Source organism: Neodiprion lecontei, chromosome 7, assembly GCF_021901455.1.
Source record: "Neodiprion lecontei isolate iyNeoLeco1 chromosome 7, iyNeoLeco1.1, whole genome shotgun sequence".
In the NCBI taxonomy this organism is placed as follows: domain Eukaryota; kingdom Metazoa; phylum Arthropoda; class Insecta; order Hymenoptera; family Diprionidae; genus Neodiprion; species Neodiprion lecontei.
In genome coordinates, this window is record NC_060266.1 from 18441427 (window position 1) to 18701089 (window position 259663).

Genomic DNA, 259663 nt, shown 5'->3' on the forward strand with positions numbered 1-259663 from the left:
GGCATCGCTTTAAGACACCTGAGTCCCAATCGCAAATTTGAGACGTTACGGTGCCTACGGGTTTCTATATCCCAGGCGATATAGATCACGACAGAATCAAGTGGCGTAATTGGGTGATTTCGAGCCTTGGATTGGTCGGTTATAGCTACGGTATCGTTCTACAAACACTTGCGACCCGCACCAACGTGAGCAGTAAGACTAAATTTTTTGGTTATCGCAACTGTGAAGTTTCCAACTCCGCTTACTCTTGTTTATAACGTCTAGATACTATTTCATAAATGAAGTAATTGCATGAGTCGAATGTTGACCAACTTGATCGGCTTAGTTGTTACTAAACATCGGTGATAGGAGTAAATTATTGGCTTCGTCCTTGACCGAAAGGTGATACCCTTACATCACTATAAATAGGTTGCATTACCTACAATTATTTTGCAAATCTTCTAAGACTGATTTTTGATTCCACAAAATACTTGACGGTAAAAAAGGTGACCGTGTATTATATCTAGTCAAATGCTAAACTTGAATATTTAGTCAACGTATTAAGTATACTGTCTAAGAAAAAGGAGTCCATTTTAAATGTTGCGATCTTCATGCCTCGTTACCATTATGCTACCTTTAGACGTTTTCGTGTTCAAATATGATACTTTATCTGATGCATGTACTGAAACGAGTTTACCTTAAAAGATTGTTCCCTCCAACTGACCTTTTGCAACCACCGAATTTATTCTACTTTGCCTGAAAAGTTTCATTTGAGCTAAAAATGTGTTCATATTTGAGGCACAGTAGTAAATGATTTCATTAAATTCAGTAGAAGTGTATTCGTTTCATTAAATTCTACTTCGATGAACGCTGCCACGTAAACGATACAAATATCACTACCGTGTGACGTGATGTTAGATAATCGCTGAAACTGATAAATTGGAGGAAATAACGAATAAGCCCTCTGTCTGAAGTGAACTTCCTTGAAGTCAAATGAATTGTAAATTCCTGCAATGAATTTTTCCTCTTATGGTTACCTAGTCTTCTGATGCAAAGCGAAATTTGTCGATTCGATAACCATCAGCACGTATCAGCATCGTTATCAAGATCAGCATCACCTGGGCGGTTAACGATGAATAAAATTTTTGCTCACCAAAATGGTAAGAAGAAAAACGTAAATTCGACCAATCAGGACATGAATTGGCATTAATTCGTGCAAAATTCAGCTGGTGGTCAGTTATAATTTTAATAATATTGGATGGATTTTTAAGACATAGTTCATATGCGTAGTATTATAATATGTAGTATTATAGTTCGAAATCACAATTTCGGGTTGGATGTACAGAAAATAAAATTTTGACGTTATCGAAAATTCTTTCTCTCCAGATTGCGTCATCGATCGATATTCGTCAACAGTGAAAATCATGCAAGAATCGTGCTCCGTAAGTTTCGCGCATCAGATCCTCTACGTCCTAGATCTTGACGTCCCGGACTCAGTTCGTAATTCCGATTATGCCATATGTATTTTACGGTTTGAATTCTCGATTTTTGAGTACTGTTTGGTTTCTTTGTATATTCATGAATCTATAGCTGAGATATTTTGTGCAATCTCGGAAAGAATGGGGAATAAAATGAGCTATCGTGAGAATTTAATATAGGAAGAAAAAGGGCGAGTTTGCTCGGTCCGTAAAGGTAGGAGTTCTACATGACCTTAAGAAAGTTCTAAACATACGAGACTTAACATTCAGTTTTTACCAAAATTTGGCAATTTAATAGATTAAGTTAATTCAATCAGCAGATTAAAATCTTTTATCGATTCATGGGATTGTTTATGAGATATAAGCAAATATGTCTTTGCTCATTTTACACTTATTCTTATGGAGGAATGGACGAGAATTGAAGTTATTAATTAAATTTGTAATGAAGCGGCATTGAAATTCCCTTGAAATATTTTTTAGCAGTAGATGCAAGTCTAATAATAATTGATAAAGATATTTTTCAATCATTCATCACTTCTGTGATATTGGGAGAAGGATTTAAAAAAATGTATACATGCTGAGGTTGTATCCAATTGTGTAGGTCATAACACGTTGTAACGTGGCAACAGCGCATCACACGCGTAAAACATGAAATGATTGTTTTAGAATGACTTTTCGGTTATGTATAAAAAAAATAGATTTTATACCATATGGCAGATCTTGGAAGTATATAGAGTGAATATATTTACAAAGCGTTCACAATAACATGACGCGACGTTGCAAACTCTGAAAGACCTAATATGCTTAGCAGAGACGCAACGCATCCGAATTTGGATTAGCTGCGTAACGCCGTTAAAACTTCCTTAATCTTTGTTCATAATAGTATCGTGATAGGCTAAAGTGCTCTTTGGAAATTCTGATTTTGGCGGTACTATTTAAGTGCGGGCTATATGGTGCTTCAAGAGGAAGATTTCACTCCGATTCTCTTTCGCTGCTGTACGCCCTGTGCTGTCTGTCAATAATGGAGTTGCACTCGAGGATCGTAATATCGAAAGCCTCTCTCTGAAGTGTCCTGACGGTGTGCGATGGTTCGGAACAAGAAGGCTAGAGAACAGGCAACCGAACTCCTATTGTAATGTGGGTTTGAGGTGGGCCCATACATGACCGCCGCCTGTCGTCGCTGCTAACCGTAGGGTACATGCGCAATCCGATACTGCGCATAATTACTGAACTGCGCAGTACCAAACTGCGCATGTACGCTACGGTTAACAGCGACGCCAGGTGGCGGTCATATATGGGACTACCCCCACCACCCGAGTTCGTTCTCCTGTCTCTAGCCTTCTTGGTTCGGAATTGGAAAGCCATCCTCGATTTCGCCGGCATATCGCGTCGCAGTCCGTCGTATGAGCTAGTCAACATTCGATGTTTTCGGTCGATGTAACGTTCAGTAATCGTTTCTTGATCAGTCACTGCTATGTTCGTGGTAGCTGAATGAGTGATTAGGCGCCAGGCCGACAAGTTTGCGACACGTAAAGGCTTTTGGTGTACTTCTCGCGCAGCCTTGTAGGTATACTTGGGAACAATGAATCTAAGATGTCTAATTTTTTACACTAGACAGTTATGTTGGCAACACGAAGAAACCTACAGCGCCATAATCGGCCGAGCTCGAAACAAACTTAATCTCAGTAAACAAGTCACACAAGTCAATCCAACAAGTCTTTATCCCCGCGGTATTCTAAGGTTAGATTCGACGGTCATGGGTTATGTTATGTTTATTGAGATTGAGTTTGTTTCGCGCTTGGCCGACTATGGCGCTGTAGGTTTCTCCGTGTTGCCAACATAACTGTCTAGTGTAAAAAATTAGTGGTCTCAGATTCATTGTCCACAAGTGTACATAGTTGAAGGTATAGATCCCAACAATTTAACTTCGCTTTGTGCAAGCTTTACTAGCAAACAATGCTTAGATGTCGTGTTGTACATATATACATGGGGCATGCCATGTCAAATTAGCAGCCCACGAACCTCACCTTCTTCGATTCTGATCATTTTTTAGCATGATATTCTTACCAACCTAAAAGGGCTTTAGGAATTTTTTCAGATTTTCTTAACCACTGGTCAAATTTATACAAAATCGCAAATCAAATTACAAAAACGCCATTTTGGAAATCTGAAAAAATTCACAATGATTCTGTCATTTGAAATCTGATTTTCAAGCACCACACTATAATAGGATCTCAATATTTAGAACTTTTTTCGCAAGTTTTCCGTTTTTCAATCTCGGAATTGCTTTGGCATTTTTTTTTTTGTATGTCTCGATGTAAATAGATTGTGGAGTTACATTATTTTCATGATTTCGTGATCCATTATAGGATCTGGGGGATGGAATAAAAAAAACAAAAAAAAAAAAACTCAATTACGCCATGGAAAAACTAAGAAGCTACGAAAAAATAGTGAACATCGAAATCCTGTTACCGTGTGGTGCTTAAAAATCACATTTCATATTATAGAATTTGTGCGAGTTTTTAAAAATTTTTGAAAAATGATGTTTTTGGAATTGGTTTTCTGATTTTTTTCAAATTTCACCAACCACCAAAAAAATCTAAAAAAAATTCAGAGGATTTTTTGGGTCGGTGTGAACATCATGTTAACAAATGATTAAAATCGAAGAGGATGAGTTACGCGGGCGTCTAATTTGTCGTGGAATGCCCCCTATACTGTAGCACTCGAAAGTGTATTGACAATATGAAATTCATCATTATTGTGATCCATCATTTTTATTATTTGTCTTTATTTTAACTTTATTTTTTATCAAATGAGAGTTAATTTTATAAAATGATGTAGAACATTGAACTTCTTTAATTAAAAAATTTTATTGATTTTCGTATTTTACATTTGTTTGTAACAATTACTATCGTTGTCAAAATATTTTTGAGCGCTGCTGTACGGACTGTACGTCGTGCAGAGAAATCGTAATCAATAATGGGTGATTATTTGACTATTTGTTGCGGTATTTCCATCCGGAATTGAACGCGTTTTTGCTAATGCATGATACATCCATGCTGTATCATCTGATCAATTCTGTACCTCTCCAGCTTTGTGATGTATGTAGGTACAATAGGGTGTTCCAAAAAAAAAAATTCTTTTTTTCAAACTCCCATGAAAATTTTATTACAGCATCTCTAATAGTATATCTCATCTAAATAAAAGCTCTTAATATTGATATTTAGATGTGCCTATTTTGTTTTTTCCACTTTCCATTTAAATATGTAACACATAAAGAAGACCGGAATAATGTTGAATTTTTTCCCCGTAAACAGCTTCACTTATAAACGATATAAATACAGATTCTCATTGGAAATTTCACGCTCTATAAAAAAGGCTAAGGTAAAATTTTCCTAACTCCAACTGATTATGAGATATTCGCCCATAAACATTGAGTCATATGCGAATATCTCTTAATCGGTTAGAGTTGGGAAAATTCTCTATCAGTACTGTTTTATAAAGCGTGAAATTTTCTATAAGAATTTATATATAGATAGTTTATTAGTCAAGCCGTTTAAAAGAAGAAAATTCAGAAATTTTCTAATTTCCTTTCATCGTTATTTAAGTGGAAAATGGAAAAAAATAAAATAAGCACCTCTAAATATCAATATCAAGACCTCATATTTCGATGAGATATACCGTGAGAGATGCTCTGCGAACTTTTGATGTGCTTTTGAAAAAAAAAATTCTTTTGGCGCACCCTAATGTACAACCTTCATCAATTTACTTAAATGATGAATTAGAATTTTGAAACCGTTACTTGTGACGAATTTTTATATTTTATGTAACCGAAGATCTCATTTGCCGATTGACTGATGTTCAATGCGCGAAGTTTTTTGCATCACTCAGTCGCTGATCTTCCAGTGCTATTTACGATCGTCCACTCATCTGGATAAGGATTACAAGATATGTCGTTATCGACCCAATTACCTGCAAAACAACAAGGAAACAGTGTATCAATTCCAAAGTGTGCAAAGTATTTGTAACAATTTTAAGGTCGGTCAAGTCAAACCTTGTACTTACGCTTTGAACAAACGCGTAATCCATGTAAAAGAAACCGCAGGCGTCAAATTTGACGGGATTCTGAGACGTCTGTACTGCGAATTTGTCGACCTTGGCACAAAGACAGACTGATTAAAGAAACGGATAGAACAAATGATCCTGAAATATGTAGATCACAACAATGCTGAATGGTTGTAATCTAGCATAATGAACACTAACTTAATTCGAGAACGCAGAATGTTATCAATTGCACAACAGTTACAGACGTTTAGTAAAAATACAAGCAGAATTGTAAAAGAATTTGAAAGATTTCAGGGATTCCAAAAGATTTCGAACGATTTTAAAAGATTTTAACAGATTGCAAAAGACTTCATGGGATTTCATAGGATTCTTTTTAAAAGAAAATTTCAGAGATTTCAACCGATTTTAAAGATTTCAACAAGTTTCAAAAGATTGCAAGAGATATCACGTGATTTCAGAAGACTTCAAAAGATTCCAGGAATTTCAGAGAGTTCAAAGGATTTGAAAAGACTTTATAGGATTACAAAGGATTTTTAGAAAGGAAAATTTCAGAGATTTTAATAGAATTCAATAGATTTCAAAGATTTCAGAAGATCCAGAGAAGTATCGAAACGCATTGAGGAATACAGAAAAATCGATTTCCTGATTGAGCAAGGTCCCTAGTTGTATTTACACAAAGGGCAGTAGTAGCACAATAAGGCTGATCTGGAAACAAATCCCAACATTATCGACATAGTTCGGCAGCAAAACTTTATCTCCCTGTGGGGAATAACCGGGGAAAGTTTTGCGACCGGGCTGTGTCGGTAATGTAGGGACTTGTGTCCAGAACCGGTCCTATTATGTCACAGGATATTTCACACACCTCGGTTTGAAGTTCTGCGTCATTAATATTTGCTGTTGAAAATTCACAAAGAATTTCTCTAGTCCGTTGAGCCTGAAAGTAGGAATTGGACATTTCAATGTAGGTCGTATCAAGTCTTTCAATCAAAATATAATTCATAACGCTACATATAATTTTTTTTTCCTTTGGAAGTCGACGAACAGATCATGAATTACCTCATTGCTGGTACTACAGCATAAGTGACAAATCATCCAAATATGTGACGTGAAAACGGCCACCCACACGGTGGCTGTAGTTATTTCAAAAGTTTTGCATCGTGTCGAATTGTGCCATGTATAAGCACTATAAATGGTGTACAATAATCCTGTAATCATGACGAACGATATTCCCATAAACATCAAATTTTGTAGTCCGAAAGTGTCGTTAATCTGTTTTGCAAGTTTGCAGAGTTCCCAGTGAGCTTTTCTGTAAATATTTGATTAGTAACAAGGCCTCTAAGTCAAAGATATTTATATTGCGACATGAAACTTCTGTAGTTCATGTTTAGGATCAACAGATAATTACTTCAAACACCTCAATTACTCTATAAATTTACGCCTTTCCTAAGAACGGAAAAAGAGTTTGATTGAAAACACCGATTGAACAAAATATGTAGTTAGGTTGCCATTCACCGGATTTTCCGTAAAAAGTAATACTGTTTGGTCGTCATGCTCTGAAGTGGCTTTCTTTCCCTTCCATTCCTTGGTGTGGTATTAACATTAACTCGAACAGCAATCGACAGGCTTTCATTAGAGGATAAGGTGGCAGTCTGTCTTGCCAATTTGAGTAGATTGTCGTTCAAGCTTCGAAATTTTTCTCTGACACACCTGAACAACAGAAAAAAAAAAAACACACTTCATACACTCAAAATTGTACGTCCATTGGACATAAGCTTTTTTTCAGAGTAGTCTGATGTGATAACTATACCTACTCTATCGATACGCAGAAGATGAGGTCCAATAAAATGATAATGAGTATTTGTTGATGTACAGCTGCGAAAATACAAAAATCCCATATATTTAACGGCCCCTGAAACCTGTCTGGGTTCATGGCCTGGTCCGAAATGCTCACTATGGACCCGATTAAGACACCGATGATCGATCGGACATTTATACGAGTGTGTAATTTTTTATAATTGTTTTCAATTCCAAGAGTAGATTGAAACAGATCTTCTAAGGCAGTCATCTCTTGCAAACACCCTCTACACGACTACACGAATATGTATAGATAAGTAATAATTATTCACATAAACAAATTAAATTTGTCTCTAAGTTTCGATAAAAGATTGCATGTCAAAGGCAACGGTAATTTATAAATACAAATGAAAGAACAACAAAAATCAATTAAGCCAAAATGCAAACTTTAGTTAGATAAAAATATTTATCACCTTTTTTCGGATCCATACTAACAGTGGTGTACTCACTACGATGCAGGAACTTATCCACATAAGTGTCTTATACATCATGATAGACATTGGGGACATGTTTCCGTAATCTAGCTTTTGTAGTGCGTCATCCATACCTATGTAAGTGATGATTAGCCTCATCGTATTAGCAATAACAGTATGTAATTGCATAGCAAAATGCATGAAGGCAGTGTGATTCGGTTGTCGAAAAATGCCCAATCCCAAGAACCAGTTTAAATAAACCAAGGGCTTGATAGCTTCCCGTAAAGTTTTTGGCTCTGAGAAGAAGGTCCGCATCTTTTAACGACGATAATCTGCTGGTACCGAATTGGATTATTTTACCGCTGGTTCAAACCGACTTAATTCCTACACTTGAAAACAATCTACTGTTGCCACGACTGGTTGGCCGTCACGTATTTATCAGTTACAGTTACAACTACTTTCGAAACTAAAAATTACTACGCAATCACTATAATGGAGAGATGAATATTTTATCGCCTTTGTGTTTGATGGCAACCATCCATAGGTACGTAGCTTGATGTATATAATGGTAATGAAATGCCCATTTTTTTTCTTGGCTGCTGTCGTGAAATTCCGAAGCATATCTAATCACCTATGCCCGTCAGAGAGGAAGAGAAAAACGCTGGTATAGCTATTAACTGATTAAATGGGTGAAGTTTGTACTTAGATAACACTAGGGAATGATGTCTCGTAATACGAATTTTCAAAAAGCACAAATGTCTTTTTAATTATTCAAAGAACTTAAAAAAACCTAGTAACTTTTCTCTCCGCGTGCCAATTCAATTAATATCGGGGACTCATGATAGATTCTTTACGACTGGCAGTCAAATTAATACCTGAAAAGAAGAACCAATTCTCAAATTAACAGTTATACTGGAAACAGGGAAAGTTTAAAATTAGATATTTTGCACACCTAATTGGTACACTGGTTCTCGTTCGATATGATTACATTCCACCTCAAATTATTCTTTGTTTTTCTACGAATTAAAGATAGCTCTAAAATACGAAGAATGGCAGAATTGCGGATACTGAGAAGGCAGCTCGTGTCTTTTTTTTACTCTTTGAAACGTGGCCAATCTAATGAAAAGTAGTGGTGCTACTACCAATGTGATCATCTTGAATGAGACGCTCATATAATTCCAATCCAGCTACACTTGCAGGTGAGTTCGTTTGATTTTTAATTATAAACGATTCCTACGAGAGAAGCCTGATCTAAATCTGAGGAGAGGGGTTTCTGGCTTCGTTAATTATGAATTCGAAATCTAACCATCAAAATTAAAAATAGTGGATCCAAGTAGTTCAAATAATTTTTTTAAATTTATTGAATATAACAGAAAAAAACTTTCACTTTAAAATTATTGAAATAATTGAATATGAGTGTGGAATCCAATGATCGACATTCAATTCAGGGTATTTGAGATTATTGAAATGAATCTTTATGACTAAAAAATCAAGGACAAGATTTTGCTACACGATTTTTTGAGTCAATCCTTACAATTACTTACAAAATTTATTACTTACAAATTACATGAAATTTTGTCCGCCATGCTAGGTCCACCGTTGTGGATTGTCAAATTTGACACTCGAGGAATTCAAGGTATTTAACTCACCCTACATATCTATACATATAACAAGATTCCGTGTGCGATATCTTGAAGTGAAAATAATCCACATCTCATTATTACCGCAAAACGGTTGCTGCGGTAAAACACATTTTTTCCTCACATGCGAAAGTCGACATATATATACATTATACATATGTACAGAGCATAGGTTCTTGTTACCTTATCGCGCTTACTTCTGGGGTTATCAAAAATAGAGACGTGAAAAGAAAATTTATCATCACCGTTGCGGTAAAAGTATATCGAGCTTCGCATCTGAGAAAAATATTATATTATGTAACAAGGAGCAAGCTCGGTCTTCGTGCCAAGCGTGAGTTTGCAATATGAGTAAGTGAGCCGGTGACGAATATTGAAGATACGCGAGGCGAAAAGTCCGTTGCTTCCTTGTTGCTGGTTGCTGGTTTGTTTGGTGTACATACATTGTTAAGCATATAGTTGCGTTTCTGGAATTAGTGCAAAGCATCTTCAGATTCCTCATATATCTGTGGAAGGACAATATCAAACGATCTGTTTATCATCGATTTAGCCCTGCGCTGGTACAACTGCAGCATTTTTTTGGTAGGTCTAAGACCACTGAAATAATCCATCTTTAAACTCTTCGTCGCCCACATTACAAACGGGTCCTACATTCCTTGATGATACGAATCAGCGATAAAGTCGAGCCTCGGCCATTAAAAAATCCGGATTACTGAAAAGTGCTAGCTACACAATTCTAACTTCAGAGATAGGAATTTCAGCCATGCTCGGAACAAGTAATCCCTTTGAAACCTGTCCTACCTGTTCATCTATTTAACCCTGATGCAGAGCAGAGAGGTCAGAAGAGATTTAGTTGTTATACAGAATTGAATCAGAAATTAAAGAGAGCAGATTTACAACTAGACATTGTAAAGAACAGATTAGAACAGAGAACAGAACGGAATCACAGAATTATTAATAATCTCAGAAGCCCCGGAATCTAGTGACATCTACGACCTATGTAACAGTAAGGTTAACCTCACTTTAGTAAGCAAAACATTTTTCGCCTCAGAATCAATTCGTGTGATTCATTCTGGACTAATTAAACCCTCAGAATTGAGAAACGACATCAAAGTTAGCAAAGGACCAGTAGCAGCGAAATTACGATAAAAATATTGCGTTTTTCGAAGAGAAAGAAATTATTTCATTACATGGGTAAAGATTGTACTTTGATAACAATATAGACGATCGTCTGACGTGGCAAACTCTCAAAAACTTGAAAAGCCTTCTAAATTCCTGAAAGTCACCCGAAAAACTTCGTAGCCTTTTAGTCCGCGTGCCACATCGAATAACGTACTCATTATGCACGGAACATCCCATACTTGGAGTGCATTTCCGTCGTACTATCAGAAATTTTTAATACACGATGTTCCTGGACGTGTGATAGGGAATTCTGTTTCAGTATGACAAAATCCGGGAAAAATAACAATGAACAATTTATGATCAACAAGAAAATGTATCAGCAATATATTCACTTACACCTACTTGTTCCCATTGATTTCTATTGAGCGTTTGTGTTGATGATTGATTCCACACACCGCTGTTGTAAAGATAATGGTTATTGTGCCTATGCTATGCGCAACTGGTATTCGCTTACGTAAATTATAGATTTCTGTAAAGATATGAGCGTGACATCAAATATTCAGGTCTCTATGATGTTTATTAGTCAATTGCTTTTTGGTACTTTTTCTGAAGCCAATATTAACACTAGTGACTCTATGTGGCGTTTGACGAAATAGAGGAAAGTATAAATTATTTCGGGTCATAGAAATTGGTTGAAGACCGAGTGAGCAGTAATCTAAAACCGTCTTAAGATCACCGACATTGAAAAATAATGTTTTTCTCAGCACCGAAAAGCTTGTGCGAGGCTTTCAAACCACTCTTTTACATCAACTGGTTTATGGGTTTGGGCATCTTTCTACATCCAGAGAAAACATTTATACCATACTTCTATATTCTATTACAAACAGTGATAATTAATCTTACAAACTGGATTACGATTTATGTGGGTTTGGATGAATTGCTACAAGATACTACAGATTTCAACAATGATGGCCAGTCATTGAATCGTAGGAATACTTATCGAGTATTTCACTGCATAAATGCTGGCATTGTCACCATCGCTCCTTTCCTCGTGTGGCACAGAAGCAAGGTAAATTATTCCAATGACGCGCTAAACCAATTTTCCAGTAATTGATTAATGCTGGTTCGTGCATGCAGAAGGCGAAGGAGTCTTTACGTCAGATGATGATTTTGGATGATATCTTCAAATACAAACTTGGGCTTAAGCACGATTACAGAAAAATTCACGTTTATGTAAATAGCCGATTGATCATAGTGGTTTTAGCCATGTTTACCATGGCTATTTACGATCTCAGTTGGAGCTTGGCGGACCATCGTTCACTATTCAGGAATTACTGTGTGTCAGCAGCTGTGCATCAACCAATCCTCGTCATGTTTTTACTCGACTTGAACTTCTGTACCTGCGTAACGTATGTCTAGTGAAATACTGAATCATAAAAATGATATCATAATTATCGTACTCAACGCCTGCTGTGCAGATATGTGGAAGAAAAATTTCGAGACTTGAACGACAGTCTGCAGGGTTTGGCTCGACAGCCTACCATACCTCAATCCAGGAAAATGCAATCGATTATTTCGCACAATATTACAAACGCAATACAATGGTACAGAGAAGGTAACATCCAAACACACAGCTCAGCTGATAGCCAGCGTTATATGCTACAAGAAATCGGGTAAATAATCTATGTTTTTTTCCTAGTGATTTGTATCATGCAACCTTGTAGAGTTCGCACTTTGAAAGAATCAATTGATTACGAAGATAGTTGAATGATTTGTGTCTCCTTGATTGCGAAATTTTATAATTAGAAAAGCTCACTGGGAACTCTGTAAGCTGGCTAATAACATAAACATCGTATTCGGAGTACAAAACCTGCTGTTTATGGTAATATCGGTTATTGTGACAACGGGATTGCTGTATACCATTTACGTTGCATACATGTTGGAAGATGAGATGTTTAACAATCTTACAGCAATAATCCAGCCGCTTGCATGGACGACCATTTACATTTACAAAATTTGGGTGATTAACCACTCGTGCGGGCGCGCCAGCGACGAGGTAACAGTAGTTGAACCACGGCGTCCTACCTTACCCGCACTAATTGAGGTCATGTGGTACTCCTACATTTACCGACCGAGCAAATTCACTTAAAAAAAAAACTTTACTCAGTCGGTAAAGACAGGAGTACTGCATAACTTTAGTTGGAGACAGTTTGACTTTTGAAAATCGTTACGAGAGTAGAAAAGATATTTCACAACCACAGTGTTTAACCATTGAAATATTTGATTCGAATTTCAGGCTCAAAGAACTGGAGAAGTTATTTATGGTCTCATGAAACCATGTGCACAAGATCAGGAACTTCAAACGAAGGTAAATGTACGCGGATCTATAGACAAAGCTCATTCGAGCCTTTTAAACTTCAAATTCTATAGGTGGACAGCTTGTGAATATAATGTAGGCACCGTAATCTTAGCTCATGCGAAGGGGGAGAAAATTGTAATGCACTTACTAACCGAGTAAAGTGACCCTTTTTCTATCTATATTAAATAAACAAACGAACGATCACGATTTTCCGGATATGAGTAACTTTCTTGAATTCCACTACAAAAGAGCGATGCACCCTCGAAATTTGAACCCTTTTAGTTCGTTTGCTTACTTAACATGGGATGAAAAGGACTGAGTTTGCTCGGTCGGTAAAGGTAGGATGCCTACATGACCTTAACCTTTAATAATTCTTTCCGCAGATTCAAGAGTTTTCAGTGCAGATACTTCAGAATCCCGTACAGTTTGATGTCTGCGGATTCTTCATTATGAATTACACATTTATCCAAGCTGTAAGTATTACCCAGAATCTTATTCATGCAAGGGCATCGGGGACTTCTGGAATTCATTGATTGTCTGCTCCTTGCGTTTTAGGTGATCGGATATATAACAACCTATCTGATAATCCTCATTCAGATGACGGAGGAACCAAAGATCCAGGCCTCGAATCATTCTGCTATTACACCGGAAGTTGAGCAGAAGAATAAAGTACAATGAAAGTCATGGTGAAGAACAGATTAGCAGACTTGGATTGCGAAAAAGAAATGGTGAATTGAAGGTACCGAACCTGTGATTGAAATCAATCAAGCCGTATTTGATCAGAGCAACATCTCCTATACAGTACCGAAAGCATTTAGATTTCATAAATTTTTTCCGAGATGGCGCTATTACAAGTAATTTTGGATACTGTTCTGTCTTTATTCAATCTTTATTTTCGCTACAAAGGTGCATGGTATGTATAATATTAACAAATCAACAAGTGATTTTGTTCGAAAATAATGATTTTTCTACCTATAAACCGTGTGACAATTTGATGATTTTTTTTTGTATATTTTTAGCGCGTCGTAAAAATTTTGTATATATGCTCATCGCGTGTTATAATTAATAAGCTTGTGCTTTACTGGGAAATATTTAAAAAAAACTTCATTCAAAATATTTTCAAGGTTTTCTGTAAAGTAAGTATCGATTTACGTATAATTTCAGATGATTTCAGCCGTCATCCATCGGGATTGGACTACTAAAATTGTCATACCATTAAGAAAAGAAACAATGGTCTGTTCTTTTCAATAATTCAAGTTAATAACGGGATTAATAAAACATTAATAACTAAACTAATTCCTTCGATAGAATCAAACTTGATTCATCTGAGTTTTACCATATAAACCATGATTTTTCTTTTTCACGTAGTTTGCTTAGCCTAACAGCAAATGAGTTTCTAACATATTCGTAACACAATGCGGTTATCGCAACATTGTGACTTCTGTGTATATATTTCAAAACCCAGAAATAAATATAAATAGTGATGTAATATCCACTGATTTTTCTATCAGCACTGTAGGATATAAAGTACCGCGTAAAATCAATGAATATCATAAAAATTATAGTTTTGTTTGCCAGATTATAAAAGATACACAAGAAAATTTTTCAGTTCTAAATCAATCGACTGAAACTTGTTTCTTATCCAACGCTACAATATCACACCAAGGAAAAGTTTCAAATGTTTCAGATACATTGCACAATATTATATCGTAATGGGGAAAAAGTTCAGGGCACAATAAATTTTGAAAAAATGATGTGACCGATGATTGTAAAATGCTTCTATAGTCGAACGTTTCAATACAATTTTTTTAGGTATGGAAATGATCACGTAACAGAAGCAAGCTCCGTAGAAAATATTCTCTTAAGAAATTGAACTTCAATTTTGCCAACCGAATAAAGATTTGCTCAACTTTTAGTTTAGTTGATAGGGATAGAATTCAAGGTACCGGATTGCGAATGCTGACTCATTTGGACGAGAATTACTAAAGAAGTAGTTATTGAGCCAATCACCTGTAAAACGAGAAGCAGATCAGAAAGAAATAAGAAAAACGCATTTGCGAGAGGATAACGGACTCACTGACTCAAATGTCGAATGTATGCGTAATCTATAGTGAAAAATTCACAGGCAGTAAACGTCACGGGATTTTGTAGCATCTGTATGGCAAATTTTTGAATCTGTAATTAACAGAAATGAATTTATCGTGATTAATGGAATAGACCGAAGCTGTATCCATTATTCGTAAACTTGATAGATAATAATTCTATCCTGTAATTCGGAACTTAAGATCATGTAGTACTCTACCCTTTACCGACCGAGCAAACTCAACCTTTTTTTCCTGTATTAAATAAGCAAACGGACGAATATATCAGCTATGAAATTTTAGGCCCCTGAAATGCACACACGTCAAAAAAACATGCCTTTTTTTTTAACGATTTTTGGAATATGAGTAACTTTCTTGAATTCCGTTAGAAACGAGCGCTGCACCATCGAAATTTGAATTCTTGCCGTTCGTTTGTTTATTTAATATAGAACGGAAAAGTGTGATTGTGCTCGGTCGGTAAAGGTAGAAATATTATATCACCTTAAATTCAAAATAATTCGAAATACTATATCACCAAAAAGTCAAGATTACATATCAACTTGTTCACTAAAGAATAACCTAGACCATTGAAAGAATGTTTGTTCTGTAACGTATCACGTTCGTTGAAAAATAAAAGTTTGCGCACTCTACTTTATTGTGAAAAGACGTTTTTGACCAACGCGGCGAAAATATTATCACGTACTTCTCCCCTTTCATGATCAGTCGCGCCATTTGACAATTTTATTAATAACGCAGATTTGATGAGTTTTCCTTTGAGCTCTATTTCAATGCAATCAGTCATCACAGAGCCGAGGTATGTATTACATATGTAGTTCACCCTTGTCGAAATCGTCAATTCTGTCAAGAAATTGTCTCGATTTTAAAAGTTTGAGCTTATTTTGGCGGCTACAGATCAATAAAATTTCGGTTGCCGTCTAAGGTTTAAGCAGCTTATTGTCACGTGCATTCAGAATACCAAGCTTGGATAAGTTTGGATTAAGAATTTCAATAGCTAGAAGATAATATAGTAGCAATCTTTGAAGATAGCAAAATCTCTCAATATGGTCTGTTAAATAGAAATAACAGGTTAAAAATCAATGAATCGTGAGGTTCCTGAGAAAATATGCATCAATTAGAGAGCGTCTGCAATTTTCAAACGCAGTTATTTGAAATTTTGGTGGTCCTAAATATTAAAAATAAATCTGTCTGTGTTGCCTCGTTTGGTAATTATCATCATATATTTTTAGGAAAGTTGTCCATGTTATAAAGCGAAAAATATGAAGAACTATTGTGGCATCATTAAGACATCTGACGAATTATTGTGGAGCTATCTAAATAAGAAATATAAAGAATTGTTGCGGTATCATGTGAAGAAATATTCGTCTGATAGGTTGGCAACGCTGAGTAAATGGCGGACTGTAGAGTGAGGGGTATGTATCGTAGTTACGCGTATGAAATATACTAACAACCACAATCGAGATCAGTAAGGAGTGATTTATTTGTACTCTCCCATCTTCTCCCAGAACAGTACTTAACCAGCCTGAATAGTAGAATTGTGATTTCATGATAGATTTCGTCATATTTTCATTTACGAGACAATTATTGAAGGAAACAATTAAGATCACCAGTAGAACGTTTCGTTGTAATGAAAGCAAGTTAGTTTATGCATTGTCGGTTCCCATAGCATCAGGTTTACCGGTAATCGGTAAAGAAGGAATTACCTACTTATCACGAAAGAAACTTTCCGCGCGTGCATGTGCATTAATCGAGGCTGGCGATTATGAAATTGTGATGTGAAACACGATTTGACGTATCATTCAACGATATGTTCATTTTTGTGTTTTACAAATCAAAGCCTTTACTTTCCAGACGTGATGATCCATTCTACATTATGCTGAATAGTTTATTTACAATCAAATTCTGGATGATTATCAATGCAGTATCATGGTATCATACTTGAAGACAGTAGTTCATGGGTATGATTTATGAAAGGTGTAAATTTCGTAGTGTGTTACATCGAGCAGTGTCCCTGCCTGATACTTGTATCTCATATATTTACTTCTCGTCTTGTCCCTCTGACTCTCAGGTCTCTTCAGACTCGCACGTAGCTGAAATATACCTACTTAGCTATGTGCAATCCCTTACTTCTCTCATACCTTCTCTGAAAATCTCCCCTTAGATACACTAATCACTTTCCAACCATCTCTCGGACCAACTCTTTCTTCATACACATTTTCAGATCTTGCATTCAATTTTATTACAATACAATCTTCAATTGAATAAGCCACATTTCAACGAACATTAACCATCAATCAATATCCTACAACATTCCGACTAAATCAAGATCATATCGAATCACAACAAACCTTCAGTTGTAACTAATTTAAGAGCGAAAGAACCCAACTAAGATCGATACTCAATAACGGATGTAACAAGTGGAAGTAATCAGCTATGAGTTGATAGTGTTAAATTGTAGACATTAATTTTCTCAACCTCCAGTTTCGTTTGCAGGTGGATTGGAAGTACTGGATTGCGATAGCTGACTCATCTGGATGAGGATTACTAGGTATGTCGTCACCGATCCAATCACCTGACAATAAAGGATCAGAGAATGAATATATCCCGAGAATGTGCACCCTCTAACAATTAATGATACTTACACCTTGAATATAAGTGTAATCCATATCGAAGAATCCGCAGGCATTGAACCGTACCGGATTTTGAAGCATCTGTACTGAAAATTCTTGAATCTGTTCACAAAGATGAAACAATACTAAATGATAACCGAAAGGAGCTGATGGCGCTCAATGATGTGGATCCAAACTATACCCAACAATCACGTATCCTTATGGTTATAAAAGTTCAATTAATCATTTCCACAAAAGGAACAACTAGTTTAGTTCTAATCGTCTGGTAGTTGTCTTGAAATAACCCACATACAAGCATGGGTATCAGTGTATTGCGTGTGTAAAACACTTATTCTCCTTCTGCATATTACCTCTTTCTGCATATTTTCATCTTGTAGTTTTGGTATGAAGAATTCATAGATAACTTCTCCAGTTCGCTGAGCCTGGAATCATAGGGTAAACATTTGACAGTCACGACACTATGTCAATACGGTTATTGGTAAGTATAGCTGAGTGCGGTTTGCCTATTCATATTACCTCGTTGGTGGTGCTCCAACATGAATGACTGATAACCACAATTTGAAAAGCGTAAATGATAGCCCACGTCGTCGACGGGATTATGTTCCGGAACGTTTCGATTGTTGCACTTTCCCACATAACTGTACAGTAAATAGTGTACAGTAATCCAGTGATCATTACAAATGACAATCCCATGATGATTAAGTTTTGTACCCCGTACACGCTGTTTATCTTTATAGCCAACTTGCTTAGCTCCCAGTGAATTTTTCTGGGGAATAAGTGATGAGGAAACGGTTAATAACGTTACTTTAACGATGCATGTTTAGAAGAAATCGATACATCACACCTTTAGCAACGTCCGAAATTTTGTAAACCATGACAAACAAAACATACTCTTATTTTGAGAGGCCAACTTCGTGGAAGTAATTCTAAAATTGAGCAATAATGATTTTCTACCTGGTGTTTCGTTGCGTTGACGTTACTAACTTCAGCCTCGTAACAAGTGATACGAATTAGCAGTTGACACCGGTAGTCGAATGGCCTCATTGCTCTTATGGTAATATTCATGATCCGTAGAAGCTCAACTAGAAAGAATTTTACTCACCGAATCTCTCGTAGTAATCGGAGCTGGTCGTTTTTCAAGCTTTTAACTTGCACCTTTTTAATCCCACCTATGGATATGGTATTCGCAATATTCTGAGATGTGACAAATAGTTTTTCACTAGAATAGCAAGAAGTGGCAGATTGTCCAGCTGCCAATTCCTGCAGACCGTTATTCAAATCTCGAAATTTGCTTTTCACGTATCTACACAGTGGTATGGTAAAATGACGTGAGTACAGTGAGGAATACGACGTCATGACGACAACGTTCGTTCTAAAGTAAACATTGTAAGATCGATACCTTAAGGAGGTGCAGAAGTTCAAACCCAGCAAAAAAATAGCTATTATTGGTTGATGCTGTGTTGCCGAAACACTCAGAACAGTCATCAGTGACTGACCATAACTCGGGCTCACGAGAAAATCCACAATGCTGACGGCGAACATGAATAGAACGCCGACAATTACTTCACAATTTAGACGAATGTAGATTCCTTTGTAATTGGTTTTAATCCCAAGGGTAGTTTGCAACGTGACATCTAAACTTTCCATCTGTAGTATTACACGCTTCACTTCCTACGGGTGTAAATTGAGATTCATGAAACGTAGAACCGAACATTACTACGAATATGTATTTTGGGTCTAGATAGGAGTGTAAAAATTCAGGTTCCAGGTATCGACTACCCAGACGTATGTTATTGTACGTTGAAGGTAGCGATGAATAAGCAAATAATCGGTTGATAAATCGCAGTGATTGTATAGGTTTAGACGTTCGTTCATTCGTATCGTCATCCGAATCACCTTTAGCTGGAGCCACGCTGAAAGAGGAGCGAGAACGACGAGACAAGAATTAGCACAAATCAGTACTCGGTACATTGTTCGAGCCATTGGTGGCCCATCGTTGATAGTATCTTCAGTTTGCATGACTATGATTAAACCAGTGTAAACCATAGTCCAGTTTATCAGATTAAAAATCACCATCTGTAGTCGCATGTACAAAAACGACAGGTTGCTTTGATTCGGCTTTCGGAAAACGCCTAAACCTACGAACCAGTTGAAGTAACTGAGTGGTTTGATAGCTTCGTAAAAGTTTTTTGGTTCGGTGAAGAACATTGTTTTCTAATCTCCGCCGATTTTCTTAATCTTGAGTAATGGATTTTTATTCCTGTTTGAACAGGTATGTGGTTTTTTTACACGTGATCAAAAACTACGTAATAGCTTCAGTGTTCTCACTTCAGAAAGTGTTCCGTAAAATAACTGCGGAGTAATCGCGATGAGGAATTCAATAACTTAGCTTATGTTCGCATCTTTAAAAATGTATACGTAGAAGGTATATATATTTGAGGAATAATGATCAAATACTCGTTACCTTGCCTAATAGCGTACGAAATCGATTAATGTATAGCGCATAATTGATCGAAAGAAAGTTCAGCAGTTATTGCTTTATACCATTACGAAAAATGATTTGATAAAGCCATAGATAATGCTTTGGGAGTGAATTATTAATCCGAGTGGTACTTATGGAAATCAACATATATAATTCCTGAGACACAACGACGAAAAAACTCAGTTGGTTAAGACGTGATTTGATCGTTGCATGTTAAGAATTATATTTAATTTTACGATATATAATGGGACGTATAATTTGCAGAATGTATATTTTCTTTAAAGAAATCAATATATTCAAATCAGCTTACTACGATCATATAATTACAAAATGATGCAATTATAATTATGGGAGTCAGCCCAGTCATGCCTTATCTGATGTAGAAACTACGACGATGAAAGTATAGAATAAATTATCGCCACAATTCAAGGCTGTAAACATCGATAATTGCTTGCAATTAATTTGAATTGAAATGGTATCTTCGCAATGCTTTTCTCGCACAGCGTTCATTCAATCGTGCTCACATTCGGATTCAGTCTTTCGGGATAATGAAGTTACCGGCGATAAAAAATTTGAGTCATGCATTTTTGCCAACCCTTTGCATCAATTTCATATTTGGAATTGGTGTGTTTGAGTATCCTTCGGGCAAACCGCGACCCATATTATCAGCCACTTTGGGGATGATAAATATCATTTTTTTTCTGTGTTTTATCGAGCTAGCTAACATACCAGGATTAACGGTGCTCATGGGGTCAAAAATTGCAGCCCAAAACTGCCGAATGTTCATGTATTTTCAAATTGGCTTCATGATAGTTGTCATGTCTCTATCACAGTCTGGTTCAAAGGTAATACGACTTTATAACTTCATTTCACGCGCTGGCAAGAAATAATTCACATATTTTTTAAATTTATTTATTTATATATGTATTTATTTTTGTTGTTGAAAGTTGTTATTCCCTTCGGTTTCTACTTTCAGCGTACTAGAAACAGCCTTCGCAAGCTCCAGGATACGAATGACCGACTTCTGATGTTCGGAATCTCTAGTGATTATAAATTAATTTTAAAGGATCAACTTGTCAGAAACAGCATCGCTTTAATCTTGGTCGTTACCATTATAGTTTTGGATTTACGTTACACTGCGCTTGACATACCCAGCAAATTTGAGCGGGAGAATCTCCTGATATGTGCGCATCATTTGTTGATTTTCGATTACGTCATTGACTCTAGCTACATAAGCGGCATTAGGTAAATTGATAATTATCAACCATTAACTTTAGTTCTTTTTGCAATAATAATTTACATATATGATGACGTAATTTTCAAATTGTTCACCAGTGAGAGTGCAATTCATTGACGTAGGTATATTAGAATCAGCGGAGTGCATTTATTGTACACAGCTCAATGTTGAAACTGTTGTTTGAATTTCGACAAAGATCGAAAAACTTGTTGCTTTCGATATAAACCTTTATATTTACTACGGATTTAGTTCGGTGCAGATTAGCAGTCCATCAGTGCCATTGTAACGATTTTTCGATTCCACTTTCTGTGTAGATATTTTCACAACAGATTCCAACGCCTGAATTACCACCTAGAAGAATCGGATTTGCAGAAAAATTTTGACACACAGCATAATGTGGAGTCGAAAAATCTATTTCCCCGCCATTCCTCGATATTAAATGAAATCCATGGCAACTTAAGGAGCTACAAGCTTGCAGACAACAAGTGGCTGCTGCACCTTATAAGAGAAATGAGGTTGACATGAAAAAATCCGCATTACGCAAAAGTGCTTACCGAAATTGAAAACGGTTAATCATGTTGTTTGTAACTGTATTAAAATAAAACGTATGATTTTCATGTTCAGAAAAATACATCGAGATCTTTGCAACATGGCGAGAGAATTGCACAAGGGTTCCGAAATCCTGATTCTCATTTCAGTAACATTATCTTTCTGCATAACAGTCGGACTACTCTACGTATCTTACTGCTTTGCCATAACTTCAATTACATTCTACGATGTGATGGGTGGCATAACCTGTTTTTTGTGGGCCGCATTTTACAGCTTCAAAATTTTTCTCATTGTTGATAGCTGCTCAAAAACGAGCAACGAGGTATGTGATACAGCTTTAAGAACATAAAAGTATCGATCTGGTGAAAATGTGAATCATCTCTACATCATAATAATATTATTGACTTGGTCAGATCTTAATAATACCAAAAATCATGTTTAAGGCTATGCGGACTGGAGTATTGATTCAGGAATTACTAGACCCAATGGAAATCCACAATGGAAATATACGGGATGAGGTAAAATGTAGTGGACAGTACAGAAAAATTTTTTAAAAGAAGTTTTTCATGCAATTATCGACCTAAAACTCCTTAGAATTTCGATGACAATGCTTCAAACCATATCGAGATTCGTAAAACAATACAAAGTTTCGATAATACAGGTTGAGCTTTAATAAAAAACTTTTCAATAAAAGCCCGATAAAAAATTGCATATAATTCTCATATAATTTCTATAACAATATTCATAGAACCCTGTAACAATTCAGAAAACAATATAGATACCACATGTCGATATGTTCAGTTGCCACGAAAACTCCTGACGTTTGTTGGAAATCACTAAAATTTTGTACAAATTTTTAATGAAAGTCTTCACATCCCATACAATTTCCATAACTATTCTAATTAAAATCCCATAAAAACTCGCTAGATGATATTCAAAGGGTTAATGGTATCAATACGACAATCTCACACAGATTGAGCTCTGACAAAAAAATTCTCAAGGCTCGATAAGAACAAAAACTCCATATAGGTCTTGCAAAGGACTGCCCCATAAAAATTTTAACAGTTCAGTGGAATATTCATAGAGATTCTCTTTCAAATTTCTGCAAAGTCTATGGAAACTTCCCAAATTCCATGGAATGCGCATGGGAATCTCTTCCCATAATTTTTGAAATCCCATGTTCATTCCCAAACCGTAGTAGAATAGAAATTTTCTTGAATTCTGCATAGCTCAAGAGAGACTGACTGTATAAAATTTGGATTCCACGTGGATAATACCCATATAGAAATCAATTGAAACTATACCCTTGAAAAATAATTATGGAATTAACAACATACTTCTTTAATCCGTTTTACAGATCAACATCTTTACTCTTCAGCTGCTGCAAAATCCCCTCTGCTTTACAGCGAATGGCTTCTTCGTACTGGATTATCAGCTGATTCGTGGTGTGAGAATGAATTATCGATTGCATGATGATTTCCTGATTTTGTCTGTTTACTGAAGGTTTTTTTTCTTCAGATTTTAATCGCTTTATAATTTCAGATCATCGGGTCAGTGACCACTTTTCTTGTCATTCTAATTCAAATGGGAAGTATATATGATCGCAAGACTCTCGACGTTGCAGACGTACAACCAAAGTAACTAGGGTTGAGAAAACGGCCTCATCGCGTAATCAAATAAGAGAACTAGTTCGTCAAAAGGCTTATCATTCACCGGATCATGTCATGAAAATGTTGAACGAGCAGTTTAAGATATGGCGAATCAGCTTATGCAATTCAGGACACATTTTAACGAAGTACGTCTGCATCTCAGGAATTAAGAATGCAATTAAACCCGTTCAGTCATAGTGGCATGCTCAGCGTCCCCCCCCCCCCCCCCTCACGAATTTCCATGTTCTAGCCTTATCACAGTTTATTTATAACTTCAAATGATCTTTGTTACTTCGTATAACCCCAAAAACCCCCGGGGTAACAAGTTTCGGCCAGAAGCATCAAATTATGATAGTTTTTTTGATTTTACATCCGCCATATTGGATCCGCCACCTTGGATTTAGAAACTATCAAATTAAAACTTCACATTCGTGATCAGCCACAACAAAAACCCTAACAATACCGCGGGGATAATGACTTGTTAAATTGACACGTATTCTAAGGTTAGATTCGACGGTCATGGGTTATGTTATATTTATTGAGAATAAGTTTGTTTTGCGCTCGGCCGACTATGGCGCTGTAGGTTTCTCTGTGCTGCCAACGTAACTGTCTAGTGTATAAAATTAGCCGTGTCAGATTCATTGTCCCCAAGTGTACCCTGAGTTGCACAAATACAGCAGGAAGATTTACCCAGTATTTAATCGCCAATGTAATATTTTCACAAAATGTCTCGGTAAAATGATATACATATTACTAATTAACTAATAGTAGTAATTGTTGTAAGCTTCCGTATTTTTTATGGGTACAATAAACTAACCTATATTTCTATCCTGATATACCCCCAACAAGCGTTTGTTTTGTTTTCGCTACGTTATCTCCAAGATCGCAAAATAAAAACATACGTTAGACAAACGCTCGCTACTCTATTTTCCAATTGAATGATGTGAAACCCAGCTTAACTATTGGCGATTGTGGTGGATGAATCAGTGAAACTCTTGTCGTCGACTGAAGATATAGGTATAAAGACTGATAACCTGGGTTATTTTGCGTAACAGTTTGCTGGGTCTAGCTGGGTTTGGGGGTATTAGCAGTTTCACGTTTTATCAACCAAGCAGCTGACCACGTCGATAAAAGAACTTCTTCATAACTAACACTGATCGCGTGCAATACGTTGGTAACATAACCGTTGTCGTAATGAAATTGAAAAGCTGTGAAAATCCCTTTCAAGAAATATCCGTAATTGGTCAGAGAAATCATACTTCGCCTGATGTCGCATATTGTTACGGCTATGCTCTACAGATTGATCGCGTTGTACGTAGCTCACGCGGTGTTTTCACTCGGCCGCAGAAACCATGGAGATATATAAAACAGAGCGTAAGCAACGGTGTAAGCGTCCCGTGAACGGATTCGAATCGGTTCTCTAAAGGACAGCAGATAATAATTCTACAGAGGAGAAAAACAGTTAGGCGGGCGCGTACAGCTACCCCCACTCCATGTGAAGAGCGACAGAGAGGGCGGGAGAATTATTATCTTCCGTTCTTCAGAGAACTGATTTAAAGTTTCCTCCGAGCGCCGTGCAGCATCAGTCGTTTCTGAGCAGTCGGAGCGAAATTGCGTGGTGTTAGTATCGGTTCAACATTCAGACCGCGTTGTTCAGGTGGTGTCGCGTTGTTCGATCAGTGTATTTCCACCATACTCATCGGTGAATAATAGACGAGGAGCAGCGTGTAGCCTGAAGAAAAACCGAGTTATCGAAATAAAAACATCGTGCGAACATTGAAGGTGAATTTTGTGTACGAATTTTCATTGTTTTGTGTAACTTCAGATTTCAGTGATGTCTGTATTTGTCTCTATGCGTGGAGTGTCAATTTTATTATTTTTTTCGCTGATTTTCGGTAAATGCGCAATTGCATTGTTAGCAAGTTTATTCAGTCGGTTCAAACAGACAGCTACAGCCCAAAAAGTGAGTATAGTATCGAGTGCTAGTGCTATTGCGGTGCTGATTTTGTGGATTGTAAGAGATTAGTGAAAATCTGTATTGTGTAAAAAGTGCGTCGCTTCACCAATAACCCTGAGATGCTACAAGAAATACTACGTGTAAAAGCGTGGAGCAGCCCAGAGTCGAGGTAACAATGCTTATTTTAATTATTGATTGATAATCCAAGGTGGTACATTTAAAATCGAACTTTTGTTCTTGCATAACATGCAATGCATATATATGAAACTAGACAACAGTAATTATTAATTTGAAAACTGAAAGCCAATTTACAGTATTAATTCAAGTGTTCTATTTTGTTTTTCACAGCAGAGACTTCGGAGTAACTTTTTCATTTCTCAGCAACGTTGGTGAGTTTGCATGTGTTAGGTTACGGGTATTTTCCTGGGATTCCTCTTGTCACGTGGCGTGGCGGTGACAATTGTTACACAAATCTTCGATTTCTTAGCTGCATGAACATACTCATTCACGTTCGCAACGTGCTTGACTTTGGCGAATAATTTTGTTTTTCGCCTTTTAATTTACCGTAGCCTGCTTAAAGTTAGAAATTTTGCACGTTGCTAAAAGTGGAATGAGAATCGCGACAAGTACCCATCGCTTACTCGACATTCGCGAGATCGAATTGTGTTTCGTGACTGATCTAATAATCTACGTTTGAATTTACCGATGTCGTTTAAGTGGTGGGCTCACTTGAGGTTTGAAAGAATTCAATTATTCACATCATTGTTAAACGGATAAAATTCTAAATTCTGGCGTAACCTGACGTAATCAAATTGCATCTTATATTATGTACCATTTTCAATCTTTTAACAGCCAACAAGTATTGATCAACTGTAGGCTTAGCTCGCCTAGAAAAATGCCAATTGGCATATAGGATGTTTTTAATCAATTTTACAAAAGGTTAATGTACCGATAGTCTGCTAATATTTACTCAAATCATACATACAATATTAGAGTTGGTGGGATACAACCGCGATACTGTATTCTGAGTAGGCAGATTATGATACAAAAACATTTTGCTCCCAACAGGTTACCAACGAAAATGTAAGTCAGTGACCACGGCGCAAATGACGAAGAATGATGTGTGTTGGAAAAAATGGAGAAGCCTTTAGATCGAATATAGGTAACCGGGTAGGTAGGTTGACGTTTTGGGATCCGTCGCGGGGTTTATGCATGTGTGTGTAAGAGTCTCTCTTATCCGTTGGGTGGTTCCGTTGGAAAACAGGCAAGGGTTGGAAGGTCGCGATGTACAGTGATGTTACTAACTTTAGTAATCCACAGCGTCAAACGATCACAGAAATTTTTTTTGCAAAAGACTCCGTATTCGAGTCTCTGGACCATTCGTAAGCATTTGAATACTAACGAAATTGAATTTCCCATTTCATATTACTCTGCAAACATTTTTCAATCGTTATTCAATTCAATTATTTAGTCATTACTGATCATTATTACATTCAATTGATCTCTGTGATCGTCTGAATGGGCAAAACGCATCTCTGGATCATCTATCGCGTTCCGTGGTACGCTAGATGGGGAGAGATGCTGAGCTTAAAGACTTCGCGTCGAAGAGGACCGCCGACCGTCATGCCACACAATAATGAATGCCCTCCAACCTCCTTCCCCATATCGATTTGTATTCTGAGAACAACAATCCGCATAGAAATGTATCTAATTTAAAAAGATGCAGATGTGGATTGGGTTTCTACAGAATTTTTAGAACAAGCCCCAGATGATAAAAGTTGTTTGACAGTTTAATTTGTCGCGCCTTATTGCGCGTAGATTAATTACGAGAATTGGACGCAGCAGTTTGCGCGTAAATTATTAACTGGAATCGGACACATTTTCTTACGCGTTGATTTTGCAAACAGTGTACAACAAGTCCCAGACAGTACAAATTTTTTGACAGTTTATCTGTCGCGCCTTATTTCGCATAATCACGAGAAGTGAACGCAGCCTTTTGCGCGTAAATTAATAACGAGAATCGGATACGATTTTTTACGCGTCGATTTTGCAAACAGTATATAAAAGAGTTATGCACTCTCGATGTGCTGATCTTTTAGCTCTTCGGTCAATTCTTTTACGAATAATAAAGTTTTCAAGTTTCATGCCGCCTTTTGCGCGTGGCCTTGATACTTTTCAGTTATGAGAGAAAGCGCGGCATTTGAAAGCCGGCGCTTAACGCGCTGGTACAAAAATCTCGGTAGTGTATAGTGATAGTGGAGAATCTTGGCGTAAGTATTCATGAAATACATCTGAAATGTACAGAAACCCTTGTTTAACTGATCGTATTATTTTCTGTTTCAGGGTAACAAAACCAATTTTTTAACAAATGCACTGAGAACTATAGAATGTTCAGTCGCTAAAGATATTTACTTTAATAACTCGAAGCGCAAAGAGATGTCGATTCAAAAAATTTAGAATGTTTTTTGTTTGTCAATACAATTAATAATCTAAGCAACTAAAGCAATTAAAGCGAATAACATGTTGGACTCGACCCTTTTTTTTGTTAGTGTATGGACTTATGTGTTTGTGCTAACCATACCTTCGTCCGTTTCAGGTAATGAAACTGTTACTTATTTCAGATAATCATTCCTTTGTCCGATCCAGCTAATCGAACCTTTATCTGTTTCAGCTAATAAAACCTTTGTCTCTTTCAGCTAATCAAACTTTTTGGCCGTTTCGCTAATCAAAACCTTTTGTCTGTTTCAGCCAGTTAAATGTTTTGTCTGTTTCAGCTAATCAAACTTTCTGTCTCTTTCAGCTGATCAAATATTCTGTCTGTTTCAATTAATTAATTTGTCCCTTTTTCGTTAATTACATATTTTTTACTTGTCCAAGCTAAGTTTATTTTTGTCTGTATCGACATGTGTCACTAATTATATTTTTCTCTGTTTCAGGGAACTAATTTTCATTGACTATGCTGAAAAATGAACGTTTCATTTCTTAGGCTTAGGTCTGATTCAGGTTTGGTTCAGGTGTGGTTCAGGGACAGTCATTTTGTTTTCACCGATACATAGATTTAGCGATGTAGTTCAGCGTCATCACGATTACAAAGTGTGGTAAAATATATTCAGCTGTAGTTTTTTTTTCAATGGTTTAACAGTCTTTTATTGCAATCGTTTTAGGGTCAGAGTTTTTTGTTCTCGCATCGCTCATAGGTCATGTTCGGTTTGTATTTTACTGTAGAATTATAGAGCTATGTCGCATTTTAGGGGTTGTGCGTATTCTACTTAGATTTGTTTCTATTTCTTCAAAGATTTCTGCATCGTCTTCCAACAGGTAAATGCCAACGTCTTAGAGCGAATCGTATTTTCGATCTTGGTCTAGTTGATTGTTTTACGTATTTACCAGGTTCTCCATTCTAGTGATTGTCTCATACCTCATAAGAAAGAAAAAAACCGTGCGCGAACATCCAAACTCAATCATCGTTCGCCTACAAGATAAAAACAATCGTGTTAAATGAATTCTTGACCTGAATATTATATAATTATAATATTATATATCAATATTATACATTATAATTTGTTCATTATATAGAATAAATGTTACCCCGAGGAGGGCCCATAGCAAGGGCCGAAACGTTGAAGAAAATCTTCGTTTGTTTTACGTTTTTCACCGACCTTCATATCCAAGAATTTCAATGAACTATAAAAACAATCACCCTTCATCCACAATGAAAACAACCATCTTTCATCCATAATTAGAGCAGTCGTATTTTATCGATAGTAAATAGTCAGCGGGTTATATGAACTGAAAAATTTTGCACACACTGCGAATATACGCGAGTACAAATTGATTGTTAACTGCAATTGGGTAAAAAACAATGTTCAAATTACTACTAAAGACCTTGAGCTGTTCTTACAGCAAACGCCAATCTCGATATTACCGACTGCCGGTAATTCATTTCCAGTCGTAAAAGCAGAAAAAAATGTACCATGAATACCTGGCTAGGGTAATATTATGAGATTAACAGTGCTTTATCAATGCGTCGAACAGTACAATAATACCGGTAAAAACCAAGGGTAAATTGTATGGTAATATCACCGTTCTACCGACTCTACGGCCGCGCGTTTCTTGGCTGGCCGTGCACGTAGCTGATTGCGAGAGCATCTTTTGTTTACGAAATTATTGAAATTTCGAATTCTCGTCTAACGACCTCAATATTGCATGAAAACAGTCTTACAAAGGCTCATTTTACTCCTAATTCTTTCCGAAATTGTGCAAAGTGTCTCAGCTATGCACTTTTTAGCTTCTGAAATACGGGAATTGTGAGAATAGTAACACATGTCAAAAAACTACACGTTTTTTTAGTCGATTTTTGGGATATGAGTAACTTTCCTGAATTCCGCTAGAAAAGAGCGATGCACCATCGAAAATAGAACTCTTTACGTTGTTTTTTCTCATTCAATGTAGGAAGAAAAGGGGTTAGTTTACTCGGTCGGTAAACGTAGGAGTACTACATAACCTTACATTTTATCCCAGGAAAAAAAGTTTTTATGACATGATTCATTATATAGTTACAGGTTTAATTTGAACTGATAATCTTGAATGTAGTACCCATGATACGCTTTCCGGCCATGGCTAGAAAAGGGAGTTACATGTCTACCACGTTGTTAAGGGGATAATCTTATAGCGCGCGACACTGCACCGTTGCAACAATAAAACATTTATTTTAGAAATTCTCGAACAGTCGTAAAGCATCACTCAAAAATTTATCTTAATTACGGTATGGGTGAAAAAAAACACAGGTTATGTTAAAATCATCATTTATTTGAATTCTTGTTAGAGGAGGTTCAGAGAAGAAAAACGGTATGTAAAATCGAAGTGTAATAATACGTGTTTATTTCAAAACAAAAATTAAAAAAGAGGTAGAGTTTAACGGTTACAGGTGTTATTGCGAACCTTACGTGTCAGCGCAATTATACATAAAGCTAACTTGTACGGTCTTGCTTAAAATTAATTTCGAAAATTGCATCATATTTCCTGTAGGATCTGATAATATGTTGTGGCTTGTGGTCTTTATGGAACCTCAAATACACTTTGTTGGTCAATAATTTTATTCAGACCGAGCGAACGATACCGGCACTCCGACGACGTCCTCTGACAAGTCAATTAGAAGGTAAACACAGCCTAGGGTGGTTTATGCGCGCTAGGCGTTTATGACATAATTACTCATTATTAGGAACGCTACAAGTGTACATAACATTGTGGTCCAGTACGGTTTACTCCATTGATGGGAGAGGATAAATTGCCACGAAAGTCTTAAATTCTACCGCACCATGATTCATGTAAGAAAAATCGAAAGCAAGTTATTATTGTCTTAGACTTAATCTTAGAATTGCTAATTTTACAGTTCTTCCAATTGCTTGTTTCATTTTTGTCCACTTTCGTACATTTCCAAACAGTAAATCTACTGTTTTCCACACTTAAGTTTGTCAGATTTTTAATTCGAGTAGCAAATAGGAACAAATATAATTTTTATCTTTTTGACTCGTCGGTTTCTGTATCTTGAAATTGGCTGCAACAATAATTTTGTATGAAATGCGAGGACCGCGTGAATAGATTTCTAATTTCAGTATCGAGAAGCCAAAATCGATTTTCCGAATTTATGACTAGTACCCAATCTTACGTCACTAAGTTTGCGAAAACAGGATTCATGAATTGTACATTACGTCGTATAATAATGACCAAGATTTAGTCCTGGCAACGAAATCTCAGGCTTAAGATAGTTGGGTAGCGACAGTAAAGTTATCCGACAGATAATCGTGAGCAGTGTATTGCTAAAACAATCAGAAAATAAATTTGGCAACGCCGCGTGATTTTCTTGTGTTGTAGTCTGCTTAAACCTTGAGTGTTTATCTCGTTATATACGTATATTACAGTACATTTATTTCCTAAAAAAAAAACGTGATTAAAAAACTAAAAATGAAGCGTTTTCGCAATACCATATTTAAACAGCAGAAAACAAATAATTTGAGTACAGCACGTAATGTGTATACGTGCGACGTTGTCAAATGTACAACCTAACCAACATTACAATCAGAATTTTTTTTTCTATTATAGCTTATATTTTTAAATATTAAATGACGGACAAAGTTTACAAAATTTGGTATATTATACCTCAATTTCCACTTTACCTTATTCAATATTTTTTTCCCGTCTTTAACATTTTATTCTTCTTCAATATTAAAACAACGAACTTAAAAATATCAGTTTTTATTCCAGTCCGTATCTACACAGTATAAAATAGCTCAATTTTGAACGAAAAGAACTCGGTAACTAAACGGTAAATGATTTTCAAACTTTACAGAATTGTTTAAAAATACTCAAAAAATTATATAATTAAAACTCATGTGAATTAAACATTTCTGAAATTACTGCCCAACTACCTTAATATACAACCAACCAAACATTATTTTCACACAATCAAAATGTTTAGTTGATTCTATAGTGCGCAGAAAACAACAAGTTTTAGTAACGTCTAAGCAAAGGTTTAGCACCACAATCCCATAGATTCTGTTGCGATTGCGAAATCAGATCTACAAAGTGAAATAATTTTGTAAATATTGAAAAACGATTGTTTAATTGTCATAACTGAAAAAATTATCGTTTGATTGTAATTTATGCTACAGAAATTAAGTGTCATATCCAACAATGACAAAGAAGTATGCCATAGTTAATTGACGGACTAATTCAATGATATTGGACCACGAATGATTTAATTCTACTGATTATACTAGACAGATGCAGTATTTTAATAATACCGTGAACAAAGTATTATTTCATTAAACTGATCAAATTAAAATCGAGATTTCGTGTTCATAAGTATATTTCATTAAATTGTATTCCAAGTTTTTGTGCGATTTTGAAACAATTATTTCATTAATTTTGGTATTTACAACAAAATATTGTGTTCCCACGAGAAAATTTTATACAACTTGTGTTTTTTTTTTTTTCAAGCAAAACGTTTTTTCCGAGTGGAATAAAAGGAAATGGAAGCCGTTTGTTTTCAAATGATACAATTATACCTGTACCATAAATATAGTTTAACATTTGTGGAACGATATATACCGGTGCAAAATAATACAATATTCATTAGAATGACTCGCGTGTCACTATCTTGTTTGAGGATCAAACCTAGATAAGTTTATTTCGAACCTACAAGTATAGCGGATCACGCTATGTAATCCTGCTTGTCAAGGTACATGCAGTAATCGATATTTATTAAAATATAAATACCTCCAAATTAAAATACCTTTTCCATGTTAGCTCGATGTAATCATGTAATCAATGTACCTGAAAAAATTTCGTCAGACCATTGTTGTATAATAGGTATTACACTGTCACAGGGTCATCTTTAAAAAAATATTTTGACATAACGATTTTCTATCCCGTTGCAAATTTCGCTTCATATGAATTTAAAGTAAAATACTTGGGGTGGAAATACGTAAGAGCCTTTTTCAATTCCAAAGTGTGCGAAACCCTGCATGTCGTTTTACGAAAATGAGATATCATCGTGTAGGGTATTTGATTTACAGGTTATTGGAATAACGACATTTGTACCAACAGCGGTATCATAATTTGGGCAACCAAATTGCTGGTATTCTCAACGTTTGGAGTGCTTCAAAAGGGGAAAAGACGAAAACCGAATTTGAAAAAGGATGAAGTTACCGGTACCGAAAACATTGGCAGACGCATTTTCACCGACGGTTGCGATTAACTTGTTTTTTGCAATCGCTGTTATCCATTACCCCCAGAACAAACGCCGACCAATTCTATCAGCTCTGTGGGCGATAACCCATATAATAGTTTATGTGCTTTTCCTGCAAATGGCAGATTTGATGGCGTTGAAGCAGTTCATGGGTTCCGCAATCGCGGCCAGCAACTATCGGTTCAACGGTTACTTTCAGACGATCTTCATCTCTGTTTCGATGTTCCTATCTCAGTCTAAGGAACAGGTAATCATAATTATAAATCACGTTCCAATAAAACATTCACAACGTTCTTTGTTTGCTTGTTGATAATACTGGAATTGACGTCTTATGTTTCAGGTTATCACGAAAATCTTGCTCAAGGCAATCGCCATCGATGAGCGATTGAGGGTGCTGGGTGTACCCAATGATTATGAACTAGTTCTTAAGGCTCAAATTATTCGGCATTCCGTAGCTTTTAGCTACCTTTTCGTTTTAATAGTCTTGGACTTCTTTTACGTCGGCCTTGACTATCACAGCGAGTCAGCCCGCATCGGTTTTCTGCTTTTTGGGCATTATTTCTTGGTCTTCGATTATGTCATAGATGCTAGCTACACCAATAGCGTCAGGTAAGCATGGAAATAAGTATGTCTCTAAAGGTAAACCTTGTGCTTTTGATAGAGGATTTTACGCTACAGAGCTAGGAAATGGTGAAATTTATTTTGGAGAATGTAGTATTAAAGGGTAGTTTCGGCGAAGTATTTGCTAATGCAGTGATTGGCATGTAACATGACAATGATTTTTTCTCTTTTACAGTTATTTCCGCAACAGGTTCCAGCGTTTGAATTCACTTCTCGCAGAAACGAAGTTACAAAGTACAAAGAAAGTCCAGCAAACGCAGAAATCGAATTACCAATATTCACAAAAGAACTCTTGGATGTATAATGAAATCCTTGAGAATGCGTTATCCATCAGACCTACAAGCAACCAGTGGCTGCTGTACGTCACCAAAGAAATAAGGTATGTAACTTATTCCTTTCACAAGCCTTGAATATTTTCTTTGACATTGTACTCACAGTCTTTTTAATACTAAACACATATCTGTGGAAAAACAACTTCGTCCGAAAGAAATGTCGCCATTTTCTGTAACTTTTGTCAGATGGCATTTCTCATGTAGTTCAAGACATATGATCACTGCTTTCTAGAATCGGGTTTAACATCGACGTCCAAAAACCAGTCAGAATAATTTTACGTACTCACTGATGCAACAACATTGAATCCTTTACAAAGTAATCAGTCCCTGCAATTTTAGACCAAAAGAAATTGTATGAAAACTTGGTATGAAGGTGATAACGCGAAATCATTTGAAAGAAAAGAGTCTTATCGTTGTTTTAGATCCACTTTTTTTAATGGAACCTGCAGTGCATAAATCCGCAAATGATGAAGTTGTGTTTGAGAGCAAAGTTTGGTAAGATTTCACCATGTTTTACCACTCCTAAGAATAATATGTGCTTCAAAAATTTCTTCCCAGCTAGTTTTTTCGGCACATACTGTCTCTAAATCCACTTCCTAATCGTCTTAGAACCAGAAAATTTAGCCCGCTGTTACACACGTCAAGTGTTGATTCACAGTGTTTATAAATAGATTTGCAATGAATCATAATATTGTCCGTTTAAAGGTGAAGAGAAACAGGAGTCCTCCATTAATTACGTTACACGCAAAGGGGGAGAAAGGGTGTCCGCAAAGTATGACAAGACGTATGAATGGGGGGAGGGAGGGGGTCATAGGCTTCGTGATGTCACACCTAATATAAAATATTGATACATCTGAATATAGCCAGGGATAAAATGATCGTTAAAGAAGTATATGTTATTTTGAAGTTTGAAATCGTTTGTATTTACACATGTTCGGCACGCGTGCCTTTATTCAAAATATTCGCGCGGCTACTTACCGGCCGCCTTTAATATTCATAAACCGAAAGATCTACAAATCGATAAGAAAGAGTTTTTTTTTCACAGATTTTTGAAAACTACCTGCAACGAGCAATTTTCGGTTGTATTTTTGCCACATGTTTTACATATATTTAAGGGGGTGCCTTGGTCGATTTCGACATTGATGTATATATCTCGAAATATCCAAGTCGATGTGTCTCAAGCGCAAAAAAGTGCTCAACAGTCCCATTCTATACGCAGTTCTGAACAAAAACTCTCCACTAAGTTTCTTTTAAATGTAGAACTAAGAAATGGCATGAATTTTACGAAATTGTAATAGTAAATTTATAGAATTCATTGAAAAGTAATAATAATAACTTTAAAATCTAAGTAACTATTCGTGCTTATTGTAAATGTGTCTCGTATCTTTTAGCCGTGTTTCTGCTACTCGATGACGGTTTGATTACTACGAAAGTGTTTTCATCAGACTTCTGATTTTTGTTTTACGTAAGCGACATACATGTGTGTCAAATTGATTATTTATACAAACCCCGTTTGGAAAAACGCCCTTTTGCGCATGTAAAGTGAGCTCAAAATTGGCGTTTTCATGCGCATCCGTAAGCGTTCAGAAACAACTGTACAACTTTACGCTCGCTTTACATGCACAAGAGGTGAATTTTTAAAAATACCAAAAAGTCGTATCCATGACGGCAGGAAGGTTATTTCACTCGTAAGAGCCTTATTTTCACCCCAGATACACAATATATTATTATCTTCGAATAGTATACATTCCCGAGGTTTACATGCAGCGAAATCAAAAACTAACGGACTGGGAACTGTTCTTCGAATTGACAGAACCATCCGTTATCCATAGTACCTACAGTTGTTTCTGGAATTCTGGCCAAGCCTGAGAAACACACACGTTCAATATTATCTGTCCAGAACAATCCATCGAGACCTTTGCAAAACGACGATGGAATTGGACCAAGTGTACGCTACACAGGTTCTCTTTTCAATCACGTTATCTTTTGGTCTGATAACGGCTCTTCTGTACACGGCCTACGACCTCGCAGCTGACGATCTGTCCCTATCGCTGTTTGACACCGTGATGACCAAGATTGTTTCTGCCATGTGGCTTATATATTATATTGCGAAACTTGTTTGGCTCATTAGCACTTGTGCAGCTACGAGTATCGAGGTACTTGATCAATTTTGGACAACGATGCACGCACTTTTATATCAGAAACTGATAACGATTCAATAAGTATAAGGAGTGGAGGACTTTCACCGCGTAAGATAAGATGTAAAATCACTTTCAGGCTATGAGAACTGGAGCATTGATCCAGGATCTCGCGGATTCGACTTCAATCTACAGTGGAGATATTCACGATGAGGTACATTGGAATAGACCTTTCAAGTAGTTCTCGTATCATTTCATACCATTTCATATCCCATTCGCTAACGGAAACAAACAATCGCCAAAGCTGTTGATCTGGTTGTAACGAAATATAGACTAAAACCTAGCCAGACGTTGTGGCTATCTACTTTAAAAAACAAATCAAAATTGGCACAGTAGTTTTAGACTTATAAGCGAACAAACGGACAGACAGACAAAGAAAAGTTCAGTTTTATATATGTAAGAGAAGATGAAACGTGTCGTAGAATGGACGACTTTGCACGTTACTTGCCACTTTCCTATCTTCAACTAGACTACAATACGTGTACCCAACTACGATACATACTCTATTCAACATTTACTAAACCAAGAGTTTTTTTTTGTTCTATGCCACAGGTCAGTGTCTTCACTCTCCAGTTGATACAAAATCCCCTCTACTTCACGGCAGCAGGATTTTTCACTGTGGATTACGGCCTGCTTCAAAAGGTGAAAATAAATTACCGATAACTGCAGACAGTTTTTTTAAATTCTTAACTTGACGTCAAGATCCTTTGTGATTTACAGATGATCGGGTCAGTGACGACGTTTCTCGTTATTTTGATTCAAATGCGCAGTATTTATGAATCCAAAACCGCACAAAATAATTCCACGCTTTTTACCCCACAAGCAAAAAATATAACCGGCTGAGAGACCTTCTTAGATTTTACCACAATGAAACTTTCAAGAAGTTTCAGAACCAAGCACTGACTCGACTATGATCACGACAGGCGTGAACTGAGAATTTATTAGAGTCGCACAATCATTCGAATACTTTTGCAGACTTTAAATTCGTGAAAATTCCCTCACCGTGCGGTAACAAATTGCAATACAATCGTCGATTTATTCATGTACTAAACATGTAAGTATAATATACGAAATCTCTAATCTGGATTAGAAAAAAAATTTACAATACATTATAAAAAATACAATACCTTATCTTAATCCATCTTAATATAGTCAAAATCGTTTGTGAACTTCAATCGATTGGCGGAGAAAATTTGCAGTTAGCGTGTCGAGTGTATTTAACAAAAAATCAACGGGACAACTTTCGTCATTAGCATTTGCTACTCAGTGAAGATATATCAAGACACCGTAACCCTTGCCAATTAATTTTTTGAATAGAAACAGGATATAGTATCTATTCTTTCGAGTATTCACTGTTTCGAATTTGCACCAATTCAGATTAATACAAAACCGAATAACATGACTTCAGAGCTGTTATATACACAACATTTCCTTATTGCAACGTTCACAACTGGTAATTGTTTTCTAAACCACACGTGCCCACAGCTGGCAACGATTATTTTCATGCGAATAAATCTGTACATCACATCGATGGCCATAATAAAATTCACTAAACTTCACAAAAGCTGATAATAAATTACCTAACTCTGGTGTGACGATTATAATCTAACTCTTCGGACGCCGATGATAAAACAGTTAACATCTGTGTATAAGCATAAAAGATAATTGTTTTATCATCAATCCAAGTAACTCTACGGACTCTGATGATAAAACAGTTGACTTTTATGTATGAGCATAGAAGATGATCGTCTTATCGTCATTTCACGTAATTCTAAGGACCCTGTGATAAAACAGTCACGTTCTGTATATATGTATAAATTATAATTGTTTTATTGTTAAGTTTCGTAGAGTTACTTGGATTATAATCGTTTCAGCAAACTTAGAATTTTTATAATTAGCCTCTCGAAAGTCGCGTGAATTTTATTAGAGGCCCTCCACATATACTCGTAGTATTCGCAGTTTTATTGTAAATCATGTAAGCGATGAGGGGTTCCGCTCCCGCGGACTTCGCGTCTCATTTTTCCACCGCTAATAAAGCTTCAGCGGCTTGAGTCTCAATAAGCTACCAAGTATCCAACACACCATTAATCGCATCCGTCAAAGCAATTGCAGCGATTCGCATTTTGCGTCGCGTTGTTCCGTAACTTCAACAACTTCGCTATCCGACCTTTTCTACCGTTACCTGTATATTTGAGGGCAAATCATCTGTAATATTATGATCTATATTTGTTGGGCACTGAATAATCCGAAGGGTAAACAAATAAATGTATTCTAGATACTTTTACCGCTACAGTCAGTTCGACATCACCGGCACGAGTTCCACGACTTCGTGTAACGCCTATAATCATCAGAAAATGGTATCGGAAAATTCGATACCCAATGCGATTCATCATCCACAGTGTAAACTTCGTATTCGCGCCAGTTTTGTAAAATGTGAAAGAGAATACTTCTTCTTACATGTCTGTTTCAGTTCGGCATTGAATAATATCAGTACGATAATGCCCTGAATTACCATGACTAACAATTTTTATAGTTATTCCTTTCATTTCACTTATTTCACTCACCTTTAATTTATGATATAAAATTTTCTCACTTTGATGTATAATTTTTTATCACCACATACGTCTAGCAGAGGATAATACGCTCACTTCATGCTTCTTGTAATCGTTAACTTCATGCATCTCATAAAAACTAACTTCGTACTACTTGCAAATGATAATTTCATGCTACTTATAACCGCTAACTTCTTACTGTCACCAAGAGCATTTTATAGAAATACAACTGAGGCATACTTCATCAATAATTTATGAATTGTTATTATTCGCATTGTACACCTTCATTTATATAGTTGTATATAGTGGGCACAATAGAACTGTTAACATTCCGTGGCCAGCAAAATTTCCCACACAGTATGACTTCATTATACGACAAAACGTTCGAGTCCTTACTTGCTATTATCGGATAATACGTTTTAGTCGTGTAGATAACGAAACAAATGGCTCTCTTATGGTAACTTCTCGTCGATAGGTAACGAAACAAGTAACTCTCTTATGGTAACTGCACGTCGATAGGTTACAGGAAATCGTCGGTAATAAATCACTGATCTGTATACTATCTGGTTAGAGTATCCGATGGGACGCTATTGTTCCTGTCCGAAGGCTCAATCAGCACCGTATATATTTATGTGAGCGATAAAGAGATGAGAAGAAGTGAATTAATTTTTTCGTTTAAATGATCTGAACGTAGGTATACCTATAAACATAATTTATTCATGCACACACGTAATGATTCAATTAGACCGGGTTCAAATTATGTTACATTCATCATAATTACTGACAACATGAAATTATCTAATGTGGGAATCGAAACGAGAGAAGGACTTTTCTTATTCCGAGTACAGGTGCTTACATACATGGTGCGTTATGATTCGACATTGTGCGCAATATCAGGTGCAAATAAATATTAAAAAGAAAGCGCGTATTTTTTAATATCAAAATGAGTTCTCTGTGTCAATTCGCGATTTGATCATATCACGGCAATGTCCACAGTCCAATTCGCAACGAAATTATTTTGAAGGACAAGAACGTTTGCCAAAGTCAAAGTTGGTACTTCGGAAACGTTTCGCGGTCTTCTTTACGATTCCCTTTCGAATTCCATGAGGGTCTCAAGTGGTAAGTGAGGTGGAAATTTCACTTAGCTTAAAGATAAATTTTCACAGTTTTTCGATGGTTTTTGAGTAAAAGAAGTGATAGAAATCCGTTAAAAGTTTCCTATAAAATTGAATCGCTACAAACGACAAAAAACAAATTTGGACCATTGTCTATCATGTCACTCATGTCTCGCATGTTCTAGGTCGAAAGTATTTAAGAATACAGCAAGATGCAAATTTTTGACGTACTGCTACTTTGATACCATCTGTTTTGTCTTTATTTCTCTTGCTAGCCAAGACTTACGAAATTCTAATCCAGTACGCATAATTTGCTACTTCGTGTATCGGCATAAGAATGCTGTCTTTGAGAATTGTCACATCAATAATGAAGGAGACCAACTACTTGGTTTTGTAAAAACGAATGTCTTTCATACACTTATACATGGATTTTTGATGAAGAAGATAAAATAATAAGGTGAAAGAAACCATGAAGTTACCAGTCCGAGGAACATTACGAGAAGCATTCTCACCGATGTATATGATGTCCTTGATCTTCGGATTGGATGTTTTCCATTACCCGAAGGACAAACCTCGACCATTATTATCAGCTATATGGGCCCTGTTGACCATAACAACGGATGTGGTACTGGTGAAAATGTCTAAATTGACAGATGTGGTAGAGTTCATGGGATCCACAATCGCGGCCTCCAACTATCGCTGCTTCTTTTATGCACATCTTTTTTTTGTTGCCATCTCGATGTTCGTCTCGCAGTTCAAGGCACAGGTTGGAATAATTATTATTTTTATAAAAATTGTGTTTTATAGAAAACGCGCAATCGGGTTTACCCGCAATACCAAAACGCACAATATTTGCACGGTCTTATTATGTATTCTGTGTTTTATGATTTTTTTCTCACGAACCGTGTCATTGAAAATTATGTCATGTTCCAGATTATCAGAAACAGCTTTCGCAATTTAATCACTATCAACGCTCGGCTAAAAACAATGGGAATCCCAAATGACTATCAAATGGTGTGCAAAACTCAAATTATTGAGCTATTCGTCGGGTTCATATTTATGCTTGTCTTGCAAATCTTGGATTTTCTCTACGTTGGCCTTGATTATCCTGACCAGGTCGCTCGCATCAGTTTTCTATTGGCCACACATCACTTTTTGATGTTCGCTTTCATACTTGATTTTTCCTACACTAGCTGCATCAGGTGATCATTACATACACTTTGACAGCATTCCTTTGAATATCTCTATACTTACTGAACATTCCATTGATTCTGATACAATCTTTGAAACCTCAACGCTTTACTTCAATACCTTTGAATCCTGCTGAGTCAGTACGAAAGGGCCCGTGAATTTTAACAAGCTTTTGCTACTGTTTTAACCACAGAGCTGACAATGTGCTGACAGCAAATTTTGGCGTCTCAAAATAGAAATGAAAAATAGTATACCACAAAAAATGGACTCACAAATTTCCCGCTATTCGGTGCTGACTCTTACAGACTCTGTAATTCTTTACAATTTCGTTCGTACAATTGAACTGTACACATTGTGACGTAACTTTCCAAAGTTACATGAAAAGCATATCGTAAAGCATGCTAAAAATCGTATATGACTTAGTTTTAATTTACCTATACTACATGTTTCAACTGGTCAAACTAATGTGGAATTTCAGGTGTAGGAACGAAGATAAGTGTCAAAATTTGTGGAATGTCTCACTCAAAAGAAACGATCGGAATGCATGTTTTCAACGGTTCGAGAAAACTGCAAGAATGTTATGATATACCTCATAAAACCGATTTTTTTCACAGATATTGTTGCAACAGATTTCGACGCCTGAATTCTCTTTTTACGGAATCGAATTTACAAAAGACAAGAAATATACTATGCGGTAGACCTACAAACAATCAGTGGCTCCTTAGCGCCACCAAAGAAATAAGGTATCAAATTAGTCTCCCTTTTGTGAAACTCTGATAATTTTCATTGGTATCATAAAGCAGATCAACTGTAACGTACTTGGAATATTTTTTATTTATGTCAAACCCCAATCTCTAAAAAACATCTGATTATACGTGTCATTGTTTCTTGAAATCAGGTTTTAATCTAACATCAGAAAACCAATTACATAAAGTTTCCTCGTCACTTTTTGAAACCACAGCAAATCTTTTCCAGGGCGACAACCAAAATGATTTTTAACAGTATAATTGCGCGAACGTTTTGGTATAAACGTGAAACACATAAATGGAAAATCATACCTGTGTGCATGAAATCCATAGAAAAATGATTGAAGTTATTTGGAAGCAATATTTGACAATACTTAACCATACTCTGTGGCTGATAATCACGATGTGCTTCAACCATGTCTGCATTATATTGAATAAAGTCTTTTCGATCGGTTTTTAGACGCCACCTCTGTAAATTCATTACACTATTACTTTTGCACTAGTGACGTGATTTTTTACAAACGCAAATCATTGATTAATAGGTTTCATCAACAGATTCGCAATGAAGCACAATATATGCTGTCCCTCTATAAAAGAGGCGAGAGACACATTATAGTGTTGTTAATATTAGAATTATGGCCACTTTTGGTAAATACAGACATCAAATATCATATCTTTAGAAAAATACATTGGGATCTTTGTAAATTGGTAATGGATTTAAATCAAGAGAACAGCATCCAGGTTCTCTTGTCAATCGGGTTATCATTCACTTTGATAACGTCTCTTCTGTATACGGGCTACGACCTCGGGGCTGAAGCATCGGCGGTTTTGCTTTATGACGACGCGATGATCAAGATTGTTCCTGCAACGTGGGCTATATATCATATCCTGAAACTTGTTTGGCTTATCAACGCTTGTCAAGCTGCAAGTTTCGAGGTACTCAATCAATTTTACACAACGCAGCACGCACTTTTTGGGTGGATGTATCAGTTTTCGTCAATTCATAATAAATTAGTACCAGTTGTGACCATAGTTTGACCTAACTGCGGCTACATTCGTTATATTTAGGGTACTTTTCTTTTACATTAATTTTCTGACACAAATCGGCACATAGGCCAATGAAATCTCTTAGTGTCGTGTTGTGTGAGAAAATTGACGTAAAAGGAAAACGCACTTAATCGGAGATTACGTCCATACAAGGGCAAGTACAACGGTGCTTTGACCTATGTGAACACTAATTTTTACACAACGAAGCGTGCCAAGTAATAAAACTCGTGTCCAAAGTTGCTCAGTGTTCGACTTTTGTCATGAACATTGCATAATCGAAGAGAGTAAAGGACAATTTAAAAAAATCCAGAATCATACAAAGGTAGCCACAAACGGTACAGTCACCACAAAAGGCGTTTCTACCCTACTACTAAAAACATAATGACCTGATAGATGCATACGGGAGGAGTGATTTTGAGACGGCTAATTTCTTGGACAAGTTGGTTACGCTGGTAATACAGATTCAGACCTTAGAGGCCGGCCGACAGTGACACTGCAGCAAGAAGACTAGAGACCAGGAGACTGAGCTTGAGTGGTGAGGACAGACCTCTCATAAGCGCTGCTAAGCGTAAAATACTTACGCAATACGTTACTGCGCAATCAAGTAATTCAAAATAATTCGAATCTCTCCTCCTACCTTGAAACACATGAATGTGGAGATGCGCAGTGTCGGATTGCGCAAGTATTCTACGCCTATAGCAGCGCTGCCAGGCGGCTAACGCGTATTGGCCCACCTCAAACTATGGGCTTGGATAGGAGTTTGGTCCCCCGATCTCTAGTCTTCTTGCGCTGCAGGTGAATCTGCATTTCCCCCGTAACGAATTTGCCGATGAAATTAGCCATCCCAGAATCACTGCCTACCATGTATAGAAGGGATGACGCAATTCTATAGCTCAACACGATGTATGGTATCACTTTCCAGGCTATGCGAACTGGGGCATTGATCCAGAGTTTTACGGAATCGACTCCAATCTATAGTGGAGATATTCACGATGAGGTACATACATGAACATGCTCGGTAAATTCAATAATACAAAATGGGTTTTGCTACCATATCATATTAACAATCCAGTAGTATGGCTAATCAGATCGATGATTGACTATCATAATGCCATTTCTAACAAACTTAAGACTGCTACCATGACTAAACGAAATCATACAGTCAACGATCAGGATCAATTCATTCCCTTTCAAATCTCATTCAATAATAGAATCAGATAAGTCTACAGTCAAGATGATTATCGCAACGTTTGTGACCATGGATAATTCTACATGTTATTGGGATTTTTCCTATTTTCAAATAGATTAGAATACGTATACCTCGTTTCAGTTGATGCTCTATTTAACGTGTACTCATTGAGCTGTTTCTTTTTTTACGGTTACAGGTCTGCATTTTCACTCTTCAGTTGATACAAAATCCTCTCACCTTTACGGCAGGAGGATTCTTCACTCTGGATTACAGCCTGCTTCGAAAGGTCGGCATGAATGAGCGATGATTGCAAATGTTTTATTCGTGACTCTCAAGTGAACTTCAATATTTTATGTTAACTGGTAATTACTTGACATTTTAGATGATCGGATCGGTGACAACTTATCTCGTTATTATGATACAAATGCGAAGTATTTACGAAACGCAACACATTTGGAATAATTCAACGTTTCCTACGGAACTAGCGGAAAATACCACAGGCTAAAATTACTGACATCTATATCAATGAAATTTTACTGCGACTCAATATGTTATTTCCGGTTTAGCGAAATTACCATAGAGTAGAAAGAGACAAATTTCCCCCATATTTCTCTAACAGAAAGCGCTGTTAACAGTGTGGAACCGCTATTTTCCGGCCAGTGGGAACATTCGAATGGATTTAATAATACAGAATTCTTAAAATTTATGGAAGAAGGTAGTATAGAACGCAACTGGTATATAGTACGCAACTGTATTACGTATAATCTTATAATTTAACAAATATATCAATTTGTCTTTTACCCATTTTTCTGATGATTGTTGAAAAAAAGTTTCTTACCACGAAATACGGACCTTTATGGATGAATATCGTAAAATTGATTATAATTTGCGTAACATGCAACCGGTCTCAACGTAAATTAGGAGCGAGCTGCAATGTGGATGTACTTCTTTTGGTGATGCTCTGTGGGCTATGGTTCAAAAGAACCAATGAAAATAAATTTCCGTTCATTAGATAAATTAATTTAATTTGCTATCGATAAATAAAATCATATTGCAGTTAGCAACGTTATCGTAACGATTCATACTGACTAAAAACTGTTATTTCGCAATTTTGGAATTGTTTAAAATTGTAGCAAACTGTAATAAAACTAAACACACTCATATTCCGAAATCTTAGTTCCTTAAAAATCATTTAAAATGAGGAAAATAGTAATTATTCTTCCAACGTTTCATTACGATAACGTTACTAGCTTCAACCTCGTTATATAAAAATATACCTGCGTAAAATATACTTGTAAAAAAAGTATAGGTACGTCATTCAAGTGTGCAATATGCTTTAAATTATATTTATATGCTAGGTGAGTCTAGACTGCTTTCACAACAGTCTAGCTTTTTCTTTTTTTTTTTTTTTTCTTATTGTGAAGTAGAATTTTGTACACATATCTAGTTTGATTTTGAAATTTATCGTAAACCCTCCACTTTGTGTATAACTGAGATTTTGATTTTTAGTCAATTCCTTATAATTTGAAAACGAAAAGGAAATTGACAGTATTATTGATTCGAAATAGAATTGATGAGAAAGACTCTAATACGTGTACTGCAACGGCCTAATGGTATTAGCATACCCATACAGCTTCGGAGTACAAACGGACAACGGCGGACAGATTAACTTCATCTTACCAAAGGATTATCCCGTCCACCCTAAGAACCGACTGGTCAACACAATCCGGTTATAACCGGATCGTTCCTATAGAGACCGTGCGCAAAATTCACGGCAGCGCCAAATCGATTCTATTTGTCCCAACCGACGGGCATTTTCCCCTGTCTACGCCAATGACTCAGCCAATCATACTCTTCCGTGGTTACGCCATGGCCACTTAATTAACCAATCGTTTTGAATCGTCCTGTCGCATAGGGACAGTTAATAACGGTTTACTCAGTATTTCTGAGACTATTGTAACAACCGACAGTGCAACAGCTAACCTTCACTTTTCTTACATCGGGAGAAGGCATCTTTTCGGTGAACATATTTGTTCTTTCAAAAAAATGACGACAAATAACCGCCAGACCATTTGTCAAAGTTAACGCAAGTCCCGTCGATAGGGACAATTTTAGCCACTCGCGGCGCTACTCGCACTCATGCTCGGTCCCTATAAAAGGACGCGCTGCTTGTGCACAGACAGCAGTGTCAAGCAAAGCGCCACGTGACTCACAGGTAGTTGCTTGGACCAGTGTCCTGACAAAGAGCAGACCTGACTCACAACGTCGACAATAGGAAAGAAACGTAGGAAAACGCCCGTTTGACTCGAGGGAAATAGAAAATTTCATTGATCCAAAATTAGATTGACTAGATTAAATTTAACAGAAGGAAGGAAAAATTTGAATCACAGAAACCGATTTATTCCGAGCATAAAGGTTCAAGGAACGCAATTTTCACAGAGAAAATGAATCGATAATTCATTTTCAAAAACAAACGTTAACGAGCAGCGAGATCGAATCTAGAATCACTACAAAGCAATAGCGGATAGAATTTAGAAGAGCATTGTATTTAGTTATTTCTACTTTATTTTTGTAATAACCATTTTTTGGTTCATTTTTCATTTGTTGTAATTCTCACAGTACATTCTCATTTCATTGAGAAATATAACAGCGAATACGTCGCCTGTATTCATTCGTGTGGCAAGGGTTGTTTCCTTATCTAACCAGGCAGGCAGGCAATTATCTGGGTAGCATAGTTTTCAGCTATGGTGAAACGAATTAGGTATAGGGCACTGTATCATTCCGTGTCCGATGACCGATATTTGTGGATCCCGAGTCTGACGGGCTGTCGTAGTTAGTACCCCTGATCTGCAGAGAGGGAAAAATTTGCATATCAAAACATTAGCAAGCTCGGCAGGCTCGGTGTATTATCCCAGCTCAGCAGGAGGGATACGGCAATGGTATTTACACCCGATTCCGTGAAATAGTAACAAGCAGCTATGGTATTTATACCCGAGTCTTGCGAATGCGGCAACGGTCACTAAAAACTACCCGAGTTCACGAAAATCAATTAGATTAAGCAGCACAGGGTGTTTTGGACTAGGACATAACCTAAATCCTCGTATCTCTATACGTCTTTACATTATTAAAATTTACTAAAAATTACTTATCACAAGCACTGAACTCACGTAACAATATCGCTTTCACGACCTACTGCTCCCGAGAAAGCAGTAAACGTTACAGTACATTTTAGAATCGGTGACTTATTACCAAAAGCAATGAACTACATTTTTTTTAATGAACGATCTAATCATACCTATATCATAAACATAAATTATGCATCCATACGCATAATATTCGTGGTTCAATTAAACTGGTATAACATTACGCTATATCCTTCGGAATTAATAACATTTCATTATCTGATGTGAGAATCAAACCGATGAACGGACCTTTCTCATTTCGAGAGCAGCTGTTTTATAATTGAACAAAGTGTAGAGGCGGTCAGTCGGAAATCGATGTGAGCCGGGAATGTTTTAATATTGAAATGCGTTTTCCGTGTTAATTTGCGATTTAGATCACATCACAGTGACGATCTCATTTGTTAGAAATTAATTAAGTACAAAATTATCTAAAGGGTACGACGCGTGAAAGTTTAAATTAATATTTTGAAAACGTTTTAGGTTTTTTTTTTTTGTCGATTGTAGCTGTGTTCATTTCCAATTTCTTGATTGCGAACTACTTCAAATGGTGTTATTAGTATATTGACGTTGAATATTATGTAGAATTTCAGGACTTTCAAGTGCTTATATCACCATTCAGAGTTATTTGTAGGGAAGTGACATTGCCACACACGTACTTTTTTTTATCGTGAAACAATGTTGATTTTCTATTTTACTAATTCCAGTGTATTTTATTGACATAGTTAACGGTGAACAATTTGTGAAAAACTGAGATTTGACCATGACGATATGAATATATTCGCACTGTGATTTTTAGGCTCGTTCTTTGAATATAAAAACTGGTAACAATATCTGTATGCTAATAATAAAATGTAAAGTGATCGGTTTTATTCTGACTTGGCGCGAATACGAAGGATTCGTTTTTAACTAACCTTGAACTGTTTTGAAATAGAAACTTGTCAAAGTGACCTTCATTTTTCTTAAATCTTATTCCAATATGTTGGAGTGGAACAATAACAGAAATAATTAGAAATAAAATTGCGTTTGAAAATATGCAATCTTGATTTTACCTACATAAAACGGAATCGTTTGCCTAGCTGACCGATTGTTAGGACAGTTCGACCTCGACTAGTAGTGTTTGTGAACCAAGAGAAAGAGAGATCAAAGAAGCCATGAACTTACCGGTCCCAGGAACGTTACGAGAAGCATTTTCACCGACGCTAATGATGAATTTGATCTTCGGAATCGATGTTCTTTACTATCCCAAGGACAAGCCCCGACCATTGTTATCAATCATCTGGGCTCTACTGATTCTAACAATGGATGTGGTACTGGTGAAAATGTCTAATTTATCAGAATTGACGGTGTTCATGGGGTCTACAATCGCAGCCTCCAACTATCGTCTGAACATTTACGTTCACACCATTTTTGTCGCTATCTCGATGTTCTCCTCGCAGTCTAGGTCACAGGTCATAATATTTATGATCCACATACATATTGAATATATCTCAATCATATTTTACATCTGCATTGCCGTAATGCACAATCTTTATACGGTCTTATTATTGTACTTTGTACATTTTTTTCTTTTCATTTATCGTGTTATTTGAAGTGACTCTATGTTCCAGGCTACCAGAAGCGCCTTTCGGAAGCTAATCACTATCAACGCTCGGCTCAAGACACTGGGAATACCTAATGACTATGCACTGGTGTACAAAGCTCAAATTACTGAGCTATTCATTGGTCTCAGCTTAATGGTCGTAATTCAGATCTTGGATTATATCTACATTGGTCCTGATTATCCTGGAAAATTCGCACGCATCAGTTTCTTAACGGCTACACATCATTGTATACTCTTTACTTTCATACTTGATATCACCTACAACACTAGCATAAGGTGACAATCGAATACAAGACTGTAGAAATATTTTGGTATCTCACAATTAATGGTATTGAAGATTCAATCAATTCTCATACAATTTTCGAAATCCAAGGGCTTTTTTCTGGTCCATTGATATACTTGATAGTCGATACTGTATAAGAGGCTCTTTGAATTTTCTCAAACTTCCGATATTACAATCAACATACAGTTTGATTGGCAAAATTTTGCCATATCTGAACACAGAAAAACGATAACACAAGTAGAAATCGAGTACAAAATTGTGGTGTTCAGTTGATTACGTGATACAAATTCATCTAAGTCGGTATGGATGGGTAAAAAAATACGAATATAGAGAATTACGTGCTTTTAATTTCACATTGAATATCATGAGTCAAAAACCATATGTTCACTAGAGATCAATATAACTAGAGTTCCAGATGTCAAGCATACCCTAGTAATAAGTTCAGATAAAATGAAGATGCCGATGAATCTGGAATATCATATGAGTAAATTTTTGTTGAGCGATACTGTATCGTATTGACTTGTCAAGTTCGTTGAAAAATCAAGATGTTGTTGATTGAAATGTCATTACCATAAAGACGTGTTTGAAGTAAGCGATAATTCCATGGGGCATGAAAACTGTTATTTTCGCACAGATATTTCTGCAACAGGTTCCGACGGCTAAAGACATTTCTCGCCGAATTGCATTTGGAAAATAGAGGTAAGGCTCATCTCACGCAAAAATCAGTCCAGACAATCCCACGCTATAACTCCTTCGTCTTCAACGCAGGCCAAGACAGTGCACAATTGAACAGACTTGCCGATAACCAGCGGATACTGCATATCGCCAAAGTAGTCAGGTATGCCCAATCCGATCTAAAGCACCTTGTTGATAGATTAGAAATAATAGATAGAGATAGATTTTCATTTCATACGATTATATGAAATTGGCACTAGATTCAAAGAGGATTATTTGTAGCCAGAGGCTAGGGATAGATAAGGCATTGGCGTGCTAGTAGTTTTCCGGTAAATTCTAAATTTTCTAAGCTAGTAAAATCAACTATTCGTGACACGATCATTTTGCACTATGCATAAATGAATTTTACCCCAGCACGTAAAGGTGAGCATAAAACTTTATTTCTCAAAGAAATCTTCGATCACGAGACTTTGCGAGAAAATTTTGACTCAATGCTTTCCTCAAAAATGTGGTATGATGAAGAGTTACCGCAATGATGGCGGATAAAATCCATTATAATGCAAAATATTTGAAAACAATACCAGTTTTGTTACTGAAATCTTGACTACTTGTTTTATGCGCAGAAAATTACATGGAGATCTCTGCACCACGGCGATGGAACTGAACCAAGTCTTCGGCCTTCAGGTTCTCCTGTCAATCGCATTGTCCTTCGGTATATTAACAGCACTTCTGTATACAGGCTACACTTTGGCCGCGGATTTACCGAAAACTTCGATATTCGACGACATGATGATCAAGATGGCAGCTGGATTATGGATTGGGTTTTATGTTGTGAAAATTACTAGGATTGCAGCTGGTTGTGCAGGTACAACCACCGAGGTACCCAATCCACTTTGAATACGCTATAACGTCTCTTAAAAGTGAAAAATGATCGAAGGATTAACGAAGAAAAATTCTACACTCACGATGCGATATGTGACATGACATTTTAGGCCAAACAGTCCGGGGATTTGATCCAGGACGTTTTGGAAATGGCGGCAATATACAATAGAGATATTCGGGATGAGGTATAACCGAGTTTTTAGATAATGAAAAACATTAAGTGGAAACAAATGGTATATGACTTTTTCAAATTATTCGAACTATATGTATAGCTTCAAATATTTCTATCAATATCTCACAAAATCCTCAAGATCTTTTGACTAAATTTCATGTAGAAAGTGTTCTCGTCAAAATCGTACATGTTCACTCTCGTAATTGCGTATATTTTTTTCACACTGCAGATCAACATTTTATCTCTTCAGCTCATACAAAATCGCCTTTGCTTCACGGCCAAGGGATTTTTTACTTTGGATTATGCACTGCTTTCTAAGGTTAGCTAACGATAAATTATCATAATAATAACATAGGATCTGGATCGAATCACTCTTCACTTAAATCTAATTCCATGTTTTCAGATGATTGGGTCAGTTGCAACTCTTCTTATTATCATGATACAGATGAAAAATATCTACGAGTTGAACAACGGTCAAGTCAATTCAACCCTCGCCACGTTTTACTCACTGAATAGCACGGCCTGAAAAAAACGGATTGAATAAAAAAAACTCTAAGGCCGTAATCTCGTTTCACATTTTTCTAATATTCATACCTTGACTTTTACACCTGTTTTTTCAGTCTCTTCATTTCACTATATAGATTTAAGGTCATGTAGTACTTCTACCCTTACCGACCGAGTAAATTCGAAATTTGAACCCGTTCCATTCGACTGTTTATTTAATGTAGAAGGAAAACGGGTGAATTTGCTCGATCGGTAAGTGTGGGAGTACTACATAACCTTAACAAACCCTTACATATTTTGTCCGCACCTTATAACCTCCTCCCATTTTTATTGTAAGTACTCGGGCGCTGCTGTCAGCACTCACTCTACCCTCAAAACTGTGAACTACTTCTTTACCCTTTGAATCAAGCCTAATATGCTGTTGTGAAATCTGTGTAGTAAAATAGAACGATATGTCGACACAGATAAGTCAGGTACTCATTTAAACGTCGCAAAAGTAGATGTAAAGAGCAGAGAGGGATGAAATTAAGTGGTCAGCTTAGTCTCCTTTTTGCAGTGTGTATATAGGATTGGAGAGTATAGTAGTCTTAATGTTGTGTCGGACGATATGACATGCCATTGAGTAGGTTATACTTGTTCCTACTCACGATTTCGAATTGCCTTGCGCGTTAAAAATAAAAAAGTGCCCTACAATATGTTCACATATACTTCATGGTGTTGAAAGGAATTTTTTTCAATTTAGTGGCTGTAGGAAAAAAAAATGTGTTTGCATTAAAAACAAGCCAGAAAAACAGTTTTTCCGCGATACTTTTCATCACCGTGAAAAGGGAAGACTCTGCTGGTCTGTCCGACACACTTTCGCGATGATCTCGAAAACGGTAAGAAGAAAAATCTAATACTGATAGGACTTGGCAGCTAATTTTAAAGTATTAGAAGAAAGATCGGAAAAAAAATTCTGCAAAACAAAAGTTAGAATTTTTTTTTAACATGCTCTGTCTTTCAGATCTCAGATTCTCTTCACACACTCTTACAGCTACCTTGCACCATCATTTAGATGTAAAATCCTGTGGGTTTCAGATTTTTTCATCGAGCCTTTTCCGAGATCATCGTGGAGGATTTTCGAACAGACCTCCAGACCGGTATTTTTCTAGGAACCTTTTTTTCGGATTCTAGAGTTTCGAAACCGTAAAGATTCGTTATAATTAGAAAAAGTGATTTTCAATCGAGACCAAAACCTTTCTTCTATCACCAAGATGATGAAAAGTAAAAAATTGATTAGCTCTTGATCAGTGAGGAGGACACTCTTAAACTTTGTAGAAATTAAAATATTAAGATTATTAAAATGATTCCCGTCAGAGCGGATTCCTAATACAGATGCATTCAGGCAAAACTTTGGCTATAAAAGGGGAGAAATATGTCGGCATCAATATCGGGGAAACTTACTTCAGGTATGAATGTAAGATTATTTTTATTTGACATTCTTATTCCCAAATAGCCGCATTCATCTCAAATCAGTTTAAAACTTGGTTGACGGTAGTCCAGCCTCTGGATGCACACGATTTTAGAATTTGGAGAAATTTTTATTTGGCAGTTCTCAGATAGCGCGATCCCGATGAATCACGAAATCAATCTACATTTAGGAAAGATCATCAAATTACAAATTTTATGTATACACTATGCATAGGCATGGATGTCCTAAAGAGACTTTGCATAAGTCGCATAACATGTAGATTTTTTTATTGTGTACAGATTTAGTTTCATAATGTGGAACAAATACAAGGAATGAAATTTTTTGCTTTCGATCTTAAAAACCACTGACGGTGGAAAATAATGGGCCAGAATAGCGTTTCAGGTTTTTCCGAGCGTAATTTTCATAGTAAATATAATTTCACCGTGAGACTCGAATTTTTTGAGAAAACTTGATATTTTAGGTGCGAGGACAATTTATCGAAAAAATATTGTAATAAACTTATTATAATAAAATATTTACTATGCGATATATTTACAGATACCACACACTTTTTTCTCAGCATGGGCTCAATGGCACCTCGGGGGCCTTTCAGCCGATCATATCATGCTGTCAGAGCCGGTGGACAAGTCAGTTTTAATAAATTGAACAAACGCTCGAGTAACTCGAGCGCATTGGTCACGTAATCACGTAAGCTGGAACCCCTGGTTAAAATTAAGTATAAAATCGGTTGGAAAAAACAAATAACCACATGAATTCGGAAATAGAAAGAATTGAATGACACTTTGCTAATTGGTATGAAGAAATCTAAAAGCATCCTTAAGGTGAGAATTTCTATCATACGTTCAGTTTTATATATATATATATATATAGTGTAAATACGTTGTGTTCTCGAAATTTTTATTTTCAGCCGATACTTTATATTTTGTAACTGCATTAACTGTTTTAAATCTAGTGTCCCAAAATGACACAAGCATTTGAGAGTGATTCATGCAAAATAGAACTACCAAGCAAAAGTAAATGCTTCATGTTATATTTTTCGTTCTTTACAAAATATACGTACTCTCATTTCATTATTTTCAAAATCTGGAATACTATAAAATTTATTGAATTAGAATTTCGCACAGTTCGTTTCGCTTGTGACTTATTGTTAGTATAATCGTATTTGCAGATATTTGTGAAGGTAAAGTTTCTATTTTATGCATCCTGCTATCAGTGACGTATAATGTCAAGAAAAATAACTCATTTTTCGTTGAAATGATCTAATCGTACTATAACTACAGAATTTATTCAGTCGTACACACAATATTCTTGGTTCAATTATACCGGTACAAATTTAAGCGATATCTGTCAGAATTAATGACATGTCGCTATCAGACCTGAGAATCATAACAAGAGACAGACTTGTCTCATTATGAGTACAACTGCCACACGGTCGACTCACATTTGACTTATATTGCCGGCTGAAATTAAAATTAACTAACCGGAGACCAATGAAAATGGCCATATTTCAGGCCTATATACAATAGTTGACTACGTGTCAACGATGTGTTCGTGAATTTCCGCTATATTGTTAATTTACAGTCGATAGGGTGAATTGTATACTAAAAATAAGTCGATTGTAAATTGACTTGTCAGCATGAAAAAATGCTTGAGCAAAACTTTGAAATTTCGACAATGGCTAAACTTTTTTAATCTTGCTATATTCGCAACGGCGAGTTCTATGTACGATATTCAATGTATGTTTTGGCGTTGCCTCGATGTTGATGTTTTGTTGGCCCAGCTTTGACTTTCGGTTTATTGACAGTCGTTACCACATCTCAGGCGAATAATCGTCGATTTTCTGCCAACCCTGAGTCAAACTTTCCAACTTTCGACATTATGCAGGCTTTAATTAGTCAAATGATAGTCGACATTTCGACAAGCGTCCTACCCGGGTGCTTATGTTTTGATTCGACACTGTACAAAAATCGATATGAACTATAAAAATGCGTTTTTCGTATCGCGGTTCAATCATATTACAATGCCGATGTTAATTGTTTAATTTAATTAAAGATGAAATACACAAAATATGAAATATTCAGAAGTGAAAATATATCATATGATATTTTCAAGACGTTTGACCGTTTTTTTTTTGTGTTTTTGTGACTTTGCGATGTCCGTGAATTACTGCAAACGGGATAGTAAGAAAATTATTGGTATAAATTGGATCAAATTTTAGATTTTCGATATACTTTTATCACTACTCTTGTGCAACGATGTGGACTTATGTGCTTATGCATTTATTTTATCTTGAAATGATGCGAAATTTTCAGTTTATTGATACCACTATCTGTATATTTATTCAATTAATCTTACTTGAAATAATTCGCAGAACTCAAATATCACGATAACGAAACAGAAATTTCCAAGTTGTTAATTTCTGAGTTCGTTTATTGTCACGTGAAACGTGTTGTATGACCCACATTGTCCCATGCCTGGCAACTGAATGAGGTAAAACGAGACTATTAACAATATAGTATGTTGACGAATTGCACACCCTCGAAATCTGACTTTTTTTCCATTTAGAGGAAGTGCAATTTGTCGAGAATACCTGGTATGATGATGTGAATTTTTGCTCATATAGTAACACTAATTCCCACTAAAATCTTGCAGTTACAGATTTTTTTGAACATTATTACTCTTACAATAACATATATGCTACAAATGTGTCCGAAACACGTGTATTTAAAATGGGGAAATCCTCCCTCTTACACGCACGGGTTATAGTTCAGATAAGAATGATAAAAACTTTCAGGATTGTCTTTGAATTATTTAAAGTTGATTTGGGGGGGGGGAGGGGTAGGTTTAGGAAAAATTGAATGGAAACTGAACACTTAAATGGGAATGCCTCAAATTATGTGATTCCATATAGATTCAATTACGTCACGGATAGTTTTTTTTTTACGCTTGTCAGGTTGACAAACTCACAATCAGTTGCGGCCAAACGCTAGCTTTTTGTTGTTTGATTTGTTGTTCAAGTTTGAGGTTAGGTCGTTTCATGGTCGCCTTTCCTCGTTCTACGGCTTTCCAGGGTGCCAACTCACGAACTAAATTGTGATGCCTGATTGCCTATTTGTGGGCGGCGAGGTGGCTTGTTTCCACATTTAGACCCGGTACAAAGTAAAGTAGTGATTGCGATAAATGGTTGCAACTGTTTCATTGTGTTAAATTCCAACACACTGACAGATTTTTGAGAAATTACAGTATTTTTCATGAGTTGCTGCACTTGGTACGAGCTAATGCCCGTTTTGCCCCAGTTATCAATTTCGCCCACTTCGCCACCCGCCCTTAATCTCGATTCTCTGTAAATGTTTATACATTCATTGTAATGCGTGATTCGATATAAAATTTCGATTTTAGGATATTCGAAGGATGTAGGACCTCCATCAAATACGGCTCATCGTATTTTATAATTTTTTCTTTTCTTGTAAACAATGAAATCTTTTCAAACTTTGAGCTGTCATACGGTTCATATCTGCTTATTGGTTGGTTAAGAAAAGCTTGGAAAATTCACTGGAAATTGAGTATTTACAATCTTTTTTTTATGTGAATTGAGGTTATAGTATGCTGGTACAGCTTCGTCAGATATTTTTTGTATTTTATCATCAATTTGCCGAACTTTTCTTAGCCAACCTTCATGCACAATAATAAACCCTATCATTTGCCAAAGTCAGATGCCATTGTATGATTTAGAAACAGTCAGAATTGTAAAACAGTATTTGCCATATTCAATGGAGGTCAGACGTCCCCATAACATGATAAAAATGGTAATGCAAACCAGCAGCTTCGTTTCATAACCAGTGTCTCTCATCTACCTGGTTTTTCTTGAACAAGAAATACGGAGATCAAAGAAACCATGAAGTTACCGGTCCCAGGAACATTACGAGCAGCATTTGCACCGACATGTACATTGAACTTGATCTTCGGAATCGATGTTCTCTACTATCCCAAGGACAAACCCCGACCATTGTTATCAGTTATTTGGGCCCTACTGACTCTCACGATGGACGTGGTACTGCTGAAGATGGCAAATTTCCCAGAGTTGAAGGTGTTCATGGGGTCCACAATCGCAGCAACAAACTATCGCCTGAACGCTCACATCCACACTATTTTTATCGCCGTCTCGATGTTTACGTCGCAGTTTAGGTCACAGGTCACGATAATTATCATCTGAATACAAATTAGATATTTTTCAATCATTTTTACCTGTAATGGCAGAATGCCCGAGCTTCACGTGATCTTATTCTTCTGCTTTCTTTAATGTTTCTTCTTGAAACATGTAATATAAAATCCCGTTGTTTTCCAGGCTACCAGAAACACCTTTCGCAAGATAATCTCTATCAACGCTAAGCTGAAGACACTGGGAATATCGGATGATTACGAATCAGTGTACAAAACTCAAATCATTGAGCTGGTAATTGGTTTCACCTACATGACCATCCTTCAAATTTTCGATTTTCTCTTCGTCGGTCTCGATTACCCCAACGAGTCTGCCCGCACTAGTTTCCTGTTGGGTACACATCATCATATGTTCTTCAGTTTCATATTTGACTTCACCTACAACACCAGCATCAGGTGAAAATCGAATACACAACAACAGAAATTCTTAGGATATTTAAAAAATAGTGATATCTACCATTCCATCAATTTTTATACAATTTTCGTGATCTTAAATATTTTCATTTGCGCCTTTTGTACCCTGGTTAACTGACACTGTGCAGGGGGCGGCTCTCTAAATTTTTTTAATTTTATGATATTGCGATAACCATACCGCTTGTTTGTAAAAACTTTGTTGCATGTAAGCACGCACAAAAAAAAAAAAAAAAAACGGCCACGAATTAGCTACAAAATTCTGGTGTTCAGTTGGTTACACAATGCAAATCCCTATTCATTGGGCTTTGACCGAGAAAACTTAATTTCACAGTTGATGTTGCAATAGTTAAGAACTATTTGTTCGCGACAAACGAATCAAATCAGAGAACCGTATGTCATGCATATGCCTATATAACCCCAATAAGTTCAGGTAAAATGAAGATGCCGTCGAACCTGCAAGATGATTATGAGTAAATTGTTCAGTATTGGCCTGTCAAGTTGATTCGAAATTTTAAGTAAAATCATTGCCAAGTATGTATTTGACGTAATAGCAACAATCAGATTGTGTATGAAGACTACTTTTCCCGCACAGATACTTTTGCAACAGATTTCGGCGCTTGAATTCACTTCTTGTGGAATTGGAATTACAAAGAAAGGGCAGAATGCAACCCAGCCAAGAATCGGTCAGTACATTTTCGCGCCGTAACTTCTTGGTTTCCAACGAAATTCAAGGAAGTGCAGTATCGAACAGACTCATAGATAACCAGCGGCTACTCCATATCGCCAAAGTAGTAAGGTATTCGCATCCTTTTTTAAAGCACTATGTTGACGGGAGGTTGAAGAAAATCAATTTTATTCCCGACTCAACCATAATGTTACGTTTTTGACCTGAAAAGCAGGACGGAAGTAGCATATTATTCCCTCTTAATACATTTGCGGGAAATATGAGATCCTTGATAGTACATTATGTAGCAAAGGAATAAAGTCGACTTTGATTCATGCGTCACATATAAGACTTTATTTACCACTCAACTCTGGCCGAAATATTTATTTGAAGATTGGGACTTTTAAATTGGCCTCATATTTCCCGCTGATTTGGATTTCTCGCTAATTATGATCTCATATTTCCCGCAAATGCGTTCTAGGGAAAAATATGCCACTTTTGTCCCTGTTGGCGACGCATACCAATACATAGACAGAAAACAACAGCTGTAACTAGTGGTTTATAATCTATAACCTATAATTTCCTAATCGGCCATTGCCACAGACGATTATTGCCCGATATGATTATCAAGTTATAATCCAATGCTTAACGCGATCTCAACCTGAGAATGTGTAAAAAATTAAGAAGTGTACTCAATATAAATAGCGCTACAGTTTGGACGAGCATTACTTGAAACCATATGTAATAACAGAGAGGTATGGTAAGGCGAGGGGGTGAACGACCGCTATAGATCAGCTAGAGATTAGTAAAGGGACAGAATGTATTATAATACTGTGATGTGTGTGTGAATGAATCCAAGTACGCTAATCTCACGCACACCACAGCGAGTGGTCAACAAGACAATTCAGTCTAAAGTTCTCAAAATCCCCGCGAGAGCAAGCGAGAGGAGAATACGGGCAAGAATTCAAAACCAGATCAGTATTAGTCGAAACTCGGAAGAGAAAACATGTGAGTCTTGTTGACAGTAGCTCGTTATGTGTGCGAGAGTGATACAGTGAACTGTGTGAACATGGCGCTATCAACTCGACGAATCGAGGCTCATAATGATCGATTTGATTATTAAATGACGTAGGATCGTGTTTCTAATGTACTTGTGATCGAGTAATTCGATGCGAGAGCAGAACTGGGTAGAGCCGGTTGAGGACTCTCGCGCTGGCCTTCCCGGGGCCTCATGATTGAGGTTTAGACCCGGGGTGGTTGACACGTTGGGAAACCAACGTGGTTATTACAGTCCGCGGATCATGAATACGCGAAAATAAATAACAAATCACACGAAATTGGTGTAACCGCGTGGCTGGCCTTGCCGGGGTAGCTAAGCTAACACGGGGTGGTTTCCTGCTCGTGACGAGACCCGTGTTGAACGGATAACCGTTAGAAAGTTACCCAAGTTGACACAAGCGTTGAATAATTACTGATTGATTGAATGTAAAGCCTGTCCAATAAACCCTGAAGTACAGTTTCATATCTGATCGCCATATTATTAATCGTTAAATCGACCCCGAACCCACTATTATTGTTTTGAGTCTATCGAGAAGGGTGACTGTGAGACCTATAGCAAGTGCAGAAGGAAATTTGGGTACTTGTAGTACCCGGCTGTGAGTTCTGTCACTAACAGTCCCGCTTTTGAGGTAAAAAAAGTTCACTGTATGGTTGAGCCGGGAATAAACACTTTTAACACAGGAATGAAAAACGATTATTCCCTCGGACGATAATCTTCGACTTTATTCCTTTGTTACGTAATGTACTATTACACTTAATATGGACGATAAACAGACAAATTCTTACTTTATACGATTATAATACGAATTTGGTACTTAGCACGCTTGGATAAACACTTTACATGAGGCATTGAATGAGGGTGAGCACAGATTCAAAGAACATTTGTCGCCAAGGCTGTGGCTAAAAAAGGCTTCAGCGTGCTGTCAATTACCTGGAAATTTTTAAATAGTTTAGCCAACAATATATGGTCGATTATTGACTGTGCACAAACGGAATTTACCCAATTGTCTAGTGGAGAGCACAAATCTGCTCAGAGAAATTTTCCATCAAGTGAAACTTTGAGGATAATTTGATCCCAATAATGCGAACAGATCGAATCCTTTTTACCGCATACCCAAAAACAAATCGCATCGGTATCCAGACTTTTCTCACTGGAATTGACACAAGAGCGTTTTTCGTTCAAGGATCATGCAATTTCCTGAAACATGTGACATGACGAAGCTTTACTGTGAATCGTATTCAATATGAGAAAGAATGACAGGGAAAACCCATCACAATGCAAAATATTTGAAGACAACACCGACTCCGTTATTAAAACTTTGACTACTTGTTGTGTTTGCAGAAAATTACACGGAGATCTCTGCACAACGGCGATGGAACTGAGCCGAATCTTCGGTTTTCAGGTTTTCCTTTCAATCGCTTTGTCCTTCGGTGTATCAATAGCACTTTTATACACAGGTTACACTCTCGCCGCGGACTCACCGTCGAGTTCGCTGCTCGACGACGTGATGCTAAAGATTACAGCTGTACTGTGGATTGGATTTTATATTATGAAAATTACTTGGCTTGTAATTGGTTGTACAGCTACAACTCGCGAGGTACTTGACCCGTTTTCATGAAAGCTATTAAAAATGGAAAACATTTGTTAGTTTAACCCTCGCTAATTCAAGATCCACAATGTGACGAACGAAATCACGTTTCAGGCAAAAAAAACTGGGGAATTGATCAAGAACATTCTGGAATCAGCTGCAATATACAATAAAGATATTCGTGATGAGGTATCTGCGCTCTTCCAGTGTTTTGAAATAATGGACAACGTCAAGTTTGAACCATTTTACATATTTATTTGACAAATTATTTGGGCATATCTCAAAACTATTAAACAAATTTCATACAAAATTTTCTTCATGCTACAGATCTACATTCTAACTCTTCAGCTGATGCAAAATCCTCTATGTTTTACTGCCCAGGGATTTTTCACCTTAGATTATACGCTGCTTTCTAAGGTTAGCTAGCGATAAATGATGATAATACGCACGTGAAGCTTCGATTAAATAATTCTTTACATAGATCCAATTCTATGTTTTCAGATGATTGGATCTGTGGCAACTTTTCTCATCCTTATGATACAGATGCGAAGTATTTACGAGCTGAATAACGTTCGAGTCAATTCAACCCACTCCATGTTGTTAGCAGCGAATCGTACGGCTTGAAAGAGACGCGCCGAGTTTCGAAAACATAATTTGTAGATGACGTAGGTATAGTTACTATTGATATAGCCGTTTGTTTCCACCAGGGAGAATTGCAAGTTCACTTTTTTTCAAATTCAATATTGGATTGGATGAGAGTAAATTTAAAGCGATTTTGCATATTGTTGTAAAGTAGGATTTGTTTCATCATACAATAGACATTATTTGCGCACAAAGCGTGTAACACATATGAGTACATTATTATAAAATAGTTTTAATTGACGATACACATTTATTTACATAATTAATAAATTAAACTTCGAACAATTCGTTTAATAGTCTTATGCGAATATACATGCCCTTGTACTTTAATTAAAAACTTACAAATATGGTATTGGCAATTGTGATATTTTTCGAATCATATAATCCTCCGGCTTGCGAGTATAATTATTCAGAATATTTTTCAAATACCATTTGGAGATTCAAGGGAAAAATAAAAACAGGGTGACATTTACACGGATCTATAAATACAGGCGTGGCACATATATTGATATTCAAACTTTGATGTACCTCAAATTGAAACCCGAAATCAATATCCGCTATAAACTAATTCGTTTTCAGTCTTGAGGAAATATATCGACGGTTTGTTGCTGATCCGTTGAAACTGGCTTACCGATATCTACCTACGACGATTCGCACAGTGAAAATTACCAACACGTCCGACAATTGGATAAAGCAGAACTCTCGCGTTCGAGAAGCCGGCCATGATCCACTGCTGGTATATCCACCGCTGTGTTGCGAGTGCTGAGACATTGGCTCCAGTTCTACGACTGTTGATAAGAAGGAAAAAAATCATTGGATAACACTAGATTAATCATGTTGCCGTAATTTAAAATTTCTGAAATTTTATCTTTGAATCATCGCAACGTGATAGATATTTCATAACAGTTAATCGTTTGAAGATCTGTATTTGGTCGAACAAAACTTTTTTCGTTTCCGCAAAATAAAGTTTCAGAAAACAACTCTAGGTCAGAATTTCCAAATACATATTTCAGTCTCTATAAAACGTTCAGAAATATTCTTTGGTTTATTTTAACAATATGTGAACTATCCAGAGAGAATATTGACTTTTATAAAAATAATTTAAACTTTGAGTCGAATATCATTCAACAGCTATTATGGTTATTTTTTAGCTAGTCAAAGTATTTTGAACAAGTTTTCACACTCTTCGAAGAAGAATCAATATTAGAAAAGTTGTGCACCTATCGAAAAAATTCAGTGGCACTAGAATACAATCTGGTTCTTTTTTTCATTACCTGGCATAATTTTTTGTTCAGGTGCTGCTTCCACTCTCAAACCGTCGTCGTCTTCTGCCGCTGAAAATATGGCACGGATATATTACAGGTACTTTCTATATGAATTTGAAATATATTATTTAAAATAATTTGAACAACTCAGTTCAGTGATTTCTAACTGTTATAACTGAAATTATTATCAGTATTCTATCGGTATAAATGATACCATTTTACATTTCGATAAAATTATAAATTTATACGTTATAAAGTTTTCATTCTGTTCTTTTTTCCATTCTTTTTATACCTCATTTCTTTTATTATGTTTATCTTTACTGTTAACTTTTATCATTAATTATGCTGATATGGTTATAGCTAATACTCTGAAATTATTGCACATTTTGATCAAGTTAGTCATACATTTTTTGGCCTACGCTTAGACTGGGGTATAATAACTCATCATCATCATCATCGTCATCATCTTTCTCTCTCTCTCTCTCTCTCTCTCTCTCTCTCTCTCTCTCTCTCTCTCTCTCTCTCTCTCTCTCTCTCTACTATGTTTCCTCTTTCGTTTTCACTGCAGTACAACTCAATTTTATTCGCGAAGACCAAATAGGCTGTAATTTTTTTAATACAGAACAATCGAAATCCCTCAAACATTATGAATTTCATTTTTTAATTATCAATACCGGGTTAAGATTTTCTAACAATTCTTTTAACTTAATCATACCGATAACGTTGTTGAAAGAATAAATAAAATGTCGGAAAATATTTTTCATGTATACTTACGTGCGCCTTCAGTCGAAAATCGCAGCAATCTTGAGGGTCGGCTCCAGCCATAACGATTTCTCGATAATATGAGACCTTCGTAATGCGTCGCTTCGGCTAGACCGGTGAGGTTAAAAGATCGGGCGTGCACAGGACCGATTGCATTGCTTCCGCTCGGAATCAGCAATTTGTACCATTCGCTGCGTGCCCCACCTCTCTGTGATTTTAAAAATTAATAATGGCAGGTAATTTCGCATAAACTATCAATTTTTCGACAAGATTTCATTGACATACGCGAGCGTTTCCAGTTTACTAGAATTGTACTAAATCTAGTAAGTTTTCAAAGTATTTGGTACGTCAATACGCTTTTCGTCAATCTACAACAAAACCGTACAAATCAAAACCGTTGTGTTCGTATGAGATTGGAAAAAAAAAACATCACTAAACGCTAACGCTTCTACATATTTATTATGTACACTTGGGGACAATGAATCTGAGACGGCTAATTTTTTACACTAGACAGTTATGTTGTCAACACAGAGAAACCTACAGCGCCACAGTCGGCCGAGCGCGAAACAAACTCAATCTCAATAAACATAACGTAACCCATGACCGTCGAATCTAACCTTAGAATACCACGGGGATAATGACTTGTTGGATTGACACGTATTCTAAGGTTAGATTCGACGGTCATGGGTTATGCTACGTTTATTGAGATTGAGTTAGTTTCGCACTCGGCCGACTGTGGCGCCGTAGATTTCTCTGTGTTGCCAACGTAACTGTCTAGTGTAAAAAATTAGCCGTCTCAGATTCATTGTCCCCAAGTGTACATACTTTATTTAAGTCGAAGTGACCGCCAATTTAGTACGAAAATTCGAAATCTGTTACGCTGTGGCGCTGCCGTCTAGTACTAAACTAGGGACTCTCTACTAAACGATATAGCTTACTTTGGCAACACTGACGTGCACAACGAAAAAGCGTCACGAGCTCTCACCGAATAATGTAAATTTTTTGAATCTCTCTTAGTTTTTGGAAGTTTCTTTAATTTATTTTTAACATTCTAACGATTCTTCAGAATTTTATGACATTCGAAATTGATTGAATGACACGAGGCCATTCGCGAGATTATTTTATTGGCTGCTAGTCTTACCAATTTTTGGAAATATGAAAATTGCAATAATTTCTTTTATATTACGTACGGTAATTGGAACTTACCACAAATTGGCGAAACCAAAATTGATACTCGATGATCGGACTGTAGCTGTCGACTTCCCAAATGAAATTATAAGCAGTTTTACCGATGCTGTGAGACTCCTTTTTGAATGTTGCTGGATTCGCAACTCCGGACAGCTCAATTACCGCGTCTCTGATACCCAGAACATTCGACGCTCGGCACAAATACTCACCGTAGTCAGTGGTTCTGGTGTTTCTGATTATCAAACTGTGGTCACTTCCAGCTGTATGTTTCACGATTCTTGACGTGTAAGGAACCTTTTCATCCTTGAAATACCACTCCACCTGATACGAAGAAATATGTTTTGAGTAAAAATATCGACGAACCGTACTTCGTAGATATTTTTAGTCGAACAGTATAAAAAATCCTAAATATTGAACGGTTGAATAAATCCGAATAAATAAAAACACGTTTCCTTGGTTTTTTTTTACAGTTTTCTGTATGACACAACGTTCAACATAGTTTATTCCAATATTGTCCGAAATCTGAAGACTCGCCCTCATTCTCAACGCTTAAATTTTGACCAGATAAATTTTTTTCACTTCCGTATTGAAGAAAAAACAAATTTCTTCGATATTTTTTCTCTTCATCGAATTGACCGAATTCTCAGTTGTTGCAAATTATTCTGAGTAGATCTAATTAATCTGCAAGCTGTAGTATAACGACGAAAGTAAAAATTTTTAAAAATCATACGGAAAACAGAAAAAAAAATTTGAACCATTTAAATTTGCTGAAAAAAGTTGGCTTGATTTATTTTCAATAAAAGTGAGTCTCACTCAGCCGAGCCACTCACCTTCGCGTCTGGCCAGGCAATCACTTTGCAATCGAGTTGTGCTCTGATTCCAGGCGATGCGTGAACCCAGTTTTTCTTTACCTCGATCTCAGGTTTGTCTGTAGATAACAGGAAAAAAAAAACACTTATTCCCGTAACAGACCAACCGTTGGATTCTTTGTGTTTCGTTATCGTTAAAAATTATAAGACCCAGTCAAATGCACACCGCTTCAGAGTTATACCTATATACATATATGGGGCGTTCCACGTCAAATAAGTAGCCCATATATCTCATCCCCTTCGATTTTGAAAATTTTTCAGTGCGATGCTCTTACCGACCAGAATGGGTCTCGGCATTTTTTCAGATTTTCTTAAACACTGCCGAACTTCTTAAAACATCAGGAAATCAATTTCGGAAACCCCATTTTCAAAAATCTGAAAAAATTCATATTGATTCCATGATTTAAAATGTGATTTTTGAGCAGCACACGATAATGGGATCTAAATATTTACTATTTTTTCGCAAGTTTTGAGTTTTTCTATGGCGGATCTGTTTTTTCTTTTTTTAAATTTATTTATTTTCTTTTATATGCCTTGATCTAGATAGATTGCAGAATCACATTATTTTCATGATTCCGTGATCTGTGTAGATGAGGGAATAGGAAAAAAAAAATTTTTAAATCCAATTCCGACATGGTATACCTAAAAACTTGCGAAACAATATTAATATTGATATTCCATTATCGTGTGGCACTTAAAAATCACATTTTAAATCATAGAATCAGTGAACATTTTTTCAGATTTTTGAAGAAGGTGTTTTCGGAACTGAAATTTCGATTTTTTCAAATTTCACCTATAGCTAAGAAAATGTCAAAAATATTCCGAGATCCTTTTGTGTCAGTAAAAACATGCTAAAAAAATGATGAGAATCGAAGAGAGTGAGATACATGTGCTGCTAACTTGCCGTAGAATGCCCCATATATATTAAGGCTATAATATTTCTACACGTTTTATCTTAGCTGCTCGGTTTTTTACTGGGTCGTCAGCTGAAGAGATAGTCGAGGAAGAACTTGTACTTCCGAAACTATCGTTAATCCTGTGCGGTCAGAGTTTTTCCACGCTGCTTTTTTTTCCCGCCAAACTCAGCAGAGGATTTTCAAACGTTACAGCAGAGAAATTCAAAGTGATTGGGGGAAAATTTTACTCCACTGAAATCACGGCGGAATTGTTTTACGAGACAAACATTTCACCGCATTAATAAAGGCATAATAATTTACAGGTTGTCGAATGACCAATTCTATCGCTTCTGCGGGTTTCATGATCGGTCGATAAAAATTGATTCGGTCATGACTATACACACGCGTATCTTCGTAGCAATCTGCAACATCGTTTGTATTCTCAGCACTGTGTGAGTCGATTAGATCAGCGTTAAAAATATTATAGTTGTATCCAATTCGTACCAATTAGATGAGAAAATGAGAAACGAACCTTAATTTAAACGTCGAAGATCGATTACAGTGGCTGAAAAAAAATTGTGATCGAAGAAGCGGTAATAGAGTTTGAGAGAATAAAAAACAAAAAAAAAAAAATTGCTGATAAGACTTAAGTAACAAATTCAACGCTTCGATTATCAATCTCTCTTCTTGTCACGCGATTTATAAGATATTACAAGATATCTGCCATCAATTTAATAATATTCAACAAAAGTGAAGGTGAAATGACGAGTCGGTCGAGATGATTCTGCATTTCACGATCATTTAATCACATTACGTCTCGTTCTGCGCACGTCCCGCAAATAGAGGTAGCTCAATCATGCAAATCGGGTTCCGTTCATTCACAACTCGTCTTCATCCATGGTCTTCACCTTTCCTCTCGTTTATTAACTTGCCAAATGACCACGTAATCATCTTTTGTACAGGTTCAATGGAGGCTTGATTGTGCTCGTGAATCGTAATGGTTTCCTTTTATAAGCCAACCGGCGTTATTTAATGCGTTTCTTTAAGGTCTCGTACATGAAATCTTGGTGGGCGGATAAAAGCGTTTGACGAGTCCTCGTCTCAGCTGTAATGCATATCTACGTCCTTTTTCACTCACATGTGTCGTCATCGTGTAAATTGCGCCGATCAAACGAGACGTTGACATTCGACTGGAAAGGGTTGAACGACGTTGTTCTCGCAATAACAAAAACACCGTCAGACATGATCGCAGCAAATCACAAAACACTTTAGACGTAATGGAAGAACGCAATTTGCGAGGAAATTTTGTCTAGAATCGAGACCGAAAAAAAATACAGGTAAAATCAGAAAACATATTTTTTTTAATAACTTTGTACTTGTAGCTTCTTCCATGAATTTTAGAAAAACTATTTTGTCCAAGGATTTTTCGAAGTGCTTCACATTTCGAGTTTGAAATTCAAATTGCGAAGTTCAAAAGAGTCAATTACAAGAATCGTCGTGTTCCAGAAATCAAATGGAGAATATCTTCTTCGATTCTAAAAGAAAAAAATTCACTCAACAAACTGTGAATTTGAAAATATTTATTTCTGTTGAAGTGATAATTTCGACGTTTTGTCGCTGTGTCAAACCTATTGAAATGTTCTTGAAATATTTTAACTCACAGAATTTCAGTTGCCTCTTTAAATTTAGCAATTCATCCCTCGAAATTAGTAATCAGTGAAAATGTGAAAATCCCCGACTCAGGTCTTGCTGAAAAAATTACCACATGTCGAGGTAATCCGCGGTGATAAAAGGGTCGAGGGTTGCAAATAATATATGTGATAAAAATCTGCACTGTCCTGCAGTGAATTAAAGTGTGTGTATGATTGTGTGTGTGTGTGTGTGTATGATTGCGCGAAGGTTGAACAAAGGCTGACACGTGTCGACGTGTCGCTTTGTCATCGATCGTTCCTTCGGTGAATTTTATTCGTTATTACAGGTGTATGAAAATATTCGTCACCTAGGTTTCTGGGGAGGTTTCATTCTGAAATTTTATTACTTGTGTCATAGATGCGAAGCGGTTACGTAACTGATAAAGCTCGATATTTTAAATTTGTGTAACATTTTTGCTTCTATTTTTTGCACGAAATAAACTGAATAATCGAAAACGAAACGAGCTAATATTGAAACGTGCGATAAAGTATTTTGCTATACCGAAATTTGATATCAGTTATTAAAATAAGATACCTAGAAAATGAAATCGCATCACATCTTGCAAAGTTTTCGAATTAATATTGATCGCGTTGTTCAGCATTGCGAAACCAATTTTGGAGGATATAAATGTACAGGGTGTTCCAGAAATAAGCGACTGAACTGATAGGAGTAATAGAAGGGATCGAGCTGACAATGAATAAATTAACCTTAAAAACAAGCGGTCTTCAAAGTCGCATTGACGAGATACGACTGGTTAAAAAATCGTCTTGTAACGAATGGTTTTTGTGGAGAAACTTGACACTGGAAATCCTTTCGTTTGAAATTCTTAAAGCTGATTTTATTTGTCTTATTGATAAGCGCTAGGAAACATACGGCTTTCAAATTTACGAATTTCAAACGGAAATACTCGAGCCTTTGAATATTTGCCAAACACAACAAGGATCGAGGATCTGCGATGAAAATGGATAACGGTTTCGGATTGATGAACTTCAAACGAAAGTATTTCCAATATCAAATTTCGTTACCAAAACCAATCGTAACAAGACCATTTTTAACTGGTCTTATCTCGCGAACGCGACTTCAGAGACCACCATCACGTTCTTTGAGTTAATTTACTCAACTCGACCGCCTCTGTTACCCTTATCGGTTTGGTCACTTGTAACGATATTACATGCGAGTCACATAGAATATAAAGTAATTCGTATGTACGCGCCTTAAGCACATACAACGTTTCAAAATAAAGGGCAAACGCTTAACTCTAGGTGTCACGTCGGTCAAGATCACCTATCCGGTGAAATAAGTGTAACTCTCTCTCTCTGCGAGCCGGGGTCGAAGCGAACGGTCGATATAAAGTCTAGTCCTGTCATATTCACATTCTTATAATTTCGTTAACATTTGGGAAAACAAAACGTAAAAAAAAAAAAAAAAAAAAAAAAAAAAAAAATTTGAGACGACGATTCATACAAGAAGTGTAACCCAACGCAATCCCAATCTTTCGGAGCCTGTGAGCCTAAAGAACAAATCCAAATATCTGATCGACGAACGACCACGCAGTATAATCGGTGAAGACCGATTCTATAAAAGGAATATCAAAGAACTTCAACATCCATGATCATCTACGGAGCCGTTAGGCCACCTCTCTTCATCAGAGATATTCCGAGCTAAGTCATCTTTTCATTACTGATTTGTAGGTGGATTGTGCCACAAATCTGTAATAGCCTTCTTAAGTCAGTATTTTATATCTTCGTCTGTTAACTTTATTGTAATCTCACCATAATTTAGAGTCCTTTGTCAGTAGATTCATTCTTTCACTAGAATCATTTTTAAATTTGAAGCATAAAGGAAAAGAGAGCCAGTCTTTCGTTAATATGGTACAAAAATTTTACCAGAATAATTATATACAAAACGTCGGTAATCGCGTTGAGTAATTTTAACGTGTGAATGAAAGAGTGAATGAGATTTTCTATGATTGCCTGTTCTTTTAAAAGGTTATACCAAAACTCAATAAATCTGTGTTCTACATTGTTTCCTCCTGATTTAATGTATTTTGTTTATTGAATATATCTAGATTTCTAATATAACATAAAATCAAAACGTATCGGTTGAACCTTAAAAAAAAAAAAAAAAAAAAAACCGTTACAAAATGGCGCCCGAACATAAAGTTTAGACATAAAGAAAGTAAACATAGGATTAAATTTGAAACTTCGTCGTTGAATGTTTGTATGATTGACCTTAGGTAGTAATTGTAAGAAACATATATTACGCGATAAATAGAAATATAAGAATTTCAAAAGTACATGGCACCAACGATTAAAAGAACACCTGTTAAAACTAGGTCAAGGATCACAAATAAACCAAGGAGGTCAGAACCTGACATATCAAAAGCAGGCAATAGTCAAATACGAAATAATACAAGCGAGATGGAGGGAGAACTGGAGCGTTTGAAGGAGGAAATGGCGAGTTTCGCGGGTTTACGAAATGCGATTGAACAGCTACAGGCACAACAAGCAACTAACGCACAGCTGGCAAACGAAGTCGCATTGTTGAAGCTCCAGAACGAACAACAAAGACAGGCTCTTCAACAGATACAGAATCCAGTTCAACAACCAGTTACCAATAACGATCAAATATCGGTGAGTGAGTTAATAGTAAGTTTGCAACGAAGTCACATTGATGCCAAAGCTCCCGAGTTTACAGATGAAGAAGTTATAAATCCTATTGAATATTTGGAAAATTTGGAAAATTATTTCAGGTTAAAATGTGTGAAGGAAGAGTGTAAATTGTCGATAGTCGAAAGTAAATTATCAGGTAGAGCAAAAATATGGTGGGAAGCGAGTAAAGAAACTATCAACACGTATAATGATTTTAAAGAAGCCTTTAAAAATAAATTTTATTCCATTCCAATCCAAGTTAAAGTCAAAACAAGGTGGAGTTCAAGAAGGTATAATCAACAGGATGGTTCACTTCAAACATATTTTTTTAAACAGCTTAAGGAAGCAAAATACCTATTACCGAAACTAGACCAGTTCGAAATAAACTATACCATTATCCAACAATTACCATATAAAATTCGTGATACTCTAGCAACTGTGAATATGGCGGATACAAAAATAATAGAACAAGCTTTATCGCAATTAGATGTAAATTATGAAGAAAGAAACAATAATAAACACAAATATCAAAATCAAAGTAACAACAATCAAGTGAATAATGTAAACAACATGCAAATTCAACATAAACAACAGCAACAGATAAATAATACAAGTAGGCAACAAAATTATCCAAATGCTGCAAACAACTTTTATCAAAATCCTCAATTTGGTACAAACTTATCACCATGGCAATATCAACCGCAAGTTCAAACATCAACAAGCAACCAAATGAATTTACCAAACGTCAATTATCCACCACCTTATTTCTCAGGAACCAATAATCAGATACAGTCATTACAAACTCAAATGCAAACTAACACCAATAATTTACAAACCAGTCCAAATAGAAATTTAAACTAATAAACAGCTCGATGTGTATAAGTCCGACATCGAGTTGGGATTATGCAAATTTAGTTGAGGACTTAATGCACGAAATTGGTAATGCTGAAGAAAAAATTGAAAGAGTAAAACAAAACTTATCGAAGGGTCCAAATGTAGTAATAAATGTGTTAAATTATCGAATGGTAGCTTTATTTGATTCAGGAAGCCAAGTAACATGTATGTCTGAAAAAGTATATAAATCTCTCAAAGGTAATCATAGTTTAAATGAACTACCAGTTACAAATGTAGTAGTTTTACCAGCAATTGGGAAAAAGCCCACAGCGGTTAAGCGACAAATTTTGGTTGATGTTCATATGGGATCGCAGAAAATCACAACAGCTTTTTTAATTATACCGCATCTGTCTAGTAGTGTGATTTTTGGTAACGATTGGCTTGATATTAATAAAGTAGTTTTAGATTACGGTCAGAAAACAATTAGTATTAAAGGTAAAGTAATAGCTCCACCACTTTTCTCATACGACCGGGAACCTGCGGAAAGGTTGAGCTCATTTGCACAAAACGCGAAAATATATATCAAAATTTTAAGAACTGAAGATTCAGAAAAAGAACATGAAAAAATAGGTAAAGAAATATTTAAAAAGAATTCAAAGAAAGAGAATAATAATGAAGAAAATAAAAATGATGATGAAGATATAAAAACAGTTTTTGAAAATATCACAACTAAAGATCCTGAATGTGATAATGATGATAAAATGTCAGAAACACATGAAAATGTGATGCAAATTGACAATGAATCTGATTGTGTAGAAGAGAATAAAATTGATGAAGAAACAGAAATAAATTTAAAATATATCTTTGTAGAAAATGATGAAATTGATAAAAATATTTTAGTAGATAAGGAAAATATATGTGTAGCAATAAGTGAATTTGATAAAATTGCATCGGTAGATCAAAGAGATAATCCGAGAAATAATGAATTAGAAAATCTAAATTTGATGTGTGTAAAAAATAATATAAAATGTAATGAATCTGTATTTCAAAATGTAAACGAACATGAACAAAATAACGCAGAAACAATAGAATCACAAGACCATAATTTTTACAAAAAGAATTTAGTTTGCCAGAAAACAGTAGAATCGGAAGATCACAATTTTTTGAAAGATAAATTGGATGAAAATATCGAATCAATTTTAATAGAACAAATTCAAGTAACAAGATCTCAAACAAATGATCAAAACTTTTTCGAATCTGTCCGGTCGATCGCGAATAATCTTATGGGTACAAGTGAAGAGCAAAAAGCTGAGCTGGAAAAATTGCTAATTAAATATGAAAAACTATTTTCAGAGAAAGCCGGATGTACAAACATTTATAAACACTCTATCAAATTACTAAAAGACAAGCCAATCGTTAAAAAATCATACCCGGTACCATTTAAACTTAGAGAAGCAGTAGATGCAGAGATAAAGAAAATGCTTCAAGCAGGAATTATAGAAAGATCAAATAGTCAATACTGCAATCCATTGCGAATAGTACAAAAGAGGGAGAATGGAGTGAGGTTATGTTTAGATGCCAGATATATAAATGACATAATTGAGTCTGATAACGAATGTCCACCACCAATAAATGAATTATTAAGAAAATATCATGGTGTAAAATACATGACATCTACTGATCTAACACATGGATATTGGCAAATCCCGCTAGAGAGAAATTCACGTCAATATACAGCTTTTTTACACGGTGGCACTTTATACCACTTTTGCAGAATTCCATTTGGTCTCAAGACGGCAGGAAGTGGATTCATACGTGCCCTAAATATGGCATTAGGTAATGAATTTACCTCCTTTCTGACTTGTTATATAGATGATCTTTTAATAACCTCAACTGATTTTGATTCTCATATGAAACACCTAAGCCTAATATTTGATCGTTTAATGAAACACAATTTTACACTTCGTCTAAATAAGTCACTTTTTTGTAAGAAGTCAATCGCATTTCTCGGATACGTTATAACACCTGAGGGAGTTAGTCCCAACCCAGACAAAATCAAGGTGATTAGAGAATTTCCAGTACCAACAAGTAAATTGATTTTACAACGATTTTTAGGAGCGTGTAACTTTTACCGGCAGTTTAGCATAAAATATTCGAACTATGTCACGCCCTTGAGAGATTTATTAACAGACAATACACCGTTTAGATGGACAGAGAAACATACGAAAGCATTTAAAGAGATAAAGGAAAGTTTTATAAACTGTGTAACCCTTAATCACTATTTACCTGGCGTCATATGTAGAGTACAAACAGACGCAAGCGATCTTGGAATAAGTGCGATTTTATACCAAATTGATGAGGAAGATAACCATAAAATTATTTCACTTATAAGTAAATGTTTGTCGAAAGCAGAATTAAATTACACAACTACGGAAAAGGAATTACTGGCAATAATGTATGCATTAGATAAATTTAGAATTTGGTTAATTGGAAGTCCATTTGAAATAATAACAGATCATAAAGCATTAACTTTTATAAATACAGCACCGTTTTTAAGTCCACGATTATCACGATGGGTTGTAATCTTACAACAGTACACATTCACAGTCAAGCATTGCAAAGGAAAAGATAATGTGGTGGCAGATTTTTTCAGCCGAAATATCAACGGGAAACAAAGTACAAACGAACGTAACAAGTTACTAATAGCAAAAATAAACCAACTGCTAGTAGATAATGTAGAACTCGAACTAAACAAAATCGCATCTCAAACTATTAAAATGAATCCAACGTTGATAAGAAACCTGAAAAATTTAAAACAATTGCAAATAAAAGATGAGGAATTGAAAAATATCATAAATAAATGCAATACAGATTCATCTGATGGTTGTTACAAAGTACATGAAGACTTGTTGTTTTATAAAAGTAAATTCGATCAAAATTGGCGAGTAGTAATCCCACAAAGTATAGTAGATTTACTCGTAATTTCTGTACATGAAAAAATAGGTCATATGGGTGTATATAAAACATACCAATATATTAACAGATATTATTACTGGCGAAAAATGAGAGAAGGTATCAAAAAACGTATTCAAGCATGTGACACATGTCAAAGAACAAAGGCATTATCCTACAGCATGCAAGGAAAGTACAAGCAGGTAACAGCTGATCACCCGAACGAATTGACTACAATTGACTTCTATGGCCCTCTGCCGAGATCTATTGGGGGAGTCCAATATTTGTTAGTTGCAATAGATGCATTTTCAAAACTAGTTACGTTATACCCCATAAAACGAGCTACTACAACAATAGCATTAAATAAAATAATCAACGAGTACTTTAAAAACGTAGGAAAACCAAAAAGATTGCTATCCGACAATGGAACTCAATTCACAGCTGCTAGATGGAAAGTCGAATTAGAAAAACAAGGAGTAGAAGTTTGCTATTCATCAATTAGACACCCACAATCCAATCCTACTGAACGAGTGATGAGAGAACTGGGGAGATTTTTCCGTACCTTCTGCAATGATAAGCATACTAGATGGGCAAAATATGTCAAAGAAATCGAAAAATTATTAAATTTAACAACACACCATAGCACCGGTTTTATTCCATACGAACTTCATTTTAATAAAACAGCGCATGATGAATTAACAAAAATTGTAAAATTTCCAGACAGAATTGAAAATAGTCACGATATTAAAATATTGTTAGCCAAAGAAAACTTGAAGAAAAATTTTGAATATAGAAGCCGGAATCAAAAATCAATTTCAACTGTAATTTTAAATGAAGGAGATCTAGTTTTACTACGTGTACCATATCCATCCTCCGCTATCGATAAATTAACACACAAATTCTTCCATTTGTTTAAAGGTCCGTACAAAATAAACAAAAAAGTTAATGAAAATGCATATAATTTAATAGATACAAAAAATAAAAACAAAAACTTGGGAACTTTCAATCGTGTGAGTTTACGCAAATATTATCAGCCCACAAATCCAAGTGCTAAATAACAGATAATTTTTTGTAATGAAAATTCACGAAAAACTCGTCATGAATCCTTCAAATGTTCTAATAAGTCCAACATGCATAGATTATAGAATTTTTTAGATGTAAGTCCAGTTAAACAAAATGTTTGCTAAAAGAAAATGTGATTAGATTTTAAAATGATAATTTTAATGATGAATGATGAAGGATGAATGGATTGAATGATTGATAAGTAAGAAGTAATTTAAAGAGAGGTTTTTAGATTTTACTGCAAATATAGGATAACGAGTAATTTTCGATATTTTCGTTCTCACAACAATCTCGAAAATGGGGGGGGTGATGTAACGATATTACATGCGAGTCACATAGAATATAAAGTAATTCGTATGTACGCGCCTTAAGCACATACAACGTTTCAAAATAAAGGGCAAACGCTTAACTCTAGGTGTCACGTCGGTCAAGATCACCTATCCGGTGAAATAAGTGTAACTCTCTCTCTCTGCGAGCCGGGGTCGAAGCGAACGGTCGATATAAAGTCTAGTCCTGTCATATTCACATTCTTATAATTTCGTTAACATTTGGGAAAACAAAACGTAAAAAAAAAAAAAAAAAAAAAAAAAAAAAAAAATTTGAGACGACGATTCATACAAGAAGTGTAACCCAACGCAATCCCAATCTTTCGGAGCCTGTGAGCCTAAAGAACAAATCCAAATATCTGATCGACGAACGACCACGCAGTATAATCGGTGAAGACCGATTCTATAAAAGGAATATCAAAGAACTTCAACATCCATGATCATCTACGGAGCCGTTAGGCCACCTCTCTTCATCAGAGATATTCCGAGCTAAGTCATCTTTTCATTACTGATTTGTAGGTGGATTGTGCCACAAATCTGTAATAGCCTTCTTAAGTCAGTATTTTATATCTTCGTCTGTTAACTTTATTGTAATCTCACCATAATTTAGAGTCCTTTGTCAGTAGATTCATTCTTTCACTAGAATCATTTTTAAATTTGAAGCATAAAGGAAAAGAGAGCCAGTCTTTCGTTAATATGGTACAAAAATTTTACCAGAATAATTATATACAAAACGTCGGTAATCGCGTTGAGTAATTTTAACGTGTGAATGAAAGAGTGAATGAGATTTTCTATGATTGCCTGTTCTTTTAAAAGGTTATACCAAAACTCAATAAATCTGTGTTCTACATTGTTTCCTCCTGATTTAATGTATTTTGTTTATTGAATATATCTAGATTTCTAATATAACATAAAATCAAAACGTATCGGTTGAACCTTAAAAAAAAAAAAAAAAAAAAAACCGTTACACACTTAGTTCTGGGATACCCTGTATACTTGAGATAGGATCTTTTCGAACCGCATTTTAAGACACGTTACGTATGCCTTTCATGCAGGCCTACGAGTATTCACGCCAGGGTTTCAGTCCATTTCGTGAATTATATTCTGCTACTCGAGTTTGTTTCATTGTGTATTTATGGAACGCGGACCTGTATAACCCGGAGCACATTCGCCCGCGGACTTTGGTTATGTGTGTGCATACTGCATGCGCGTTTCATCTTTGAGCGTGGGTGGGAATTAACTCGTGCAGTGGGATTTCGAATTATATTCACCGCGCATTCGCAACTCTGCCCGCCAGGATGAAGCGATACGATCTTACGAGAGCCTGAAGGGTTGGTGGAAATTTATTGCCCTACGTATAAGGCAAGGGTAGGTTTTGGGGCTGGTGAAGAAGCTCGTTAGTCACCGCCGAGAGACGGATACATGGCGAGCCTTAAACTCTGGAAATAAATGCCGTTTGATAGAATTTTATTTTCATTCGTCTTCGCGCGATTGCATCTTACCGGTAAATAAAAAAACAAAAGAATACAATTTTTATACGTCCGCAAGAAAGCAGAGAAACACAAAATAAGCAGGTTGACTTTGTCCTACTTTGTCAGGAAATATAATTCTGGATGCTACGAGCAATTTAAGGTCGTGTAATACTCCTACCTTTACCGACCGAGCAAACTCACCCTCTTTCTCGCTATATTACATAAACAAACGAACAGAAGCGGTTCAAATTGCAACGGTGCATCGCTTTTTTGTAGCGGAATTCAAGAAATTTACTCGTATTATATGTAACTTGGACGATTGCAAAAAAAAAAACGTTTCAATAACAGGGTGAACTGTAATTTTTACCGAAAATTTTTCAATCTCTGGACATGGTATAATAATATATACACTTGATTTATCGTTTGACTTTTTCTCTCCGAATGGAGAATAATAACAGATCCTTTATGGCCCTTTTAAATTTTCGCATCGTTCTTGCCAATCAGGGCGCGCATAGTAATCTGCAGAAAGAATTAGGGCCAAGCTAATTATTATCGCCATGATCCCGCGGTGTCGTGACTTATTATCCATATCTTATACAGCTTATAACTTAGCATTAACGACAAGTTGACCGAATATATGCTGGCGAACTTAATCTACACGCAATTTCGCAATGTGGCTTTTACTTCGCAATCAATAAAGATTTGTGAAAGCTATCATCGTAATTCGAACAACAATAAATAACACCAAAAATTACGAATATATTACGCATTACGGTCTTTCTTGGGTAATTTGTTGTCTAGCGGGTCTTTTTTTGGGTGCAGGTCAAAGTTCCGAATCATCAAAATTGAGACAGATCATTAGGCCGAATGATCGGAATTTTTAATGGTTAAAATTCTGAATGGTTAAAAGGACAGGGTTGGCAAAATTCCCAACAATCAAAACTCCAAATGTTAAGCTGCAATTAACTTTTACTACGCTGTAAACGCCTCACGGCTGACTCTCCGACGGTTGGTAATGTTCATATCAAGTTTTGAACATTCGGTGTAACGGTCGTTCTAAGCTTAGAAAATTTCAAACTTTAGATCGTACCCAATTAATAACACCAACAGTTATGGATGATTAGACATCACGGCGTATCTCGGGTAATTTATTCTCTCGTGGTTTTACTTTTTAACCTCGATATTTGGTTCACCGTTTTTATACGTTCGTAAACAATCAAGTGAAATATATGATTGAATAAAAAGTCGCAAAATGATAGTAAAATTTACAACTTACGTTTTATGCGAAGATCTATAGTCGCAGTAGCAGGCTGACCAACTCCATTTGTCGCGACGCAAGTGTACCGCCCTGAAAGATCGTGAGTATCAGCATGAAATCGAAGTCTTGGTCTGTCATCTCGGAGCAATAGGTCTTCCCCCTGGAAAAAGAAATATTAAAATAAACATTAAATTAAAAGGCTTAACTGTGCAAGAATACCGTACCCAAATTTTAAGTAAATCGGTACAACGGTTTTTCAGATATCTTGTGTGAAACCGAGTGAAATGATTGAAATGAAATTATCAACAACAATGAATCTGCCATTGATTGAAAAAATATGCGAATGTTGTTCGATATACATTTTTTTGTCAAGGTATAAGCAGCCAAAATGTTTCCTGGTTTTTATCCATCTACTGGTAATATATAATCTCGTCTCGTCAGAAAGTAATCTGGTTGTTCAATACAAAAATAGAACTAGTTTTAATAAACTGATTCGAAATTGAGCTGCAAAAATCGACTATCAAAGCGAATTATTCTAGTCAGTAGGGTGTAAAAGATTTGGATTCAATCCATCGATCGAATAGAATCAGCGATAAATATATAATCGGATTCCGTAGTCCTTGTTGACAATTCTTGATCGCAGACACAAAAGAGGGACTGAAATGTTCGTTCAACGGTTGTTCGTACTAAACGGCCAAAGCTTGTCTCCATCATCACGTACAAAAGCTCCGGACAGGCTGCGCAGCCCCCAATCATACCGCCGATCAGATAAATAGGGTTGCTTTTTATTTCTGTATCAAGATCTTATCAATACAAACGCCACTTCTCTATGCTCACATTATCGTGGCTTCACCATCGCGTCAGAGGTAAAATAATCGGGCTTTAAGGTTACGAGAGAGGTAATTTGAGCTGGCAAGTATGGCACTCAATTTTTTCGTCCTTCTACCCTGAAATTAAGGCAAGGGAAAAGGCTTACGAAACGCATTACAGATTCTCTTGGCAAGGGGTTGACTTTAAAAGTTTCTTTTCCAAACTTCGGTCCCACCGCTGTCACCAAATTTTTCGTCGCGAATCGAACCGACGAACGGACTGAAAGGTAAACCGCTTCTGTCGGGGGTTTATAATTTATTGAAATTCAATCGTGTGTGAGTTCTTTCCGTGAAAAAAGAAAGTGTGAAAACATAAAAACGTAGACTCTTCGAGTGAGCCAGCACCCACACGAACCTTTAAATTATAATCTGCCGCAGTGACAGTTTTTAAATTGCGACGTTTCAGTGACGGCTGTTTTGCTTGGCAACAAAAAAAGAACTAATGATATATAAAGGCTTTGATCAGATGCTGAAGGCTGAATTTCGGCACGTGACTACCTTTGATCTCCAGGATATTATCGGCGTTGGAATACCCTTGGCGACACAAGCCATGTCTACTTCGTCACCCATTGCTACCTCCAGCTCTCCAGATTCCGGAACTGGGTGAACACTTGGTGGATCTGTAAGAATTCGTTGGTAATATTTGTGCCTGCAGAAGTCGCGAAAACATGGCGCTAATAATAGAACGAAGGGATGATAAGGTAACGGTATCGACGTAGGACGTGATGCTCTAGACGTGAGGGGAACTCGGTTCAGCGCCATATTGGAAGTTGCACCCATGATGCTAACTGGTGAGCGAAATACAGAAATTACACCAATTGCACACAATTTGTATAACTATATCAGAGCTCTGCTAGATTATGTTAGGTTAGGTTAGGTTGGGTTGGGTTGAAAATTCACTTCGAAATTTCAAGATTCGAAATCAGGATGATGAATAACTCGATTTTGGTCGGCAACCAGGATATCGTGACATTTAAAGTTTTTCCAGAAACAAAATAAGGATTTTTTCATGATCTGTTTGACGATCCACAACCAAATTACAAACTTTAGCAATACGCGCAATAAATATAACAATAGGTTCTGTACATAGGTAGAAAAAAACCACATTTTCTTTGAATCGATCTACGTATCCAAGAGACTCAAAATTCAAAAAAATGCAAAGGTGTATCAATATTCGGTATGTTGCTGAAATCTGAGTTACTAATTGACCTAAAAATAAAATTTTCAGGATCACTAATACAGTTTCATGACATTTTATGACTTTTTCAGTGTCGCATTGAAATTCACGACATTTAAGGATTCTTGGGTTTTTTCAGGTCGTTGAACACCCTGGTTAGGTCACGTTACGTTGGGTTGAAAATTTCAAGATCCGAAATCAGAATTATGTAAACTTCAATTACGTTAGGTTAGGTTAGGTTGGCAATTCACTTCGAAATTTCAAGATCCGAAATCATGATGATGAGAACTTCGATTAGGTTAGGTTGGAAATTCGCTTCGAAATTTCTTGATAATCTCGATTAGGTTAGGTTAGGTTAGGTCAGGGACACCAGCAGCTGCCGCTAGATGGCGCCAAGAGTGGGACTTCGAAGATGGCGCAGCCAATCAGAGAACCTCGTACGGCCTGATACCCCTCGCGTCTTATGTCGTCACCTCCGCCGTAACATACTCCCTCCATTCTGTTTCCAGCCCCAAGCGTAAGACGTGTCGGGGTGAACGATCTTGTGCTCACACATGACTTCTATGGCGTGGACTTGAGTCACGTGACCCCAAGGCGCGGGCCTCGATGCCTGACAGACGTATTCCCCTGTGTCCTCAGGTTTCACGTAAGATACCTCGAGGCTATTGTTCTCCCGCATTTTTATCCTCGCCGGAAGTAGCAGGGTTGGTTCCCCGCTGTCCGCAAGCAGAACGCCATCGCGCCACCAGCGAACTCGAGCCGGTGTGCCTAGAAGAAATTGCGAAAGTAGATCTAGTATCATTGGTCAAAATGCAATCCGTGTATTTTGAAGTTCGTATAAATTTTATTCGAGCTTATAGAAAGGACCCCGTAGAATCCTCATGAATATTCGGTATATTACAGTAAATGTCCTTCCGATCAAAAGTTCTCATCGGCATAAATCCCAAAAATCTGCAGTTTTCGAGATAAAAGCTGTGAGAAGGGGATGTTTGAATTTTTTAATATCCATGGATTACGGGATTTTTACGAATTACGAAGCTTCAAGGGGGATTTGAAATCCAATGTATCTTTTCAACTATACTAAACTTTATATCAATCCTTGATATATAATTTTACACATTTGGTGCTTGTGCCAGAGCAGAAACGAACGCTACTGCGGCGCCCAAGCCTAATTTTCGTTAATTGAATCTCAAGTAATTAACGAAACTCGGTAATTGAACAGTCGCGCTCAGCCGTTTAAACCAAATTAACCGCTGTGAGACGTCAATTGTTTAAACTTTCGACTACTCCATATTTACTCATTGATACTGCGGTGAAGATCATCGATTATAACCAAATATTGTTTAGGCAGTTAGTAAATTATCGACTGATGTAGATTATAATTCAAAAATATCTGTTCGGCCGAAATGTTCCAAATCATATTTGAACTGTTTTCCAAATCGCAAGATTGTGAACAATCATTCGCAAATAAATCATGAAATTCATGTATCTACCAAAACCCATTACTATTTTGACTAGTTGTAATCTTGAGATCAACATTTTTAGACATTGAGATTTGCAAATACTTATCCTTAATACTGAAAATGTCGCCCGTTATTTTTATACGGAGGCGTTATTTTATCGTATTCTTTACGCGTCCGCGTAATAGACCGTTAAATAAAGCTACCATCTTACTATTCAGCGGTCGATTTAACGAGAGTGGCGGAGTTAAGGAAGCGAGCAAATTGGACGTCTTAAATCGACTAGAAATTTATACGACAGAGCGCTACCTCAGCTTTCGAACAGACATGACATATAATGTAAATTCTCACACACCAGTATTCAGCTATGCAGTGATACGGTAATTGCTTGTTATTTTCGTTGTAATCGCTCGTGAAAATGTTATCTTCGATGTGAGATATTTCGCCATTTGAATAACAACATTTTCCGGAATATTTTCATAAATCTAAGAGCTTGTGAAGATGTCGCGTTAACACTTTTTCAAATCTTTTCGGAGTGTTTTAAAATATTTCAAGAAGTCAAACCGAATTCCTCATCCCCTTCCCCTTTCAACGAAAATCACTTTGCGTCTGACCTCAAAATAATTCGAATACTCTAAATCACGGTGCGTATATTTGTAAAAAAAAAAGTCAAATAATGTTCAGAAACGTTGAGGATTGAGAGTTTGTTGTCAAAGCTTGAAGAACGAATCGGAATCAAAATTCTTTAAGAATTTCTTCGACAGTCTCTAATTTTATTCTGCGGTATAAAGTCTTTTTATGGAAAAATTCACCCTTTGGAGATATACCTACGATTTTGGGTTTATATATGTATAAGGAAAAAGTGTAATGAATGCAAAATCGTACTTTGGCTGGAAAGGAGTTACGTATAACATAAAAGAATTCAGACGAGCAGTTGAGGGAAGAGCGAAAGACAAGGATGAGAGAACAGAGGGCGAGTGAGTGAGCGAGAGGACGGAGGGAGGATGAAAGGATGGCGAGAGTCCTTTATGCGGTTAACAAAGATTTCGAACCCCCTCTTTTGAGGACAGGAGATTAGGGCACGGAACCAATCTCCGAAACTGCGGGAAAGACCGAATCAAGGATCCTCATTTATACAATGATTTACTTTTCAACTGCAGAGAGTTTTCACAAATCTTCCGTCATTTCATTTCTTACATATTCAAAACCGTCTGCAAGTCACTTTTTATTTCCGTTGTCTATAGTACAGATTTTGCACAATTACACAGGTCCGCAACCAAAAAAATTACAAAGATTTTTCATACTGTTACTTGTAGATTTTTAATCATTGAAACCTGGAAGAATTCTCAAAAAATTTCATCACGTCAGGTTTTTTTCTTCAACTCGTGTTTGTAGTTTCATTTAGAGTGAAACTCCCGTTTAAGATGAAATCTGGTATCCTGTTCTTTATTCTAAAAATCCTTTGCAAAAGTAATTTCTTACTTCCATTCAATATGTATTAGAGTGAGACTCGAGAATAAATACAAACAGCTAAAGAGAAAATGTAAAGAGGAAGCGCATTTTGAATCTTGAAATTATACTCAAAGTTCAATCTTTACAGTAAACTTGAGGAGTTGAGTGTTCAACATCGTTTCTTCTACAATCCACATTTTACCGTGTTATAACCACTGAATTATTCGTTTTTTATCAGATATTTATTTTGAACAAATCACTGGCTCTTGTTTCATCTATCAGGGTTTCCACAAATTTTCGGGATAAAATTCTGTTACACTTCCAGGTTTTCCCTGAAATTTTCCCAGTTCTAGTAAGTTATTAAAACCTGAATCGTGCAGCTTATTAACTCTATATTCAGTTCACATTTAACTCTAAATCAAGAATAACACAATGTACAAAAAAGTCAATTTAAGCCAATCATTTTCTCAACGAAAAAAAGTCACCTTGTTACCTCAAAAACTATTTTTATTTCCCATGATAGAGGACTGATATTTTCAGTTTTTTCCCACGACAAAATTAAAAATCCCCTGACATTTCTAGGTTTTCCAGACGTGTGGCCACCTTGTAGTCTATTATGTACGTCGTTAACCCTGATTAATGTGTCTACTTACCTGAATTTTCCACGTGGCATGGCAGCAGTACCGTGTCATTTTCGAAAGTCTTGACAGTGGTTGGAACACTTTTAAATCCTCTGTGGCCCGCCACCTGAATCGCTGTAAACAAAAACGGTAACGCCGATAACAAAAGGTTACAATTTCAGTTGACTTCTTTAATTTTTCGATTCTTTTTCTCTTTCTCGTCTTCAACTTTTTCACGGAATACGTTGGTGTATAAATTTTCTTCTCCTCTTTTTTACCTGCGTTTGATAAGACGAGTCGGAGCATAACTCAATTCCACGAGTCGAGGCTTTTCGTAATGCGTACTCTGGCGAAACTAAATACCGTAAATACTTATTTTCCATTCTAATTTTCTCTCTTTTCTTGGCCTGGCTACGTAAGTTAACGGATATCGCTTCGGGCGAAACGTGACACTGCTCAGCACCGAGGGTGCAGCGGAGATGGCGTCTTGATTACGAAAAGGCAACTCACTCGAACCAACTTTCTCTCTCTCTCTCTCTTTCTCTCGTATATGTCATTCGCTCGTTCGTTTAAACTAAAAACAAATATGTACCAACATTCTTTCACTCTGAAATAAAACGCCTCAATGACTCTAGAGAGACGATTGATTTGATTTTATACGAGAAACGTTTGAAGAATCTAACAAATTTGTCCTTCTGATCTCTTTAGCATACTTCGTGTCTTGTAAAAAAAAAAAAAAACTTTTGACGATAAGAAAAAAAAATTAGCAAATAGCAAAATGACTAATTCAAAATTCATTTGAGCTCAATGAAGAGACAGAGTACTCAACTCCTCAAAAATTAAGCCAGTGTCATCTGATTCCTTTCATCGAAGTTTTGCGAAGAACCGATTCCTTTCACCTGTGGTAAAACGCGTACAATTCATTTGAGCTGATAGATAAGCATCGCTTGTACGCTTCTGAGAAAACTTTGTCAAAATAATCGCATGCTACAAGGCCACTCTTTTCTTTTTTATTTATTTATTTTTTTTATGTGTACATGATTAGAAATTATGTCCCATGTCGAAAAATAATCCCACAAAAATCTTCCCTCTTTTCGAAGTTAATGTCTTTGAACGAAGAAGACTGTCGCAAAATCCGTGATCCCAAATAGTCAACAGGACGTGTGAAAAAAATCGGGGAATCTTAATACCAAGTATTGAAGGAGGAGATACGTTTTTAATTAAATAAAAACCACTGAAAGGCCGTTTTTTGTATCTGCAAGCTCCTCAATTTCATATTTTCTGAGTTCTACCGTCATAAGATACAGATCTAGAAGTAGCACAAGTATCAGAAGTGATACGGGAATGTTAAAAAAACAATTTATAGTAATGGGGCTTGTACATTTGTATAAAATTCATTCTTCTTCGTTCAAAAACATCAACATCGAAAATATCGAAGATTTTTTCGTAATCATTTTTCGACATGAGACACAATTTTTTATCAAAAACGGTGAACAACAAAAAAGAAATCAGCAGCTTTGTAGCATATATGTATCGTAGGGGTAGAATTTCACTTACGGGGCCCTTGAAGATCCAATCGTTTCGAAACTTCTGACATCGCATCGATCATTATATTCCAAAAAGACAATCGTGATTTTATTTTCCGAAGAACGTCGCATGCAATTAATTGTTCATTTTCCATGCAATGATCATCGGTTGCCGATGATCCGGAATCTTGATTCAATCGCTAATTTGGTTCGACATTTCGAAGAGGTTGACTATTTCACCAATTTCATAGTAACACATTTATCTGATTGAAAGAAAAATGATTCGAACTCACCTGCAGCGGCAACGAAGATTATTGCCAGTGTCCAAGAAATTTTCGAAAACATTGTAGATTTTGAAACGCGGGATCGAAACCGTTGAACTAAACGATAGTGAGAAACTCAAGAAACTGGAGATGAATGAACAAGTCCCGGATCCACCCCACCGATTCGGAATCCCTCTCCTTCTCTCACACTCTTCTTTCTTTCTCTTAACAGCTCGAGATTTGAAAAGGCACTGTGATCCTCATTCGGACTAACCGCGACGCTGACTGACCGGCTGTCTCTCCCCTATGCAACACACAATAATTCCCACTCCGCATCTTAACACTCACTATACGTGAAATGCAATTATCACCAGTTAGCTTTCGTCCTTATTGCAGCAGCGGCTGTCCGCTCACAACACTATCCAATACCCACCAATTTATAGACGGTGTGTAATGATGATTAGGAAATAACTTGATCTTTGTGTGGTTGAACTCTGTTCTATTCGGTTAGTTCAACTTGCGGTCTAAATTGTTCCATAAAATCTTGAAACGAATTGGATTATATATAACCTACTAAAAGGAACGAAGGTTAAAGGTAGTTGATCATGAAGCTTCTGGAGAGCTTACTTCTTCAGCATAAATATTCGACAGCCACAATTTACTTTTTTACTCTCCAGAAATGAAATGTTGTCACAATTAAATTGCGGTAGTGGTATTGGTAACTATAGCGAGACACCGTATTTGAAATACCAGGTGTTAGTCACTGTTGTAATCTGGCGTATACTTTTGTAATACATACAAAGCAATTCTGGCAGACTTTGTAATTCATTGTCATCTATTTTGCCGTCATTTGTAATCCATTTTTATTCTTTTTCTTATCATTGTAATCCCTGAAGATCTTGCAATCCTTGTAATCTCTGCAATCGATTATAACCTTTGTAATTGTAATCAGTCTTCGGCATCTTTTTTTTACAGTTATTATCCGTTTGTTGAATTTTAATACAGCTTCAAGTGATTCCGATACTTTTTTTGTTTCTCGCCCCAAGAGACTCGCCCTTTGTTTAATCCATTGTTATCTATTCTCATATTTTGTAATCCATTTGTATTCTTATTGTTGGCTTTTCTAATCCTTGAAGTACTTGTAATCTTTGTGATCTTTGTAATCCGTCGTAATCGCTGTAATCGCAGTACAGTGTAGGCCATTTTTATACTGAACACTGTTTACAATTACAAAGATTGTAATGAATTCCAGAGATTACAATGATTGCAAGAACCTTAAGAATTACAAAGGTAACAATAATAAAACAAATGGCTTACAAAAGATGAAAAGAGATTACAATGGATTACAATGGATTACAAAGTTTATTAGAATCTCTCGGATTACAGGTGCAAGTAATTTCAATATTTTTTTTTCTTATTCCTTGCCCCCTGACATACCTTTTTTTTGGTTAATCCATTGTAATCTATTGTCATATCTTGTAATCCATTTGCAGTTTTAATGTTGTCTTTGCAAAGTTTTCATTCAAAGAAATTCATACAGAATTCATGTAAAAAACAAGTAAAATACAATTTGAGAAACCCTGTCGTAACACGAGCTGCAGACCTTTGGAGTCATCCCGTTCCGCGTGCATCGGGGTGTAGAGACATTCATTCATGCACACATGAATAAGATACATGGGGGCCTTACAGCTCAGGCCCTTTTTATCGCCTCCCTCGTGTGTTCGGCACCCACGCAATGGCGGCACGTTCACGTGTCAACTATAGCATTCTTATGTAATTTGTTCAATTCACGCGGACGACCGAGGTGCCCCGGCTTTGAGACTCTGTGGCCGGTATCGTTTGTCGTTTCTTCCTCGTTTATAAATCGAATTAACGGACCACCTTACTTGGCCGCTCTTTTTATCCGGCTGCAGTAGGGTGTTTGAAAAAAAATTCATTTCTTTCAAACGCGCATCAAAATTCGGTACAGAACCTCAAATTGAATATCTTGGCCAAATGTGATCTCTTAATATTGATATTCAGAGGTACTTGTTTTATTTTTTTCTATTTTCCATTTAAATAGCACGTAAAAAGAACCGGAAATGTATTTTTTTTTTTGTACATTGGCGAATATCTCTTGATTGGTTAAAGTTAGAAAAATTCTATCTCAGTACTTTTTTATAGTTAGTGAAATTTATTATAAGAATCTAATTTTTATGTTGATTATAAGTCAAGCCGATTACGAGAAAATTTGTTATTTAAACGGATAATGGAAATAATAAAATAGGTACCTATAAATATCAATATTAAGAGCTCATATTTGACTGAGATATTTTAATTAAGATGCTCTACCGAAATTTTGATACGCGTTTAAAAAAAGAATCACCCTAAGCTGCAGGGTATAATTTCTGATGTGAGAAATATTGCCGATACTTGCAAGGAAAGTATCCGAAGTGAACCTCACCGATCTTCTTTACTCTGTGACATGCTGTTGAATGTTAAAAAACGTTTGGGACTCGGTTACCTTCGAATCCTAACTCAGCGGTTTAAGGAGTACAGATTACCCCTAAAGTTGACCTCCAGTAACTGGTTTTTTAGATTGTTCAACTACCTCGTAAAATTTAATTATGAAACCAAATTGATAATATTCATTATAAAAAAATTTTTCGATTGATGTTTTTGGTGTAGCTACTACAACAAATCGTAGAATTAAGGAAAATTAAGGAAAAATTGGATCTTAGGTACTTTCCGCGTTTATAGTGTAATAGTACCTGAAAAAATTCCGGGGATGTTTGATTATCAGCCATTAGTTGAAAATTGTCAATATTCAAACGGACATGCGAAAATTCTTTCAGGAATTCACCGTTCGCAGATAAAGCGTGCGTAGAATTGATTTCAGAGATTTTTACGAATTGTGCTGAAAAAATATTTACTCCACTCTACGGTAATTTGATATGCATCAGAATTTTCTGATTCCGAGAGTTTTCTTTTTGCTGGATGCTTTCGATTGACCAAACCGGAAGTATCCTTTGTACACAGAAAAAGGATTTGTTACCTTTATCGCAAACATCGCTATAAAATATAGTGAAAGAAGTCCATTTTCAGTCGACAGAAATTTTGTTTGATCTAACAAAACAACCGGCAAAGTAACAATTTCTACTGTCAAGTAAGACGAGACAATTTATTTAAATTAACAAAACATTAATTTATTATCCCGACTTCGATGGATGGTCGTACTAAATAAGACATGAACAATCGACAATGACAAGGCTAACGATCCTCCTGGGGTGTAGTCGTAATTAGCTATGATTGCAATTATTTGATACTCAGTGATGATAAAACTACAAACCCCATTATTTTATAGTTATAGAAGCCGATTAAAGGGAAAAAAATTGCGAACTTATGAACACGTTTTATAATGATACAGTTGTTGGAAATGTGATCTTGAGACTTGGTTTTATTTTGGTTTGCTAATCCGTAAAATGATTTAAGGTCACGTAGTACTCCTACCTTTACCGACCGAGCAAACTTTGTTCGTTTCTCTTTATTTAATATAGGAAGTAAAAGGGTGACTTTGCTCGGTCGGTAAAGCTAGGAGAATTACACGACTTTAACCATTTTTCAGTGGATCGTATAGTATATGAATCAAAACTTAAGACATCATCAATTATTCTGTAAAAATTTCACATTGTCCTGTATTTCATTCGCAATTTCTTGGTAAATCAGAAACTTTCAACCATCCAGTTTTCTCCCGCGAACTACGTACCCGACTTGAAGATGATATTTCTGAAATAAGGTGAACAAGGAAGGTATAATTGGACGACAGGTTTGGTCAGATTCAATACAGCCTAGCGATATGCGCGCTATTGACGTCACGAAGATGCAATATGCAGTCGGACCGGGGTTCCCCATTGTACGCCATTGTGCCTATTGTACGTCATTCCATCTCGTTGTGACACATTGTTACCTCTGGTAACTCATTGTCTGTTTATTTAGATAACCACCAACCCGTACCCGGCTTCTGCAGTCTGTGTAACTCGGGGCCAGCGAACTTACTGCTTTGTCAATTTCACCGTACAGGCTTTATCGAATTCGTAGCTTTCGGACTGTACCTGGTCTATATTTGAACGGTCAAGTAGGGGTAAGAATATAGAAAGGTTGAAAAATATTGAATTGTCTACAAAGCGAAAACTTGATTAATACAATTTTTAAGATGTGGTAAGTTGAAGTTTGGAGTGGTACAAAAATAAAAAGGTCAAAATACACAGTACTAAAATATAGAATCGACAAAATTCATCTGGTTAATCCTTCGCAGATTCTATATTTTGCCGTTTTATGGTTTCACCTTTGTGTATTTCGACTTTCTATATTTTCAGTTTATTTACTTGGACTTTCTAAATTTTAATTATTCTACCAATCAAATTTTCACATCTTTGAAAGTTCGATATTTTGGTCCTTCTATCAATCCGCCATTCTAGTTTTTCACCCCCACCCAGGCGGTCGATTGGCCATAACGTTATACTTCTGATTAATTAAATTACACGATAATCGTGCGTTGGGTACTTGTGAAGACGAAGATTTCTTTTTGTAAATAGAAAAATGGAGTATACTTGACTTGTAAATAAATAAAAGCCAACATACAAGTACTCAATTTCAAACTGCTTCGAGATGATTAAGATTCTGGTAGATTTGTTCGATTTCACTCGACAATGATTTAGTTTATTCAAAAAAACTATTCACTAAAAAGTCGTTAAAAGACATTTTTTTTCCAGTAATGAATTTGATACTTCTATTTTTTGTTCATAATCAATATCGTTGCAATGTTGTAAAGTTAAATGCTTAACGCTACCAACGTGTCGAATAACATTTTTCTTTTTAAATCGTAGCAAATAGTCTATTAAATAGAATGTGAAATCATGAAGTAAGATCGAATGAATCTGACAGATTTTAACCATTTTTGAACAATTTCAAACGAAGCATTTGCATATAATTGTAAGCATTTGTTTATAAATCCAGTATCCTCTATTTTCGTATTTTTGAAACAGATTTTCGTAGTTGACGAATATAATAATTCAGTAAATACTCACCGTGCAGTTATCCGACAGTAAAATTAATAACAAGTATCGACTTTCAGCCAACCGACTTCTTCAATCCAACCTAAGCTGTGCAATTCAGACCTGGATTTTCAATCTTCCATGTCTTGTACACCTGTCTCTCTTTTTCATTTTTTTCATCTCGCTTCTTCATCGTGAACTTTTAACTTCCAAGAATTTCCTCAGGCACGCTCGACCTGTAGGATTATTGTAAAACCCTCCACTCTCGCCTGAAGAAAATTTCTCGTAAAAAACAGATATATTCAGATATTTCTCGACAGATTTAAATTGAAAACTTCTCACTTTTTTTTTTGATGTACAAGAATTCTTGTTCCTTCCGATTATTCCTTAACTGAAATGAAACGCAGAATTTTATTTTTACCCTAATGTCAAAATTCTCTACGAAGAAACCCAGCGGTTTGAAATTTTTTGAAGTAGGTATATAATTCGGAAGCGATCAAAAATTTGTAAAATATTCAGTAAATATTTTTTAAAAACACAAGTCAGTTTTAGCTTTATTGTTTAAAACGAAAAACGACAATAACAATTATTTTATCAAATTTTGCTGGATTGTTCGATCTGACAAATATACCCGAAGACGTGAATAAAGTGGAAAATTGAATATGGAACGTCAGCTGAATTCACGTGATTCAAAGGCCGGGGTTCAAAAGTTTTATGTCTGTGCTCTGACTTGGCGAAGTGCAGATCTGGATCCTAGATATACTTTTTATTATAAGTGTCTATGACGGACGTTCGGACATCGACGACTTTTACGATTTTATGAAAATTTCCTACAGGGGTAATATATTCACCCTTCAGACGACATCAGTCGCCTCTCGATGTGAGAACCTATAGAAGAAATCCCAAGTCATAAGGTACATATTGGAAATATGGATCCACGTATGGCAGGAAACAGAAGGCCAGTTGAGAGGACAAAAATAACTCGCCAGAAATTCAATTTCTCTGCATTTCGCAGTATTTAAATTCTGAATTATTCCATAACTATTTACAATCGGTTGACAATTTTAAGATGTTGAATATATTGAACATCGCGTGCAGTGTTTTCATTCGCAAATTGTTCAAATTTTCTAATTAACCCCAGATTTTAGAAATTTTCAAGTCACAATACCTGCTGCTGCGTATTGTTTACACTAAATTTCATGCCCTTATTAATGACGAGTACCTACCCGATTAATTATTTGTTGCTGTAATTTGAACATTACCAACCATTACCGACGATTACCGACCATTACCGACGATTACCGACCATTACCGACCATTACCGACCATTATCGACCATTACCATACGATTACCATTTGGACATGACCGATCCGACTCGGTAGGTACAAAAGAAATCTATTCATCTGCAATTACCTTGAGAAAAATTTTGATTGTCAGAATAACTAATAAGTTCAAGTAGAATCGGTAGCGTTACAATATTAGTTTAAATATCGTGATAATTACAGGAAAGTGTAGAACAAGTAAACTGTCTAGCATGATCACAGTTGTCAATAATAAATTTTATCCAGGTTAGTTATATGTACTACATTGTTTATCTAGTTGACTAGATTTTATCGGTAAAATAAAGCTTCAACATAGATCAATCATTGCAACGGTAACGAGAAAATATATATTCACATATAAGTTCGAGTGATCATTGTCAAAAAAATAATGGTAACACATAATAGACTTTCTGGGTACAGCTATAACATTTCTTTTTATTTTGTACTGAAAACTAACTTAATTCTTCGATCACGGTAATAGCTGAAAATATTTATTAGAACTATAAAGTAACCACAATTAGACATTTCTTTCGGTGTAGATAGAAAATTTCTATAAATAATAGTCAGCGAATAAAACATGAAAACCAGGTCGTGTTTTGCCTTAATTTTGCACAGGCTTATAAGTATACACTATAATCCCGATCTTACTGTACAATTATGACAAGTTGCAACTCCTAGATCACGCAGCTTGCGTCTCGGATGATATTACAAACCGCTATGGCGTTTTCATATATATATATATATATACATATAATACAAGATAAAAAAAAAAAAATAAATCGGGCATTCCAGTTAAATTGGACCAGGGTCTGACCCTCGCCCTCTTAGATTTCTCTTACGGAAAAAAAATCAGTTTGGGTGTAAATTGGCTTCCTCAGCTAATAGACAATGCTTGGTCCACAATTTTTCATGTCGTTGTTCCAACTTTAAAAAGTTTCTGTCATATTTTTTTTTACATCTTTACAACCCTCCCAGACGCCCATAAAGCTCCTCAATTGTTGATATTTTAAGAGTGATTTAGACATTTTTCAAAATTATAAAAACAATTACATAAATTCTGTAGCCAACGCAAAATATATCTCAACTAAAATCGAAGTGGGTAGGTGATACGGGAATTCTTTTAATTATTTTATAACCAATTACTAATTTATTGTCATTATTTTGATTTTTTTTTTCAAATTTTTCGGGTTCAATATATCTTTCTTAGTACAGCAACTATCTGAAAATTTTGATTCAAATTCGAAATTCAAAATATTTTTCAGTTATTTTGATTTTCTTTCATTCTTTTCTGTTAAATTTTGTAACAATTTTCCAATAGTTGTACAAGAAAAGATATATTGAACCCTGGTGATTGAAAAAAAAAATCAAATCAGCGAAAAAAAATAATTATTGATTATAAAACTAATAAAAATTACCGTTTCGCTTGCCTACTTCAATTTTCTTTGAGATATTTTTTGTTTTGGCCAAAGGATTCATGTAATTTTTTCCATGATTTTCAAAATGTCGAGATCACTTTTATAATGTCATCAATAAAGGGACCCTGGGGGCCTCAAGGGGGATCATAAAAATGCGGAAAATGAATTACAATCCTTTTTAAAGTTGGAAGAACAATATAAAAAATGGACCAAACCAAAAGAGTAAAGGTTATACTTCACTCGAATCGACCTGGAATGCCCCATATACAAGGTACTTGTCAGCTATACGCGTAGGCACCTAATCATCTCGGCTGGAAGAAAAGAAAGGTGAAAACTGATCTAATCCCTTCTTCGAGATACGCGACACGCAGCGTGTTTCCAGCGTGCATCGGATTACTTTCAAGTTCCACGTTCAAGGCGTTCGAATTCAATTCAAACTCGAACCGTCTACTCAGCGATTCAAACATGTGTTGGTTATACTTATGTATACGTCATGCAGAGTCAGGTACATGCATAATTTCCCACAATATGCTCCATTAAGAACAGCTGCGAGTACATCAAGGCGATTACCTAAATATTTACATATATATATATGTGTGAAATACACGCGTATAATTCTTCACAAAATTTTCTCATTCTGGCACTTTATTTTCCCTCAACCTGCGCAGCTGTGACATCATAAAAGCTTGATGCTTGGTTCAACCCTTTCACGAATACATTTTTCCTTACGAATACGATTCACTTGAAATTTTCAATTCACGGACTTTTGGGATCACTGATTACGAATCTGAACCTGAAATTCGAAAATTCAAAATGGTGGATCCAATATGGCGGACGTAAATTCAAAGAGTCGTTTCATTTTGATAAAAGCTTATGTTTCATGGTTTTTAGGGTCACTGATTACGAAGCTGAACTCGAAATTGAAAAATTCGCAATCGTTGATCCGATATGGCGGACAAATAAAAACAACAAGAAAAATTTTAAAGGAACTCTGTGAATTTTACTCCTGTGTATTAAGTTTGTGCAAAAATTGGCATGTGGATTTTCATACCAAATTAACGGAAAATTCTTTATTTCGTGGAAAAGTACGAATTGCGATCATTTGTTTACATGTGATATTTTTCCAATAAATACAGTAATAAATTTTATATTTTTTTAGGAACCATGTGAAACCAAAAAAGTAGTTAAATAAATGAAAAGTTGCAAAAAAAAGGTAAGTTAAAGGGTTAAGCGACGTGCGAATGTGCGATTAATCGATTTAATGAAAGGACCGGTTAATAGAATAATCGATAAATCGATTGATTGAAGATTACTCCGATTACTCGATCACTTGGAAAAAGATCAATCTTAGAAAAACAATTAATCCAGAATTCCGATTATACAACTCACAGAGTTTAGTTAGAACACGAATCGTTATAGTTTCTTAAAAAATCACGTCTCAGAATGAAATGTGTACTAAATTTCATGACACTCGTACAAACGTTGTCGAAGTTATCGTTCACAGTCACAAATAAGCATGAAACTCGTATCTTTCAGTCGTACAGTCGTTGGTTACAATAATAGCTATTCAAAGTTGAGTTAGAAATCAAGCTGAAAAATGAAACCAACCGAACGTTTAAGAAAGCGTTTATGCTCAAAATATTATTAATTCATTATCCTACTTATTTATGTTCTACTGAATTTACGTACTAATACGTGGTACTATAGAACGTGTTAATATTAATTACTTGCGTGTTATAACACACGTAATACTGCATGAAGGTATTTTTGTTCTTTCAAATGTGTCAAAAATATCCTGAATGGTTTTCCACCCTGCGGAAAGCACGTTAAAATTCAATACATGATCGCAACTGTTGGAAGGTTGATTGGAGAATAAACTTAAGTGGCAGTTGATTAAAGATTTTGCTGAAGCATCAGCATTGATCTAGAATCGAATGTTTGGCAAATGTGATAAAACAAAAAAACGTAGAGTGAAAGGTGTTTAAAAGTTTATTCGAAATTTCTAAAACGGTAAAGACAGATCGATGTTTATCCATCTACAGTTTTCCAACTGCCGAAAGAAGCGAATGAAGAAACGGTCCCATAATGAAACCAATCTTAAACGATCGAAACTTGAAGATAATTTTTTTCTAAAATTATCCCCATTATTACCTAAAAATCTTCCAACGATATTTCTGGATTCTGCACGGAATGCCCCGTATATTATACAAATATAGAACCCATATGTGCGGCACGCGGTATATTTATACGCGTAATACGCATATACGAGTTCGGATCTCCAGAGGTAATTCATCGAGTTTCGCATTAAGGTGTTCTACACGAGGCTGACAGAATATCTGCATAAACCTCTCAAAGACATCTGGTTCTTCGCCCTCACCCTACTGGATGATGATGGCTTTGCGAAGGTTCGCAACTCGAGACTTGAGGGGAGCTTAGTCGGGCCGAAGAAAATAAAAGAAAATAAGATTATACCTACACGCGTATAAAACACATATATATATATATATACCTGCGCTTATATACCTACTTATAAACCTTACCGTTCAGGGGGACTAAGACAATATTATTTTACTTCGAGAAAAACCTATCAAAATTTCCCGGTTATATATACCCATTTGGCAATGTTACACTTGACCCTTTAATTCAAGCTGGGACTCTCAGCGTCCCACCTTTTTTTTTTTGCAGCAGCAGCAGCTTTTTATTTATAGAACTAATTTTTTGGTAAGAACTGCTGAGTTTTTTCGGCTCCAAGTGGTCGCTGAAATATATCTGAGTTTAAGAAAATTGTGAAATACATCAATTTATTGATTGTAAAATGTTGGAAATTTGTACTTTCCCAAGAATGGAAGGATTTTCTGCTAATCCAGCACGAACATCCGAATGCCAATTTTTACACCAACTCGATACACACCTAGAAATTTTACAGAATTTTTTCAAAATTTTTCTCTTTGTTTTTGCTTGTCCGCCATACTGGATCAGTTATTTTGAATTTTCGAATTTCGAGTTCAGATTCGTAATCAACGACCCCGAAAGTCCATGAGTAAAAAATTTTAAATGATTCACACGCAACGAAAAATGCATGCACGAAAGGGTTAAGAGGATGCTATAGTCGGTCTTTACCGGCAGAGTAAAATATTGTTTTTTTTTCTACTATCATCAAAAACTACGCATTATTCGTGTAAAGATGCCGCACTTGGCGCTGACTTTGGTATTTTCACGCCAATGCTGCGTAGGCTTTGATAATAGTAACAAACAGTAATATTTTACTCTGTCGGTAAAGACTGACTATAACATCCTATTCAATGCGTGTCTCGCTTTTTCTAACTTTTTTATGTATTTCAGGGAGATTGTTTGACCAAAAATCGATGCTTCTTATAAATTTTATTATCACGAGATGGTCGTACATTGACTATTCGTAAGACAAGATAATTGTATTCGTATAAGCTACGTAGATCTCTTTAGAAATGCGCAAATAGAAGGTACTGGAATCATAAACAAGAGCGTAAATATTGATGCTTCGTATTAAATCACCGGAAGTGATCAAACATCTAGTAAATTTAATGAATCGCACGACGTTTATTTACAAGACTATTTTCTACAATATCACTGAAGTAGGTTTCTTGTTTTTGAGCAACGATTCGATTTAGCCTTTTGTTTCTACGTGCATATCTTATCTTGTATATTATATATATCTTTCTTTGGAGCAAAGGACCCTAATGGCTAGACTTACAAGACACTTGAGTGGTGGCTTCAGACTTGAACTCTGAAGACGTCGTTCATCGTTCCATTAATGAGACTAATTGGTGACTTGGTCGAAACCGGCATTCGTCTCGGTCACCATGGGATCTCCCGCACGCACTTTTTTCAACTTCCTTTTATTCCCGTTCTGCATCAGTCTCTTCCTTAACCGTATCCATAAACGGATCTGTTAGATCTTATTCTCGAAAGTCGGCGCGCCATCAACGAATTAAAACAATTAACCAGTCAGCATTTTTACTCTGCCGCTTCGTTCCCACCATTAGCCGGTTCTCTGTGATATCAATTAATTCTTTGTGAAATTCACTTTTTAAACGAACTATGAATCACACTATTGTGTAAAATGAGTTTTACATTTAATGAAACTGAGATTCCAAAGGTGCAATTGACGTTAACGGCAGAATCGGGTATTGTTGAAACGATATCACGTTTGCTTAGTAGACATAATCACAATCGTGCGAAAAATAAAAATTTAAAACAAGTAATAATGCCGGATGATTTTCTAAGCGGAATACTTGAAGCTTATTGCTTGACGAAATTTTATTTTTCATAACAATGAAGGAATTTCGCAACAAAGTATCAGTTAATTAAATTCTCTGCACTGATTTTACCATTTATATTTTCGGCGCAAGTGGAATTAAGCTCGATAAAATGTCTTACTTTGGCGATTCGCAAAAAGTTTGCTAATAAAAATAATTCAATTCTAGTTCATAAAGCGTTAAAATAAATGGATCAAGCCATACGTAGTTCTGTAGTGATACATACGATTCAAAAACTTGTCTATGAAATTGAAAATTTTTATTTTGGAAAAATGAAATACCATTCGACAATTTTTAAATTTAAAAGAAAAAATTTCGTACTACAATTTCCCAGACCTACGCAAAACGAGTCAAGGAATCCAGAAATTTGGTAGAAAAATTGAAATATCCTTCTCAACAACTGCGAAATATCAGTCAGAGAAAATCTGTGAATTTCCGAAGCGTAATTTAATATTGTACGTATTTAAATCTTTACGACAGATCGTTGTTAATTTTTCCTAATTTAGCTGCTCCACCGATCTAAGTTTAAACATTCATCAGTTGGCGAAGTTGCATTAAAATTACAGTACAACCCATTAGATAAGATTAAAGGTGAGCATATTGTTCGAAGAGCTGTGACATTATTTGACATTAAAGCTATCCGGCGAATCGTCGAAACTTCGTTAACGACGGAACAATTTGCCCAGAATTATTGATGGTACAAAAAAGGACTACACGTGTGACTAAGCTGAGCTTTATATGAAGCTAAAAGAAATATCGGCCTCTTTAACCGGCTGCTAGCCCCGATTATTGATCATCAAGCTGTTAGAGAATGAAAAAGCTTCTTACGTACCGAAAAGCCGCACGTGTAGCAGGGAGTGAAAGAATTTACCTTGCCTCACTTTTATCGCATATCAGAGAATTTTATCCGACAAATTTATCAGTGAAGTACAACACGGCAGGTATACTATACGCGTATTACTAACAAGGAGATAAATTGTTGGTAGAAATTTACATTTTACCGCAAGCTGCTCTGCTCATCTTTGAAATACATTGTTGTACAAAAATATTGACATTTTTATTTTACATTTTTACTTCTTTACTTATTTCTCCAAGATTGTTCGTCTGAAATAATCCAAACATTGAATTTTTTTAAAACCCTGTATTAAGCAAATGAATTGCTTCAGAAATTTTTCAAGTTATTGATGTTCGAATGCAATTTTTGAAGTATAAATCACGGCCGACCTTTTTCTATTTTGGCATACCATGTACGAATAATGCTTGATAATTAACGTCATGTAGCAGTCCTACCCTTACCGACTGAGCAAGCCTACTCCTTTTCTTCGTTAAAACAGTTTCGCGATTGCTCATTTTACTCCCCATTTTTTTCAGAATTGCGGAGTCTATCTCAACTACACACTTTCAACCCCTGAAATTCAGGAAATGTAGAAATAGGAAGACGTGTAAAAAACTTCAAATTTTTTCGTCGATTTGTCCGATATGAGTGACTTTCCTCAATTCCGCTACGAAATAGTGATGCACCTTCGAAATTTGAACACTCTCCTTTCATTTGTCAATTTAATACAGAAAGATAACGGGGGACTTTGCTCGGTCGGTAAAGGTAGGACTGCTACATGACCTTCAGTGGGTATTACAGCATCGATTTAAATTCGTGTTGTATTTATTCATGCGTTAAAATGCGCTGTTAGCGATCAGTGAGCGAGCGATTACAGGATCAAAATAATACGCCAAAGGGTTTATTTCGACTCGTAAACGTTGCACAGGAATCCAATTTGCATATTATTTTTAACCAGTCGATAGTCGATAGTTAACTCCCAGAATCATAATGCAAAAAATTGTTTGATTGCTTATCTAAATGTAACTGCAGAATAGAATGGTACCTAGTCAGTTTTATTACTTCATTTATTAATCTATTATTTTCAAATAATTGGCAAATTCTATCGTAATAAATTTGTGTTGAACATTCTTGTCTAGGTGAATCAGGTCGGATCTGATGAAATGATCTGGACGGATTTCTCAGCGCAATATAATCGTAAACTTGCAAAAAAATCGGTGGAATTGAGAGAAATGTTAGCTTTTCAATTCCAGATCATGTGTTTTAGATAATAATAATAATAATCAGGGTGTCTACTAGCTTGGAAAACCCTTGAACTCCTTAAATTATTGTGGAACGTTTTTTCACCGTGGAAACTTCTTGAAACTCAGGGAATTTTGGCAATTTCCTGGAGGTTTTTACATCCCCGCCGAGTCTTAAAATTTTGTTTATATTTTTATTTGAATGAAGTGAATATATTCGGTTGAAAATTCGATATTCTTCATTTTGTCGATTTTTCAACACTTATTCAAGTATTGAAAAACTGCGTACAAAAATCTAGAAATCGGTAAAAATTTATTGCTCAAAAGCCGTGATGCATGAAAATTAAGAAAAAATCGTGAGATATTTTTTCACATAATGCAAAAAGATAACCCTGTTTCAGCCAGATAAAAAATGTCAACTTTCAAAGTTAGCTAGGAAACTCCTGGAATACTCGGGGAATTTTGAAATGAAGAATTGGTAGACATCTTGAATTAATCTATTTCTCGCTGCATTCACATTTTAGTTTAGACACATAGGGAAAATCCTCGATGCATTATATTTCATTCAATTAATGAAAGTCAATTTTGGAAGATTTTCTTCGTATCTCTAGTCCTAACTCTGGAGTTCTTGTTTACAAAATTGAAATATCAGATAAAAATTATTAAACGGACAAGGATTCCTTCACGAATTTGGAATGAAATCTGGTAAGTTGGAACTTGGCAGTTTCTAATCCAGCTGATTTCGAATCCAAAATCAGATTTATCAATTACTAACAACTGTTGCAATATGGCCAACGATATACAAAAACCAGTCGGAATTCAATGGAAAATACAATATATTTGTCAGAGTCTTTCACTCGTCGATTTCGTATTTGAATTTCGATCGGCGACGTTTTTGTAGCTCAAAAAAATTCCACATCCAGTGTGGACCAGTATTCTACGATATTTTATCCTCTTTGTCTGCCCGATCCCACTTTCTTCGACTATCATTTTCTTCCGTCCTATTTTTTTCATTAAATAAAAGTATCGTGAATTTTGGATGGAACATCGAACTTCCAGTTCAAATGTTTGCCATTTTGTTCAGAGAAATTTATTTTTTACCTATTTCTGGGAACAATATCTCAAAATTTGAAGAAAAATTGCTGAGTCGTTTTTGATCTATCGTGAATACTGTAAGACATGTCATCGAAAGAAATGGATGACCATGCAGTCATTAACAATGCTTCCTGTAACTTGTTCTAATTTCAAAAAGTGGTTAATCTGGCTGTCCTTGATGTCGTTAGCCTAAGAATTTCCCGCCAGGATACTTTCCGCATCCATAAAACATTAAGAAAATAACGAAATTCTGTATTTTATTAAATTTCGACATTGGGTAGGTCAAAAAGTACGTGTCCGATAATTAATATATAAAATTTAGACAGTTTGAAGTTAAAAAAAAAAGTTGCGTAGTTTAAAACAAAAATCATCCAAATCCGTTCATCCATTCTGCAGGTATCGTCGAACGAAAAATTGTCCGAATCAAGCTAGATATACATACTTTTGAATAAAATTAATCCTATTCAATTTCAACTTAACGGACGACGTATTTATTACGCAGTGCCTATTTTTATTAGAATATTAACACTCGATAACGAATAATATCTATTTTTTCTTATTTACAATAAAAGAAAAGCAAACAAATGAATTCGATCAAATAATGTGAATTATATTTTTGCACACAGTATACAGTAATAAATGAATCACGTTCCAAGTACAAATAAAAATATATAACAACTTATTAGTTCGTCACCTTTCTTTATCTTGTTTCGTGGTTTAAATTTGCAATGTTTCGTTTTTCACCAACTTAAATTTTTCTGTTTTCATCATTTTGTTTTACTTGTTTGTAAAATATATTTGTTGATAAATTAAATGAACGTTAAAATTTGTTATGAATCAGATATCGATCGAACTTTTCGTTTCTCAAGCTCACTACTCAATTAATATTTTTAGACACGTCTTGGTTGTTCCGTCATTATTGTAGAAGTAAGAGCGAGTGTTGGTGAAGACGCCCATCGTCAAGGTAACAACAGAGGTCAAGCCTTCACCTATAGGTTTACTAAATTAGTCAAACTACACCGGTCAACACAAATTTTGAATCTGGGTTCTAGATATCAAATTTTGATTTCTTCCACGTAACTAATGATAAAGAAAATAGTTTCATTAGATAAAGTTTTCTTTTTTATAAGCAGGAACGACATTACGGACTGTAAGAAAAGTTCCCTATTTTCTTAAACATTCATTGTTAAATAACAATTAAACGAACTTCAGTTTCAAAAATGAAAATTTTCAAACAAAAGTGATTTAAATGTAGAACTAAAATTTGCATAAACTGTAGGCCGACTTATTCAAATGGTAAATTACTTTCTTATTTGCTTCAAATAGTAGACGCTCTGATCAAATTGTTACAAACTGTTGCTCGTCAAGTGAAAAAATCGAAAAATTCACAAACTTTTTCATCCATCAACTCGCAATATGCACTCTCTTGAAGAGCGGCCGTCTGTCAAGGTGTGGCGGTACCAAAGCCTCCGTAATCGTTGGTGGCAGCGGTGGGATGAAATGGACGTACGTAACAAGAGAAAGTGGAAACGGCAAACTGGCGGGAAGGGGCGGGAATTTGAATAACGTAGCGTTCGGAGTTTCAACTCAGTCGATATACGAACCAGCCGGTGTGGCGGCTGGTTGCCAGGCATCGTTCCTTGTGCAGCCGGGCGTTTCCATCCCTTGTCTACGCCGTTTCCTCGGGTCTTCCTTTCGTCGCCTTCTTTTCCTCTTCCGCTTCTCTGTCTTACGCTCCCCTCCCTACCCCCGCACCAGCTCCTCTCCCACCCATCTTCTTTTCTTCATTTATTTTTCTTCTCCTCCTCGTTTATCTTTCCCTGACTTACACACGCGCACACACACAGACCTGTCCATTCTTTGAATTCTTTCCACCCTCGACAAGCCTCGGGGCTCGTGGCTCACGCGCACAATAAACGTGCAAGAGTCAGGCGCGTAGAGACAGTGAGTAGAGAATCGCTCCGGGCCCTCTGCAAACCTAAAGCTGAACCGCACGAGTTACGTGAGTCGCGCTTTAGACACGCAGCGAACGAGTCGAAATAGTGTGAAGAATTTTTTTTTTTTAACCCCGTTCATGTTTCTTTTCTTTTTTCTTTATATCTGTATGTTACACACACTCCGAGTGGGCGTTGTCCCCGTTTCAACGTGTCGACCGTTCTCGGATCACGCACGTTTACTCCCTCTATAGTTCCGTCATCTGCGCAGGTGAGTTTCAAAGTTGTTGTTGATATTAACGTTGGCGCAATTTTTATTATTTTTTTTTTTTCTTCAATATCGATGAAAAAAAAAAAAAATCACATCACCGTATACCTTAATTCCGTAAGTACAATCGAGAGTGAATATATTTTTTCGATCGTAATTACGGTACTTGTAAAACTATCGAGTTGAACGAGTTTACCGGGTTTCAGTTATATCGGCAGCGTATTATTGTGGCGCTTGTTTTGAAAACCCTGATCTTCTTTTGTTTAGGCGGGAAAAATGGCGGTTGGTACACATTGCGTCATAGTTTTGTTTCGTTGCTAATTAAACAGGAGGGAAATTCGGATCTCTTATTTCGATGTATGAAGAAGCTTTGGGATTATACGTGTAGTATAATTGAAAAGAAAATTTTTCACACGGAATGTTTGAGCAAACCGAACAGACGCGATTAGTTGATTACTCGCAGGGGAGAATGTAAAATTTGAGGTTATGGTTATATGTTCTGCGGTTTCAGATTAAAACTCTCCGCGCTATTTGCCGAGAGAATTAATTGGAGTTTGCACTCGTCCATGACGAGCAGGTGCTGATCACGTGGGTGGGAATAATGCCAAGAATTTAAATGGGGCAACGCGGTGGCTCGCAGATCGGAAACAAGAGTTAATATACGCGGATCTTAATTATCTCGAAGTTGAATAAATTTGGCGGGAAGATTTTTTCGTGTTCAAACAAACAATAACAAAATCGACGGTCCGAAAATTGAGGGGTAACACCACTGTAAAAACAAGAGAAAGCAGTTATTTGACAATTTTTTTTTTCCATCTGGTTTGAAGAAAAGTTAATAAGATAATAATATTTAAGGAAGTTACTAGGCACACATTTGAGTATAATACAAAAGGTTACTATCAACAAATATTCAAAAATGGCGACAATGGAATATCTTATTACCTTTTTTCCATCCAAAGAATTGATGTACGAACAAACGTCAACTGGAAATTATGTTTAATCTAGTAAAAATTCATTTCCCCGATGATCAAATTCTCACTATGTTACACATATTATGCAGGTATGTCAGTTGTTTAATAATTTTATACGCAACCGTGGCTCGCTCACTGTATAATAAATTATTGTAGGTACATTTCTCAGCCGCAATGACGTGGCTTAATGCACACACGTGTGTTCGTGTAACATTCGCCTTAAATATAGACCGACAAGGGCGCTTCGACGCATTGTTCATATCTGTAAACACCGTTCGTAAATGAATTTTCAACCGAGTGTGTCTGTGAGTCGTGGAAATACAAATGGGGCATTCCGTGATAACTCGATCAAGATTTTAAGTCGATGTCTCGGATTGGTTTTATAATTTTTTGTATCAAAGTACATGGCGAAAAACGCTATCACAATTTCTTTGCAAAATATTTCGACCCCGTGTATCTGAAGTACCTATAATTTACAAACGTGAAAAAAAGAACTCCACTCTCGAAAATCTGAAAAAATTCAGAAAAATCTTATAGAATGTAAGAAAATTTTTGACACATATTTGAAGATGGAGATTTCATAACTTCAAAGGGTAAATGAGGAAAATAAAGGTAAATAAAAATTATTATTATTGGATTGAATTTTTATATTTTACTTTATATTCAGTTCCCTGTAATTCTCTGAATAGACATGTTTCGGCCCATGATATTATATTTATGATCATTCTTATGTAATAAATGCAATGCAATAATAATAATTATTTTTTTGATTTTATTTTTATTTTTCTTATTTATATTTTGGACTTATGAAATCTTCATCTTCTAATAGCTGTCAAAAATTTGATTATATTTTATAAGATTTGTTTGATATTTTAAAAAATTTTACAAAGTGTTTTTTTTTCAATTTTTTAAATCAGACTCCTGATACGCTGGGTTGAAAAATTCTGAAAAAATGGTGATTGCGTTTTTCGCCATGTACTTTCATACAAGAAATTATAAAACTAATCTGAGACAGCGACTTCGAATCTTGATCGAGATCTCATGGAATGCTCCAAATACATAAGCACACTCACACACACACTCGTGGGTGAAAATCTTACAAAACGTTTATAAAACAAACGTCAAATATCGAATTATTATACGAATTCTGCGTTTCCTGCCCGTGCGCTAAGTATAAATTCATCCAATTCACTGCGAAAACATCATCTTTTAACTGAAAGTATCTTTCTATTCTTATCCTACACGGGTGGAAATCAAAGTCAGAGCAATGATGAGTTTTTAAACTATCGTGGAAAAAAGATGTATACACTATACTTGAGCGTGGGTGGAAATTTTTCACATTATCTGTCTGTCTCGAAATTGACTTGATATTTTTATATGAGATACGGTGACGCGTTTTTTTTATAATATTGAAAGCATTGGCCGAATAGCATGAACAAAAAATTTGCGAATGAACTTAGATCGAGAAACGTTATAAAAGTTGAATAAATTGACTGTGATCGAAACAGTATGTCTGTTGTACGGAAAAAAATTTAAACAATAGAATACGATTTTATTTAAAACTCTATTGTAATTTATTTTTGAAGAATTAATATATTCTGCAATATTTTTCACTAACAAAAACATTTCATTCATCCAATTGTAATAAATTACAGCTCATGCTGTTTGTAAATTAATTCTGCAATTCATGTTTTTTTTTTTCTCATAGTTTAGGTCAAAGCGTTGTTTAAAAAATCATCATACATATTTATCATAGGTAGCATTGTGAGTTTATGATTTAGTGGAAAGAATGTTGACGCTTCGAAAAATCTCTCTCTCATATGATATCCGAAGAATTATTAAAAAAAAAAAACAAAATGAGCTGTGATCATTCGAACTATGACTGACAATACAATTTTATAAATTACAAGACGACAATGTGATTTTTTCAATATTATCATCAACCCAATTTTCTCTTTACAGCACTGTGGTTTTTATTTGTCGTTCGTATTATTGAGGCGAGATTTTTTTTCTAAAAAATTCAATTCAATCATCAGCTTTATTGTTACGATATATTTACAAGTCTCATAATATCGTGATTTGTTTATCAATTCAATTAATTCGTCCACTCGGCTAAAGGCTCGACGAAATTTCAACGTTTAGAGGATAATTCAGACAGAGATCGGCAACCATTTTCATTTGACGTTTTCAAATAATTATAAACATTGAGCACGCGTGTAATTTTTTTAACATCGATCACAAGTGTCGTTAATGATCAATATTCGCATACAGAATGACCATCACCACCTGACCCATCGCATTTTAATGGAACTCGAATAAGACGAATATCGGAAACATATTTGTCCACCATTAAATCGTCGTTATATTGTCCATGAAATTGTACCGTATATCTAGACACAGTAATCAGCAGCTCACTTTTTAATATCCCCGAGTGTTATCTATCATTCCGAATCGGTTAAAAAACCGGTGCGTGTTCGTGCTAAAAGCAGAGCTTTTTCGCTAATTTTTTACCTGTACCCACGTGCAAAGAGGAATAATAAATATAACCGGCAAGTCTGCATGTAAAAATAAGGTATTTGTAGAAAGTTCAATTTAATGGATCAGATATAATATGCCAAGCAATTAACATTAGATACCCACAATTACACTTTCGTGAAATATACACAGAAGCTTTGTAATTACGGTCAATTAAGCGGCGATCGATGTAAAGCGTATATGTGTACAGCATGCGGGATTGCAACTGATTGTTGTTGTGCGGTTAATTGAAAAATAAAACAAGCCAGAGGGGGAAAAAAAAAAAAAAAAAAACTACAAACTACAGTCGTGTAATGTACACATCAATCAAACTTTGCATGTCTGGCTTCGAGTCAAAACAGGGAAATTTTACGCAAAATCGATCAAACCTCACCAAGTGCCTCATTCGGATTTCGATGCCGATTTTTTTCACGCTTCGTTTCGTGTAAAAGAAAGCTTCCGCGCTTTATTCGGGGTCCAATATCGCATCAGCTGAGAACTGTGAATTTTTTAACACTCTTACGTCGTAAAATGTATACCCCTTAAACGGTGTTTCTTTATGATTACAACAAGTTTAACACTAACGGGCACGTGATACTTGAAATTCTCATTTTCCGATCGTAAGATTTTGGAATTACGGTGAAGATTAGAAAAAAGTAAAAGACAACTTTGCGCCTAATGCATAAGTGACGCAGTTGAGATTAGAATGCTTCGACTTTTCCCCAAACTGAAGTTAAATTGATGATGCATTAATGAACACCCCGGCATTTGTATGCAGTGCTGATTCGAATGTCTTATAAATCTTGCAACGTATTCGAATTTATTCAAGTATACGCCATCTGAATTTCCTGAAAGAATTACTCCATCGTATATCGGCCGGCAGCCGAGGCTATCGGGTGATTGATTGCACGGGATACGTAAAATGGGAACACGCGTTGCCAGACAATCACTGTTGACTGAAAATGGCGAGGAAAAAAGGTGTAAAAAATTAAGGAAAAAAAGTACGAGTCGTGAGAGGATTCGTAAGGCTTTCTTCCTTGGCTCATATGTACACATATGACGATAACTCGTGTGTGTAATACTTATGTATATGAATTTCATCCGCGTGTATAATTGAATTCAATCACTCGTGTTAACTACTGCGGATATATAATAGAAGACGAACAAAATTGCCCAAGTTCAAGTATTAATGGAGGTGAAAAGTTTGACACATCCTAACAAACGGTATCGAGCGTTATTTAGAGTTCTACAATATTTTCAAATTGAAATATCAAGGACACGGTCTTTTTTCTTTTTCCTCCAAGACTTTGGAGATTGTGCATTGAGCATAGAATATTTTCGTTGAGTGGAGTTCCGTAACTAACAAATATGCGGAATCGATCGCTGGTGGGACAAAAAAATTTTAACATATTGTACGACACTCGGAATGTTATTTAACAAGTAGGTACCGATCAAATCTTGCAATTGCGGCTCAGAAGTGGAACAATTGATTTATGTATCAAAATTTTCAGCAGTCAAAGTATTTAGTTTAGAAAAAAAAACAAATACAAAATTTCAAAATCTAGTTGAGACCAATTTTGGATAATTCATTTACGAATAAAATGAACAATTGTTCATCGGAATCAAACGAGTTTATACGTATGTTTCGGTTAAAATATGTTAGAATAAGGTGATTTCTCTGATTATCAGTTGAAGTTTATCGTCTTCATATTTTCGTTATTGATTATGAGGACCGTTTTAATTACAAGTAACCGAAGAGCCATCAGTTGAATGATTTTGATTCATTGACATTGATTTTGATTGATTTCTATTGACTTCTACTTATTACACGATTTCCTTTGATTTCCAATCTTACCCCTTACTTCCAACAATTTCTGATCATTGTAAACAACTTTCAATGATTTCCCGATTGGATAGAATGATAGGAAATTACTACAATTCATTGGAAATCATCGGATGTTAATGGAAATCACTTTTTCAACTTGGATTCAATAGAAAAACGTGATGAGACTGAAATTGGTAGTATATCAACGAGTTGAGACCGTTTGGAGTTTAATTCAAGACTTCCAATGATTTCGATGATTTCCAACATTTGCCGCTCGATTTTCCCAACTGCACCAAATTATTTCAAGTGATTTTTAATGACTTCCAATGGCTCGAGTTATTTCGCATCGATGTTTCGTTGTTGCAAATAATATTACAGTCATCCAAATTCCTTCAACTTACAATTTCATTTCAAACGGTCTAATTTTAGGACTACTTTGAGTAATTAGTGCTTGTTTGAATGTAACTAAGTTATTTTCAACGTTCTCTAGATTTGTTGGGTTGAAATGTCACTCTTTTGGAATAAGAGCGGAGGCACTCTGACGAAAATAAGATTTTACCCAGGAAAATGTGGAAAGCTTTATAATTCTATAAACTTTTTCTCCGAATGTTTTGCAAATGAGTGAGATTTTATTCAAGAAAATTGAGAGCACTCTCAAAAGCAAAATTTCACTTCTACCAAAATGATTCGGTTTTCACCCCACAAAATTTTACAGAGTAATACTTTATCAAACTTTTTTTCGCCACCTTTTTTCTCGCAATACGTTTTCGAACCGACGAGCCATCCCATGCAGCCCTTGGCACTTGTAGTAACTGGAGTAAGCCGTAAAAGGAAGGAATAAAATTGTGTGAAATGTTCCGTCGTCTTCGTCTGATCGTCGAGGGTGCAAAACGGTAAGTTTGCTTTCACTGCGAGGCTGCATGGCGAAAAGCTCGACCCGCCATTCGATGACAGGTTGGGGGAAGCTCGGCCCTCAGTTTCTCGCGTGTCGTTGAACTGTAAACTTTACTGCCGATCTAAAGTGCGTGGCGGAAATTGTGAGGCATAGGAGTTACGCCCTATCAGCCGTTGCACTTCGTTACTTGTATTTCTTCTCATAAATTCGTTCCACCGCCATATTCCAATGAAACCAACAGTTTTCTTCAGCGGTGCAATCAAGGAAAAAGAAATTGAATTTCATTTTGCTTACTTACACCAATCAATAGGCAAAATAATATCGGTTGGCTCGCTTTTTTTTTACTTTAAGGTCACTTGGTACTCCTACGTTTACCGACCGAGCAAACTCACTCTTTTTCTTTCTATATTAAATATGCAAATAAACGAACGGACAAGGTTCAAATTTCAACGGTGCGTCGCTCTTTTCTGTGGCAACATCAAGTGACTTGGGTTTTCGGTCTACGATGCTGGATGGGCCATTTTGAATTTTATAATTTTGCGTTCAGATTCGCAATCAGCGACCTTTAAAACTGTATTTTGGTCCACCATGTCGGATTCGTGATTTTGAACCGTCAAATTTTGAGTTGAGATTCGTAACCAACGACCAAAAAAAACCCTCGCCATACCAAATATCATCGAAATTCGTTGCGTGCATCTGCAAGGGTTAAACGAGCAAATCCATCTTCTTGTGGGCACGAATTAGAGTTGGATTAAAATTTTTTTCGAAACCAAGGAATCATTTTTTAACTATTTGGAACTGATTTTGGGGGTGAGTCAGTCGAAATTCATAAATGACCCTTTCAAAGACCACGGTATCCTAGACTTCGAGACTGAAGCCAGCAGCCAGAATTGGCAGCTAAACGTTGGAATGTTCATTCGAATACAAGGTAATGAAGTCCAAAAATCACAATTACTTGTGAAATATGTTGAACCCCCAATAATCTGATAAAATTACGAAGATAAAACTGAGCTGCATTTATCATTTCCAAAAAGTTGAACACGTTTGGCTGCTAACTCTGGCTGCTAGCTTCAGTTTTATCCCCAAACTGGGATAAGGATATTTGTCAAATGACGTTGGCCTGACTTATTGAGGGTTGTAGGAATCCGGCGACCCGTGCACGGTGGAATTGTGCCTTTTTAACAACTCCTTGCTTTGTGTACCATTCGGACCGTAAAGTATCGACCGTATGCCAGAACCACGAGGCTCTCATGGTATATATCCATGCTCGCCTTGTGCCTTGTGACTTGTGCCGTATAGTTATACCCGTGCTCAGGTTTTGTGCATGTTGTTGGTTCGGTTTATATTGCCATTCGTACAGCTGCCGACGTACACAACCTACCCCCACATAAGTAACCTATTCCTCGTGCCGCCGGCAGTTTAGCGGGCCTGTAATAAAGACCAAGTGCTACGTCATTTCTCTCTGCGGAATTACCGCCACTGTGCCGAGAGAATCAAATTTATTACTCAGCAACAGCTCATCCAGCGTTGTACGTGTCTGCCATTGTGGACCTGACCATTCTTAACCATTCTCGCGATCTCGGGTACGGACTACTTTATTTTTCACTTTCCGTTTCTCTGTTTTCAGAGGAACACGGAAGTTATTGTTATCAACCCAAAAATGAAAATTTGAGTGAAAACTAGATCTCAACGTTTCGAGACGTAGAGAATCACCTACGACCATTTTCGGTTGGACGTCTGTCTGCGTGTGCAATCAATTTTTTCATTCGACGATATCTCGAGAACGAGTTACCGGATTTCCATGATTTTAAATTCAGTCGACGAAGCTTTTCCAAACTTAGAACTTATTAGATTTTGGCTTTGATCGGTTTAGTACTTTTCGAATCATTTAAACAACGGCATTCCAAGAAATTTTATAAAAATTGTCATATCTTCAGAATGCATGGATGGATTTCAATGAAAATTAGTAACGTAAGGTCTTTCCGGTCGCTAATCACGAATCTAAAGTCATATTTGCAAAATCTGAATTTGGCGTATTCAATGGGCTTGAAGAAAAATAAATAAAGACATTCGTATTTTTTATGAAATTTGGTGCGCGAAGGTTTGCGAAGCGGCTGATCACGAATCTGAGGTCAGATTTGGGAAATCCAAAATGGTAAATCCAATGTGGTAAAAAAAAAATCTAAAAATATTCAGACTTCGGTAGAATTTGATAGGCGGAAATGTTTTGGAAAACCGATAACGAATCCATGGTCAGACTTGCAAAATTTATAATGGTGGATCTATTAGAGTGGATAAAAACAAAAAAATCGTCATATTTTCATGTTATATGATACCTGAGGGCTTTTAAATCATTGATCACGAATCTGAATTTACATTTCAAAATGGATATCACTATTTTTTTATCACCTATATTTAGTACTATCATACTGTTTCGAATGTCTACTCGTTGGAATAAAATAAATAATTCCAGCCTCCGTGAAAAAAGCCCCCTTCAACAACGGGTCCATTATTCAACGCGGAATTTTCGACAAGATTCGTCCCAAATTTTAAGGTTGCACGGAATACGTAGGACTTTGAAATTTATTTAATTTTTAGGCAGTTGTTGAGCCACGCTCGTGCCACCTGCTCAGCTGTTCGCAACGACCACGTGATACAAATCACTTGGATAAACAACGATTACGTAACTAAAATTCCCGGCATTCCACGGAAACTTTAAATTAGAATATCAAGCTTATTACACCCGCTTAGTCCGAATTGCGGAGGTGAAAGCTTTTTTCTCGTTATCAGCATCGCTTGTTCAATAAACTGTCATTGTCTATTAGTTTTTCACCCGCCACTTTAACCCACGGTAATCTCTCGAAAATACCATGTATGGCTCTATTTTTTGATATTGCAACACTTGTTAAGTTTTTTTTATTCCTTCAATATTTTTTTTGGTTTTTTTTTTTATTTGATTTTTGCGTTCGAGCGAATTTCAGGAACACGGCCGATTCCATTACAAATTAACGTCATCGCGAATTACCATAAAATTCTATCAACTCTTTTTCAACTTGTTATCGAAGTTTTGTGAAGTCTCTCTAAGTCTTACAAGAAATTTTATCAAGACTCGTTAAATCCTTGAAACATTACCAATTACGAATTCTATCGCGGAATGTTCGGAAATGGAATAATGACAAAATCTTATGAAGTCCCACCGCATCTCGTGAAGTTGAATACAAAATCTAGTAAAATATTGGAAGTGTTTTGAACTTGTTTTGAAATCAGTGAATTTTGTAAAATCTTTGAGCCCAGTGTACGTAAGTTTTCGAAAGTGGATTGTGATCAATTGTTGATTGGTGCTTAATTCTTCGTTCGTGGATGGAAATGAAACAGAAAAGTTTATGAAAAACAGAAGAATCATTTTTTTTGTATTTTATAAAATAGCAGAAATTCCGAAAATGTCAATCACAGTTCCGTGTGAAGAGGAAATCATTGTCGGTAGAGTTTAGGTACATACGATCCGTATCTTATGTAATTTTTCTAATCCGTTGTAATCGTTTGTAATTTTTTTTCAATCCTTATGTTTTCGTTTATAGTCCTTGAAACCCTTGTCATCATTGCAATTACTGGTGATTTTTGTAATTTTTTGTAATCTATTATTATCCCTTTGTATTGTACATGCGATATTCGTAATCCTTGAAAATCTGATAACCTTTGCAATCTTCATGTTACTTTTGCGATCTTTGAAATGGTCACGATCTTTTCAACCAACGAGATCCCTGCAATATTTTCAATCCATTGTAATTCTTTGAAATCTTTGGTAATCCCTATTCACTCTTCACGTTATCTTCGAGATCCTTGAAATCCTTGGTAATCATTGGAATCCCTGTAACCCTGGCATTCTCCTATAATCTCATGTAATCCATTACGAATTCATGTAATCTTATATATTTATCCCCTTGCATTCTTCATGACCTTCTTTCAATCCCGGACATTCCTGCGACATTCTAAATATTGGTTTTGTAATCTTCTTTGTAATCATTTGTCAAACTGCGTAATCTTTTTGTAATTTTTCTGATCTTCTCCCAAGCTCTGTATTATCTGTGATCAAATTACGATATTTGTAACCGTAATCAAATTAACCCCTCAGCATCATTTTCTGCCCATATACGGCAGCGTGTAATTACCATGAAATGTTGTAGTTCGCTTTCCGAGAAAATAAAAAAATCTCCCAAAAACAAGCAATCAGATACCCTTTCCCACAAACCCTGCTATAATTATTCCGTGGCATGTCTCGTGGTCTTTTTCCTGCAGGGATTATTGCTCCTCATAACGTGAGTGTTTCCTTCAGTTCGTCTTGTCGTTAATCTCTGCTCATGCTTTTTGGTTACAGGCACTGAGCTTTGGTGGCTGGTGCCTCGTGATCCGAAAGCCACGGGACAACGGAGAAACTCTTAACACTGAAAGGTACCACTGTGATAATGGTCGTTGGCAATGGCCACTCGTCGAAGCAGCAGCTTAGGATGGGTCGCGTCTGTCCATCATCGACCATCCGCGGCTCCCCCGCCCTTGGATCCTCACAAGGTAGGCCAATCTCGGAAAAACTCTCATCTTCGACGAATTTACATTGTGAATTCCAATTCCAAAGGAAACGAAAATTTAACCGTAAAACTTGAGTCTCGGATCGAATTTTACACGGGGAATTCCACGCGAATCCAACCAACGTCTTGAACCTCGCCATTTTTGATTTCGTTCAAAAACTTTTCTGCAATTAACCCAACTCTGATACAGTACCCTGAATTGTTTTGTATTTTTTGTTCGATCCGTTAATTATTTATAAATATTAAGAGTGATTTTGAAAAGGACCTTTTTTAACTTAGAACGGTAACGTTATTTTTTTTTTTACCAATTCCGATAACTGGGGGTGAAAAAAACGCCCGAAACTTGTAAATTCCTTCTTTCGGTTACATCGTATTTTAAATCACGTCGGGTGTTTTTTCACCCCCCGTTACCGTTTCAGGGTTAAAATTCACAAAAACTGTATTTTCTTCCAAGCATTTCATGACCAGTCCCACGATGGGCCTTCATTCTTCTTTCTATATTTTTAGCACTTTTAATTATTTTTTTTATCAACTAAAACATTGCTTGAACGGTCTAAAAATTCCCCAAAAATTCTCAAAATTTTTATCTCTCACATAAAACATTCCTGGACGGGTTTCACTCTTCATGTTTTATCGATAACTCGTCAGTAATCTATAGCCCGGATTCCTTATTTGGTTTTATACACAAAATATGACGCCCGGAGCCAGAAACTGCAGTTTCTATTTTCCATATTCTTTTCCATACGTTAGTTTTTAAATCTAAATATCATACGTACATATTTTGTAATTTTAAATACATATTTATCCGGGCACTATTCATGCATATCACGTTGATTTCATATCGATCAAAAAAGTTTGATGTTTCTCTGTCGGGTTCGTGAAAAATTTTTTCAATTCCCAGATCTTGCGATTGGAAAATAGCGCCGATCTGTAATTTTTCTTTCGAATCCGACGATGCTCCAAAAAATTATTACAGCCGAATTACAAGTGTTTGTAAAATGTTTCGAAAATTCTTCTTCAAATGTTTGGAAATATTTTATCTCGCACAATTCAAACACGTATAAGAGAAAAAAAAAAGAACCTACTCGCATCATCCCTTTTTGTATTCGTGTATGTTTTTTCCCATTCTTCTCCCGTTTTCCCAGCATGCCATGTTTGCACAACTTTTTCATGAAAGCCTGCTTGTAGGTTTGCACGCTACCTGTTAACACGCGTATAACAGAACAAACGTCGTACTCGTAAATTTCGGGAGATTACATACCCTCGTCGACGTCAAGGGCGAAAACGCGTACATCCCACAGACTACGTCGTGCATATTTCTTTCATTCCGGAAAGCCGAACGAATGCCGGGTTAAATATTAACTTGAGAAGTAAGAGGGTCCTTTATCATTTTTCGCGATATTTTAAAGAACTCTCGAAGACCACCTTATCATGGGACAATATTCCCGGCTCTTGTATGTCGCCAAATTTGACGTAAGGATAAAGTTACGAAAAGAAAAAAAGGAAGAAAGCAACCACCGTGAGTGAAATAAAGGAAGGAGGAAACATGGGATGAATTTACTTTTATTCTCTCGCGTGGAAATTCCGTGATACGAAACGGAACTTTTCACGCTACGCGCTATTTAACGGTTACAGAAAATTTTTCTCTCTGCGCAAACGAAGTCTCGTACTTTTGGTTTCCACTTTACAGTTTATTGCACCTTTAGTGTCATAAAACACACACATTCTCACCTTCTTGTATGACTTTTCTTGCTTCCAAACTGTACGACAGTTGCGATAAATGATCCGCAAAGAAATAAGCTCGAGAAGTATCAGTGAAATACAGTTAATAATGAAAAACAAAAGTTGGGTGAGTGAAAAAAGGTAATATCGCAGTATTCTTCAAACATTAAAGTGACTTTTGATTTAACGTAAAACAAAAGGTCTTAAGAATATTAAAATTTTCATATTTCGTATAAATTGGTAATTCTTGCAAATTAAATCAAATACATTCACATAACTTGTAATCTATTGTCGCAAAGCGGTGAAAAACTTTGAGAAAATTTATTTTGCACCCAAAAATTTATCGTCAACATTGAGATTTTTCGAAATATCATTTACAAATATAAAACAAACCCTGCGTCGTATTTTATATTGAAAAATTTGTTATCATACGACAACTGCAAATGTTCTAAACAGACAGACTTCCTCATATTTCACGGACTGTAATATAATGTAGAGTATAATAATCTGTAGGTGCGGTAAAACTATGCCGAGCATTGTTCGTTTATTTCTTTTTTTTTTCGATTTTTCTTTCTTGTTCCTTCGTCCCCGTTCCATTCCTTTTTTTTCGCACTCAGTTCATGCAGCTCACGTTTCCATTCCCACAAAGCGCAGCGACCCACTTGAAAAGATTATATCATCAACCCCCACGCTTTCCAAGCTCCTGCACCGCGAATTTTGATCTAATAAATAAGTGGATTTATTCTTACAAAAGTAGAGTAGAGTTCCGTCGTTCCGTTTCGCAAAACCAACAGTTCCGCCCGAATAATTATACCCAGAAATCTACGCATGCGAATAGAAAATACATGCTTCACCCTTTCTTTTTTCTGTCTTTGTTTTTCGCAGTAGAATTAGCATGATTAGAAAATTTGAAGAAGAATTGGTCCGTTCAAACTTGTATCATTTTATTCTCAATTTATTCTGCAATGATTATTAATCAACTAGATCGAACTTCATGCAGAAGATCAAACAATCCCAGAAGTAAAAAGTGCTTTGGAAATTGAATTCGAAAGCAAAGAAAAAAGATTTTTTTTAATTTGAAATCTAATTGCATAATGGAATTTTTTGTTTAAATTCTTACATGCTCGTTTCAAAAACACTGCAACTTATCGATAGTGTTAACAAGGTTAATGAGCAGTTCTCGAGTCATTGCCATGGAATGCCCCATACCCAGCTTTCACATTTTGGATTACGCTTAAAAGGGCGTATTTTTTTTTTTTTTTTTTTATTTTTCATTGTTATTGTTATTACTATCCGAACCTTCTGGTTTTTTCATTTCCCAAGACTTAATTTTCCCGGCGTATAGTTTAGTGGTGAAAATTTGGAGCGGAGGTGAATTTCCGAAAACGCTTAATTCCGAATTATTTGGTCGCGAAACTTGAACTAGAGAAATCAAACTTTTGCGAAACAAAAAAGTTTCGAATGTTCGAAAAATCGATGGCTCAAAGTTCTGAAATTTGTGCAAGATTCCGAAAATTCAAGTTACGATAGGGAAAAATTCTGAAAAATAAAGTTTCGATGGAATAAAACTCCGAGAATCAAAATGTGCTCACGCAGCATAGTTTACTCAACGAGTGGGTGTAAAAAATCAGAAGTACCGAAAATCCGAATGACCAGGATTCCGAACGTAAAAATATCGAAAATCCAAAACAAAGAGAAATGAAATTGGTGAAATTTCTTCGAGCCAGAAATTCAAAGCTGTGAAAATCTTCGATTATTCGGAAGTTGGATACTTCAGTTACGCCCTTTCGGCATTTTGCCCTTCGAGAACTTTGCACTTTCGGAACTTTGGACGTCGGATTTCGGACTATTCGAAACTTTGATGTTTCGTAAAAGTTAGATTTCTTTACTTTAACTTTCGCCACCAGAAAATTTGGAATTTAGCGCTTTAGCGGAAATTTTTAAATTCGGAATTTCAACTCCGCCCCGAAAATTCCTACCAAACAAAGCGAAATTTCGACATCCGTATTCTACGCATACCTCCACCATAAAAATCTCACCGCAGACGTGTCAATTAGGCGGATTGCCGAAGATCGATCCGACGACTAACGCCGTGGTGTCCCATGCGATCGAGGGCGTAAGGGCGCAAGGTATACAGCCAAATTAAGGACGAACGGGACCCACAGTCAGAAACAAAAGTTAGGTGAACAAAAAAAAAAAACCCCAAAAAAGAATCCTCCAGAAATTTTATACGAATCGACATCTGTCGTACACACAAATCTAGCTTTATTCACTCTGAGATCTCTTTGGCGAACAAAATAAGCCGAGAGATCATTACAATTGGACCAAAAACATCAGAGTTTAATGATTTTGAAAGTTCGAATCGCAAACCCCTTAGAAAAAATGAATGGATACGATTTGATCTACTTAGAATTAGGTACATAATTACATCTTATTAGGTTCAAATTTTGTCTATCTAATCTAATATTTTATCTTGTATAACCACTTATAATTTGTCGATATAATTAGAATTAAATACGTCTAATCATGTATGATTTATGGATTCGATTAGATCAAATCGCATCTATTCAATTTCATACGGAAACTTCTTTGAAATTGTTGATTTCTCAGTTAATCGTGTTGTTAGAATTTTCTCAGATTCAGGATTTCTATTGCATATCAAATTTTTTCATTCGCATTTATCATCGTTCATACAAATAACACTGCTGCAGATTTTAAAGCTATTCTTTGTCCTTCTATAAGTTTTGAGACTGACTGTGGGTCACATTCATTCTTGAGTGGATCCTGGACTCAGGGAGTAAAGGAGAATTTCTGCCGAGTGGTGTTTCACTCGAGGAATCATGGTGTCAGTAACATTATTCGAAATGACTCCTCAAGTTCCGAAATTACACTGAAATCAGTAATGTCAAGGTAAAATTCTGCGTTACTAATCATTGGTAGCCATGAGGAATTATTTAAGATTACAGAAATCTATTTGTGATCTTAAGAAATGACATGAAATCTTAGAAATCATGAGACATATTGTGAAATCTCAGAAATCGTGAGAAATCACTTAATCATGGTAAAATTATTTGTCGAGTATTCTCTTGTATAATAATCACTTTCAAAAATGTAAGTTTTCATGAGTCATGTAATCATAGTGTCAGTAATATCATTCGAAATGATTTCTGAATTTCCGGAATCACACTGAAATCACTAATATCAAGACAAAATTCTGCGTTAGTAATCATTGATAGGCGTGAGAAATTATTTAGGATTATAGAAATATCTTTGTCATCTTAAGAAATCATACGAAGTCTTGGAAATCATGAGACATATCGTGAAATTTCGGAAATCGTGAGAAATCACTTAATCATGGTAAAATTATTTGTCGAGTATTCTCTTGTATAATAATCACTTTCAAAAATGTAAGTTTTCATGAGTCATGTAATCATAGTGTCAGTAATATCATTCGAAATGATTTCTGAATTTCCGGAATCACACTGAAATCACTAATATCAAGACAAAATTCTGCGTTAGTAATCATTGATAGGCGTGAGAAATTATTTAGGATTATAGAAATATCTTTGTCATCTTAAGAAATCATACGAAGTCTTGGAAATCATGAGACATATCGTGAAATTTCGGAAATCGTGAGAAATCACTTAATTCATGGTAAAATTATTTGTCGAGTATTCTCTTGTATAATAATCACTTTAAAAAATGCAAGTTTTCATGAGTCATGTAATCAAAGTGTCAGTAATATCATTCGAAATGATTTCTGAATTTCCGGAATCACACTGAAATCACTAATATCAAGACAAAATTCTGCGTTAGTAATCATTGATAGGCAAGAGAAATTATTTAGGATTATAGAAATCTATTTGTGATCTTAAGAAATGACATGAAATCTTAGAAATCATGAGACATCTTATGAAATCTCGGAAATCTTGAGAAATCACTTAATCATAGTAAAATTATTTGTCGAGTATTCTCTTGTATAATAATCACTCTACAAAATGTAATTTTTCATGAGTCATGTAATCATAGTGTCAGTAATATCATTCGAAATGATTTCTGAATTTCCGAAATCACACTGAAATCACTAATATCAAGACAAAATTCTGCGTTAGTAATCATTGATAGGCGTGAGAAATTATTTAGGATTATAGAAATATCTTTATCATCTTAAGAAATCATACGAAGTCTTGGAAATCATGAGACATATCGTGAAATTTCGGAAATCGTGAGAAATCACTTAATCATGGTAAAATTATTTGTCGAGTATTCTCTTGTATAATAATCACTTTCAAAAATGTAAGTTTTCATGAGTCATGTAATCATAGTGTCAGTAATATCATTCGAAATGATTTCTGAATTTCCGGAATCACACTGAAATCACTAATATCAAGACAAAATTCTGCGTTAGTAATCATTGATAGGCGTGAGAAATTATTTAGGATTATAGAAATATCTTTGTCATCTTAAGAAATCATACGAAGTCTTGGAAATCATGAGACATATCGTGAAATTTCGGAAATCGTGAGAAATCACTTAATCATGGTAAAATTATTTGTCGAGTATTCTCTTGTATAATAATCACTTTCAAAAATGTCAGTTTTCATGAGTCATGTAATCATAGTGTCAGTAATATCATTCGAAATGATTTCTGAATTTCCGGAATCACACTGAAATCACTAATATCAAGACAAAATTCTGCGTTAGTAATCATTGATAGGCGTGAGAAATTATTTAGGATTATAGAAATATCTTTGTCATCTTAAGAAATCATACGAAGTCTTGGAAATCATGAGACATATCGTGAAATTTCGGAAATCGTGAGAAATCACTTAATTCATGGTAAAATTATTTGTCGAGTATTCTCTTGTATAATAATCACTTTAAAAAATGCAAGTTTTCATGAGTCATGTAATCAAAGTGTCAGTAATATCATTCGAAATGATTTCTGAATTTCCGGAATCACACTGAAATCACTAATATCAAGACAAAATTCTGCGTTAGTAATCATTGATAGGCAAGAGAAATTATTTAGGATTATAGAAATCTATTTGTGATCTTAAGAAATGACATGAAATCTTAGAAATCATGAGACATCTTATGAAATCTCGGAAATCTTGAGAAATCACTTAATCATAGTAAAATTATTTGTCGAGTATTCTCTTGTATAATAATCACTTTCAAAAATGTAAGTTTTCATGAGTCATGTAATCATAGTGTCAGTAATATCATTCGAAATGATTTCTGAATTTCCGGAATCACACTGAAATCACTAATATCAAGACAAAATTCTGCGTTAGTAATCATTGATAGGCGTGAGAAATTATTTAGGATTATAGAAATATCTTTGTCATCTTAAGAAATCATACGAAGTCTTGGAAATCATGAGACATATCGTGAAATTTCGGAAATCGTGAGAAATCACTTAATCATGGTAAAATTATTTGTCGAGTATTCTCTTGTATAATAATCACTTTCAAAAATGTAAGTTTTCATGAGTCATGTAATCATAGTGTCAGTAATATCATTCGAAATGATTTCTGAATTTCCGGAATCACACTGAAATCACTAATATCAAGACAAAATTCTGCGTTAGTAATCATTGATAGGCGTGAGAAATTATTTAGGATTATAGAAATATCTTTGTCATCTTAAGAAATCATACGAAGTCTTGGAAATCATGAGACATATCGTGAAATTTCGGAAATCGTGAGAAATCACTTAATCATGGTAAAATTATTTGTCGAGTATTCTCTTGTATAATAATCACTTTCAAAAATGTAAGTTTTCATGAGTCATGTAATCATAGTGTCAGTAATATCATTCGAAATGATTTCTGAATTTCCGGAATCACACTGAAATCACTAATATCAAGACAAAATTCTGCGTTAGTAATCATTGATAGGCGTGAGAAATTATTTAGGATTATAGAAATATCTTTGTCATCTTAAGAAATCATACGAAGTCTTGGAAATCATGAGACATATCGTGAAATTTCGGAAATCGTGAGAAATCACTTAATTCATGGTAAAATTATTTGTCGAGTATTCTCTTGTATAATAATCACTTTAAAAAATGCAAGTTTTCATGAGTCATGTAATCAAAGTGTCAGTAATATCATTCGAAATGATTTCTGAATTTCCGGAATCACACTGAAATCACTAATATCAAGACAAAATTCTGCGTTAGTAATCATTGATAGGCAAGAGAAATTATTTAGGATTATAGAAATCTATTTGTGATCTTAAGAAATGACATGAAATCTTAGAAATCATGAGACATCTTATGAAATCTCGGAAATCTTGAGAAATCACTTAATCATAGTAAAATTATTTGTCGAGTATTCTCTTGTATAATAATCACTTTCAAAAATGTAAGTTTTCATGAGTCATGTAATCATAGTGTCAGTAATATCATTCGAAATGATTTCTGAATTTCCGAAATCACACTGAAATCACTAATATCAAGACAAAATTCTGCGTTAGTAATCATTGATAGGCGTGAGAAATTATTTAGGATTATAGAAATATCTTTATCATCTTAAGAAATCATACGAAGTCTTGGAAATCATGAGACATATCGTGAAATTTCAGAAATCGTGAGAAATCACTTAATTCATGGTAAAATTATTTGTCGAGTATTCTCTTGTATAATAATCACTTTAAAAAATGTAAGTTATCATGAAGCGTGTAATCATGTTGTCAATTTTTTCTCAGTAAATCACACCTCGAATTCCGCGTCTCGTCTCTCGTTTCAACCCCCTCGAAGAGAATATCACTAATCCAAAAATTCATTTCCCTGGCAGTCGCGGTTCGACCGGCGCGAATCTACGTCGAATAAATGTTTACGGGCTTCAATTTCAATCTTAGAGTTCGTTTCAAAGCGAAGCCTGCCAAAACCGCAAGGCAGCTATCTGTGTGCAATATATACGACGTCGGCACATCCACACCTTCTACAGGGTGCTCGATTCTTAACTGAAAAAATCTCATACTCTGGAAATCGTGATTCCGAGATTCAAAATAATAGTTCATCAAAGTAAATAGTTCAAAATAAACTTACGTTTGAAGAACGTACAAATTAGAAATCAAATATTTTTCCGTGTTTTTTGCCTGAATTCCTATGAAATCCTCTGAAAATTCTGGAAAAAATGTTTGTTCGACCTGTTTTTATCAAGTTTTGAATGATTATTTTTTTCGTACGCCGATCTGTTATTTACAGAATTACGCAACGAATTTTTTAAATATTTTGTTTTTCCCTACTTTAAAAATTGCTGGGTTTGGCATTCATTTGTTTATTTATCATTTTGCTCAGCTGCTCAATTCACGTACTTTTGGCATTGGCTGCGTCCCACAGTATTCCAGAGAAATCTAAAAAAAAAAAACCGATTCGAAAGTTGATACTAAAACAAGAGGAAAGAATCTCTAGGATCAAAGACGGTAGCAAAAAAGTGAATACACTCTTAATTGCGACTAAAAATCGTCGGAATTCCCCCGCCAGGGCCAATTAGCTGCCAGAGCTTAAAGTGTGCCTTTCACTCGCCTTCCTAATTGGACTTTCGCTAATTAATTAAGACCGCTTGGTGGGATCAAGTATCTTTTAATCAAGAAACTGTCACCACGCATTTTCCGCCCCTGGCTGCGTAATCCGGAAACAACGGATCTGTCTTGAAAAGTTTCACATTATTGAAAAAAAAATTTAACAAAAGAGAGAGGGCGAGATAAGGTAACAAAAAAAATTGTGATATGCTACCTCGGCAATCGACTGAAAGTTTCAATAAGTTTTAAAAAGAAGTTTTCATTCAAATCTTACCCTGAATTTTCACGAAACTCTGACGTATATCGTCAGTATTTTTCTCGTATTACTTACACATGGTATAATAGAAAATCCTAAACTAGACTCAAACCATTTTTCGAATATTCGTTTACTACTTTTTTTTAGAATTTCTGTAAACACATCAGCAGAATCATAAAAAAATACTTTCCGGTATTTTGTCTTCTTCGACCAGCAGAAGTTTTTCAATCTTTTAATGAACATTGCAGAAGGAATTTGCTTCGTTTAATTTCCTAGATCGCTTTATTATTCAGGATTTATTTGCGATCTTGACGAACGCAAGTGAGTAAATAAGAATATTACGTACGAGTGGAAAAACTGATTAATTTCTTTTACTCCTGGATCACAATTTTTGTATCATATGAGGAAAAATTGTTATAATTTCCAGGAAAATCAAAGCTGTATTAAAATTGATTGAATTATAGGTGTAAATAAAATTACGGTCAAAACTACATCGAAAGTTACTTATAATTTTTCTTTTTCGGTACGAATTATATGGTGGTCAAGATATACAAATTTTACCAAAAAGTGGGAGTCTCCGACTGTTCTTTACAGGAATGAGCAAGAAATATCCAAACAGTTTCGATACGAGAAAAAATATTGGAAAACTTCCGAAAACATTTTGCAACAAGTGGCCTAGTTAACAAAAATTTCCCCATAAATAACAGTTCCATGTTTCTATTTTACTTGATTCAACTTTGCGTCGCGTGTTAAATCTGAAGAAGTGCGTAGAAAAGTTTTAGCCTTTATTTCAATGATTCGAAAAGTTTAGCTTCGCCGCTGTCTGTTCCTTTTTCCTTTTCATTTTCAGTTTCATTCGTTTCACTACAGAAGCTGCGGAAAATTTCCCTCCTTGCGACTTTATATTTGTCTCTTTTTCCCACTGTGCATCCTCACGAAGAAGCTTTTCCTTCTTTTTCTCTCTCTGCGCCAGGCCGCCTTGTTGATCTCTTTTTCAGCAGGACTCGGGTTTATTTTTCTTCCTTTTTTCCCCGTTCTGTATTTCTTCAGCTTCGCACAGCAAGCTCGACGTATTCGAGTTTGCCAAACGAAACGCAGCGTATACGTTATACATATAATACATGTATATACATACTATACAAATACGTATTTATTCCTTTTGTAAATGCAGATATCCAACGAGTTATACGTATGAAATATTTTACTCTGCGCTATTTTCTTTCTTATACATATATGGGCTATTCCGCGTCAACCGGATCAGTCATCTCTCAGATATTTTTTTAATTTGACATGTGGATTGTGTAGGGGGAGTTAGATTTTTGTGCCAAAGCGCGAATCTCATAATGCAAAATTCGATTTTTTATTAACAATAACAAATTAGACTCCCATTTTTTTCAAAAATTCATAACTTTGGCAAAAAATTAAATACAATATATTTCTTTTTTTCAAATTACGCGGAAAGCTCCATAGAATTTAATAAAAAATACGAAATGGTAAAAAAAAGTTTTTATCAATTGTTTATTTAACAATTAATTTTTCAAAGATTTTTAAAACAGTGACTGACACGATCAAAAAATTTTTTTTAAATTCTGACATATTCTTTGAACTTCACTACAACCTGTGAATTAATTCCAGAGGGGTGTTTTTTTTCGTTTTTGAGTAAAAAATCATTAAAGGTGTCGATGCGCATGAAATTGCGGCGCGCCGAGTCTCTACGTAACGGCGGGCGGCCGGTTGCCGTCCACCGCTACCCCGCGGTGGCGTCGCGGCGTTATTTTAGAGTCATTTTCACAATGTAGGACATGATTGAAGAATCTGAAAAAATACTGTACCTTCACAAGGCCTGCTCAAAGCGATAAGTGAAGTTTCAGGAATGTGTTTTTATTTCAAAATAAGTAGCAAGTTATGTAATTATTATCATTTATGTGCACTCTCATGGTGTGTAACCGTTATTTTGAATCTCTGTAATAAAAAAACGGTGAAAAACACATTCCTGAAACTTCACTTATCGCTTTGAGCAGGCCTTGTGAAGGTACAGTATTTTTTTCAGATTCTTCAATCATGTCCTACATTGTGAAAATGACTCTAAAATAACGCTGCGACGCCACCGCGGGGTAGCGGTGGACGGCAACCGGCCGCCCACCGTTACGTAGAGACTCGGCGCGCCGCAATTTCATGCGCATCGACACCTTTAATGATTTTTTACTCAAAAACGAAAAAAAACACCCCTCTGGAATTAATTCACAGGTTGTAGTAAAGTTCAAGGAACATGTCAGAATTTTAAAAAAATTTTTTGATCGTGTCAGTCACTGTTTTAAAAATCTTTGAAAAATTAATTGTTAAATAAACAATTGATAACAACTTTTTTTTACCATTTCGTATTTTTTTTTTAATTCTATGGAGTTTTTCGCGTAATTTGAAGAAAAAAAATATTTTGTATTTAATTTTTTGCCAAAGTTATGAATTTTTGAAAAAAATGGGAGTCTAATTTGTTATTGTTAATAAAAAATCGAATTTTGCATTACGAGATTCTCGCTTTGGCACAAAAATCTAACTCCCCCTACACAATCCACATGTCAAATTAAAAAAATATCTGAGAGATGACTGATCCGGTTGACGCGGAATAGCCCATATGCATATACGTCTATGCAGATACAGAGTGTTTTCGAGTAAACGCCGCGGTATGTTGCATTTAATCACTTTAAGGTCACGCAGTACTCCTAAACTTACCGACCGAGCAAACTCACCCTTTTTATTCCTGCATCAAATAAACAAACGAACGTAAGGGAATTATATTAATATACCAAGAAAAAGGTTGATTTTGCTCGGTCGGTAAGGGTAGTAGTACTACATGACCTTAACGTAACTCCGTTACCCGATCACTAAACCCTTCAGCATCTTTTGTAAACATCTAAGACATAGTGCATGGATAACCTGAGGTTAAATTCTTGTATTCAAATACATTTACATAAATATCTAATTGATACAATGAACAAAGGAAAGAAACTGTCGTTTGATAAGATAGATATAATGAGAATAATATATCCTCCGTACTGAAAAATTAATGTCTTTCTTCTATCCTTTGTTGAAAAAAAATGTCACGCTAGGAGCGCTTAATATGAGAGTCACGTTTCTGATTAGAAAGAAACAGATATTGGCCTCGTACATTTCTGTTTTTTTTTTTTTTTTTACCGACCGAGCGATTTTCGACCCGAATGCGTAATCCATGCGCTATGTCTACGGTTGTAAGCAACGAAACAACTGCTCGGCCAAATCCAGATAACTTGGCAAGACGAGCAGATGGAATCAACTCGCGAGGACATTAAACGCTCCACGTACCGATAACTCAGTAGGTCTGTATTACCGATATTTGTTCCGCTCGGTGGTAGGCAACCGAACGTACTACGCCGTTTATTCCGAAACGCCTCGTATATACACAGGAATCAATAAAGACAAACCTATAACTACGAAAATATTAAGATTCATATCACCCTCGTCGTTTATATTTCCGTTGGTGTACATTGTGTAAAAATTGAACGTGATTCATTCGCTCCGCAGATATTCCGTAGCAGCAGTTGCAGGAAAATGTGCAACCAAAAACAAAAAAAAATTATAAAGAAATAAATTCATATTATGCAGAATGTACACAAAAGTCCGCCAATCGTGATTACATGAAATACTTTTTGCACTTATGGGATACTCAGTGTCCCAAGTGTTATAACTTTCGCTGTAATACGATTCACAGATTAATTATTATTAATAGAAAAATCAACCGAAACGTTTCATAATACGCCGTGTACTGTAAAATTGGAATAGATCACAAAAAAAGAAGAGATAAGAAAGATAGAAGCTATTAGATGATCCAAAATTATAGAATTTCGTTCACTTGGTTCCCTCAATAAATGAGGAAATATTCGATTTTATTTTCGTTAATTTTGTTCAGCCTGTTTCAACATTTCGAAAATTCTCAAAAAATGATGTATTGTATTGTAATTTTTCAACATTTTTGTAATTACTACTTATCCTGCCCAAAAAATCTGATTTTTTCTCATAGTTGTACTACTCGGTAGTGCACAACCTCAATTTGGGTGAAAAAATATGCATACATTCGATGTTCAGTTTTCTGCTCATATGTCGTGAATACATCGATATTTTACCATAAAAATTCACCTAGGTTCCTTCTAAAAATCTGGATCTCTGTGCTCATTGGATTCGTTGGTTCTTTCTCTACAAAATGGCTGCTTCGGTTGGTCAAAAAAAAAAAACAAAATTTCTATCATTTCCCCATGATTTGGGACTTTTTTGGCCAATATTTCCTTAGGCCTTTGCCCTAGGTCAAAATCTGTGGCCATATTCGTATTCCTTGGTCAATCTCACACTAGGAGACCGATTTTCACCCACTTAGTAGGAAAAATACCCAAATTCAAGAAAAAAAAAAAAATGAAAAGTGGCTCTGGCTCAGCCAATAAATTTTTGCGCTTTGGTGCTAATATTTTGGCTTTTCACTACTCTCTGGGTGGGTAACATGCCCATGAAAAATCAGCCAAATTGAAGGGGGTGGACGACAAGTCCGGCATTTCTTAAATAATTTTGCTCACGGCTATGGCTCTTGTATTGTAATTTCGACGGGCATGCATAATATCGCGAGGGAATGACGCTGCCATAAATTTACCGCAAGCTGCGGCGAGTGACGACGGATAATTTTGTAAGTGATAAGACAAGCCGTGCAGCGAGCTTATGTATTAGCTTCTAGAAGTTCGCCGATCCCGATGCTAAACAGCTGTATATACCTATACATACGGTGTGTAAAGTACCACCGCAAGAGGCAACCTCCGTCATTGTCAGAACCTCGTCTGAACCTCAATCAATCAATTTGAATTATCGATGCGATCAGCGACGCAGCCTTTGATATCGATATAAGAAGACGACCGGCGTCGTTACGAAAATGGCAAAAAAGACAGCCCGCAAAAAAAGAAAACGCACATTGTTATTTTTACCGCGCCAAGCGAAACGATATTTAATCAAATTAACAAACCGCAACACTTCATCAAGTTGACAAACCTTTTTTAGTACGTACGGTTCTATAAAGCAAAGGATAAAGATCAAACATTTGAGTTCCAAAAGTGAAATTCGGATTCACTAGGTAAAATATTTCAAAAAGAATTGATTGTCAAAAACTTCAAATGAATCCCAATGCAATTCCAGAATAATATCATGTGTCAACAATAATTTCTTACATATAGATGACTGTATTGTTAAAGTTTCGAGGTATTTATTTACCTAATTTCTATTTCAAAGTTATCATGATTTTAAAAAAAATTTATCGAACGAAATCAGCCAGAATTTATCAAAATTGGATTAACAATACATTTTTTAGGAAGTAAAAAATTATACAAGCATCGTAAAATATTACTCTAAAATAAATTAATACCCGGCTTAATTAATAAATTGAAATATGTGGCTTATATAAATGTTTGCTATGTTGTGGAGATGTTGCTTTCTGATATTTAAATTCATTGACTTCAGTTTCAAAGCTCGTCTGAAGTACAAATTGAATGCTCGAGTTTTATCATCTTTTCTTGCAGGTGGGCCACCTCAAGATTTAACTAGGTTACGTAGGTGATGCGAATTTTTTCGAGCCATGTAGATCTCAAATAGTTGATATAGCAGTTCGAAAAGGCTTGGAAAATTTTTATCGTCAACAGACTGATGACTGATGATTACTACGACTCGTTATAACGAATAATTTAAACACCTTATGGACTCGTTTAGATTAAGTTGGCTCCCCTGGTTTCGACGACCAATAGAATTTAGCCATGCTGCGCCTGCGCAGTCAGTCGTTCAGCCTGATAAGTTTCTGACTAACTTCGCGTGAAATTCTGCCGATAAAGCGCTACTACGCGAAATGATGCGTCTTTCAAATTTCATACATATGTATCAGCAATATAGTTTGTCTTCGATGAAATGATAATTTTTCTTCCACATACACTTCATTCGATACGCATATTTGCGTGCTGTATGCCTGCGTACAGGATGCCTGTCGATTGATACCCATTTTCATGTCACATACATGCAAGAATCACTGCATAGCAGGAATTATCTCAGTTGAAAGGAAGTCGCGGTATCTTAAAGAGCTTGTCGTCACACACTGGAACACCGTAACACTGCATGATTTTTCACACCACACTCCGTGAAAAGTGATCACCTGTTAAAATGAACAATCCCGACGTTATTTTGGCACTGAAAAAAGATTTCGCTCAAAAAAATCTCCTACTTATGGTGAAATACGCCCACGTGAGTATAAACGCATAAATTATCTGTTCACATATATTCACACATGTATGTGTATTCGTTTATTTATTATACCACTGAGAACCGTCAATTTCACAATAATTTTTTTTTGTTTTTGCTGCTATATTGACGTAATAATTATGCCTACTTTACAACTCCGACTTCAATTGAAACCAAAATTTTATGTTGAATATCAACTTGAAAATTTAATTATACACAGATTTTCTGTCAAATTTTAATGCATTATTTCTTTATCAGCCAGTAAAGAATTATACGAAGATAAAAAAAAAAACATAATTGTCGATTGAAAACGGGAAAAGTTTTTCAGAGCTTACATCTCATAGGTTATGTTGATAAAAGTTATTTTACTTTACAAGCACATATTTTTTTTTTTTTTTTCTTGCTAATTGTTAAAGTCGATGATTCTTCCACATAAAAATTATTTACTCACGGGCTGCCGTAGAAATCGTATAATCGAATTTAATTGAAATATTTTTAATCGTACATCAGAAAGCTGGGTGTCAAATTGTAGGAATAAATTTACCGATGTCAGATTAGAATAAGTTGAAAGTGAGCCATTTTACACGTAATCGACTAACGCTCGATAATTAGGTTTAATTTATATGACAGAAATTATAAATATATACCTAACAATATTCTCTTCTCGGTGCTGGGTTGAACAATTTACGTACAGAAAACAGATCCATAAAAAAAACCAACATGGAGAAACACATGAGAGAATTTTCTTCCCTTATCTCTGGTATCCCTTGTAATCTTCGTAATCCATTGTAATCACTTGTAATTTTCAAAAATATGTAAATATTTTTCATGTTATCTTAATTTGTAACGTTTAAAATCCCTGCAACTTTATTATGTAATTATACGTAGCCTTTGTAATCCCTTGTAATCTCTTGTAATTTTCTACAATCGCTTTGTATTCTACACGCCATCTTTGCAATTTGTTGCAATCCCTCGCAATTTCTTCACTAGCTTCACGTTATCGTTGCGATCCTCGAAATTCTTGTAATTTTTATGATTTTCACAACCTTTCCAATCCCTTGTAATCTTCTGTAATACATTTTCATTTTTCACGTCATCTTTGCAATTCCCAAGGTCCTGGTAATATTTTTTTTACTTTCCAACCCCTTACAATATTTACAGACATTTTGTGATAAATGTAATCCGTTGTAATCCTTGCAAACTTGTCACAATCTTTATGAATTTTAAAACCTTTCAAATCCCTTGCATTCATTTTAATCTACGAAATTGTGCTTTGATATCTTTGCGATCTCTCTGACTAAATTTCAATCCCTTCAACCGGCTCGTGATCTTTGTAATCGTAATCTCTATGCGCCATATTTACATAGTGATTAATCCTGGGGAGAAACAGAAACATGAGACAAATTCCAAGAGATCAGGGTCGAGGTTAACCGGATGGACATAAAATGTCCCGGCTACATACGCGTAACTAGAGGCCTAATGCGATATTGGCGATACATCATGCGGAAAATTGCCTACCAGAGGTGAACGAGCATGACTTCTAGCGAGGCGTGTTCTCTTCCATTTACCGTAAACATCAGGGACACTCGAGCGGGATAATTACCTCTATAAGTTCACTTAACCGTTTCGGGGATGGCAAAATTGCGGTGTTAACAAACGTTTGTTTGCCGTTCAACGCATAAAATTCACTCATATTTTATTCTTTCCCTTCCTTGTTTTTTATTTTTATTTATTTTTTTTTTTCGCAAGGAATTCGCAGAGCAAAAAATTTACAGATTGGAATTTCAATGTATACCTCGTTTTGTTGCTGGATCTTTGTACAATTTACATAAATTTTACGCATCAAGATTAAAATTGCGTTTAGTCAAATTTTAAAAAGTGACCGTGTGAACGTGAAATAAAACTCGAACCTCGTTTGAAATATTTTTTGAAACGTGTTCTCTGGAAAGAAATTTATTTTTTGATCACGAACAATATAAGCGATTCCTGGGGATTTTAGGCTCGTAAGATTTTCTCAACAAGTTTCTTTTGTCACGATTCTCTGTCATTGAGGTAGTCGAAACGACGAAATTATGTTGCCCGATTTTTATAAATTCACTTGAAGTATTCGATATAATTAGTTGTAATAGTTGATAATAAGAGAACTTTTATTAAATTATTTCCTATCCTCTCGTAATTTGAATTATAACTAAAGTTTGTTTAAGAGTTCAAATGCAACTGTTTTTAATCGTAACTATGGTTCCCCACAAACTGGCACAAACGAAGATTATTATTCTGAAAGAGGGCAGTTTTTTAATTTTACGAATCCAGGCTTAGCTCGGATTTATCAAATTTGTTACTCACACCTTTTTTTCTTTAACCCCCTCAATTTTGTATCGTAATATAGATTTACTACGGAGCTTTGAAACTTTTTCTACGGATTTAGGTTCTCTTTTAATTCGCCCCGCTACGTGCATTAGTCCTTCTTTCTATTGGCTTATTAAATTCACGATGTACGTAAAAATTGGGCTCCGCAATTCGTAAGCTTTCCTCAATTCAGAGCTTCATTTTCAATATTAAGACGAAAAATTTTCAAAAAGCAACACAGGAACCATTTTAAAATACCGGGATGATATTTTATAAAATATCTAGAAATCGGTAAATTTGCTCAAAATCTCTAACGCTGATCTACGTCTTTGTGTAATTTCAATCTATACTCTGAATACAACATTTTTTTCACCGTTGTATTTCCCCTCGAGAATAACTCATTCGTAAGTGAGGTAGTATACCAAATACTTGTAAACGTAAGTCGATACCGATCGTTAAGAAATTAGACGTAATAACAAGTCTCAAGAATTTGGCTTACCATGCTCAGATGTTATCGGCAAAGATTTGCATACATATCCATAAAGTGTATAAAGCTCAAGTTGGCAATTAAGGCGGTCACTCCCAATAAAACGCCAAATCTTTGTTGAATTTCATGATTTTTTTTTAAAGGTCAAGGAATGTATACATCTTTTCAGGGTCGTAGGCACTTTTTATTAGATAATTCTAGTTTTCAAAACGATTTTTCTCGCTTGAGAAAAGTGAATAATGGCGGATATATAACCTGTACACTTCACCACCTCCTAGGATTATTATTTGAAACGGTCTGTGCAAAAAATTGATTATTATGTGCATGTAGTGACTTGATGAACCAATAATATTGGAAAAATAATAATATTGGCTAAAGGGGAGACTGTAGAACAAAAAAGTTAATTGTTTTGGAAAAAATTTGAAACTTTGACCCAGCGAAAATCATGTTTATTTCGATAATTTTTTTTCGATCTTAGGTTCATCGATTAGACATAAGTATCATAAAAACGTGCGCCAAATATGAGCTTGATCGGTAAAACAGTTTTTGAGTAATCGTCTAAACCGATTTTCAAATTATTGCAAACAAAAAAAAATGTCTCGAGGTGGTCACGTTTAAAGTTTCGGCAAAGGAAAAACGTATGATTCTGTGACTTACCGACAAGTCAGCTATTTCAGCACCAAATAAAATAATAGTCCTTCAACTTCCTTTCTTTTCTATTTCATTTTTTGTTTTTCTAATTGTTAGTAAAAATTATCCATAAAATTATGGTGGGATGGAAATTTGAACTTTCTAAAACTGGTTATTAATGGACCAGTATCATTTTGAAAATTCGTGGGACCACCAGCGATGAAGCTCTTTCAGATAAAAAAGTAATCAACAAAATCGGTCCATCCGTTAAGGGTTTAAACGCGAACAGGCGTTAAAAAAAAAACGTATCATGTGACGAATTGATAATCTCCTCTCTTTGTGGATTCGGTAAAAAACGGAGAAACCTCTTAAAAAAATTGTCAACAATATTTTTTACACGAATGATAATGAATGAATGTGACAAGAATCCGAGTAAATTCAACTAACAAGAGATAAGATATCAACATAATGTGGGAAAGGGTTTCATCATTACAACCTTCAAAATGATTACAGGGAAATTTCGATGAAATTTCTTTGAGGATGATTTTTTGAAATGACTATGAAAAATGTAATCAACGTGTCCTTCCTACAAGATAAAGATTACAGTAGAATGTGTACTGGAAAAAATTTCAATTTTGGTTATTCGGAATTCACTTAAATTCATTTCTATTACACGGTAGAAGTGCAGTCTTTTCGTGTAAAGGGTCGAAAAGTAACTGATTTTTTTTTTTTATGTCAAATCAAAGCACTCGTGAAGAACAAAAAAATTAATTTTTAAACGTTTATTTTTATTTTCTTTACATTTGTTTCATAAGGTTGAAAATGACGTCGGAAAAAAAGAGACCTCACAGTGTATACACGATTGTGGCCGTAAATATTATCTAAAACAAAATTTGTAAAAACATGATTGATCAGTTTGAAAGTCGCCATCTTGCTATGGAGGTATTTCTTTTTTTCTCTTTTAACAAAATTGACAGAATCCCCGCGGTTACAACGAAAAGTATCGAATTTTGTCAATTTTTTCGACTGTTTTTGTTAAAAAAAAATATCAAGATTTCACAAAAAAACAAATGTTTCCAAGACAAGATAAATAATGGCGTGAAGAGTCTCGTGTCCAAATTTTGAGAAGGATAGATTGAGAACTCTTTCTTTGCGAATGTACGCCGTTTTGAAAAACCACGTTTCGAGAAAACCGTTAGAAACAATGGTAAAAAAATAAAAACAAACGTTCAAAAATTTATTTTCTGTTCTTCGCGAGTGATTTGATTTGACATAAAAAAAAAACCGTACCGATTGGCGTATTTTAACCGTGGAAAAAAAAATCGCGCAAATCAGTTAATTTTCATGGGAAATAAAATTTGGGGAAATTTTTTAAATCGTTTTTTTGTCTCTTCTTAAGCTTCGGCTTAAACGGGCCGGTCGAGGACTCATCCTTACCAAGTTTCCTCGCGTGACGCTTCTCGATACGTTCTTGTTTCCAAGGATCCTCTACTTTGCATACCTATATATTTCACTTGCACAGACTCACGATCATCGACCGGTCTCGCAATCAGAACCGCCAATTTACCCCTGAGTTTCGTATCTGCGTCCCCGATGGGAATTTCGTGGCAAATGATCATCAGGATTCGGCTCTGCCTCTCGATCTCTGGGGTCTTCTTCTCCCGTTAACCCTTCCGACCATGAAATTCATGTGCTTCTATTCGGTACTCCAGATTTTATGTCTATCACGAATCCACAAAAAACGAAGCAACAATTCCAAAGGCTATATTTATATTTTTCTTTATTTTTTTTTTTTAATCCCAAAAACATAACTCACAAATTGAATGTATAATAAACTAATGTATAAGTTTGAAATTGGTTAGTGTTGTCAAAAATCCATTGAAGAATGGAACAAGCCAATTTTTTAATTCAAATTGAACAAATTATACGCATTTGGTAATAAAAAAATACGTACGATAGTCTGACCCATCTTAGGCTAATAATTGTTTAACTATTACAATCAAAATTCACGACTTTCGATTAATTTTTATACCGAGGATACGGTTTTCTTCGGAAGTTTATCAGAAATTGAGTAGGTTTGATGGCCCAAATAGATATTTACTGTTTATTAATTTTGCTACGACATAGACGTACATCAGGTTTTTATCAAATTATTTTATTCCTAAGCCACGAAGATCCCTTCAAAAGCACCAAAATAATATATACTCAATGAGTAAATACAAGCTTATAAGATATCGATGAAACTGAAACAGGTTTTTTTCTTCAAGTATAAGTCAATTCAACATGATAAAAAAGTATTATGTTGAATTTGTAGAAAATGATCGCCGGAATAAAATAAGCCATCGTAGAGTGAAATCAAATCTACGAAATTTTTAACCATTTTTAAGTGGTTTCAAACAGGGCATCAATGTTCAAGCCTTTGTTTGCAGTTCCAGTATTTAATGTTTCCGCATTTTGAAAGAGATATAAGTGGCTTACGAACACGATAATTTGGTAAATACTTAATTCACGACTGACTTGTGATAAAATTTATAAAAAATATCAATTTTTGGCATATCAACTTCCTTAATTCAGTCACGAAATCTGAAATTCACTTTTTACATTTTTTTGATTGGAATTTATTTGATCATTTTCTTTTTGTCTTAAGGTCGTGTAGCAGTTCTACCCTTACCGACCGAGCAAACTCACCCTTCATCTTCCTATATCAAATATACAAACGAACGGCAAGGGTTCAAATTTCAACGTCGCATCGCTCCTTCGTAGGGGAATTCAGTAAAGTATTTCAACGATGCACTTTTTTGGCCCCTGAAAAGCGGGAAGTGTGAAAATAGCAATACGCGTCAAAAAACCACACATTTTTTTGAAGATTTTCGGGGTACGAGTAACTCCCCTGAATTCCAATGCGAAAAATGAACCGTCGAAATTTGAACCCTTTCCGGTCGTTTGTTCGTTTAATGTAGGAAGAAAAATGGTGAGTTTTCTCGGTCGGTAAGGGTAGAACATTACACAAGACTAAGTTTTCTCCTCTACTCAATCGATCATGCAACCTTCAATGGAAATGATACTCTTTTTTTTTTTTGATCATCTCTGACACTACACCGGGTTTGTGAAAAGAATACAGATGCTCGAGTGCAGTCATGCGGCCGCAGCTATGCCGAATATGGGTTCAATTGCACAATACACTCCGTACTTTGCAAGCCCAGCAATCCAATTACGACATCGTCTCTATGCCTATGGCGTACCTGCCTGTCTGCATTCACTTCGGCTAACCCACAAGAGATGGAAATTCAAGCTTTGCTAGTTCACCCCGAAGCATTCTATGGGTACTCGGGTCAACATACCGAGTTGAACACATGTGAGGAAATTATTTACCGAATGCACTCAAGTTAGCCGCAACTCTGCCATAGGAAAAAAATTCATTTTCAAGACTTACGTGTACAAAAATGCATGTCAAATTTTTATGTTATCGATATTGACAAGATATTATAACTCGAAACTACGCGGTAAATGATTCATATTCCGGTGTCGAGTTGATATTCTGCTGTAAGGGAGGTGTACCGGTTATTGACACGTTTAAACCCAATTATTGACCCTTTTGTTTACCAAAATTATAAATTGACGGAAGAAATTGTAAATTTCTTGATGACTAAAACCGATTGCTGGAACGGGAGACACTGGAAATTTATTTTTCGGTGGTTTTAGAACTTAGGGTCAAACAGATACGGTCAAAAAAGGTCAATATTTGAGAAAGGGTTCAATAACCGATGCACTTACCTTAAATACGTTTCGAAACTTGGCGCAAGATCTGGTTGAAGTTTCAGTCTTGTTAGTGGAACGCAAGACTTGACCATTTCCGAAGTATCTGCGAAACTATTCGTGCCACCTTGATGAAATTTACGATGAAATTCAACGACTTGAGTGGCTTAACTGGCAATTGTTCCTCCTAAAATTCAGGAATCGATGAATACCGGATCCCTGGAATTGTTCTAGAGTCGTGCTTTTGGTAATTTGATTTTCACTCGCATCATCCTTCATTGTCGAATTCATTTAGTGCGGTAAAAAGTAAAGACGTAAAAAAATGCATGATTCTCCTTCCACTTTAAATTGTCACCTGAAATCGCACGAGTGTTTTATCGGGATGAATTGAAGCGACAAAAAAATTGACATCGAAGGCATATGATTGGGTGATCTAGAAGGTTTTACGCGCGATGCTGTAACCCACGTAATTAATTTTTACACATGGATCGATCCACTAATTGTTTGCAAATAATACTCCAGGGTCAAAATTTTGGATTTACTGGAATATTAATATCTTAAATTTTATTGCGTACTAAGATGCGAACAGAATGATTTACGCATTTGAATTTTTTATACCATTCATATCTGAAAGAAGGTTATGTAATTCAATATTTTATTGATATAGAAACATGTAAACTTTCGGACAGTGGAATTCGTTTCAGACTGGATACTTAAGAACCGTAAACAAAAATACATGCTTCACATTTCCCAACTTTCATCTGTAATTTAACATTTTAATGTGAAAGCTTTCAGTTTTTTTACATGAAAAGCGCCTAATTTTGGAATATCTTAATCTTATTTGCATCTTTAGAACTATTTTTTTGCGGTAAATGTAAATGAAATGAAAATAATTCACCAAGACGAAATAAAATGTTATGCTTTATAGAAGCAATTCGAACAACGCACACTTAAAATACAAACAATAAAAAAAAAAAATAATTGTCAGCCGAACGTTCAGAATTCCAAAATTTTACATTCGCTTTCAATTTTTTGCCTTTATTTTGTTAGTCGTAGAGATCTCTAGAGATCGTCTAACGTCATCGATGATTTTACGAAAAATGTCAAATCCATTCGACTTTTTGAATAAAAATTATCCCGATTCCTTCAAATACAAGTCACACGTGAAATCATGCTTAAAGTACCTTAAGAGGATGCGATAATCAGTCCTTACCGATTGAGTAAAACGTACACTTCTTTCGACTTTTATCAAAGCCAACGCGTCACTGATGCAAAAAAATGCCATAGTCAGAGCAATTCTAAATGCAACACCGAATAAAAGTGCAGGAAATTTTTTTGGTCTTACATGAAAACAACTCTAGGAAATGTATTTCTGCAATAAGTGGTAATTCAACAATAAGAATACATTTGATGGCGTCATTGCTGCTTAAACGATATTTTTTTTGAACAATCTGGGGTATTTTCAGATCACCGTAATGCCTATGCTCCGATGATAATCGAAATAAGTGATATTCAACGCGGTCGGTAAAGACTCACTATTACATCCTCTTCGCGCGAAGGATGCGTAATTTTCTTCTCCATTCGCATTTCAAGGATAAGCAAACCTGCGCCGTTTACGTAACTATTGGAAAGTGTCCTCATGACATCAGAGTCTGGTTTTCGGCGCCATTTTATTACCACATAACCTAAGTTTTTAATCTTAATGGAGGTGAGTCGTAATTCTTGCGCTATCAAATTCCTCACGTCACATAAATTAATGTAACATAATGAACAACATACCTATTCTACTGTACAAATGCGAAAAACACGGTCAACGGTCAGCTGTCAGGCTGATTGCATTGGTTTGATTTATTTCCACCAGATGACGCATTGCAAAGTGACAATCCCAGTAACGGGTCGTCCTCCAGGGCTGAAGGATTTCTGATCTTGAGGGCGCGTTGACGGAAGAGAAACAGTGGTGAGAGTCGAGTAGAGTCAGACATGCGCGAGAGTTTCGTAACGTGTACCTTCGAGTTTGCCTGTAATAATTCTGGCAGCTGGTGGTGCTGGTTCAGTACACATCCGATCTCTCGCGAGGCACGTCACACATTCCTGTGCGGCAATCCCCGTGTGTGATTCTTTTGCTTTCGTTTATACATCACTCATATCGACTGTATTTTATCTCGGAGAAATTTGGTTCCTCGTAAAAAAGCATCCCTTCTGCTCAACACGATGCATTAAATCACGGTTACATTACGCACGAAACGACAGACGAGGAAACGAATCTAAATATGCAAATACCAGTGGATTAATCAGAATACTGAAAACAAGTGTCAGTCACATTCAAGCGTATATCTAAATTCTTAGTATACATCGAACTTTTCACTGAGAGAAATTTCATTTTCGCAAAGTTAGTGGAAAGTTTTAGCAAAACAGATATCGTCACAATAACGTTCCAATATTGTTGCTACTACGTGAAAATTTGATACAAGTAGTAACCGTCTTAGCGTGATTAGAGTTCTTAGTACTACATTTTCTGCTAATTACAGTTTAATAATTTATTCAGTTTACTAAATTTCTTTCCAGACGTTAAAGCCTTAAGAGCACTTCGTTGTTCGATAAGCTTCAAATTGTCGCAACAGTCATAAAAGAAACATAGTACGTAATACCTATAACTTATGGTGATTACATAAAAAAATAATACGGAACGTTATTTTTCGGTTATGACCAAGAATGAGAATAGTTAGAAGAAACTTTACAATAACGGCGACCGCAGCTAGAAATTTATCTCGGTGTAAAACAGAAAAACTCGACGACGACGATCTAAATGAATCGATGTGAAAAGTTGAACGGTTTGTAAAACTTCCGGCGGACGCTGCACGAAATAAACACAAAGTAATTAACCTGGAACGGAAATGAATACGCGGGGCAAAAGTTGGCTCAAACTATCCGAAAGTTCGGGATCTGAATCAAGTTGGGGTAGTTTATTCGAGTCCGATTTTAGGGAGGAATACTTGGGGCGAGATTGAACGACGACCAAGACGAAGGCCAATCGACTTGTGGTTCGTGCAGATTTTACGCTGCTGCCGCGAGCCTTGAAAATGTTCCTAATGACAGACGCTCATGGTGCAGAGCCCTGCTTGATCTACACCTTTATTTACGGATGCGGATTCAATAGATAATGACGGAATCGCCAACTCCTTCCAGCGTTCGTACCGCCGTCGAGGACAAAACCGACCGAACAATCGCTCTGGTAAATTGATCGGTTAATCACTATCATCCTGATACTTCTTTCCATAAAGGATGAGTCTGCAGAATCAGTAATTAAGAAAAGAGGAGATATCGTTCATCGCAAAATTAGTCTAGTCAAAATATGGCTGCATTTTTGAGCATAGGGAATTCCAACCGTCGGGAATTCAAGACTGAAGTCATTTTTCAGCTGCATAGCCGGAGTTTCGAGAAAACAGTATAATTTGATATTTTTTTTTTTTTTTGGCGTTTTCGTGAAAAACTGATATCGTTAGATGAAAAATCACACGACCATCGTGCAAAGCGGAAAATTCGACATTACATGTCCTGACATGTCCGAAGCGGTGTCAGATTAACAAATTAGGAAAAAAGAAATTCTACTCACGAACGGCAACTGAGGAATTTCGGAGAAATAATTTCTTAATTACGAAAAAAGAAATTCTACTTATCGACGGCATTTGGGGAATTTTTGTGAGATAATTTATTAATTAAGAAGAAAGAAATTCTATTTATCGACGGCATTTGGGGAGTTTTGGTGACATGATTTCTTTTTTCTTAATTTGTCAAATCCAGCTCCGTTTTCGATGTGTGAGGGCATAATTCGATGTAGAATTCTCCACTCTGCACAATGGTCAAATCATTTTTCACCCATCGAGAGCAGTTTTTGAGGAAAACGCAAAAAATATCGAATTTTGACGCTCTCTCGAAACTTCGGTTATGCGACTCAAAAATGAACTCAAATTGAAGTTCCTCCGGGTCGAGAACCTTTGTAGACAAAAATGCAGCCATGTCCTGAATACTTTTAATTCAGACCTATTTTGACTGATTGTGAACTACATCTCCAGCAATGTCATTTGGCCCAATCATACCGACGATGATTTAAACAACATCCCTAATCATATAAATTACCACGAACAAGTTCGAATAAATAAAATTTAAATATCAACAATTCGAGCGTTGGTGTTATAACTATAATACATAGAATGTTTAAAATCTAGTTTTTTCGCTCCGATCTGATTGTTTGTGGCTCATTTCGCTCATCGATCGGATCTCCATAAATTTTCTGACAACCATTCGACAAATCTCGCATTATGTAGTATAATATTTATAACTAACAAATGTAATTATTGACAAACATCCATTGTACCATACTTACACAGACCTGTTGTTATTCGGTCCGAAAATAATTGTTTGCAAACTTTTTCTCAGAAGATTTCTGGAGATTTCTACGATGAAAAAAGAGCCCAAAACGTTATAATCAAATCGAAAACATCAGTCTCATAACTTCAAACCTCCTAATTATGAAATCTATTCTCTAATTGTTGATATCGTAGCTTGTGTTGATTGAATTTGCTTGATGTCGTTTCATTTTGAGAAACGCTTTTTTTTTTCTTCTCGTAACTTTTGAATCAGATAATCCATCGTTGATATTAATTGTGGACTATAAAAGCAAAATATATTCAGGATATGAAAAATGTTATGAATTATTGTTAGAAGTTTTCTAACGCTTGAATTATTCATACTAGTCGTAATCCACGTGGGAATCGAAGTAATGCAATTTTACACCCGAGTATTGAAAGTTGGGCTGAAAGTTCTGATCGAATTTTTTCTTAACAATTTTCCCAGCCGCATTACCCGGCAAAATATTTCTCCGAAAATTTCGAATCGAAAAATATCGTCGATGTACAGCTGAAAAGAATTCTCGATACATTTCTGGATTTTCACATAATCTATTATAAACTTTGTGAGAAATTATCGTGAGAGAAAACTCGTACCAAGTTTTAATGCGAATCAGTAAATTTTATTAAATTTTTCACATTTTCTTCGCCATATTTTTGGTAGTAAATAAAAAAAGTTGCAATTATACAATGCGATCTTGAAATCTGAAAAATTTATACACCAAACCAGTTTCGTGAATATTTTTTTCATCGACGAATTCATCGCATCGCCAAGCGTCCTTGAGACCCGTATAATTATTATATATTGTTAAGGAGCTTCTTGAATACAAAATCAATACTTTATTAATTTCAGTAAGATATAGTTATACTGTGTACATCAGTTATTTATCAAATCAACGTATAATCAAAGCTTCGACGATTTTTCTGAAGATAAAAAATTAAAAATACTTTAATTATGAACTTGCAAGTTTGAATATTAATTATTCATTTCATATTGCTTTGAAATTGTGAAAAAATCAAGTATATTCGTTTTATTAAACTTTGCCGTACCTAATTTTATCCAGAAAACTGTTTTTCACAATCCTTATTTTCAACGGTGAACCGATACTGATGTAAATTATGAAAAATTCCAAAATTATTTCAACGAATTTGTAAGCTATCGTTATTTAAACATCGCGCTGCTACGAGAAAGTTTTGCATTTCGTATATTTACTAGAACGTTCCGGTAAAATGGATATCTTTACAACAACGGTTCAAATATTGTTGGAATTACAAGAAAACATTGAACAAGTAACTATTCGGTATGATTACAATTGCCAGCCCCACATTTTTTTCAGTTAAACAAGGTTCGCTTGACATCAATTTATTGTTGCACCAAATTATCGCCGTAGTCACGAGAAAATATAATACGAGCGACCACGATCATGAAGAATATAAGGCATTCTAGATTTTCAGGTAACAGCGAGATAATTGATTTTCATTTTGTATCTAGAAATGTATTTTTCGGCTGAGGTAAAAAACAATTAAAGACACTGTGCAGCAACTACTGTTGAAAAATTTTCGTTGCGTTGAGTAAAATCGAATAAATCTCAGCCAAGATTTTTCGTTCGTTTAAAGTTTAAAATAAAATTCGACGTACCACTTGACTCTAGAGTTTTTAAGGAAAATTTATTCCACTCCTGGAAAAAATCATCGCAGCACGCAGATTAATTTGAAATTTTTTTTAGGCAAATAGTCACACGAAGTTTGATCAGCAAAGTGAATGAGACCTTATTTTCAATTGTTTTTCGTGCCCTGTGTTAAATACTCGTTGAAGAGTTGAGGATATTTTCATCCTTAAAAAGCATGCTTTTTTCTTTTTCCGCGGTTCTTACAGCACCTTAAAGACACCCGTCCAGCATGTACTTGGCCTGTTTAAACCTTCGGACGAGTTTATAAACGTTCATAAATCTTCCTTCTACGGTAGCTATAAAACCTGTATTATAAAAATATACTCTTCGAGGGTTATACTCGAGCGATTCATACAAGCGAAAAACCAATTCTGGAAATTTATTATCGTCTTTTATAATCTCCGCGCTAATAATAACTTGCCCAGACGTGTGCTGATGGCGAATTAATAATTCTGGCATCATCTACAGTGCCTTGTTTATCATGTTATATAATATACATGTAAATATAGGTCAGCTTAATTTATCCATTTTGAACAAGTGGTAGAAAAAATCCTAACTTTTTTATATTAATAAAAACCTTTTAGAATATTTCTAACCGAATAATCTCTTCACAAAATGATAAACTCTTATTTTGGTAAATAACGAAGATTTGCTTGATAGAATTAAAATGAAGCTATTAGATATGGGCATAAAAAAAATCGATGATTATTGTTTGACAACGAAATGACTCGTTTTTCGTCCAAATTCCAAGTTGATCGATCGTTGTTGTACTTCAAATATCGATGTCGCTAATTCTCGAGCAAAACAAAACATCGATCATACATGAACAGATCGTATTACGTAAAATTTCACGTCGATGTTTCGAGTTTTGTCCAACAATTTGAGAATGATTGAAAAAATCTACGCCATGAGAAATGGAATATTTGATTGGCGGCGCTTGTCGAAATTGCAAATAACTTTCTTCGACACTGAAATTCAATAAATTGAACAAATTTTTCGGCCGTGCAATATTCTTCAATTTTTCTCAGCACATAAAGTGCAAATAAAGATTTTCATCGTACCGCCAATTAGGGTCTTAAAAACGAGTGCTTAAAATTAAGTCGCTCCGAGTCCGAGTCACGCGAGATGAACACGAGACAGAAAAACAGCCAGCATACTGCGGTATAAAATAGAAAATATAATGCAGCCACCCTCCCCGCATTGCTGCAGTCCTTTCGGTATTAAAATGTGCAAAGAATTTCTGCGCGGTCATTCCGCGCTTCAGAATTCAAGGAGAACATTTGACCCGATTAAAACTTTTCAGACATCAACCTCATGCCGGTCTCTTTTTATTTCAGGAAGTCAGGTTGAAAAACAGCCGAGAGATTTGAATGTTAAGTTGAGATTTAAAGAGGTTGTACGGTTTAAACTCAATATTTATTTGCTTGTTTGTTTTAGGAGAATTTCAGTGGTTATCAATTTAGAAAATTTGTAATATATGTCGATTTATCAAGAAATGCTACAAAATGAGAAACTGAAGTTATAAACACAAGATCTTCGATTGAGGCTTTTCAATTCTAACTGCTTTGAAATAGCAAGAAATTTAATAGACTCGTTCAATTCCACTTCACCATTGCTTATTTAATTGTTCGTATAATTGTGTTTCACTAATTCACTGAAATGAAAAATATAATTCCAGGACTGAGTTTGGATGAAAATTTAAAAAATGAAAATACAAAAGTTAATCGGCGTAGTCATCATTATTTAGAAAACCCCTGAATCAAAACATGCAATTCGTTGTAGAAAATTCGTCATATTTTTAATCGTTCTATCTTATTTAAGAGTGTATCAGGCGTAAAGTCCAAACAAAAAGTTTTGAATACGAATGATCAAGAAACCAATGCTTGGAATCAACATCTTAATTAAGTTCAGATATGTTTCACGGGAAACTGTGATCTTGATTTAAAAAGCAATTAAAAATTGCAACAGTTAAGTTTCATTTTTTCGTAAATCAATCCCACATAAATTTCCTGACATCGATTTTCAGTAAATGAAATATACTTTGAAAAGAAACTCTACAGTTTATTACATCAAAACTGTGTATCGATTTTACAAGTTCTTTTTGACCAATTTAAGGCTCAATAAAAATACAGATTCGAATAATTTATCGGTAATCAACAATCACGAACAAAACGAATCTTGACAAATTTTGAGTCTGGTTTCTCGATACCAAATTTTGATTTCTTCCACGTTACTAATAAAAGAAATAACAGTTTCATTGAATGGAGTTTGCTTTCGTAGAAACCAGAACTATATTTCGGATTATAAGAAAAATTACCTACTTTCTCAAACATTGATTAAAAATAACAGTTAAACAAACTTCAGTTTTGCATTTAAATCACTTTTATTAAAAAGTAATAATTGAGTACGGGTCGGAGAAAAAAAAAAATAAATAAATTCCGCGTGAGTTTGTATTTAAATAAATAAATTTTGATTCTATACATCGAATAATAACCAAAATCTTAATTTATTGCTTATCAAGTTTGCTTTTCTCTTCGTTACGTTGATCAATAAGACTTGAACTTTACGGTCATATCCACGAACCAAAAACTTGAAGACTTAAATTGCACTCTTTTAGTATTTACTTCGTAATTCTTCACATTGGACGATGATTTGACCGGACTGTACACCCGATACATTCTTAGATGTGAAGGAAGATGAAAAAAAAATTGGATCAGCAGATGGATAAATTGATTTGGCAGCGAAGCGACGGTTTCTGTCCGATGGGTCCGATTACAAGTGCAGCGCAAGCCAGATCCCAACCCCCCTCCATCCCCCAACCGTCACCTATATACGCAATCAGTTGATGGTTCGGAAATTGTCTTTTCGCATGAATTAATTGAAATATTCGACAGGCCCGCCAATCGCATGCCGCATGCAAGACAGCGAGTTACAGTTTAACCCTTTTACGCACACGTTATTCTACTCAGCCAATTTCTATAACCGGATAGTATTCTATGATTTTTGGAGTCATCGATTACGAGTCTGAAATCAGATTTCAAATATTCAAGACGGTGGAATCAATATGGCGGACGAAAATTTCAAATTTCATCGAATACGGTCAGAAGACTCTATGCAGGGGTTTTCGGGGTCACTGATTGGATTCGCCGTAATGAATTTTCAAAATCCGATTTCAGATTCGTAATCAGCAACCGCGAAAACCCCCAGTCAGTGTTTTTTTTCTCCGGATTCGATGAAATTTGAAATATTCGTCCGCCATATTGAATCCGCCATCTTGAATTTTTAAAATCCCATTTCAGATTCGCAATCAGCCACCCTAAAAACTTGTGTCAAATATCGGAAATAGCAAAAAACTGCAAAGAAATATGCTGCAAAGTTCTTTAAATATGCAAAAAGTAGATTTAAACTTGGTGGTAAAGAATACTTATCGCTATTGGTCGAAGGGTTAAAAACAATCATGAGAGAGCTAATGACGAACGTATTCATGTTTCCTATGTCCCTTGGACTCTTTATATTTGACACATGTATTTGTTTTCTTTTAAAAACCGAATGACACTTGTTTTACTTCACTTCGAAGTGGAGGATAACTTGTGAATGAAGTATGAAAATTTATTATATAGTGTGTAATGGTGAGTAGGGTGTTCAAAATATTTCTTTCAACCCAACGCGGTTAAAGTGCGAACAAATTTATTTATAGAATTTGTTCAAACATGCTCTTTCGACTCACCCAACACGCAAACTGATCACGCCGTAAAAAATCTCAAACAAGATCCTTCATCGCAGATTAAACATTTTATGTCGGTAGTGTGAAAAAATAGTCAAACTGATATGCTTAGACCAAAAATTGAGAAAAAAGATGTTATAATTTTTTCGAAATCTGAAAAAGTTTTAGACCTTATCAACTGTCTTTTTTATAATAATTTTCGTTTCGACAAATCTAAAATCCTTGCAAACCTAATTTTTGAACGCAGCACAAGTTTCGAACATGTTTTCATCCGCTGTATAGAATTTTATGTTCGAATTATTCGATGTTTTCAGATCAGTTACGTTACCAGGGATACAAAAAACTTGGGGAAAGTGATTTTTGTAAAATTAGCTGAAACATTTTCGTAATTCAGAGTCTTACAATTTTGTTATCAGATTCATGACTAGTTCTGTCAATTCAAGTATTGACAATAATCTGTTTGAAGTTCAATTAAAAAATACCAAGTCTTTTTACAGCCACGCAAATATCTGAAATATGCATAAAAATTGATCAATTTTCATTTGCAATCCGTTTATTCTGTTCGCGTTAGTAGTTTCTCATACGGTTTAAAGGATGAAATAGAAAATCCTGAGGCATTCTCATCAATTTCAATATCGCATCGAGAGAAATTTCTAGTTGTGGTTGCTAAACAGTCTTTGACTGTTTTTATTTTTCGTAGAAACCGAAAAGTATAATTCTGTGCACCGAATAAAAAAGAAAGAACTTATCACATTGTCAAAATCTAGACAACCGAACAAACAGATTTAACGTTGAAATAAGCGGAAAATGTGTAAAATATATTCATCAGCATTCTAGTACTATAAACGGCCACTAGGCGGTGAACTTTCTCGCTACAGAAGTAGCTTCAGAGATATTTGTAAAACCGGGTAGTCGGTTACGAAAACAGAGACGGATAACGTAAGTCAAATTTTTCATCAGACTTACTACACCCGAAGAAACCATAATACCAAGTTTCGAGTCATCGAAACTGGTATTGACGACAAATAAACAAGAAATATTGATACATGTGCAATTTATTTCCCTGCACAGAAATCAATAAGTATCCGGGTTCTACCCATAAAATTTTGAGTCGACCGAATTATTAATGATAACATTCGAAGTGTGAGTTTTGTGCGCTTGAATAACTCTAATGCTCATACATGAGTCAATGCAAGAAATTTTTGTAACAACAAAATTCATTAGCTGCTTCAATCATTGAACTTATGACTTGACGAAAAACATGGATTAGAACAAGTTTAACTTGCTTTGATACACCATTTTCATATTTTTGAATCGAAACGGTTCGAGGTGCCTTCAATCAATTTTTCAGTCATTGGAATCATACATTTTTTTCATACAAAATTCACATCCTTGGAAAGAACTCAAGCCGTATTATCTTGAATAAATTGATTGCTAGCGTCATCATTGAAAGATCTGATTTAATTCTTATATCAAGTTCTCGCAAGTATTTTGTCCGACAAAAGCATCTCGTTGAATCAAGTAAGTTATTTGCGTTCGCCGCATTTGACTATAGGATTTATCAAACGAACATCACTTGACTCAGATCATCCTTCCCCTCGATGTAGAGTTTTCTAACAATAAAAACAATTGAAATTTTTCTCAGTCACTTCGTGAGGAGTTACAAAAATCAGATAATTCACTCCAGTCAGGCGTGACGTCGTATTTCAAGCTGCGGTGCCGACTCGAGGGAAAAGGGAGAAAGAAGGAAAAGGGAAAATCCTCCGGGGGATATGTCGGAGACATTGGCGGTCGAAAAAGGCATGAAGTATACGTTCGCCTATAGCCGAAGAACCCGTTTCAAGGCATTTATTTTTTCCGTCTCTTCCGTCTTTCCTTTCCTTGCCATTCCTCTTCTACCGCTTCTTCTTCGTTTCCATCTTACTTCCTGTTATATTTATTCTACCTTTCCCTCGTTTACCTCTCAACGTACAAACTTCCCACTGTATTTTTGTTACTAAGCGATATAAGGACTCCACGAAAATAAAACGATATCCTGTCTACCTGCTGCTCACCTCACTTGCCTACGTGCCACTGCTGGTGCAACACGTATTTTAATATAAAGGGGCACGCGGATATCACAGTTACCGAAAACTGCTGGCTGGATGAATAAACGGGGATTGAAAAGGAGAACGGTCAGGAATAAATCGAAAGCTTTCGTCGTTTACTTAGTATAAAATACGTAGGACAATATTGACTCCTTGGCAGTCATGTGGAAATAAGATTTTCGTGCCACTTTTGTGTTGATAAAAAAAAATTTGATGGAGTCATCCTGTAATTTAGCGACATCGAAAACGATGATTTGCCAAATTACAGTTAAATCGATCTAGTAAAAACATCGTTTTTTTTTCAAATACTCACACAAAAGTGGCAAGACTTTTTTCTGCCCGTACGTGTGTCGCTGATAGTCAAGGGGTTGAATAATAATTCATCAGACTGTTTCAAATTGGGATGATATTTTTCATTGGAACGAAGTTTGAACATTAGCTTTTTTTCTCACAAATATCGTCCTGCAGTATAGGATTTTTATCTTAATTCTAAGCGGAAAAGTACCCGAGATTTACCTCACTGATTATCGTCATTCTGTGATATGTTACAGTGCATCAAAAAACATTGAACACGTATTTTTTGTATGCTAATTTGGCATTTCACGGGGTAAAAACTACGCCCAATTTTACCCCCCGAAAATCAATTTTTAAAGATTTCTCGGTAATAATGCAGAATTACTTGATTTAAAAATAAGTATACCCCTCACTTATTTTTGAGGGGTATACTTATAAGTATAATGTTAGAGATGAAGTCAGTTCAACCGTAAAATCGTTCTACTGACATGAGTATCAAAGGAAGATCAATAAATCAATCAAAGTTAATATAGTACAGTGAATTTCTCACAAATTTTTCAACTTCATTTTTCCACAAAAATATTTATGTACATATTATATGCTGTTACTTGAAATATAATGGATTGACGTACAGTCCAAGTAAAAAGCTAATACAGCGAAGAAATGATAAGATCGAGGTTTAAAAGTGGAAGCGAATTTAGTTCGCAATTTTATATACCAAAACAGTTTATACTTCTAAACGTTATTGTCAAAGTGAAAGTGAATTGAGTTTAACTGCGTGTACTGTAAAAACTGTCTTTTTGTAACGCGGAGAAAAATTTTGAATTGTAAATTCCAGCTGTACATAAAGTTCGGGTCTTGGGAATTTCAGTATGATCGCATTAACGTTCGATTTTACATACGACGAAGCGGCTACCAGAAATGATTTCAAAAATATTAGAATTAGCTACAGTTGCGTTTTTTATTTTTATTTTTTTATTTCACTCAGCTAAAAATAAACGATGCATCGATTAAACCAGTCCAACAATCAATATTCAATACTAATCGATTGATCGATTATTTCGTATTTTTTTTTTTTTTTTGAAACGGCGCATTCGAAACCGAAATTTCGTATATTCCAATATGGAGTCTTAATAACGGAAAAGTTTTTTGATAGTTTACAGTTTTATTCCAAATATTTTTCAAAATCAGGTGAAAATATTCATTTATCTTTTACGTATTACATCAAGTAGGTACTTAGCAAGTAGGACAATGATAATAATTGATACTTTAATCACATAAATTGATATTGTATCGCATCGTTAATGGGATTGAAAAACAAAAAACCGATCGTGTGGAAAAATAATCGGTTATACTCGATTAATCGATTATTTCTTGACTCTGTGCAACATTGATTGGCCAGTAATTGGGTAGAGAAATAAAAAAAAAAGGGCTGGTGATAAAATTGATTCGACAAAATTACACCTTTACTGTATTTGTGTGTAACCACATGCTTGCGTGTATTACGCCTGTACCTTGCACACATTATCGCAACGAGGGTCAAGAGTAAATATGTACAAACCGCTATCCTCTATACGCGGGGATCGTTTTGTGTCTACGGAATATCTCCGAGTAAATACCACAGTATTTTGTATTCCCAGTGAAAACAACCAAATTACACATCCCTAAAGAATGAAAGAAGGCAATATTGCTTATTGATCTATCTGCGTAATGCTTTCGTATGCCGATGCGATGTACAAATGTATGAAATGTACGTGATTTTGACATATTACGTATTGACCTGTAGAACAAAATACTAAATTACGTTCGTCGATTTCAACATGCATTTTTTCTCATCCGGTATAATTCTTGCAGATTTTTCAAGACAGAGAAGAGAATTTTTAAACAAATGGTACGATCACTGTAACTCGGGAGAAAATTTCAATTTGGCTACTTGTAGCTCTTTTTTTTTGATATTTTCATCGAAAGTTTAATATTCGTTAAGCTAAGCAGGCTTTTTAAAAAATACATTTTATCCTATTTCTTAAACACAGAACATCTCAACCATTTTCCAAAACATTGTTATTTATTTTAGGAGATATAATCACCGACAGAGAAATCGTACGATTGTTATTATTTTACAGAAATTGGCTGGTAGTTAAACCCAGTGTTATACTTTTAGACAATCAAACTTTTCTCGAATTACGTCTCAATTCTTTCATAAATGAATTTCCTACGAATTATCCTCATCAATAAATTTTTCTTTGAACTCCGCAACGACAACTAAATTAGAAAAAAAGGAACGTTGTACATGAAGATAATATAAACAATAAACTCGTAAGTTTATATTCAGATACGGATTATTTTGATGAAAAATCTAACTCAGGCGCGTTACAGAAAATTTACTGACTTTCTTGAATTCTCATTTCGCAATTTTTTACGTTCGGGACATTTTTCACTGGGACTGTAGTCATTCTATGCGTCCTTCGTACGCAAGTTACAACCAATATAATCGTTAAAAAATAATTGATAGCCCGCCATGCGATGGTACGTATAATCCATTTATAGCTGCGCAACAAATACATACAATTTTATTTATCACGTTATATATACGTCAACGAATCGATGGATTATATAACTCTGCGCTGAAATTATCACGATGTATTTGATCCGTCGTATTGTGATGCCAACAGATGATCAAAATCACAGAAGAATGACAAATGTTGATCGGCAAAGGGCATAAAAATTTTTATTACTCATTTCAAATCGATATTATACGTCTATTTAAGTCAATTCGTAATTACACCAGAAATAATTCCATAATTTATCGTATACACAATATATCTGACATTGTCGAGGTTGAATACGACAATGATAAATTTTTAACTTCATCTTCTTCCCTTTTTTCACATTTAACTTCGCTGAATCGTTGAGGAATCACCACGAATATAAGAAAATTACCGTTCCTTATTTAGTCCCGCGATTGCCGCTAGGTGGGCACTTGTCTCGCTAAAGAAAATCTTTCCCTAATACCATATTTTTTCATATACTTGGGTCACTTTCACCGTACATTAAATAATCTCAAGTTGATGTTGTTTATTTCCAGCAAATTCAAGACATAAACAGCCAGGTCGCCCAGTTCCGGGACTTGTTAATTAACATTGGTCAACCACGCGACAGTCCCGAACTTCGCGAAAAGATCCGGAAGCTTCGTCGAAGTTGCGTCGAAGCTTGTAAAAATACTTCGCAACTGGTCTTACCACAGATTCGCACGTGAGTTTTATTAATCGATACTTTACTTCACCTTGTTCAATAATACATGCGTTATTTGGTGATTCTAACGCTCATATAACCTCGAATAATTTGCCTCGATTTTTATCTCATGACCTATTTTTTCTCTGATGTGTTCAGTGTGCGAATTCTAGAAGCAACATTTTTACAATAGATCAAAAAAGATGCAGTTTTTTTTTATAATAGTCGCGCTTAATAACTTCTTCAACTTCATTGTCGGTCATAATGAATAGGCAGCAGAGTGAATACCAGCTGAAGCGTACTCGCTAAAGAGAGGCCTTTTCGGAACCAATTAGTCAACGATGAGAGCTTTATACATTAAAAATGCCTCCAGGTATAATGGAAGGTGGTAAAGTCTGCGAGAATAATTTCAATAGGAATTGAGACGAGATCTATTCTGATTAGCACTGTCAACCTATCTCATATTTTTTTTATTAAAAATTCACATAGGTACCCATGTCTAGAGGTATGTATATGCCCCATATAATGTTACAAACTAATATATTGAGACACATGTATAACGAGACTTGTACAAGTAGTAAAACGGACAGTTTTACGCGCTCAATTTTCAGCATCAGGGCTTTTATTAGGGGTGAAATTGCAACCGATCTATTCGTGCCATTTTGTTCTTCAGTTTGGAACAAGACTGGATAACTTCTAAGCGCTAGAAATCTCCTCAGAGCCGAAATACGGTCTCAGGTGGGCTGATGACGGCCATGTTGATTTCTTCATTCTGGAAATCAGTATTCTGCTGTAACCGAAACACTTTACAAACATTCTCCACAACTTTAAGCAGCAAAATTTAGATCCCAGAACTGATTATTTCCGCATCTTTTCACTCATAGTTAGTCCGAGATCAAATTTTGGAACACTGAACGTGTGGGACAAATTACCATATATAGTTACTATTACCTTACTACTGAATCGTGATTGAAATCTTACCGTTTCCGAGATCGGTTCTAATGAGGATTGTTAACCGCAAGTATTACTGAGTAAATTAGCAATGTGTAAGTATACGCAAAATATGTATGCTGGGTAATCAGTACTATCAGATCGTTATTGCCTGCTTCAATTATGCATGGTAATTCAGGTGAGCTTGTAAGAACTGTAGGTTACATCCCGATAGGCGATACTGAGAAACCCAATGCACGCATGCGTATCCATAAATTAGTAACAGAACCGGGATAATAGCGATTACTTTCCACACACCACTGTTATATTTAAGACAGAAACTGTAGGTGTTCGTAGTTTTCCTTTGATATCCAGACAAGTTGATCCCTCGCCAAGATGCGATGAGGCGGTTACCCTGCGAAAAGAAAACATTAGTTGAAAATGACAGATCCGTTTAATTACTCGACATTTCTAACGTGATTGACTAATCAGTAATCAATTGTAATCCATGATAAATCAATCTTTATGTTATGTAGTAAAATTTCGAAGCATTCAAGATTTGGAACAACATTGATTCGTTGTCAGTCGTATGTACGAAGTAATCAATTTTTTTTTAGGTCTCATTCACATTTGTGGGAACACGTGTATAGAAACTCGGAGTAGATTTTAGATTCTAGTGTAAGTTTCTAGGGAAAAAATGGAATCTTGTCGAATTCGTGGAACCTAGTTGAAATTTACTATGTAAGTTTGTCTACGGAAGGTTCCAACGTCGATGTAGCCAAGCTTGTATTCACGGAGTGTTAATTCAATTAACCGTGATATAATTTCATAGAGTATTCTAGAATAAAGTAAAGGCGACAATACAAAGTTGTTCATACACATACGCTGCTTAAAAAGCTCAAAGCTACTGCATTTGAACAAATTCAAGAATTCAGCTAGCACCTGAACCACTGAAATATGAAATTAGAAATCGAGAACTAATTATATTGATCGCTGTAGTACCTAGAGGGCGTCTATATGTAGAATCGTGATGAAACTCCGGAGTCTATAGATGTAAGATGCTGCTGCTCGTCACTCAAGATGTCGAGTAACTTTAAGTTTGAGAACAGGAGAGGTGAGCTTAAAAAATTCAAGGTTTCATTAACGCTGGCAGTGAGGTTTCTCCACAGAGGAAAAATCTCCGGGTAAGAGCTGTACCGTATAACGAATCCCTTAATTGCAACATTTTTCCCTCCGTCGTTTTCACTCGGCCTTTTCAAACGAATCGTTCTTATAACGAATACACTATATAATATACCTATAGCAACTGAATCTTTCCAGACCTCGAACAAGAGTTCGGCTCAGTTGTTCCAGGAGCCTGAACCTTCAACCAATCAGGAAACGAGTCTGGTAAACCAACGGAAAAAGCATAATTAGTCATAAGATATACATCGTCACGACACGATATATTGTGATTTTTATCTACTTGTTTCTGTTATTTTTATTTTCCAGCAAGGTTTTACCTGTTGTAAGTCATCTTTCGAAGGATGGTTATAACGAATGTTTATTGATCACTGTTCATTCCCTTACTATAATACTTCGTGTTAATTGTTTCGACTCATTCATTATCTTTCATTGACCAAGTTCGTGCGATTCAAAATTTACTAACTCACTCATTTCTTTATTCACTCCTTATTCAGCCGTTATTCTTTCGTTCATTCATTGATCCATTCATAAACCAATGGATGTATTAATTCACTCGTCATTTCACGGTCAACCATTCAGGAATCAATTTATTTGTCGAATCATTCATTGTAATTATTACATTCATTAGCAATTTATTCTTTTATCCATCCATCCATTCGCTCGTTCGGAAAACTCTTTCAAGTCGACTTATATATTGATCCCCAATGTTTATTGTTTAAAAATAATTCACCTAAATTTTTAGCTCTTTAACCTAAACAGTTTTCGAGATTTTCAAAAAAACCTGTTTTTTAGATTTTATTTTTATTTTTATAGTAAAATTCAAAATTAATCAATGATGATTTCGTTTCCCAATTCTTAGGAGTCTAAGACATGAAAAAAAAATGTGATCATGATTCTTAAACGAAAAACCAATTTTTAGCGAAGAAAATAGAATTAATTCCTTTTTTTTTAGCCTTTTCGAAAGGCGTCACTCACTGAATTTTGTCAGAAAATGTCTTTTATACTCCTCCATACTCAGGAATTTTTTAGAATTTTTTGAAGTGGTGCAACAATATCAATGAACTTAAAAACTCACTTTGTCTCCGAAATCTTGCGTTTAAATATATGTCTATTTTTTTTTTTTTTTTTTGTTTTGGCTTACGCCGTCTATTAGGATTTTCAGTAACTATTAATCACTTCTTCCAAGGTCTTGCTTTTATAGGTAACCTAACCATAAAGTAGCCTTCCTGGTTTATGACATTCGTGTCATTGTATGTATTAAATTGCAATTAATTTATTAATTAATCTAGTACATTTCTATTGGGACTATTTATAAGTTCCACGATCAAATAACACTGAAATATCATTTTTGTTATTTTATCTCTTATCATCATTATAAGATATTATTTTTTAACGTTGAATAATATTACGGTTGATTACTTCCACTCAAGTAAGTAAAGTTTTTTATATTCAATCTGTTTGTATATTTCTACAATTCTAATACGTAATTTAAATCTTGATTTTAAAATGGATGTTGATAAAAAATGCATTAGTTGTAACAATTATTTGCGTAAAACAGTTGGCTATAAAAAATTTATTATGACAATTGACGAGGCTAATAATGCGACAGAAAAAATTTGAAAGAGAGTGTTTATTAATGATACTTTTTGTAGTAAGTGTCGAATAATTCCATCAAGACCACCTAAAGTCAAGATCACTGAAGATTCAGCTGCAGAACAAGCGAGCATCAAAGGACAGCCGATTTTTTCTCAAAAAAAAAATGAGTTTTTCTAATTTTTTTGGTATTGTTGCACCCCTTCAAAAAATTCGAAAAAATTCCGAAGTATGGAGGAGTATAAAAGACATTTTCTGACAAAATTTAGTGAGTGACACCTTTCAAAAAGGCTAAAAAAAAAAAAAAAATTAATTTTATTTTCTTCGCTAAAAATTGGTTTTTCGTTTAAGAATCATGATCACATTTTTTATTTCCTGTCTTAGACTCCTAAGAATTAGGAAACAAAATCATCATTGATTAATTTTGAATTTTACTATAAAAATAAAAATAAAATCTAAAAAACAGGTTTTTTTGAAAATCTCGAAAACCGTTTAGGTTAAAGAGCTAAAAATTTAGGTGAATTATTTTTATTCGACACCAAATCGATCCTCTAAGTGCGAGTCAAAAAAGCCGCGGGGGCAGATTTCCCATATTAACCCGGCTATACCCTTTGACAAACTTTCATCGTTAAGTTATTAACGACTGATGTCAGTTCGCAGCGTGAATCGAGGGACCTTGACATCTCATAACTCGTTTCAACTTTCAAGTTGGCTCCTCTGACTTGCAAACGAAAATATTACCAGAACACCTGGCCGACCGATAAAATTAAATTCTTTTTTATCACACGTGCATAAAAACTTGGGCTTTGCGTAGAATTTTACCGGGACGAAAGTAGCCAATTTCATCTCAGCTAGTGTTGTTAAGATAGGTTCGCGCATGCGCAGTTCACAATTACTTCACTTTCGTCCCTAGGGATGAGAAATTGACCACTCGCGACCCGAAAAATGACCACGTAAGGCCCCACCACTTTTCATCCACTTGTTATAAGAAATATCGTATGTGACTAGGGACAAAATTTGACGATCGCAAGTCGTGTGATTACCGCGCTAGCTTCGCTCAGGCGCAAACTTCACGCCCGTCCCAATCCCCAACTTTTGTCCCTTGTCACACGACATACTGTTTCACATACGTAGACGATCACACAGCCTGCAAAGTTTCACCGTTTGCTCCCAGTATCCGTGCACACATGGTCACAGTGATTCTGAAACATCTAATTTTTTGGACTAATCGGTTACGTTGACAATGGAGAATCAGCCCGCAGCGCCACCGCCGGCTAGCCACGAAAGAGGCTCAATCTTCGTAAACGTAACATAACCCATTTGAATTTTGCATTGTTGGGTTATATAACGCTTACGAAGATTGAGCCTATTTTGCAGCCAGCCGATGATGGCGCCGGTGACTGATTCTGCGTGGCCAATGTAACCCTGGTGAAAATGATTTCTATGATTTTTTACGAATTTTTGGGGAAATTAGGACATTTCGTAGAATTTTGTACAAAAAAATTGTTTTCGTACATTATTGTAAATGTGCACTGTTTCTCATAAGAACTTGAAGATTTTTATGAAAATTTGAATTTTTTCAATCGGATATCTGCAAGGTACCACAATTTTTAAAGAAAATTAACAATTCTATAAAAAAAAAACTATGCATATTCACGATTCTATACGAAATAATACGGAATGGCCCAATTTCTGTAAAAATTCGTAATAGTAGAAATTTTCACCGGGGAACCGAATTGTCTAAAAAATTCGGCGTACATATAACCTATATATATGTCTAGTTTGCGCTAGACAAATTTGTTCATAAAAACTTTTATCTAGTGCAAAATCAACAATAAAAATATTCCGTGTGTCGTATCTCGCATGAACACTTCCACGCTCAGAACACACGATGTCAATGAACACAGTGTCCTGCTTGTGTGCATATATAACTCACCCATCTACGTGCAAGTGCTACCGTTTAATACATACGCTAAATGCAGAACGGCGGTCTTATTATTGCATGCATTCATTATAAACTGGGCACATATGATAATATTATATCTGCATATAACGAGAAGAATTATGTTTCTGATTTCGGATTGGATAAATTGAAATAAAAATGAAGAAAAATTTTTTGACGAAGTACAAAAATTGCGAAACACTTGAAGTTTGCAAAAATGCCGCGAAAAATGTAATCAGATGTTAACTCAATTGCACTTCATAAAAGTAATGTAACTTTATTTCACTTTTAACGAGTCTTTCAACATTGATAATTAAAATTCAACCAATTTGTAATTACTTCTAAAACGTGCGATCAAACTTCTTTTAACTACCCTTGCCTGCTTTTGCAATATACATAATTAAAGTTCACTCAATTCTCTATTACTTTTGTAAAGTATAACTATAAACTTTACATTGATCACCGTAATTTTTGTAAACTATATGTGGCATAGGTGCAGCCGCTAATTACAAAAATTACCCGATGTGCATCAAGTGTAATGCATTATTTAGAAACGATTTACTTCAATTAAATAATTATGTTGGATTGAAAAAATGTGTTATAATTAGGTTTGTAAAATAACTTGAATGTTAATTCCCCGCATGTAAATGAATATTAATCCATATATACTAAAAAGTGATCAATATCCATAAAAATTAATGAAAACTCAAAGGGTGTATTTTGGGAATATTGATAAGAAAGAAATCTTACAAAATTGTCTGGCAAGTCGTGGAGATCGTTTAAAATTGGGTAAATTTGAGTTAAAAAAATATGCAAAAAGCACGCACAGTTTTCATAAGTTTTATCAATTGCAAGTTATAAAAGTGACACGAGCTTTGTATAAGCTAGGAGACACGAAGTGATTTTAGCCTTATCTGAACAAACAATATAACGTCAGTTCACGCCGTAAGTGAGCTATGATAGCCGAAGGCTATATGGGCTTTTGGCGTCAAGTTTGTCGAGGACACTTCCTGGCATATCGCCCCAGGCTCTGGGTCACGTTATAAACTCTTCTTCATTTCCCGTAGCTCAGCTTGCGTCTGAAAAACATGCGAAATGAAGTCGCATATCCATTATGCAGACTATTAAGAAAAATAGTTCAAATTATTATAAGATTTCAGCGATAAGCTTGAGCAAAAACCTTATTTATTATCTAAGTTCGACACTATCGAGTAATGAAAAATAATTTATGATGAATTGTGAATATAACATGAGTAGACATGTAAGAGGCGTTCTGAGCCAATCTGCTTTACCGCCTGAGTACATCCTGATCGATTGACTACTCGGTCGGTAAGGCAGACTGACTCAGAACTCTTACATATCTAATAACACTGAATTTTAATGCCGTATTAAAATTCCAAACTCTGAAGCTCACATTCTCGAAAAAAAATTATTCAAGTCGAATAACAAATTTATTCTTGACAAACTTTACTTATCGTTCATTATAGTAATATACGATTAAAGAAGACCCCACATTTTTAGCCAAGTGTCAAACACACATATTTCAACCTAAAGACTTTTTGACGTTCTCTGTTGTTTTTTTTTTTTTTTTTCTTCATCATTCAATTTGTGAGGAAATTGACCATTGCTCAAGATTTTTCAACTAGAATCATTACAAAATCTTGCGACTATGAAGTAGTAAAAAGGGGAAATTCATTAACCTCAGGGGGTTGAATAAAGGTAGTGTAGAAACTGATAATTTCTTTTAAGGATATTCTGAAACGAAATATGTATAGAAATGAAATAAGACGTGGCTCAAAGTATTGGCGAGTTGTTTTAATCCCTTTGATTAATTTTTCTGGTTACAGCGCTATGGATCAGGGAATACCAGCCGACAGTCCTAACCTGGTTTTACTCTTTTTCGTGACACAACTCTTCCTCCGGGAATTGTACAAGAGTAAAAACCTGCTGCGAATTGTCCCCATGGACATGACAGGATACTACGGTAATTAATCGGAACACGTTCACCTAAATCACATTCTTTTTTTTGTTTTCTCCGTCTGATCTAGTGTTTTTTCATGCGCGTTTTAAACGCACGTTTTTCAGAAACGTCAATGTGCCTGCAGTTTTCATAAATGACAATTTTTTCTCTTCAAGGCTTAAACACTCTTTCCGAAGACACGTTATGTTCGAGGGAAATTTTTATTTTGGAATTATTAGAAAAAATTTATGTGTAGGAGGAAAATCGAATGATCATTTGATAATTAGAAATTAGGAGTTCTAATTTAAAAGAATATTGAACGGACAAAATCGACAGAAGTAAACGTTTTGAATCAGTTTAGTTTGAATCAAATTTTTTCCGTCCAATCTTTTCATTATTGCATATAATATGCACTCTTTTCTCTAATTACAGAAAGCAAAGCAGGGCCGTCAAATATTGGTAACGTAATATCCCAGATCCTTTTGTGCAAACCAATAACCCCAAACTTTAACGAGGAGGAACTGTGCAGTATACAAAAAGACTCTGAAGAAATCAACGCCCTCATTAAAGAGCTGCAAGAATTCATGCCTCAGTCGGAAGCTGACACAGGTATATGAGTCAAAATTCCAAATGATGGCATGCCATTCGATCTCATGGTTGGCGATCGATCTGTAACTTCAGGAGTCAGTAGCACCTTATAAGAGTATGCTTTGGTATTCTTTTGATTTTTAAATCCACCCATTTCCTTTTATCGATGATATAATTTTTTTCAAATTTCTCGTACGTCATGTTTTTAATAATTTTTCCGGACTCCTTCGAATTGTTAAGAAGATTCTTTCGGCATCAATTTTTACTATGGGAAAACCTCAGCTTTAACAAAACAATATCACGAAATACGTGCCGATTCAAATACGCATGGAAAAATAGATTTCTCGAATGTCCGTTTTTCTTTGCAACGATCAGAATGTTGAAAAATTTAATACGGTTTGAAGCGTTGAGGTCAGTGTCGATCAAATAGTGAATATAATAATATTAGCTGCTTTAATGTTGCATTTTAGTATTGCGTTAGCTGCAATAATTATATTGTCCTGAATAAACCATTTTGAACGAAACGAGGAAATATTTCGAAAATCAATTAAAAAATTTCAAAAATAAAAATTTACCTCGGTCCTGCGGTTTCAATTTTCTTTTTCAACTTCCTTCCACCTTTAATAACTTCCATTGTACGACAGAATGTTGAATATTTTTTAATATTTCGTTATTTGAATTGCAAAAACACGGAGGGTGAGGGCATCAACTTATTTGAAAAATAAAAATTTCCTTCGCTAGAATTCCTGAAAACTTGGTTAATACATTACAATGTATACAAGGTGTTTCCGAGTAAACGCAGCGGTATATTCGGTTGCCTACCACTAAGGTGCTCTCATACCGTTAAAACACACCTGCCGAGTTATCAGTAGGTAACTCTGTAGGTCTGTTTTAACGGCATTTGTACCCCTTGTTGATAGGCAACCCAACATACTGCGTTACTCACTCGGAAACACCCTGTATGTGGCATTCCATATCTAACCGGTTTGACCGAAACCCTGAACCTCTCAAACCTGAATCAGGCTTTTCTAAAATCTTTTTGTTAGTCAATGAGATATTGTATGCATGATTTTTTGTAAACTTTTTATTAAAAAAAATTCAGTCGTTAGCAGTCGATAAAATAAACGCGGAAACCGACAATGTCCAAATTTTAAATATAACTCGAATACTGTAGATCGTGTGAAAAAAATTTGACGACAAAAAAGTTTTAGTTTCAACTGAATTTTGAAGTTTTAACGTATACAAAAAATGCGGAGACTCCCGAAAGTTGTTAAAACATAAATAAAGTCCCAGTCTTAGATTTCTCGGAAACCATACTTGATTCTGCTGAAAATTTCAGGGAACATTCCTGTGTTAGCGTCAAAAAACCTGAGTGAATTCCATTATGAGGCCGGATTTAGTTTCACTTTCTCTACTTTTAAAATAGCAAGTGAGCTTACAATCCCAGCTTCCATCTGCCGATCAATTAGCCAGCTCTTTAATTGTTATCTCGAGTTCAAAGAAAAGTAAGAAAAAACGTATCACCGAAGGAAAATCTCAACAAGGTAAAAAATGGGAAACAATGTTTGCTTTTCAGAAAAACACGTCGCTCTACAGGATTCTGCGACGCGAAGTAACGGTGCTAATCGAACAAGTTATCGTTGGGACACGAAATCTGGACCCCCTTCCTACTTCCAAGGAAGTTTTAGTTTCCTATGCTGCACAGGACGGCCAGCTAACATTTAGCGATAATTAATCATTATACATATATACAATATTATATCGAGATATATATTATATTATATTATATACACAGACGAACGTACGTATTATTATATCTGTATTTATTCGCATATATATCCATATTATATATACATGTTTTATACACCTTTGTATACATATACTTGCGTGTCCACGATTATATTTGATTGATTTTTATTTTATTTTTAGGCTGTTTTTATTTATTTATTCTCTGTAATTCATGTTCCAGATGAATTATAAATTGCCTATTCATCTGCAAGTATAGTCGCAACCGAAATTCCCTTATGGGATTCCGCAATCACAGTTTTAAAACAAGCTAATCGTTGGCCACTAGTAAAATTTCACTTTACACATTTTCTTTTGTATTTTTCTGGACACCAAACAACGTATGGAAATAATTCCGATTTCGTTTTGAATCATTCAAACTGTTTTCGTCACTATCGTTCTTTCTTTATCTGTCGATTCCATTTACCGTCACTTTTAGGTGCCTCGACTTTAAATTGTCATGCACAGATATAATAGAAGTTTCAGATATCTTTATCAAAATAGGAAAATGCATAGTTTCGGTAAAAAATAAAAAATTATTCATTAGTTATATCATAACTCCAGTAACACATTGATATCATGTAATCGTGAGAGTTGAAAATAAGAGTTTGAAAAACTCAAAAAGTAAAAGTTGGGAGCCAACACTGTATGTTGACGTATTATTGATTAATGCAATATGCGCCAGTACAGCAATTTGCCCTATTATTATCTTAGAAAATGTGCAAAAACTACGTACCTATCTAATACACTTTATCTTGGATCGCAAAACTTGTTCTAAGATTCTTTTTACATTCTTAATTATCGAACTATTCAAATCGCAGAAGAGTAGTTTCGCGATTAAATCAATCGTCAATTACTGTAATAACATGCGCTTTCAGTTTTTGGAAAGAATTTCTTTTCGAAATGCAATTATTGAGCAGTATATAGGTATATTACACGTATATATACAAAAATATAAATACACTTCGTGACGTTCCGCATCCACGCACCAAAGCCTTAGATACGAGTGGTTAGTTATAGTACAGATACAAAATTAAACGCGAATAAAATGAAACAATATTTACTGAAATAAACAATGGTTAAAATATTTCATCATATATCGTATACAGCAGTTTTCAGTAACAGTCTGTTTATAATTGTATTAAGACAGATGACATTTTTTTAAATCTTCTCAACATATTTAATATATGTATACACATCAATCAAAACGCGAATACGCAACAAAATTAATATGGCTGCCGCTGCTCCACTTGTAATTATATTTGGACTTTAGAATCGTTTACAATAGGCACGGATTACTCAGTACCATTTTATGCTACAGACAATGGCGGCAAGAATGGTTCGGTTATAAACTTACCTTCGGCAAAGGACTTAAAATTGAGATTCTATGATATACATAATGTATCTTACGTAGCCTCCGTATGGTCCACTCTTAATTCTCATTTCAATTATATGTTCGACTTTAGTTTCGAATAGCTTCGTTCGTTGTTTTTTTCACTTTCCTGAGTTGGTTTTGTGTAATTCGTTCCAACGTATTATACGTACATACATATGTACATAATTATCACTTATACTTTCATGCAATAACCAAACTTCTGGTCAATTTAAATTAATTAAGAAAATCTTGAAGTAAACGATATTTCGCACCTTGACGACAAAGGTGACACAACTCAAAAATTGGCATTCGTCAGTTAATAATACATTTCGATTGCCGAGGCTGGAATTTATAACCATGCGAAATGACAATTATGTAGTTACAAAACTTGCCACCAGAGAGCAGAAGTCTTGCTATGGCAGCGTAGAGGCTCTAAAAAACCGAGTCCGGTCAATCGCCTTCGTTTTGGCCGCCATTTTCTGACGCACCGAAATTGTGGGCAGTTTTAAACACGTATAAGTAGGTAAAAACGTTGATGTTAATAGCTAAACATATTATAAGCTAATACTGTAATATGTTCATCATATAACATCAACGTTTTCACCTACTTATATGTGTTTAAAACTTCCCAAAATTTCGGTTCCGCAGAAAATGGCGGCCAAGATGGAGGCGATTGAACAGACTCTGTTTTTTAGGGACTCTATCGTAGCGCACGGTAGTTTTGAACCGCATTTGTCATAAACTAGTATCACTTCATGAGTATCTCTTCAGAGTTCTTACGGCGAACCTGAATTTTGATTCGCATCATTCTATTGAGTATGAATAAAATTTTTGAGGTTAATTAGTTTCCTTTAAAGATCAATGGATCACCCCTTTAAACTTTTCAAGGTTTGATTTTTCCTCTTTTTTTCGGCTCGTATTTAAAATAACTTTTTTCAGTTGTATCAGCTTTGTCGCAAAGGTGCGATATATTTTAAATAACGAACCAGGTTAATTGGCCTAGTTTCGAGATATTAACTATACAAGGTGTAGGATAGCTGTGTGACCTCTAGCGTGTAACCCGCAGGGCGACAAACTCTCACGTTATATACACAAACTATACGACGTTGTACAAGCTGAATAATCCTGAAAATAACATTTCCATCTCTTAATTATGGGGAAGATAAATTTAAAAATAACAAGGTAAAGTTTTTCCGTAAAGCGGTAATTTTTTCTCAATTATGTTCAAAGAATCATCCAATTTTACTTACAAGATCTTTACCCCGCGTTTTTCGACTTGCTAAACGAGTAAAAAGAAGAAGTTAAAATAAATATTCTCAAAAAGAGTGATTAGCGGAGTGCCAACCGCGTTCTAGAGTTTAAATTATTCATAGCAATTATAATGTAACACCTATACCGTATAATCAAATTTTCGAAGAACAATTAATTTTATACATATATAAACGTTGTTAGTACATTATAATTAGAAATTATTCAAGTCTTTTTCAACGCACGGCACTTCTATATATATATATATATATATATATATATATATGTATATATATATATATATATATACGATAGGGTCCAACGGGATGCCACAATTTAATTATAATATATTCATTATTTAAGTATGTATACATGTAGTATGTATAGTTATGTATACACGTAGGATGAATATCGACTCATAGCAGCTAGGTTGTAGATTCATTTTAATTCAAGTACCGATATCGCATCACGTTTCAGAATGCAAACGCGTTAATAATTCACAAGAAACCTGAATTATTTCGCAGACTTTCCACGCCAACTAAGCCAGCCTTTTTCCTCCTAATCATGGATTTTCCATAATTTACATATTGCACCACTGCAGTGGCTTGATAACGTTGATAAAAAGTTTTTCCGTAAAAGTCAGTGGGAAATTTTGTCAAATAAATTTCAAACTTGATTTATTCATATTACATTATGCTAAATCATCTTATTATTTTCTTTCACTCGCCCTTCTGACTTGTGAAAATCTCTACAATTGCATTTTACTATTTTTCGTAAAAATTCCTTCAATTTTCTTAAATTCTATGTTGAAAATTTGTGTGAAGAAAGAAGTTAGTAGTAATCTACCGAAAATCATTGCTATTATCGAAAATTTTCAGATAACTTATTAAATTACCCTCGTGGAAAAAGCTCCCAAATATTGACGGTAAACCTCCAACTTTCAGTATAAACGCCGAATTTTATGGCTTAATCCTAAAAGTTGATGATAAACCCAGAGTAATTAAGGATAAATCCCCATGAGCTAAAGTTTAATCCCTAACAATTGATGGTTTATTTCTCAAAGCTGAAGGTGATCCTTTGACTTTAAAGGTACATCCGAAAATTAGCAAGCGTATATCCATCAATATTGGCGGTTATTCACAACTCTTAGGATATAAACACCTAGCTCTAGTTCACGGGGAACCCTCAAATTCAAGTGTTAAATTACATATGAACAAAAGCATTGTGTGTGAACGTCAATGGTTGAGGATTATGCCCTTTAATCAGAGCGAAATTTATTATACTTTAGTTGGGGGTCTTATACATATATTGATTCAACTGCACTGAGCATTTATATTATTTTTATCAAAGTACGTAGCGAGAATTAAATTCGACTTTTTCACTCCCGGAAATTACCAGTACGTCACTAGAAATGCCGTATGTTACATTTCTTCAGGGAAGCAATAATTATAAACTGGTACACAATTTTAGATTGTTTCATGCGGTGTCTTTTTTTATACATACGTGGCACATAATACACGTACGTACTTAATTACAACACGATGTAAATATGTTTCGTTGTACGAATTCTTAATGAATAATGAATTATATATTATATACACTCGAATCGTACGGGATGAATAAAAAAAAACTCGGAGGGTAAATTCTCAATTTGGAGGTAAACTCATTTAACTTGTGGGTTAAGGTCATGTAGTACTCCTACCCTTACCGACCGAGAAAACTCACCCTTTTTTCTCTATAATAAATTTAAAAAAAAACGAACATAAGGGGTTGAAATTTTTGCTCGGTTGGTAAAGGTAGTAGTACTACATGACCTTAACCCTGATCTTAGGGGTCGACCTTGAATTTTGAAGTACATAGTTAGATAAGGGATACGAATTTACCCTTCAAAGTTGGAGGTTGATTTTAATGTAAATTCAGGAATAAATTTGGGAGATTTTTGCCTGTCGTATGTTAACGATTTTTGATGGTGTGACGATAAATTATTTATTTAACAGTTCTTGCTAACGAAATAACGCCATTTTGTTGTATAAAATGAACCTGAAAATGAAGTTATTCAAAAAGCACTAGATCTATAACGGAGTTTTTGAAAGATTAATCTAAGTCTACCTGCATCTAGGACAATTATGAGCCCCATGAAACCAAGAATAGTAATCGATTTGTGTTTGTAAAATGGAAGTATTCTCGAATTGCATTATAAATTGCCACATGGATCTTTCCACGAAGTTACAGTTACACAGTAACGCACTTCTTAATTCTTAACGCAAATTACCGTATACGCACGTGTTCCAACATAGTTCTGCACTTATGCAGTACCTGCTTGACACGACTTCAAAATTACACGTGATATGTTATATTATGTATAAACTCTGACTCATCTCATGCAATTATTATTGCAAATAATTAATGCTCAATGGTCGTTAGCCATCAGAAAAGAGAAGAATTTTATTTGAAATTTTCGAATGACCCCAGGTAAATTTCATTACATAAAAACGAATTCTGATTTCGCAATTGGTGATCTCTAAAAACAAAATAAGCTCCAATTTTTTCATATATCTATGACATTTTCTCAGATGTAAACATAGAGGTAAAAATACGCATCATACACCTGTCTGTGTGTATTCCAAGAGTGTATCACGGACACTAATTGATTTTAATTTACAATCAAACCTCAATCATTGTCAAAGCGATAATGATGCAGGATAAATGTAAATTGAGCAAGTAAGACTGCATTGTCAATTTGCATACAAAAACATACTAAATAAAAAGGGTAGAAAATATTTACTGACTATGTTGACGTGGGAGTCTCTGGATTAATGTATAAAATGATTATCGTCGTATTATATTAGGAATTTTAATATCTGGTAGTAAGATAACACGAGATTCTTGACTGTGCTCTTCGAGGGAATAAAAATAATAATCAATATTAGTCTTAATTAGATTATATTCATATAATCTGACTAGATTATAACCATATGAATATATATTATATAACATGTATTCATACGCGTAAGTGGACCAACACCAAATTCTAATGAAAAATGATTAACATTGTTCTTATTAGATAATTTTATTATTATAACTGTTATACTGTTATTACTATGAAATAGAAATATACCCACATCTATTCCGTAATTATATCGGGTGAGACCTGGGATTGGTTTTAAAGTTTTTCTTTGTGTAGATATAGACGTAGAATTTTAATGGAAACTCCATGCATAGCTTACCTACTTAGGTATATTTCAAAAATATCTAATGATTTATCAAATGCCTCGTGATAGTGATAATAGATATTATTATAGACATAGATAAATAAATAAAAAATTCTGAATACCATGAACTTAGGTGATATTTATGAAATTGAGAATATTTATTATTTATAAATATAAAAGAAAGAAAAAGTCATAAGACAGGAGCAGAACTGTATGGGCATGCGTCAGATTAGCAAATATATATTATATATGATATGTAAATTCTAAATGAAGATTCCTAAAATATTTAACTAACGTAGAAAATGTATAACTTTAAATATTATACACGCTGTGTTATATAATACATATTCAAATGAAAAGAAAGAACGAAAAAACAATTTTATTATAATGTAGTGTAAAAAATTAATAATAATTCAATCCACACCTACTGTAACGGATATAAATGAATTTTATACTCCTGTGTTCTCGGTATTGAATATGACGAAAAATCGGTTAAATTATACCTGTAATGCTGCAAGGTATTTATTGTTTTGAGTTAGATTCGCAACTACCTTTACATTCATGTATTCTATAGCACAAATTTCATTCACGTAAGTACAGCTTCAATGACCTAAATTACAAATTCTTTATTAAGAATTTCATCTAGTGAAACTAAAGTCTCACGGTCGATAAATTTAAACACTCGAGCATAATGATTAATTATGTATGCAAATGAGAATTTGAACATTCGTTCCCGATGTAGAAGTAAAAATGTACAGAAAAAATTTATAAACCAAAAAATATTGCTCGACCGGTGGATCAGGAGTTGAATAATGGTATTAGGAGAAAGAATTGAAATAACAAGAATCGCATGATATGTAAAAATGTAAATACATATATTTTATTCACCTGAATACAGAAAACATCATATAAAATTTTTACTTCCGCTTTTTAGACTGAAAGGATGCTGCAGGCACAGTCGTACCACTAGAGTAAACTTGTTGCGAGATTTGGTTGATATAATAAAGAGCGATTAAAGAAAACAAGAAACAAGTGGTCGTCGAAACTCTGTGCACCATTCCAGATGCAATCATGGCAATGAGCAGAGATCCAGCGACTGTAAGAAAAATTTCGATGGGTATTAGAATATGACTTTTGAATGACCTAGACAAATTATTATTGATCTTTTTACTACCTTCAGGAAACAGCTTGGACTGGAATGATTTTCCGAATAAAGTCATCTCAAGATTTCCAATCGCCGTGAGAATCAATATGAATAATACAGAGCCCAGATATCCTCCGAAAACGGTGTGCAGTTGCGAGGATGCGAACCAACCTCTGTACATTTGCATTCCAGAGAATAGCAGTACGGTCAATATCGATGACAAAATAAATGATACCCCGTTTGTCACAGCTAGAAGTAATAAATTACATATATTAGGCTGAATCTGAAGAGTCCTGCAGTGCCGACAGCCAAAATTATTTTTACACTTTGAGAATATTGCTGAGTAATAATAAATCTGGAGAACTGGAATAAACTAAAAGATTCTCAACATTCCGATATATATTTAAGTTGAAAAGAACCAACCGACTCGTATGCAAGTTCATTGTTATTGTTTGGAATAAATCGAAATTCCTGCAGCCTATTGATTCGCTTCAACTTAGTTAGGAAAAACAAATGAGTGATTTTCACGTTAAAACTGTTCTGTTTTGATTTTTGAGAAGTAAACTTGGCATGTTATGTATACGAATATTTTCTAACATTTTGATACGCATTTATTTCATCACATGGATAACAATTCTTTTATCAGAAGAGTAGATAGAGGTTAAGTCAAAGTCCCGAAGAAATAAGTGATATTAACCTACGGTACATAAGCAGCTATGATTGACAACAAATTCGACATTGAATACGATAATTACCCATTATTGTTACTTATTTATCACAATGCTATATTTTCACCAGTCCCTGATATCTGTTCGCCGGAATTTGTACACTTGGCAGTTAGCGGCACGAAGGAGTCGGGGGAGACCACGGAGAGTGACGGAGAGACACTCATCATCGAAACCACGTATACGTATATGGAGCGGCAGCCACACATCGCGATTGGTTCCAAATCGCGGTTAGCAAAAATAACTCAGAGTATAGCCAGCAGATCGCGCTGTCGTCAGCCTGGCCCGTGGACATAGATAATTCCGATAAGCGTCGACCATAGCATGGAGACTAGAGTACAGGAGTCCAATCTCTGTATTGAAGATGTGTCCGCGAAATCATGAGAAATAAGGGTTCCGCTACAGCAGCGCTGTCGTCATTCTGGACCGATAGCTATATGTATATTAAATATAATAGTTTCTGTTCGCACAACTTTATGATTATTATGTTAGTTTGTAAATTTATAATAGCAAATATTTTAGTTTCGTTATATTCGTAGGTTGTACCTATTTACCACGTATAAGGTGACTGAAGGGTCACAACAGTAGATTTACTTTCTTATTCCACATGACAAGTAGTTAAACGTTATAGTAATTCAAATTACGTACTTATTGCCCGCGCCAGAAATTCGTGGGCCGATACTCGAATCAGCAGTTACGTACGTTCGCTTGGCCGGTGAGGGCGCAGCGCAAGTTAGTTAGTCTCGAGCGCTCGAATAGGTAGGACGCGTTAGGTTTTCCTTAGCCACGCGCGTCGATTATTTCGTTTCGCGTAGTTTTAAGTTTTATCCGTTTAAGTTGGTCAGGGGAGATGCGGTTCACCCTCCGGTTAGACCGGAGATGCCCGTCTCCCGGGCGAGCGTCATCGCGGCGACATACATTGTCGCCCGAGCACTTCAGCGTTGGTTTCCCGAGACGTCGGGACCGCTGTTTGCGCGGCATGGGCCACTCTGACGCTCCCCATTCTCCGCTTCCACGTTAGCGTTGGAAGTTGCGGATCGCGGTTTCTCATGGAGATTTAGATAAGTTGGCTTAAGATTATTGAATGATCATTCAATCTAGTTGACAAGGAACGCACCAGCAACTGTATTATCCTGTATTATGATAATCTGATTTACAGTTAATAAACATTTGTCTTGCTTCAGCTTTTCCCTCTGCACCGTAAGGGTTTTTATGCCGAAGCAAGCGTCTTGTCTCTCCCGCGAAGACTTATTATTTATTTATTCACCCTCTCACTCACTCATCCCATCCTGATTGAAGTTAGAGAAGAACTCTGGTCAAACGACCTAAACAGTCTCCATGATGCCGCACATATTTACGTTTATTATAATTATTATAATTTTGGTCACTATATCACTGTATTACTATATTTATAGGATCAGAACGTCCGGAGCGACGCTGATGATAAAACCGTGCACTATTAAGTCTCGAAGTTTCGCTGACGCCTTTTCTGCCTCTCCGCCTTAGAGATTGGACTCCTGTACTCTAGTCTCCATGGACCATAGCGTCGACAGCACAGTCTTACATACAGGTCTGGAAACTCTGGTGGTGGGAGGCGACTCATTGAGTCCGCTTTCAATAATTCTTAGATTGGCCGCAAGTGTCGCTGTAACCTAGTAGGGTCACCCGTGTCACCTGTGAGCGACAGAGATAGAAAAAATTTCTCTCTGCTGGCGCAAGCGCGTTACAGCCTAACCGGCCCTACTAGATAGTAGCGATAGCGATGCAGTGCCGAAACCGTAAACTACAAATTGATTCAATATGTGAGTCACTCCTAGCCACGGTCTTACATACGGAGTTTCCAGACCTGTATGTAAGACCGTGGTCGACAGTCTCCATGGCGTCAAGCATGGACAAAGAAATACTAGCTCAACCCATAGACTTATAAAGATAGACTGAGCGCTCCTATAAAGACGTGTTGACACGGTGCTAGAAATCGGTCCGAGTTCTCGGATACAGGTTTAGTAATTTAAATTTCACCATCATTTTGCGCTCGGAGGAATCCAGACGGCGCTCTGTCGAAAACGTGAAGTTGAATGGTAATTATTTACATGCTACCAATAGTGCAGAATCCTAAATAGATAAAACGATTGAATCATAACCTCTATTGTGCTCGAAAAGGTAACTTGAATGTTTTCTGTTTAATATTGTAATTTCCCATTCCTATATATTAATTAATGCATTTCTAATAATTCTATTTATTTTGGAATTTTCATGTGGATCCAGATACTGTATCATATGAAATGACAGATAAGAAAAAAAAAATTGAAAAAAGTGCTCGCTGTTGCTTTAATAGTTGATGCTGTCGAAGAGGAAGAGAAATTATGTATACAAAAGTAACGAAGATCTATTCAATTTGTATTCATTCAAATATATTTTCATTTTATATTTGATATTTACCTTTGAAATTCACACATGCATGATGCAAACTCTGCAATCATCTGCCATTGACTGCCTGAATTAGAACAGGAGTGAATGCAGCAACTAGTATGGAATAATGGGACGTGATTCATTTTTTCATCCGCGTTTTCGATCCAGAAATTACGTCCGAGTTTGCTGTATACACGATACGAGTTCTGGTAACTTTTTCTCGGTCCGAGAAATCGGTCTGACTTCTAGCACCGTGTCAACACGTCTTAAGAGACACTGCAATTACATATAAAGGACAGAGATATACCGGAAGTACGGCTCTCTCTTTTCAATCGGCGTCATGGTGGGAGACAACGGAGCAGTGGAAGTGGAACAGCTATAGATATAGGCGCATAATTTCGCCTCATTCTCCTCTACCGCCTCGATCCCCGCCGCAAATATCGTCAGAGAGAGAAAGGAGTACTCCCGGTATATTTCTGTTCTTTAAATGTTTGCTTCAAGCGGCTCATAAGAGCACTCAATCCATCTTTATAGGTCTATGGCTCAACCATCCTACAGGCAAGAAAAAGGCAATACATAGATTCGTTGAGTATACGACTAAACATTGCCTATAATGGTGCGTTCCGAAACTAGCTGGCAGCGCCAAAAACTCCGTCGGACAGAGGCATAGCAGCCCACGAACTCGGCACCGCAAAAGAGATAAAATTTTGTTATCAGTACCGAAAGATAATTTCGAAAGGCAATTGTCGCTTGGCTCGGAAAAAGATAACTTTTGTCTAGGAACGGAGGGAATTTGACAGACAACCACCAGACGACATGGCGTTTACTGGCACATTTTCATGAGCAGTTTTTCGCTGTCGCAGCGCACACGGTGCACAAATTTCTGGTATTCCCCTCAAATATATTTATCACTATCCACGAACCACGCCCGTGGAGATCCGTGCAGTGCGCGAAAATGAACAAATTTGTTTATAAGCTAAATTCATGTGCACGGTTCAAGTATATTCAGCCAGCCATCACAGGTACGTGATCTATATTTCCTTGACTTGTATAAGGTCCAAATGACCTAATTCATTCTCGGTATGACATAGAAATACAATAACCGCTCCTCGTTAATCTGGCATCTGGACATAAGTGTATAAATGAGGTATTTCTTAATTAATCAAAATTATTTGTACAAAAACAGGGTGTGCTCCTGCCTACGCGAAGACTAACTAAAATGTGTGACTTTGATGGTATTTCAAAACAAGAAGATGCTCCAATGGACGAACAGCAGCACATCAAAGATGTTATTGCAACAGAAATTGAGACACATCAACGTAATCTATCAGAAGTTAAAGACATTATCAGAGAAAGTATTGAAAAATATAGAAATGAGTCGAGTCTAATTCAAGACAATGATGTTATTAGAGCATCAAAAACGTACAAATTTGGCATCGCTTCGATCCTTTTGTACTGCCTACATTTTATACGACAATCTTGCTACAATATTTTTACACGTTTTTATAAACGACTTTACAAGAAAGATTCGGAACAGCGGGAGATGCCAGATAACAGAATACCACTGAGTACTATTGACCACTCGTACATCGATCGAAAATACGTTAAATACTGTTTGCGATTATGGCTTCGAGAGGTGGAAAATTTTATCTCTGATACAATTATAAATAATAGCAGTATTGACATTATTTCAGACATCCTTAATTCACTTGATACTGTTCATGATTTAATTTGCATACCTGCACCTCTAAACCAGCTCATGTATTATAAACTTTTGATCCAAAATTACAAAATCATTGGTAACGATAACGAGAAGATATTTGTAAAGAAGTTCAAAGCAAATTTGTTAAGACAAATAATTTTGGGTAACACTTCCATTAGAAATGAACTTGATTTCATAACAGCTTTTATTGATTTTTTGTGCACTTTCAAAAGTATTCAGTCAATTACTGAGGAGCTCAAACTGCATGATTTTATCAGTGATTGTCTACCGTTCAAAGAATTTCTTCATGGACTTACAAATCTCGAGGCATATCCAAATTGCAAAAAGTTTGCAAACTTGCAAGAAATAGCAGGATGCTTAGAGACGAAAAAAGATTTTATCCTGACTAAAAAATTAAAGGAAGTGATTAGTGCTTACATAAAGCCAATAGAAATACAAAGACAGAAACTAGATGGTCGATTAGTGATCGAGGTCATGGGTAAACGTATTGTTGTCAGTAAAATTTTAACTCCATTAGAAAGAGAGCTTTTAAGGAATAATATAGAAGAAGTACGCATTGTCGGAGCTGACGTTCTGTATATTGATGCAGATCTGAAAAACAAGATTTGGCATGGAAAAAATTTGATCATTTTTGTAAAATCAATAAAAATTGATGGTAATGTTACTTGGGACGTTTCCGGACAAGATAACAATCACATTTATAGCGACAATGCTGGGACCGCAGGTGACGGTCATGGTAAACAAGGGGCAGATGGTTTTGCTGGAGAAAGTGGTGGTAATGTATTATTACAAGCAGACGAAATAGAGAATCCGAAGAACTTAGTTATTATTTCCCATGGTGGAAAAGGTAGTGGAGGCCAAAACGGTGGACATGGAAAAGACGGTAAAGATGGACAGGGTATATCCAGAGCAGATTTTGACCGTACATTTCCCTCAGTTGTCAAATTCTGGACCACCGACGAGACATGGGACAATTTACTGCGGAAAACTATTTTCGCTATCAAGGATCGTACAAAATTTGTAGGAAATGATTATGTACCATCTAGACGGAATTACTTTATACGTGAAGTAACAGAAGAGGGAAATGAAATAACTTTTTCCTATTGTGCTCGTGATTTATTAACGAATTGTCAAGCTTATTTGCTCTACACAGGATCACCAGGACAGCCAGGTGGTAATGGTGGAGAATACGGATTAGGAGGTCAAGGAGGATATGGCGGTGAATTAATGACAAATAATCCGCATATTGTTTTTACTGCTAGACAAGGAGAAGACGGGAGAAATGGAAATGGCGGCTACCATGGAAAATACGGAAGAAATGGCTGGGATATGGGCTATACTGATTACCAATTATGGCCCGAGACTAAATTTTATGGTAGAGATCAAAATATTAAACTTAATATTGAATATCACACTCTTAGTCCTGATGATGCTGTATGGTGCCCTTATATGGGAAAGTATGCTACGATCCGTGCTTCTAACATTCATCTCAGAAGATCAATGGAATATAAAATGCGGAACAATGTCAGACAAAATTGTGAACATCAGCATCAAGCAAACCCTACAAGAAAGAAAACCATTTCACAAAGTAAAATTTCAACAGACTACTCTCATCACTTCAGCTCTGTAACAGCTAATATTTTGTCAAACCTGCAGGAAACCAGCTTAAACAACATTAATCAGATTGCTTTCCAAGCAATGGCGCAAAATATCGAGCTGCAAGAGGAAGTAACAACAGAGGTAAGAGTGCAACGCCATATCAAGTCCAGTGATCAGAATATCAATTTCCGTTGCAAAAACATTACGCCTCTACAAAGTACATCTGGCATTGATTTTGAACATAGTGATGAGTTAGACGTTCAAAGTGTAATTGATCAATGGAAAAATCACTCATTATCAGAGAATTGGCATAAATTGAAATATATGGAAGCAAACAAACTTCAGCTTGACGAATTAATTTCCGCACTTGAAATCATTAAATGTAAATTTTTTGACAACCAGGAATCTCAACGTAGAAAAGAACATAATGCACTACTAGATATAGAGAACCTTCTCAACTCAAAGTATCGATTTGCTATACTTCAAGAAATCGCAAGACAATTACCAATGCATGATGATATTACTTATCAGCCGAAAGTAACACCAGAAAGAGCAGCAATATACCTGGTTGTTGGCAGAGAGAATGAAGACGATAGTGATCATCAATATTTAGGTTCTCTGAGTCAATATATTTACCAGGACGGGAAGAAAAAGCGAACAAAAGTTTTTCAATTTTGTGAAAGAAAATTACATACTGTAAATTATGAAGCCTGGTGGCCGTCTGTTAGAGCATTTGTTATCGAAGCTGGAAAATTAGAGCAAATAGATCCAGATCTCGGCAAATACTGTAATCAATATGTAGAGTTCTTAGCAAAACAGGAACACAGTTTAAATATATTCTTTGATTTATTTGAAAGTGAACTGAAACGGCACAGTGACATATATTCTTTATGGATCGATGCTAAAAATAATCCATTTTTGAGAGATGAACTAAGAACAGAGATGAGCAAACACCCTTTTTTAAATGCACTTCACAATCGTTTCATTAAACAGCTTGGGCAAATGTATAATTGGAAGAAATGCTGCGAAGATCAAAAGGTATTGAAAAAATGGAGGGATCACATTCGTAAAAAGGGTCCATTATCAGAAAGCTACAGAGAGTTATTAGCTCATGTTTTTAATGTAAACATCCGATTATATGTTGAAGATCAAGATAACAAACTGCATTTATTTGACAATCACAAACCTTCGTCACGTCAGAATATCCACATCTTACTACGTGGTTCCAAGTTTATTCAATTGAAGTTTAATAAGAATTACTTGGACTTGGAAAATGCACGTAACAAAACCGAAAGTCTATACGCGTATTTGTTTGCAAAGTTCAAGTTGTTGAATAAAAAAGACGATTATGATAAATTTTTGGATATACAAAGTTTGTTATCCGATCTGAGATTTTTCGGCAACGATTACTACACAAACACCGAAGAAACGGAAAGATTGCAAAGCCCGGACACAAAAGTTATAACATCTAAGGGATCATTAAATTTAGAAGTTGGAAGATCGAATCAAATTTATTCAGGCATTGAGAAATATTATTACGATTGTGAAGAGTCGTCAAAAACACAACAACATGGTTTAGATGTATTTTTTGAATGTTTTCATAATGAATTGAAAAGACACGAACATGTCTTTGCTCTATGGATTGAAAGTATAAAACAACCTTTTGTCAAAAATGAACTGGAAATAGAAATTCAGAAACACGACTTTTTAAATGCTCTGTACAATCGTTTTATTAATGAACTTGGACCAGAACTGAATTTGAGTAAATATGCTAATGATGCAGTTATTTTTCGAGAATCTAATAATTATATTCCTGCAAGAAGATTACTGTCAAAAAGCTGTGCAGATTTGCATTATGACTTGGTAAGACAAGACCATGAACTAGAAACAGAGTATATAAATCAAAGCAATACGTTTATACAGGTCTTTGCACAGATTGCGTCGTTCGATAGAAAGGAAGAATTTGCAGAATATTTGAAAAAACAAATTTACGCATCCAGTAGCAACTTTCTAAAACATGACGCTGTTAGCGAAGAGCAAGAAGTTATCGCAATTTCGGAATACTTTTCAGTTCCAGAGGAACAGTCACAGATAAAAGAACGATTAGAAAAGATAACATCTCAGTACTCTGGTTATCAGGGTATTTTACGCACAATGTCAAAACGTTTTGCCAATGATGGAAGACACGTGTCTTTTCAAGAATTATGCTGCCTAGTGAACTCAATTCTTAACTCTGTTATTGAAGATAGAAACGAACAAAACACTTTTTCTTGGATAATCGCAGCATATCCTCAAAAAAACTGGATAGATGAGTTGGTATTGCTGGAGATAGAGAATTTTTTACAACGACCATCGCCACATAAGTCCAAATGGAGAGAGTATTTGTCGCAGATACAAAATAAGGAAGTCCTCTCATTATTCAGATCGAAACTAAATCAGCAAACGCCAATCTGTCCAATTTCCAATAAGTGTATCGAAGATACTCTGCATCTACTTATTGATATTTCAGATGATATTGTCGGCCTGGAGGAGCTGGAATTATCAGAGTGGCCTTATGCTCTCAAGGAGAAATATTGGACATACAAGTTATCTCTGTTAACAAATTGGCAGCAAACTGAAATATTATCGGAAGCTTCTTATTATCTTTTGTCTATGGATAATACTTTTGGAACGAACATGACGGAAAAATTTTTACAGATTATAGAAAATAAAGACTTGAGTTCTGATTCGTTGACTAATATTTTATCGAACTTTCACAGTGGTAAATGGAATCTCAACGAGGAAACGTTGGACGCCTTATCTTCCAGTGAGATTGGTAAATGGAGAGAGATAATGGACCGTGAGTTTGTCGGAGATGGTAAAGAACGCGATGTGAAACAATTGATTAAACTAATTATTGATAATGCCAATACTTCACAAAGCATACATGATAAATTACCTGAAATTGAAAATTATATAAGCAATATTGACAAACAAATGCCTGCAACAAATGTCAATCCAAATTCTACGAGTGATATAATGAAAGACGTTCTCGCAGAGAAGTCGAGAGTACATGAAAAAAGGATGGCTGGTTATGAAGATAACTTACAATTGCTCGTTAAAATAGATGGTGCAATAGAATCAAAAAGAGGATTCAAACTTCGAGATGCACAAAAACTAGCCATACTGGCATTGCTTTCATGTCAAAGTAATACTTTAGCACAGGTATCGACTGGAGAAGGAAAGTCACTGATCGTAGTAGCAGTGTCGATTATATTAGCGCGTCGTGGCCAAAAAGTAGACGTCATAACTAGCTCATCGGTATTAGCAAAACGTGATGCTGAAATTAACAAAGACATCTACGAGTTCTTTGATGTCAGTGTATCACATAACTGTAATGAAAATATTGAAAAGCGAAGAGAAGCATATTCAAGCAGCCAAGTAGTATTCGGTGATTTATCTAGTTTTCAGCGTGACTACTTGCAGGATCGATTTTACGGACAAAACATTTTGGGGGATCGTAACTTTGAAAATGTAATTGTGGATGAAGTGGATAGTATGCTACTTGATAAAGGCAACAATATGCTATACTTGTCCCACGATCTAGCAGGATTGGATAAGCTACAATCGATCTACATTTATATTTGGCAGTGGGTCAGCAGGCCAGCTAAAAGTCAAGAAGACCTCTCCTTGGCGCTTGACGCCAAGTTAATTAAGGAAGCAGTGCTAAAAGATTTATATGGTATGATAACAAAAGAAGATATAAGAAAACTTAGTTCTGAGCTTGATGAGCAGCAAGTGAAAATGATATGGGAATGTCTGATAGAAGCAAAGATATTAGACGACAGTGGTAAAATGTTAATACATGATGATAAATTTGAAATTCTACTTCCCACTGCATTTAATGCTTACAAAAGTCGTCTTCGTTATCTTTTAAAAGAATGTATTACAAGAGACAGGTTCATACACGTCCCCAATTATCTTAAACCTTTTATTGAAGAGCACTTGGAAAGTTGGATTAATAACGCTGTAATAGCAGTTGGTATGCGAGAATGTCACGATTACATAATAGATGTAGATAGAACTGGAACTAGTTCAGACCTTAATCCAAATATTACGATTCTTGACAGAGACACCGGAACAGACCAAGCAAATTCTCAATGGGACGAAGCATTGCATCAATTTTTGCAACTTAAGCATGGGTGTAAGTTGTCTACGCAAAGCCTGAAGGCTATCTTCATTTCTAACGTGTCATACTTGAAATGTTATCGGCATTTATATGGGTTAACAGGCACCTTGGGATCGCAAAGAGAAAGAGAGTTACTACAGGAGATACATGAAGTCGATTTTGTTACAATTCCTACAGCCAGACAAAATAAATTTTACGAAGATATACCCCGTCTTTGTACTACGAAGGAAAAATGGATTGAAGAAATATTTTTAGAGGCAACGAAACTCACCGCAGAAAAAGAACGATCAGTCTTAATTATCTGTGAAACAATAGATGATGCAAACACGTTACATAAAGAATTTATAAAAAGGGGCGCAACTAACGTTCACACTTATACCAGAGACTATGAAGAGTTTGATATAGCTAAAGGCAAACCTCTGGAGCAAAGACAGATTATTATTGCAACAAATCTTTCTGGTCGTGGTACCGACATAAAAATCACACCCGAATTGAGGAAAGCCGGAGGATTACATGTTTGCTTAACTTATTTACCAAACAATAGCAGAGTGGAACAGCAAGCATTTGGCCGCACGTCAAGAAATGGAGACGAAGGTTCTGGTCAATTAATCATTATGGTCTCAGGACTAAAACGTGGTAATTCGAAAATATTAGATCTCAAAAAACAGCGTGATGCGGGAGAATTGTACCGTATATCCGAAATCAAAGCCTACTATGAGACTCAAATTACAATAGAGGAACGATGCCTGAATGAATTCCAGACCCAGTATGAGTCCTTGAAGAGTAATCTCGACAAGAACAATGTAGGTACTGAAATTACAAAAATCCTATTGCAAAGCTGCTTAGATCGGTGGGCCTTTTGGCTAGATGGAAACAATAAATGCATTAAAAATTTGACTGATGAATATAGTAAAGCAAGTTTTGAAAAATCTTTGAAGAATTTCACTAATCAATTGAAGCAGTTGAGATCTCGGAATTGCAAAGACTGGTTACTGTGGGTTGACAAGCAGCCAGTTCATATGATAAAACTGGGAAAATATTTTATTAAAAATAAACCGTATACGGAGGCTATTAAACTGTTCGAAAAAGTAATTGATCAAGAACCACACTTTTCTGAAGCTGCTCATTATTATAAAGCGTTTGCAATGATTAAAACAATTGACTGGGAGAATAACTCTGCAGATAAACAAAATTTACAACAGATGAAATCACACTTACGAAACGCTTTACGTCTTTTCAATGAGCACAGTAATTTCTCCATGTACGCAGCCAGTTTTATCACAAATATGAAACAGTATAATTACAACAGCATCGTTCAAATCGACACCTACGCGGAGCAACAAAAGAGTCTAAGTCACTTATACTCTATTTTTGCACAATCCATCGATGATATTTTGGGTCAGCCTGTGACTGCAGAGTCGTTTATTAATGACGATTTTGATGAAGAGTTAGCAGAATTTATATACGAAGATCTGCTTGCACATAATATTTTGAAAATGCCAAGTATCAAAACTGAAATTTCCGAAGAAGCACTAAATAGAGTTAGTTTCGACTGTGGAATATTAATTGATGAGCTCAAAAAATTTGTTTCTGTATCCAAAGGTAAAGAAATTGATGAGAAACTGCTTTCCAAATTGAAAAACGACATCAAATTACCGAGTAAGGAGTCTTTTTGGAAATTATCAGTCGAGGGAAATATTTTGTGTGAGGAAATTAAGTGCATTATTATAAATGTTAAAAAGATGGAACGAGTCGACCCTTCATTGTTGCATTTGCTTCGTATTAAAATTGAAGAAAAAGAGTTAAAACGTCAAACCTTGGAATGTAACGATGAAAATGAAATCGCCCTTCACGGGCAACAAGATCTGGCACAAAACAATTTCAACATGGAACCGAACGACTGTATTATACTTGAAAAAAGTGATTTCAAAGCAGCGATAGCTAATAATGATGCGAAATATCGAGCTTTAAAAAAAAAGGAGGTTATATGGTGCAATAAAAAAGCATGTGTGAACTTCTGGAAAATTGCCTCTACAAATCTTCCTTATTATGATTCTGTAACTCCAGAAGATTTTATTTCGGTAAATATTCCTGAAAATGATGCTGATCAAATATTAGCAGAGCTTGTCGAGCAAAGGGTTCTTGCAAAAGACAAATCCACAAGCAATGTCTACCGACTAATAATTCCGTACTATGAAATTGACCAAATCCAACTTCCGTCTTATCCGCTTTATCAAAATGCTGTTAGATCATTATTACCACGGTGTTTCAACTACAGAATCGCTCTTCAAACAATTAAAACTCAATTTGACACAAACCAAGACGTCCCTATGTGCCTGCACTTACCAAGTCGTCCGCACAATAAATTAGTCTTTGAATTAACAGATCAGAGAATTATTAGTTTTGGTAGGGTCAACAAGAAAACAGTTGATTTTGAAAAAAGTTTGAAAGGCATTTATAATAAAATGTTGACCGTAAACGAATTGAAAGCTATACTTTTTCAAAACAAAATTATTCCACCAATAAAGAATATTAAAGCACTTTGCAACCATCTAGTTACACATGGTTGGCTTTCTCAACATGAATCCAAGTATTCTATTAATGATTCTAACCAAAGGAAAGCACTTACGAAATTCAAAAATATTGAGGAAACAATGCGGCAGATTTTAAACAGTCGATTACAACTTGTTAAACAAGAAACGCTTAGTCATGTTATAAAAACTTTACAAGAATCAGTTGGTACTTTAAAATCTTTTTATGCTCCTGACAGTCATCTAAAACCTCTTACCGAACATGTGGCTCTAAATAAACTTGTGAAAATAGAGGAAGTCCGTATATTCAATTTGAATGGTTTAGATGAAATTTTACTATTAGAAGAAAAGAAATGTACAAGAAAAATGATTTTTAATGCAGCAACGGTGATAGTTGGAGGGGTGTGTCAAATAGGTTTGGGTACTGCGATAGAAAACTTTTCAATGGGAGTTATGAAGAACTTTAGTAGTGCATTTTTTACTGAAGGTATAAGTGATATCTGGTATGGAATTAGTGCTGCTAAATCAGGATACGTTAATTGGAAAGATTATAAACAACATAAGATTCAGAGTTTGATATTCACAACTATCACATGTGGTGTAGGACCATATTTTCCACGAGGCACTAAAGTTTCCGTTTTTGGTCATAAAATAACTGGACCTAGTTTAGAACTTGGTGGGAAAGCATCTGCAAGTTCCAGTTATGAATTGATGACAGCTGTTGGTAGGGTGGGTGTGGCGAGAGGGGTAGGAAAACGTATTACATCCAAAACTTTAATTGCAATGGCATCTGAATTAGCCAAAGCAGGCATTGATATGTTGGTGAAAAAAAAACTACAAGTTTTGTGTAATGGTATAAGATCTAAAATTCTATCAGATATCGAAAAAGAGGTAGGAAATCATTGTATTACGGCAAAATTAGAAGCAGTGTATAGAAAACTGGGAAGAGTTGAAGCCAGGAAACTAATTAATGATCTGACTGAGAGATTCTTCACTAAACGAAGTATTATGGAAATAATTCTTCCCGTTGCGTGTAATATAGTTTATGCTGTAACTCAAAAAATAAGCAATGCAATTAAACAGCTTTTACGCGCGGAAAAATGTTTACAAAATTTTCTCATTCAAACTATCACCAAAATTCTGGCACTAATTCCTGCAGTAAAATATCTCGTAAAAGCTGACAACGTAAGAAAATTAACGAATAATTTTTTGATTACTATAGACAAAGAACTAGAAGATCTATTAGACGATAATGAATCTCAGGTAAATTCTAATCTGGAGACACTTGAAGAAGAACAGAAAGTAGAAAACAGTGAGCGTTTTAAAAACGAAGTAATTGCTGAGTGGAATTCGTTGCTTCGTGATAAAGCAGGACAAGTAATTGAAGAAGAAATTGTAAGACCTATCCTTAACGAAGGTGTTGTCCGATTGGTTCGGTATTGCGAAAATGTTATGAAAAACCAATACCAAACTGTCAAAGGAAGAATATATAATAAACACCTTGAACAGCTAAAGCAATGTTTCCAAAAGGATCATAAAAGTACTTCTATCCGTAAGCCTAGTAGCCAAATTATATTTAGAAGCTACATAGAGAATGAGTATCATAAGAACCTTCTCAAATTGACTGCTAAAAAAAAAAAAAAATGCTCCAATGAACTTTGCTTGTATTGATGTATGTCATCAAGCGGTATGTAAAATATTAGAAAGGCAAGGTATTAAAGAATTTAATCTTATCGTTAAAGGAAAAGGTGGTATAAGACATAAATTCTCTTCTGCGAAGAAAACAACAAAAATCAAAGGTAAAATAGTTGAACTTGATCTGAAAGATAATCAGTTTCGACTTCATAGAAGCGGTACATCGTCGAATACTGCAAATAGCGAACCTGAAAATGATTGTTTGTATGAGGCCTTATCACAACAGATAAATTTGAGCATGAATTCTGAACTATTCAGAGCTGAGGTTGCTAACTGCATTGAACGCAATCCCAATATACGATATCGAAGTAAACAAGATTGATCTGTGTCGTAAATAGTTTATATATACCTGTATTGTGGTGCATTTAATCGTTAGATACGATTAAAATATATAAATATTTTCGTACATACATTGTAATATTGTAACATTGTAACAAACATGTATTCTTATGAGGTTCCTGAGAAATGTAGTGGTAACTTCGAATTTCCAAACATACTGTTTTTTAGGCGACTCAAACTCTGCGTCTGATACTCGAATGATTAATTGCAACAATTTTTAATTAGAAACCTCTTCATTTTTTCAGTTACATTCATTAAGGTCATTCAAAATCATTTCGTGTCTTATCATTCAGGTATTTACGATATATTCAAAGAGATTATATCTCTACTGTATTTCTCAGGTTCAACCCTTCTTATCTATCGCAAGATTCGAATCACGATAAATGGATTAATTAATAAACTCCTCAAACGATATAATATAAGCTCGAAGTCATCTTCCTCTCCGCAATAACGTGGTTTGTGACCACAGTTGCACAAGGAATAAAAATTCTGGATAGAAATCCAAGATTTTCAACGTACGTTAATCCTAGTTTTTAGTATCTTATGTCTATGATCTAACTGAAATCCAATTGCTACCAATACTATAATTCATAATGAAAACTTCTAAGATTTTCTTTTAAGATTATTTTAACTAGGTTTAGTAATTACAATTTGGCTAGCTCGAAGTGTTTCGCCTCGTTACAATGCTAACTGAACTATTTTAAAATACTTTGGCGAAACAACGCGTGCTAACAAAGTATAATGTTCAATCTGAGCTTATTAATATTCACCTGATTAATTAAAAAAAGATATGAACACAGGCTTCGTACAGCAGAAATTGCCATTATAGAGATTTTACGATTTTAATATTTTAATTTGAATATTCCATGAAAACTTTGTGGTGAGTTGAAATTTTTTTTCAATGACAATTTCTGTTATATATTTTACTTGTAGCAATATGATAACGTATATTCCAAGGCAAAAAAAACATATGCATATTTAAATCAGCTATGTAAGCTTTTTAAATATCTGTATTCCTTTAAATCAGCAGTTTTTTTGTAAGTTGTATCCCAGTACACTCGATTGGCTACTGATGAACCACAACTATTACGATGAAAAAAATTTCGTTTATTGTGGCGTCGTTACAACAACCATCGCAGTTGATAAGATTGGCTCTATAATCAACTATCCCAAGCCGAAACTGGATCGACTTCAACTTCAGAAAGAATGAGGCAACGTTCCTTATTCCCAGACTTTGTAAGTAAGCAGCGATAGACCTTTCTTTAGTAGAAACTACCAAGCATGTGATTAATCAAATAATTCTCTGCCGCAGTCCATCATCGAAGGCGCTCGTCGAAGAGTGTGAAGAGCCAGAGCAAGAAAACCAATTTGGCACTCGTGATCAGCTGTTTGCAAAAAACTGGATCACTAGATGTGTCACGAGCGCCGCATATTTACCCAGAATATATCACAGATTATGTCAATTATTATTATCTTAGAAACAAGGAAGCATAGCATAAATATATTAGTTAGTTTATATAAAATATTTTATTATAACCAGTTCGTGGAGTAACCGAGCGCAACGGCGTAGTTGGACGGCCAGCAACGTCAGCGTCTTTGCGCCCGCCAGATCCCGGGTGTAATCAACACCGGGATGAGGCGAGCGCGAAATCACGCGCTTTGAGGATGACTGTCGCGAGGCGAGCCTTTGTTCCAGAATTGTATATTTAGCGAAAACCTCGAATTGTAAATTCAGTGAAAAGCCTCGCTCGCCGCCCGATGTTCCAAGGGGTGTCGGACGAGCGAGCGAAGTCAGTCCCCGTTAGAGACAGCTAAGAATGACATCTACGGAACCCGGGCTCCTTCAGAGCTGCTGCGTGAAGAGTATCAGACTTGGAATCACCGATGATTAGAGCGGGAACCCCTCTGATTCTACAAGCGGTATTCCGAAGCATCTCGCGTCGCGGCGTCAGTCTCCGAAGCTAGTAATAAGTGCAAAACGTTAAGCCACGAACTCCATAGAGAAGTGTAGTGATAAGCGTATGTGAGTGTTGCTATAGAGTATAATCGTGTGAGAGTGTGAGCCATTTGGACTGTAACCACCGAAAAGTGAGTAATTGAATGTGTGGAACCAACTAGATTTAAAACATATTGTAAGCTCCCTTGTTTCAAGAATTCTCTGCTTTTGGTTCACTTGACTTATTAAACATTTTTCATTTGGCTTTTCCATCATAAACATTGGTACGATAAATTGAAATCCTCCAACCCTATTCCCAGGGAACGCCCTGTAGAGGACGTTCACCTCCTAACCCACATAGGAAATAAAAATAAATCTCTGCGAGAACTTAGAGGGTTGAAGTCGTCGCGTGCGAGACCGCTCCGCACGTGACAGATGAAATGTCATTTTCTTTTTGACTTGCTTCATGGAAATAGAAAACTTCAAAGACGAAAATAATTCAAACAACACATACACCTGATATTACCGAATGAGATGAGAGGCGCCGAGTCTGAAATGAGAGCATATTAAATTTGGAACTGTTCGCAAATACGTCATGCAGTAATAAGTCAAGATTCCGAGCGCTTTCAGGAGAAATACTTCGACCGGACCGTCAGGAGTGTTAACCAACTTCATATCTTCGATACATCGGAGCCGCAATCGTTAGATGCACCTTTTTGTTAAATGTGAAACTTGTAAAATGTTATTTTATTACATTTTCAAAAAATTAGGACCTTGGAATATAACGCTAAATGAAAATTTGATATTATATTCAATTTTTAAGAAATATTGAATGAAGTTTTTTTATGTTATACGCTTTGATAATAGCTTTTTTCAAAAATCTGAACTCTTTGCGCAAGTAACTGAGAAGTTATTTTCTTAATAATTCATTTAATGAATTACATGTTGATTCATTTTTTGCAGGACTCCAAACCATTTTTAAACATCCAATAATCGTGGATGTAACCAGAATATTTTGCATCAGAGTTCAGATTTTATCTTGTTCTGTAGTATGCCGATGTTATTATACCTAAAATATGTCTATAATATATATATATATATTATACTTATACTTTTATATTAAATAATATCATTAGCGAGAAAATGGAGTATCTTGTCAACATGGCACAGTAAGTTTTTTAAGCTGTTCGCCTCTTTTGCTTGTATCTCATACTTTACATCATAATTTTAAGGTTTACGTTTTAAGAATACAGATACTGAACAGGGGTAGCTTACTTCTCCCAGTGAAAATTTTTCTAGGTCGACTTCAACTTGAAAAACTAAAATTCTATGTAAATCAAAATATTGTTTATTTATTAGAAATTAGTTTGAAATATTTTTTTCAAAATGACTATTCGGTGAAAGATTTCTACCATAAATATCGTAAAAACTTTAATTATCGTAGTGCAAACAAATTTTTATGAGTGATTTTCTGATAATTGAATATTATTTCTGAATGTCGTATTACACAAAGTTCTGTTCAATTTGATCAGGCGTGTAACTCTAAAAATTGTACCATTACCGGATGTGAACTATCATCTATTCTAGAATATATAAATACCTGTGTTCGGTTTTTATAAGCATTTATTGCACATAATACTAATTTTTTTCTCAGTTCCACGTGCGTTTTGATTTTTGATATATACATAAACTTTAGAAATCCCGTACTGAAAATGAGTTTTATAGCAAAACGCATAGTGGTGAATGATTTATTATATTATCAACATTGCAATTATGAACAATACAATAAATTTGAAAATGACAAAAAGTATAACTCTGAGTATTCATGAACTACAGTTACATAATAATGCCATTTAAATGAGATCTCTGAACCTGTGATCTCATGACACCTGGTATCTCTTATGCCAAGTACAACCAACCAAAAAGCTAGAAGAGAAAAAAACACGTCTCTAAAAAACCGAAGGTTTGTAAATCTTAAAAGGCTCCTTTAAAACTACAAATTTCATCTGCATTGTTTCATAACTTTGTCAAGTAATTGCTCACAGGTAAATTTGACTTACTATAACTAGTGGCTAATTGTACAGAATCAACTTGAGGTCTGCCGGTGTTGCGATGACTATGGAAGGTGCTAGAAAGGACAGATTCGCAGATGCTGCCATCGCTTGTAATTCCATCTTGAGCAAGATCCGTGACAGAAAGAAATACACGGTATTAATTCAATGTTGGGTAAGTAAATAGCCCAACTTGGAGTACGACACGTAAATATCATTCTGCAGGCGCCTGGCTAGCTATTCAAAAATATCTTCCAATTCGATTTTTAATTTGGTAGAATAATTAACTTAAGATATTATTGTACAAGATACTCTTGCGATATTGACATACCTTCAGTGCACGCTTGGAATGCCGTCGTACTACGCGACTATAAATTCAACTCTGAAAATCCGTAGTGTTCTTGGGTCATTCGTTTGAAAATCCTAAAACTAATCAGGTGATACGATCGTGCATAGCGATATATGGCCAATTGGCGGAAAGCGCGCGAAATTCCGTTGCGGTTTTAAATCGAACGATTTTAAATCGTATTTAAATACTTGAACATGATTGGCTCAAAATATGATGAAACTTTTGACGAGTTCTTTAATTATAATTACGAAACAAAATGTAGCGCCATCTACTCTCTATTACCCGCTATATAACACTCGTAGAGATAAAGATTAGAAAAAGAACCAAAATAAATGATAAAAGCTCACGTAATCTCCGTAGCCACTTGAGTCGCGTCATAACAAGTACAAAACGTGACATGTAAACGCAGTTATTCTTGTGTCTCGAATAGATCTAACTCGTCCACTTATTACAGCTATCATCGTTTATTCTGCTATCAACTTTCGCTCAATAATATTAATAATCAAAGTATACCTCATTCTTAAAGTGTATCAATAATAATTAACGCTACATCGAAACGAGCACTGCTGAAAATCTTGATTATAATAATAATCTGTTATAGAGTTGCGTAAAAGATCGTTCGAAAGTTCGCAGTGTTTTGAAATGAAATTGCGTCGTTAGCGGTGAGGAAGTGAGGCAGCAGCTGTATATATATATATATAACTCTAGCTAATCGGGTGTACACGGAACGGCAAATTCGTCCGCTTCCTTGTAACGTCACAACGACGATCGCTTACACTGCAAGCATATTTGGACACCACACCTATGCATGCAGTCACCTACTTTACCATACAGTCACTGCTACATTCATATCTAATACAACCGTCAACGAATAAAAGATGGCCGCGAACGTGAGAACAGGTGAGAATCTTGTGAATGTTTGAATACTCGGCGTGTTCGATTCGGGTTTGAATTCCGGTGTATAAATCGAGGTAATAGACGAGAGCATCGGATTTTAAATCGAATGGAATATCGCGTTGCATCTAGCGAAATTTGATAGTGTGATAATGAAAAATAAGGTTAACGTGGTGGCAAGAATGAATGCGCTATGCTTTTTAAATCACATATACACGCATACGTTACAATGCGTGTAAAACTATACTCTCTCGGCGTTTATGTATTCAGGTTTACACTTGTGTCACTCCGTGCAACCGTACACCAAGGCCGTTGATAACGGGCCTTTGACGTTCACAAGTGGGCGTGCTCAAATCTTCTGCTGCCGTTGTTTATTATCGCGAGCCTGTTGTTATGATCAATTAATGAATCACCCCTAACCCTTCATTCTCCAAGCTTACAATCTGGCTGTAAAGTGTAAACGCATGGCTAGCCGCGTTTTTTATTGTTTTTGGATACATAACTTGTCTTATTTACCTACCTTCATTCACAGACATGAGGATACCGACCAGAGCTGCACCCAGGCCACCAGCCAATAATTTTGCTTCGACGTGGGGCAGCAAGTAAGTTGAATTATATCAATCGTTCAAACTTGGGATCACAGTTTTCTGTATCCATACACTTTCTCTCTCAAAAGTTAGTAACGTTACCGTAACGAATGCATGTTTAAAAAAAATCGCTACTTCGTATCTTTAGGAGTTTCCGGGATTTAGTAAATCATTATAAACAAAATACTTACTTCGTATTGGTTTTTTATTAAACTTTTTTATACCTTTAAAGAAATAAACATAGCTTTCGTAGCTTAATAGCTTCCGAATGTAATAATTTGGTAAATACTTAATATGTGACTATCTTGTAATTCAATTGACAAAGTGTATTGATTTTGGGTTAACCAGCTTCCTTAAATTTACAAATTGGTATCTCACAAATTTTGTATCAGCATTGTTAAATGAAAAAAGTAATGGAAATAGCTATTAACGAACTGTGATTTACATGATGAGTCAATTTTTATTTTCCTTTATTGCGATTAGGTTTTTATACTAAAATTTATTCCCACTTTACAGTAACCAATTTAGTAATGGATTGTCGACAACTCATCCGCCACAAAAAAAGAAACCACCACCGCGTCCGCCACCTCCAAAATTTACACATCGTACACAATATCATCATGAGAAAGGCGATAAACCAAAGAAACCGGTGAGATGTTCTGTTATAAATATTTTTTACACCTGCTAAGCGATAAGTTTGTGGAAACTGCAAATCTAATTGTTCACGTACAGATTCCCCTTCATACCTGTAGGGCACAATCTGAGATATTTTATTAGCAATATTTGTCTGATACGCGTCGGCAAAAGATAGTAAATTATTCGGAAAGCTGAAAATCCAGATTACAATTTCTACAATATGCTCAAATTTTGTATGAAGCTATTATTTACAACTTTATTCATGCGCGATATGATTCCTGGGTAACTTGATATTCCTCTGTAGATGGGGTTGTCCACCTCAATACAACACACCTCCAGACCTCACTGTCTTCGATTCGATCCATTTTTATTTATGCTGTTGTTCTAGCTCTAAAACATTTTTCTGAATTTTTTTCGGATTTTTTGGACCAAACCTTTCTGAATAATGAATTTTATTAGGCTGAATATTTTCACCGTTTTGTAAATTCTTAAAAAATTTACAAAAATTCTCTCGATGATGAGAAATAACCTCCCACTTCCAAAAACTTGGACAGAATTTTTATTATATGTTTTTTTAAATTATTCAACAATTCTATTCGTCAAACCGCCTCACCGACATATTTTAGCATTCCATGAATACGAGTGAATTATTGGTTGATGATATTTTAAAAAATATCGAATGAGAAAATTTAAAATTCCAGCTAGTTGATCACTTGAGAATTTATTTTGGTGAAAGAATAATTTTTTTCATAGATCACTATTTAATATTGGTTACATCGAAGTTTACATCTTGGCAAAGATCGTTCGTTTAGTTTTCAAAGAAGAAGTACTGACATTAGAGTTGACAAGGTCAATCGCTGGAAAATTAAACATTACAGTTTTTCAGTTCAGGTTGATTTACATTTAAAAGTCCAAAAAGATGTCAAGCATGTCTTTGTAGTCCATTTTTGCTTTTGCTGAATTCACCTGAAAGTTCGCAATATTTCTATGATATTCCAGATTTTTTTGTACTGAATCCTCTAACTCTTCCTTGACACTACAAAATTTGACGAAATCTTTGCAACCCTTGTCATATTATCACACTTCGAGAAACCTTGCACAGTGTTGTAATTTAAGGTATCTACAATGCGAAAATAAAATATTTAAAAATGCTTTAAATCTCGTTGAATTTCATTAAAATGTTTTAAAACTTTGTCAAGACTTTGGAGTTCCCAATCCCATATCTTTTTGCAATATTTGTAGATAACTAAAATCACAATAAAATTTAGATCGAACCATGTAATTACGCATGTATTTCATTGTTTAAGATCACTTTATATCAAGTCAATCCGGCAGTAAAAATGGTTTTCATCAAAATTGTATTTATTTCAAATGTTGCAGGCAAGACCCGCAGAGTTGATTACAAATATATTTGGTCGAAAACCTTCCAAACAGCCACTGCCCGTGTCTTATTCTAACCATGGGGCAAGTTCATGTTCTAACTCATCAACGCCAAGTGGAACAGTTTCACTGATAGATTTAAGTCCGCCAGGATCTCCCACATTGACGACGCGTTCAAATAGCGATGGAGTCAGCGTTGACAGTTTTGGAAGTGATGGAAACTCAAATCCATCCGTTTTCACCAACAGCGGTAATACCTCGCAAACTGAAAGTGGTTTTGAAGACGACTTTGACTTTTTCGGTGGTTTATCTAGTCAAAAAATTCCCCGAAACGATCCGTGGAAGCTTTCTTCAAGCCAGGATCCATTCTCTCCATTGTGGCAGAACATGGCTCCGGCAAATAGCTGCAAGTCAAAGACAGTCGGAAACTCGGACTTTTTTGCATTCAATAACGACACTTCCAACGAATCCCAAACGCCTCTTAGTTCAGTTAATTCAAACTGCAGTGCCTTAATGCCAACGATTATCAGAGCCAAACCGGCGAAGCCTCCAGCTCCAAAATTCGCACCAACAAACTTAGCCCCCACTGTCACCCAGTTCACGGCTAAACCTGTGCCAATGAAACGCAGCGCTGTACCTTACAATGAGCCTGTTACGCTGGACATCAATGCTGCTTGGAATGACGCATTAGAAGACGAACCCTCGCCACCAATGCCATCTATACCTCCGCCTGCACCACCAGTAGAGTATCTGACCGAATCGAATTATGCATTTCAGGTGAGTTAATTTTTATCCAGTTGCATAAGTCCACATCAAGCTATCATATCAAACATCCTCGACGAAGGAATTTCTTCTATTCCAAAATAAGTTTTGCTGTAAATTTACTTGCCTTTAACCAAATTTGCCTTTTTTATTGCATTTCCGAACACCTCTCTGAATTAACGTTGTTCGATTATTTGTCTTGCAGGAACAATGTCAAAAAGCGTACGGTGTAGCGCTTTATGATTTTCAAGCTTCTCAGCCTAGCGATCTAGCCTTAAAAGAAGGAGATATTGTTGAGTTGGTCAGAGCGATAAACAATGAATGGATTGAGGGAAGGGTTGGAAATCGTCAAGGAATGTGTCCACTGAATTTCATTGACGTTAAAGTACCACTACCTGGTCTATCGACAAACACAGTCAATGCTTTGTATGCTTTTACCGGGGAGACTCAAGATGATTTAACATTTGAGGTATATTGCGTTATTTATTTTATATCTCTTGTATGCTTATTACCATTTCTTGTTGTTTATCGACTACTACAATTTTCTGTTAAAAACACATTAAATAATGCTGCCGGTGTTACATTCTTCCAAGACCATTTTGGTTGCACCAAATTGAGTTTTATTTACATTCAGTTTGTGAAGATATCTGACGTGAAAAGAGTGTACAGTCTGGTACAGGGATTTATTTCTTATCGTTTAAGGGTAATGAGTATTCTCCGTTTGTGATAACAAATGTGAGCTAGCAGAGTTTCGACTTTGATGAAAAAAGAAAACATTGAATGAAGCATGGAATGCCATTAAGTTAGTATTAAAACGATTATAATTGAATCTAAATTTCAAGCCTGGGCTTCTAGCATTTGATTCGAATCTCTGAAGCATCTTTCTATGTGAGATTGTAAATACATAGAAATTTAACTTGATGTGGCCTTATAAGAGTCTATGATGAAATTTTTTTCAAATCTTGGAAAGTTGTTACAAACCTGGAAAAATGAGAAAAGTCCGGCATTTTTCACTAGAAATCTGTCAATTGAAATGTGTCATCAACATTTTATCTAATATTGGTTCAACTGCTAAGAAAAATACTCATTTAGTTGACACTGTAGTATTCTGAGATGAATTCGTGTCGTAGAATTGATAAAATAGGCTTACATTCATATGACAACTTGGTTATGCATGCAATTTTTAACACCGGAATATGCTCGAACGTATTTCAATCGTAATGATCGATTATATTTTATGTTTGGAGAATCTGAAAAAATGCTGAACAAATTGTTATGATAATTTTTTAGAAAGGTTAAATACTAAGTAAGAAAAAAAAAATTGTGAATAAGTTAAAAAGAAAAACTACCTCCTTCTGAAAATGCCGCAAATGTGCTGCTACATAGTACTTATAAGCTTCTAACAGTCTTAATTTTTTAAATACTCTACCTACTTGATTTTTCACGACAGTTTCAATTATAAGAAAAATAGCTTAAGATCGTTTGTGCTATGTATATTCACCATAATGCTCGACTGAATAATACTATTATAAACAATATTAATTGAAATATTGTGATTTTACAGGAGGGTGCAAAAATTACGGTCCTTTCAAAATTATCAGATGACTGGTTATATGGTGAATGTAATGGAAGAAGGGGACAATTTCCTGCGAATTATGTGGACAGAGTTCCTTCACTGCTTCCGTGATATTCATTCATCGCCAATTTAACGTTAACATGTTTACTATCTTAAATATCGTTTACGGACATATGATGTGGATATTTTTTGTTTTCTCATACTTGTCAGTACATTAGTTAATTATTCATGAGGGTATAAAATCAAACCAGACATTCCTATCTTTATTGAAATAATAATCATAATTATATTAGTAACAATAATGATTGAACAGTGCACTTAAATTATATTCCACTGTTTAAAGTCATCCAACATATCTACGCAAATGGCATAATAGCAGAAATTTAGATAATTTACCTCATCTACAGGTCAAAATTCTAGTCTCTTCCGGAATTTATTTCAACTCTGTTTTCGTTACTCTCTTTTGAGCGCAATATTTTTTTGAATTGGATTTCTTCAAGTTGGTGACGAAGTAAGATATATTTTCATCAATCTCGGCGACATCAACAAACTAAGTATATTATGCTACGAAATGTCTCTTTAAAAGAGAAGCATAATAATGATGAGTACAAGAGACGACAAGTAGTGCGAAGGCAAAAGTTCTTGATATAATCTTGGTGCACACTTTCAAATTGTAAAGAATCATCGTTAGCCATCGTCATAATGACGTTTTCTTTTTAGTATTATTTTTTTGTTTTCTTTTTTTTGTGAAGGTTCCGGGAAGAAATTGTTATATTTTTTTTAAATTACGAATTAAATTCTAACTGAGCTTTAAATAGTATTAATACATAACGAACGAATTGATTAAATCTAGAGTTACTACTTATACATATGTATAATATCATTTACTAATGAGCGATCGCTTATTACCTTGTAAGTATGTTGATCTAATAACGGACAATGAAAATACCCGCTATGTTTTTATAAAAACTACGAGCAGGAAAAAAGTAATATTCAACGGAGTAACCAATTAATTCTATAATACCAAATTATTAAATTTATGTATTGTTGTTTGTTTGTTGTTTTTTTAGTATTAATATCATCTTCAGTATGGTTGGCGTATCAAACGCATTCTGTTATAATTTTCACTCAAAAGTAATTAAGCTAGAAACTTTGAAAAATTATATTTTTATCAATTTCATGCTAATAGAAAAAGAAAAATACTTTTAGAAAATTAATAATTGTAAAATTCTTCTATTGAAAATTTCGAAACGGCTAGCATGTTTAGTACTTTATATCAATCTGTGCGGTAGTTTTGTATATTCAATTGACTGGTCATTATGACTATTCATTTAAAATGATTTTTTAACAAATCGTAAAAAGGGGATCTTTCTCCGGTAAACCATTCGTAGTTCAATGATGTGATTGCCGTATTTCTAATTCCATAATTCACTGTATACAGACTTTTTATCAGTTTTAGTTGATTTTATTAAATGTATAATTGATCACTTATTTCTGTGTAATGACTTTAACACACGTGCAAACCTTATCAGTCTAGTTACCTTGCTAATTTTAATGATAAGTAGTAAATGATATTGATTTAAAATATGTAATTAATAAGGTTTGTATTTAGTTTAGTATGTAAGGAACATTATATATATATATATATATATATATATATATATATGAGTAATCTTTTGTAAATACTTTCTTCAATTTGTGAAGTTCAACTACTCAGCTGTACAACTTTATTATAATTTGACGTTTGATAATTAATTGTACAGCTATTACTTTGCTTCGATTACAGTCAAATATGTTGAATATGTTTTGAAAAAACACGAAAAAATCATAATTATTATTTATGTTGAGACAGAATATGTTTATTTAACTTAGGCTATCAGCGGCTTTGTTTCTGTAATTAAATGTTTGATTATAAAACACTAAAAAAAAACAGTAGATGCAAAAATCATATCAATTTTTCACACACCTGCAACACGTTCTAATGGTAATCCAATAACCAGAGTGTAGAGTGGATCAGATTTTTGTTGAAGTTTGAAACATAAAACGAGACCAGAACCAGATTCTGAGCAGTTGTCTCCATTGTCAGCTTATTGTTAACTACATTGAATGTCGTATGGCAGTTAGTTTTTCCATACAGTTAGATGAGGAGTTTCAGCTATAAATGACAGAATTATTGTAATAATTACAATCGCTGTGTGTATGTGTGTAAGAAAGATTGAATAACTCAACTAGAAAGGGACCAATGAACCATAAATTAATCTTGGCTAAAAAAAAAGAAGGAAAACTGTCGTTATCCAAAATAACTTTATACGCTGTTTATACGTGCGATTTATAATTAACATTACTGTAATCTACCAACAAATATCAAACGATGTATAAATATGTGATATTTTGCTGCGTCAATATACATTTGTATGAAAATATTTTATTCAACAGTACTTTCACTTGACACACCTCAAATACACGTGCATATTTAGTTTGAACCAAAGTAATTTCAAACTTTTCAAATGTGATAATAAACAGCTAGTTCTACCTAGTATGAAATTGTTGAAAAATTTTCTTTTCTATTGGTTGAAAAACTTTCGTCGAGATTGAGAATAGAACTTGAGTTTTTTCGTAAGAATCGGATAAAGCAATTCATTCTCTGATTTATATCGAAGATTACGTCTCGAACGAATCGATCGTGGGATAGATTCACAAAAAGATCCGTGAGCAACAAATGAATAGTGATAAATACACGCAAAAATGTACACGGATTAAGTAGGAAGAAATGAAGTAACTTCAAGAGTGGTAATTATTAATAAAGATTTCTTTTATTTCATTTTAAAATTCTTTGCCGAAATAAACGCCGGACACAAGCTTGTAAGCTGATTTATGATATGCTAATTTTCATTTATATACAGTCAGATCCTAATTACTATCAACTAATTGGGACCAGGGTGCTTTTGCTATGAGTTACAAGTTTGTGAGCAATGATGTGCACAGTAATTTGCAGGAGCTGTGTTTATGCGATTTTCTATCACGCTGGAAATTTCGATCTATCAATAATATTCATACGTGAAGTTTACATAGATCGGATCTGATTATACATCTAAATAGTAATAATATTATTCGACAGCCTTTTGAATGTGATAACTATGTCCAGGTGGGGGATTCGGTGTTGAATCAGCCAAACTTTGATGTAGTTTATGATACTTATTGAAATAGAATTGCAGCACCACATTAGTGCCCAATTTAGGGTAACATATTTTATTCTGCTAGTAATCTCGAATTTACTTGAAACGCAATTTGTTTTTAATTAGATAATTGCTGCAGAGCTAACTTTCTTCAAATACTCCACAAGATAAAAGTCAGTAGGACTGGACGTTGGCATTTTCGTCTTATTTATAAAGAAAGTCTCTATGTAGAATATAAACAAAATTATCAATTTTGCAACAGTTTTAGAAAAAAGTAAAATTTCTGCACAGTCGCATCTCTGAAAATAATCTGCATGAAATATATTTTTAGTGACTCCAAGTGTACGACCTTGAAACAGATTCTCAATACTATAAACTACGCCAAAATCTAGCTTGTAGCATAAAATTCCTTATTATTAATATTATATACTACTATACATTATGTTGTTATACTATGTGCATAAATTTATTTACGTATGTATGTCAGGGTGAAACAAATGAAAACAGGTTTCGTGAAATTTGCCATTCAATGTGCCAAAAAGTACCCTTGACATTTTCAATCAGTACATTAATACTCAACAGTCGCTCAAGGCATTTATTTTCACTATACACACTAACGTAACAAGTGATTTGAATTTCTGTAAGTAAAATCTAAGGAAACCATGGAATTTTTTTGAATCAGGCACAAATAAAATATTTGTCCCTGCTATAAAATCATCATCTTCAAAAAAGACAGTTTTGTTGAAAAAATTAAACCTCAATCTTTTGTTTCAAAAATATTTTCTTCATAACAGAAAATTGATTTTTTCAGATACAAAAGAGTTTTAACATCTTTAGAATTTTTAATGAGTCATATTTTCAGCTAAAACTATGTATGCTTTCACGTGAAAAATATCAGATAAGTCTCAGATATTTGATTTAAATATTCGTGTCAATAGTTCTAAAGAAATTACATCATCTAGTAAACTAATCATGCAGAATGCAAATTTTCGTCAAGATATTTGTAGGGTAAAATGTTTTGCACGTATCGTTTCAATATATCAAAACTTGTTTGGTTATTGTACAGTGCATGAGATTGGTTTATCTTCTTGTAGTACATTAAATTAAAGATGTTGAAACGTTTTAGCATGAATTTTCAAATTGTTTACTTGAAAAATCAACGATTATATAAATCTTGAAGGAACTAATTATGTATTTGTGAGAAGTTATATAGCAAGATGTTCTCTTAACATTTAGAGAACTCATTTTTGTTCTAGTCACATTAATGTATATTATACAAAAAAATTGGTGCGCGAGAGTCAATAAACGTTCTATACATCATTTCTGTTTTAATCTAATCTTCACCTGATTTAAGGGAAGATTTTTTATCATTTTAGTTTTCTTTGGTAAATAGAGAATAAATTGGGTAAATGTGTCGTACTTCGAATAAATGATTTTTAATTGTGACATAACACCGAGATGCCAGCTGATTGCGTATATTCGGTAATAATAAACCATGTTTCGAAACCAGACACATTATACGTTACTCGTGTTATAAAACGTTGGGTAATACTGTTAAATTGTTTAATACCTGCGATAATTTGAATCGATATATCAATTTTTCTTAACAACGAGATAGAGTAATACACTTGAAATAAATGACATCGTTAAACAGAGATTTGAGCACCAAGTGAACTCAAAACTAATCCACGACACAAATTAAAAAATTAATGATTAAAATAGGAATATGGAACTACTAATTTAGAGAGGGAAAAAACAGAATAAGAATGGCAGAAAAAGAAAAACATATTTCAGAGCACCTGAATATTTGCGAACTTCAATGTGTTAAAACCATTGCAAAAGATGCGAATTTGGACACAGAAACTCGAATCGAAAATTGATAGAAAAATATTGAATGTGAATAAGAGCAATTCTTCTTGAATACGTTGAAATATAATTAAAATGTGCCCAACTAGATTAATTGATCTTTTGCAATTACGTTGTCCTCATTGAAATTTTACAATTTATTAAATTATTATTTATTAGCTTTTTTTTTTTTATTGCACATGTCAAAAAACGTGGGTATTTTTTTTAAATGTAAAAATTGTATTAGTTTATAGAATCGTACAATTAAATTTGCTCACTCAAGAGATATAGAACGTTATATAAATGTAAGTGTTACCTTGAATTATTCGAACTCTTCCTTGCTTTATATGGGGACAAACAACAGAGCTCTTTTTAAACATTTTTTGTATTGAATTGAAACTTTGGTTATTTTACAATCTTAATGTCACGTAAGTAAAATACGATATCTTGCTATACGGTCATTTGAAGGGAAATATATGAATAATCTGATTTTTTTACAATGACAAATGAATTTTTGATCACCAGATTACTACGAGAATATTACTACTTTTTATTTACGGCACTTTCAACTACGACTAAAGATATTACCAAATGAATACGAATTTTATATGATAGTCAAGTGTTCATTATCACGTAATTAATTTGTGTAAAACAAAGCTAATATACTCTAATAGTGCATTATTAATAGTAGTTAAATTAACTGATAATAACTGTCCCTAGGTTATTTCTATTTTATAAAAATCCACGAATATAAGACGTTGGTTTACAAATTTTATTACACATATAATCAACGCATGTTTTTTATTTCACCTACTATAATTATTATTCTCAATATTACGAAGGCAACAAAGGTAAAGCTTTAAATTACACGCACAGTTTAAATTCGACATCAAAATGCAGTCTCCTATTGGGTCAAAAACTTTTTACCTGAATTTACCTAATAGGTTTTACTGAATAATTTCATCACTATTATTATTACCATATAACTCACATGAAAATACCCAGTAAGGAACCAAAAAAATAACTTCGTGTATGAGCAAAAGTTAAAAATTTATGCGCACTAATTTAATTGATGTACGAAACTAGCCTACATATCAAATAATGGTAAAAAAAAAAAATGTAAAATATTATTTTGTAACTTAGGTATTATTATGATTATCGCCATCATCTTCATTATTTCAATGATTTTAAATTACGTACTCATGGGGTTTTCGTTGTACTGAATAAAATCAATCTTCAAACAAAACATTTCAAGCACCGCTTTACAGCAGTCTCTGAACTTTACTGAAACTGACAATATTGTGGGAATCGTTGGGTGTAAAGCTGATAAAAATTTTTTTTCTATAACAAGGAATAAAAATTATTTAAATCAATTTTTTCTTCAACATTTCAATACTAAATCACATAGGCTTAGATGCATATGTAACAATACCTAAGATAAACAACAAATGATCTGGACTTGTTCATTCATTTTCTCTCTCACTGTATCTTAAATTCAATGTACTTATAAAGTATTAGTCATCGTTAGTTTAAAGTTTCTATTCGCTCTTGTACTGTGTATTATGTCTATGTATATTGGTATTTACAAAAATATCTATCAATTTTGTGAGTTATCACCTCACGCAATGTCACTCTTGACCTTAGTCCTCTGATTTTGAGTTATTCATACTTACTTTTAACAGTGTATACGCGTTCTCATTTATATCTATTCTATACTGAGACATAATTCTCGAACATTATACTCTTTAATCAGGCCTGTATATTTGTATCTTTGGAACAAATTCGACCAAGAGAACCTGAAATACAAATACAAATATTAATAATACAAAGATGTGAAAATTAGTCGAGTTGCTCGTAAGAATGCACTTTCTTTCGAATACGGATTTTGAAGGCTGTAGTGAAACAAAGAGTATGGCTCAAGTATTATTCGATACTTGGTTTAAAAAAAAAAAAAATGCTCACCCATGAATTTTGGACTAGACATTTTTTTTTTCATTCAGAAGAAATTATTTTGTTCAAAACATTAGTGGCATCATCAAGTGTCAAATACTTTCATAGTCTCTTGTAGAGTTACTTTTTCAAGATACAATAAGGATTAAACTATCGGTTAGGCTGTTATCTAAACCTATGAATATTTTTAACTCACGTATTCCATCATCGATGAACTATCGCATCTCTGTTTGGTGAGTCGCCAATGCAAACCCAATTTGTGATATAGTCTGCTATTCTCCCACTCCAACAATTTGTTTAAAGAATGTTGTGTCTGTTGAAAAAAAAACAATCTTTAATCAAATTTTACACGTAGTACCTTAGATCTGAATGTATACAAAAATGCAAAATCAAAGTAAAATAACTATTGTGAAAAATCTTTATCCACAGTTTTTGATATTTCAGATCACACATATATCTATGAAATTGTATTCTTTACAATGTCGTAGCATTTTTAAAACCTTACTGGAATGTGACAACTTTTGTACAGTCCTCTAAGGACTCTCCCTTACTCTAAGGACTTTCCCTTACTTTTCTTGACCGAATTCAAATTTTTTCCCTGACTAAAATATTAAGTAATAGTGCCAAGAAAAGTAACTAATTAGCTAAGTTGCGAATTTGGCAGTATTTAAAAATGTGGTCACTTAATCATTTCATTCACATCGGGAAGAGAAGAATCCATGCCAAAAATTGTCTTACCCTTTTACTAAGGCAAACAACTGGCCATAAAGAACAGCCCAGAGTACAGCAGCAACAGACGCAGCCACAAAACAGCCATTTTACATTAACTGGCAATGTTTTCTTCAGCACGCTATTCACTCTTATCACAGTTGCTTTGAATTCTTCTGGCGCTACTCGTGACACCAATCCATTAGGAAATTCAGTTTCAAATCTATTGCTGAGTCCGAATCTGAAAAATTTTCCAAATGTTAGTTCTATTAAACAGAAAAAATAAATTGATTTGGTATTTTTACTTATCACGTCTTAAGACGAGGTATATTAGGAAAGTGATAATTTGGAACTAAGGTACACTTTGATATATCAAATGATATGCTCGTTAAATTTATGAATCTAAAATGATAGAAAAGCTTGAAACAAAGTCTGGGCAGAGTTGATGCGAAGGAAAAAGTTTCTAAACAAAGTTCAGCTTGAATGTGTAAGTATGTTTCTAATATTGTTTGAAAAACACATTGGAGGCATGCAATCTGAAAATTTAGTAATTAGTAATAATGTCTAGGGATATATTGAAAAAAGTTATTATAAACAACGAGCAATGAAGCAGATTCTTTATTCGTGCTGGAGGTCATTCCATGCAAGGAAAGCTGATAATGGACCTTGGACGAGATAGACGTAAGTCCGTCAGAGGGTTAGAATTGAATTTCCTTACACTGTCATGTTACCAGCACCGCGAATGACAATGGGATCAGGCACAAGAGTGACGTACTGTTCCTCTAAATTCTGATCGTGTTCTTCCTCCTCTTCATAAATAGCATCGAAATCTGCCATCTCGTCGAAAGAAAAGAAACGAGCCTAAACGACTTCTCGCGTTACTCAGTACCGAATTCTAGCGTCTGACTATTTATTTTCTTATCGTCAAAATTGTTCGTGTATATATTTACGGAGTGTTTACGTTAGTTTCTACCAGCCAGCTAGCTTGTATATTTCACTCGACGGTCACATACGGCTAGTTAGCATTCCCTGACTCGTGGATAGCGTCATTTTTTTTATTCCAATGCAAGGTGTTTCGACGAGGAGACGAACGGTTAATAAATCCAAATCTATTCTGCAATTAAAAAAAAAAAAACTCAAAACACCATGTCCGCGAAAAAACACAGTGCAGGTGCTTCCGCGTAGATTGCAGATGATTGCAGAGCTTAACTTGTCTATTCGCTAATCCACTACCACGGTACCAACTCTGCAAATTACAAACATCTTCGTGAAGTGAAATTTATCGAGCAGGAAATTGACAGCTACACTAATATTCCTATCATTGTTGTATCTTGTTTCCTTTCATTGTTCGATTAAAGATAGCTTAAATGGTCAGAGCATTTCCATGAATGGAACAACATAAATTATTTATAGCAATTTATTTCTTTTGGTAGGTAGCATTGTTTAAATATCACTTTCTCTACGGCTTATAGTCATCGTCCATAGATGACAGAGCAAAGGAATCGCTGATCTTTCGAAGTCCTCAGAATACAGATGGCCTATTTTACTGGCTGCACGTAATGAACACTGATGTGACGTCACCACGGCACTCCCCAACAATTCCAGAAATTAGGGTGCTATTACATGAGCAGTAAAAAGCAGCAGTGGTTTAGTAACTTACTAGTTTTCACTAGCATCAGTCTGGTAATTTTACGCAGCAGTAGCGCTGCTCATGTAATAGGTCGTGGCTTCTTGTGATCTTGTGGCTTGTCGCTCGAAAAACTGAACTGCGAGCAGCAGAAACTTGCGCCGGAAGTGATAGGGGAAAACTGCTGCTGCTGCTGCTTTTTACTGCTCATGAATAGCACCCGAATACTGGTGGTAGCTTCGCGTATAGAGAAAGTGTGGCGTAAGTGAGACGTCAGAGCGGCAATTCCCGAAATTTCGAAAAGATAGTCTCTGAAATTTGTTGATGAAAATACAGCTAGATGCACAATCAGTAGCTTTCGGTTGGAAAATACTGATTAAGCATTAAAATGCACTGGACAACTCAATTCAATCGATCGCTCCAGGTAAACCGGGATTAATTCCTAACAGGTGATTAACAATTGTGTGCAGTTCTGTTTTAAACGCCGAACTCCGCTAAGGTATTGATCTGCTGAGGTTTTGCTCCATTGCGATGATGAAGCGAGAGATAACAGGAGTTTGAATGCACTCATTTTATTTAGAATCACTTAAAATATATTTTGAATGATTTATTGTCTCAATAAACCGTTTGCAGAATACCAAATGTTGGATAATAATTATTTAAGAGTTAGGATGGAAAAAACGCTGGTTATTAGACCAGAACTAAGTTCTAAACAAAATTGAATACCTAATTGCGGAACATAGAATATTGGTTTCGAATTTTGAAGACGGCTTTTGAATAGATAGCGTAATATGCAACCGGATGAGTATCGAAAGATTATCTGTGGCACAGATCAAAAGAGCGTTTTAACGCGTGGAGACCTTATTTATAGCGACCGGTCGCCATTTCCTTCGAATCAACTCCTTTGTTTTCGAACTGCACAATACCGTTGATTCCCCTGTCCTATATTCTAGTTATGTGGTATGTTCGGTCCTATATTCTTATCTTCATAGGCTATGTTAGGATCCCCACTTGTCAGCGATCACAACCCACATATGTGTGGATTATCGGCGGATTTGTGCATTTTTCCAAAGTGGTCATTAATGCTAAGTGCAGCAAGATAATGATATTAAATTGGTGACGTATTAGCGTCTTTGATGATTCATGCATTTGATGATTTTATGCATGGGCGCTTTGGCCGCGTTGGATACTTTCACTAGTGTTTCTTTTCAGACGATTAAGTAAAGGTAGTGGTCTCTAAGGGGTTAACTATTATTTAATATTAGTCTTTTATAAGTGTTTGTGCCATGTTTATCGGTAAATAGTGTTAGGCAATACGTTATGGATATATAATCTTATTTATATTCTATAGTCTAACATAGGATTTGGTAGACTGACTGCAATATTACAATTGTTGCTCATTGACTTAAATTTGGTTCTGTAAGTTTACTGCTGTTATATTGGTTGGTGAATTCAACATTCTAACAGTAAATAATAATGTTTATAGAGTTTGTACCCGCGTATGTGTTGATGGTTTTCCTCTGTAAGCGTGATTTCTTGTTGGTAGGTTGGGTTTCTTTACGGATATAAACTAAGCGTACAGAGCCGTGTGTTGGTTGCCTAGTCTTTTGGGCTTCGTCGTGGGGTTGTACGTCTGCATGAAAGGTGGCTATCAAATATGTGCATGATTAGAGTCTACTTATTTATTAGTATTAATCATATTTATTTATAGGGTTGTATGAATGGTTATTATATACTGAATGGTTTCTATGATTTTTGGGGTCAGGATTCTTGATGCCTTGCCTTGCGAAATTAACCCGTGAGTTATTTTACCTTCGGGCACTCTGTTGTTGTGTTGTCTGTATGTCCCGCGGGTAATCATTTGTATGGTATCCCAACATGGATCTGCAGCGTTTGCATCAGCACGAGTGTCTCTGCGTTACCATCTTACTTTTTTTTTCAGGCAAAACATGTGTTGTCCCAGATTCGATTTGTATGACTCTTTCCTGACTGATTGGACGCCTAGGAAATCATATGATGCAGCGACAAGATCATAGGATCAACAGTAGAGAATTGACGCACAAATTCTTTCGTTTTTCGGCTGTGGAATGAGTTGTCAGAATAGTGCCAGGAAGAATTTATTGCAGCACTTTTCAAATTCGTGAAAATTGTCGCAAAAAAGGAAAGCCATACTTTTTTGCCGATTTTTGACCAAAAACTTTTGGTCTCAGATTCGATTTGTATGACCCTTTCCTGACGAAGTTGACCCCCTGGAACGCAAAAAACGCAGCGGAAAGAACGTGGGATCGACAAAAAAGAAGATACGGAGGAAAAAGCACCTGCAAAAAAACGTCGGAAACACAGGATCTCGTTTTTTGGCTGTAATTTTAGATTCGTTGATCGCAGCGTATTGGGACTGCGCCTGATCGATTTCTCTCGCGAAATTACGTCCGAATAGTCCCAGTTAGAATTTATTTGAGCACCTTCCAAATTCGCGGAAATTTTCGCAAAAATGAAATGGGGATAGCCTTACTTTTTCTTCATTTTTCGGCCAAAAACTTTTGATCTCAGATTCGACTTGTATGACCACATCCTGACGAATTAGACGCCCAGAAACACAGAAAACGCAGCAAAAAGAGCGTGGGATCGACAGGAGAGAAGATACGAAGGAAAAAGCACCTGCTGAAAAACGTGGCAAACACAGGTTCTCGTTTTCTCGCTGTATCTTTGAATTCGTCGATCGCAGCCTATTGGAACTGCCCCTAATCGATTTGTCTCGCAAAATTACGTCGGAATAGTGCATGAAAGAATTCATTTCAGCACTTTTCAGAATCGCGAAAATTTTCGCCAAAAAATGCAAAGGGGTTAGCCTTACTTTTTTTTCGTTTTTCGGGGCAAAAATTTTTGGTCTCGGATTCGATTTAAATGACCCTTACCTGACCGATTGGACCCTCAGAAACTCAGAAAAAGCAGCAAAAAGAGCGTGGGACCAAGAGGAGAGAAACGGCGAGCGAAAAATCACCTGCTGAAAAATGTAGGATATTCAGGTTCTCGTTTTTTGGCTGTACCTTTTGATGCGTCGACCGCAGCGTATTGGGACTGTGCCCAATCGATTTCTCTCGCAAAATTACGTCGGAATAGTGCCTTAATTGATCAATTCCAGCACTTTTGAAGATCGCGAAAATTTTCGCCAAAAATGGAAAGGGGTTAGCCTTACTTTTTTTTTGGGCAAAAAACTTTTGGTCTCAAATCCGATTCAAATGACCCTTATCTGACCGATTGGACCCTCAGGAACTCAGAAATCGCAGCAAAAAGAGCGTGGGACCAAGAGGAGAAAATTGGCGAGCAAAAGATCAGATGCTGAAAAATGTCGAAAATTCAGGTTCTGGTTTTTCGGCTGTAACTTTTGATGCGTCGACCGCAGCGTATTGGGACTGCGCCCAATCGATTTTTCTCGCAAAATTACGTCGAAATAGTGCATGAAAGAATTTATTCCAGCACTTTTCAGAATCGCGGAAATTTTCGCCAAAAAATGCAAAGGGGTTAGCCTTACTTTTTTTCATTTTTCGGGGCAAAAATTTTTGGTCTCAGATTCGATTTAAATGACCCTTACCTGACCGATTGGACCCTCAGGAACTCAGAAAAAGCAGCAAAAAGAGCGTGGGACCAAGAGGAGAAAATTGGCGAGCAAAAAATCACCTGCTGAAAAATGTCGAAAATTCAGGTTCTCGTTTTTTGGCCGTAACTCTTGATGCGTCGACCGCAGCGTATTGGGACTGCGCCCAATCGATTTCTCTCGCAAAATTACGTCGGAATAGTGCCTTAATTGATCAATTCCAGCACTTTTGAAAATCGCGAAAATTTTCGCCAAAAATGGTAAGGGGTTAGCCTTACTTTTTTTTTGGGCAAAAAACTTTCGGTCTCAAATCCGATTCAAATGACCCTTATCTGACCGATAGGACCCTCAGAAACTCAGAAATCGCAGCGAAAAGAGCGTAGGACCAACAGGAGCGAAATTGCGAGCGAAAAAGCACCTGCTGAAAAATGTCGAAAACACAGGTTCTCGTTTTTTGGCTGTACCTTTTGATGCGTCGACCGCAGCGTATTGGGACTGCACCCAATCGATTTCTCTTGCAAAATTACGTCGGAATAGTGCATTGAAGAATTTATTCCAGCACTTTTCAGAATCGCGAAAATTTTCGCCAAAAAATGCAAAGGGGTTAGCCTTACTTTTTTTTCGTTTTTCGGGGCAAAAATTTTTGGTCTCGGATTCGATTTAAATGACCCTTACCTGACCGATTGGACCCTCAGAAACTCAGAAAAAGCAGCAAAAAGAGCGTGGGACCAAGAGGAGAGAAATGGCGAGCGAAAAATCACCTGCTGAAAAATGTAGGATATTCAGGTTCTCGTTTTTTGGCTGTACCTTTTGATGCGTCGACCGCAGCGTATTGGGACTGCGCCCAATCGATCACTCTCGCAAAATTGCGTCGGAATAGTACATGAAAGAATTTATTCCAGCACTTTCCAGAATCGCGAAAATTTTCGCCAAAAAATGCAAAGGGGTTATATTCTGACCTTTTTAATTTTTTGCTTCTCCATACTTCGGCTTACCACATTTTTAAATTCTATAAATTAAGTTTTCGCTTCTTAAAAAATTTAATATTGTGGCTCTTCTATTTTTTGACTTCTATATTTTTACGCCCACTCAATAGTTGTGCTGTACAGAAGTAGGAAATGGTGTGCCATCATTTGTTGTGTTGTTAGCCTTACTTTTTTTTCATTTTTCGGGGCAAAAATTTTTGGTCTCAGATTCGATTTAAATGACCCTTACCTGACCGATTGGACCCTCAGGAACTCAGAAAAAGCAGCGAAAAGAGCGTGGGACCAAGAGGAGAGAAATGGCGAGCGACAAATCACCTGCTGAAAAATGTCGAATATTCAGGTTCTCGTTTTTTGGCCGTAACTTTTAATGCGTTGATCGCAGCGTACTGGGACTGCGCCCAATCGATTTTTCTCGCAAAATTACGTCGGAATAGTGCCACAATTGATCAAATCCAGCACTTTTGGAAATCGCGAAAATTTTCGCCAAAAATGGAAAGGTTAGCCTTACTTTTTTTTTGGGCAAAAAACTTTTGGTCTCAGATTCGATTAAAATGACTCTTATCTTACCAATTGGACCCTCGGGAACTCAGAAATTACAGCGAAAATAGCGTAGGTCCAACAGGAGCAAAATGGCGAGCGAAAAAGCATCTGCTAAAAAATGTCGAAAACGCAGGTTCTCGTTTGTTGGCTGTAACTTCTGATGCGTTGATCGCAGCGTACTGGGACTGCGCCCAATCGATTTTTCTCGCAAAATTACGTCGGAATAGTGCCACAATTGATCAAATCCAGCACTTTTGGAAATCGCGAAAATATTCGCCAAAAATGGAAAGGTTAGCCTTACTTTTTTTTGGGCATAAAACTTTTGGTCTCAGATTCGATGAAAATGACTCTCATCTTACCAATTGGACCCTCGGGAACTCAGAAATTACAGCGAAAATAGCGTAGGACCAACAGGAGCAAAATGGCGAGCGAAAAAGCATCTGCTAAAAAATGTCGAAAACACAGGTTCTCGTTTGTTGGCTGTAACTTCTGATGCGTTGATCGCAGCGTACTAGGCCTGCGCCCAAATGATTCCTCTCGCAAAATTACGTCGGAATAGTGCCACAATTAATCAATTCCAGCACTTTTGAAAATCGCGAAAATTTTCGCTAAAAATGGAAAGGGGTTAGCCTTACTTTTTATTTGGGGAAAAAACTTTTGGTCTCAAATCCGATTCAAATGACCCTTATCTGACCGATTGGACCCTCAGGAACTCAGAAATCGCAGCAAAAAGAGCGTGGGACCAAGAGGAGAAAATTGGCGAGCAAAAGATCAGATGCTGAAAAATGTCGGAAATTCAGGTTCTGGTTTTTCGGCTGTAACTTTTGATGCGTCGACCGCAGCGTATTGGGACTGCGCCCAATCGATCACTCTCGCAAAATTGCGTCGAGATAGTGCATGAAAGAATTTATTCCAACACTTTCCAGAATCGCGAAAATTTTCGCCAAAAAATGCAAAGGGGTTAGCCTTACTTTTTTTTCATTTTTCGGGGCAAAAATTTTTGGTCTCAGATTCGATTTAAATGACCCTTACCTGACCGATTGGACCCTCAGGAACTCAGAAAAAGCAGCAAAAAGAGCGTGGGACCAAGAGGAGAGAAATGGCGAGCGAAAAATCACCTGCTGAAAAATGTAGAATATTCAGGTTCTCGTTTTTTGGCTGTACCTTTCGATAAGTCGACCGCAGCGTATTGGGACTGTGCCCAATCGATTTCTCTCGCAAAATTACGTCGGAATAGTGCCTTAATTGATCAATTCCAGCACTTTTGAAGATCGCGAAAATTTTCGCCGAAAATGGAAAGGGGTTAGCCTTACTTTTTTTTGGGCAAAAAACTTTTGGTCTGAGATTCGATTCAAATGACTCTCATCCCACCACCTGGGCCCTCGGGAACTCAGAAATCGCAGCGAAAAGAGCGCAGGACCAACAGAGGCAAAATGGCGAGCGAAAAAGCACCTGCTGAAAAATGTCGAGAACACAGGTTCTCGTTTGTTGGCTGTAACTTCTGATGCGTTGATCGCAGCGTACTGGGACTGCGCCCAATCGATTTTTCTCGCGAAATTACGTCGGAATAGTGCCACAATTAATGAAATCCAGCACTTTTGAAAATCGCGAGAATTTTCGCCAAAAATGGAAAGGGCCTTACTTTTTTTTTACTTTTTTTTTTGGGAAAAAACTTTTGGTCTGAGATTTGATTCAAATGACTCTCATCCCACCACTTGGGCCCTCGGGAACTTAAAAATCGCAGCGAAAAGAGCGTAGGACCAACAGGAGAGAAATGACCAGCGGAGAAGCACCTGCTGAAAAATGTCGAAAATTCGGGTTCCGGTTTTTTGGCCGTAACTTTGATTGCGTTGATCGCAGCGTACTGGGACTGCGCCCAATCAATTTTTCTCCCAAAATTACGTCGGAATAGTGCCACAATTGATGAAATCCAGCACTTTTGAAAATCGCGAAAATTTTCGCCAAAAATGGAAAGGGGTTAGCCTCACTTTTTTTTTGGGCGAAAAACTTTTGGTCTGAGATTCGATTGAAATGACTCTCATCCGACCAATTGGACCCTCAGGAACTCAGTCATCGCGGCGAAAAGAGCGCAGGACCAACAGGAGCAAAATGGCGAGCTAAAAAGCACCTGCTGAAAAATGTCGAAAACACAGGTTCTCGTTTGTTGGCTGTAACTTTTGATGCGTTGATCGCAGCGTACTGGGACTGCGCCCAATCGATTTTTCTCGCAAAATTACGTCGGAATAGTGCCACAATTAATCAATTCCAGCACTTTTGAAAATCGCGAAAATTTCCGCCAAAAATGGAAAGGGGTTAGCCTTACTTTTTATTTGGGGAAAAAACTTTTGGTCTCAAATCCGATTCAAATGACCCTTATCTGACCGATTGGACCCTCAGGAACTCAGAAAAAGCAGCAAAAAGAGCGTGGGACCAAGAGGAGAGAAATGGCGAGCAAAAGATCAGATGCTGAAAAATGTCGAAAATTCAGGTTCTGGTTTTTCGGCTGCAACTTTTGATGCGTCGACCGCAGCGTGTTGGGACTGCGCCCAATCGATTTTTCTCGCAAAATTACGTCGAAATGGTGCATGAAAGAATTTATTCCAGCACTTTTCAGAATCGCGGAAATTTTCGCCAAAAAATGCAAAGGGGTTAGCCTTACTTTTTTTTCATTTTTCGGGGCAAAAATTTTTGGTCTCAGATTCGATTTAAATGACCCTTACCTGACCGATTGGACCCTCAGGAACTCAGAAAAAGCAGCAAAAAGAGCGTGGGACCAAGAGGAGAGAAATGGCGAGCGAAAAATCACCTGCTGAAAAATGTAGAATATTCAGGTTCTCGTTTTTTGGCTGTACCTTTCGATAAGTCGACCGCAGCGTATTGGGACTGTGCCCAATCGATTTCTCTCGCAAAATTACGTCGGAATAGTGCCTTAATTGATCAATTCCAGCACTTTTGAAGATCGCGAAAATTTTCGCCGAAAATGGAAAGGGGTTAGCCTTACTTTCTTTTTGGGCAAAAAACTTTTGGTCTGAGATTCGATTCAAATGACTCTCATCCGACCAATTGGACCCTCGGGAACTCAGTAATCGCGGCGAGAAGAGCGCAGGACCAACAGGAGCAAAATGGCGAGCGAAAAAGCACCTGCCGAAAAATGTCGAAAACACAGGTTCTCGTTTGTTGGCTGTAACTTTTGATGCGTTGATCGGAGCGTACTGGGACTGCGCCCAATCGATTTTTCTCGCGAAATTACGTCGGAATGGTGCCACAATTAATGAAATCCAGCACATTTGAAAATCGCGAAAATTTTCGCCAAAAATGGAAAGGGGTTAGCCTTACTTTTTTTTTGGGCAAAAAACTTTTGGTCTCAGATTCGATTAAAATGACTCTCATCTGACCAATTGGACCCTCAGGAACTCACAAAACGCAGCAAAAAGAGCGTGGGACGAAGAGGAGAAAAATGGCGAGCAAAAAATCACCTGCTGAAAAATGTCGAAAACGAAGGTTCTCCTTTTTTGGCTGCAACTTGTGATGCGTCGACCGCAGCGTACTGGGACTGCGCCCAATCGATTTTACTCCCAAAATTACGTCGGAATAGTGCATGAAAGAATTTATTCCAGCACTTTTCAGAATTGCGAAAATTTCCGCCAAAAATGGAAAGGGGTTAGCCTTAATTTCTCTTCATTTTTTAAGCCGAAAATTTTAGGTCTCAGATTCGATTTGGATGACCCTTACCTGACTAATTGGACCCTCAGGAACTCAAAAAACGCAGCAGAAAGAGCGTGGGACTAAGAGGAGAGAAATGGCGAGCAAAAAATCACCTGCTGAAAAATGTCGAAAATTCAGGTTCTCGTTTTTTGGCTGTAACTTTTGATGCGTCGACCGCAGCGTATTGGGACTGCGCCCAATCGATTTCTCTCGCAAAATTACGTCGGAATAGTGCATGAAAGAATTTATTACAGCACTTTTCAGAATCGCGAAAATTTTCGCCAAAAAATGCAATGGGGTTAGCCTTACTTTTTTTTCGTTTTTCGGGGCGAAAATTTTTGGTCTCGGATTCGATTTGAATGACCCTTACCTGACCGATTGGACCCTCAGAAACTCAGAAAAAGCAGCAAAAAGAGCGTGGGACCAAGAGGAGAAAATTGGCGAGCAAAAAATCGGATGCTGAAAAATGTCGAAAATTCAGGTTCTGGTTTTTCGGTTGTAACTTTTGATGCGTCGACCGCAGCGTATTGGGACTGCGCCCAATCGATTTCTCTCGCAAAATTACGTCGGAATAGAGCCACAATCAATCAATTCCAGCACTTTTGAAGATCGCGAAAATTTTCGCCGAAAATGGAAAGGGGTCAGCCTTACTTTTTTTTGGGCAAAAAACTTTTGGTCTCAAATCCGATTCAAATGACCCTTATCTGACCGATTGGACCCTCAGGAACTCAGAAAAAGCAGCAAAAAGAGCGTGGGACCAAGAGGAGAGAAATGGCGAGCAAAAGATCAGATGCTGAAAAATGTCGAAAATTCAGGTTCTGGTTTTTCGGCTGCAACTTTTGATGCGTCGACCGCAGCGTGTTGGGACTGCGCCCAATCGATTTTTCTCGCAAAATTACGTCGAAATGGTGCATGAAAGAATTTATTCCAGCACTTTTCAGAATCGCGGAAATTTTCGCCAAAAAATGCAAAGGGGTTAGCCTTACTTTTTTTTCATTTTTCGGGGCAAAAATTTTTGGTCTCAGATTCGATTTAAATGACCCTTACCTGACCGATTGGACCCTCAGGAACTCAGAAAAAGCAGCAAAAAGAGCGTGGGACCAAGAGGAGAGAAATGGCGAGCGAAAAATCACCTGCTGAAAAATGTAGAATATTCAGGTTCTCGTTTTTTGGCTGTACCTTTCGATAAGTCGACCGCAGCGTATTGGGACTGTGCCCAATCGATTTCTCTCGCAAAATTACGTCGGAATAGTGCCTTAATTGATCAATTCCAGCACTTTTGAAGATCGCGAAAATTTTCGCCGAAAATGGAAAGGGGTTAGCCTTACTTTCTTTTTGGGCAAAAAACTTTTGGTCTGAGATTCGATTCAAATGACTCTCATCCGACCAATTGGACCCTCGGGAACTCAGTAATCGCGGCGAGAAGAGCGCAGGACCAACAGGAGCAAAATGGCGAGCGAAAAAGCACCTGCTGAAAAATGTCGAAAACACAGGTTCTCGTTTGTTGGCTGTAACTTTTGATGCGTTGATCGGAGCGTACTGGGACTGCGCCCAATCGATTTTTCTCGCGAAATTACGTCGGAATGGTGCCACAATTAATGAAATCCAGCACATTTGAAAATCGCGAAAATTTTCGCCAAAAATGGAAAGGGGTTAGCCTTACTTTTTTTTTGGGCAAAAAACTTTTGGTCTCAGATTCGATTAAAATGACTCTCATCTGACCAATTGGACCCTCAGGAACTCACAAAACGCAGCAAAAAGAGCGTGGGACGAAGAGGAGAAAAATGGCGAGCAAAAAATCACCTGCTGAAAAATGTCGAAAACGAAGGTTCTCCTTTTTTGGCTGCAACTTGTGATGCGTCGACCGCAGCGTACTGGGACTGCGCCCAATCGATTTTACTCCCAAAATTACGTCGGAATAGTGCATGAAAGAATTTATTCCAGCACTTTTCAGAATTGCGAAAATTTCCGCCAAAAATGGAAAGGGGTTAGCCTTAATTTCTCTTCATTTTTTAAGCCGAAAATTTTAGGTCTCAGATTCGATTTGGATGACCCTTACCTGACTAATTGGACCCTCAGGAACTCAAAAAACGCAGCAGAAAGAGCGTGGGACTAAGAGGAGAGAAATGGCGAGCAAAAAATCACCTGCTGAAAAATGTCGAAAATTCAGGTTCTCGTTTTTTGGCTGTAACTTTTGATGCGTCGACCGCAGCGTATTGGGACTGCGCCCAATCGATTTCTCTCGCAAAATTACGTCGGAATAGTGCATGAAAGAATTTATTACAGCACTTTTCAGAATCGCGAAAATTTTCGCCAAAAAATGCAATGGGGTTAGCCTTACTTTTTTTTCGTTTTTCGGGGCGAAAATTTTTGGTCTCGGATTCGATTTGAATGACCCTTACCTGACCGATTGGACCCTCAGAAACTCAGAAAAAGCAGCAAAAAGAGCGTGGGACCAAGAGGAGAAAATTGGCGAGCAAAAAATCGGATGCTGAAAAATGTCGAAAATTCAGGTTCTGGTTTTTCGGTTGTAACTTTTGATGCGTCGACCGCAGCGTATTGGGACTGCGCCCAATCGATTTCTCTCGCAAAATTACGTCGGAATAGAGCCACAATCAATCAATTCCAGCACTTTTGAAGATCGCGAAAATTTTCGCCGAAAATGGAAAGGGGTCAGCCTTACTTTTTTTTGGGCAAAAAACTTTTGGTCTCAAATCCGATTCAAATGACCCTTATCTGACCGATTGGACCCTCAGGAACTCAGAAAAAGCAGCAAAAAGAGCGTGGGACCAAGAGGAGAGAAATGGCGAGCAAAAGATCAGATGCTGAAAAATGTCGAAAATTCAGGTTCTGGTTTTTCGGCTGCAACTTTTGATGCGTCGACCGCAGCGTGTTGGGACTGCGCCCAATCGATTTTTCTCGCAAAATTACGTCGAAATGGTGCATGAAAGAATTTATTCCAGCACTTTTCAGAATCGCGGAAATTTTCGCCAAAAAATGCAAAGGGGTTAGCCTTACTTTTTTTTCATTTTTCGGGGCAAAAATTTTTGGTCTCAGATTCGATTTAAATGACCCTTACCTGACCGATTGGACCCTCAGGAACTCAGAAAAAGCAGCAAAAAGAGCGTGGGACCAAGAGGAGAGAAATGGCGAGCGAAAAATCACCTGCTGAAAAATGTAGAATATTCAGGTTCTCGTTTTTTGGCTGTACCTTTCGATAAGTCGACCGCAGCGTATTGGGACTGTGCCCAATCGATTTCTCTCGCAAAATTACGTCGGAATAGTGCCTTAATTGATCAATTCCAGCACTTTTGAAGATCGCGAAAATTTTCGCCGAAAATGGAAAGGGGTTAGCCTTACTTTCTTTTTGGGCAAAAAACTTTTGGTCTGAGATTCGATTCAAATGACTCTCATCCGACCAATTGGACCCTCGGGAACTCAGTAATCGCGGCGAGAAGAGCGCAGGACCAACAGGAGCAAAATGGCGAGCGAAAAAGCACCTGCTGAAAAATGTCGAAAACACAGGTTCTCGTTTGTTGGCTGTAACTTTTGATGCGTTGATCGGAGCGTACTGGGACTGCGCCCAATCGATTTTTCTCGCGAAATTACGTCGGAATGGTGCCACAATTAATGAAATCCAGCACATTTGAAAATCGCGAAAATTTTCGCCAAAAATGGAAAGGGGTTAGCCTTACTTTTTTTTTGGGCAAAAAACTTTTGGTCTCAGATTCGATTAAAATGACTCTCATCTGACCAATTGGACCCTCAGGAACTCACAAAACGCAGCAAAAAGAGCGTGGGACGAAGAGGAGAAAAATGGCGAGCAAAAAATCACCTGCTGAAAAATGTCGAAAACGAAGGTTCTCCTTTTTTGGCTGCAACTTGTGATGCGTCGACCGCAGCGTACTGGGACTGCGCCCAATCGATTTTACTCCCAAAATTACGTCGGAATAGTGCATGAAAGAATTTATTCCAGCACTTTTCAGAATTGCGAAAATTTCCGCCAAAAATGGAAAGGGGTTAGCCTTAATTTCTCTTCATTTTTTAAGCCGAAAATTTTAGGTCTCAGATTCGATTTGGATGACCCTTACCTGACTAATTGGACCCTCAGGAACTCAAAAAACGCAGCAGAAAGAGCGTGGGACTAAGAGGAGAGAAATGGCGAGCAAAAAATCACCTGCTGAAAAATGTCGAAAATTCAGGTTCTCGTTTTTTGGCTGTAACTTTTGATGCGTCGACCGCAGCGTATTGGGACTGCGCCCAATCGATTTCTCTCGCAAAATTACGTCGGAATAGTGCATGAAAGAATTTATTACAGCACTTTTCAGAATCGCGAAAATTTTCGCCAAAAAATGCAATGGGGTTAGCCTTACTTTTTTTTCGTTTTTCGGGGCGAAAATTTTTGGTCTCGGATTCGATTTGAATGACCCTTACCTGACCGATTGGACCCTCAGAAACTCAGAAAAAGCAGCAAAAAGAGCGTGGGACCAAGAGGAGAAAATTGGCGAGCAAAAAATCGGATGCTGAAAAATGTCGAAAATTCAGGTTCTGGTTTTTCGGTTGTAACTTTTGATGCGTCGACCGCAGCGTATTGGGACTGCGCCCAATCGATTTCTCTCGCAAAATTACGTCGGAATAGAGCCACAATCAATCAATTCCAGCACTTTTGAAGATCGCGAAAATTTTCGCCGAAAATGGAAAGGGGTCAGCCTTACTTTTTTTTGGGCAAAAAACTTTTGGTCTCAAATCCGATTCAAATGACCCTTATCTGACCGATTGGACCCTCAGGAACTCAGAAAAAGCAGCAAAAAGAGCGTGGGACCAAGAGGAGAGAAATGGCGAGCAAAAGATCAGATGCTGAAAAATGTCGAAAATTCAGGTTCTGGTTTTTCGGCTGCAACTTTTGATGCGTCGACCGCAGCGTGTTGGGACTGCGCCCAATCGATTTTTCTCGCAAAATTACGTCGAAATGGTGCATGAAAGAATTTATTCCAGCACTTTTCAGAATCGCGGAAATTTTCGCCAAAAAATGCAAAGGGGTTAGCCTTACTTTTTTTTCATTTTTCGGGGCAAAAATTTTTGGTCTCAGATTCGATTTAAATGACCCTTACCTGACCGATTGGACCCTCAGGAACTCAGAAAAAGCAGCAAAAAGAGCGTGGGACCAAGAGGAGAGAAATGGCGAGCGAAAAATCACCTGCTGAAAAATGTAGAATATTCAGGTTCTCGTTTTTTGGCTGTACCTTTCGATAAGTCGACCGCAGCGTATTGGGACTGTGCCCAATCGATTTCTCTCGCAAAATTACGTCGGAATAGTGCCTTAATTGATCAATTCCAGCACTTTTGAAGATCGCGAAAATTTTCGCCGAAAATGGAAAGGGGTTAGCCTTACTTTCTTTTTGGGCAAAAAACTTTTGGTCTGAGATTCGATTCAAATGACTCTCATCCGACCAATTGGACCCTCGGGAACTCAGTAATCGCGGCGAGAAGAGCGCAGGACCAACAGGAGCAAAATGGCGAGCGAAAAAGCACCTGCCGAAAAATGTCGAAAACACAGGTTCTCGTTTGTTGGCTGTAACTTTTGATGCGTTGATCGGAGCGTACTGGGACTGCGCCCAATCGATTTTTCTCGCGAAATTACGTCGGAATGGTGCCACAATTAATGAAATCCAGCACATTTGAAAATCGCGAAAATTTTCGCCAAAAATGGAAAGGGGTTAGCCTTACTTTTTTTTTGGGCAAAAAACTTTTGGTCTCAGATTCGATTAAAATGACTCTCATCTGACCAATTGGACCCTCAGGAACTCACAAAACGCAGCAAAAAGAGCGTGGGACGAAGAGGAGAAAAATGGCGAGCAAAAAATCACCTGCTGAAAAATGTCGAAAACGAAGGTTCTCCTTTTTTGGCTGCAACTTGTGATGCGTCGACCGCAGCGTACTGGGACTGCGCCCAATCGATTTTACTCCCAAAATTACGTCGGAATAGTGCATGAAAGAATTTATTCCAGCACTTTTCAGAATTGCGAAAATTTCCGCCAAAAATGGAAAGGGGTTAGCCTTAATTTCTCTTCATTTTTTAAGCCGAAAATTTTAGGTCTCAGATTCGATTTGGATGACCCTTACCTGACTAATTGGACCCTCAGGAACTCAAAAAACGCAGCAGAAAGAGCGTGGGACTAAGAGGAGAGAAATGGCGAGCAAAAAATCACCTGCTGAAAAATGTCGAAAATTCAGGTTCTCGTTTTTTGGCTGTAACTTTTGATGCGTCGACCGCAGCGTATTGGGACTGCGCCCAATCGATTTCTCTCGCAAAATTACGTCGGAATAGTGCATGAAAGAATTTATTACAGCACTTTTCAGAATCGCGAAAATTTTCGCCAAAAAATGCAATGGGGTTAGCCTTACTTTTTTTTCGTTTTTCGGGGCGAAAATTTTTGGTCTCGGATTCGATTTGAATGACCCTTACCTGACCGATTGGACCCTCAGAAACTCAGAAAAAGCAGCAAAAAGAGCGTGGGACCAAGAGGAGAAAATTGGCGAGCAAAAAATCGGATGCTGAAAAATGTCGAAAATTCAGGTTCTGGTTTTTCGGTTGTAACTTTTGATGCGTCGACCGCAGCGTATTGGGACTGCGCCCAATCGATTTCTCTCGCAAAATTACGTCGGAATAGAGCCACAATCAATCAATTCCAGCACTTTTGAAGATCGCGAAAATTTTCGCCGAAAATGGAAAGGGGTCAGCCTTACTTTTTTTTGGGCAAAAAACTTTTGGTCTCAGATTCGATTAAAATGACTCTCATCTTACCAATTGGGTCCCTCAGGAACTCAGAAATTGCAGCGAAAATAGCGTAGGACCAACAGGAGCAAAATGGCGAGCGAAAAAGCATCTGCTAAAAAATGTCGAAAACACAGGTTCTCGTTTGTTGGCTGTAACTTCTGATGCGTTGATCGCAGCGTACTAGGCCTGCGCCCAAATGATTCCTCTCGCAAAATTACGTCGGAATAGTGCCACGATTAATCAATTCCAGCACTTTTGAAAATCGCGAAAATTTTCGCCAAAAATGGAAAGGGGTTAGCCTTACTTTTTCTTCATTCTTCAGGGCGAAAATTTTTGGTCTCGGAATCGATTTAAATGACGCTCACCTGACCAATTGGACCCTCAGGAACTCAGGAAACGCAGCAAAAAGAGCGTGGGACCATGAGGAGAGAAATGTCGAGCAAAAAATCACCTGCTGAAAAATGTCGAAAATTCAGGTTCGCGTTTTTAGGCTGTAACTTTTGATGCGTTGACTGCAGCGTATTGGGACTGCGCCCAATCGATCACTCTCGCAAAATTGCGTCGGAATAGTGCGTGAAAGAATTTATTCCAGCACTTTCCAGAATCGCGAAAATTTTCGCCAAAAAATGCAAAGGGGTTAGCCTTACTTTTTTTTTCATTTTTCGGGGCAAAAACTTTTGGTCTCAGATTCGATTAAAATGACTCTCATCTGACCAATTGGACCCTCAGGAACTCAGAAATCGCAGCGAAAAGAGCGTAGGACCAACAGGAGCGAAATGACGAGCGGAGAAGCACCTGCTGAAAAATGTCGAAAATTCGGGTTCCGGTTTTTTGGCCGCAACTTTTGATGCGTTGATCGAAGCGTACTGGGACTGCGCCCAATCGATTTTTCTCCCAAAATTACGTCGGAATAGTGCCACAAATAACGAAATCCAGCACTTTTGAAAATCGCGAAAATTTTCGCCAAAAATGGAAAGGGGTTAGCCCTACTTTTTTTTTGGGCAAAAAACTTTTGGTCTCAGATTCGATTAAAATGACTCTCATCTGACCAATTGGACCCTCAGGAACTCAGAAATCGCAGCGAAAAGAGCGTAGGACCAACAGGAGAGAAACGGCGAGCGGAGAAGCACCTGCTGAAAAATGTCGAAAGTTCGGGTTCCGGTTTTTTGGCCGTAACTTTTGATGCGTCGATCGCAGCGTACTGGGACTGCGCCCAACCGCTTTTTCTCGCGAAATTACGTCGGAATAGTGCCACAATTAATCAATTCCAGCACTTTTGAAAATCGCGAAAATTTTCACCAAAAATGGAAAGGGGTTAGCCTTACTTTTTTTTTGGGCAAAAAACTTTTGGTCTGAGATTCGATTAAAATGACTCACATCCGACCAATTGGACCCTCAGGAACTCAGTAATCGCGGCGAAAAGAGCGCAGGACCAACAGGAGCAAAATGGCGAGCGAAAAAGCACCTGCTGAAAAATGTCGAAAACACAGGTTCTCGTTTGTTGGCTGTAACTTTTGATGTGTTGATCGCAGCGTACTGGGACTGCGCCCAAACGATTTTTCTCGCGAAATTACGTCGGAATAGTGCCACAATTAATGAAATCCAGCACATTTGAAAATCGCGAAAATTTTCGCCAAAAATGGAAAGGGGTTAGCCTTACTTTTTTTTTTTGGGAAAAAACTTCTGGTCTCAGATTCGATTAAAATGACTCCCATCTGACCAATTGGACCCTCAGGAACTCAGAAATCGCAGCGAAAAGAGCGTTGGACCAACAGGAGCGAAATGGCGAGCGAAAAAGCACCTGCTGAAAAATGTCGAAAACACAGGTTCTCGTTTGTTGGCTGTAACTTTTGATGCGTTGATCGCAGTGTACTGGGACTGCGCCCAATCGATTTTTCTCGCGAAATTACGTCGGAATAGTGCCACAATTAATCAAATCCAGCACTTTTGGAAATCGCGAAAATTTTCGCCAAAAAATGCAAAGGGGTTAGCCTTACTTTTTTTTCATTTTTCGGGGCAAAAATTTTTGGTCTCAGATTCGATTTAAATGACCCTTACCTGACCGATTGGACCCTCAGGAACTCAGAAAAAGCAGCAAAAAGAGCGTGGGACCAAGAGGAGAGAAATGGCGAGCGAAAAATCACCTGCTGAAAAATGTAGAATATTCAGGTTCTCGTTTTTTGGCTGTACCTCTCGATAAGTCGACCGCAGCGTATTGGGACTGTGCCCAATCGATTTCTCTCGCAAAATTACGTCGGAATAGTGCCTTAATTGATCAATTCCAGCACTTTTGAAGATCGCGAAAATTTTCGCCGAAAATGGAAAGGGGTTAGCCTTACTTTTGCTTCATTTTTCGGGGCGAAAATTTTTGGTCTCGGATTCGATTTAAATGACTCTTACCTGACCAATTGGACCCTCAGGAACTCAGAAAACTCAGCAAAAAGAGCGTGGGACCGAGAGAGAGAAATGGCGAGCAAAAAATCACCTGCTGAAGAATGTCGAAAATTCAGGTTCTGGTTTTTTGGCTGTAACTTTTGATTCGTCGACCGCAGCGTATTGGGACTGCGCCCAATCGATTTCTCTTGCAAAATTACGTCGGAATAGTGCATGAAAGAATTTATTCCAGCACTTTTCAGAATTGCGAAAATTTTCGCCAAAAAATGCAAAGCCTTACTTTTTTTCCATATCTCGGGGCGAAAATTTTTGGTCTCGGATTCGATTTAAATGACCCTCACCTGACTAATTGGACCCTCAGGAACTCAGAAAACGCAGCAAAAAGAGCGTGGGATCAACAGGAGAGAAATTACGAAGGAAAAAGCATCTGCTGAAAAATGTGGAACACACAGGTTCTCGTTTTCTGGCTGTAACTTTCGATTCGTTGAACGCAGCATATTGGGACTGCGCCCAATCGATTTCTCTCGCAAAATTACAACAAACGTACAATAGAATTTCAATCGGAATATTATACGAATAATCGATAAGGAGGAACTCGATGAAAATAATAGTGATTTAACGTATAACTTACCCATCCTTTGCTTGTTGTAGAATCAGCAGTCGGGGGCAGGTGCTTCTCGTGGAGCGGCAAAGAATTGAAAATAAGTTGTTCAAGTTGAGGATTTAATTGACAATTATACCTTAATGTTATACGAGGTTTCCAGAGAGATTAAAACTTCAATTTTATGCTGGTAGTTTATTTCGGACTAAAAAATAATAATACAATAGAATTACAAATTGGAATGTAATATTATTCAGGATCAAACGTATGAAACTGTAATTTTAATCTAGCTTGCTTCCACAGCTGCCTTGCTAGGTTTCATAATATTTGATATTGAATGTATTTACGCGTGTGGCACCATGTATATTTCAGAATTTTATAAATATTCTTATAGTTGAATAATTTATTAGTTGAATAATTGTATGTTTGATAATTTTGTAATTTTAATAATGCTGCGAGAGGCTCCACATATGTGCAGGCGTGCATAGAGTACAATTGAATTATACGTAATGTTCTATGGGTTTGCTTCACCTTTGGGATTTATCCTATTTTGTTTAATATTCAATATTCAAAATAAAATAATATTAACTATTTTGTGTTCTCGTCACGATCGAATATATCCCTTAAGCCTTCGTAACATTGCCAGTTGCTGCGCACCATTTGTGAAAATTCAGTCTTCGCTACACAGCGTCGTAGTGAAGCTCATAATTATATTATATTGAGTGTAATTTATTCGTTTCAATAACGTATTAGATTTACGTATTTTATGTTGAAATATGTGCAGCAATATTCTAGTTTACAGGTGGTTGAATATTATAATGTGAATAATAATTTGAATAAACAATGTTCAGAGTAATAGATATATGAATATTAACATATTGATAATCATATTCTCTGCTTATTAGTATACAGGATTGTGAGAATTGTTTAAACGATTCAGGCTAAAGCATAATAACGATATAGGATAGGTGGTAGTTCAAAATAAATGGTTAAAAATCAATTCATCTGGTAAAAGTTAACATATATTCTTCAAACGATTTGGTTACAAAAATATAACGATAACAAATGAAGTTTAATCAAATGAAGGAATTATAATGGTTCCGGGTATGAATCTAAACTAAGATAAAGTCGACAGCAGATTAATATTCAAATACAGCTAGTTGTATAAAAGACTTAATTACACCGTTTACGCTCTTCAGCAGGTCTGGTATTATTTTGAGTATATTTAGTGGATATATAATCGATACCAAGAGACATCTATGGTTTATGATTATTAATTCTACAGTTGGTCGTTTATCAAAATATGGTATATCTCGTTTTAGATTAACATATTTTTTTATCAATATACAAATAATAATTGTATTTAGTTGATCCGTGGAACCACATGAAATTTCTAATATTCATTCCTGATTAATTATCTGTACTTGGGCCGGGAGAATAACTCTCCTTCTTGGTCTTGAGGGTCTAAGAGCCTGCAGTTGCAACAAACAATGCGGGGGCGATCCCTTGGTGCCACTTCACATGATCAGCGTTATTCTGGAATGTGTCTCGCGTGCTCAATCTCGTTGATTATACAATTAGAATATTAACATGAGATATCTTAATATAATTTTCTCACATTCGTCCATACCGTATACTAAGTAACCTATTTCAATTTCATGTATATTATGTGAGCGAATCATGATAATTATTGATAAGATATTCAGCTTAAAAAGAGATATATTTTTATTTTGAGCTGCCCTATGTTCAGCTCAGCGTTTCTTAGCTCAGTTCTTGGTACCAGTTAATCTGATCTTTTATAAAACCCAATACCGTGGACCGTACATGAGTTTTTCTAGGAAGGGTGGAAATGTTTTTTTATGTGAAAATGAGAATGAAATAATACATGGTGCGATAAATGTCGCTCAAGTGGCTAGAAAATAATGATTGATTGTTTTAATGAAAATAGCGTATTGAAAAAGGTACGTCAGGGCGTAACATATTGATATATTACGTACTTTTAAAGACCAGTCATTTTGACTAGTGTGGTAGTTGTAATGGTAATGCTAAATAATACCTTTGAATAGCTCAAGTTTTAATTATGGTAACATTAAGATTCTGTAAGAGGATCTCAAGCACTAAAATGTGGTAATACTGGAACGCGCACCGTGTGCAAAAGACGTGTTGCAAGTCTATCACCACTATCACGTATATACCCATCTAAAGGTTGAACAAAAATAGAAATATACTACGCATTAGTAAAAGAGAGATGGTGTCGGCGAGCGTTTCAGTATTACTAAATTTCAATGATCTCGCGACTTTCAAGTAAATTTGGTTTGCAATTTACTAATAGATAGTTAGATCTGAGTAACTGGTCGTTATCTAGTAACTTTTGGTTTTATCGCAAAATTCTCGTACTGAAGTTAGACGTGGTTAGTAGAGTTATGAATAGAAAGGAAAAAATTTGTACCGGGTTGGTCGGATGTTACACCTTCCCTCCTATATAAGAATGACGAGATAAGCTCGATCACTTTTCCTTGTTAGAATTATTTACATCGGGATTGCGGAAAGAATTTGACTTCTGATTTCCTATCGGTGGTACAGTTAAATTAGATGCATTTCTGGCAGATAGCGTTGGGCCTCCGACTTCTTGTTTGAGTTCCATATCCATTGATAAGTTTGGGTACATCATCTGCTTGACATGTGTGGGTTCCAAGATATCTTCAGGGCATTGGGCTGCTGTTTCACCGTTGTTTCTTGTACGGGCTCCATTGAATCTGTATTCATTGTTTCCTTGTTGCGAGAAAGTTCCAGCATGTGGAGGCTGCTTCCGCATGCGTCCTTCAATACGTAGCTGTGTATTATTGTACGAAGGCAGAATTTGATAATCTGGTAAAGATAGAATATTCCAAGGAATCCAGCGCTGTAGGTTCCAAAGTTCACTAGCGATCCCCACATCTGTGTCCAGGTAGTTTCTGCAATTTTCTGTATGGTGTCTTCGTTTAGGAACTGCATGATGGATAGTTTTGTTAGCGATTGCTTCTCCGGACATTACTCTTGCTATGTCGTTTAATATTTCGGGTCTTTCCGTAGGGAACATGATGTCATCGCGTAAGTGCTGCAGGTCCTTGGATGAATAAATATCGCTTGTTACTGGGTAGCTTCGGCTGATGTACCTCCAGGTTGGAAATGTCAATGGTTCGATAACTGTACGTTCTTCTGTTGGAGTTAATTCAACCATTAATTTATACCACTGTTCATTAAAGTGGTACGTTACAGGTACGAAGGGATAACAATCTATTTTCTACATTTCCCTTAGGGTGTCCACTACATTGTTTAGTCCTTGGAGAACCCGTGTACTTGGTAAAGGCTGTACTTCAGTATTCGGCCGGGTGTCAACCGCTGATTAATCCTCTTGGTTACTTTCATGACGTGATTCCTGGTTCAGAAGTTGGTTTTCATCCAGTACATTATTCATACATATAGCAGTCGAATCTCGCATCTATGTTCATCGCATAATATTTCTGAATTTTTAATCAGTGATTGAAGAGGGTATTCGTGACCTTCTAAATTTTCCACCTTTGCAAAGTAGGTTCGCAAGATCATTGCCTTCTTCGTTGTTTTTGTAAGTATTTCTTCATTTTTTTCCATTGATGCAAGGTCGGTTTTACGTTTTCGGCGGTATTGATTTCTGAAAGAATGTAAATTCGAAAAATTAACGAAGGTATTGATTTCTATTTCCAAGGTGAGCCCGTAATGGTAGCTCGATAACCATTGTTTTCTCCATTGGATTGCAACCGGAGGCGTGGACTGGATCAAGGTGATGCAGATCACCAAGTGATGTATCGTATTCCCTTCGGAATCCCTGCATGTCGACGACGTACATCTCGATTCTGCAATGTATGATATTCGGCGTCAATATAGGCGTGCGATTCGGGCGCTGTGATCTATGGAGGCGTACTCATAGGAATCGAAAGTCATCTTCAGTCATGATGAGGATGTGTGGTGCGTGAAGGATTCTTTTGTTGAAAATTCGGTAGTTCCAGGATGCGATTCAAGGTAAATCAGAAGTTTTCTTTCTTTATCTCCCTTTTGGTGTTCATTATTATTATTACCTGAGGGTGTAGTAACAGATCTTAATTACATTCATTTTTCATATTCTACGTTTGGGGTATTATTTTTTGAGACACCTAGTTACAGATTTTCCGATTTGTTAAGACAAAACGAATGTAGCTTTGATTTATGTAATCCGTGTAGTGAAAACTGCGATTGATTTATTTATATAATTTGATAAATAGACCCACGGAGGTTTCTGCCTGGTATGCCTTAGAAGCATGCATGATTTGAGCTTTTAATTTATCAATTCATCGTGATCATCATTAGGGATCTCGGTTATTAATCGAGTATTTGAATGGAATTTTTTTCCATTTTTGGGGTGCATAATGCAGTGCAAGCCAAAGTAATGAGGACGAATTTTTTGTTTTTCGTTGAAAATGATAATTTTTGATGTTATCGGTAATTGAATTTCACTGATTTTAATATATATAGATATATCTTAACATGGGTGACGTTACAATGTTATAGTTTTCAATCTGTTATATTAATGGCAATTTTTATTCAATCGAAAAAATAAAAAATACGTCCAAAATATTTTTTTCCAATCTACAAGAATATGAAATAAAAAAATTTCATTTAAATACTCAATGCTCCGATATCGATGTATTGTTTCACCTTGCTTTGATTTTCGTTGTTAATTCTTATTGAAAACATTACATCGTTCAGGTCCCTGATTAATATAATGATGTTCGCAAGAAATCTGGAGTCAAGATCGTTCACAATAATACGTACATTGCTAATGATATAATTTTCGCCTGCGCTATAATTATAATTTCCAGGGGCAAATTATTATCCAATATCACAACACCATAAGAGAGCCTTACGGACTCTTACCATAGTTCTTAGACCAATACTGCCATACACAGTTAACATCATCACGTGCAATACTCTTATATCGATAGTTCGCACACGCGTTATATCATCAGCCTAATTCATATTCATGAAGCATTAAGCAGCATATATATAATTTTCACATTCGACCATTATATGTTTCAACATTAGTTTTCACATAAAACCCTTAATTTATGTTTTCAGCTGCAATGACTCAAAGTAATAAACACTTACAATAGATTTCAATCTCATTACTCAATTAAGATAACTTCATAGACTAAGCACAGGAAAAGTGGGAAGGGAAAACAAGGATAGTTAACAAACAGAAAAGCTCTTATTTTCAAAACTAGAGATAGCGAATTGGTTTTGACTACGATGCGACCAATTAGTGCTTCACCACTTGATTCCATGAACCAATCGTCTCGCGCTAACACTCTACCAAGATATTACTCACTAATCAGAAACCTTACCCTTAAGTATTAATCAACCTCAGGCAATCATTTTAGACCCACGAGAAGACACGTCTCTTTCGAACTCCTCTCACTTTTCCATTAATTTAACCCTGATTCAGAACAGAAAGCAGAGGAGATTAAAGCGTCGAACGGTAGACATCTAATGGTACAGTTCAGAACTTCACGGAAATCATAGAATTAAGTTATAGAATAATTTAACTCCAAATCTCCGAGACTTAGTAAGAGCTTGTGACTGTGATAAGAGATAACCATCAGTGTGTAGAACAATAGTGAACCTAATTACATATTGAGAACTTGAAGAAGATTGTGCAAATAAACGTGAATTAAACCCAAGTGTTGTCATCAATAATTATTTTAATCATGCATAGTGATTGGTTGGTTGGTCCCAAAACTTAGGAAACTCTTAAATTTTGTGTTAGCTGAACGAGAAGACTTGAGGAGCTGAGCAGTCGATTTTTGGGATTCATATATATAAAAAACGTAAGTCGAGAGTATAACTAAATCATACAGCGAATCTGAATCAACTCGCAAGGTTCATATCAGAACGTAACAGCTCTACCTATAAATAAAATGGTGACAGCAGACCGCGAAAGCCAACTGGAAATGATTCAAAAATCGTCAATTAATCAACGCTACTAAAATATGTGAAAACTTGGAAAAATTTTCAACACTGGTGTGAAGATAAATTATTTTAACTTATATAAACTAGACTTAAGGATTTATAGGTAAGATGCGAATGCGCCTGAAGCTTGAGTATAGTGATATACGTTTATAGAACACAAATTAAGTCAGTCAGTCAAGTAATTCTGTAAATGAAAGCCAAAAGAATCCATCTGAATCATATTCATTTAAGTTAATCCATTGTCGGTTGTATGGAAATATTGAAGCACAAATATTACTTAATCTTTATACGTCAGCCGAATAAGAAAAGGTATGTAAATTAAATTAAAATATGTCAGTTGGGATTATGCACTCCCACGTGGAAATGATCGCCATTTAACATGCTAATAATCTCTGTAATCTTAAATGTTGCAGGTGCCTTTTGTTCTTATATCTACGAGTCTAGTGTTAAATAAAGCAGCCAAATACTTAATACAAGTGTTATTTATTTATTCATTCTCAATACCTACTTCCAAGTCTTAACACGTTTCAAGATATCTCTAGTTCGATATCAGCTCGCAATCATATGCAACCGCGCCGCCTCTCTCATGTGTCCTCTCTCTCGGCGTCTCTGGAGTGAACGTAGTGGCAAGGCTAAAAATTAACTGATTTGTTAAAATGGAGATGATGATTCTTCATACGTGGAACATATTTTATAATTTAGGTACACCAAATGCGACCGAACAACATGCCAGCCCTATTAGTGCGCATCGCAACCCCGTAAATAGTCCGCGTACCTCAGGAAGAACTAAAGCCTCAAGGTCACCCAAAACAGCACGACTCTTGAAACACTTACGTACGACAAAAGATATGTACCGTAGTAGATTCGTTAGGCTGAAACGTCAACATAAAACTGTAAATAAATCTACTTTGGCGAGGACTGTGCCATTTACTGTATAGGTGGCTATCTATGCAGAAGATTTCTCAAGCGCAACAACTGTGATGACTGGAGGGCACCGCTTATCAATCCGGATCCTCAAATGGGTATACTTGACGAACACCAAATTTTTACATGTGGCTGAAACTTATTTATCCTGGAGAATCGAGTAAACGAGTAACCGCCGTCAGACTCGGCCCTACTAATGTGTTTTTTCTGGTAATTTTTTGAGTTTTATGAAGTGTACGACAGCTCAACAATGCTAACCGCTCTTCGCGTTACCCGGAGCAGACGACGTAGACGTGGCGGATGTACGGCTCCATTTTTTAAAATATTTTTGTCAAAGTTATATTATTATTTCTTTTTCAAAGTTTTTATACATTTTTAAAAAATGTTTTTTATGTTTTTTTCAACGTTATTGTGGGACATTTTTGTATCGTATGCTATTATGTTTTTTGATAAAGTTTCAGATTTTATCGCTTCACTGTTTCATCGTATCATGTTATTTTTTTTCATAATAATCATTTGAATTTGCTTAGGATATTTTATAGTTTTTCCAAAATAATGTTGTGTCTTATTATATTATATAGAGACCTGTCTTGTATGCGATTGAATTTGTTTTTTCTGTATCATTTTTTATTCACTTATATCTCGCATTTGTGTATTTTCTATTGTTTTGTGCATTTCATCTCATTTCAAAGTTTTCCGTAATAATTTTACTCCCGTTATTCCTGATTGTAATAACACTGATTTAAATACTAACGACATGTGGTTCAAAACACAGCTACTAGGAGCTGACGATAAGGAACAATCCTTCTAGAAAAGAATGGCTGAGGCAGCTAAATATGAGGGGTTTGATCCTAAGGTCACTACTTCTCTTCTCATCGCAGCCTGGAGGATAAGAGTGAGAGATATATCGGAAGCAAGAACTGATGTGTTGCAATTAGTCATACCAGTTACCTATAATGGAGTGGCCTCCAAGATCAATTATTCTAGCAATGAGAGCTTTGATAAAGACATGAGAACCTTATGTCTCATTTTCTCAACTAGAGGTGCATCATTCTCCAAAATTCAGAAGAAGTGCAGACTCCAATGGCGGCAATTGATGGATATGCTCAGAGTTAAATATGATCTAAGAGTGTGTTCGGAAATTGACTGACCAGTACTGTCAGTACTAGTTTTCCGTTCCAAAATGCTTTTCAGCACGGCTGACACGGCTGAAACGTATCTCCATTTCGTTGGACATTGGTTCTAGTGAACTCCTGACCTCCGGCTGTAGAGACGGTCAGCAGCGAGGTAGTGCAGAGCCAGTAATGCATATGGCGACGTCCTGTGAGTTACACGCTATATACGCGCAAGTATAAAAAGGATTTTAAATATGGATACCGCAAATAAAAAAATCCCGTCATCGGTGGTTAAGTCAATCCTGGTCATTGACGAAGATACGGGGGACCTGTTCCAGGTAGAAATGACGATGCAGGAATACGAGAAAGCTCTGGCCGGTAAATTCCCCTAACCTCTCTTATTTGTACATGTCAAGGGATTAAAAAAAATATTATCATCTCACCAGTACATAAAAAATAACACGCAATAATTTAAAAATTGCAGATGAATCGTTCATGTTAAAAATCATTTCGGAAAGGACGCCGCAACACAAGAGCGCCAATACATCGACGACTGAAGGTGAAAGATCGCATCAGCAGCCTGAAGAGAACCCTTAGGAAGTGGTTAATTCGGATGACTACACAGGTAAAATGAAATAACCATTCAGGTTTTTATCTGGGACGCTTAAAATTTTCGAAAAAACAAGAAGCTTACTTTGTTCTGTGTTAAAAAGAGAACAATTTATCATTTTGCTCGTATTAAATATTTTATTTCCAAAAAAGGGCCAATTTCTACTTGACGGATTGATATGGAAATATTATTATTTGTATATTTACATTTCAGACTTTTGGACAGCAACGGGAAGACTGGCATTCATTTCCGAATTCGAAACGTTTCAAGAATTAATCGAAAGAGGGAAATTGAAACAAAAAGATGTATTTGAAAATATTGCATCAAATTTAAAAAAAAAAAGCAATTCAAGTTAGCGCCAAACAGTGCGCAACAAAATTGGCGTCACTGAAACGTATGTATAAAAAAATCGAAGACCACAATTCAAAATCCGGGAAGGATCGTCAAACGTGGCAATACTTCGAGGTTTGGTTATAAATATATTATATATGCACAATTGCCCCTTAATCACTAATCCTACAGAGCCTCTACTTGGTTTTCGCGATTAAAAAAAAGAAATTTTTGCCCAGGTATTACAGCGAAAAGGGAGGAACAATTGTTTCCACTTTCTTGTCTCTTGAGGGCCTAACCTCTGGAACTGCAGAAGCCATTCTCCAGGTAATTGAACGCGTAACAAACTCATTTACATTGGATCTCCATAACCTACCATTATAGTCGGCGTCAACAATGGATTGTTCGTTTTGCTCAAAAACAAGTACAACTTGCCACATCTAGTTTTGATCAGATGCATTTACTGCGCTCTTCAATTAGCCGCTTCGCACGCGAAGACGGAAACTTTGCCACGGAATCTCGAGTTCCTAACCTAACATAATCCGCGACACACATAATTGGTTTGCTCATTCTAGTCTCCGATAAATCGCGTACAAAGAAATTTACGGACTTACCAACGAGGGTGCTGCACCACTGAAAATACTTCAATTGAGTAGAACGCGTTGGATTTCTATCGGAGCAGCGATTGATCGGATTCTAAATCAATGGGATGAGCTCAAAACGCATTTTGAAATCGTTAAGAGAAAGGAAGCTTGTTACACAGCTGAAATGTTGTACAATAACTACAAAGATGGTACGAACAAAAGTTTATCTGACATACATCCATTCAATCCTCATCGACGTACAGCGCGCGAATAAGTTGTTTCAATTCGCGGCTGCGGATCCGTCAAAACTTCTCTATGATCTGAAAAACTTGCCTCGGGCAGTTTCATCAAATATTTGAATTCCAACATCTTCCCGATCCCTTTTGATTTAGGTTACGTTAGGTTAGGTTACGTTAGGTTAGGTTAGGTCCCCTCCCCTGGTGGATGGCCAGGAAACTAAACAAAGAGGCCATGGCAAGCTCCTTCCGCAAAAGCGACACGAGGGGGACTTCAGAGGACACCGACGCAGCCGGGTTGATGAGAAGGATCACCACAGCATGCAACGCGGCGATGCCCAAGACGAAACCACCCAGAGGCAGAACAGCGTTGCACTGGTGGTCCGAGGAGATTGCGCAATTACGCAGGGACTGCCTCCGGAGCAGGAGGAAGGTACAGCGGGAGAGAGCAAGGGGTCAGGCAACGGATGCAAGCCTTGGGACCTACCAAGCAGCCAAAAAAAGGCTGCGAGCGGAGATCAAGGCAAGCAAGGAAAGGTGCTGGGAAGAACTGCTCCGCACGATAGAGGAGGACCCGTGGGGGCTTCCCTACAAATTGATCACGAAGAAGCTCGGAGGTACGAAGCAACCGGACGACCCCGAGGAGATCGAAAGAGTCCTGAACGAGCTTTTCCCTGTGCATAGGACCATCCCAGCACCAAGAGAAGCAGGAGAGACCGAGCCGCCGGCCCCCTTCACGGAGACGGAGCTCAAGGAAGCAGCTAAGAAACTAGCTGGTGGAAAGGCCCCAGGACCAGATGGAGTCCCAAACGAGGCCCTGGCAGTGGCGGTGGAAAGCGACCCAGAGGCGTTCCTGAAAGCCTTCAACGAATGCCTCCGGACGGGCCGCTTCCACGACGACTGGAAACGCCAGAGACTCGTCCTGCTGCCGAAGGGAGCCCCGGAGGAGGGAGGAACCCAGAAGTACAGGCCCATTAGCCTTATAGACACCACGGGGAAACTACTGGAGAGAATGGTGCACGCGAGACTGGCGGAAGCCGTAGAAGAAGCGGGCGGACTAGCCTGCCGACAGTACGGGTTCAGAAGGGGCAGGTCTACGATACAGGCCATACAAGACGTGGTGAGCATCGCCAGAGAGGCGAATGCGAGGAGAGGGCGACACGCTACCCCCTGCTTGCTGGCGCTTTTGGACGTCAAAAACGCCTTCAATGCGGTGGGGCATAGCGCAATACTTGAGGCAATGGAGAGGAAAACCAGCATGCCAAAGTACCTCCTGGGCATGGTCGCGAGCTACCTGGAAAACAGGCGGCTCATGTACCGCACCAGTGAGGGGGTGAAAACACGCCTGGTAACGGCGGGGGTCCCACAGGGATCGGTCCTTGGACCGCTCCTGTGGAACCTAGCCTATGACGACCTGCTCCGAATGGAGATGCCAGAGGGGGTGAGCACCATCGGGTTTGCGGATGACATCGCGCTCCTGGTGACGGCGAGGACGGCAGAGCTGCTTGAGGTAACGGCAGGCGAGGCCATCAACCGAGTGTGGGACTGGCTGCACGAGAAAGGGCTGGAGCTGGCCGAAAGAAAGACGGAAGTGGTGGTCCTGACTAGGAGGCATAAGCTCAGAGTCAACCCCATAATGGTCAAGGGGCACCAGGTGAGGCCCGCGAAGAGCGTGAAGTATTTGGGCGTGACAGTCGACGCGAAGTTGAACTTCGCGGAGCACGTGGCGACAGCCGCGGACAAGGCTATGAGGACGGCGACAGCTCTTGGCAGACTCATGCCAAACACCGGCGGCCCGGGCTACGCCAGGCGGAGGCTCTTGGCGGGAGTCGCGTACTCAGTAATGCTGTACGGGGCTCCTGTCTGGGCCGAAGCCTTGAAAGTGGCCAGAAATAGGAACAGAGTTGACGCGGTGGGAAGAGTCTGCGCACTGAGAGTGACCTCAGCGTACCGCACCGCATCTACAGCAGCGGTCATGGTGTTGGCAGGGCTGATCCCACTACACCTTATGGCGGAAGAGCGCAGGCGAATCGCCGCCGCAGAGACGGGAAGAGGCCTCCACAGCAAGGCAGCAAAGGCCAGGTTGCGACGTGAAGAGAGAGAGATGACCATCCGGAGATGGGACGAGGAGTGGACTAGCGGAGAGAAAGGGACTTGGACCAGGGAGGCCATACCATCCGTCGTGCCCTGGGTGGAGCGGAGGTTCGGCCAACTGAGCTTCCACCTCACCCAGGGGCTCACAGGGCACGGCTGTTTCGGTGAGTACCTTTGCCGAATAGGTAGGGAAGCGACGGCAAGGTGCCATCACTGTGATAGCCCCAAAGATGACGTGGACCACACCTGGTTCCGCTGCCCGGCATGGAGGGGTCGAAGGGACAGAATGAGAAGTGTTACCGGGGAGGTCGATGGCATCGCCGACCTCGCCAAGGTGATGCTGGAGGCCCCAAGAAAGTGGGAAGCAGCGGAACAATACATCAGTGGAGTTCTGCGCGACAAAGAAAAAGAGGAGAGGGAGAGACAGGGGCAGCAGCCACGAGAACTGCCCGACCGAACAACTCAAAGGCCCGCAATCAGGCCGGTAGGCAGGCTGAGGGGGGGAGCGACCGAGTGCGCGTGTGACATACCATACGCGCACTCGGTGTGTTTCCGTAGCGGCGGTTTGCTGCAGGACCAGAAGGCCCAGGACACCGGGCACCTAGCGGGAGGTGGCATCAACGCCACCTGGACAAGGGTGGAGGACCTAGCGGCCGAACACGCGGACAAATTGACCCGACGCGGGGAGCCCCGACCTCCAGCGAAGACGCTAGCAAGGGTGGGAGCGATGGTCCGGATGACCTACGGTGATGTAAATTACCTGGGTAACAACCGGGCCATCCTCTACCTCAAAAGGCGATATGGGGGGACCCAGCGGTTGGTCAACTCGACCAGCCCGCTGAAAATGCACCCCCCCTGGCGTGACGCGGTGGTGCTGGACGGAACAGTGTTCACCGCCAGCTGCCAGTGTGGCAGCCTGGCTGAACACAAGAGCATGTTCCCGCACTACCGCACCACCGTGGAGAACGGGGTAACCAAGTCGAACTGGAGGGTGGCGATGGAAGCTGCAAAAACCGACGTAGCTGTGAAAAGAGGACATCACATCCGCACCGCGCAAAACATGCTAGCGCGGTGCGGAAACAGTGAAGTGAAAGCTGACGGATGGAGGGGGTGTACAAGACAAGGTGCGCGGAGACACCCCCCCACGAACAGATGAGTTAGTGTAAGTGACTTAGATTGATAGGAATAAGCGAACAGCTGGTAAAGACAGCAGTGACCATAACTAGCTTAAGGACACCAGAAGGTGCGTTAGTGTAGTTTTCTAGGATAAGTGAAGAGTTGCCAACCAAAGTACCAGGCAGTGACACGGGGAGCGACAGGCAGACCAAGAAGGCGATGCCGAGTCGCGAAAGAAAGGGAGGGGCCAGGAGAACAGGCCGGCCACAGGGACGAGGTGAAGTAATGCGAAAGCGGTTCCGCCTCGTCCTGGGTGATGAGCGGCGGAGGGGTTTTAGCCGGTAAAAATCCGGCACTATCCGACGACATCAATGAACAACCGGATGTCTTTCGAAGATTTCCCCTTCGCCGCTAAAAAAAAAAAAAAAAAAAAAAAAAAAAAAAAAAAAAAAAAAAGGTCCCCTCCCCTCCCCTACGTCGGTTGTCACCTTGTCGTGGTCTGGGGGCCTGGAGGTCGCAATGAATCCAGTGGACCCAATGACTAGGGCTCCAAAGTCCCTAGGCAAAGGCGAGACTGGACGAGTGACTAACACTAAGCACAACCGGCCCAGCCTCGAGGTTGGGTGAGTGAATGGCGAGGGATGAATGGGAAGTGAACGAATGGGATGTGGTCGGGATCCCTGAGGATATTCCTCCGAGACTAGTCAAGGCCGGACTAGTAATCCGCCGACCAGGGCTGCAAAATATGTCTGTACCTTTCCTGTGGTTTCCTAGGATTCCGCAGGTTTGAAGTGGGAAAACCGCTACTTGCAGCTGTCTGGAGCCAATCGGAGGGTTGAATCTTGGGCCTCGGGCGCACGTATGGAGGATTACCTGGTCAGTATTTCCTCATACCCGAAGCTGGTAGGGTATTTCCGGCAAGGTCTTACCCGAATGGGGGCCTACCCTGGGTCGGATTGACAGGGGAATCCCCCGGACGGAAGACCCTAAAGAGGCACGGGGGGTGGGGGGGATCGCATGGATAGGGCCGACCACCCGACAAGCTGACAGCAGCTTCCGTGCGAGTACGGGGTTAGGGTTCTTTCCGGCGGGGACAGATGCTGCACCGCGGTGCAGCTGCCATGATGGCCGAACCGTCGTAAGACATAATCTATATAATAATGGCTCATTCAAACACCAAACAACCAGAGAAACTAATGGAGAACGATGTTTTCCAGGTGGATCCCTTCGCGAGAAGGACCAGCATCCACCGGACACCACCGCAGCCCAGGCGGGTCACCACCTTGGAGCTGCAGATGAGGGAGTCGGCGCCTGTCCAGACGCCACTCATCCTCATCGATGTAGAGGCGTCGAGGGAGGGTGCGCAAAAGGGCGCGTCCGCGGCGAGGGGAGCGACTGCAAAAGCCAGGGGCGAGGGGGCAAGGACGATGAGCTGCCCCGGGGAGGTAAGCCTGGCCACCCACAGCAGGCAGGAGGTAAGCGACAGGGAATCGCTGAAGGACCTGATTACCCTCATTGAGGGAATGAAGGCCTTCACGGTGGCCTACAAGAACACCCACGTCGCGCTTAGAGAGGACGTGGCCAAGGCGGCCATAATCATCAGGCGAGTTGAGCGTGCCTGGATCAAGATGGAGGAGGAGGTGGCCGGAACCAGAGTGCCGCGGGAGACCGGGGACAAGGCCACACAGACGGGGGTGCAGAAGCTGCAGCAAGAACAGTAGCGGAAGGAAGCACCAACCAGCAAGAGGAAGGAGATCTCTCCCTCAACCGGAGCCGCGGAAAAGAGGCCGCGCCCGGAAGAACGGGTAGAGAAACCCCTTCAGGAGGGCTGGAGCGAGGTGGTCAAGCGAGGCCGCCGCAAGACAGCCGCCCCAGCGCCGGTAGCGCCAGCGGCATCGACTAAGAACACGGCCGCGGCCCCCACCAAGGAAAGAGGACCAAGGCCCAGGAAGCCTGTCAGGCCGGATGCCGTCCTGATTAAGACGGAAGCGGGGAAAAACTACGCGGAGTAGCCTGGGGAAGGGCAACTCCCTGGCCTGCAGAAAGTGCGGGGAGGCTGGCCACAAGGAGAAAGAGTGTCCAAAGACGGCCCCTAGGTGCATCTTATGCGCCAGCAATGGGGCGAGGGCAGACCACTTCTCCGAAAGTGGGAGATGCTCTGTCTTTAGGAGCGAGCTGAACAAGGCCAAACTTCGGCACGGCAGGCGAAGTACCGCGGGGGTCGCCAACACCGTAGTAGCGGATAGGGATAGTGTGGAGGCTGTGATGCTCTCCCCCACCACACTGGGAGTCTCGTTCGGGCGGAGGCTCGATTTCAGCGCTCCAGCATGCCAGGAGTAAGGAGGAACACCAGCACGGGACCCGGGGGCAGGCCTGGGGTAGTAATACTCCAGGTAAACCTGAACCGGAGCCGGGCCGCCCAGGACCTGCTGACTCAGACCGCCATGTCTATGGGGGCCGGCATACTGCTGGTATCTGAGCCTAGCGGGGCCGGGAAGCAGGATAGCTGGCTGGTGGACACGAGGGGGGTGTGACGTCCCCGGAGGAACGTCTACCATATACATATTTTTGCCTATTAACGCTCCAAGACTGTTGCTCTCTTACCTCAAGTATACCACCATAGCATAACACATACTTGTATTATACCTAAGCTATAGGAATACATCATAAGCTAAGGGCAAGGCAACATGGCGTACCCGGCAGAAAGCACCAGGCAACAAGCTGTATTCACAGCCGTGCTAAGAGGCCGCCATCTTGGCTCGCCCGCTCATCATATACTACACTAGTAGAAATACACGCACATCGCGCTATTAAGAATGTACAAATAATAAAGTAAATAAGATATAATAAATGATAGCAGGGACTTACCCGTGAATACAATATAATTATATATATATTATACAAAAGAGGTACACGTCATCGACGCACAGAAGGGAAACCTTATCCCTACACTCACGATACACCTTCAGCAGGCCTACGTGACATTTTGCACATTCAGCACTCGACCACGTGCACTTCTTAGAAATACCTATCTTCCCTAGAATAAATAAATAACTGTAACCAGAGCGGCCAGCGGGTCTCGAATCACTTAAACAAAGGTTCATAGGCGAACCCGAACATAAACACCCGCTGAGCGTTCATCCTAATAAAGATAAGATTTTGTGTAGTTAAACTCTAGACTAAACCTTCTTGAAACTCCGATACAATAAACAGACGGAAGCAATAAATCCGTCATGCACTGAAGAACACTTAAGCAGAAAACATCGACGTGGCGATCCGATACCCGAGGAGAAACTGAGCCAAACAATCCCAGCCCAGGCCTACGGACCGACGCCAACGCAGAACAAAGGCCAAGGGTCGAGCGGAGAAACCTGTTTTACTCGACCGTCATAAACAAGAGTGAAAGCCAGACCCGCACTTAGCCAGGGACCGGCTCAGCTATGCAGTAGGGCAATAAAACAACAACCCTCGCAGCATGACGTCAGGCCCACCACGTGCACTCGGACACGTGCAACCAAGCAGGCAGCGACAGGTCGGCGCCAGACCCCGAACACGTGCAGGCAAACAGGCAGCGACAAGTCGACGCCGGACCCAACGGGACCGCTCCAACAAAGGACCGCATTCCGAAGCTCTGACGTCACGCGCGCCTACGTGACCCCAAGCGCACAGAGGCGGGACAACTGCGCGCGCACCCCAGGCCCGCGCATGCGCACCAGCCCACTCCGCAGTCGAGACGGTCAACGCCGCTGGCCCAGGACATCACTTCTCATCCGCGCTTCAAGCTGACTAGACACGTTCTTGTAAATCTCTACGGGTTAAATAAAATAACTTGCACGTTTAGAACTTGTATCGATTCGCTAAAAGCTTAAGCGCTCTGTTTAACGTTATAAATTAAACTATTCACATCTAGTATATTAAATCATTGTACCGTTTCTGAATTATTTGTAACAATATACTAAAACACAAAGATTCAATTCTTCGAGTTATCATTTCCTTCGGACTTAAAACTAGAGTCAGTGATATTCCAAGGTAATTCCCTCCACCTGCATTTAACTTTGGTTGTTAGCGGAGACGCTGACTTAATTAAGCTTGCAAAACTAGCTTTTCCAAGTTAATTAATTCCTATACCCCTTTTCTCCATTCGGTAGATGTCAAAGTCGAGTAAACGGCAAAGTCGTAAGAATAGACATCGCGCGGGCCGGCGACTTCGAGCTAAAAAACAAGCTGCATTAGCTAGAATCAACCGCATCCGTAGTCCATTAGAGATCCTTCCGATCTTCACACGATCCAGCACTAACGAAGAATCGGGCACTTTCTCTTCGAGCACCTTCGAGCACCCTAGAGTTGACCAGCCGTTCTCTTCTCACGGGGTAGAACGGGAAGTAACCCAGACGATTACAAGAGTCAGCGAGGGACTGTTATACGAACAGGTAGACATCAGGAGGAAGCTATTCCCGGTGCCGACCGTGTACGACTGGGTGGAAGAACCGGAAGTCATCGATTTGGACTCTGAGCCAGAAGTCATCTTCCTTGATTAAGGTAGGACGCTCATTACGTTACCCCCTTTATTCACACCTTTTGACGAATCTAATCCATAGCGGGGGCCCGGGTCCCTCAAATAAAACAGGGCTCCGTTATTGCAGTGTCGCTCCGCGTACGTCAATGATAAGAATTGTTTTTTTTTGTTGATTAGTGCGTCTGGGACGTCACAGTAATAAAATTTATGGTGGCAGCGGTGGGATTCGTTTAAAATTGATTTTGTAAAACCGAATTCAACTAAATTAATCGGTAGAGTTATTAAAGACGAGATCCGCGAAAGTAGCAAAGACAGTGAACCGAACTTCGCACCACAAGCGTAACGGGAGTAGCAAATAAACTCACCTCAGCCGCAAAGAACGCGATCGGGACGAACGCACAAACTACGGACGGAATCGTGAAATAAAGCTCGACATTAGCAAACAAAAACGAATACCACGGGGACTCCACACGCTTGAGATTGTTTTCGTCAATAAAATCCTTCCCTATTAAAATTACAACTAGATTTCCACGCGAAATTATCATGCCTATCGAAACTAGAATGGGTAGTAAGAAGGAAAGCGGTGCGTCAGCAGACGATAGCCTACAGCTTAAGTACACAGAGACCGATGTAGAATTTATAAAACAGGAGGTATCAAACAAAGAAAAGAGGCTCCAGAAGGAAAAAGAAGCGTTAGAGGAACGTCAAGCAGAAATAGATAAGAAGTCACGACATCTTAGCGAACAATTTAAACAGCAAGAAGCTGAACTAGAAAAAAAACAACGCGCCATAGAATCGGGTAGAGACGCGAGTTTAAGCGACGATATTCAAAAGAAATTAGCTAGGCTCGCCGAGCTCGAGGCGAAAGAAATCGCGAACGCGAAAACACAAACGCAGCGGAATAACCCGTCCGTGGGCCCCGCGCAAGACGTACAACAGCCTACTCAGCCGACGAAAGGCACAGTAGAAGAAAACAAATATCCTACGCAGTTCAAAATGAGCAAGGTAGATGATTCTAAAAATCCTGCACAGCTCTCCGCGAGCGTGACAGACGTTAAAATCAGGGACACTAACGAAGCGCCGGGCCGTTCGAAAGTGGATGAACCGCGGTTAGGTCCTATAGAGGACACACAGCTGTCCGAACTTCTCCGTAAAAAGGCAGAGATTGATCGAGAGGTACAACTTCTCGTGACACAAAATTCACGCGGCACAGATAGGGCAGTTACCCAAAGCATAGAATTAGCCACCGACGCTATTTTTAGGGAACCCGGTCCAGTGTGCATGCGAAGTAAAGATGAATTAAGGTTAGAAGCAGAAATTCTGCACTTCAGGAAAAAGGCAGAAAGAAAAAAGGGCGACTTAAAAAAATCCGTGGCGCCCCAAAAACCTAACCTTGTGGACAGTTACCGCCCTGATCCACTCAACAGAGGAGCAATCGGTAGAAACGCTCCTAATTTAGAAAACGATCACATTTCGATAAAGTCAGTGGTTTCCGTCCCAACTGACGACGAGGAATTGAATTTAGAGGCAGAAGCGTTAGCTAGAGAGGCGTTGATCAGACGCATCCAAAGGGAAAACCGCGAGAAGCTCAAAACTCTACGCGGAGGAATAGCAGGTCCGGACCTGGGACCCCAAGAATTAGGTGAACCAGGCGTGCCGGAAGAACTAGTCCTCGATAAGGACTTAGAGATACAGTTACGCGAGCAAGAGATTTGGGAGCGCGAATTAGAATTACAGGAGCAAGAACTCGCGTACCAGGCCGCGTTAGCTGATCCGTTCCGGGAGAGAAGGAGGAAATTGGCCGAACGCGAAGAACAACTAAAGAAAAGGGAGCAGGCCCTGAAAGATAAGATCTCAGGAATCACCCGCCCCCAAGTCATTAATACCATACAACCACCCGCTCCTCCTACTCTGCCGTTAGCGGAGCAATCGATATCAGTTAAAGACGCTTTAGCTGTAGTCCCAAAATTCGATGGGAAAAACATCACCGTAATGCAATTTAATCGGGCGTGCAAACGGGCACTCGAGATGGTAACACCCAGCTTAGAAGGGTACCTGACGCGCCTAATCAGGAGCAAGCTTGCCGATCGAGCATACGCAGTAATTGAAGACGAGAGTTTTGCAACCCTGCAGGGACTCTTGGATAAACTTACGGAAGTGTTCGCACCCATTAGATCCGCGAATCATTACCGTGGAGAGCTAGGTCAGTTGTATAAATACGCTGACGAACACGTGCTAGACTATATAGGGAGAACCCGCGACATAAAAACGGGATTAATCGAAGCGGAACGAAGAAAGAACCGCGAGCTAACCAAATCGGAGATAATCAGGCTAGATGAGGAAGTCTGTGAGGCGTTCGTAGGTGGATTGCCGAGCGACTGCCGGAATGCAGTATTGATCAAAGGTTACTCCAATCTGAAAACAGCCTACGAAAGGGCTATAGATGCCAGCAAAGCATTAGAATTGGATAGAGATCGGGCTAGGAACCGCGGCGCGAGCAGGGCCGAGAGCAATAACGCGGAGCCGTGTAAGCATTGCGGCCGTAGCAATCATTCAACCGATCAGTGCAGAGCGATTAGGAGACCCGCGGCGAACAGACCCGTGGAAAACCGCGAATCGTGCACGCTGTGCGGAAGGTCGACGCACAGCACAGCTAATTGTTATAAAAACAAACCGCCGTCGAACCAGCAATCGACTGGGCGAAGCGCGAACGTAGTTGAATGTAGCTACTGTAAAAACATAGGTCACTCCTACAGTGAATGCCGTAAACGTAAATACAACGAGGCAATCAACCGAAATAACTCGGGAAACGGAGCAGGGCCCTCGGGGAACATAAGCAACCCCCGAGTGACAAGGGCCAACGCTATAGAGACAGAGGAGATGGAAACAAGTCCGTCTGCCTCTACTTAAAGGGAAAAATACCCACAGTAAATTTAAATTCAAGAGATACAAAAACAGCAATAGATTTCATGATAGACACGGGAGCGGAGGCCAATATCGTAAAGGCTTCCAATGTGAAAGATTTTCGTAGAGTGAACCCTAGAAGGCGTATCACTATAGTAGGAATAGGAGACGTCCCTCACTATAGTTTAGGAACCACGGAGTTGGAAATGTTTGGATTCAAAACCGATTTTCATGTGGTGGAAAACACTTTCCCCATCAAAAGTGACGGAATCCTAGGGTCAGCCTTCCTCACCCAGTTTGAGGCCAATGTTAATTACGCGGATCAGTGCCTCGAAGTACTGAACGAATCGGTTTATTTTAATGATCGAGAAACCGTCCTCGTACCCAAGCGAACGAACGTAGCTTTCCCAATAAAAATTAGCGAAGACAGTATCAAGGAGGGATATGTACCCCTTCTCGACAGTTATGAAGGAGTCTATATAGGGAACGCTATCGTTAGGGATAACGGAGGTAAGGCTACTATCCGCGCGGTAAACACGACGGAGGAGGACAAACTTATACCAGTCCCCACTGTAGAACTGTTGGATACGAGCGAGGCAATACCGTTAGGAAAGACTGAACACATTACCATAAATAAATGTTCCATAACAGACGTCACTGACTCCGACGAGAACCTATCTAGACGCTCCGAAATTATTACAAATCTGCTAAGATTAGACCATCTTAATGATGAGGAAAAAGATAGTGTTGCTAGGTTAGTTCGAGAAAATGCAGATGTCTTCCATCTGCCGGACGACAGGCTCCGATGCACAAGTGTCATGAAGCATAAAATAGCCACAACAGACGATTTGCCGGTACACACGAAGCAGTACAGATTCCCGCCCGTCCACAAGGACGAGATAGCTAGGCAGGTGACTGAAATGGAACAAAATGGCGTAATTAAGCCATCGGTGTCGCCTTACAGTTCGCCACTATGGATCGTACCGAAAAAGGCCGATTCGAAAGGGAATAAAAGATGGCGGATCGTGATAGATTATCGTAAACTGAACGAGAAAACAATAGGTGACGCCTATCCGTTGCCCAATATAACTGAAATCCTTGATCAGCTAGGGAATGCCCGCTATTTTTCGGTGTTCGACTTAGCGTCGGGTTTTCATCAAATACAAATGGACGAGAAGGACGCTTCCAAAACCGCCTTCTCGACACCGCACGGGCATTATGAATTCACGCGTATGCCATTCGGGCTGAAGAATGCGCCAGCTACTTTCCAGAGACTAATGGACCAAGTGTTGTTAGGATCGCAGGGTATAGAGCTGTTCGTATACTTAGATGACATAGTAATATACGCGTCTACTTTAGAAGAACATGAGCGTAAGGTCACTCGATTAATGGGTAAATTGCGGAAAGCAAATTTAGCTTTACAACCGGACAAGTGTGAATTTCTCAGACACGAAGTTACCTATTTAGGTCACGTGATCAGCGACGTAGGCGTGGAACCGGACCCAAAGAAAATCGAGTCCGTGAAAAAGTTTCCAGTTCCCAAAAATGCAAAAAACATCAAGCAATTTTTAGGGTTAGCAGGTTATTACAGACGGTTCATACCGGGTTTTTCAAAAATCGCGAAACCACTCACGAACCTCCTCAAAAAAGGGGAAAGCTTTGAATGGAAGGAACAACACCAATCAGCTTTTGAGTTTTTGCGCGATAGATTATGCGAGAAACCGATCCTGCAATACCCTGATTTCGAGCGACCCTTTCTGGTCACAACGGACGCGTCCGGTTACGCAATCGGGGGTGTCCTGAGTCAGGGAGAGATAGGAAAAGATTTACCTATATCGTACGTATCACTAGTGTTAACATCAGCCGAAAAGAATTACTCTACGTTTGAAAAGGAACTTCTAGCAGTAGTTTGGTGCGTGAATTACTTTAGACCGTACCTCTACGGCAGAGAGTTCACCGTGATATCCGATCAGAAGGCCTTGTCATGGTTCCATAAAAACAAAAGCCCATGTGCACGACTCATTAGGTGGAAGACCCTCCTAGCTGAGTTTCAGTGCACAATAAAATATAAGGAAGGGCGTGCCAATACAAACGCCGACGCCCTTTCCCGAAACCCAGTCGACGATACAGATCCAGCCCCGTTGGACCCCGAACTCGCGACGATACAGACATTAGAATTAGATACGACAGACGAGATCGACACCACGAACGAAGACATCTTCGAGCTACCCCCGGTCACAACCGAAGTGACCGGAGACCTATTTACTATAGACGAAAACTTCTCACTGGTGCATTGCGTGGCTGAGGACCTGCATATGGGAGCCGGCATCGCAGTGCAATTCCGGGAGAAATTTGGTAGACTGGACGAACTAAAAAACCAGAACGCCAAGGTAGGTGAGGTGGCTCAGCTTCAGGTGGGCAGACGTTATGTCTATTATCTAATAACGAAAAAACGCAGTAATGATAAACCTACGCTGAAAAATTTAGAAAAAGCCCTGATTCAACTCAGGCGCACTTGTAAGAGGAACGCGGACTACCGTCTCGCGATGCCCAGGATAGGATGTGGTCTTGACAAACTATCCTGGAAGACAGTAATTAAATTGATTAATAAAGTGTTTAAACAACCTTTTAAAATATATATATATGCTTTGCCTCCACCCAACGTTGAGACCACTGAGCCTCCCTCGACAGACAATCGGGAAAGTTCACCTCTAGGACAGTTCGGGAACGAGCCGCCCCAATATCAGAGCACGGGCTTAGACCCCACAGTCGAAACGATAGAGCAGGAGAACGGGGGGAACACCAGTAGAATTTCCTTTCCGGAAGCATCAACGAGTTTAGAACACAGGGACAAGGCCCTTGATGCAATAGGCCAGGACACCCCTGTAGAAAATCAGGCAAACGAAACTGACGAAGACTCAGACTCGGGTTCTGAGCACGGTAACGAACACGAATACATCGACAGCGACGTAAGCGACTCCGACGAAATAATAGAACCAAGTTCGCAGCCCTACGAGCTCGCCGCAGACCCTGAACTAAAGATCACTAGGAGTAAAGAAAATCTGTCAATTCATAAAGGGAACGTGGTATGTTTCGTCTCACAGCAGGGTGAACCGTTAGATCGCGGAGCGCAGGATCTATTCAGCAAACTCAAGTTACCCAAGTTAGAAGATTTAGCACTAGGAAGAGCTAGGCTTGTACAAAGAGACAATAGGAGCATTATATATTTGCCAATCAAGGAATCAGCAAAGAGACACCTAGACAGGGAAATATTCAAGGAAGCTCTGGCATCTCTGCTAGATGTTATCATGGAAATAGAATTAGCAGAAATAGCGCTAGCTAGAACAGCATTCATAGATAACATCTCGTGGAAAGAAATCTTAAATAGGGTAAAAATCACACTCAGTGATTGCCCTTGCACGTTAACCATCTACGAAGATATAATTCAAACTCCGGCGGAGGAGCTTAGGGCCGGAATCATCCAAGAGAATCATGAATCTGCGTTAGGGGGTCACAAGGGTGTCACCAAAACCTATCGTAGAATCAGGCAGAAATACGCTTGGCCGAATATGAAACGCCAAGTACAAGATTATGTAGGCAGGTGTTGGCAGTGCGCCACTAGGAAGCTCACGCGAGTAAAGCATAAGCAACCAATGGTAATAACAGATACTCCTGACGCTGCCTTTGAAAAAATCTCAATGGACATCGTGGGCCCTCTGCCCATCACAAAACGAGGAAACGGTCATATCTTAACTATCCAGGACCTCCTCACTAAATACTCCCTAGCGATCCCTTTGAAAGAAACTGACTCGGTGGCAATCGCTGATGGCTTGGTAAAGAACTTCATTTGTATTTACGGCGCACCCCGTCATATCCTCACGGATCAGGGCGCCAATTTAACTAGCTCGCTGATGAAGGCAATCACGAAGCGATTTAGGATAGCGCAAAACAGGACCACGGCTTTCCACCCGCAGTCAAATGGATCGATCGAAAGGTCACACCACGTCCTCATCGAATATCTGAAGCAGTTCGTTACCGACAAGAACGATTGGGACGAGTGGCTGGAGTTAGCAATGTTTTCTTATAATACTAGCATTCACGAAAGCACTAGGTTTTCGCCTTACGAACTAGTATTCGGCCGAGAGGCAAGAGTGCCCTCGAGCTACGCAGCAATAGAGGCTGTGACAGATAGGACGTACGAAGGCTATTTGTTGGACTCCGAGCCAGAAGTCATCTTCCTTGATTAAGGTAGGACGCTCATTACGTTACTCCCTTTATTCACACCTTTTGACAAATCTAATCCATAGCGGGGGCCCGGGTCCCTCAAATAAAACAGGGCTCCATTATTGCAGTGTCGCTCCGCGTACGTCAATGATAAAATTGTTTTTTTTTGTTGATCAGTGCGTCTGGGACGTCACAGGGGACGCGGCCATCCTTGGGACGCGTAACCTGACCTGCAGCCTGACGCTGGGTGGTAGAGGCGAAGGCTTCGTGTGGGCGAGAGTAGGTAGCATGAGTGTCTTCAGCTGCTACTTCTCGCCCAACACGTCGACGCAAGCCCTGGAGATGCGGCTGGACGGCCTCGAGGAGGCAGTCAGGGCGGCTGGGAGTAGGATCCTCATAGCAGGCGACTTCAACGCGAAGTCGCCGCTGTGGGGATCTGATAGATGGGACGATAGGGGCGAGATCGTGTCGGAATTCCTGGCCAGACTCGACCTCTGGCCCATAAACACGGGAGACGCCCCAACCTGGAGCAGGGAAGCCACTGGCGCGAAGTCGATCATCGACATTACGGTCGGCAGTCCCGGAGTAGTAGCCGAGGTACAAGGATGGACGGTCCTCGAGGAAGAGAGCCTGAGCGACCACCGCTACATCTGCATGAAGTGGGTGGCGCACGGTGGAGCTCGGGCAATGGACAGAGGCGCCAGCCAGCGGTTTAGCGAGGGATGGGCCGTTAGGAAACTCGACAGGGTGGCCATGGCAGCCTGTCTCGACGCAGAGAAAGCTGAGCACAGGCCTGGCCCAACCAAGACCGGCAAGTCGGAGGTGGACGCCCTCATGGACACCATCACCAGGGCATGCGATGCGGGGATGCCCAAAAAGAGGCCACCACGTGGTAAGACCGCCGCTCACTGGTGGACCAGTGAGATCGCCCAACTCCGACGCGACTGTATCAGAGCCAGGCGGCGCATGCAGAGAGCGCGGGCCGAAGGCGAGGGCAGCGTGGCGAGAACCGTGGAATATAGGTGCGCCAAAAAAAGCCTGAGAGACAAGATCAAGGCTAGCAAGGCTAAGTGCTGGGAGGAGCTATTGCAGGCGGTGGACGAGGACCCGTGGGGGCTACCGTACAAGCTGGTCACCAAGAAGCTTGGGGGCCTGAGGCAACCAGACGACCCGGTAACCGTCGAGAGGGTACTAGATGAGTTGTTCCCAACTCAAGGTAGTACGACAAGCAACACGCCCTGGTGCGGCGACGGTAGTCCCATAGAACCTTTTACCGAGGCGGAACTCGTCGACGCGGCACGGAGGCTCGGTAGGGGAAAGGCGCCAGGACCTGACGGAGTGCCGAACGAAGCCTTGGCCGTAGTTGCCGAGCGCTACCCAGACGCGCTCCTCAGGGCCTATAACGAGTGCCTCCGCGGTGTCGCATTCCCTGATAGGTGGAAAAGGCAAAGGCTGGTGTTACTGCCTAAGGGGCAGGCTAAGAACGGAGAGGCAACGAAATACCGGCCCATCAGCCTGATCGATACCACCGGCAAGATGCTGGAAAGGTTGCTGCACGCCAGGCTTGAGGCAGCTCTGGACGCGTCGGGCGGACTAGCGGACAACCAGTTCGGCTTCCGCAGGGGTAGGTCTACCAACCAAGCCATCGACGAGGTTGTCGACATCGCCAGGAAAGCGAACGAACGCAAAGGCCGCTTCGCTACCCCCTGCTTGCTGGCGCTTTGGATGTCAAAAACGCCTTCAATGCGGTGGGGCACGAAGTTATCCTGGAAGCGATGAAAAAGCGGAGGGACATGCCGGCGTACCTCCTGGCCATGGTCAAGAGTTACCTGGAAAACAGGCTACTCTTGTACCGCACCAGCGAAGGTGAGAGAACGCGCCGGCTGACGACAGGGGTCCCTCAGGGGTCGGTCCTCGGCCCACTCCTGTGGAACGTGGCCTATGACGACTTGCTGCGGCTGAGAATGCCAGAAGGGGTGACAACGATCGGCTTTGCCGACGACGTAGCTCTGGTGGTGACGGCAAGGACGGCGGAACTGCTCTAGTGCAAGGCCAACGAAGCAATCAGCAGTGCCTGGGCATGGCTGGCTGGTGTAGGGCTGGACTTGGCGGAAAGGAAGACGGAGATAGTGGTAATAACTAGGCGGCACTCGCTGAAGGTGAACCCTATCAAAGTCAAAGGACACGAGGTGAAGCCTACAGACAGCGTGAAGTACCTGGGAGTGACCATCGACGCCAGGTTGAACTTCGCGGCGCACGTGCGGCAGGCCGCTAACAAGGCCATGGGCGTAGCTGCGGCGATTGGCAGGCTAATGCCTAACATAGGGGGACCGGCCCACGTGAAAAGGAAACTCCTGGCGAGCGTAACCTACTCCGTTGCGCTCTACGGAGCCCCAGTATGGGCCGACGCCCTATGGGTGGCGAGGAACAGGAGCAGACTGGAGGCAGCGGGAAGGGCCAGTGCACTGCGAGTAGTGTCGGCGTATCGCACTGTCTCGACGTCGGCCGTTATGGTGCTGGCGGGCCTGATCCCGCTGCACTTGATGGCGGCCGAACGGAAGAGAATCGCGGAGGCGGAAGCGAGAAGCGGGGCCCGCAGCAAGGCGGCCAGGGCCAGATTAAGACGCGATGAGCGGGTGAAGACGACCGAGGCATGGGACGTGGAATGGGGAGAGGCGGAGAAGGGGGCATGGATGAGGGAGGCGATACCCTCGGTAGTACCCTGGATTGACCGGAGACACGGCCAGATGGAGTTTGACCTAACCCAAGGCCTAACGGGGCACGGGTGTTTCGGTACATACCTCCATCGGATAGGCAAGGAGACGACGACACGGTGCCACCACTGCGAAGCCGCTGCGGACGACGCAAACCACACGTGGTTCGTATGCCCGGCATGGAAGGCACCAAGGGAAGAAATGCGAAGCGTGACCGGACCGATCGCGAACATCCGGGAGGTAGTGTGCGCCATGTTGAAAGGGCCGGAACAGTGGAGTGCGGTGGCTGCTTACATCAGACGAGTGCTCCGCGACAAGGAGGAGTTTGAAAGGACCAGAAGGGGCGAACAGCCAGGCAGGGGACCCAACCCTGGCACGCCCGCGCCCGCCATGGCGTGCGGCTGCGACCTGGCTTACAGGCACGCCGTATGCTTCAGGAGCGCGGGCTACCTCAGGGACGATGCGACCGAACCCACCAGTGACGCAACGAACATCAGCGTGTTACAGGACAAGATCGTGCGCCTGGCGGCAAAGCACGCCGCACAGGAGATCGGAAGAGGACCGCCCGCGGTCAGTGCGACAATGCCGGGCAGTGAGGGTTCGTATGACCTACGGGGACGTAAATTACGTAGGCAACAACCGGGCCATCTTGTACCTGAAACGCAGGTTCGGAGGCCAGCAAATGCTGACGAACTCGTGCAGCCCGTTGAACATGCAACCGCCGGGACTAGACATCGTGGTACTCGACGGCGTGGTCTTTACCGCCGACTGCCAATGCATCAGCTGGGCCGAACATGAGAGGATGTTCCCGCACTATAGGTCCACAGTGGATAAGGGAGTCACCTGCTCGGACTGGCGACTGGAAAGGACGCGGACGTCGCAGGTAAGTGTGCAGAAGCGTGGCTGGGGCCACGTAAGCACGGCCAGCAGCATGCTCTGCAGAAAACATTGAAAGTGCGCTGGAGGACGTGAAGTGGGACAAGTGACAAAGACAAATAAGCGATTTGGCAGGACATTTTTGCAAAGCCAATCAGCGTAGCATAACACTGTGTAGACTAAGATTATAGGAATATCCAAGCGATTGAGTGGAAAAGGTTACAGACTAAGCAGAAAGTAACCTAAGTGATGAGCGGACACCAGACACCGGACAATTAACGGTGTGGTGAAGAGGGACTAGGCCGCCGGAATTATTGCGCCAGCAAAATACCGGCGGCAGTGGGTCACGGCCTGAGTGGTGTCGACTGGCGGCTTGCGATAGGCTAGTGTAAACAACAAGCGCGGGCTGACGACCTTGCTGAGTCAGCAAACTACGGTGAGCAGCAAGACTCGGCAGGCTAGCGCGAGTAGATAGTAAGGTCAATGTAGTAATTACATTTAATTAGTAAATAATGCTAACACTACATGGTAAAATTGTAAATAGTAACTAACACTACTATTAGGTCTGGGTATAAACACGGTCGACTTATATGCGACGGGTCTATAAAACACAGAGCAAGTGTAGACGAGCCGGCGCGGAACTCTTGCGTCAGCAAATTCCGCGCCGGCAGTAGGTCGCGTACCGTGTGTACGCAGAGTAGTACGGGCAGACGCAACAGTACAGGCAAGCCGGCGCGAAACCCTTGCGTCAGCAAATTCCGCGCCGGCAGTAGGTCGCGCGCTGCGCGTACGTGATGTAGAACGGGCAGAGCAATAATAAATAACAATTGCTCAACTGCTCTGTAGGCTAACTAACACGCTAGGCACATAATATAGGGAGTAAATAATAAGTAGCTAACCAATAGCACGTAGGACTACATTAATAGCAAGCAGGTAACTGCTTTGATAAGTAGTAAGTGCCATAGAGAATAGGTATAGTAACTAAATATAAATAGTGAGTAGGTATGAGAAACGGGAGGGAGGCGTAGCCTTGACAGGCCGGCAAGGAGCATGCTCCGCGCCAGCTGGCGAGCTGGCCACGGAGAGAATGAGAGGCCAGAAAAACAGGCCGGCCACAGTGACGAGGTGAAGTAATGCGAAAGCGGTTCCGCCTCGTCCTGGGTGATGAGCGGCGGAGGGGTTTTAGCCGGTAAAAATCCGGCACTATCCGATGACATCCACAAGAACAACCGGATGTCTTTTGAAGATTTCCCCTACGCCGCTGAACAAAAAAAAAAAAAAAAAAAAAGGTCCCCTCCCCTACGTCGGCTGTCACCTTGTCGTGGTGTAGGGGCTTGATGGCTGCGATGAATCTTGACGATCCGACGCCCCGGGGCTTCAAAACCCTGTGGCGGAAGTGAAACTAGACGAGCATCCACTAAGAACAGTCGGCTCAGCCCCTTGGGGCAGGGTGTATGAATGGTGGTTTGAATGGGTGGCGTGCACATGGGATGCGGTCGGGGCCCCTGGGGCGATTTCCCAGAGACTAACCAAGGAAGGAGTAGTTGCCGACCGACCGGGGCTGTGGGTGAAGTCAGTACCTTTACCGGGCCTCTGTGGCGTACTACGGGTAAACGTTAGTCCACGGAACCTCGGTTCCCTGGCGAAGGTCCCAGGAAACCACATGTCCAAAGTGGGAGAACCGCTCCTCGCAGCTGACTGGAGCCAATGTGGGAGTTAAACCTTGGATCCCGGGTGCATGTGTGGAGGATTACCTGGTCAGTATTTCCTCATACCCGAAGCTGGTAGGGTATTTCCGGCAAGGTCTTACCGAATGGGGGCCTACCCTGGCTCGGATTGACAGGGGAATCCCCCGGACGGAAGACCCTAAAGAGGTAAGGGGGGTGGCGGGGATCGCATGGATAGGGCTGACCACCCGACAAGCTGAAAACAGCTTCCGTGCGAGTATGGGGTTAGGGTTCTTTCCGGCGGGGACAGATGCTGCACCGCGGTGCAGCTGCCATGATGGCCGAACCGTCGTTAGACTTAAATAATATAACTATGGATTCTTTACAAACAACCAAACAGGGAAATCAAAATGAGGGAATGGAGTTTGAAGTATTTGAGGTGGACCCCTTCGCGAGAAGGACTAGCCTCCGTAGGTCACCACCACCGCCCAAGCGGACCACCAGGGTGGAGAACCAGACGAGGGAGCCAGCGCCAATACTGACTCCGCTAGTCCTCGTCGACCTAGAGTCACCAAGGAAGGAGGCGAAGGCCGACGCGGCTGGACCGAAGGGAGCGATCCCCAAGGTCAGGTCCAAAGCAGGGGCTAGGACAATGAGTTGCCCCAGCGCCACCAGCGGCGCCGCGGAGGAAAGCGAGAGGGACTGCCTGAGGTCCCTGATTGTCCTCCTCGAGGGCATGAGGGATTTCGCCCTCGCTCATAAAAACACCAACGTGGCGCTGAAGGAGGACACTGCAAAGGCAGCTATCGTCGTCCGCCGGGTCGAAAGAGCCTGGAAAAAAATGGAGGAGGAGCTGGCGGCGGCCAAGGCTCCACGCGTGGCAGGGGATGAGGCCACCCAGACTGCGAGAGAACCTCGGCAACCATCACAACAGCAACAACAGGCAACTGCCCAGGACGCGGCGACGTCGAAGAGGAAGGAGATTTCGCCATCCGCGGGGGCGGCGGAAAAACGGCCGCGCCCCAAAGAGAAAGAGGAGGGGAGCAAGGAAGCCTGGAGCGAGGTGGTGAGGAGAGGCCGCCCCAAGAGGCCGGCCAAACCCGCCACTACTGCCCCCCAGCTATCACAGCTACCACAGCCATCTCAGAAGACGCCAGCAGTGGCCCAGCCGAAGGGCCAGCCGAAGGGTGAGACCAAAAGGAAGCCGGTCCGCCCCGATGCGGTCTTAATTAAAGTAGCAAGCGGCAGCAACTACGCCGACGTGCTCAAAAAGATCAAGGGGGGCGTGAACCCAGACAAGACCGGCGCCAACATCACGGCGGTAAAAAGGACTAGGGGGGGTGACGTCCTCCTAGAAGTGAAAGGCGGTAGTGGTGCCCGAACCCTGAGCGAGGCGGTTAGGGGGGTTCTGGGGGGAGAGGCGAAGGTCTCGACCCTGGAGCCGTCCATGGTCGTCGAGGTCAGAGACCTGGACGAGGTAACCACAGAGGGGGAAGTCAGGGCGGCCCTGTCGGAAGCCCTGAGGGCCCCTCTGGCGGAATTGATAAGGCTAAGGCCGGGTTTCCGGGGAACACAGACCGCGCTGTGCAAAATGCCAGAGCGTACTGCCCGGAAACTGGTAGCCCTAGCCAAGATCAGAATAGGGTGGACCGTCTGTCGGATTCGCGAGAGGGTCGCGGTAGATCGGTGCCACCGGTGCCAGGGGTACGGGCACCACGCGGCGCAGTGCCTCGGGCCCGATAACTCCAACGCCTGCAGGAAGTGCGGCACGGAGGGGCACAAGGAGAAGGAGTGCCAGGGGTCTAGTCCGACGTGCCTGACCTGCAAGAACCGGGGCCTGAGAGGTGATCACTTTTCAGGGAGCGGCCGCTGCAGTTCGTTCAAGGAGGAACTGCAGAAAGCTAAGCTCCGGCACCAGCCACGCGGGAGACGGGCACGGCGGGGGTTGCGGCAGTAATGCTCTCCCCCACCACGCTTGGTGTATCATTCGGGCGGAGGCTCGAGTTCCCCACCGCAACATGCCAGGAGCGAGGGGGCATGCCACCACGGGACCCGGGGGCGAACCTGGAGTAGTGATACTCCAGGTAAACCTTAACCGGAGCCGTGCGGCCCAGGACCTGCTGACCCAGACCGCTGCTGCTCAAAAGGCCGGGATACTCATTGTCTCGGAACCCAGCGGCGCGGGAAAGCAGGGGAACTGGCTGGTGGATCGGAGGGGGGACGCGGCAATAGCGGCGACGAACAACCTCCCGGGCACCCTCACGCTGGAGGGCACAGGGGAGGGGTTCGTCTGGGCGAGAACAAGTGGCTTAACCATCTTCAGCTGCTATTTCTCGCCCAATGTCGCGCCCATCGACTTCGAGGCCCAGCTGGACGAGCTGGAGAGCTGCGTCAGGGCGGCAGGGGGTAAGACCTTAGTCTCCGGGGACTTCAATGCGAAGTCGCCCAGCTGGGGGTCCGCGAGGCTCGACGAGAGGGGCCAAGCCGTTGCTGAATTTTTGGCACGGCTTGATCTGACCCCATAAACGTAGGCGGTGCCCCAACCTGGCAGAGGGACAGCACTGGCTCTGCGTCAGTAATTGACATCACATTAGCCAGCCCCAGCGCAGTCCCGGAAGTCACGGATTGGAGAGTTCTGGACGACGAGAGCCTGAGCGACCACCACTACATATACATGAAGTGGAGGCCCAGCTCAGCAGCGACGTGTACGAGGCACCAAAACAGCGAGGACACCGGACATCGGGGATGGGACACGAGGAAGTTGCGCAGACAGGCTATGACGAGCTGCCTCGAGCGGCAGAAGGACCACATCAATACCGGTAGGACCGACGTGGACAAGCTGATGGCCACCATCACCAAGGTATGCGACGCGGGGATGCCCAGAAAGAGACCCCCCAGAGGCAGGACCGCGGTGCACTGGTGGACAGATGACATTGCCCAGCGCCGCCGGAAAGCGTCAAAGCGAGGAGACAGGCCCAGAGAATCAGGGCCAAGGGAGAGGACACGGAAGCCAGTTCTGCGAAGTACAAGAAGGCAAAAAAGGCCCTCAGGGACGACATCAAGGCCAGCAAGGCGAAATGTTGGGAGGAATTAGTCAGACTGGTGGACGATGATCCGTGGGGACTCCCATATGGACTCGTGACCAGAAGGCTGGGGGGGCTGCGCCAACCGGACGACCCAGGGATTGTAGAACGCGTGCTCGAGGAGCTCTTCCCAGCGCGTGTGGAGCCAGAGTGGCAGAGCCAGCGGGCACCGGACGAGCGAAGGCCGGAACCCTTCACGGTTGCGGAGCTGGTATCAGCGGCCAAGAAGCTAGGTAGGGGAAAAGCACCAGGGCTGGATGGCATCCCGAACGAGGCCCTGGCAGTGGTGGTCGAGCACAGCCCGGAGCTGCTGCTGGCAACCTTTAACGAATGCCTGACCAAGCGGGAATTCCCCGAAAGCTGGAAGAGGCAGAAACTGGTACTGCTGCCCAAGGGTCCAGTAGAGGAAGGTGGGCTGCAGAAATATCGGCCGATCAGCCTGTTGGACACGACGGGAAAGCTGATGGAGCGACTGATCCATGCCAGGCTGGACGCAGCGCTACACGACGCAGGGGGACTATCTGAGAGACAGTACGGGTTCAGGCGGGGTAGGTCTACCACACAAGCGATCGGCGAGGTGGTAAGAATAGCACGGGAGGCGAACGAGCGAAAGGGACGGTTTGCGGCCCCCTGCTTACTGGCGCTTTTGGACGTCAAAAACGCCTTTAACGCGGTGGGGCACAATACCATTGGAAGCGCTCGAGGACAGGAAGAGCATACCGGCGTACCTCCTAGATATGGTCGCGAGCTACCTGGGGAACAGGCTGCTCGTGTACCGCACTAGTGACGGTCAGAAAACGCGCCGGCTCACGGCGGGGGTTCCACAGGGCTCGGTCCTGGGCCCGCTCCTGTGGAACGTTGCCTACGACGGCCTACTCCGCATGGACTTGCCCGCCGGGGTAACAGCCGTTGGCTTCGCCGATGACATCGCCCTGGTGGTCACGGCGCGGAACGCTGAACTGCTGGAGGCTACAACGAACGAAGCGGTGGCCTCCGTGTGGAACTGGCTCCAAGCAAGGGGACTGGACCTGGCTGAGAGGAAGACCGAGGTAGTTGTACTGACGAGGAGACGCACCTTAAGAATTAACCCCATCAAAGTGAAGGGCCACGAGGTAAAGCCGGCCAACAGTGTCAAGTACCTCGGTATAACGATCGATGCGAAAATCAACTTCGCCGAGCATATTAGGAGGGCTGCGGACAAAGCGGCAGCGGTAACAGCGGCCCTATCAGCCTAGGTCGATAGGTCAGCCCTATCCATGCGATCCCCGCCACCCCCCTTACCTCTTTAGGGTCTTCCGTCCGGGGGATTCCCCTGTCAATCCGAGCCAGGGTAGGCCCCCATTCGGTAAGACCTTGCCGGAAATACCCTACCAGCTTCGGGTATGAGGAAATACTGACCAGGTAATCCTCCACACATGCACCCGGGATCCAAGGTTTAACTCCCACATTGGCTCCAGTCAGCTGCGAGGAGCGGATTAACTGTCATTAACGGCAAACATTTGTTTGTAGAGATTTTAACGTCCGATCCAAAGAAAAAACATCTACTTGTAGAAGGCGTGCTGCAATTGTCTAGCATACCGCATCACATAGAAATTCAAAGCACGTTATTCTTTTTGAGAGGTGTAATACAGTTTCTACCAGGCCATCAAAACGAAGATGAGGCTTCTATGCCTCTCGGGGCTGTCGGGCATTACATCGCCCTTTGCAGACGTCATGACGGTACTTGGGAAAGATACAACGACCTGGAGACTAAAAAATCTTCTTGTAATCAAAATGCAGACGTCCTTTGTCATGCAATCGTCTACACCATATGAGGAGCTAAAATCTACACTGAGCTGTTATATCAAAAGCGAAACGAGACAGTGAAAAAAAAATGGAGATTTAAATTCAACACTGAAGGAATGCCTAAAGTGATTAAACTAAAAATCTGATGAATACGAGTGTGAGGACACATCCAAGACACGTAAAATCTTCACACCACACGAGGCCTTGAACAATGTTTATGAGTCAATAAATATGTTATGCACAATACAACGTACCGAAATAAATGCGACAACGTACAACCAATAACATGAAAAATGCACACAGACCCGATGGTGAGCATAAAGTAATAGATGTAAGAGTTCGAGAGAAATCGAACTGCAAAAAACTCAACACCATAAAAGGTAACAGATTCACTGTATTTTAATATTATTATTATTTCAACTATATTAATATTATCAGTATTCGACCTCGTATTCAACATTATACATACATATACATGTACCGACTGAATTGATCAGGTAAAGTACGTATCATCTTCCACATTATATTACATATAGAATACTAAAAAAATATTTTCTAAAGGACACAAACTGAAAGTACATTTTTGTTGCAAGAAAAAAAAATATCTTAAAAAATTACGATACCGTAAAAAAAAAATGAATATAATTTTGGGAAAATTCGGAACTTAAAAAAAAAAATTATAATTAAAATAAATAAGAAAAAAGATTGAAAAACAGATTAGAAAAAAAACAATAATAAAAAATGATCAGAGAAAATAATAATAAAAAAAATGATGAAAAACAAATTGAAAAAATACATAAAAAAAATAAAAAAAAATTTTAAATTGCAAAAAAAACAAAAAAAAACAAAAAAAAATTAAGTAAAAACAAAAAAAAACCTCTACGATAACCATTACCTTGCCGTCGGTGTAGAGGCCTAAACTCAGATTTATCGAGTGAACAAAATATGGTTGGCAACATTCATCATTATACTGTTACCATCAACAGACATTGTCATGATCAATCTGCGGTATTCATTGGTCGGTTTCATTTCATGGTGGATATATTTATGGCAGTTTTGAAGAAACGAGGTCTTTCTGAGTTGTGACAGTTCGATTCTGGGGGTTGACATCTCGCCTCTTTTCGTCTTTTTCCGCCTTTTTTAGCACAAAGCTTGATCTTTGCGACACATACCCGAAGAAAAATGAAACAATTCATACAGGTCTGCGGGCTCCGTTTATGCATTGGCGTGAAGTAATTACATCATATGTCTCGCTAATGACGAGGATACAAAGCGTTATTTGGGTGGCACAAAGTAGAACAAAACGAATGCCTCAAGTTCCGTACCACCCGAACTCGTTGGGCCGTTTGCATACCTCGTCGGAGGCATATATCTCGGTAATGACGAGGGTACAAAACGTTATTTGGGAGGCACAAAGTAGCACAAAACAAATGCCTCAAGTTCCGTACCACCCGAACTCGTTGGGCCGTTTGCATACCTCGTCGGAGGCATATATCTCGTTAATGACGAGGGTACAAAACGTCATTTGGGTGGCACAAAATAGCACAAAACGAATGCTTCAAGTTCCGTACCACCCGAACTCGTTGGGCCGTTTGCATACCTCGTCGGAGGCATATATCTCGGTAATGACGAGGGTACAAAACGTTATTTGGGTGGCGCAAAATAGCACAAAACAAGTACATAATGTTGAGTGTCTTCCAACCTTGCGGGTTCTAACTTAACATTAAGTTGGAACCCGCTCCTAATTTCTTGCATATTTTGAGAATACTAATAGTACA

At 37.6% G+C, this 259663-nt stretch overlaps 15 protein-coding genes and 2 long non-coding RNA genes across 27 annotated transcripts; 10 read left to right on the plus strand and 7 right to left on the minus strand.

Annotated features, from left to right (window-relative positions):
* Positions 1 to 4348: 4348 nt before the first annotated feature.
* On the minus strand, positions 4349 to 8158 carry LOC124295292 (gustatory receptor for sugar taste 43a-like). Its single transcript, XM_046744778.1, has 7 exons — positions 7790 to 8158; positions 7334 to 7611; positions 7035 to 7229; positions 6579 to 6828; positions 6385 to 6456; positions 5523 to 5612; positions 4349 to 5429 (listed from the first exon to the last, which is right to left on the minus strand). The coding sequence occupies exons 1-7, from the start codon at positions 8102 to 8104 to the stop codon at positions 5370 to 5372; spliced, it is 1260 nt and encodes a 419-aa protein (XP_046600734.1). The 5' UTR covers positions 8105 to 8158; the 3' UTR covers positions 4349 to 5369.
* A 3068-nt stretch (positions 8159 to 11226) lies between these two features.
* LOC124295581 lies at positions 11227 to 11967 on the plus strand. The gene is made up of 2 exons (XM_046746015.1): positions 11227 to 11617; positions 11686 to 11967. The coding sequence occupies exons 1-2, from the start codon at positions 11300 to 11302 to the stop codon at positions 11965 to 11967; spliced, it is 600 nt and encodes a 199-aa protein (XP_046601971.1). The 5' UTR covers positions 11227 to 11299.
* Positions 11968 to 12157: 190 nt separating this feature from the next.
* On the plus strand, positions 12158 to 15737 carry LOC124295307 (putative gustatory receptor 28b). Of its 3 annotated transcripts, none has more exons than XR_006905208.1 (6): positions 12158 to 12221; positions 12355 to 12604; positions 12845 to 12916; positions 13291 to 13380; positions 13463 to 13646; positions 14072 to 15737. XR_006905208.1 is itself a non-coding variant. In XM_046744876.1 (5 exons), exons 1-5 carry the CDS (start codon positions 12205 to 12207, stop codon positions 13583 to 13585), a joined length of 552 nt encoding a protein of 183 aa, XP_046600832.1. In that variant the 5' UTR covers positions 12158 to 12204; the 3' UTR covers positions 13586 to 13682. The 3 variants fall into 3 exon arrangements, 1 of the variants encoding a protein (XP_046600832.1); XR_006905209.1 differs by lacking the exon at positions 14072 to 15737 and adding an exon at positions 13710 to 13733; XM_046744876.1 differs by lacking the exon at positions 14072 to 15737 and having other exon boundaries at positions 13463 to 13682.
* A 1553-nt stretch (positions 15738 to 17290) lies between these two features.
* On the minus strand, positions 17291 to 19844 carry LOC124295582 (putative gustatory receptor 28b). Its single transcript, XM_046746016.1, has 7 exons — positions 19533 to 19844; positions 19036 to 19307; positions 18739 to 18939; positions 18153 to 18402; positions 17987 to 18058; positions 17649 to 17738; positions 17291 to 17578 (listed from the first exon to the last, which is right to left on the minus strand). The coding sequence occupies exons 1-7, from the start codon at positions 19842 to 19844 to the stop codon at positions 17477 to 17479; spliced, it is 1299 nt and encodes a 432-aa protein (XP_046601972.1). The 3' UTR covers positions 17291 to 17476.
* Positions 19845 to 20666: 822 nt separating this feature from the next.
* Positions 20667 to 24389, plus strand: LOC107219810. The gene is made up of 7 exons (XM_046744605.1): positions 20667 to 20963; positions 21095 to 21363; positions 21670 to 21870; positions 21980 to 22226; positions 22348 to 22422; positions 23262 to 23351; positions 23447 to 24389. Exons 1-7 carry the CDS (start codon positions 20667 to 20669, stop codon positions 23543 to 23545), a joined length of 1278 nt encoding a protein of 425 aa, XP_046600561.1. The 3' UTR covers positions 23546 to 24389.
* Positions 24390 to 30588: 6199 nt separating this feature from the next.
* On the plus strand, positions 30589 to 146365 carry LOC107219808. The gene is made up of 15 exons (XM_046744603.1): positions 30589 to 30837; positions 33088 to 33507; positions 33601 to 33869; positions 34057 to 34260; positions 36114 to 36369; positions 36491 to 36565; positions 36964 to 37053; positions 49041 to 49309; positions 49951 to 50015; positions 50085 to 50154; positions 50615 to 50870; positions 50984 to 51058; positions 51275 to 51364; positions 114220 to 114410; positions 146141 to 146365. The coding sequence occupies exons 2-14, from the start codon at positions 33211 to 33213 to the stop codon at positions 114346 to 114348; spliced, it is 2145 nt and encodes a 714-aa protein (XP_046600559.1). The 5' UTR covers positions 30589 to 30837; positions 33088 to 33210; the 3' UTR covers positions 114349 to 114410; positions 146141 to 146365.
* Positions 52801 to 61601, plus strand: LOC124295265. The gene is made up of 9 exons (XM_046744604.1): positions 52801 to 52997; positions 53558 to 53841; positions 56894 to 57212; positions 57366 to 57634; positions 58245 to 58448; positions 60718 to 60973; positions 61079 to 61153; positions 61292 to 61381; positions 61466 to 61601. The coding sequence occupies exons 3-9, from the start codon at positions 56916 to 56918 to the stop codon at positions 61586 to 61588; spliced, it is 1314 nt and encodes a 437-aa protein (XP_046600560.1). The 5' UTR covers positions 52801 to 52997; positions 53558 to 53841; positions 56894 to 56915; the 3' UTR covers positions 61589 to 61601.
* On the minus strand, positions 62070 to 86466 carry LOC107219818 (neural cell adhesion molecule 1). The gene is made up of 10 exons (XM_015658162.2): positions 86231 to 86466; positions 84445 to 84546; positions 81432 to 81647; positions 80201 to 80322; positions 78852 to 78993; positions 65652 to 65749; positions 64840 to 65142; positions 63646 to 63841; positions 62881 to 62940; positions 62070 to 62394 (listed from the first exon to the last, which is right to left on the minus strand). The coding sequence occupies exons 1-10, from the start codon at positions 86280 to 86282 to the stop codon at positions 62234 to 62236; spliced, it is 1452 nt and encodes a 483-aa protein (XP_015513648.2). The 5' UTR covers positions 86283 to 86466; the 3' UTR covers positions 62070 to 62233.
* Positions 69353 to 73127, plus strand: LOC124295266. The gene is made up of 2 exons (XM_046744611.1): positions 69353 to 70911; positions 71031 to 73127. The coding sequence occupies exons 1-2, from the start codon at positions 70576 to 70578 to the stop codon at positions 71055 to 71057; spliced, it is 363 nt and encodes a 120-aa protein (XP_046600567.1). The 5' UTR covers positions 69353 to 70575; the 3' UTR covers positions 71058 to 73127.
* LOC107219815 lies at positions 130069 to 162817 on the plus strand. 4 transcript variants are annotated; one of them, XM_046744609.1, is made up of 7 exons: positions 139510 to 139836; positions 140230 to 140679; positions 152714 to 152880; positions 160357 to 160493; positions 160902 to 161078; positions 162397 to 162562; positions 162634 to 162817. In XM_046744609.1, exons 2-7 carry the CDS (start codon positions 140608 to 140610, stop codon positions 162671 to 162673), a joined length of 759 nt encoding a protein of 252 aa, XP_046600565.1. In that variant the 5' UTR covers positions 139510 to 139836; positions 140230 to 140607; the 3' UTR covers positions 162674 to 162817. The 4 variants fall into 4 exon arrangements, with proteins under 4 accessions (XP_046600562.1, XP_046600565.1, XP_046600564.1 ...); XM_046744608.1 differs by having other exon boundaries at positions 139510 to 139758; positions 140013 to 140679; XM_046744606.1 differs by lacking the exons at positions 139510 to 139836; positions 140230 to 140679 and adding an exon at positions 130069 to 130231.
* LOC124295267 lies at positions 153327 to 155175 on the minus strand. The gene is made up of 4 exons (XR_006905161.1): positions 155087 to 155175; positions 154792 to 154908; positions 154108 to 154204; positions 153327 to 153631 (listed from the first exon to the last, which is right to left on the minus strand). It is a non-coding gene; the product is annotated as an uncharacterized LOC124295267 (long non-coding RNA).
* A 6711-nt stretch (positions 162818 to 169528) lies between the features above and the next one.
* Positions 169529 to 170732, minus strand: LOC107219816 (protein KRTCAP2 homolog). 2 transcript variants are annotated; one of them, XM_015658159.2, is made up of 3 exons: positions 170577 to 170732; positions 169852 to 170070; positions 169529 to 169773 (listed from the first exon to the last, which is right to left on the minus strand). In XM_015658159.2, exons 1-3 carry the CDS (start codon positions 170578 to 170580, stop codon positions 169595 to 169597), a joined length of 402 nt encoding a protein of 133 aa, XP_015513645.1. In that variant the 5' UTR covers positions 170581 to 170732; the 3' UTR covers positions 169529 to 169594. The 2 variants fall into 2 exon arrangements, with proteins under 2 accessions (XP_015513645.1, XP_046600566.1); XM_046744610.1 differs by lacking the exon at positions 170577 to 170732 and adding an exon at positions 170245 to 170393.
* A 3011-nt stretch (positions 170733 to 173743) lies between these two features.
* Positions 173744 to 184652, plus strand: LOC124295261. Of its 2 annotated transcripts, XM_046744577.1 has the most exons (3): positions 173744 to 173977; positions 174142 to 180298; positions 180387 to 180612. In XM_046744577.1, the coding sequence occupies exons 2-3, from the start codon at positions 174175 to 174177 to the stop codon at positions 180482 to 180484; spliced, it is 6222 nt and encodes a 2073-aa protein (XP_046600533.1). In that variant the 5' UTR covers positions 173744 to 173977; positions 174142 to 174174; the 3' UTR covers positions 180485 to 180612. The 2 variants fall into 2 exon arrangements, with proteins under 2 accessions (XP_046600533.1, XP_046600532.1); XM_046744576.1 differs by having other exon boundaries at positions 173753 to 173977; positions 174142 to 184652.
* A 3646-nt stretch (positions 184653 to 188298) lies between these two features.
* On the minus strand, positions 188299 to 189554 carry LOC124295262. The gene is made up of 3 exons (XR_006905157.1): positions 189329 to 189554; positions 189007 to 189120; positions 188299 to 188872 (listed from the first exon to the last, which is right to left on the minus strand). It is a non-coding gene; the product is annotated as an uncharacterized LOC124295262 (long non-coding RNA).
* Positions 189555 to 189874: 320 nt separating this feature from the next.
* On the plus strand, positions 189875 to 196672 carry LOC107219817 (SH3 domain-containing protein 19). 3 transcript variants are annotated; one of them, XM_046744578.1, is made up of 6 exons: positions 189875 to 190008; positions 190773 to 190842; positions 191344 to 191476; positions 192844 to 193620; positions 193811 to 194074; positions 195170 to 196672. In XM_046744578.1, the coding sequence occupies exons 2-6, from the start codon at positions 190775 to 190777 to the stop codon at positions 195290 to 195292; spliced, it is 1365 nt and encodes a 454-aa protein (XP_046600534.1). In that variant the 5' UTR covers positions 189875 to 190008; positions 190773 to 190774; the 3' UTR covers positions 195293 to 196672. The 3 variants fall into 3 exon arrangements, with proteins under 3 accessions (XP_046600534.1, XP_015513647.1, XP_046600535.1); XM_015658161.2 differs by lacking the exon at positions 189875 to 190008 and adding an exon at positions 190109 to 190246; XM_046744579.1 differs by lacking the exon at positions 189875 to 190008 and adding an exon at positions 190267 to 190317.
* A 539-nt stretch (positions 196673 to 197211) lies between these two features.
* LOC107219813 (cysteine-rich hydrophobic domain-containing protein 2) lies at positions 197212 to 204338 on the minus strand. 2 transcript variants are annotated; one of them, XM_046744580.1, is made up of 4 exons: positions 203636 to 204338; positions 202891 to 203101; positions 202349 to 202465; positions 197212 to 201998 (listed from the first exon to the last, which is right to left on the minus strand). In XM_046744580.1, the coding sequence occupies exons 1-4, from the start codon at positions 203695 to 203697 to the stop codon at positions 201948 to 201950; spliced, it is 441 nt and encodes a 146-aa protein (XP_046600536.1). In that variant the 5' UTR covers positions 203698 to 204338; the 3' UTR covers positions 197212 to 201947. The 2 variants fall into 2 exon arrangements, with proteins under 2 accessions (XP_046600536.1, XP_015513642.1); XM_015658156.2 differs by having other exon boundaries at positions 203579 to 204333.
* A 32297-nt stretch (positions 204339 to 236635) lies between these two features.
* LOC124295583 lies at positions 236636 to 237933 on the plus strand. The gene is made up of 3 exons (XM_046746017.1): positions 236636 to 236739; positions 237080 to 237254; positions 237334 to 237933. The coding sequence occupies exons 1-3, from the start codon at positions 236636 to 236638 to the stop codon at positions 237835 to 237837; spliced, it is 783 nt and encodes a 260-aa protein (XP_046601973.1). The 3' UTR covers positions 237838 to 237933.
* The last annotated feature ends 21730 nt before the right edge of the window (positions 237934 to 259663 follow it).

What these genes read in the sequence shown, in the direction of transcription:
- LOC124295292 (XM_046744778.1), bottom strand. Translation starts at nt 8,104, where the DNA reads ATGCGGACCTTCTTCTCAGAGCCAAAAACTTTACGGGAAGCTATCAAG. An exon ending in GCTGTAGTACCAGCAATGAG is followed by an intron (nt 6,457 to 6,578) that starts GTAATTCATGAT and finishes TCCTACTTTCAG; the next exon opens with GCTCAACGGACTAGAGAAAT. An exon ending in ATTACGCGTTTGTTCAAAGC is followed by an intron (nt 5,430 to 5,522) that starts GTAAGTACAAGG and finishes GTTGTTTTGCAG; the next exon opens with GTAATTGGGTCGATAACGAC.
- LOC124295581 (XM_046746015.1), top strand. Translation starts at nt 11,300, where the DNA reads ATGTTTTTCTCAGCACCGAAAAGCTTGTGCGAGGCTTTCAAACCACTC. An exon ending in TCGTGTGGCACAGAAGCAAG is followed by an intron (nt 11,618 to 11,685) that starts GTAAATTATTCC and finishes TCGTGCATGCAG; the next exon opens with AAGGCGAAGGAGTCTTTACG.
- LOC124295307 (XM_046744876.1), top strand. An exon ending in GCGGGCGCGCCAGCGACGAG is followed by an intron (nt 12,605 to 12,844) that starts GTAACAGTAGTT and finishes TTCGAATTTCAG; the next exon opens with GCTCAAAGAACTGGAGAAGT. An exon ending in ATTACACATTTATCCAAGCT is followed by an intron (nt 13,381 to 13,462) that starts GTAAGTATTACC and finishes CTTGCGTTTTAG; the next exon opens with GTGATCGGATATATAACAAC.
- LOC124295582 (XM_046746016.1), bottom strand. Translation starts at nt 19,844, where the DNA reads ATGTTCTTCACCGAACCAAAAAACTTTTACGAAGCTATCAAACCACTC. An exon ending in AACTTCTGCACCTCCTTAAG is followed by an intron (nt 18,940 to 19,035) that starts GTATCGATCTTA and finishes ACCACTGTGTAG; the next exon opens with ATACGTGAAAAGCAAATTTC. An exon ending in ATTACACTTATATTCAAGGT is followed by an intron (nt 17,579 to 17,648) that starts GTAAGTATCATT and finishes CTTTATTGTCAG; the next exon opens with GTGATTGGATCGGTGACGAC.
- LOC107219810 (XM_046744605.1), top strand. Translation starts at nt 20,667, where the DNA reads ATGAAGTTACCGGCGATAAAAAATTTGAGTCATGCATTTTTGCCAACC. An exon ending in AGCTACATAAGCGGCATTAG is followed by an intron (nt 21,364 to 21,669) that starts GTAAATTGATAA and finishes CTTTCTGTGTAG; the next exon opens with ATATTTTCACAACAGATTCC. An exon ending in ATTATCAGCTGATTCGTGGT is followed by an intron (nt 23,352 to 23,446) that starts GTGAGAATGAAT and finishes TTATAATTTCAG; the next exon opens with ATCATCGGGTCAGTGACCAC.
- LOC107219808 (XM_046744603.1), top strand. Translation starts at nt 33,211, where the DNA reads ATGAAGTTACCGGTACCGAAAACATTGGCAGACGCATTTTCACCGACG. An exon ending in ATTGCATTTGGAAAATAGAG is followed by an intron (nt 50,016 to 50,084) that starts GTAAGGCTCATC and finishes TCTTCAACGCAG; the next exon opens with GCCAAGACAGTGCACAATTG. An exon ending in ATAGAGATATTCGGGATGAG is followed by an intron (nt 51,059 to 51,274) that starts GTATAACCGAGT and finishes TTCACACTGCAG; the next exon opens with ATCAACATTTTATCTCTTCA.
- LOC124295265 (XM_046744604.1), top strand. Translation starts at nt 56,916, where the DNA reads ATGAAGTTACCGGTCCCAGGAACATTACGAGCAGCATTTGCACCGACA. An exon ending in CATATCGCCAAAGTAGTAAG is followed by an intron (nt 58,449 to 60,717) that starts GTATTCGCATCC and finishes TTGTGTTTGCAG; the next exon opens with AAAATTACACGGAGATCTCT. An exon ending in GTACAGCTACAACTCGCGAG is followed by an intron (nt 60,974 to 61,078) that starts GTACTTGACCCG and finishes ATCACGTTTCAG; the next exon opens with GCAAAAAAAACTGGGGAATT.
- LOC124295266 (XM_046744611.1), top strand. Translation starts at nt 70,576, where the DNA reads ATGGCACCAACGATTAAAAGAACACCTGTTAAAACTAGGTCAAGGATC. An exon ending in CCAATAACGATCAAATATCG is followed by an intron (nt 70,912 to 71,030) that starts GTGAGTGAGTTA and finishes AAATTATTTCAG; the next exon opens with GTTAAAATGTGTGAAGGAAG.
- LOC107219818 (XM_015658162.2), bottom strand. Translation starts at nt 86,282, where the DNA reads ATGTTTTCGAAAATTTCTTGGACACTGGCAATAATCTTCGTTGCCGCT. An exon ending in TTGCCTGGCCAGACGCGAAG is followed by an intron (nt 65,143 to 65,651) that starts GTGAGTGGCTCG and finishes TCTTCGTATCAG; the next exon opens with GTGGAGTGGTATTTCAAGGA. An exon ending in ATTTTCGACTGAAGGCGCAC is followed by an intron (nt 62,941 to 63,645) that starts GTAAGTATACAT and finishes CCATATTTTCAG; the next exon opens with CGGCAGAAGACGACGACGGT.
- LOC107219815 (XM_046744606.1), top strand. Translation starts at nt 130,151, where the DNA reads ATGAACAATCCCGACGTTATTTTGGCACTGAAAAAAGATTTCGCTCAA. An exon ending in GGACATGACAGGATACTACG is followed by an intron (nt 160,494 to 160,901) that starts GTAATTAATCGG and finishes CTCTAATTACAG; the next exon opens with AAAGCAAAGCAGGGCCGTCA. An exon ending in TATCTCGAGTTCAAAGAAAA is followed by an intron (nt 162,563 to 162,633) that starts GTAAGAAAAAAC and finishes TTTGCTTTTCAG; the next exon opens with AAAAACACGTCGCTCTACAG.
- LOC107219816 (XM_015658159.2), bottom strand. An exon ending in GTCCAAGCTGTTTCCTGAAG is followed by an intron (nt 169,774 to 169,851) that starts GTAGTAAAAAGA and finishes TTTTTCTTACAG; the next exon opens with TCGCTGGATCTCTGCTCATT.
- LOC124295261 (XM_046744576.1), top strand. Translation starts at nt 174,175, where the DNA reads ATGTGTGACTTTGATGGTATTTCAAAACAAGAAGATGCTCCAATGGAC.
- LOC107219817 (XM_015658161.2), top strand. Translation starts at nt 190,225, where the DNA reads ATGGCCGCGAACGTGAGAACAG. An exon ending in GGCCGCGAACGTGAGAACAG is followed by an intron (nt 190,247 to 190,772) that starts GTGAGAATCTTG and finishes CTTCATTCACAG; the next exon opens with ACATGAGGATACCGACCAGA. An exon ending in GCGATAAACCAAAGAAACCG is followed by an intron (nt 191,477 to 192,843) that starts GTGAGATGTTCT and finishes CAAATGTTGCAG; the next exon opens with GCAAGACCCGCAGAGTTGAT.
- LOC107219813 (XM_015658156.2), bottom strand. Translation starts at nt 203,697, where the DNA reads ATGGCAGATTTCGATGCTATTTATGAAGAGGAGGAAGAACACGATCAG. An exon ending in GGTGCTGGTAACATGACAGT is followed by an intron (nt 203,102 to 203,578) that starts GTAAGGAAATTC and finishes AAAATTTTTCAG; the next exon opens with ATTCGGACTCAGCAATAGAT. An exon ending in TTGTTTGCCTTAGTAAAAGG is followed by an intron (nt 202,466 to 202,890) that starts GTAAGACAATTT and finishes TTTTTTCAACAG; the next exon opens with ACACAACATTCTTTAAACAA.
- LOC124295583 (XM_046746017.1), top strand. Translation starts at nt 236,636, where the DNA reads ATGAATCCAGTGGACCCAATGACTAGGGCTCCAAAGTCCCTAGGCAAA. An exon ending in CGGCCCAGCCTCGAGGTTGG is followed by an intron (nt 236,740 to 237,079) that starts GTGAGTGAATGG and finishes TCGGATTGACAG; the next exon opens with GGGAATCCCCCGGACGGAAG. An exon ending in GCCATGATGGCCGAACCGTC is followed by an intron (nt 237,255 to 237,333) that starts GTAAGACATAAT and finishes GATGTTTTCCAG; the next exon opens with GTGGATCCCTTCGCGAGAAG.